The 243,832-nt window shown below is 39.3% G+C and overlaps 4 protein-coding genes, 1 long non-coding RNA gene and 1 other non-coding gene across 8 annotated transcripts; 2 read left to right on the top strand and 4 right to left on the bottom strand.

Annotated features, from left to right (window-relative positions):
- Positions 1-52,360: 52,360 nt before the first annotated feature.
- Positions 52,361-74,379, bottom strand: LOC127450802 (protein kinase C and casein kinase substrate in neurons protein 2-like). Its single transcript, XM_051715166.1, has 10 exons — positions 74,085-74,379; positions 69,430-69,492; positions 67,121-67,277; positions 61,035-61,270; positions 60,547-60,702; positions 60,093-60,268; positions 59,859-59,979; positions 57,544-57,617; positions 57,255-57,334; positions 52,361-54,588 (listed from the first exon to the last, which is right to left on the bottom strand). The coding sequence occupies exons 2-10, from the start codon at positions 69,487-69,489 to the stop codon at positions 54,479-54,481; spliced, it is 1,170 nt and encodes a 389-aa protein (XP_051571126.1). The 5' UTR covers positions 69,490-69,492; positions 74,085-74,379; the 3' UTR covers positions 52,361-54,478.
- A 2,578-nt stretch (positions 74,380-76,957) lies between these two features.
- On the top strand, positions 76,958-77,798 carry LOC127450665 (uncharacterized). Its single transcript, XR_007899017.1, has 3 exons — positions 76,958-77,062; positions 77,372-77,410; positions 77,611-77,798. It is a non-coding gene; the product is annotated as an uncharacterized LOC127450665 (long non-coding RNA).
- Positions 77,453-77,543, top strand: LOC127451039 (small nucleolar RNA SNORD88). Its single transcript, XR_007899049.1, has one exon. It is a non-coding gene; the product is annotated as a small nucleolar RNA SNORD88 (small nucleolar RNA).
- Positions 77,799-79,445: 1,647 nt separating the features above from the next.
- On the bottom strand, positions 79,446-197,028 carry LOC127450761 (SH3 and multiple ankyrin repeat domains protein 1-like). Its single transcript, XM_051715100.1, has 27 exons — positions 196,738-197,028; positions 155,410-155,973; positions 136,291-136,494; positions 134,464-134,535; positions 133,939-134,047; positions 131,534-131,688; positions 131,243-131,410; positions 130,187-130,303; positions 129,515-129,592; positions 128,671-128,737; positions 128,321-128,490; positions 127,802-127,926; positions 121,258-121,406; positions 120,333-120,446; positions 119,883-119,958; positions 94,423-94,505; positions 94,104-94,228; positions 93,762-93,897; positions 92,666-92,746; positions 90,461-90,469; positions 89,833-89,859; positions 89,675-89,731; positions 89,073-89,185; positions 88,715-88,832; positions 84,242-87,746; positions 82,831-83,733; positions 79,446-82,550 (listed from the first exon to the last, which is right to left on the bottom strand). Exons 2-27 carry the CDS (start codon positions 155,920-155,922, stop codon positions 82,442-82,444), a joined length of 7,383 nt encoding a protein of 2,460 aa, XP_051571060.1. The 5' UTR covers positions 155,923-155,973; positions 196,738-197,028; the 3' UTR covers positions 79,446-82,441.
- Positions 197,029-210,563: 13,535 nt separating this feature from the next.
- On the bottom strand, positions 210,564-222,292 carry LOC127450737 (uncharacterized). Of its 3 annotated transcripts, XM_051715062.1 has the most exons (11): positions 222,037-222,292; positions 220,757-220,963; positions 220,108-220,240; positions 219,939-220,004; positions 219,367-219,532; positions 218,210-218,319; positions 217,891-218,054; positions 217,674-217,693; positions 216,857-216,993; positions 216,462-216,622; positions 210,564-216,251 (listed from the first exon to the last, which is right to left on the bottom strand). In XM_051715062.1, the coding sequence occupies exons 3-11, from the start codon at positions 220,218-220,220 to the stop codon at positions 210,649-210,651; spliced, it is 6,540 nt and encodes a 2,179-aa protein (XP_051571022.1). In that variant the 5' UTR covers positions 220,221-220,240; positions 220,757-220,963; positions 222,037-222,292; the 3' UTR covers positions 210,564-210,648. The 3 variants fall into 3 exon arrangements, with proteins under 3 accessions (XP_051571022.1, XP_051571021.1, XP_051571023.1); XM_051715061.1 differs by lacking the exon at positions 220,757-220,963; XM_051715063.1 differs by lacking the exons at positions 219,939-220,004; positions 220,757-220,963.
- Positions 222,293-226,070: 3,778 nt separating this feature from the next.
- LOC127450747 (serine/threonine-protein phosphatase alpha-2 isoform-like) lies at positions 226,071-243,150 on the bottom strand. Its single transcript, XM_051715074.1, has 7 exons — positions 242,671-243,150; positions 235,961-236,092; positions 230,613-230,843; positions 230,132-230,236; positions 227,640-227,863; positions 227,239-227,373; positions 226,071-226,959 (listed from the first exon to the last, which is right to left on the bottom strand). The coding sequence occupies exons 1-7, from the start codon at positions 242,723-242,725 to the stop codon at positions 226,846-226,848; spliced, it is 996 nt and encodes a 331-aa protein (XP_051571034.1). The 5' UTR covers positions 242,726-243,150; the 3' UTR covers positions 226,071-226,845.
- Between the last annotated feature and the right edge of the window lie 682 nt (positions 243,151-243,832).

Genomic DNA, 243,832 nt, shown 5'->3' with positions numbered 1-243,832 from the left:
AATAATTGATAGAGATATCTTCTATATCGAAATAAGTTAACAACCTCTGCGTTTTTACCACAGGAGAAAGTAACGGTCAACTAGCATGTTACTACACCTACCTGTTGCAAAATTGTCCTTCTATTGCCGTATATTCTTAGCGGATAATATAATGTTTAAAGTATTACATTTGTAAAAAAAAAAAAAAAAAAAAATTGTCAAAAAACATGTGGCTGTATAGTGCAGATACTTCACAGTGTCCAGTTTAATGCTGCCTTCATATGCTATCGGAATTATCCTACTTCCCACTTCTGAAGTGGTAATTACGGATATGTCGTGTTCACGTGCTTTGTTGTCAGGAAGAATGGGAAACATGGATGACGCCAGGTTCATTCATACATATTTCTTGAGGAACTTTTATTTTGACACCATAATACATATCACTCAGTTAGCTTGCTGACGATAATGGAATTTTGGTCAAATACAAGCTATTTTCACAGTGTAAAAATGTACAACATACATAGAATGGTTGCTGATATACATAAATGAATTTGACCAAATTGGCAAGCACTAACAATTAGCTGTATTTATAAAAATGAACAAAAGCTGTCATTCACTACAGAAACTGTACTCTCCTCCACCATGTTGAAAGTTTAGAACTCCTCCATCTCGGAAACTCAGGTATCAAAATTATCTCTTGAGTTTCCCAGTCGCAATTATGACTTGAGGGGTCATTAATGTGCAACTTCCGTGTGGGAAACTCGTATTTACGATAATTTCGATAGCATGTGAAGGCAGCGTAATTCTTTTGAACAAATTAGACAAAATGTGAGAGGTCCAACCCATCTCCATAATCATATGCTAGATCTCATTTTGTCATATGGAATTGATGTTAACAATACAGAAATTCTGCCGCAGAGCAATAATATTTCAGATCATTACCTCATCACTTGTATGCTGCACTTAGCAAGGTTTACTCAATCTTCACAATGTTATCGTTCAGGTAGAACTATTCTTTCAACTACTAAAGATAGCTTCACTAATAATCTTCCAGATTTCTCTCAAATAATCAGTTCGCCAAAAAGTTCAGAAGAACTTGATGTTGTCACAGAAAATACAAATACAGTCTTCTCTAGCACTCTAGTGTCACCCCCCTTTGTTTAAAGAAAGTTAAAGAGAAAAACCCTGCACCATGGTACAATGATCACACTCATGCTCTCAAGAGAGCAGCTCTGAAAATGGAGAGTAAGTAGAAGAGAATAAAATTAGAGGTATTTCGTGGTGCATGGAAGGATAGTCTCTCTAACACCAAACAGGCTCTAGAAACTGCCAGGTCTGCATATTTGAGCAAACTCATAGAAAATAATCACAACAATCCTAGGTGTTTATTCAGTAAAGGGCTAAATTGGTCAGGAAGAGCTAACAAAAATTATCAAAACATCAAAAGCAACAACATGTAGGTTAGACCCAATACCACCTAAACTCCTAAAATAGGTGTTTTGTGTAATCTCAGAACATCTTCTTAATATTATTAACTCCTTACAATCCTTATGACATGTCCCAAGAAACTTTAAACAGGCAGTTATCAAACCGCTTATCAAGAAACCACAGCTTGATCCAGGAGAACTGGCTAATTATAGACCAATTTAAAATCTCCCATTTATGTTATAAATACTAGAAAAGGTAGTGTCCTCCCAACTATGTTCATTTTTACAGATAAATGGTATATTTGAAGAATTTCAGTCATGATTTAGGCCCATCATATTACAGAGACTGCACTTATTAGAGTTACAAATGACTTGCTCCATCATCTGATTGTGGCTGCATTTCTCTTCTAGTGCTCTTAGATCTTAGTACTGCTTTCGACACCATAGATCATAAAATTTTCTGGATAGTCTTGAAAATTATGTTGGCATTTGTGGACAGGTATTAGCTTGGTTTAGGTCCTATCTCTCTGACCGCTAACACTTTGTCTGTGTAAATGAAGAACTGTCAGATCAAATTAAAGTTAAGTATGGAGTGCCACAGGGATCAGTTTTAGGGCCTCTTCTCCTTATATATGCTTCCCCTGGGAGACATGATCAGAAACGACGGAATTAGTTTTCACTGTTATGCCGAAAATACTCAACTTTATATTTCTTCGAAACCCGACAAAATTTCACAATTATAAATGATATCAAATATTGGATGGCTAGAAATTTCCTTCTACGCAACTCAAATAAAACAGAGGTACTAATTATTGGAACAAAAACCTAAAAAACTTTAACTTCTACAGCAAAAAATGTAGGTGTTATATGTGATAGCGATCTAACCTTTGAGAAACACATTTCCAATATTTGCAGAACTGCATTCTTCCACCTTCCAAAAAATGCTAAGTTACGACACATGCTATCTGTTTCTGATGCTCAAAAACTAATTCATGCATTCATGACCTCAAGACCAGATTATTGTAATGCATTACTAGGTGGATGTCCTGCAGGTTTCATAAATAAACTTCAGTTGGTTCAAAATGCAGCAGCTGGAGTCACGTGACGCCATGCGAGGATCGGACATGTGAATGGTGAGCTCTGAGCACATTGCGAGTTTTAAAACTTAATGACATAAACCGGTGAGATTCGTTACACTCTGTTCCATAACTGTTCTAGGAGGACAATATGTCACAGAATTCAAAATCCTTGGGCTCTGGAGACATTAAAAATATTTACGTGCTCAAGCTGATGTCCCCGAGCAGGCCGCGAGCCTGGGAGTCGATTTAATCAGGGAAGTGCGGGAAATGCGGCGAGAGATGCTGAACATGTCGGCAATGCTGACTTGGAGGATCTTGCTGTGATACATCGATCGATCACTGCCATAGAGGTGAAGTTCACTGATGTGGTTACAAGAGTGGGGGATGTCATTGGAGAGGAAATTATCTGCTAATAATATAAAAAATTTTCATCAGTCCATAAGATTTATTCTAGAATAGATTTTTTTTTATATCTAAGTCCCTCATTTCATCTGTTGTTGATTGCTCAATTGGAAATATTTTAGTCTCAGATCATGCCCTGGTGTGTTTAGAGATGTTGCCACATATGGAAAAAAAGAAATCTTATAGTTGGTGCTTTATTGTATCCCTTTTGCAAAATCCTGAATTCCAACAATTGATAAAGGCTGAAATCAATGTCTATTGTCTACAATGTCTACCAACTGGTCCTCAGTATTCTCTGTGGGCGTGGCTTGAGAGGCACTTAAAGTGGTTCTTAGGGGCTGGATAATACAGTATGCCTCATTCACCAAAAAATCCAAAGCACAAGAACTCGTGGATTTGGAAGGGAATATTAAAAGTGCAGAGGCAGAGCTGAAACGGTGAATGTCACCTAATGGCCTCAGGGAATTGACCTGATTGAAATACAGATATAATACTATTTTGGAGTGGAGTTTTGGCTATTCATGGCAAGACAGTCATACTTTGAGTCGGGGGACAAGGCAGGGAAACAACTGGCTAGATATATAAAACAGAGAGAGTCCTTTTCTACCATTCCCTCAGTGAAATCTGGTACAAACAAATGGATTAATTTCAGATTATTTTACTCTGGGAAGGGGCACCCGGCAGGGTTGCCCTCTTTCCCCATTATTGTTCTGTCTTGCCCTGGAATCATTAGCAGCCACGATAAGAAGGGAGAATGATTTTCCAGGGGTGGCGGCGGGAGGTATGGTGCATAAGCTTTTGCATTACGCAGATGATATTTTATTATTTGTCTCAACCCTACTAGATCTATGCCTTGCCTCCACAGAATTATTCTCAGTAGTTCTCAGGATACACATTTAATTGGTCTAAATCTGAAACTTTGGCTATGACAGCGTACTGCCTGGTAACGGCTTTTCAGCCAGGCACCTTCCAGTGGCCCAAACAGGGCATTAGGTATTTGGGTATTTTATTCCCAGCAAATTTGTGTGATGTGAAATTTGAGTTAATTTTGACCCTTTAATAAAAAGGTTTTCGAGCGATGTGGGCAGGTGGGCTTCATTATATTTATCTATGATTGGGAATGTTAATGTTATTAAAATTAATTGTAATTCCAAAATTCAACTACCTGATACAATCTCTCCCTATAGATGTCCCCCTCTCTTATTTCAAGCAATATGTTAGCATAGCGAAGTCCTTCATTTGGAATGGTAAAGGTCCCAGATTACATTTCAGTAAGTTGCATAGGCCAATTAAAAAAAAAAAAAGGTGGGCTTGGCCTACCCAAGATTTTGTTTTATTATTATGCATTCGGTCCCCGACATTTGGGTCCTAGCCAGTATTATGAATTGGGTCCTAGCCAGTGTTATGATCGGCAGACAGGTCATCCTTAGGGGATGGAAGTTGGCTGGAGTGCCCTCATTTAAGGAGTGGTGCACAGAGATGGGCAGGGTGGTGGCATTTGAAGAGGTGTCATATAGAAGGCTAGGCAACAGGGAGTTGTTGAATAAAAAGTGGGGCAGCTATTTGGCATTTTTGGAGGGTTCTCGGGGAGGGGCAGTGGAGAGTGGAGAGGGTGTGTATGTTTATTATTATTATTATTTATATATATATATATATATATAGAGAGAGAGAGAGAGAGAGAGAGAGAGAGAGTTCTTTTTTTTTTTTTGTGTACTCGGGCTTTGGCCACATGGATGTTTGGTGGGGGTCAGGGAGGGGTTGGAGATTGGGAGGGGGAAGGGAAATAATGGAGTTTAAGGGGGATAATGGTTGATTATGTACATGAATGTTTTGCTTTGTTATGTGTCATGTTTGAGGAGCAACCAATAAAAATGTTAATCTGAAAAAAATGCAGCAGCTAAGAGTGCTAACTAAAACCAAGAAATATGATCATATCAGGCCCATTTTATCTGTGTTACATTGGCTACCTATTAAGTTTCGTATTAATTTTAAAATTCTGTTATTTACTTACAAAGCTTTGAATGGTCTAGCTCTAAAGTACTTAAGTGACCTTCTAATAATACCGAGAATATCAAAATCCACAAAAGGAGGGAGATCATTTTCCTATTTGGCTCCTAAACTGTGGAATAGTCTTCCTAGCAGTGTTTGGGACTCAGATACACTCTCTCAGTTTAAGTCTAGACTAAAGACTTATCTGTTCAGCCAGGTATACACCTAATTTATCCTTCAATTCATAGTTATGCCTCTTTAGTTAGGTCTGCCAGAACTGGAAACACTTCTCTTATTCTTTAAACCTGCTTTAAATTGAATGGCATCTACGCTAATTTTATTCTATTTCTTTCCCTGTCTAAACATCGGGATATATATCCCAAGGTTACCAGAGCCTGCCAGATCCATCTCCGGTCCTGCCTGATGTCCGACTCCCACTGCTAAGTGTAGCTGAGTGATGATTACCAACTTCAGCCTGTTCCAGCCAGAGTTCACTTAAGTCTACTTAGTCAGACTTCACAGAGGATGAATTGATGCAAACTCAAAGACATGGGATTCTTCATGAGCCACTGTCTGAAGCATGGGCTCAGGATGGAGTTCACAAAAATTACCTGCCATAAGCTTCCAGCTGGGCTGTAATGCTCCTCACTGAATGTTACCTGTATCAACTTGGTCAAAGAAGGGACAACACTCTCTTAAAAAAACATAACTACATAGGAAATGAATCAACCATCAACAAAAGCCTTCGTCGGAAAAAAATAAAGGGACAATGAATCTACATGTATTTCCTCAGTTAATTCAGGATGACTTCAAAGACTTTATCACTAAAACTTATAGTTCATACAAAATCATTTTGTTTAACCATTGACACAACACTTACTTAGTTTACTAATTTAAACCACTAATGGTTCTAAACATACAGTAAATAACTAATATTGGCATTATATTCATTCATTTCTGTTATATCTTCCTGTACAGCTGCTTTGAAACTACATCTGTTGCAAGAAGTGCTATACAAATAAATCTGACATGGCTTGACTTGAATTGACTTGACTGATCGTGTAGATGACATGAAGCAATGTTCAAGGTTTTACGTTGATATCATTAACTACTTTTAGTTGTTATGACAGCCAGCAACAGCACAAGTTGAGCCTGAAATTCATTTTTACTCCAAAAAATCCTTGTATTGTTCTCTGTCTGGATCACTTGATTTGGAACTTTTTCTACATTGTGTCTCAAGAACAGAAACATAAAAACAGGCAATTTAAGTCATCATGCCACTGCCCAGTGGTTGCTCAGAAAAACAATTTTCTCGTAGTAAACTCCCCACAGTTCATTCCAAAAGGATTGTTTAGTATAAAACAAGTTGAAGATTAGCGGACAGGTGGTCAGTTCATTAAGTGATGAGCCGTTTCCTCATACAAGCAGTTTATTCAGTTTATGCACACTGAAGCATCTCCTCTATAGACATCCATAAAAAAAAAAAAGCCTCATCTCCTCGCCAATGTACCCCCCATTGAATGTCTATGGGACTGCCGTGTTATGCATTGCTATGCTCGCCTTGTAGGCTTCCCCTGGTAGAAGGGCTCTGGTTGAAAATCTTTTTAACTTAACGCTGTGTCTTTAAAAAACCACAGCGTTACTGCGCAAAACTCTGAAAAAACAGCGAGACCCAGCGCAATGGTCAAAGACATCTGTCTAATGCATGTTTACAGGAAAACAATAGAAAAACTGTGTGGATGTATGCAAAATGCGTTTGGTGTGAACGGCTCCTAACCTGAGCAAATGAGCAAATACATCGCTCTGTGTATACTAAAATTGATGTCCTCGGGGTGTGTTACTAGACAGTTTAAATAATCATTACTATAGGTGCTAAAATTAATCTATAAATAAAATACTCATTTTAATGCAGCAGGAAATATGTGCATCTGTCAACACAATGAATTTAAAGGTACATTCAGTACACTTCTAATCAGAGATGATTCAAGTGATTCAAGTTAATGGGAAAGCCATTTGCTTCACTGTGAACCCTAATGTTGTCATTACTGGAAAAATTAAGTTGTCTTAATTAAACATTACTTGAAATGTCAAGTTTTATGCTCATTACTCAAAAATCTATGTTCATTGAACTTATTTATCTTAAAAATCTATAGAATTTTAAGTGTTAATAATCGTTAATAAATGATTGAGTACAAAATGGAGGATGTGGGGAATACCCATAATACCTTGCGCATGAATTATTTAATTATGTTTTCTTGGTCAAAGAGAATTTATGGGAACATTTAAATAGTTGTTATTTATAATAGTTGTCACTTTCTAGAGCTTTTAGCTCTTTTGTAGTTTTACTTATGATGTTTTGCTGCAAATAATTGTTTCATGTGATGACACCATTAGGGTAATCTGTCTGCTTCTTGGTCGAGATGAACCCTGTTAACCCTATTTCAGATCTTGTGTTTGTGCAACTGAAGTACAGTTTTATTTGCATTACAATGGAGAATTTAGTTAATTTAATAGTTTACATAGAATTGGTTATAATCTTTTAGTTGTGTTGTTTTATTATCTAAATTTAGTAAATTCAACTAAAATTAAGTAGAAACAACAATATTTAAATACCAATTCTGAGTTAAGTCTACTTGCTTCTAGTTACCTTAAATAGTTAAGTTCATTCTTTATGAACACCAAGTTAAGTGAACTTAATTACACAAGTTTTGGAGATGCCATTACTCAATTCAGCTGAGGGAACAAATGTACTCAATCAATGGATTAAAGTCCACTTTTTAGGGTTTTCAGTGTTGCGCTTAAACTTGCTGGACATATTCCATCATCAATGAGGCAATAGGATTTGATAGTGCACATGAAGAGCTGCACTGAAAATGCCCACAATATGCAGCACAGAATGTACATTTTGACACTGCATAGAGCTGCAAATAGTCTCTTTTCGAACTGCAGATGTTTATTTATTATCAATAATGTTGTTCAAATAAAATAGCTATAATAGTGTCTTACTCTTCAGCTGTAATTATTAATGTGTTAGAATCAAGCATACTTGCACGTGTGGTCTCTCGATGATCTATGCATGGTACTGTACAGTATTGATGAGGAGTCTGTAAAAATAAAGGGCATGTAGAGCCACAGCCTGAGGCATTGAGCACGATGATTGGGGTATAGATGAGTGTAAACAGCTGCCTCTGCTAACTGTCAGAGCAGTGCACAGGGAGAGAATGTGGGAGATAACAGGAGAGGACGGGGCAGAAAGACAGAGAGCACAGCAGAACGAGGGAGGGAGATGGTAGACTTACAGACAGACTAAGAGAAAGAGAGAGAGACAGGTTAGGGAGAGAAGAGGAGATCTGAGACAAAAAGGCTTCAGAGAGAGGAAACTGAAAGACTGGCCTCGGGCGGCAGCCGCTGTCCTTAGTAAGCTCATGTCACTGAGGGAACATGTACTTGCACGGTTCCTGTTTCTTACTAAGAAATTACATTTACACACACATACATGCACACACACATGCGCGCACACACACACACACACCCACACAAACTTGTTTTTATGTCATTTTGGAGACTCTCCATAGACTTCCATGCATTTTATGGATTTTATACAGATCTAACGATAATTTCTATCACCTAACCCTAATACTACCCCTAAACCCAACCCTCACAGGAACCTTTTTGCATTTTTACATTTTCAAAAAAACATTGTTTAGAATGTTTAATAAGCCATTTCCCTCATGGGGACCGCTGGCTGGGCCCCACAAGGTAGGTGATCTCAGGTTTGACTATACTTGTAGTATAAACATGTATATATACACACACACACACACACACACACAAATTACATATTTCTGGACACTTATTTATGGCAGCAGAAATGCTACAATTCAGCTTAATATGAAAGTACTAATATCTTGAACACTTAAGAGTGGAAAGGTTTTCAGTAATTCAGAGATGCATAAATAGGTAAGGATAATGTACAGTCATTATGCAGAATATTATTACATGGCTACTTACTAAATAAATGGACATGAAATATTGCTTTAAATTGAAATTATTTTTACATGAGAAGAAAGAAACCATAGAGTAGTAGGAAATTGGTTGCTAGGGACAATGGTCAATTATACAGTTTAGCGATCATTATAAAGAGTCGCAATCAACCAATCAAAATAAAGTTATCCAGAGAGCAGCGTAATAACAAAGACTGTTTTACCCAAGATGAAGCACTTGTGTTAAAATGGATATGAGAAATTGGAACGCCCAATATGGCGGGTGTAGAAAATGAAGTCCCACCTTATAAGTAAACAAGCCAGTCATCTTTTAGATACAGAGTCTGTTAAAGGTGCTGTAAGTGATTTAAAAACGTACCTGTCAGATTTCACTGAAATGGATGCCATGAAATATCACACCTGTCTCAGTAACAGTCCTAGGCTCTGTAAACATCTGAAAAAAATTAAAGCAAGCAATCAGAAGATATGAAGCACTTTTTGCATGTTAATCATTCTGTGTTCACATGGCAGTCCATATATAGGCAAAAGGAAAATGAGAGTGTAAGTTTGAAAGTTGGCTGTTTGTCGCGTGACGTGAGAACTCTATTTTGCTATGGTTGCCTTTGACAAATAGCTTCATAGTACCTGCACAAGGTCAGTGTAACTGTTTGGATTTGCTGACATGAAATTGCATATTTATTTTTAAATTGAGATGCTCTCTTGCTCCATTTCAAATTATAATGGTCTCTACATGTATCTGTGTGCTTGCGTGTCCTTGGAATGAGTGGGCGTGTCTCGCAAGGGCATAGATTTGGCTTGAACATGGGGGGGGGGGGGGTGTAGTGTGAAGCATTTCCCATTTTTCCAATAAAATATAATATAAATATTGGGTATAATAAAAATGGTCTAATACCTCCCCCACCCCCATCCCCCCAGGAATCTACGCCCCTGGTGTCTTGTGTAACGAGTTGTTCTGGTACTGCTTACAGGTGCATCTCAATAAATTAGAATGTCGTGGAAAAGTTCATTTATTTCAGTAATTCAACTCAAATTGTGAAACTTGTGTATTAAATAAATTCATTGCACACAGACTGAAGTAGTTTAAGCCTTTGGTTCTTTTAATTGTGATGATTTTGGCTCACATTTAACAAAAACCCACCAATTCACTATCTCAAAAAATTAGAATATGGTGACATGCCAATCAGCTAATCAACTCAAAACACCTGCAAAAGTTTCCTGAGCCTTCAAAATGGTCTCTCAGTTTGGTTCACTAGGCTACACAATCATGGGGAAGACTGCTGACCTGACAGTTGTCCAGAAGACAATCACTGACACCCTTCACAAGGAGGGTAAGCCACAAACATTCATTGCCAAAGAAGCTGGCTGTTCACAGAGTGCTGTATCCAAGCATGTTAACAGAAAGTTGAGTGGAAGGAAAATAGTGTGGAAGAAAAAGATGCACAACCAACCGAGAGAACCGCAGCCTTATGAGGATTGTCAAGCAAAATCGATTCAAGAATTTGTGTGAACTTCACAAGGAATGGACTGAGGCTGGGGTCAAGGCATCAAGAGCCACCACACACAGATGTGTCAAGGAATTTGGCTACAGTTGTCGTATTCCTCTTGTTAAGCCACTTCTGAACCACAGACAACGTCAGAGGCGTCTTACCTGGGCTAAAGAGAAGAACTGGACTGTTGCCCAGTGGTCCAAAGTCCTCTTTTCAGATGAGAGCAGGTTTTGTATTTCATTTGGAAACCAAGGTCCTAGAGTCTGGAGGAAGGGTGGAGAAGCTCATAGCCCAAGTTGCTTGAAGTCCAGTGTTAAGTTTCCACAGTCTGTGATGATTTGGGGTGCAATGTCATCTGCTGGTGTTGGTCCATTGTGTTTTTTGAAAACCAAAGTCACTGCACTCGTTTACCAAGAAATTTTGGAGCACTTCATGCTTCCTTCTGCTGACCAGCTTTTTAAAGATGCTGATTTCATTTTCCAGCAGGATTTGGCACTTGCCCACACTGCCAAAAGCACCAAAAGTTGGTTAAATGACCATGGTGTTGGTGTGCTTGACTGGCCAGCAAACTCACCAGACCTGAACCCCATAGAGAATCTATGGGGTATTGTCAAGAGGAAAATGAGAAACAAGAGACCAAAAAATGCAGATGAGCAGAAGGCCACTGTCAAAGAAACCTGGGCTTCCATACCACCTCAGCAGTGCCACAAACTGATCACCTCCATGCCACGCCGAATTGAGGCAGTAATTAAAGCAAAAGGAGCCCCTACCAAGTATTGAGTACATATACAGTAAATGAACATACTTTCCAGAAGGCCAACAATTCACTAAAAATGTTTTTTTTATTGGTCTTATGATGTATTCTAATTTTTTGAGATAGTGAATTGGTGGGTTTTTGTTAAATGTGAGCCAAAATCATCACAATTAAAAGAACCAAATACTTAAACTACTTCAGTCTGTGTGCACTGAATTTATTTAATACACGAGTTTCACAATTTGAGTTGAATTACTGAAATAAATGAACTTTTCCACGACATTCTAATTTATTGAGATGCACCTGTATATATATATATATATATATATATACACAGGCAGCCAAAAGTTTGGAATAATGCACAGATTTTGCTCTTCTCGAAAGAAATTTGTACTTTTATTCATCAAAATGGCATTCGACTGATCATCATGTATAGTCAGGTAATTAATAACGTGAAAAATTAGAGGTCACGTGACAGCACGTAACAGCGAGCTCTGCGCACTTTGCTAGTTTTAATACTTTTTATGACATAAAAAGTGAGATTCAATACACTCTGTGCCATAACCATTCTAGGAGGACAATATGTCAAAGAATTCAAATCCTTGGGCTCTGGAGACATTAAAAGACACTTACGTGCTCATGCTAACGCCCTCGAGCAGGCCACGGGCCTGGGAGTCCATTTGGTCGGAGAGGTGCGGGAAATGTGGCGAGAGATTCTGAACATGTCGGCAATGCTGACGAAGGTCGTTGCTGACTTGGAGGATCTTGCTGTGATACATCGATCGATCACTGCCATGGAGGCGAAGTTCACTGATGTGGTTACAAGAGTGGGGGATGTCGAGAAACAGATTGATTACCTGGAATCATCGGAGAGGGAATTATCTGCTAATCTGCTAGCAACCAAGGTGGATTTGGAGCATGTCTGGGAGAAGTTGGAAGATATGGAAAACCATAGCCGGCAAAATAACGTCCGTATTTTTGAAGTCCCGGAGGAAGTAGAGGGACAGGATACGGTGACATTTTTGGATGGGCTCTTTCTGAATCTGCTCGACATACTAGGAAATCGAGCAAGTTTTTGTTCGGTGATCCATGGAGGGAGACAGGCCCCAATCAATTCTGGCCAAATTTCTGAGATCATCCAATAAAGGACTCGTGTTACGCGAGGCAAGGTGTAAAGGAAGGCTTTCTTGGAAGAACCACAGCATTTTCTTGTTCCCAGACTTTATGAACTCGACAAGAGAGAAACGTGATCGATTCAAGGAATGCAAGAAACTTTTACATCAATGGAAGTTCGCTTTTGCACTGATATTCCCAGCCAAATTGAGAATAGATGCTAAGGATGGCCGTAAAACATTCACATGCCCACAGCAAGCGATGTTCACATAAAGTGAGTAAGTCATCTTGTGTTTATTCTGCCTATTGGCTGGAGTTTGTTTTGTGGAGTACTTCTTGCAAAGTCATTGGAGTGAGTAAGTAATTTGCTTGCACTCATGTTGCAGCCGAGTGGACCGGCTCACTGAACATTTGCTTGACTGTTTGAAGAAACTGAGTGCTTTGTTTGTGCTGGTTCCACCTATCGGCTGGAGTTTATTTTGTAGAGTAACACACCTTCAGGGCAGTTTTATGGATGAATCTACATGCTTTTGTGTTTATTCCGCCTGTTGGCTGGAGTTTGTTTTATTGATTATCTTTTGCTGTGTAATTCTGTCTCACAAAATTTGTATAGAAACACCAGACTTGAGCAATCCGACGTCAAGGTTGTCGCGGGAGCTCTTGTAGGCATGCATGGACTGTTTGAGTTTGGAGGGATGGACGCCAGTTGGTGCTGTTGTGCACAGGGTTAATGCGCACATTTTTCCTTTTTCTGTTTGTTTGGTTCTGGGGGATGGTCGTGTTTTGAGGGTTGCACTAATGTTGGAATGTGGTCTTTATAATCTTGTTTTTGACACACGATCCATTTGTTCTTATATGTCAAAATGTCAAATGTTAATATGAGTGTATTGTCTCTCTCCACGTGGAATGTAAATGGGTTGGGGCACCCCATAAAAAGAAGAAAGTTTATATCTCTTCTTAAGCGTAAGAAATACGATATAGTGTTTCTTCAAGGAATTCCTCAGGGAATTGACCTGATTGAAATACAGATATAATACTATTTTGTCATGAAAGGTGGAGTTTTGGCCTTCCAGGACAAGACAGTCATACTTAGAGTCGGGGGACAAGGCGGGGAAACTCTGGCTAGATATATAAAACAGAGTCTTTTTCTACCATTCCCTGGTGAAATACTTACCTCGGCATTGGTATTAATAATGTTTTTAAAGAATTCTATCTTGATCTCTATAGTTCCACATCTTCGTCTACTGATGAGGATATTAGAAACATTGTGGAACCATTAGAAGCCACGATAAGAAAGGAGGATGATTTTCCAGGGGTGGTGGCGGGAGGTATGGCGCATAAACTTTTGCTTTATGCAGATGATATTTTATTATTTGTCTCCGACCCTACAAGATCTATGCCTTGCCTCCACTGAATTATTAATTCCTTTTCTAATTTCTAAGGATACAGAGTGAATTGGTTTAATACAAAGCTTTGGCTCTGACAGCGTACTGCCCGGTATCGGCTTTTCAGCCAGGCGCCTTCCAGTGGCTCAAACAGGGCATTAAGGATTTGGGTATTTTATTCCCAGCAAATTTGTGTGATTTAGGTAGAGTTAATCGAGCGATGTGGGTAAATGGGCTTCATCACATTTATCTATGAATGGGAAGGTTAATGTTATTAAAAGAATTGTATTCCAAAATTCAACAACCTGCTACAATCTCTCCCTACAGATGTCCCCCTCTCTTATTTCAAGCAATTTGATAGCATAGCGATGTTCTTCATTTGGAATGGTAAGCGTCCCAGATTACATTCCAGTAAATTACATAGGTCGATTGACAAAGGTGGGCTAGGCATACCCAAGATTTTGTTTTATTATGATGCATTCGGGCTCAGACATTTGGCTCATTGGTTGCTTCCACCTGAGAGAGCCCCTCCCTGGTTTTGTATTGAACAGGAAGTTTTTGCCCCTATTTCGCTATTGCAAAGCCTTTTTATCAAACTAACCGGAGAAGTTAAGTTACACCCCGTTATCTCGCATTTGCACTTGGTATGGACAAAAGTGTCCAGAGTGTTTAATTCGGACATTTATTTAAATGTTGCTTCAAGCATATGGCAGAATTTGCAGATCCTTGGCATTCTAGCTGTCAGTTTGTCCAGATACTCAGGTGACATTTCACCCCATGCTTCTTGTAGCACTTGCCATAGATGTTGACCTCCACAAGTCTGGTTCATCCTTGGGAGCAATTTCCAAACACCTGATTGTACCACATTCATCTGTACAAACAATAGTACGTAAGTATAAAAACCATGGGACCACGCAGCCATCATACCACTCAGGGAGGAGATACATTCTGTCTCCTAGAGATGAACGTAGTTTGGTGCGAAAAGTGCAAATCAATCCCAGAACAACAGCAAAGGACCTTGTGAAGATGCTGGAGGAAACAGGTAGACAAGTATCTATATCCACAGTAAAACAAGACCTATATCGACATAACCTGAAAGGCTGCTCAGCAAGGAAGAAGCCACTGCTCCAAAACCACCATAAAAAAGCCAGACCACAGTTTGCAAGTGCACATGGGGACAAAGATCTTAATTTTTTGAGAAATGTCCTCTGGTCTAATGAAAGAAACATTTAACTGTTTGGCCATATTGACCATCGTTATGTTTGGAGAAAAAGGGTGAGGCTTGCAAGCCGAAGAACACCATCCCAACCATGAATAATAGGGTGGCAGCATCATGCTGTGGGATGCTTTGCTGCAGGAGGGACTGGTGCACTTCACCAAATAGATGGCATCTTGAGGAAGAAAAGTATGTGGATATATTGGAGCCACATCTCAAGACATCAGCCAGGAAGTTAAAGCTCAGTCGCAAATGGGTGTTCGAAATGGACAATGACCCCAATCATACCTCCAAAGTTGTGGCAAAATGGCTTAAGGACAACAAAGTCAAGGTATTGGAGTGGCCATCACAAAGCCCTTATTTCAGTCCGACAGACAGTTTGTGGGCAGAACTGAAAAAGTGTGTGCCAGCAAGGAGACCTACAAACCTGACTCAGTTGCAGCAGTTCTGTCTGGAAGAATGGGCCAAAATGGCTACCCAAAATGTTTGACCCAAGTTAAACCAATTAAAAGCAATGCTACCAAATACTAACAAAGTGTATGTAAACTTCTGACCCACTGGGAATGTGATGAAAGAAATAAAAGCTGAAATAAATCATTCTCTCTACTATTATTCTGACATTTCACATTCTTAAAATAGTGATCCTAACTGACCTAAGACAGGGAATTTTTTCTACAATTAAATGTCAGGAACTGTGAAAAACTGAGTTTAAATGTATTTGGCTAAGGTGTATGTAAACTTCTGACTTCAACTGTATAAATATATATCATTTTAACATTATGCTAAGAAATATCACTGTTCATTGTTAGTTACTGATTCCTAATGCATTAACGAACGTTAACAAATTTTTGTAAAGAGTTACCAAGATGTCTATCAACTAATCATAGCCCTTGCCCTACCTCTAAAATCAGAGGGCAATGATTGGTTGATGGGAATATTGTTCCAGGAAAGTATGTTGATCCAGGAACATGTGCTGTGTAAATAATGTTAAGGGTGAAGAGCCACCTCAAGAGCCATTTCAACCCCTGACTTTCTGTTGGTAAAATCATCTGTCCTGAGAGATTCAAAAACTGTTGATAACATCGCAGGTCACAGCGCCTATGTCTCACCTCTCTTATCTGCAACAGTTTGTCTGCCCTCTTCCACTAGATTGCTCCTTTTTGATTTCGCCATTTTATTTTGTTACCATGACAACCGTTTCTAAGTGAGTTGCCCACATCCCCCGTTCCCTATCCTCTTTCATTTTTTACTTTCCTCGCAGTGACTTTCATCTTTCCGTCTTCTCGACTCATACCCCTGCTCGTTCTTGCCCCATCACTGTGACACTGTGTTTTCCACACATCTGGGTTACCCCCAATTCTTCAATTTCACACCAATTAACAGTCACAGTCTGCTATAAAATATTTATGCCTCATTCCAAACATCTCCAACATGTATCTCGTTTCGAACGCTGAGTCCTCCGGAGGTCGCATTTGTTGACCGCATACTGTACGTCATCAAGGCTGTCTCGTTTCAGAAAAGCGAGCAGGACACTCCAAATGTAGCCTTTGAATGCGACATTCTTTCACGGGAATTCGGAGGATGCATGAGGTGTATCCTTCGTGGGCACTCACAACCCACAATTCATTGCTTCAACGGATCATTTCCCCAAAAAAATTATGCCAATTTGCCCAAAAATATGAAGTTGAAGTACCTAAGCAGACGGGTGCACAGTATATAATATGTATAATTATAGCAATATATAATTTTAAAAAAAGTGTTACACATGTATAAAGTACACATGTAAAATCTATTTTCTTAAACTCTCCTAGAATTTACCTCATACAATCCCTTCCAAAGGGACTTTGTTCCCTTCTCACTCAAAGCGCTCGCACTTGGTAAAGAGTGGCGTGCTGTTATAACAACCATGATAAGTTTTGTTTCCGTTTGTCCTACGAAGGCCGTCTCGTTTAAACAAGGCTGGTTTAAAGAAGGACGCTCAGTATACTACTGCCTTCCAAGGATTCATCCTAGCTAGCACGCAACCTTTGAAACGAGACACAGCAACAGAGTTTCAAATGAGTGTTGAGGTGCTTCTGGCTTTTGGCTTCCTGATATAGTGCCTGTCTAAAACTGTAGCTGAATGGACTTTAATATAGGTTAATTTGGAGGATGACAAAGATCAATGACCACAAGGTTTAAAAAATGTTTGTACCAGATTAAAGATAAAATACATCACATAAATTAACTTTAAAATTATGATTTTTTTTTTTTTTTGATCAAAGGCAAAGCAAACAAATATGGCAGGGAAGGCAGACAGCCACACAAAATTTGCTTCATACAGTATGTTGCTGAGACATTGTGCCTGTCTGTGTGAATTCACAAGGTTCTGAGAAATCGTGCATATGTGTCTGGTTACATCTTATTGTGTTAACTCTTCAGGACAAAAATCTGGCCCTCAGACATTTTTGGCACAATTGTGTCCCTTTCCTTTTAAGCAAAAGAGAAAAATGATGAATATTCAATCCTATGGCATACTTTGTGTTTGGCTGTTTGCATGGGAGTGATAGAGTGCTTGGAAAAAAAGAGAGAGTGCACTTCACCGAAACAGTCATCTCCTCTTCAAAGCAAATACTGTTGTTCACACATTTCTCACACCCCGGGGACACTCTGTGGCAAAGTCATAGGGAGGCGTCTGTCTTCACATGGGCTGATGTTTTTCACAACTGTGAATCACAGAGCTCAATATATCACACTGCTTTGGCTAAACTGCTCTGCTGTTCAGATGTCCATTTTAAAGCTTGATGCATTGCTGGGTGTATAGAGTTGGCCAGCAGGCCGGTAAAGCACTCTGCACGGAGAGGAGAATTAGAATCTAGAGTTCTCTGTGTGGGGTATGGAAGTACATGGGGGATAGATTTAAAGGTGACACGGGTTACAAAAACATGCAAACACTGCCAAATGCAAAGAGATGCAGGGAGGCAGAAGAGTGAAGAGAAAGAGAGAGTGAAGGAAAAACTAGATGGAAAAACTGCTGCAGAGAGACCATGATGGGGGGGGGGGAAGGGGGCGGTTGGCCTGTTTGTCTTAGCTGGTCTAACTAAACTCACATGCTCGCAACTAAGATTTTTGAGGAGGATTTCTATCTTTTCATTTCTAATTTCATTTATTAAGCAGTCCACCAGGATGGGAGTGGGGAGCAATAACCTTTGCGCCAAATGTGGAAGTTAGCCAGCACATCTGGCCTAGACCTGACATGGCTAAATGTGGGCCAAACATTCACCATATATGTTTTGCCAAAGCTTCAGAATTGGATGGGATTTTCTCTTGGGTCACAACTGGAATTGAGGTATATGGCTCAGATGACAACACATAGCTGAGAGCCATGTATGGCAAGCCATGAAAAATGTTAACTTGTGGTTAACATTTGGTTTATACTTGGAAAAACACATGTAAGTAGGGAGTCCACACCTCAACCTGTTCAACAATGCCATTGGTTGATCTTGTTGTTTTAGCATTTTCTTTCAGTTCCTATTGGTGGAGGAGTGAAACTGTCACTGCAGCAGCAACTTAAATACTGGACTGTGGCCATGTGTCCTGCTCTTTTCTCTCCGCAACTGCCGTATCCTTACAAACCCTTTTTTATTTTATTTTTTTTTATTTTCTCCCTTTTTCTCCCGAATTTGGAATGCCCAATTCCCAATGTGCTCTAAGTCCTCGTGGTGGCATAGAAGATAAATCTCAGTTGTCTCCGCATCTGAGACCATCAATCTGCGCATCTTATCACATGGCTTGTTGAGCGTGTTACCGCAGAGACCTAGTGCATGTGGAAGCTTCACGCTATTTTATGCGGCATCCACGCACAAATCACAATGTGCCCCACTGAGAGTGAGAACCACATTATAGTGACCACGAGGAGGTTAACCCAACATGACTCTACCCACCCTAGCAACCAGGTCAATTGGTTGCTTTGGAAGCCTGGCTGGAATCACTCAGCACGCCCTGGATTTGAACTTGCAACTCCAGATGTGGTAGTAATCATCTTTACTTGCTGAGCTACCCAGACCCCCTCCTTACAAACCCTTAAGTAGCTTCAAGTAAGTGAAATTTTGGCATTTTAAAATCCTATTACTGATATATTCAGAAAATTAAAAAAAGAAAATGATCTTATTTTTTTTTTAAGCTTAGTTCCTAGGATCAAAGGTGTTAGGTGTAGATGATGTGTGTAGTGTTTTTATGTTATTATAAATATTTGAAATAGTCATGTTGAAAAATAATTTTGACTTGAATCAAACCAGTTCATTTAGATGTTACCAAATAAAACCAAGTAACTTTAAAGCCATTTTTCTTGGTTGCAGTGTTGCCATAGTTATTGTGTTGAGCCTTTGTATGGCAGATCTGGTCTAGCAGCATGACCAGCTGACAAATGCCAAAAACCCTTTAAACCCTCTACCAGCAAACAGACCAGTCTGGGAGACCAGCTAAAACCGACAAACCACCTTAGGATGGTTTATTCAATTCTTTTCAGCAGGGGAGAAGAGAGGGAAGAGAAGGGAAAATACTGGAAAGAGCCTTTCTGTTAAACATAGTAGTTGTAAGGGGAAATAAATCGAAACGAGATACAATCTGGGGAAGAGAGGGAATATGGGTAGGGGGTTGCGTGGGACCCTGAGGAAAAAAAAATGAAGCAAATGAGAAAAGGCTTTGTTTATTTGTTGTGTCAGGGATGTTTGGTTTCACAAGCTAATGAGAAGCAATTAGACAGCTGCCAATTAAGCATGACCATTAGACTGTGACTGAGAGTATGGGGGTAAAGACAGAAATACTGATGAGGGAAGGAGGAGAGTGACAGGAGAAATGTTTGGGCTTCAGGGGGAACGAGTGGAAAAAAAGTGCTCGTAATTATTACAAACAGAAAACTCTAGAAAACAAACAAAGATCAGTGCCGATGTGTTTATCTCGATAAACAAGAGCTGCGTTCAAATACCTGTATTTTCAGACTATGTTAATAATACATTCTCTGACTTGCTACATTCGCCATGTTGATATTGTCCTTATGCTCTTTGACCTATGAAGTGCTAACAACAAAGTGCCAACAAACAAAATAATTTTTTGGGTGTTGTTAAACAAGTACAATTTAACCACAAAGAACAACTTTCTTGGTACATATAGCACTTCCACCTGAAAAGAGCCATCCGACTCACAGTTCTGACACTGAGACTTTTTTTTTTTTTACTTTCAAATCTGATGACCCCTTAGCTCCAGTGGCCTTTTGGGATAGCAAAGCGACCAATGATTACTCATTTCAAAATCTCAGCGGATGTAGTAATGCCCTACAGCCAAATGTAGTTACAATGCCAACAACGCAGTAACTACATAACACTGAAACAAACAAACAAAAATTGCTTTTTGATTGTCCAGCCAATTAAAAAGGATTTCCTTTTTTATGAATCTCATGGTGCATTCAAGTCATGTCGGAATGGTATTTACAAACTGAGCACACGTGAACATCATCACAATGTCGTAATTACCAGTGGGAAACTCAGGATTTTCTTTGAGCCCTGACTTTCCGAAAGGGGGGCGTGTCAATTAAAGTATCATGGCGGAAGCAAATTGGTATTAAACTAGGGTGACCAGATTCCTGCTTGTGGAAAACAGGACAGCCCCCTCCCAGCAAAAATGAAATTGAGGTATCCTTACATAGGCGCAGATCAATGAGAAGTAGATGGTGCATCTGTAACTGTTGTCACCATGTACTTTTCGCTGGCAGCAATTTTTCTCAGTGTGCGCTTGTCTTTCAAGAGTTTATAGTTAAATGCAGAGCAGTCCAATCCAAAATTAAGACGTACGAAAAGCATTGCCTTCATGTCTGTTATACTGAGTCGAGATTTATCTGGTGTCCATGCTGTGTTCATTAATGAGAACACACACTCCACAGATGCAGATGTCCCAGACAGGCATAAAATAAATTCCATGATCTTGGCTAAGACTCCGAAGTTGATGGTCTTGCTCTCCAGCAGAAATACGGGACAAAACACGATTTTTTCAGAATAAGTTTGGACACTAGAAAAAGTGCTTAAATACAGGACTGTCCTGGGAAAAATGGGACGTCTGGCCACCCTGTATTGAACATAATTTAGTTTTACTTGTGGCTTTTACAACAAAACTACTTTTCCCATGGCTGCACAAGAATGATAAAAAAGATAGATAAAGCATCAATTACGCACCTAATGTGCAGCTTTGCTCTTCGTTTTGTTGCACTGGTGCTAAAAATGCATCCTGTCTTTGTCAGTAAGTCAAAAAAGAGAAATTTGGTGCCCATTGTACATAGGGGCCATGGTTTGTTCCTGGCAGGCAGCAGATCCCTTAACCCCGCCCCCACCCTAATTCTAACCATATGTAGCCTGTAAGGCAGAGTAGCCTGCCAGGAGCGACATATGGCACCTTTCTCCCATCGCGAATTGACATCCATTTTTTCTGACTAAAATCACTTGAACGCACATTGCATCATAATAACGACATCTAATCTTGTTAGTACGAACCTGAATGCTGCATGAGCATAGTTGAGCCACACCCATCTGTGACAGGACACATCATAATCTAAGATTTTAGTTATAACTCGATTAAAAAAAATGGCATTTTCCCTTTGCAGGACAATTGTTCACCTACTGTTTCACAAATACTGTGTATTCGAACATCATACTCATTTGATGTACTGCTTTTTGCATACTATATGGTAGGGAATTACACATATTTGGACACGGGGAAGGAGACCTCAGGGCCTCTAAATACAAACACTTTGAGTGATGTTGGTCAGCCAATGTGAAACCAATGTACATTATATCTCCCTTAACATGTTTGAGTTGTGGAAACCAAACCCATCACAGGGGCAAATAAGCTACATGTTCACTCAGCCATTCTGCACAGCGCTGGGGAGCTCCACTCTTCAGGTGGAACAGTCACACTATGGAGCAACAGAAATCAGGAGAAAAGTGTGTGTGTGTGTGTGTGTGTGTGTGTGTGTGTGTGTGTGTGTGTGTGGATGTGTAGTCCAGCAGGGGGTGCTTCTCTCAGTTCTTGCACAGCCTCCATGAGGGTTCCACTCTGCCATCTGGCTCTCAGTAGAAAGAAGTGATGCTGAAGTAATGATTAACCTCTACAGCGCTACAGCTCTCCAATAATGGAGGCTGTTTCACTCTGTTTCTCTTCTTTTTCTCACATGGCCCTTCCACCTCTCATTGGTCTACCTGAGACTAGACCCACAGAGAGATGTGCACTGATATCCACGCCTGTGCAACTGTAAATATTCATTCGCAAACATAAACACACACAAATCTTCTCAGAGAGTCTTGTAACATTGTGTGGGTGTATTGTAACTTCAACGTTTAACCAGTTAGAAATTAGCTGCAATATTATTATTGTAATGCCCACCACCCTCCTGAAATGACAGTTTAAGCTATATAAAATACAAAAGATATATGGGATAATGAACAATTTTGAGGAATGAAACTAAAATCTCACGAATGGTTTATAATTTTATATGCGATCATGTTAATGGATATTAAATGACAAAACTGGTATCATCTGAATCAGAAGGTTCTCTTGCTTAATTTTACATATAACATCCATCCATCATGGCAGACCAGATGGAGAGGGTTGTAACACCACTTTTAGAACATTTTACTTCTTGACCCAAAAACTTTGCATGATATGGGCCAGTGTATAGGCCTACATTTTTAGGTTGTAACAACAACACTCTTGACATTTGACACACTAATGTACACAGCTTAGTAGCAGGTTACTAAACTACTTTCATTTGCAGCAGATAAATATGGTACTAATATATAAAAATTTGAGGCATTGTGCAAAAATGACAATAAACACTTACAATCTAAGCCTTCAGATTGTCAAAGGAGGTTGGACACACACACACACGTTGGTGCTGCTATCCATATGAGAACTCTCCATAGACATAATGATTTTTATACTGTATGAACAATAGCTTTTATCCCTTAACCGTACCCCTAAACCTAATCCTCACAAAAACTTTCAGCATTTTTACATTTAAAAACGCTTATTATGTTTTTTTAAGCGATTTGAATTATGGGGACACTAGAAATGTCCTCATAAACCACATTTATAGCAGAATACCCTTGTAATGACCAGTTTGTTACCTAAAAAAATGTCCTTGTAAAACCACCCCAACCCACCCAAACACACACACACACACACACACACACACACACCCTTATTTAAATAGGCTAATTAAGAAGCTAGAATAACCATTTTTCTGATTGGTCATAATTTTGTCTTGAGCAACTGACCCAGTGGAAGCATGTACACACACACACACACACTGTTAGTGCTGTTGGTATGGAGGAAGGAGGATGACTCAAAGCTGCACTACTTTCTGTCAGAGGTTTTATATGATGTGACACAATAAGCTCCTTAACACATGGAGGAAATTGACTCCATCTTTGCAAGTATGGGGAAAAGAAAAGGAGTATAGTGTCCTAGAGACCCAACTGGTCCTGCCAGTCCACTGGCTTGTAGATGTCACAGTCTTGTTGTGGCTGTGTTAGCCTTATGGTTTCAATACCAGGTATAGGCCATCCAGGAGCTTCAGACTTTGAGATATCAGACCATCATCACTATGCCCTTGAGTATGGCACGTAAAAGCATAGTTCACCCAAAACTTAAAATTTTCCATTATCTATCATTCGAACCCTGTATGCTTCCGTGGAACACAAAAGAAGACATATTCAAGCTGATGATAATCTGACGTGATGCGAGATGCACGATAGGAGATCGTCTGCGCTCCACATCTGCTATCGGGTCCTTGAATAACATATAATGTGCGTGGAAGGGCAGCCAGCTGAGTTTCTGATGCCCCCCTAGTAAGATGGTGCCCTACGCAGACTGCGTAATATGCATATAGAGAGCGGCAGTACTGATCAAATATATTGCAATACAGGCATTGGACTATAAACAAACAATAAATAAATAAAAAACAATATTCCATTAAAATTATATTTAAAGCTGATGTAACTTTTTCTGTGTTAAAATACTATCCAGTCCCAGCTTAATATGCAGAGACAACTATAAGTTAGCCATTTATAGTTACATTTTCTTGAAAACTGTAAGCACTGTCTTTCACGACCCGCCCCAACAACGTTACTCAACCAATGGCGTGAGTTAGGGGCTATCTCAGAATACAGCATATTCAGAAAGCTGTTTTAAAGGGATAGTTTACCCAAAAATTCTCATCATTTACTCACCCTCATGCCAACCCAGATGTGTATGACTTTCTTTCTTTTGCAGAACACAAACAAAGATATTTAGAAGAATATTTCAGCTCTGTTAGCCCATACAATGCAAGTGAATGGGTGCCAAAATTTTGACACTCCAAAAAGCACATAAAGGCACCATAAAAGTAATCCATTCGACTCCAGTGTTTTAATGCATATCTTCAGAAGTGATATGATAGGTGTGGGTGAGAAACAGATAGGAGGATGGAACTAAGGCATGTCTGAAACCAATGTGATAGATTTTTGAAGGCAGTATAGATGTATCCATCGCTGCCTATGAAATCCCACAATCCTGATCATGCGGATCCACGACAGATGAGCTGAAGAAAAAAAATGGCAGCCGAAGAGGCCATTGATAGCCAATTTGTGTAAAAATTTATGTTTTTATTAACTTTTTCCAACTTTTGATTCCATTTCTAGTGAGAAAGTAGTATTTAGTTATTAAATATACACTTGGTTATCACCAAAACTCTCTTGATTTTGTTATAGATTATTAGACCATTGTGGTTACCTTTAGTGGACACCAGGGGCTGGTTGCACCAGCTATACGTCAGTTACAACTTAGCATAGTTGTGGCATAAATGGGCACTAAGTCACAATTTACACACTACTAAATATGTGAGCATTGCACCATTAAACTTAGGTAGAATGTAACCCTACCTATAAACTAAATATTTACGGAAGCCTCCGACCAGGAGTAACGGATGGAATAAAAAGCAGACTCATTTAATGACATCAATGAGCTCATGTTTTGGCTGACAGGCTTCAGTCCTTTCAACACACTATATTGCCAAGAGTATTCGCTCACCCATCCAAATAATTGAATTCAGGTGTTCCAATCACTTCCATGGCCACAGGTGTATAAAATGAAGCACCTAGGCATGCAGACTGCTTCTACAAACATTTGTGAAATAATGGGCCGCTCTCAGGAGCTCAGTGAATTCCAGCGTGGTACTGTGATAGGATGCCACCTGTGCAACAAGTCCAGTCGTGAAATTTCCTCGCGACTAAATATTCCACAGTCAACTGTCAGTGGCATTATAACAAAGTGGAAGTGATTGGGAATGACAGCAACTCAGCCACGAAGTGGTAGGCCACGTAAAATGACAGAGTAGGGTCAGCGGATGCTGAGGCGCATAGTGCGCAGAGGTCACCAACTTTCTGCAGAGTCAATCGCTACAGACCTCCAAAGTTCATGTGGCCTTCAGATTAGCTCAAGAACAGTGCGTAGAGAGCTTCATGGAATGGGTTTCCATGGCTGAGCAGCTGCATCCAAGCCATACATCACCAAGTGCAATGCAAAGCGTCGGATGCAGTGGTGTAAAGCACGCCGCCACTGGACTCTAGAGCAGTGGAGACGTGTTCTCTGGAGTGACGAATCACGCTTCTCCATCTGGCAATCTGATGGACGAGTCTGGGTTTGGCGGTTGCCAGGAGAACGGTACTTGTCTGACTGCATTGTGCCAACTGTGAAGTTTGGTGGAGGGGGGATTATGGTGTGGGGTTATTTTTCAGGAGCTGGGCTTGGCCCCTTAGTTCCAGTGAAAGGAACTCTGAATGCTTCAGCATACCAAGAGATTTTGGACAATTCCATGCTCCCAACTTTGTGGGAACAGTTTGGGGATGGCCCCTTCCTGTTCCAACATGACTGCGCACCAGTGCACAAAGCAAGGTCCATAAAGACATGGATGAGTGAGTTTGGTGTGGAAGAACTTGACTGGCCTGCACAGAGTCCTGACCTCAACCCGATAGAGCACCTTTGGGATGAATTAGAGCGAAGACTGCGAGCCAGGCCTTCTCGTCCAACATCAGTGTCTGACCTCACAAATGCGCTTCTGGAAGAATGGTCAAAAATTCCCATAAACACACTCCTAAACCTTGTGGAAAGCCTTCCCAGAAGAGTTGAAGCTGTTATAGCTGCAAAGGGTGGGCCGACGTCATATTAAATCCTATGGATTAAGAATGGGATGTCACTTAAGTTCATATGTGTCTAAAGGCAGATGAGCGAATACTTTTGGCAATATAGTGTATATGCAGGGGTGGACTTAGCACTAGGCAAAGGTAGGCATCCGCCTAGGGCCCCCAGAAGCCAAGGACCCCCTAAAAATACAAATAAAATGCTTTGTTATTATCATTAATGCTAAATAACATGTGCTGAAATTTTAAATATCACTGTTACAACACAGATATGATTGATATCGCTGTTATTTTCAGCACTATCAATGCAAGAAATCCCTTTCCCCCTCAGATCAGGCTGTAGTGGAATATTCCAGTTTTTATGTGTCTAAACAAGTTCATAAACAGGTGAAAGTTTTGTGTGATTTCACCATATACTCTGTTGCAAGTTACTAGTTAAGCTACATTGTTGCTAGTTCAGTTTGGTTTGAATTTGTGGAGAGAAAAAAACTAATGGAATCGAGACTTCCTAAGGTAACACTGTCTTTCCAAACAGATCAGATTGCTGCACAACCTGCACTGCCACCTGCCACTGCTTCCACGAGCACAACACTCACTATAGTCACCAATACACAATGTTGATGATGATTATGATCTGGGCGTTGACACTCGTAAATAAAAAATAAATTAAAAAAATCTCTGACTGTTGACGTGTTTCCGCCCTATTTAGCAGCGTAAATCTAGCAAACTTTTTATGTTTTCAAATTTAAACTTTGATCAAAGCCTTCTTGAAACATGCAAAGTCAACTTTTAGTCTAATAATTTGTATATAGTTCATTCAAGGTCAAGTTGATGGAGAAAAACAGCATTAAGAAAGAGGGGAAGTGAGAAAGAAAAAAGGTATTGTAGTGGTATATACTGTATTGTAGTTCATAGTAGCCAGACTGTGTTTTTATAATGTGTTGTCAGATATTATTAACAACTCTGGAATATCTGGAAATTAAGCCAATCAACAGAGAGCAAAATAGTGAAGTGTTTCTCGGATGCCATGTGTGTTGTTTACACAAGCGTTGCAGGAAAATTACATTGCTGTGGAGAAAACTGCTTACTGACTGAGTCACATGTATACGGGAGTAATGTACAGCGCCTATACAGTGCATGTAAATGGGAATGCTGTTTTCTTGCAATAACCCGCTTTCTTGCAATAAGCCGCTTTCTGGTGTCCGTATAACCATAGGCAGTGATATCTTTCAGGGTATAGGAATATTTCCTCTATACCATTCCATAAAAATAAAATTATAATAATAATATTAACCGCACCTTTAAGAGAAAATCGACCTAAATGTGTGTCATTGAAGAGAGCCCCATTCCTGTACTTTGCCTCGGGTCCCCAAATCACTAAATTCACCCCTGCATATATGATGATGTTGGCAAATACACTTGTTTACATTTACGGGAAAAAACATTATGTAAAAAACATACTTCTTCAGCATGATTAAACCGATCTAACGGTGCACTTTCCTGTGTACGGTGTCAAGCTTCAACATATATGATATATCTAGATATTAAAGAACAATATATATAAGATATTAAAATGAATAAATGTCTATTTTTCCAGGCTGTTGTATTAGCAATTTTTTATTTATTGCCCCTTACAATTATTGCACCATTCATTGAAGATACAGTTATTGAATATTGTTATTTACATAGGCTAAATATACCATTAATGGAATCTTGTTTTATTACATATCGTATTTCAATGGGGATATAATTTATTACAGCTGACAGTTACGTGAGCAAACAAGATTGAACATCAACTGTAACAAGATGAAACTGAAATTCACAGATTTTTAACACTTCTGTGTACAAATTTGAAGGCTGCTTATTGGATCAATTCAAGTAAATGTCATATTATGTGACTACGCATTCCTTTACAGAGAGCTTACGACCTGCTAGTTAAGTCTTGCCTTAAGAACAGGTGATGCAACCAAATTAAGCACTGACAAACTAACTAGTCGTTACTTAGCCCTTAGTGTGAACTTTACATCTTAACTTAAGTGAGAGCTTACGCACAGCTGGTACAACACCCAGATGGCGTTAATCAGTTGCTGGTATCCTAGCAATGATGTGATGTTATGGTGCCTCTGTAGCCTGGAGGTACCTTCGTATGCAAATGCTGTCTGTTGAGTCAATGAGGAAACCTTTGGTTTCGGACGCAGCCTTTAAGTGGAGACTGACTGAGCAGAGAGGAAAATTTATAATAAAAAAAGACTTTCAGGCATTGATTTGTTTCTCACCCACACCTATCATATCCCTTCTGAAGAAGTGGATTTTGCCACTGGAGTCGTATAGATTACTTTTATGCTGATTTGTGTGATTTTTGAGCTTCCAAATTTTGGCACCCATTCACTTGCATTGTATGGACCAAAAGACCTGAGAAATTCTTCTAAAAATCTTTATTTGAGATCAGCAAATTTCACTTCAGGATGTTTGTTCCTAACAGTTGTTTATTTTTGGGTCAAAATATTCTGTTCAATTAAAAAATGTTTTAATACTGCTTAATTTTTTGCCTGGTAATGCTAAATTAGCCATATGGAAATCAAGAAAAAACAAAATGGCAGGGCAAGGCACAGTTAATGTACTACCTATATTTTTGAGGTTGTTGGCTTTTATGTTTAAAAACAGAGTTTTCATATTATAAAATAGTGATGTGGTTACCAAAATTCAAGGACATTTGGGGTATCAATGAAGTATTATGTACTATTTATGAAAATTATTATTTAATATTGACTTTTTAATTATTTTCAAGGAAAAGAGAGTGAGGTAAATTGTGTAAGATGGTAAATGTTTAACTATGTTGTTATAATAAAGGTGGACTTTATTCTCTCTCTCTCTCTCTCTCTCTCTCTCTCAAATTTAAAGTACTTTATTAGCATGATTGTGCTTACATACAATATTGCCAAAACATTAATACACAAAACAGATGATGATAATGATAATGCATTTGGTCTGTTTGATGTGCTGTCCTAATTTGAAAGTGATCTATATCAACTGTAAACCTTTCTACTCACCACAGGAGTTTTCCTCATTTATTCTGGTGAGTATTTACAATCCTCCACAAGCGTGTGTGAGCACAGCTCTGAATCAGCTGGCTGATCAGGTCACAGACACGGAACAGCAATACCCAGACTCACTTATTATTATTCTTGGTGATTTTAACAGAGCCAGTCTCACCTGTGAACTGCCAAAATACAGACAGCACATTACATGCTCCACCAGAGACAGAAATATACTGGATCACTGCTACACAACATTAAAGGATGCATATCGCTCGGCCCCTAGATCAGCTTTGGGACTCTCTGATCACTGTCTGGTTCATCTTCTTCTGCCCTACAGGTAGAAACTTAAATCAGCTAAACCTGTTGTAAAGACTGTAAAAAGATGGACCAGTGAAGCAGAGCTGGAACTACAGGAGATTAGGAGAGTGTCTAAAAGAAGCTACTCTGAGAAGCTGAAAAACAAGTTTTCAGCTAATGACCCTGCATCAGTGTGGAGAGGCCTGAAAGACATGACTAACTACAAGACACCATCCCCCAACACTGTAGGGAATCAACAACTGACTGATGACCTGAATGTGTTTTACTGTAGATTTGAAAAGCCCAGTCTCACACCCCACACCCGCTCTGACCTTTATTTCACACAAACACCAACACCTGCTGCAAACACCCTCCGCCCCCCTCCTGCTACTCAACATGCACTTAAGAACTGTGAAGAGGATATGTGCCGGGTCTTCCGGAAACAAAAGAAAAGGAAAGCACAGGGCCCAGACTATGTTTCACCCACTTGTCTAAAATCCTGTGCCAACCAGCTGGCCCCCATCTTCACACAGATCTTCAACACATCACTGGAGCACTATGAAGTTCCCAGCTGTTTCAAATGCTCCACCATCATCCCTGTCCCAAAGAATCCCAAGATTGCAGGACTTAATGTATACAGACCCATCGCTCTGACATCTGTGGTCATGAATCATTTGAGAGACTGGTGTTGGCTCCACTGAAGGACAGCATTGGACCCTTTCTGGATCCCCTTCAATTTGCTTATCGAGCAAACAGGTCTGTGGATGATTCAGTCAACATGGGATTGCATCATATCCTGCAACATCTGGACAGACCAGGGACATATGCAAAGATCCTTTTTGTGGACTTCAGTTTGGCTTTCAACACCATCATCCCAACTATACTCTGGACTAAATTAACCCAACTTTCTGTTCCAACCTCTATCTGTCAGTGGATCACCAGCTTTCTGACGGACAGGCAGCAGCTAGTGAGACTAGGGAAATTTACTTCCAGCACCTGTATGATCAGCACTGGTGCCCCCCAGGGATGTGTGCTTTCCCCAATACTCTTCTCCCTGTACACAAATGACTGCACTGCCAAGGACCCCTCTGTCAAACTCCTGAAGTTTGCAGATGACACTACTGTCATCGGCCTCATCCAAGATGACGACGTGCCTGCATACAGAAGAGAGGATGAACAGCTGGCTGTCTGGTGCAGTCAAAACAACTTGGAGCTGAACATGCTCAGAACAGTGGAGATGATTGTGGACTTCAGGAGGAACACCCCAACATTGACACTGCTCACCATTCTGAACAGCACTGTGGCAGCAGAGGAGTCATTCATGTTCCTGGGCTCTACCATCTCACAGGACCTGAAGTGAGAGACGCACATTGACTCCATTGTGAAAAAGGCCCAGCATAGGTTGTACTTCCTTTGCTAGTTGAGGGAGTTCAACCTGCCACAGGCACTGCTAACCCAGTTCTATTCAGCAGTCATTAAGTCTGTCCTCTGCACTTCAGTAACTGTCTGGTTTGGTTCAGCTATGAAATCAGACATCAGAAGACTACAAAGGACAGTTCGAACTGCTGAGTGGATTATTGGTTGCCCCCTGCCATCCCTTCAAGAACTGTACACTTCCAGAATGAGGAAAAAGGCTGTAAAAATCACTCTTGACCCCACCCCAGCCTTTACCTTTTTGAACTGTTGCCTTCTGGCCGGCGCTACAGAGCACTGAGCACCAGGACTGTCAGGCACAAGAACAGTTTTTTCCCTCAGGCTATCCATCTCATAAACAGTTAAAACTGCCCCAGTGAGCAATAATTATGTACAATACACAGCTTAGTCTATTTATATTTTTGTAACATATCCTACCTCTTCTGCCACTACATTCCCTTGCACTGTCTGTATATTACAGATTTGTATTTGTGCATATGTATATATATATATATATATATATTTTTTTTTTGTCTTATTGTGTATTTCTATATATATATATATATATATTCTATTCGCTTTTTTTTTTTTTTTTTTTTTACTATTATCTCTGTCTTGTTGCATTGTTTGTGCACTGGAAGCTTCTGTCACCAAGACAAATTCCTTGTATGTGTAAGCATACTTGGCAGTAAAGCTCATTCTGTTTCTGAACTGGAAAACTGTGGCTTGAGTTTTGAGAGTTTGTCAAAGTATTTCTCTCTCACCTCTGTAAATTTCTCACAGTGAAGGAGAAAGTGTGTCTCTGTCTTGACCTCACCAGTGTCACAGTGAGCACAGACTGATTCTTCCTTTGGAACCCATGTTTGTCTGTGTCTTCCTTTTTCTATAGCCAGACTGTGATAACTGAGCCTGTATTTTGTGAGGATCCATCTCTGTTTTGTATCTCTTACAGTGTAGAGATATTCTGCCAGATTATACTTTCTGTTTAACATTCTAATTTGCTTTGGTTTTTACTTTCATTTTCCCAGTGGTCCAAATATGAATTTTTGCTTTCTTTTATGATTTGGTTTATTCTGATTTGGTTTTATTCAGCAGTGCTGGTCTGAAACTGGTGTTTGTAAGTTGTTAGTGGGTTTGTGAGTTTCAGAGCAAGCTGACAAAGCGGACTGGTTTTAGGCTACAACTCTTGGGTTTTAAGGGCTTCATGTTGCAGTGTGTTAGGGGAACTTGAATTTAGGTGTGTTCAGAATTTAAGGAATTGTTTTTCAATATGTATAATTAGGGAGTATCTTCCTAGTTTGGCCAGGCATGCATTAGTAGTAGTGCATAATTGTAGTTTTTTTTCAAATTGACTGTCAGTGCCCAGTTCTGACAGTAGTTCTCCAGCAGGTCCAGGGGCCGGATTCATGAAAATGTTCTTAAGAAAAAATTAAGTTCTTAGGATAAATTATAAGAAGTTTGTAAGAACGTTCCTAAGTGCAATTCTTGAAAAATTCTTGAGAAGTTCTCAAATATTTTCTTAAGAACATCTTAATTTTTATCCTTTGACATTGTCTGATCAGCCTGCTCATGGGCTTGCCTATCTAATAGCCTACAACAAATTCAGTACTTCAACACTGGTAAATCGTAACGATAAATGTATCTATTAACCTTTTTTTTTTTAAAGTAGCAAGCACCTTGCGATAATTTTTTTGAATGTAAAGTGTGTGAGATGTGTTAGTTTAATGCAGCCTGATCTCACAGTGAAATTGGAAAGAGTAGACCGAAATCGGTATACGCTGACCGAAATTTCAAAACACAGCCCCCAGTGGCTAAAGCGGTAAGTGTTATAGGGCATATGGGTACGTGTGAGCTCCATTTATGTGCAGGAGAGGTCACCAAAAACTAGTAATGAAGCAAGTTGTATTTAGCTTTACAGGACATTATACGACGAAGAGAAAAGCATATCTCCCAACCCAAACCCAAACCTTACCTTAACCATTAGTGGAGTAAAAAAGTAATGTTAGAGGGAAAAATGAAACCTCCAAATCATGCTCGTCATTGATTATTCAAACATGGTTACTGCCTGGCTTTGAACCTTAGTCTCCCACACAGTTGATGCAACGCACTGCCAATCACGCCAGGTGGAAAGGTAAATACAGTGAAACTACTGCAAACATGTCTGATAAGAATGCTGCGTGTCAGAGCGTAGGCATACAGTCACCGATTCTAGGGTACCGAAACTATTGGAAACATCATGCCGACTTCATGTGTGATTATATTGATAATGTTGCTTAATGACACTACCCGTCATAGGAGACTTTTTACTTTACTTGAATTTAATTGGTCATCACATTAAGAAGTTTCAAAACAACATTTGTTTGAATTGGTGATAACATTTACATGGTTTGAAAACTTAAAATAAAAATATAATTAAACACAAAACAGTCAAAAACGTTTTTTAGCCTAAAATCACATTTCTACGTAAATAGCCCATTGCGTCTTCAGACTCAACAAGAAAAACCCAGTAAATTCATTAAACATCTTACCTTTTATAATTTAAGACAACTGTCCTAAGGTTATCCTAACTTTAAGATGTTATTTACGACAATTTTTAAGGCCTTTCTATTTGTTATTTTTTTCAAGAATTTGAATGCTTCTTACGTTTTTTCTTAAGAACAATCTTAAGAAAAAAGATAAGAACTTTCTTAAGAAGTTTTTCGGGAATTCAAATATTCTTAACTTTTTTCTTAAATTAGAAATTAAGAAGAAAATGGTAGTTAAGAAGTTTCATGAATTCAGCCCCAGGTGCTGCTGTAGCCCTTGTGCAGTAGCTGACAGCAGCACCAGATCATCTGTATAGAGAAGAAATTTAACTTCAGCATTATTTAGAGTAAGACCGGGTGTTGCAGATTGTTCCAGTAGCACTGCAAACTCATTAATGTAAAAGTTAAACAGAGTTGGACTCAAAGTGCAGCCCAGTCTCACTCCACACCCTTGAGTGAAGAATTATGTTCTTTTTTTTTCTATGCACCTGTTGTCCATATACATAGATTTGATTGTGTCATACATTTTACCCCCAATGCCGGATTGTAGAATTTTATAATATAGACTATCAAGCCAAATGGAATCAAATGCTTTTTTTAAATCAACAAAACTTGCATACATTTTGCCATTGCTTTTTTGATGAACGTGCTGGTTGACTATTGTGTGTAGCATGTGAATGTGGTCGGTGGTGCGGTGGTTTGGTAGGAATCTAATCTGACTCTTACTCAAGACATTGTGCTTGGTAAGGAAGGCCTGTATCGAGGCATTCAGGATACCACAGGGAGTCTTCCCCAGATTACAGTTCACCCAAATGCCTCAGTAGTTATTGGTGTCGAATTTGTCTCCACTCTTATATAATGGGTGTATTAAGCCCATACTCCAGGTATCAGGAAAGTAGCCAGTTTGCAGAACCAGATTGAACAGTTATAACAAGGCCTCCTGCATTACTGCAGGGCTGTGCTTCAGCATTTCTATTCTAATGTTGTCTAAACCACATGCCTTTCTGGGTTTTACTTTCTTAAGTTCATCTGTCAATTCTTCTCTGCTAATCTGACAGTTTTAAGGGTATTGGTTCTTTTTTATTGTAGATTCCAATTGACTCATCTTATTTTGCATGATTTTCTGGTCAGGTGTGAGATTTTGTGAGAAACTTCTTTGAATATGTTTTTAAAATAGCCTTTCCATAATTCTCAGTTTTGTATGGCTGTGTCCTGGCTGTGTTGTTTATTTAGACTGTTCCATTTTCCCAGAACTTATCATCATTAATTGAGTCTTCAGTTTCATTAAGAGTGTGGTTTAGATGTTGTTGCTTTTTGTGGCTTATTGTATTTTAATAATCCCTGAGTGCTTCACAATAATTTTGTCTGGTTTCAGCTTTGTGTGGCTCTCTGTGTTTTTGGTTGGAGAGCAGTCAGAGTAGTTTCCTTTTAATTTTACATTCTTTTTTTTTCTTTTTTTTATCCCCTTTTCTCCCAATTTGGAATGCCCATTTCCCACTACTTAGTAGGTCCTCATGGTGGCGCGGTTACTCACCTCAATCCGGATGGGGGAGGACAAGTCTCAGTTGCCTCTGCTTCTGAGACCGTCAGTCTGCGCATCTTATCATGTGGCTCGTTGTACATGACAGCGCGGAGACTCCCTGCATGTGGAGGCTCATGCTACTCTCCGCGATCCCCGCACAACTTACCACGTGCCCCAGTGAGAGCGAGAACCACTAATCACGGCCACGTGGAGGTTACCCCATGTGACTCTACCCTCCCTAGCAACCGGGCCAATTTGGTTGCTTAGGAGACCTGGCTGGAGTCACTCAGCACACCCTGGATTCGAACTCTCAACTCCAGGGGTGGTAGTCAGCGTCAATACTCGCTGAGCTACCCAGGTAATTTTACATTCTGTATCAAACCAAATTTCATTCCCAGTTTTCAGCTTAGTTTTCTTGTTTGTATGGAGTAGGTTTGCTTTGATTGAGCACCTTTAATACGGTATTTGGATTTTTAGGAACACATTAATTTGACAGTGGCCTGATAAGGAATGCACGTATGTAGGCAGAGGTGGGTAGTAATGCACTACATTTGTTCCATTACATTTAATGAGTAACTGTTTGAAAAAAAAAAGTGGGTTTAAAAAAAGTTTAAAAGTGGGTACTTTTTACTCTCACTCAAGTAAATTTCTAATTAAATTTGTTTTACATTTACTACAATGGATGGCGTTTCTGTCATTACATTACTGGGTTTAATTTTAGTTAATGTGTAATTTACTGAGAGATTATTGAATGGGACTTTTAGGAGAACGGAAGTTCACACAGCTGTGCACGCTGACACAGACTGTCATTCAAGTCATCAATGCTGCAGCATCAATCTCTTCAAAGTGAAACACTTTCTTCACTCCGCACAGTGAAAAAAAGAATAGTTTCGTCATGCAATGCCTTCATTTAACACCAAGACAAGCTGATATTTCAAGATTAAAATCTCAGCTTCAATTTAAGGCAGCACGTCGAGGTAAGTTTTGGCTCTAATGTTAACACGGGCTTTTCTATGTAATGTGATGGTCATTTTCAGCATAGACATATAAAATACATATTTATATGTCTATGATTTTCAGAGTGATAATGTAACTGGGCCCTTATGACATTAGTTTTTAAGTGTACATTTTTAAATCAGTGCAACAATATATCAGTGCGCTTTGTCCCCCGTCCCGCATGTCATGAGCAGTATTTATGCCTTTACTGGAAACTATTGCAGCTACTTCGGGCGGATTAACTGTATAAATCCATGTAAACATCCAAGTTAAGTGTAAATGCCTTTTGCTCTGCCATTAGCATGATTGACAACTGGAGCGTGAACAGACAGCATTTCTGCGCGTACACAGAGAGGGGTGCGAGACACGTGTGTGAGAGATGTGCAGGCGCGAGGCGATCATATGGCGAAGAGAGTGGCTGTGTCCGAAATCGTTCACTCATTCACTATTTCCTATACAGTGCACTATATCTCAGCAGTGAGTGAACAAAATGAGTGAGTGAATTCAGACGCTGACGTATACACCGAGTGTCGGAGCTCTGGGGCTGTCGCAGAAACAACATCACATATGAACTTTTAAAATACTTTGGCCTTACTTGTTATTCTTATAAAATAATATATTACTACAATAAATCTGTTTGTCATTTTTAATATATACTGTATGCTAATATAAAGAGTAAACACATTTTATCAAATAAAGAGTACATTTTTAAATGTATCTGTATGTTTTGCCTCTCTATATGTTATGTTATTTTAATCAAGAAATTATTTGTCAAAAAGTAATTTAATACATTCAGCATGAAATATAACATTGCAGGAGTGAAGGAAGCAGTAAACTCCCAGCTCGTATGTCTTCCCCGCAGTGGATTGTGGGCAATTAACTGTCGTCGAGTGTACATTAAATGTACATTCGAAATTAGAGTGCATTGTGGGTAAGAATGAGTGAACAAAAGTAGGGAACGAGTGGCTCACTCAGAATTCAGACACTCCTACAAAATGGCGGACACTCGAAATAGTGCACTATATAGTGAATAGGGGGCAGTTTCAGACAGAGCGAGTGTTCCACAACTGGGGTTGGTGTCCTACGCTCTAGGCTGCGTACTCTGCATTTAGACAGCGGTGGTACTGCTGTACAAAACTAATGATCTAAATTCTTTCAACACTGGAAACTGTAACTACACTGAAATAAGAATCCACACAGGACTTTAAAAGCCATGAAATAGCGAAAGTAGGCATTAATAAAGCATGATCTTGCTTTGGTTTATATTTCAGCATTATATATAATGTCCTTGTGGGACATTTTCATGTTTCCACTGTAATAATTACTAGAAATGTTTCCAAACCTCTCTTCTTATTGACAAATTCATCCAGATCTGACAAGAGCCCTTAAAGGGATAGTTCACCCAGACATTTTAATTCTCATTATTTACTCATCCTCATGCCACTCCAGATGTGTCTGACTTTCTTTCATCTGCTGAACTCAAATGAGGATTTTTTGAAGAATTTCTCAGCTCTATAGGTCCATACAATGCAAGTGAATGGGTGGGTCAACATTTTAAAGCTAAAAAAAAATCACATAAGTCAGCATAAAAGCAATCCATAAGACTCCAGGGGTTAATTCAGGATCTTCAGAAGTGATGTGATAGGTGTGGATGAGAAACAGAAAAACAGATCACCTTCACATTCTTCTTCTTGTGTTTTTGGTAATTCACATTCTTCTCTGCATTTCGCTCCCTGCTGGGCAGGGAGAAGAATGTCTAGCAAAAAATGACAGATATTTATCTGTTTCTCACCCACACCTATCATATCACTTCTGAAGATATGGATTTAACTTCTGGAGTCTTGTGGATTACTTTTATGCTGCTTTATGTGCTTTTTGGAGCATAACAATTTTGGCCTACAGAGCTAAAATATTCTTTTAAAAATCTTAATTTGTGTTTTGCAGAAGAAAGGAAGTCATACTATCTGGGGTGGTAGTGAGAAATTTTCATTTTTGGGTGAACTATCCCTTTAAAGTGATAGCTCAGCCATAATTTCATATTCTGTCATCATTTCCCTACCCTCATGTTGTTCCAAACCTGTGTGACCCTTTATATTATGTGGAACACAAAATATGTTAGACAGAATGTTAGAGACTGAAAGTTTCGGTCACCATTCACTTTCAAAATATAGAGAAAAAAAAAATTCACTGAAAGTAAATAGTGACTCAGGCAAACATTCTGTCTAATATCTCCTTATTGTGTTGCATGGAAGAAAGAAAGTCATATGGGTTTGGAACAACATGATGGTGAATGATGACAGAATTTCCATTAATAATAATAATTCTGTAATACATGTTAAATGTGTATTATATAATGGAATATAGGGGAGTTAACATCCATTATGTCATTTGTGAAAGTAACGAGTTACTCACTACTTGAGTATTCTTTTAATTGGATACTTTCTTACTCTTACTCAAATAATTATTTATGTTAGTACTTTTACTTCTACTTGAGTAATTATTTTTTTTTAAAGTAATTGTACTTTTAATTGAGTACAGTTTTTGGCTACTCTACCCACCTCTGTATGTAGGAGGGGTCCATTTCTGTAATGGCATAGTCGAGTACACTAGCCCCAAGAGCTGAGCTGTATGTGAATCGACCTAAAGTGTCTCCTCGGATCCTACCATTAAGCATATACAGACCCAGGCCTCGACAGAGACACACTAACTCCTTACCGGCTTTGTTGACTGTACTGTCCGGATTGTTCTGTGTTGTAGTGGTGGGGGTTAGATGTGTGTTGGCTTTCAGTATGTGGTTATTCCCATGGGTATCTATAATGTGAGATTCTGAACCTGTCCTTGCATGTAGGCCCCCACAAAACATCACATTCCCCATGGCCTGTAATTGGCTGGTTTCTGTCTGAAGCTGATCAAAACGATTGTCCTTGTAGTTTGGAGACTCTGATAGAGGTATCTGGGCTGCACAGATGTAAAGGTCCTTATCACAGTCTATGATGCCTTTTTTTAGTTTAAGCCAAACATGTGTTGAGTCTTTTTTCATGATTGATAGATTGTTTTTTAAAGTCTCTTTGTACCAAATGATGACCCCACCAGAGTCTCTTCCATGTTTCCCGTTACAGTTTTTAAGTGATGGCAATAAGATTTCCCTGTATCCTAAAGGGCAGTGACTGTCCACATCTGATCTGCACCATGTTTCTTGCAGAATAATTATGTCCTGGTTATAAGTGTTTTTCAGAAAATCTGTTTTTAAAGTCTTGGCCCCTAAGATTGTGGAGTAGAGACCTTGAATATTCCATGACAAGCCCGGTTTTAAGGGGGTGTTTGAGGGTGCTAAGCACCCTCAAACGGACATTAAAGCACCCTCAATTAAATAACGTTGGTGCATTATTGCATCTTCACTTTAACTACTAGAGCACCCCCAAAATATTCAGAAGCACCCTCAGAGATTTTGATCTGCAACCGGGCCTGTTCCATGAGCTTATAGTGAAAGAAGTAATTGTGAAACAAAGTGAGGTGTTTTGGTGGTCCTGTTGGCTTAAATTCTACAGATGAGATGTAGAAGATGTCTCACCTCTGTGATGTCTGAGGAGTCAATGTGTATTTGGTCCTTCACTACGTCAGCAAAAGTGAGCTAATGTGAATGCGGGAAGGGCTGTGCTGTTCTGTCAGGTGCCACCTGCTGTTGTGTGTGAGGGTCAATCTCTCTCTCTCTCTCTCTCTCTCTCTCTCTTTCTCTCTCTCTTTCTTGTACACACACAGGACAGTGAGGGGGAGCATATGAATGACAGACTGCTGAACTGCTCATTTGCTATGTGCCTCTCTGGAAGAGCGTGAGTCATTCTCCCCCCACACACATCCATGGAAATTATGGAATTTAGATCATCAACATACATCCACGCATGTTTGTTTGCATATAGCATTGGTAGACCTGATGGTATAGTACTGTTTAAATACATAAACATTTTGCTGCAGCAAAAGTTTGGCTTTACACAATCACACCCATCCTATTCGAAATATAAAGACTTGTATTTCAGCAGATCTTTCAGTGCTTCTGAAGTGTTTACTGTAGTGAGTGTAACTGCATTAGAAGTCAGCCTTAGTGCACAGTTGTAAAAGGCCATCATTATGGCTAATTGCTTTATGAATCAACAGCGCCCTCTGCTGGCTGAGACCATTTTCATCTTTTTAACACCATATAAAAATGTAGGCCTTGCCATCAATGTCTGTTTATATAGCAGTTACCCACATGAAATTATAAATACAGTGCATAAGGATTGTACAAACATCAAGCATGGTGTGGCCAGACGTCCCATTTTTTCCCGGGACAGTCCCGTATTTACACACTTTCACTAGCGTCCTGACTTATTCTGAAAAAATCGTGTTTTGTCCTGTATTTCCCCTCTCCTAAAATTTCTCTGTCGCCTATGTGGCTTTCTCAGTCAAGTGAGTATTCTAATTAAAGGTAGCCAAGGATACGGCTTGTAAAACCAATAAAATCACACTGTGTTATTTGAAGTACATGATTGGATTAAACTATCCAATCACAATCCCCTATCAATAGACGTCCAGTTAGTGAACTGACTGAAGAGTCAGTTTGAAAGAGCATAGAGATGAAATTGTGGCTGTAAAAATGTCAAGGAAGCGTGCATGTACATTTAATGTGGATCTTAGGGGAGTCACATGACGCCATGTGAGGATCAGATGTGTGAACGTTGACCTCTGCGCACTTTGCTAGTTTTAATACCTTTTAATGACATAAACTGGTGAGATTCGTTACACTCTGTTCCATAACTGTTCTAGGAGGACAATATGTCAAAGAATTCAAAATCCTCGGGCTCAGGAGACATTAAAAGACACTTATGTGTAGGGCTGGGACGATTCATCGACGTAATCGACATCATCGATTACAGAAATACGTCGATTTGCATAACATGCGTCGGTGCGTTGCAATGGAGTAATTAAAATGGCAGCTTCCGGTTTAAGGATGGATTCCCCCGAAGAACAAGCTGCAGCTACGGTTATCTAAAGCGTGGGAGTATTTTAGCCAGAGACCCAACAATGTGGTGCTGTGTAAGCAAATTGGAAATGGCTTATCACAGCAGTACAACCGCCATGAAAGAACACTTGAAGTTAAAATATCCCAGAGCGTTTTGTCAAGACGGCAGCAGCACCGTTACTTTTTGTCCCCACTCAAGCATGACATATTAGTATTACAACACGTGTTTCTGTTAGCAGTAGTCACTTTAAACTGATTTTCTAAATGTTTCCTCAATTAAAAGTAATTTCTGCACCGCTGCTATCGTAGGGTGACCATACGTCCTCTTTTTCCCGGACATGTCCGGCCGGGATTTCTAAATTTGCGAAAATGTCCGGGATTCAGCTTTAGCTGCATTATGATGTGCATCTAGTCTAATACTTTATTGTGTATGCACGCATATTTGCATTGCTTTAACTCCTTTTGTAAGTCCTGCCTTCTCGCACACCAATTGGTTAATTATAAGAGGCTTGCAGCAACTACTGGCCAAACTCCTGCCTGTCAATCTCTCCACGAACGAGTGAAGCGCTGTTGTGTTCGGCATCAAACAGTTGCTTGACAGCAGCAGCAAATGACAGCTGAGTGGAAACAATGCCCAAACGAAAGTGCAAATTTACAGAAGATTTGCAAAAATATTCCCATGCTTTCGTCCAGGTCGAGATCCGTGGGAAGCAGAATGTATGACATGTAAAGCTGGCACTTATGTGTCAGTTGCTAATAAAGGCGCAAGTGATTTAGAAGCACACATTAGCTCTGCGAAGCATAAAGGGTCAGCAAAAGGTGAAAGTTCATCAGGTAAATTAACGGACTACTTTTTGCGACCAGGTAAAATTATCACATTGCTTCATTTTCCATGGCCATTCAAAATAATAGTAAGTTAATGAAGGTACACTCATGTCATTAAATATTTTATTTTAGTACATGGACATTCAAAAGAATGTTGGAAATTTTTATTTATATATATATATATACATATATATATATATATATATATATATATATATGTTATGCTAATAGAGTGTCTTTTTCACTGTTTTAAAGTTTGCATTCATAGTAACACTGTTTTTTGTTGCAGAATAATGCCCTGCAGTGCACACTTTGTTTATTGTACATTTGTTTGTATTTAAGAGAAGATGATTTAAAAAAATATTGAAATATTAATGAGACAAGTTTTTTATATTTATTTTGGGTTAATGAATTGTTATATTAATCAAGTAATAATTATAAAAAATCTTTAGAATAATCGGCAAATTAGTCGTTAGATTAATCGACTAATCGGAAAAATAATCGTTAGATTAATCGATAAAAAAATAATCATTAGGTGCAGCCCTACTTACGTGCTCATGCTGACACCCCTGAGAAGGCCGCGGACTGGGGAGTCGATTTGGTCAGAGAGTTGCGGGAATTGTGGCGAGAGATGCAGGGCATGTCGGCAATGCTGACGAAGGTCGTTGCTGACTTGGAGGATCTTGCTGTAATACGTTGATCGATCACTGCCATGGAGGCGAAATTTACTGATGTGCTCACAAGAGTGTTGGATGTCGAGACAAAAATCGATTATCTGGAGTCATCGGAGAGGGAATTATCTGCTAATCCGCTAGCGACTAAGGTGGATTTGGAGTGTGTCTGGGAGAAGTTGGAGGACATGAAAACTATAGCCGGCAGAATAACATCCTTATCGTGGGAATCCCTGAGGGCGCAGATGTGGAATTCCAATGACAGGCCATAAGCTGGAAATTGAGCGAGCTCACAGGGTTCTGGCTTGGTGATCCGCTGAGGGAGACAGGCCCCGATCAATTCTGGCCAAATTTCTGAGATCATCCGATAAAGATATTGGGTTAAGCGAGGCGAGGAGCAAAGGAAGGCTTTCTTGGAAGAACCACAGCATTTTCTTGTTCCTAGACTTTGCGAACTCGAAAAGAGAGAAACGTGATTGATTCAAGGAATGCAAGAAACTTTTACATCAACAGAAGGTCGCTTTTGCACTGATATTCCTAGCCAAATTGAGAATAGATGCTAAGGATGGCCATAAAACCTTCACATGCCCACAGCAAGCGATGTCCTTCATAAAGTCAATGGAGTGAGTAAGTCATATTGTGGTACTCACGTTGCAGCCGAATGGACCGGCTCACTGAACATTTGCTTGTCTGTTTGAAGGTTCTGCACGCTCTTTTTGTGCTGGTTCCGCCTAGTGGCTGGAGTTTATTTTATGGAGTATTTCTTGCAAAGTCATTGGATTGATTAAGTCATTTGCTTGCACTCATGTTGCAGCCGAATGGACCGGCTCACTGAGCATTCGTTTGACTGTCTGAAGAATCTAAGCACTCTTTTTGTGCTTGTTACACCTAGCAGCTAAAGTTTATTTTGTAGAATAACACACCTTCAGGACAGTTTTATGGATGAATCTACACGCTCTTTGTGTTTATTCTGCTGATTGGCTGGAGTTTGTTTTATAGATTATATTTTGCTGTGTAATTCTATCTCACAAAATCTGTATAGAAACACCGGATCTGAGCAATCTGACGGCAAGGTTGTCGCAGGGGCTCTCGTAGGCGTACATGGACTGTTTGAGTTTGGAGGGATGGATTCAAGTTGGCGCTGTTGTGTGCCGGGTTAATGCGCACGTTTTTTTTTTGTTTTTGTTTTTTTGTTCTAAGGGATGTTCGGGGTTTGATTGTTACACTAATGTTGGAATGTGGTCTTTATAATCTTGTCTTTGACACACGATCTATGTTTTCTTATATGTCAAAATGTAAAATGTTAATATGAGTGGATTGTCTCTCTCCATGTCAAATGTGAAAAAGAAGGAAGGTTATTTCTCTTCTTAAGCATAAGAAATATGATATAGTGTTTCTTCAGGAAACACACCTTTCTCCACAGGAAGCTGAACATTTTGGAAAGATATGGGGTGGGCATTTTTTTTTACAATTCAAATATCTCAAACAGAGTAAAGATCAATTAGAGTCATTATAGTTTTAGCTGAAATTCATGGACAAAGTCTAATTTTGGCTAATATTTATGCATCTAACATTGACAGGCTGTGTAAAAATCTTGCTCTTACAGATATTTGGAGACATTTGAACCCATCTGGTAGGGACTATAAATTTTTTTCTGCAGTCCATAAGATTTACTCTAGAATAGATTTATATATATATATATATATATAGATAGATAGATAGATAGATAGATAGATAGATAGATAGTCCCTCATTTCATCTGTTGTTGATTGCTCAATTGGAAACATTTTAGTCTCAGATCACGCCCTGGTGTGTTTAGAGGTGTTGCCACATATGGAGAAAAATAAATCATATAGTTGGTGCTTTAATGTATCCCTTTTGCAAAATCCTGAATTCCAACAAATGCTAAAGGCTGAAATCAATGTCTATATGGAGACCAACTGGTCCTCAGTATCCTCTGTGGGCGTGGCTTGGGAAGCACTTAAGGCAGTTCTTAGGGGCTGGATCATGCAGTATGCCTCATTCACCAAAAAATCCAAAGCACAAGAATTCGTGGAATTGGAAGGGAATATTAAAAGTCGAGGCAGAGCTGAAGCGCCGAATGTCACCTAATGGCCTCAGAGAACTGACCCGATTGAAATACAGATATAATACTATTTTGTCGCGGAATGTGGAGTTTTGGCTATTCAGGGCAAGACAGTCATACTTTGAGTCGGGGGACAAAGCAGGGAAGCTTCTGGCTTGATAAATAAGTCTCTTTCTACCAATCTGCTGGTGGTGAAATATTTACCTCGGCCATTGATATTAATAATGCTTTTAAAGAATTCTATCTTGATCTCTATAGTTCCACGTCTTTGTCTACTGATGTAGATGTTAGAAACTTTGTGCAACCATTAGAACTTCCTAAACTGACGATTCTGAGATAAACTTGGAGGAGCTTAACAAGGTAATTAAGGCCTTGCCTACAGGCAAGGCTCCGGGGCCAGATGGCTTTGCCGCTGAATTTTTTAGATCTTATGCTACAGAACTGGCTCCACTTTTGCTAGAAGTTTATACAGAATCATTAAAGTGGAAATGGAAAGCTTCCACCAACCATGACACAAGCCCGGATCAGTCTGATTCTTAAAAAGGACAAAGACCAAAGCGAGTGTAAGAGTTACCATCCAATTTCCCTGATCCAGTTAGACGTTAAAATATTGTAAAACATTTTGGCTAACCGATTAAGTAAAGTTATGACATCTCTTATACATATAGATCAGGTGGGGTTTATTCGGGTAACTCTTCTGATAACATTAGGCGTCTCATCAATATCATGTGGTCAGTGGCGAATGATCAGAGTCTGGTCGCTGCCATCTCACTTGATGCCGAAAAGGCATTTGATATGGTAGAAAAGGATAATCTTTTTAAGATTTTGGAATTGTACGGGTTCGGGAATACTTCTATTGGTTGGATGAAGTTAATTTATAGACACCCGATAGCGGCGGTACAAACAAATGGATTAATTTCAGATTATTTTACTCTGGATAGGAGCACCCGGCTGTTGCCCTCTTTCCCCATTATTGTCCTGTCTTGCCCTGGAACCATTAACAGCTGCGATAAGAAAGAAGGATGATTTTCCAGGAGTGGTGGTGGGAGGTGTGGCGCATAAGCTTTTGCTTTACGCAGATGATATTTTATTATTTGTCTCCGACCCTACTAGATCTGTGCCTTACCTCCACAGAATTATTCTCAGAAGTTCTCAGGATACAGAGTTAATTGGTCTAAATCCGAAGCTGGGCGCCTTCCAGACATTAGGTATTTGGGTATTTTATTCCCAGCAAATTTGTGTGATTTAGTTAAAGTTAATTTTGACACTTTAATAAAAAGGTTTTCGAGGGATGTGGGCAGGTGGGCTTCATTACATTTATCTATGATTGGGAAGGTTAATGTTATTAAAATGAATTGTATTCCAAAATTCAACTACCTGCTACAATCTCTCCCTATAGATGTCCCCCTCTCTTATTTCAAGCAATTTGATAGCATAGTGAAGTCCTTCATTTGGAATGGTAAGCGTCCCAGATTACACTACAATAAGTTACATAGGCCGATTTACAAAGGTGGGCTAGGCCTACCCAAGATTTTGTTTTATTATTATGCATTCGGTCTCAGACATTTGGCCCATTGGTTGCTTCCACCTGAGAGAGCCCCTCTCTGGTTTTGTATTGAACAGGAAGTTCTTGCCCCTATTTTGACATTGCAAAACCTTTCTATCAAACTAACCGGAGAAGTTAAGTTACACCCCATTATCTCACATTTGCACTTGGTATTTGTGTTTAATGTGTTTAATTCTGACATTTATTTAAATGTTGCCTCAAGCATATGGCTGAACCCAAAATTATGTATTAATAAGTCTCCTTTCTGCTGGACAGAGTGTATTGTGAGGGAGGTTAATACGCTTGGTTACTTATATGAGAGTGGAGTGTTGAGATCCTTTGAAAATATGGTTCAACATTTTGTGATTCCCAGGTCTCAATTTTTTAGGTATTTACAGTTGCGCCACCTGCCCTGTACTGTTTTTGGTAGTAGCATACACCCCCCTAAAGCGGCAGACATTCTGGGAGTGATGATTACTGCCTTTGGAAAAGGTCATGAGGCATCAGTGTATTACTCCCTGCTAATTCAGAGTCTGGGGAATGGAGCTTCAACTTCTCTCAAGAGATTATGGGAGAAAGATTTAAACTTGGTATTGGAGGAGGGACTGTGGGCTGGGATTCTAAAAAATGTCAAGTCTACATCTAGAGATGCAAGGGTGTGCCTTACGCAATTTAAGATTTTACATCGATTCTATTGGACCCCCTCTTGATTGTATAGGCTTGGTCTTAAAGACACACCCACCTACTGGCGATGCCAATCAGAAGATGAGGACACAACCCATGTTTTTTGGTGGTGTGTTAAGATCCAAGAATTTTGGTTGAGGGTTCAGAGTTTTATGTGTGACATATTGGGCACTCAAATTTCATTTTGCCCCAGACTCTGTATTTTAGGCGATGGGGCGGTCATTAACATAGGGGATAAATACATAAAGAATTGGGTCATGGCCAGTGTTATGATCAGCAGACAAATTATTCTTAAGGGATGGAAGTTGGCTGGAGTGCCCTCGTTTCAAGAGTGGCATACACAGATGGACAGAGTAGCGGCATTCGAAGGAATGTCATATAGAAGGCTAGGTAATACAGAGTTATTTAATAAAATACAACAGGACATATAATTTGTTAGAATTTGATTCTGTGTGTGTATGTTTCTTCAATCCAGTTTTTTTTTTTTTTTTTATCAATAAAATGTTAATATAAAAAAAACTAAATGTTTTGTTTTTATACTTATCAAAAAACAAAAACAAAAATGAGGATCTTCAAAAAGAGTTTAAATGTCTAAAAAAAGGAGTTACAGACAGAGCCTAATAAAGTGAGGTGTGAGATTTGTGGAGCTCGCATTTCCATTGCCCATGGAGGCCGCACTGACATCGTGCTGCATGTTCATACAAAAAAGCATGTGGATGCTGCTAAAAGTAAGTGGACCACACAAAGTGTTAGTAATTTTTTTGTGAAACAAAGTTCTGAATCTGACAAGGTGCACGCAAGTGAAGGACTTTTTGTTTATCATTCTGTTGTGCATGGCCATATCTTTGCAGATTCATGACCTTGCAGGCCAGGCTGGAGGAATCATTAATACCCTCTGACAGCTGGTGACATGCGAGCAGATTATTTCTATAGAGAAACTTTTATTCAGCATCTGTGGATTACCTCCAAAATTGGAGCCGCTCATTGGAGAACACAGAACAACTTGAGTGGGCCCTACTCAGAGACATCCCAGTGTGGAAAGACATTCAGAGCAGCCTCGAACACTTCTCCAGAATCCCCACTCTCAGTTTGATTGACGAAACCACGCTCTTTGATGAGTGAGCTTGCACGAAAAACATTGTCACTCGTCGCATCACTGAGTGGAACATGAACAAGACGGCCGTGTCTGAGAGATGTACAGATGTTTTTCATGAGCTGGAGAGTAAGACCATCAACTTCTGAGTCTTAGCCAAGGTCGTGGAGTTTGTTTTATGCCTGCCTGTTACATCTGCATGTGGAGCATGTGTTCTCATTAATGAACGCAGCATGGACACCAGATAAATCTCGAGTCAGTGTAACAGTCATGAAGGCAATGCTTTTCGTACTTAATTTTGGATTGGACTGCTCTGCATTTTACAATAAACTCTTGAAAGACAAGCGCACATTGAGAAAAACTGCTGTCAGCAAAAAGTACAAGGTGACAACAGTTACAGATGCGGACGCCCCCTCAATTCTCATTGATCTGCGTCTAGGTAAGGATACGTCAATTTAATTTTGCTGGGAGGGCAAGGGCGTAGCAGCCATGGAGGACGTGGGGGAAATGTCCCCCGCACTTTTTCAAGCTAAACCCACATCGAGTCCAAATGGTGGATTTGTATACAGTATTCTTTGCTGTTTGTTACTTTGAGCTGATTGAGCAACCATCCAGCCAATCACAGGTGAGTTTCATAAGCGAAACAACCCTTACGTAATAGGCCATAAGTCAGACAGTCTAATCATCGTGGCTCTGTTAATTTCTACAAAGTTGCTTTCAACAATGCTCATTTATCCATGTTTTTTTTTTTATCGGAATTGATGTTGATCTAAATGAATAATCTAGAGATGAGGAACACACAGATGAGAGTTATTTATCAGCATATCATTCTTGATTGGCAGCAGACAAAAAAAAAAAGGACAATCCTTCTTTTAAGCACACATTGAAAGTGGAGTTTATATCAGCACATGAGTCTTCATTAAGATATGCTTTTTGCATTATGTTTGTGATGTAATTGTTTGATTGGTTGTTTTTGCCAAGATCTGTGTTAAATATGTAAAGCTATTTTTAATATCAGCTCCTGTTTTTTACCTCTATGTTGATGTGCAGTTGACAAACTGTAGGAAAAAATATAGATCTGCTGTGTTCTTAGAACACTTAGGCATTTTACTGAAGTGAACTGATATGTAGACATGCTTTTTTATACATGAAAAATTATGGACGTTATTGAAACTCATAATTATTATAAGACTATTACTGTTGTCTTTTGATAAAAGTCATGCTCAGCAGCTCACAAAATGTAGGGAAATTATAGATTTTCTTTGTTCTTATAATGCTTAAAACTACTAAAGTCTCTTTGTAGATCTGTAGACATACTAATTTTAAAGGATTAAAAATTTCTTTTGATCGTTGATTCAGTGACTAACTAATTTCACACAAGACACTCATTTGTCAGCACATTCTGGTATTACCAGAATTGGTCACTGAACAAATAATTAAATGGATCTGAACAAACTTTGGTGAACGTAGTCAAAACACTCAAGCCACCTGGATAAATTTTAAAAATAAATAGTGCACACGCACAATTGTCATTATTGTAATTGATTAAATTATATATTCAGGACCAGCTTGTGCTCTGTCTTTTATTTTCATGTGTGAAACAGAAGCAAGTCTTTTTGCAATTAATTTGCAATACTTTAATCTTTAAAATACTACAGATATTAAAAGTATATAATATGTATATATTTATATAATACTTATACTTGTATATTAATATATACTATAATATATTAAGGCTGCACTGTAAGTGTTGGGTCTGTGTGAGCACAGCAGGAATCTGGTCACCCTAGAATAAATTCTTCTTTCCTTTCTATCAGACAGTAATGTTCAATAGAACACATTGTTCACAGCATTTATACATATTTAAATTAATTCTGCCTGTGTACCAACAATCATCCATGCAATTATCTAATCAGCCAATCGTGTGGCAGCAGTGCAGTGCATAACAAATTGCAGATATGGGTCAGGAGCTTCAGTTAATGTTCACATCAACCATCAGAATGTGGAAAAAAATGTGGTCTCAGTGATTTCAACCATGACATGATTGTTGGTGCCAGACGGGCTGGTTTGAATATTTCTGTAACTGCTGATCTCCTGGGATTTTCACACACAACAGTCTCTAGAATTTACTCAGAATGGTGCCAAAAACAAAAAAACATCCAGTGAGCAGCAGTTCTGTGGATGGAAATGCCTTGTTGATGAGAGAGGTCAACAGAGAATGGCCAGACTGGTTCAAACTGACAAAGTCTACGGTAACTCAGATAACCGCTCTTTACAATTGTGGTGAGAAGAATATCATCTCAGAATGCTATTCTGAGATGTGAGTTGGCACAGTTTTGGCGGCACGAGGGGGACCTACACTATGTTAGGCAGGTGATTTTAATGTTGTGGCTGATCTGTGTATATATTACACACACACACACACACACACACACACACACACAACAGTTAGTTCCATTCCTCAAATCTGATTGGACGAGAGATGTTCCATGAGGACTGATGTCTCAGAACATCAGCACTCGGACGCTTCACTGTTTATATCACTCCGCTTGTGTTCGTGCTGCTCTGAACTAAATAGTTAGAGCAGTGCAGATGTGTAAAATTTAGCCAGATTTTAGCCATAAGGTGGCGACAAAAGACAATTTTTGTGTGTAAATGAGCCAGCTGAGGTAACATGCATTTAGTCATCTGTAGCGCTGTCAGTCAGTCCATCAGTCAGTCTTCATTTTCACACATGATTTCTCGGATTACTCCTACACTACTAAAGCTGGGAAATAGCTTTAAACTAACAACTTCAGCATTAAGGATTATCACAGCTGAGAGACACAACAGACTGATTAATTACACAAACTCAAGGCGCTTATCTCTTACTGGAGTTTCCACATTAGTGAGGATATACTGCTCAAAATGGCGGAGGATATTGCGGTTTCAGTAGTGAATGACTCTGGCACTGGCTACCGCAAAATAGGGAGGAATACCCCCTAGGCTAGTTTTCCACAGAGAAAACAGGATGCATTTAATCAAAATTACATTATCTTCAGAAACTGACTTAAATATTAGAGCAACTCTGCTTGGGAGTGGCAACAGACAGACACAGGTAATCACACATACAACACACACACATCCTTGTTTCTCCAATAACTTTTAAGAAACAGCCCAAGCCATGATACTAGTTCTATAGTGACGTTTTTGAGAGGCTTGGACACATCATTTGGTTTGAATATATACACTACCGGTCAAAAGTTTTGAAACACTTGACTGAAATGTTTCTCATTATCTTATAACTCTTTTGATCTGAAGGCGTATGCATAAATGTTTGAAATTAGTTTTGTAGACAAAAATATAAATATGCCACCATATTAATTTATTTCATTATAAAACAGGAGTGAGTGCATTATTGCAATCTTGTATCTTGTCATCTCACCCTCATCTTGTTCTGTAGGGATGTATGCTCATGAAAGTCTTACATAATCATGTTTGTGCCGCTAAAGAGTAAGAGCAGTGCAGATGTGTAAAAAGCTATATGCATCTCTTTACATATATTTTTGTGATATCGCAGATTTTAGCCAGCAGATGGCGACAAAAGACACATTTCAAGGATGTAATCAAATATTCAAGATTTGGAGGAAACAACTGCAAATGTTTAAGAATCAATAATTGAAAACCTCAAATTGATCAACCTCTAATCTGAACATTGTGGCAGCGGGCAGACGATGGTGGTTAGCCTGGTGGTTAGTGATTCTTTGTAAAGTCATTTCAGGTGGTATTGGCAATAGGATGGGTTTTCTGAGCAGAACATTTTAGTTTTCATTTAGTGGGCACCCCTTATCACAGGGGTTGGAACAACATTGTTGGTTGTCCCCCCAAATGAGAACACTGTTCTCAAATATGTTTGGTTATAGTTACTCTGACACTGATACATTTGCGTGAGGTTGTTGGATTGCTTTGTGCTTAAATCGGCAGTGCATGCATGCAATGAGAGCAAGTAAGCATGCAGCTTTTCACTGCATTCTGAACTGAACACTTATATCAGAATTTTTGTTTGGTAAACACTGTGGCTGTGAGAGTTTATAAAACTGAATCAAACCACATTTTGGTTGCGTCACTGACCTACATATTGCTCATGCCAGCTCTTCTTAGCATGAGCATTGTTTAATTTTTTCCCTGTGAGGAATTTTATTAAGAGAGCCAGCACTCTTCAGCACATTTATGGGCTGTGTTTGTTCTTGCAAAGGTGAAAGGGTAATGTTGCTCAAACCTGTGGGAAAGAAACTGACCCTTTGAAAATTTCACAGTGGGCACATTTCTGATTCATACTCAGTGATGCAGGATAAGTGTATATGTGAGTGTGAATATGTGTGACAACCACTCAGGGCAACTCACTGAATGATCCGACACTATTAAGACATGAGCTGCAGGGTCCACTGGAGCTGAAATCAGGAGAAATGTGTGCAGGATGACTCATATGTATGAACACACACACACACACAAATATTCATTTACAGTCCCATATATTTGCAGTTGCACTTGTGGAACATGGCCCCAGGACACGCATGGTGTGAAATATGAATCATAATAATGTTTATGTAATAAATGTTTTTCCACTATTAAAAAGAGCAAGACTCAACATAATCTTTATCCCTTTTAATACTGCTTGCAATAGATTAATTATGGTGCATAAGATACTTCCAGGATCCAAGTGTAATTTACTCTTACTATGGTACAAACAAATAATACCCTAATTTGCATACACACAGTTTCTTTGGTTAGTATGACATCTTATACACAACAGAAATACACAAGAAGAGACCTCGGTGGGGTCTGATAACCTTAAAGTGGTGATGATTAATATTGCCTTAGTGTAACTACAACTACAGTTAAATGTGAGACAGATGACACTTAATGACAGATCCAAAGCAGATTACACATAGCATATGATCATATTAACACACATTTGGCATGAAATGTGTAGCTGTAGATGACAACAGTAACCATCTGGCCCTCAGGCATCAGTATAATGTAACACTCATACTGTAACTTATCAATAGAAATATGTCATTGATATAATGTAAATAAACACTAAAATCTTTGGCATGAGACATTGTCCTTAAAATACTCAAAGTGAAATATTTGGCACTGTGTAGGTTCATGCATCAAGGCCATTCTCTTTATATTCTCTTTAAATATTAGATGATTTCCGTACCTATTCATATCATAAACGAATGAAAATCTCTACATGTTTTGATTGTCTTCGTTAAAAGGATAGCTCACCCAAAAATGAAAATTATGTCATTGCTTACTTTCAAAACTGTGTGACTCATTCTTATGTGGAACACAAAAGGAGTTAGGCTGAATTTACAGTTTCAATGTAAGGAAAAAAAAAGATGTTATAAAAAAAATGGTGACTGAGATTAACGTATTGCCATCTCTAGTTGATAGCAAAAGAGCAAGTCACTCAATCTTCAATGCAGAGTGTTTATTTCATAGGCAACAAAACATTTTTAAAAAAGCCAACACGCATAGGCAGACTAGCTGCCTTCCTCAGGGCATGAGTATATACATACCCCAGTTCCTTATTATTGGCAGCAGCCAATGAGCTTCAGTCATAGATCAATCATTCAAATTAGTACAATTAGTCGCAAAACAGTGAGTATATCAACATCCACATAATACAATGATCAATCAACAACAATATACATTTACAAAAACTCCAAAAAACCACACTATTTACATACTTAGCAAATGTCATACACTCAAAAAAAAACTCACATAATTACCCCAGATAAGAAGAGCATGCACAATATGAAGAGAGATTGAGTCCACTGAATTTTCAAAAAACCTTGTTAAGTCCTAAATAACTCATAAAAACGAAGTTAAATCCAATTCACCATTTATACCCGGATACACTGTGGCACGTAATGAGTGAATCCAAAAAGACTCCTGTCTCTTTATAGTGTACCGCCATAGGATACATTTTGTTCGTTGATCTAATAGCGTGCTTATGTTCAGCAAATCGATCCTTTAGGCGTCGCTGCTGCCAATTGAGTATCACTTAAATATGGCACTGGTGTATGTATTTTCTCATGCCCTGATGAAGGCAGCTAGTCTGCCGATACGCGTTGGCTTTTCAATGTTTTGTTGCCTATGAATTAAACACTCTGCATTGGAGATTGAGTGCTTTGCTCGTTTGCTATCAATTGGCATTTGATGTTTTGACAGTAACCATTTGACATGTGGCAATGATCACCTCTCCTCATGATTCTTTTTGGATACATTTTTAAGCCTTATTAGCAGTCTTCATTTTCTATTCCTATTTTTGCCTAATATCTCCTTTTGGGTTCCATGGAAGAAAGAAAGTCACACTCATTTGGAAACACATGAGGGTGAGTAAATGATGAAAGAATTTTCCTTTTTGGGTGAGCTATCCCTTTAAAGTCACAGTATGGCACAATAAAATATTATATTAATTTGTTCTCAAGTAAGATTGTAGTGAAAGCACTTTTGGAAGCATTTTCTTTACCAACTTCAATCATCAAAGTCAACTTTAAACCTGTACAGTATCTCTGTCATCCCGTTCAGAGAAAACAAAGCAAACTTCAATAAAAATGGCTGAAACAGGCATTAACTTGGCACCTGCACAGCACAGAGCATTTAAGGACCCCAGAGCTGGATTCATTTACAGGTAGGTGCTCAGATGAATATCCCCTTAATGAGCATTATCATCAGGACTGCAAGAAATATATGGTTTTACACAACCTCCACGTAGTTAGCTGGGTAAAGACCCTCTTTCCCTCCATCCATCATGCCTCTGCACCAACCCTGATCATCCTCATCCTCGACCTTCAAAAACACTTCACCTGAACACACACATAAATGATTATACCACTATAATCATCACACTATATATTTGTGCTCAAAAGTTTGCATACCCTGGCAGAAATTGTGAAATTTTGGCGTTGATTGTGAAAATATGACTGATCATGCAAAGAAACTGTCTTTTATTTAAGGATAGTGATCATATGAAGCCATTTATTATCACATTGTTGTTTGGCTCCTTTTTAAAATCACCCAAATGGCCCTGATCAAAAGTTTACATACCCTTGAATGTTTGGCCTTGTTACAGACACACAAGGTGACACACACAGGTTTAAATGGCAATTAAAGGTTAATTTCCCACACCTGTGGCTTTTTAAATTGCAATTAGTGCCTGTGTATAAATAGTCAATGAGTTTGTTAGCTCTCACATGGATGCACTGAGCAGGCTAGATACTGAGCCATGGGGAGCAGAAAGGAACTGTCAAAAGACCTGCGTAACAAGGTAATGGAACTTTATAAAGATGGAAAGGGATATAAAAAGATATCCAAAGCCTTGAAAATGCCAGTCAGTACTGTTCAATCACTTATTAAGAAGTGGAAAATTCGGGGATCTCTTGATACCAAGCCAAGGTCAGGTAGACCAAGAAAGATTTCAACCACAACTGCCAGAAGAATTGTTCAGGATACAAAGAAAAACCCACAGGTAACCTCGGGAGAAATACAGGCTGCTCTGGAAAAAGACAGTGTGGTTGTTTCAAGGAGCACAATACGACGATACTTGAACAAAAATGACCTGCATGGTCGAGTTGCCAGAAAAAAGCCTTTACTGCGCCAATGCCACAAAAAAGCCCGGTTACAATATGCCCAACAACACCTTGACACGCCTCACAGCTTCTGGCACACTGTAATTTGGAGTGACGAGACCAAAATAGAGCTTTATGGTCACAACCATAAGCGCTATGCCTATAGTGAAAAGAATACAATCCCCACTGTGAAGCATGGTGGTGGCTCACTGATGTTTTTGGGGTGTGTGAGCTCTAAAGGCACAGGAATCTTGTGAAAATTGATGGCAAGATGAATGCAGCATGTTATCAGAAAATACTGGCAGACAATTTGCATTCTTCTGCACGAAAGCTGCGCATGGGACACACTTGGACTTTCCAGCACGACAATGACCCTAAGCACAAGGCCAAGTTGACCCTCCAGTGGTTACAGCAGAAAAAGGTGAAGGTTCTGGAGTGGCCATCACAGTCTCCTGACCTTAATATCATCGAGCCACTCTGGGGAGATCTCAAACATGTGGTTCAAGCAAGACGCCCAAAGACTTTGCATGATCTGGAGGCATTTTGCCAAGACGAATGGGCAGCTATACCACATGCAAGAATTTGGGGCCTCATAGACAACTATTACAAAAGTCTGCACGCTGTCATTGATGCTAAAGGGGCAATACACAGTATTAAGAACTAAGGGTATGCAGACTTTTGAACAGGGGTCATTTCATTTTTTTCTCTGTTGCCATGTTTTGTTTTATGATTGTGCCATTCTGTTATAACCTACAGTTGAATATTAATCCCATAAGAAATAAAATGTGTTTTGCCTGCTCACTCATGTTTTCTTTAAAAATGGTACATATATTTCCAATTCTCCAAGGGTATGCAAACTTTTGAGCACAACTGTACATATGTAACTGTACATATACAAACACACTGTAGACACACCCATACTGATACAACTCTTCATATGCCCATACACTAATGCACTAATTTCTACATATCTCTTTTTCATTATTTGTAGGCTGTCTATTTTCTAGTGATGTTAACGTGATGTCATGATTAGCAATAAATAAATAAATAAAAATTGTACATCTGAATTTTCAAGATACCTACTCAATTTGAATTGAGGCTTATAGTACTTAACGGCAGGTCCAGGACAATCTTGAGAACAGCTGTTTGTTAAATGGTATGGTTTTGTTTCTAATACTATTTAACTCAGGGTAACACTTTATAATAAGGTTACATTTGTTAACATTAGTAGTAAATTAGGCATCACGAACTAACAATCAACAACATATTTATTGACTGTATTTATTAATGTTTGTTAATGTTAGTTAGTAAAGATACAATTGTTCATTGTCAGTTTATGTTAGTTCATAATGCATATCCTAATGTTAACATACACTATACAAATTGTGATTTAAAAAAAATGTGTTGGTATATGTTTAACATTAACCAAGATTAATACATGATGTGAAAAGTAGTGTTCATTGTTAGTTCATGTTAACTAATTTTGTTAACTAACGTTAACAAATGGAACCTTATTTTAAAATGTTACCAAACGTTTTTTAAACTTTATTATTAAATGTCTTGTGGTGTGAAGCCCACATTTTCTTGATTCTAATAGTTGTTTCCATTGATGTTTTGAATTTATGAAAATAATACAAATTACCATAAAGGGACTTTAAAAAACCAAAGGTAATTGTTAGCTTTAAAGCTATCAAATGGCTTAATCTGTCCTGCGGTGTTACAAAGTGTCCTGTCTATTTGTTGCTATTCTATTCTATTCTTCTGACTATATTTCTTCTGACAATCAGGCAGCATGGGAGTCATTATAAAGTCAGGCACATTTAATGGCGACACCTACATTATACAGACGTATACAGTAATACTATGAATGCACAGCCACACAAATATGGACAAAAACAGCTTACCTGCTTTAAAGGACAGTTCATCTGTCTCCTGTCCAACATAGTCATAGAGAGCTCTGACTCTCACCCCTCCAATCATTACACTGAAACAAAGTTTTTGATAGACTTTAACGAAGATTGACAAAATCAATAATACAATACACTGCATCAAATGATAACAAGGCCTGAAGTTTGTACAAGCCCAGTCTGGCTTGTGCTGAATAATACTCAGGCAGCCCTGTGCTGTGAGACCCCAAGAGCACTCTAGTATATCACTCCAGTAACAAGCACAAATGAAGAAATATCAACTGACCTTCTCTCCATCACTGCTGCTTTCTGCTCAACCTCGTTCTTTCCCTTTTTATGTTTCTTGTCTGGAGTCCACTCCTAAAATAGAGAAAGAACAGAGACAGAGTGAGTGAAGGAGTAAATATGTTTTTTTTTTGTTTTTGTTTTTTTTTGCAGAACAGAACGCAGTCTATTTGAGGATGCACTTCTGTGATATACATAAATATATTAAATGACAACACAACAACAAGCTTCACGCTAATACCCTTATTTACACAGCATGAAGTAAAGCCAGATAAAAATGCATTATTCTCAAAACAATACCCACACATCACTAAGAGAAAATGTCACTCTCGAACTGAACCAAGAGTTATTAGTGGTGCTTTCTAAGGCAACATCCCTATTACCATTGCTCAAACCTAGAGTTAGGGTTTTGAAAAATATAATGTATCATACTGAGACATGAGGGTGAGTTCTTTTGACTAGGGCAACCACCTTGCATTCCCCCAGAATACCCTAGCAACAGTGGCGTTTTCTCCAAGGAGGCAAAGGAGGCAGTGCCTCCCCAAAAATATGGGTGTAAATAATAATCGATTGTACATAAATAAAACAAATAAAATATTACAAAATGTGAACTCAGCTAATGTGTATAGCAGTCATATTTCTAAAGTCACTCTGTCAAATAGTGACACAAGCGGATAAATCCCCGCCTCTCATGCTCTTGTCCTTGCAGCGTGTCTCCGCAGATCACTGTGAATTAGAGGAACTGATGTAAGTGGAGAAAAAATTTGCACAGTAAACAACTAACCGACATGGAGAATGCCACTTTTGGTCATATCCAAATCATAATGAACTTGAAATTACTTGAAAACATGTAATGGTGTGTCAGTGAGCCGCTTTTTAGTGAACACTCGCTTTTACAGGTACGGATCTGTGCCATCGTGAAACCTGCGGTGATTACCAAGGAGTAGATGACTAATGATGCAAACATAAGGTGACTATAAAAAATAAAAAAATAGGCGAACAGATAAAATATAGATTATATATGCTTGTTGCTGTATTACTGTAGGCCTAGGTATTGTTTTTGAAGGAATGTAAAAATAATAATAATAATTATTTTAAAATGCATAAACTTTTTAGTTTTAGTATTTTGAAATATATGTTGTTGCAGTCATGTTTAAGTATGTGACTATTTTATATAAGCCTACTTTTTATATCATATGTTGTGACATATCAGATTTCAGATTTGTATGGGTTTAATCTGAAAGCTATGTAAACGTCAGATGGAACCGAAACATGAATTTACATTAGACTAATAAACAAACAAACAAACAAACCCTGAGATGGCGCTCTACCACATGCCACTGCCTAGCAAACCACCTAGAAAGGCAACCACATGGCAATCCTCTGACAACCACCACAACACCATAGCATCATGGTGAGTTTTGCACTAGCAAGCAGTACTCATATATTGTTCAGAAAAGGGGTGATTCTAATGAAATCTATCAATAAAATGTCCTTGTCCTATTTTAATCCAAAATAAAAAGAAATATACAGATACAGAAGGGCCATTTAAAATTTTTACAGAGATATTATTTTCATGACCGTCATGCACATCTGTCCCCCAATTCTCATTAGAGCAATGTAACAAAAATTATATCATTATTAAAATTGCAAAGTATTTATACATCACTTGAGTACTCCCTTGGTACTGCCTTTAATTTCCACTGATTTTTAATTTAAAAAAGAATTGTATAACAACATCTTTTTTAATGTTAAACAGCAAAATTGAAAAAAGAAAAGGACTGTTACGGTAATGAGAATCTAAGCGATTCTCACAAAACCTCATGGAAATTTTCTTGTCCTATTTTACTCCAAAATCTAAAGAAAGAAATAAGAAATATATTTTGCATATATATCAAATGAAGCCTATTGAGGCTAATAAGATTTTTTACAAAGTGACATTATTTGCATGACAGTTACGCACATTTAACCCCCCAATTCTCATTACCGCATTGTGACAAAAATTATACTATTTAAATAGCAAAGTATGTATACATCATAGTAGTACTCCCTTGGTACTGCCTTTCATATTTGCTGATTTTATTTCAAGACATAATTGTATAACAGCAAATATAATGTACCGTAACAGCAAAAATAATAGCTCAATGCAAAAAAACCCTAATGGTCCTAAATGTAGGCTTCATTTTCTTTATGCAAAATATTCTTTCATATTTGTTTCTTTGATATTTTCTTGACAGGTTTCAAGAGAAAAACCTGAATGTAAAAAGTTTGTCAGTGTATATGTGTTTGCTATGTACACTGTATAAATGTATATACTTGGAACTGAGGCCAGTCAGTGGGCATGCCTGGCCCATGTGTGTTCTTCCACCAGCGCAAATCTTCCTGCTCACTGATGGACATCAGAGTGTTGTGGAGCTCATTATACACCGCTTTCACACTAACAGAGAGAGAGAGAGAGAGAGAGAGAATGAACAATACTTAGAGTTATATGTGAAGTTTACTAAATTGCTATTTTTTACCAATGTGACCCTTCTTACACTTAAATTATACCTATCATTATTGGTGACATCCAAGTGTCTGTGGATGGACAGGAAAGCCTGTTTGAGGAAGCTTATCCTCTTCCTTTCCTCCTCTTGTGATTGGTCAAAGATAGACTCCATTTCCTCCATGTAGCGAGGAGCATAATGTGTAACTTCCTCCAGAACCTTCTCATAGCGGGCTCGCACCTGAACACAGGAATGTAGTCAATCGGTACAATCATCAGGTTTGTTTTCTTTGCACCCATTCTCCAGATTCTCTCTTTTTCTCTGTCTGTAGAGTGCTATGGGGTGATTAATGCTTGATCTTTAAGTGAGACATATTTTGTGCATATTTTGGATTTCACTTCAGCATTATGCAGCCTGCAAATATAAATGAAGGTCTTTTCTGCCTCCTTTTCCTGGCTTTGTCAATGATGGATCAATTGAAAGTCTCCATCTTTTTCTCTATCTCTTCTGACACTTACTTTCTCAGTCTCCTGATGAGCCAGCTCAGTCTCCTCTTGGATCTTCCTCTGTTTCTCGATGGCAATGTCAGGGTTTCCTTGGGTGTGGGCCTCCCGCTCACGAGCCATGTGTTCCTTACGGCAAGCTTTGTGAAATGTTGCCCTTGCCTTCTCTAGCTGTTGCAAGAACACACATCCAGCTGTCAGATTCAGTATTGCATATGGTATACTTGTAAAACGCATACAGTTATTTTAATTATTGCAAACAAATTATTTGCTAACATAGAGCAACACTTTCTGAATGTGTGCTCTTACAGTAGATGCGAAACACTGCTAATATTGTTGACACAGATCTTTTGACAATTAATCAGAAAATTAATGGAACGTGTGCCAGCCAATCAGAATCAAGAATTCAACAATGGTGTGGTGTATTGCTGCTTTATCCAGCATCTGATTGTTTGATAGACTTTAGTTCTGTTAGCGAAATAATAACCCTAAAACTGCATTACCTTCTTCAGTCTCTTGGCCCAGGGCTTCTGAGCACGTGAGAAACCTGTTTCAAAGTCTTGAGACTCTTTGAAACCTCCAAATATCTTCTTATGGAAAGTCTCCTTTTGCCATGTACGGATGCGGTCTCCGTCCTCCGACACCAGAGCACGGCAGATGGAGGAGTGCAGTGAGGAGAGGCGGTTAGCAGAGGAGAGGAAACACTGCCACGCTCGCAACAGAGAGCCATATAGAGGACCTGCACACAGATTATGAGGGAAAGATACATGGGCGAGTAAAGAAACTCATGAAATGAATGAATGGACCTGTTAAATCCGTATATCATTCATTCATTTCATATTCAATTAGGAATTCAAAATCGGAAAAACAAAAAATGACTTATTTCATTATTCGTTTACAAAACCAATATTATAAATAATAATGACTTGTTTTTCGTAATTTTGATTTAATGCTCGAGTTAAAAATAGGAAATTGGAAAAATAGCCACGGGAAACTGTGCCTCCACATGCTGTGAGTCTCCGCTGTGTCATGCACAGCAAGCCACGTGATAAGATGCGCGGATTGATGGTCTCAGAAGCGGAGGCGACTGAGACTTGTCCTCCGCCACCCGGATTGAGGTGAGTAACTGCGCCACCACGAGGACCTAATAAGTAGTTGGAATTGGGCATTCCAAAATTGAGAAGAAGAGGGGATACAATTCTAATAATAATAATAAAAATTAAAAAAAAAAAAAACATTTCACAGGTTTTAGTAGATCGCCATAGTGATGGCTGTGCATATGAATGTACAGTATTCACTTATATTATGGAGAGAGAAAAGAATCACTAAAATTAACAAGAAAAGATTATTTTCACATTCCAAACGTTGTAGTAACTTCCCAGTGGGCAGACTGACTTACTACAGGTGAGATTTTTTCAGTAGGTCCAATAATATGAGTAGTATTCGATTATTTTAAAAATGAATTAACTCAAATTCACCAAAATGTTATTTTCACATTCCAAAGGTTGTAGTAAGGACTGACATACTACAGGTGAGATTTTTACAGATAGTCAGTCTATCCACTGGGAAGCTACTATAACATTTGAAATGTGAAAATAACATTTTCAGGAATTTTTATTGTTTATCCTAAAATAACCTAATACTGTACTCATATTATTAGATTTACTGTAATAATCTCACCTATCGTAAATCAGTCTATCTACTTGGAACTTACTACAACCTTTGGAATGTGAATATAAAATTTGGGTGAATTATTATTTATATATTTTAAATAATCTAATACTGTATTCTTATTACTGGATTTACAGTAAAACTCAGTCTATTAACTGGCAACCTACTACAACATTTGGAATGTAAAAGTGTGCTTTTAATGTTTTATGTTTAACTTGCACGTCAACGAAATGTGTGATTGTACACCGCCTGAGTTTCAAAGTGAGTGGAATTTTCAGACGGTCCCTTAAGTACGCTAAGCAATGAAAGTGCATCAGAATATTTTCAGTCATAATTCTGCAGCTGCCACACCAACTGACAGTTCTGAGTGCAGTGCTTTATGTCTGTATAATACAGTTATATACCATTTATATTTATATACCATAACATCAAGCCAAGTGTACGAAATCTTTGCAAATTTGCCGCTGGCAGAGAGCGCGGGTACGAGAAACCGAATATCTAAAAAATATCTAATCTGAAACTAACTTTACCCCGCAGTGGGAGCTTAGGTGTGAGGGACTTGCTAATCATGGAAATTATGCTAAAGGAAGTTCATGAATACTCATCTCTCAAAAGTTTGTCCAGTGAATTTAAAGTCAGCATTTACACATCGCCTTCACATTTGTCCGATAATAAAAGGCACACAAAACTGCCGTGTATACGACCCAGTAGGTAAAGGCCACCCATATTCCCATTCAAAAACATGGATGTCAGAATGATCTGAGCTTGAAATTAGTACTCTTCGCTGCCATGTAAATACCCATTGTCTTATATTAAATATTAAATATAATAATATATTCCAATTTATTTGTTATTATTATTATTATTATTTATCATTTGTTATTTACTGTTGTAGCTGTTATAATTCACTGGCATGAAAGCGCATCTGTCTTGGATGCACCCTACGTTAAATCTGTATATTCCCTGAACCGCATCTTTCTTTGTTCATCGCACTGCAATATGTAAAAAATAAAATAAACCGATTCTTTAAATACTCTCTGATGATTTCTCATTTAAAAAACGCACGAAATACTGATGTCAATTTAAAACGCTTATTTAAAGCAATCAAACTATAGCTACCTTAGACTAATTATTAGTACAAAAGGTGTCCCGACTGTAAGTCAACCATGACACGGTACATGACTTGTAAAATCGGGACTGTCCCCGGTTTTTAAAGTGACGTCTGGTCACCCTAACTGCGAATGCCAGCTGATTCTCCAGTGCAGTGTGGACCACCAGTGACCAACTGATCAGCTGCACTACATGGTACCACTTATAAATGAATGAAACAAGTTGTGTGGCACGAAGAAGGATAACTGTGAGAAGACATATGGCATAAAGATTGAGAGATTAATCTTAATAAACATCTTAATAATATGTATGTGTGAGTGTGTGTGTGTGTGTGTGTGTGTGTGTGTGTGTGTGTGTGTGTGTGGGGTGGGGGGGTAGGGGGGGGGCAGGTTTAAGTGGTTTACCAGGACTTTTGTTTAGGTTACAAACTGGTAATTACAAGGATATTATGCTATAAATGTGGTTTATGAGGACATTTCTACTGTCCCCATAAATCAAATCGCTTAAAAAAAATACTAAACAATGTTTTATTGAAAATGTAAAAATGCAGAAAGTTTTTTGTGAGGGTTAGGTTTAGGGGTAGGGTTAGGGAATAAGAATCTATAGTTCGTACAGTATAAAAATAATTATGTCTATGGAGAGTCCTCATAATGATAGCTGCACCAACGTGTGTGTGTGTGTATGTGTCACTCTGTCCTAATATTGAATCGCGTGAAGCCGAAACCCTGTCTGCGTGGAGTGGTGGTGGTGTAGTGGGCTAAAGCACAGAACTGGTAGCAGAAGGTTGCCAGTTTGATCCCCACAGCCACCACCATTGAGCAAGGCACTTAACTCCAGGTTGCTGCAGGGGGATTGTCCCTGTAATAAGTGCACTGTCAGTTGCTTTGGATAAAACCATCTGCCAAATGCATAAATGTAAAATGTCTGCATTCAGTGGACATTTTGCAGTTGTGTGTAGTCACTGTGTCTGACTACTTGAAAACAGAGATAGCTCAGCTGCAATAAACGTGGTTAGTTTTGGAGAATAAGTGGTAAAGAATTTAATATTAACTGAGACGAATTCACCTGAACAATTAAACAGCACAGAACTTTTATTCTGTCTCACAGCATTGAGAAAGACAATGGTGCAGGTTGACCAATCAGAAGAAAGGGGCGTTTCAGGCCCACCCATATGTGCGAATCAAATATTCAAGCCATATATTAGCGAAATCAAATAATCAAAAATGCACAGTGTCCAATGGCTATTTTTCCAATTACCATTAAATCGAAATTACGAAAAACAGTCATTATTTATTTTTTAATATTGTTTTTGTAAACAAATAATGAAAAGTCATTTTTTGCTTTTCCGATTTTGAATTCCTAATTGAACACGAAATGAACGAATGATACACGGATTCTGTTAGGGCCACTAAAAGTAACTTCAGAAGATTAAACTCTTCTCATATAAAACTGAGGTCACAGCTCTGTAACTATAAGACTGTCTGTCCTATTATTCACAAAAGACTTCCATGGCATGATATGGAGTATGTTGAGAATGGCATACTACCATACTACAATGCTATTTTTTCAGATTTCAGTATGTATACTCTCCATATCATGCACATTTTCTGTATGAAACAGGAAATTTTGGATGATTAAATACATTTGCTAAAATGTGTAATACACAACCACAGTACACTGTGTGGGATACCGTAGCTCAGGATTTTTCATTTCCAGTATGTAAATACTACCTTTGATTATTACTATCAGTTGTGATTGTAAGTATCAATCAACTATTATTATTACCGTGATTATAAATAAACTGTGATTATAAATATCAACTGTGATTGTTACTGTCAACTGCGATTGTTACTATCAACTGCAATTATAAATAAAAACTGATTATTACTGTCAACTGCGATTGTTACTGTCAGTTGTACTTATAAACATCAATTGAGATTATTACGGTCAACTGTGATTCTAAATATGAACTGTGATTATTACTGTTAACTGTGATTTCAAATATCAACTGTGACTGTTACTGTCAACTGCAATACTATATGACAACTGATTTTTACTGTCAACTGTGATTATTACCATCAACTGTGAATATAAATATCAACTGTGATTTGTCCTGTCAACTGTGATTATAAATATCAACTACGATTATTACTGTCAACTAGGATTATTACTGTCAACTGTAATTATATATATCAACTGTGATTGTTACTGTCAACTTCGATTACAAATATCATCTCCGATTATTACTGAAAACTGTGATTTTAAATAACTGTGATAATTACTACTGTGATTGTTACCATCAACTGCGATTATAAATATCAACTGCAATTATTATTTTCAACTGGGATTATAAATATCAATTGTCATTTTTACTTTAAACTGTGATTATTACTGTCAGCTGTGATTATAATTATCAACTGCAATTATAAATATCAACTTTGATTATTATTTTTGACTGTGAATATGAATATCAACTGTGATTATTACTGTCAACTGTGATTATAAAAAGCAACTGCGATTATTAGTTTTAACTGCGATTATTAGTTTTAACTGCGATGATAAATATCAACTGCAAATATTATTGTCAAGTGCTATTCTACACTGTAAAAAATCCTGTTGTTTTTACAACAACAACAACAACAACAAAACAAGCAGCTGTGGTTGCCAGAATAATTATGTAAAAAATACAGCAAAAATGTAAACAACTTTACAGAACAACCTATACATTTTACAGTTTAAAACTGTTGTAAAAGATTATGTTAAATTGATAGTTAAAAATGTCATAAATTTATTAACCCTCTGAAACTGTAAAAATCTGCTTTTTACTATATAATGTATTGTTAATCACTATAAACATTACAGAAGAGCACATGATGACATGAAGTTCACTAATAGTGGCTCTTCCAGGAGCAATGACCAATAAACATGCAGAGACAGTGTTCAGTGTCACTCACACAAACACTAAACATCATCAGGGTAACAGATGTGAAATTTAAATAATGCAGTAAACATTACCTAAACTACATTAAATATAACACAGAACACCCCAATGTACATAACTGATATTAAAAATAAGAAGAAACATAACTATTCCCATAAAATATAATAAAATATGATGGATCATACAGGGAATGGTGGGAACACCCGATTATTGTTTTTTTTACTGTAATTTTAACAATAATTTACAGTAAAAAGTGCATGTACTCTCTTGTTAAACATAATGTAAATTTTTAACATTAATTATACAGGAAAATCATACTTTTTACATCTAAAAAATGCAATTTTTACAACATTTTATTGTAAAAACTACTGTATTGTCTCAAAATATATTTAAAAATGTTGCTGTATATTTTACAGTTAATACTCATTAATCAATTAACGTTTTTTTCTCTAGCATTTTGACAGTCTTTTACCATTAAAATTACAGACATTTTTTACAGTGTAAATATTAACTGTGATTATTACTGCAATCTTCTTCTTGACTCATTATATAAGACTTAAGTATTGTTTAAGTCCTTATTACACAAAAATGTAAAAAATAAATAAATAAAACAAAAAATCATAGTTGTTAAATAAAACATGCAAAATAGTGAGGTCATGACATGTGACAACATATAGTTATCATTGTTGCTACTTGCTACGTTGCTGTAATATGGTGATATTTATTTTTACATACTGTTCATTGTTTCGCTTACTATTTTTCAAATATTGCATGCAGTATATAGTATATACTGCTCAGTATGCAGTAATCAATATGCAAATATTCCATTCTGAACAGCCATGTTCAAGGACAAACTGCAATACTCACTGGCATCCACTAAAGGTTTCCACTTGTTACTCCACTCGCTAAGTTGCTGAGCATACTGCCTCTCAACCCTGGCCCTCTCCTGGAAACATGCCACTATGTCATTACATGCCTGGAAGGCATCCTCGGTCCGCTTCACTGTCTGGTGGTAGTTCCCTGGCTGAGACAGAGAAAAGAAAAATTAGAGACAAAACGAAAGACATTTATCTAGCACCTAGCACTAAAGGTAGTAATATAAAGTGTTTATGATGTCAAGAGTGGGGTATTTACTGCATGACACAGGGAAAATTTCTCCCTCTTTTATGAGAGATTGGCCTCATTTCTTTTCCAGAAGGTCACTGGGTTTGTTTGCTATGGATTAGCTGAGTTATCAGTATAGCATGAGCTTTGTATCTAATATAAACGCCCGAAGACAACATGTGGTGTGGAAAAACAGAGCATAATTCAAACATTATTCCATAAAAACATCTGTGACTAGATGAGTACCATTGAGTCGATAGAATTCAGGCCATGGTAAGCGGGGCATTACACAGACAGAGCAGTGAAAAGGGTTGATTAACTGAACTAAAAGGATAAATGAGAGAGAATGAGGAAAGAGGGTAAACAGATTGCTATTTCCATAGTAGGCATCTTGTTTGCTGATGTGGAGCGTGTTCCTCGATTTTGCTGGCAACCATTAGCAGCTCCCCCACAATTCGATTTTTCTCTCGTCTTGACTTTCTTTCTCTTTAGCTGTGGTTTGGACCATGTTTTTTTTCTCCAGTCTAAGAAAAAGTAAAACCAGCTGAGGAATCTCTGCTCTGGCCAAGAGCGGTGCAGAGCAACACCTGCCAACCAATCAGAGAAGCAGGAAGACCTAACAAATACCAAAATCCCTGTCAAACAGAATATAACACCACAGTACATTCAGCTGGCCTCAAAGTGGCAGAATATTTAAATAAAATAACAGACTAGCCTATTTAAAATCAAACCCCATTCAGTTTGTTACAGGGTGACAGAGTCTGTATTTCATCACTGAGTGTGACAGTCTTCTGCCAGTATGGTGGTTAACCAATCACAGCGCCTGGGATGTACACAAAACCCTTCAATACTCAGTTCTGGTCAGCGGCCAGCCAATTACAAGGGAGGACATGTAAAAAAAAAACCCAGCAGGCCTGTCAGACAGTGACATTGAGCAAAAGCAATGTGGTTGCTGTAAACATTATTGGTTAAAGGGCACAGGCATTTGACCAAAACTGTACCATTGGCCCACCTCCAGTGGGGATGGCAACTCAGCAAAAACAGGCTAAGGCTAAGAGGAGAGCTGAGGAGAATCTTAAACAGCTGCAAACACCTCTCAAAGCAGTAGTGAGCACTCTATAGATGTCATAGATAAGTAACAGCCAATCACCATGGAAGACTCTCCATAAATACTAATCAGATAAAAACTCCTCTAAAATGCAAATACAATTAGAAGCATAATCTTTAAACCTCTCCTTTGTGTGTGTGTGTGTGTGTGTGGTTTGCTTTTTTATATTCAAAGCTAGTTTGGAGTAATAACTTTTGCAGGAATAGCCCTAGTTTCCATATGTGGGGTATATATATACATCAACATTATGCAACAAATGCTGTCAATTGAGCTTAACTTGTATTGAACCTGGAATATTCTTTTAATTTAAATTAATACTTCTTTAATGAGTTGATGCATTTTTCCATTGTAATCCCTCTAAAATGCATTTATGCATATATATATATATATATATATATATATATATATATATATATATATATATATATGCATTTTAGGGGAAAGACAGAAAGATCAGAGAACATTACTATGTGAAAATACAATAGAGAATCAGTAATAGTAATTTAGTAATAATTATTATATAACATAATTTTTTTGCAAAGGAGAAAGAAAGTAGGACAAAATTAAAACAGTCTAATACAGTATTAAATAGCAAACTGCAGCACAATTCCCACTAATATTGGAAAACAAAAATGGGAATCAATGAAGGAACTAAAAGACAAAAGCTGAGCTCAATAAATGGGCAGAGGTGCAATGGATGAGATTAAAAAGGTTAAAGAACTCTCCATAAAACATTGTTCAGTGGTCCTCACTTAATAACCTAACAAATCTTCTCATCTGTTGCTACTCAATTGTAAAACTTTTAAAGTACTAACTTTTAGGAGTTCAAACCAAGTCAAGTTTCATCATCGCCCCATATGCATTAATGGTAATATTTAAAAAACAAAATAGAAGCGGAGGATATTTCCAAGAGGTCCATCATCCTGTCTGACACATTGCTGTCCTTTCTCCCCCTTTCACTTACCATCCAGAAACTCTTGTTATTGGCATCCTCAGGGCCTGTCTCTGCCGGCAGTGTCGACATGATCTAGAACAGAGCAAGAGAGACTGAAACATTTTAGGGTTGGGATGCAAATTAGCAATGCTCTACAGGGGTCACCCATTCTGCTAAAGTCTTTTCCATTTGTCCAGACATGTCAATAGGACACACAACTGGAATTTATTCCTAGTTTGTCCTAACAGGCAGACAAAAAGTGTATAAAATAGTCAGATATGTGTAACAGAACTGAATCTCGTTAAGTGTAGAATAATAACAAGTTGGGAGAGTGTTGTGTTTTACAAGCTTTCTTCTATTTTAATTACAGTTTATGAAGTGCTACAGAAAGTACATTGGCTGTAACAAACAAGTTAAATGGTCTTGTAGTCTAGTTCAGGAAGAAAGGAAGGACATACAAGGTTGTTTACAGAGGATCAAAGTGTTTTTTTGGATGAAAATTAAGTTGACATGTTAAAGGTTCACCCAAAAATGAAAGTCATTTTATCATTTATGTATCCCTATGTAGTTCCAAACCCATTTGGCTTTCTTCCTTCCGCAGAACAATCAAGGATAAAAGAAGAATATCCTGGCCTGTCTTTTCCATATAATAAAAGTGAATGAGAAATGGGGCTTTAAAGCTCCAAAATAAAAATAAAAAATAAAAAAGTGGTCTGTACAACTCATGCACTATATTTCAAGTATTCTTCATTCAATAGATTGTGTGAGGAACAGATTTTAATTTACCCCTCCTGAGCGTTACCTGCAACCATTGAAACAGTGAGTTGAACTGAGCCTAATTTGTAAACGATTCATTCAGACCAGTTTTGTGAGCTGGACCAATTGATTTATTGAAAAGATACCACTCTTTACCACAAGAATGATTCATTCACGAATCAGACATCCTTTCTTCTCTTATTAACTCATGAATGTGCCAAGGAGAGCTAGTGCTGAGGTCAAGATTTTTTAATCTTTTTTAATAACAACTTAATTTACAGTCTGTTCCTCACACAAAGCTATTGTATGGCTTAAGAAGACTTGGAATATAACACACAAGTCATACTGACTTTTTTTTATCATACTCTTATAGTGCTTTTGCATCCTTTTTGAAGCTTAAAACTTCCAGTCCCCATGCACTGTAATTGCATGAAAAATGCGACCAGTACATTCTTCAGAATTTCTCCTGTGAGCCACAGAAGAAAGTCATACTGGGTTGGAACAACATGAAGGTGAGTAAATGATAATAAAATTTTCATTTTTGTATGAACTAATCCTTTAAAGTGTAAAAATCTGAAACTACTCAAAACTGTTTCCAATGAGTGTTGAAGTGGCTTTTGAAGAGTACATGAGAGCTGGAGTGATTGGGTTTTACTAGTCAGACAGACAGTGCACAACATTCTCCTCTGGAATCTGCCTTGATCCAAAGCTTTGAAACTTGAACCATCCCAAAATAAACAGGGGTGAAAGTTCACCAACACCAACACATTCTCAAATACACACACAAACACACACCCTCACAGCTAATGTTCAGGCCTTCTCTTATGAGAGAACACATGCTTATGAGCTCATTGACACATGTGCTTGCAAACACCAGCACATGTGGAAGGCCAACATGTCCACACAGGAACATGTTTAAGCTGCCCCAAATGTACACACACACACACACACTTACACACATGCCATAAACACATACGCCATTGACAATTCAACATGCCTGTGGCCATTTGTCTCTGTAAATGCAATAAACCACATTGTATCACAAGACATAGTCACAGAGAGCAAGACAGCAAAAGGAAATGCAGGGACAAGATGAAAACTCTTGTTTTCCTGTCTTCATCTCTCTCTAAAACTCCCTCTCATGGGTTTGTGTCCCTCAGTGCATTATCCCATTTGGTCTCTTCCTGTCCTCCTTTCCCACTCCAGGGGTCATGGGTATTATAAATCACCCTATATTTGAACTTTGACCTCACTTCCTGTTCCCCCTCTGTTCCTCAACCTCCAGGCAGTCTTGTGCTATGTTAAAGAATATGAGCATTCTTACTTACCCAACATTTTACACTTAATTGTCTGTTTGCATTGATTCTTGAACAGCTGTTAGAAAGGTTTATTTTGTATGACCAATCTCTATTGGGTTAGGGTTAGGGTTAGCTAACCCTTTTTGGCTTATGTACCCCCACACAGACCTATCAGTAACATTAATGCCAAACCAGAAATTGGTTAATTTTACATTCATAATATACTGGATATCATTTAGCATTATAATTAATCAAGTTGTAGAAATGTATGTCTGTCAAGTGTATACTATTCCTCTACAAATGACATCCACACAAATTACACATATTTTGTGTTTTGTTTTCTTGCCTTAAAGGTGCATTTAGCAGTTTTATCCACAAACATTTTACTTCTAAAAAAAATTTAAAGTAATTTTTAAACATATGTATAAAATCACGAGTATTCAAATGAGATGAAGACTCCAGTCATATCAATAAGCTTATAAAAGCTGTTTTATTTTACATGGAGAGGTCCCCCTTATGGGAACTGCCATGTTCGGATCACATGACCAGCTGAATATTTCTGGCTTAATCTCAGTAACCACCCTGTTATTGGACACTTTCAGACATTAATTAAATTAATAATGGCTGACTGTGAATAGTGAATTTCTACAATGGCATCAGTAAGTGAAAACTATTGCATTTGAATGATGCTTCATCCATGCCCCTAAGTGTCAGTGAAAGCAGAGACTATTTAGCAGAGACAGGCCACTTCTATTAAAATTAATGGGGAGAATGACTGCCAGTCAACTAGAGAACGCTGATGCGCATTAGCTCGACAAGCTGGGAAAATTATTATTATTATTATTATTATTATTTTTATTTTTTTTAGCATAATCTGAGGTAAAGAAGCACAATTTATGATACCATTGTTGTCCGATTTTACTGCTAATTTGAAATATGTTCTTTGATCATAATCTCAACCAAACGCTTTGGAGATTTTGGTCTTTCCCCATTCATGTATATAGGAGCTGCACTTGAATGCCACTTGTTTACATAGAAAAATAGCTGCAGGAGAGTGTTCCAAAGATGGCCACCAGCGGATTGACTTGCTAAAAAGACTTTGGTGTCCAAGTTCAAGATGACATACATAACAAATACTGAGTGAACCAAGTATTGTTTCTGGTTCAAACAGCAATTGTGGCATAAAGTTGATTTGCACACACGCACACACACACACACAAAAATAAAAATAAAATAAAATAAAAATAAAATCACATTTGCAGTAAGGCACTTACAATGGAAGTGAATGGGGCCAGTCCATAAATGCGAAAATGCACAACACTTCAAAAGTACAGCCATAAGATTACACTTGCTAAAATTATTTTAATTGATATAACTGCTTTCTAACTTTATCTGTGTAAAGTTATACTCAACACTGCAACTTCATTGTCATGAAAATGAAATCCTGTAATCCCATATTGGTATTGGATATAACTTTAAAAGGTTATTAACACACTAAAATCATGTTAACATAATGTTTAAGTCTTGGGGTTATAATTTTAGCATTTAAAAACTAGCCCCATTCCCTTTCAGTGTTAGTGCCTTACTGTAATTGCTTTTTTAATAAACAAGGGGTGAGTAAAAATGATTTTATTATTATTATTTATTTTTTTCTTCTTTTTTTATTTTATTTTATTTATTTTTTTGGTAAGCAGCATTATGTGACAAATGCTGCTGATTGAGCTAAACTTGTATTGAACCTGAAACGTTCCTTTAAAATGGAACTAAATATATACATGCATTTAATAATAAAAAATAAAAAAATCATGTCATTAATTATTTTATTATATTGACAGGCCTAATATTTTTCATTTATAATTTCTGCTTTAGGCTTATAAAAACAATATTGAAATATTTCTAAGTACCCCCAGAAACATGCAGAAGTACATGTATTCCTGGTTGGAAATCACTATGCTAGATCAGTCCCAGTGAGTTACACTCAATTCTGATTCCATTATATTTAGAATTTAATAAATGGGTGATCCTAATAAACATCTCATGGGCTGAATTAAATCATCACTCATTTGGGACCAAAGAATTGTTCCCTTGTGTCATTAAATGGTGTTACAATGACAAGTAAATTAAACTATTGGGGTATTTAAAAACTTTCATGAAAAACTTATTCTAGAGAAGAATACTAAAGAATCACATTTTAGAAAAGAAAATGAACATTCATTAAAGTAAGGTAAAGCTGAGCCAAAGTTATTATAAAATGGAGATCCAATACTTTTGGAAAGATTTGAAAGGCTCTTTAATTTTGGAGCAGAGGGAATGACCCACTTCTCTGAAAATATCGTCATGACGTTGCTGTGAATCTGCCTCATCTCTCTCCACCCCCCCCCCCCCCCCTTTAAAAGCCCCTAAGACCCCTATACCCCTCACCCACCCTGGCTCCCTCTATCTCTCCTCCCCCTGTCCCCGTTTTGAGTGTCACACATAACTCAACACACACCCACACACTGAAGAAATATATAGCAACATATGAATGCCTAAGACAAAAATAGTCTATGTATCCTACAGAAGTCATCAATGCAATCCACTGCAATATGATCTATTTTACCAGAAACAGAGAAATGGAGATAATAAACTCACCTCTTACTTTTCCACAGAAAGTTTCTTTTTACTTTATGCTTTCCTCTTTAAAAGTAACAGATCACCCTCTTTCTGCTTGCTCTTCCACTTTTAAGACCAACATATGGTGTTGCCGTGTTCTTCTGGACACACTCTTTCTCCTCTTCTTTGTCTTTGACACACTGTCAGTGTTTAATGAGGTGGCTTCCTGTCAATTTCTTTCTCTCTCCTCTCCTCCCTCTCTCCTGATCCCCCTCTTTCCAAAGCAGCTGCAGACGACCAGACTTTTCGCTCTGCAGATGACCAGACTTTTCGCTCTGCGGATCATACTACATGACCACACCACTCCTCCCTTCCTCTCTCTCTCTCTCTCTCTCTCTCTCTCTCTCTATCTCTCTCTCTCTCTTTCTGCTCCTTACAGTAAAGTAGTAATGAAGTGAGAAGAGTCCAGACAATTAGTGTGTATGTGTTTCATTCAAGAATAACCCTAGAAAAGGTGGAACATACAGTACCTGTTGCACAGAACACATAAATACATGGCCTACCGAGTTTTTCTTTCCTCTTCCTCTTAAAATGCTGAATTCCACAATTCTAATACATGCCATCCCAACCCTACAGTACCCCAGGGGTGCACAACACAACAAAATTAGCAAAGCAAATAAAAGCTGAAAACACAATGAAAAAACAAAAGCACAACAAAGTTCATCTTCAACACAACAGAAATAAGCCACAACACAACAGAAAATCCACAACACAATGGATATACTGTAAAGCATAACTAAATTAAGCCACAACACTACAGAAAGACACAGCACAACAGAAATAAACCATAACAAAATGAAGTCACAGCACAACACACACAAAAGGCACAACACAACATAAAAAGCCACAGCACAACAGAAGTAAACCAAAACACAACAAAATTAAGGGTGCTTTCACACTAGCACTTTTGGTGCACACCCAGGTTCAAATGACGTCAAAGTTCAGTTCGTTTGGATGATGTGAACGCTGTTTTCCGAACTCAAGTCCGAGTCCGCTTCAAAAGGTGGTCTGGGGTATGGTTCATGTGAACTCCAGTATGGTTCGCTGCTGATATGATTATAAACACAGTCGAACCAAACTGTGGAAGTGAACTACTATTGACATATAATCCATGTCTTTGCAGACTCCTGATTGCAATTATTATGGTATAATGCATCACTCATACCTGCTTGTGTCCAAACAACACAAGTGTCGTTCTGTGCATGTAAAATTTTGGTGGTAAATCCAAAGAGATAAATACTTCAATAACACAGTGAAGCTGATGTCTTCTTGAGTTGTTACCTAGTTACAGTGATATTACAGCTGCCGCTTATCCTGATGATGCAATCGGACAGCGGTTCAGACCCAAATAACATGATGTGAAAAGAGACCAGTGGGGGCAGGGGGAGCGGGTTGAAAACAAACTTGGGTTCGGTCCAAGCAATTGAACCAAGTGAGAAAGCACCCTAAGCCACAACACAACAAAATTGAGCCACAGAAAATGAAGTGTTTAAAAATATTTATTTTATGTAAATTTTGTTGTGTTGTGGCTTATTTCCGTTGTGTTGTGGCCTGATTTCATTATGCTGTAGTTTATTTTCATTGTGTTTTCAACTTTTGTTTACTTAGCTGATTCTGTTGTGTTGTGCATCCCTGCGCCACCGTACAACCCCATTTGGACAATGATTAAGAATTTATTTCCCTTTGTCTCAGGGGGTCTGCTACACAACAGCTGCCCAGAACATTCATTGGTTGGTGGGGAGGGAAAAAGAGCGGGAAACACAGAGGAAGGGAGGGGAATGATGACAGTGAGAGACCCTCAGATGGTGCTGAACAAAGGTCCATGATTCAGTATTTAAAATATGGCAGTTGTTATGTACAGCCTATCCCAAATATCTATGCATGCATTATGGCTCAAATACATTTTAATCTCAAGAATTTTAGTAGCATTTGGAGAAGTAATATAACGTACCCACTGTTTTAATTACCATTTTCTGCTATTCTTCCAGCTACTGTGCTCATAGATATCAGCTTGAACAAATATTTATTCATGCTTTATTCATGACATTCATGCTAACGCCATCTTTGATTTTTAATGGAAGTGACAATGAGGCTGTGAGGGATAAACTTACAGTCTCTTCAGTGGCACAAACGGTATAAAGCTGTTTAAAGCTCCTTGATCACATAAGATTTTTCCACAGCTCATGTTGTCTGGAGTTTTGTATACTGAATGTTCTTGGACAGATATTGTATCAATGTTTTGTCTTTAAACTGCTGTACAGCCCATTGAAGAGACTGTAAGTCTATCCCTCACAGCCTTGCTGTCATTCCCATAAAAAATAAAAGATGGCGCTAGCGTGAATAAGGTCTTGCCAAAGCGTTAACAGCTGAGCTGCATACAAATACAACTTAAGAGTGTTCTCAAAAGTCTACATTTTCGGTGGAGGAAAATGCCGCTCTACTGTGGATAAGACCTGTAAACTTTGCAAAATTAATGCTTTATCAAACAAAAGGTATTAGTGAGGACGTGGCCTAATCTCCCCTTAATATAGCCTACACATTCATTTGGCCTAGGGGAGAAGGGGTCCCAATTATAAAATTTTAGTTGCAGCCATGTGACTGTGCCCATGATAACAGACAAATATTTAGTCAAAGAGGTTTGACAGTTTTCACCATAATTTAGTGTAAACAAAATATAATACAAAAAAGTAATTTTTTAAAAACCAAGGAAGACATTTAAAAGGTAATACAAAAAGACCCTCTACAAAGAGCAAAAATACTTTCAAACTGCATGTATAAATATAACTCAATATTAGATTTCAATCTATGAAATGAATTTTGTGAAATGTGCTTGAATTTCGTAAAGGCGATATTAACGGACGCCTAAAGGTCCTACTTTTCTTGTGATATATAAGCTGCTACACTGCAAGTGGCAAATTCTTAGTTCGTGTTGGTGGGAGTTCAGTTGGTGTGCGGCGGTAAGTATGTTTGAAGTTGTTGTAAGTGCATGCAAGTTTTGATTAATAAGATTAGGGGGAGATATTTGGGAACTTGCATTTCTAGCTAAATCGTTATGTTGGTTTGTCAATGCAGTCTTTCCGCGTTACCACGTGGGGTCTTGATTGTTTATGGATGTGTTTTGCTTAGTTATGGGATATAAAATGTAAACTCTTTGTCTGTCGTATGGCTTTAAAGACACATTTGCACGATGTGTAAGATTAAGCTTCACTAATGATTGCGTTCTAACGTTGAATACAGAAATGAGGTTATCCGTTTCTCTTTTGCAGAGGGTCAAGTGTCCCAGGACTCCGTGCTACTCTCTTGAGGTGAGAAATGACCGAAAACTTGAACTGAAAGTGCTGTCTCTAACACTTCTATGATGTTTTAGCACTGGGCTCTGAGCACCTGTGTAGACTAATGTGCAGTTCTGCTCCTGACATGGCAGACTCTGAGGAGTGTTAATTTTGATATTTGATTTCGAAAGTTGAGTTTAATGTGTTATTAAAGCCTGCCTTTTCATTTCCAGATTGGAATATGGTTAGATCTGAACATGTCCGGTCGGTGGTCGAGCTGCTTCCTTTCTGCAAATGCTGCCTTAATTACAAAGAGTTAAACGCCACAAGCGGTTCCCTCTAAATATCTTGTGTAAAGATACTTTTAGTATAACACCACTCAAGTTTAAACAAAGTTATTTGTGTATTTTGTATAGGTGTGGTTGGGGGGGGGGGGGGGTAAATGTGTGAACCTTTTTTTTTTTTAAATAAAACAATTTAACAACTTCTAGTGACTCTTATTTATAAGGCTTCTATTTGCATGTTCCAAAAATGCTGATGAGAGAAGAGGCTTAAAGGTGCTATAAGATTGACAACATGCGTTTGAAATAGTGATGGGTCGTTCATGAACGATTCGTTCATTGTGTTTGCCGCGCACGTGCATTGCGTAGCCTCGTTTAAGTGAAAACCTCATAGGTGCTGTACAGGAAACTGATATGATTAGTTCACCTCGAGTCTTCTGGTCAGAGTTCGTTCTTGTCACGTGACCGCAGTATACGCTATGCAGTGACAAAAGAACGAACGACTGGGACAAGAAGATTCCAGAGATGAACCAATCATTCTGTTTCTCAGTTTGTCCTTGGATGCATTATCAGTTTTCCTTATTGGGACTATAATCAAAGTTTGGGTAAGTAGATGCGTTGGGGGGTATTTAGCTATTGAAAATGTAACTATTTAATTCTGCTCTAATGAAATGACTTGAATAAAGATTTGTTCAATTTGCTTAATGAGAGAATAAAATGATCCGATCTTCCCATTACTAGTTTGAAATGGGTACTGCAGTCCAAAATTTAAATATTGGAGAGTTGTCTGCCCTGCCCCAGGCTCGAAGCTCATGCGGGTTGCCAGGATGTTGACAAGCAAATTAGTTAACTCGGCATCGGTTTTAAAGGATTTCTGGGCTTGAAGCTGTCTGCATCTTCCAAAGGCATCTCCAGTATTTATCCTTGTTTTACTACGCCTCTGGTCATGGTGGTTTTTAGATGAATAGCGAGGCTTTTTAGGTCGGGTGGAATCTGGTATCTCTGATCCAGTTCGTTTGCTGGTTTCCATGACTGCAGCACGCAGTGTTGTTTGCCTGCAAACTTGTACAAATCTGGCAACCCGGCGGTGTCGAAATACTATTGGTGAGTGGGCAGTGGGCGGGATCACACAGGCCAAAACAAACAGAAATTCCGGCCCGGAATGGAAACTTCAAAGTAGAATATACTGGCTGTAGCATTGTTATGGGAGAAGCCACTATTTCAGCTTAGCCTGTTTCCTAATTCTCTGACACATTATGGTCATTTTATGATTTAGTATAGTAAAAATATAACATATAGTACCTTTAAGCAACTTCAATTGCAATTTAATTGAATTGTACTGAATTTGTGTCAAGAAAAACTGGTAGAAAATGATTCAAAAGTCAGTGGGTTTTAGTTTTTCTCTCCCTAGTCAAGTCTTTGAATAGCACTTCACAATTTTCAAAGCAGCTTTACAGAGATTAGCACCTTAATAAATGCTGTCATTTACTGATTTGTGTTGTACAAGATACTGGGCAGAATAACTACCTCTGTAAGCATTCACTTTCAATGCAATTAAGACTGTCATTCAATATCTACTTCTGTGAGAAGTTATATGGGTCATATATGCATGTCGTGTCACATTAATACCGCCAGTCAGAAAGCCATTAGTAACTTGTCAAGGCTAAACGGTTTGGTAGATGAGGAAACAAGTCTCCACAGCAGGAGAACTCATCCTTCTGGTATGTATATTACATTTCTGTAAGCCAGGCATTACAAATCGCAAACAAACCACAAGCCACTCAAAGTAATTCCTGTGTCTTTTATTATAATTCTAATAACTTTTATTCAATTCTTAAAACATTAGTATTTTGTGTATATGAATATGTATATCGTATACATATATACTCTGTAAATAACCTTTTATCTGTTCATAGTTAATTTTCAAAGAGATGCTTTCTGCACACCCTGGATCTCTGCAGCATCAATTGCTCGTGTTTCATCTGTGACCTCTTCCCAGGTCACATAGGACTCTTTAATGGCTCTGTGATCTTCAATGTGCATGTGACTGCAGGATGAAAATGGATAACCCTGCAGTGTGTCAAAGCGTGTCATGTGGAGGTTTGAATACTGTTCTTTTAAGGATTTGAAGCTCAAATGAGCATTACGCCTTAAGAAATCTGAGCTTGATGTTTAAAGAATTTCCCTCTCAATCCAGAAAAGGCTGCTGATGTCACATGCTAGCTTTCTTGCATTGTGTGTTCCAATTAACCAATCTTTCAATTCGGAAACTGATTGAAACTGTGGGTGAATAGTACAGTGAGTGACTTATACCACCTAGTGGGCAACTCGTGACAGTGAGAAATATCATACACCTGGATACTATAGACTTGCAGCTATTGAAACTTGTCTTGAATTAGACTGAGGAAAAGTGAGAAAACGGGAAGCAGGATGTGTAGAAAGCATGATAAACATTAAACCCATGTTAAACATTGTTTGGAAGACAGAGATTCTTTAAAACTTTGAATACTTTTTTCCATCTCAAACCATAAGAACTATAATTTATTTCATTGTCCTTACTGTTATCATCAATTTCACTATACTTACCAGCCTTAAATATCAAAAATACAATTAGTTATGCAATCTTTCTGTTCATAATAAGTGATTAAGCGATCACTGTGATGCATAATGAATGTCTTTATGAGAGGATGAACTAATGCAAGATGGATTGAAGATGGAGGGAGTGAGGATCTTTACTGATGGTCCTGAAAGATACATTACAAAGATAAGAAGGGAACATAAACGTGAAGTCATTGTAAAGGTGACAGCAGATTAAAGAAAGAGGAGGAATAACTCATAAAAGGAACTGCAATGTGATGAGGAGCCCTTTTAATTGATTGAGCAACTATTTGTGATGGAGGTCACTAGATTTAATTTTAGGTTTGTGCAAGGGAGTATGAACATAAAGGGTGTATACTTCACAGACAATAAACTCTTTGATATTGATAGTCCTTGCTTACAAAGTGGTGACAATATTTTGTGTAATTATGTAGAGAGGGAAGAGAAGGGTGAGGGACATTGTTAGATATGAAATCTTTTCACTAATTTAAATCCTAGAGGTACCAACAATAAGCACATTGCAGGAGGTCACAAACTAAAAATTGTCAAGCATAAACTTCCAGCGTTAGCTCTCAGAAACAAACACTGCAGCTCAGTCAGTGCGATAACAGCAAGGACGATGAGAACAGTGACTGCAATAAATAACATTATCTCTTGTTAAATCAACAATTCCAGACTCATTTATAGTTTAAAAATTGTTATAGGAACAATCGTATTAAAAAAAAAAAAAAAAAAACAGATATTAGCATGTGTCCCTCGCCGATGTCAGAGTGCATGTTTGTCTTGCCTTGCCTCCATAGAGTGTTTTTGGAAGGAGAGAGGGAGAGTGACTTGGAAAAAGAGAAATACAGGCAGTTTGGTTTTCCCTCTCCCTCTTCTCCTTGTCTCTTAAAATGGAGCCTCTGTATCTTTGAAAGTTTCATTGAAGTTGCAGTCATTTTGAGAGTCTGTGGTAAAAACTGATACATTTTCAGTATATATATATATATATATATATATATATATATATATATATATATATATAATTATTTATTTTTTTTACAATGTTGTATCTTAATTAAAAGATTTTTTTGCGTATGTTTTAACACCATCATCTTGAGTCTAAACATAGATATTTCACTGTGTCCCATTATAATTTATATAAATAAAAGTTATGTGTATCAATGTTTGTTTTTTTCGTGTGTATGTGTTTGTATGTTGGATGTTGGAATCATAGGATGTCCTGTGTACATGTGCAAGTGTGTTTGTAGTGCTTGAGTTTCTATTCTGTTGGTCTGGGCACTTATTTTTGCTACGGGTTTTTAATACAGTGACCAGTCTGTATAGATATAGATATATAATTCCATTATAAGACATGAGAAGGTAAATACGTTCTAATGAAATACAAGATAAGCATTAACCTCAATCTGTCTTCGGCAAAATAGAATCCCTTCATTGGTGAGGTAAAAACACATAAATCACGGTCATGCCTCTAGTGATAACCTTTCAATTTACACACGCACACACACACACACACACACACACACACACAGGGAACCCACACATAAACACACGCTTACCAAATAAGTGCCTGCCATTAAATTGACTTCTATTTTAAGGGCTTCCACAGTCATGCCAGACAGGGGGTTTGTCAGTACTTGCCCTCTCTTTGTCGGTCTCCATTAAACCTGCTCTTAAAAATTAGACCAATATGTCAGTAAAACAGACTTGGTTCAAAAACTGAGAAAAAGAGAAAGACAGCAAAGGAGGTTTCAATATCTCTCTTTCTCCCTATATCTTTCTAAAGAACCACAGAAAAAAAACATTTATGCTAATGATCAATTTGATTCTTTCCCTCAAAATTATTTGGCTCAGTTGTGTAGTATATCACCTTCTCCATTGTGGAGTTGGTTTTGAATGATTGATTAATTTGATCATTTCCATTTTGATTATCTTGTGAGTGCCTGCAATCTCAAACTAAGTGTGTTTTGTTTATCTGTTGATATGTACCATGTATGTGGGTGTTTATGGTTTAGTTGACTGAATCACATATGTGAGTGCAGGCGTATTCACAGTTTGTCAGCCTTTCAACTTTCTCTCCCATATCTCTCTTCTTCATCTGTAAGCCGGTAGGTTGATATCAAAGTCCCCTCTTACGTTTTTTTTTCCCCATTCAGTGAATAATCTCTGATGGCAGCAGTTGTTGTCACCTCACATTTCCTTTCCTCTCAGCTGTGTTGGCCTCATTTCTCCTTCTGTCCATCCGTTCATGTCGAGGGGAGAGGGCGGAAACAGGGAAAGTGCTAGAAGTCAGCCTGATGATGGGGTGGAAGGTGGAAAGTCTTAAAAACATGTATTTTTTTCTCACTCTCCCACATCCCCCTCCTTCTCTCCTCTGTCCATCTCTTTCCCCATGTCATCTTTGAGCACATGCAGTGGCCCACTCCAGCTGTATCCAGAGGTTATTAATCCCAAAATTATCAATGTTTTCGCTCATCTATACTAGCTCTCTTTCCTCATGCACTATCCCTTTGTCACCCTAATCCCTTTCCTCTCTCCATCGCTGTCCTGCCTTTCATCTTTCTCTCCTCTCACCTGTCCATCACTCTCCTGAGTGCCCTCTCTATGTTCATGCGATGGCCAACCCTGGTCACTCCTAGGTCCAGGTAGTCCTCCTTGGTAAGAGAGGGCAGGTGTGTGCCATCAATCTCGTTGTCTAGAAAACGCTCCCTATGCTCACCCAGGTTCAGATAGCCCAGCCAATCAGCCACATCGTACTTGGTCCAGTACGGAAGTGGTTTGGAGGCAAAGGGTTTTGTAGGTGAAGGGGGTGGAAGGTGGGGATAACTCAGGCAAGTGGGTGGAGGAATAGGGTGGAGAGGTGGGGATGAAGTCCCTGACAGGAAATGGGTGGGGGACAGGGATCGAGAGACCACAAGAGAGGAATTTGGAGGTGGTGGGGCACCTGAGGGGGCAAAGAGAGGGGGGGAGGGGGAGAAGTAGGGGTCCCCGAGGGGGTTGGCAGGTGAGGGTGGAGTAATAGAACCTCGGAGGTCATACAGGCTGCTATAGAGGGGGGTGGTGGGGAGAATGGGAAGGGATGAGGGTCGGGGAGGGCCAATCTTTGGGCGGTCAGAGGGAGAAATTAGTGGGCTGGGTGCTCGCCTGCGCTGGCCATGATGGGACTCAGCCTTACGGGACTCTCGGCTGGGGATAAACTGGAACTCCAGGGCTTTGGTGCGGTACACAGGCCGGTGTTTGGGTGAAGTTGGGTACGGTGAATACAATGAGGGAGAAATGGGTGAGTGGGAGCGGGGAGGAGGCTGCGATGAGGTAGCAGGGGGCTGAGGTGAAGGAGATCGAGCCCAATTTGCATAGAGCGGCTGGGAGGAAGTTGTGGGTGAGGGAGACAAGGCAGGCTGAGAAAGCTGAACAGGAGATGGGGAGGTAGAGCGGACAGAGGGAGGACTCAGTGCACCTGTGGAGTCCTCTGAGAACCTGAATAGAAAGAAGACGAAAACAAATTAAGGCAAGAGAATAAGAGAGAGAAATACAGAGAGTGAAAGAAAAAGAAAGAGAGAGAGAGCAAGGAGGTATAGTGCAGCAGTTACCTGTGTCTGATATGGGACAGACAGACGTACATGGACAGTGCGATAAAAAGCAGAAATCACAAAAAGAGAGGAACAGTTTAAACACACACAGTTGCACAGCACACACAAAGAGTTAATTGGTGTTTGAGATACTGCTAATAATAAATTGTCCTTTACAAAACAAAGTTTAATTCAAGCAAACTTTCTTTTTAGATTTTAAAAATCTCAAGAAACCTTTAACCATATGGCTCAAAATCTCAATAATAAAACTATCTTGATTATGACTCAAGACATCCCAAATCACACAATGCTCATGCAGCTGAGAGATCCTCATGCCACATGCCTCTTTTCAAGGCCACCATGCAGACATTAACACACATCCATGCCACACACGTACACTGATAACAAACACATACCTGTGTCGGCTCAGTGACCTCTGAGCTCCCCAGTTATCTGTTCCTTTGCTCCTCTGCTGTAATTTGGTGCTTAATTCATTGATGATGCTTGCCTTCATACTGGTCATGGGAGGATGCAGCTTACGTGCCTCAACGTATGCGCCTCCAGCCTGGCCCCCTCCATCCCCCACAGACTGTGCCACTCCGGCCGATCCATCACCCCACAGAGGTTTTATCTCTGGAGTGTGGGGTCGGTCAAAGTACATTACAGAGGAGCGAGCAATCCTTGTCCCTTCCCTCATCCCATAGCCATCACGGGCATTCACATCCTCCTCTCCCTCTTCTGTCTCCTCCTCCTCCTCTTCCTCCTCTCTACGTCGATGATATGCAGGGGGGGCAGTGCTGGTTTGCCGTCGAAGATCTCCAGCCCGGCTGCCTTCTCTGAACCTCTGTGTTTTCGGGTAGGTGGATGCAGTGTTGGTGGCTTTGGCATTGTGCATTTCAAATGTCTGTCCATCAAGGTAGCTCATGTAAGATTCTAAAAAGTCTGTTCCACTGATTCTGTTGGCATCTGTTGACCCACCTCTCTCTCCAACTCCACCTAAGCAACCCATCCCTGCTCTTTCCAGCCTCTCTCTGATCCCAGTCCCACTGAGTGCTAAAATACTGTCTAAGTGATGGTCGCTGCTGCTTCGGCTGTCCAGCTCCTCAATCCCAGAATCCACCACTGTCTCCTGGGACTCACAAATCTTGACTGAAGCTGCACTGGGTGGTGGGTGATGCTCTGCGCTGGGCCGCCTGCTACCCCCTGTAGCTACTGTGGAGACAGTTGCCATGCGTGTGTGCGGGGTGACAGCGGCAGCAGTAGTTGTGGTAGTAGCGATAGTTGCAGTAGCAGTTGTGGAACTGCTCGCACTCACAGTTGAGGTACCTCTAAGAGAGACTGAAGTTGCAGGGGTGGATGTTGCTGTTGGGGGCCCCCGGTATGCAGGTGGAGCTGGGATAGAGAGGGGAGGGGGTGTGGGAGAAGAGTGTTGTGAATGAGATAGGCCAAATGGTCTGTGGTAAGAGGTGGGTGGAGGCGGAGGTGATACAGAGGGAGGTGGAGGTGGTGCAGAGGGCTGCAAGGTGGAGGGGGAAGATGGAGAGGGAGACAGGGCTGATTGGGTCAGGTTGGCAACTTCACTGTCATAGGAAGTAAGACTGGAAGTTGTGGAATCCCCTGCCTGGGGTGAAGGCAGTGGTGTGTGATGGGGGAACCCTGCCATAAAGGTGTCTTTAGGAGGAGGAGGAGGTGGTGGGGGAGGTGGTGGGGGAGGAGGGGGTTGAAGCTGATGGCGGGCTGTCACATTACGAGACATCATCCCAGAGTAACCCAAACCACGATCAAAACTATTGGCAAACTCCAATGGTGGAGGGAGAGGATCAACAAACACAAACTCATCATCTGCATCCACCGAGGGAGCTGGGGGAGGGAGAACCATAAGTCCTGGGCCACTTCCACCTTCACCTCCAGCTGAAGGATGTGTTGGGGCCACAGTTGGAGAAGGGGATGGAGGTGTTAATGAAAGAATGTATGCCCCAGCCTCACTCTCCATCCTCAAGAATGAGGGACGTCGAGGCTGCTGGGTCATTGCTGCTGTGGACTGCTGCTGCATCTGGGTCTGAGCTTTTTCCATCTCTCTTTCCCTCTCCCTTTCTCTCTCTCTTTCTCGTGATCTCTCTCTGTGACGCTCCCTTTCACGCTCCTTGTAGGTGGGCTGGTAATGCTGAGATTGGTAGTGGTGTGTGTGAACGGTTTTATCTTCAGAGAAACGAACCCTTAGGCCTTCTCTAGGAGCTGAGGTACCAGCAGCCTCCCTATCTGTGCGCTCTCCTACCCCTGCCTCCTCACCCCAGCTACTCCCTGCTCCACGCAGGATCCTGGGGGATGGAGGCCGAGTGGATGTAGTGGTGGCAGCTAGTGAAGAGGAGGTAACAAGGTACGAGGAGGAGCTGGAAGACTGGGCAGCAGAGGAGGTTGTAGAGGAAGATGAGGCCACTGAGTAGGAGAGGTGTGAGGTGGGTTGAGCAGTGGATGAGGGGAAGGCCCCAATGCTGGATAGCTGACGGCTAAAGTTGTGTTCTGTGGTCCTTTCCCTGCGAATACGTCCATCATCCTTCAAGGCACGTTCCCGTGCAGCTAACGCTAAACCGAGTGGAGATGAAGGGTCCAGAACTTTCCCTGTTAGTGGGTGAATAAATGTTGTGGTAGAAGCTTGCTGTTGCTGCTGTCGGCCTCCTGCCCCATAAAAGTCAGCAGGTACAGACTTGGGTTGATAGTCCCCAGGAGAAACAGGTGAGGAGTACTCAGGCAGGCCAAAGGCAGGAGGCATACTGCGTGTGTGGTGGATAAAGGTATCACCTGAGAACATGCCCTCATCTATAGATTTGGATGGTCGGAGGCGAGGTGAAGGCTGAGAGCTCAGCTGCTGTTGGGAGGTCTGGGTCCGTCCTCCCCCTCCTCCTCCATCTCCTCCCATCTCTTCCTCAGTAGAAAGAAAAAAAGAGGCACTCTTCCTTCGTGCTTCATGGAATCGTTCTCGATCCCTGCGAGCTGCCCCCACTATGGCAGCACCAAACTGGCTGGTGAAGTCCAAACTCTCTTGAGTATGAAGTGATGGTAGTGATGGAGGTGGGGGAGCAGGCATAGAGGGAGGGGCTGGCGGTGGAACAGTGGGTGCAGGTGGGGGAGCAATAGGTTGGGGTTTAGAACTGTCACTCTCTCCTGGGGGAGGTGGTTCAGCCTCCACACTGCTGCCCTGGCTACTGCGACCACTGCTACTGGTGGATGGGGCTTTCACAATGATGGTGGGGATAGGAATAGAGCTTTTCTCCACTGACCCCTTTCCTTCTAGTGTAGCCTGGCCCTGACGCAGATCTTCCACCTTTGACTGTTTGACCAAGGGCCCCTTCCCTCTCCGTGCACCACCTTTCGGGATACCCCCTGCTCCTCCCTCCATTGAACTGCGGTCCATTCTAGAAGGTTGGCTCTGAGCAGTCTGCTGCTGCTGGGGAATCACAGTAGCAACACTAGTGGGTGGGACTGCATTGCTGTAGCCCCTTCTTAATGCTGCAGCTTTAGCCCCTGCTGCTCCTCCAGCCCCTGCAAGGTCCCCTGTGTACCCAATCACCTTCCTGGAGGCAGTCCTGCTTGGTACAGAGGGGTGGGCTTGGGCATGGGAGTAAGATAATGCATGGTCCCCTGTTCCAGACCCAGATGGGTGTCCAGGGGACCTGTCCCTGATGTGTACTGACTGTGAATAGAGCTGATAATGTGCAGAAGAGGAAGTGGATTGGGACACAGAAACAGAAGGTTGCTGGGATGTCTTGCCCCTAAAGCCAAGAGGGGGAGCTGAGGAGAAAGGGGGTTCAGGGGGGGCTGTAGTTGGGGGAGGAGGAATATCATCTGGTCCAGGTACTGAAAGACTGCGAGCAAACTTCATGGCTGGAGGATGAAGGAACTGCTTCTCATCCTCAGGACACCCTGCAGAAAAAGATAAAAGGAGAGAGAGGGGGAGAAATGTAAACACATTTTCATTGAAAGAAAAAAGCAGAAATGGAGAACATATAGAAAGGGAAAAGTGTAGGTGTTACAAAATGATGAAGAAAAAAAAATATATGCATGAAAGCAAGAGAATATACAAGCAGCTGAAATTGAGAGGGAAAGAAAAAGACAACTCTATTTCCTAAAATGAGCAGAGGCAAACAAAACAAAGGACGCAAATGAGCCGAGTATGTCTGTTTGTTAGTTTGTCTGTCTGTCAGCTTGTCTGTTTACTATCATGATTAGTCAATCTCCCAGTATAAACAAGTATATGTCGTTCCCCTTACATTGTTGCAAAGTTGTTATTTGTCAGTACAAACCAGATATAGTTGCAGTGTGTTAACTTACGTTACAGAAGTACAAATGCAGTACACACAGGACATCTGCCTGATGACAAAGAAGTGACACAAATATACAATACGGATACCAGACTAAACACATGTCATGCAAAATGAAAAAAAAAATGCTCTTTATTTTCTAAGTGTCCAAAGGCCCCATTTTTGTAACCCAAAATAGTGGAGATTTTAATATTGAACATTTACTGGCATTACCAGCTTTGAAGATTCATGGCATGGGTTGGAAAGTGATGTCTTATAATACTTAAAGATAGTGTGCTAATAATCTCAGGGGTTATAAATGGGCCGTAAAAGTTGATACGCCAACCAAAAATGATGGTATGCACCAGATTAAAGTAAATCCAGTTGGTTTCTCCTATAACCCAGTTAAAGCACTGACAAGATTCTTACGGACTGTTACAACAAACTGAAAAGCACAGTCACTACTCTAGAGCATTAAAGCACACCCACAGCTGCATTCTTTGAAATGCTCTAAATGCATGTACCATAGATGTACAGCAGTATGGTTGAACAGACAGACAGGTGAGCAGACAGACAAACGGACAGCCTCACCGATGGACTTCTGCCGCAGCATACCATGCTGGGAGGTGTGGCCAGACACAAACTGACCACGGTCGTAGCCTAGCCCAGCCCCAGATGTCATTCCCATTCCTGATTGGTCAAAACTTGGCTACCAGAACACATAGAGAAAGAGAGAAATATCTGAGAGCTTACACAGTAGATGATTTTCTTTGAACATTATGTACCAATTTTATAGCGAATGCAATTTTTCTAAAGAATTCCTGCAAACCATAGCTCAGTAAGTTTTATGTATTAGCTATGCATCTGTCCTTGATCACCATAATCGTTATCATGTAATATTTGTAACCAACGCAGTCATTATATACAATGGTCTCACACACAAACACACCTCATTATAAAAGCCTCTGCCCCGTTCTCTTTTTATACCCGGAACCCGGGGCCCTGGAGCCTCATTGGTACTGATGGTCTGCTGTGCTGCTGCTAAAATCTCATCCAGTTTATCTGACAAAGAAAGTGAAAGAGAAACTGAGTATTGTATTTCTTCAAAAACCATGTATTCTTAGCTTGAGTTACTGTGATTTACCTCTCAAAGGCATAGTTCACTCAAAAATAAAAATTCTTGCTGTTCCAAACCCATATAACTCTCTTTCTTCTACTGAAAAAAAAAAAAAAAAGATATTAGGTAGAATGTCAGCCTCAGTCACCATTCATGTTCATTGTACAGATTCTATAGAACAAATATACAGTGAAAGTGAATAGTGGGTGAGGCTGTCAGTCCTTGAGATTCTGTCAATTATCTCCTTTTGTATTCCACAGAAAGTCATACGGGGTTGGAACAACATGAATGTGAGTAATTGATGACTGAAACTTCATTTTTGGGTGAACTATCTCTTTAATTCTTAGCTTTAGTTACTTTGATTCAACACATATTTCTTAAATTTTTAGATACAGTATGATAGTGCCTCTGTATGAAAACATTGACCCTCTTACTCAAAGCCATCTGATAAACTGTCCTCTTCTTCTCTGTAGCTTGTGAAGATTCTAACTCTGTAACAGATGGACAGGATTCATCCCATAAAGAGATATTTGCAGACCTGTGAGGTCAAGTGTCTCATACAGGATAGACAGAGTGGAACGAAGAGCTTTACCTGATTTTTTTTTCCATGGGGCAGAGGCTGTGATCAAGCAAACAGAGAGTCAATATAAGGCTAAACACCAGCAGCCAGCTGTAATACTATATGAGCAGTTAATGCTGCAATCGCCAACTTAGGGTGCCAACACAATAGAGAAAGCTCTGAGTGTTTAACAGATAGGAATGCAGAAGACTAGTTTTGAGGGCATGGAAAGAGCTGTGTCAGTTTGAAATAGGTCGGGAATACAGCAAATCGAATTTCTGAAACACAAATGGACGTGTCTCTCTTACATACTCCTTAGTCAACGGATGCCTATGTCAGAGTGTATTTGAGCAAAAGTTGAAATGTTCAACATTTTTGGTCACACCAAGAAGTGTCACTTTTGCAAAAAATTTGAACTGCATTCTTATGTGCTTGTGATGCACCATCCTTCCTGAAATCAACAGATTTGCAGCGTTCTCTGACGCAGCGCAAACTTTAGTGTGTAGGCACACTAACTAGTTGCTAGAGGTTAAACACTGATAAGTTTTTTTAAAAACACTTCCGGGATGTACACACATACAAACAAATTGCACTCCCAATCATGTTCACACACAACTTTAGAAAATTACTTAGATTAAAGAGTTAAAGAGTTGCATCTTACCTCTGTCCACTGTGTATGGAATGCGGGAACAGACAGAAAGATTAGGAAGGTTAAAAGATAGGTAAGTTAAGGTTTCAATCAATAAAAAACAACCTGTGTGACACAACTGTGCAGGAGGGGTTCATAAGAGCCACAAGTGAATGAGTGTGAAGGGTGTGTGTGTGTGTGTGTGTGTGTGTGTGTGTGTGTGTGTGTGTGTGTGTGTGTGTGTGTAAGTGTTTCTGTGTGCATATAAAGCTAAGGGATTCTGGGGGAACTACAGGAGGAATCAAGCTTCTTGCCGGTTAAGATTCATCATCTGCCTTTTGCTATGATAGAGTAATTTCTGTTTTTCTTTATTCATTTAAGTGCTGCTTATAAAGTCCAAGTGCAGCAAGACATTCATGCAAGAGTGATTTCTGCTGTCTTTAGAGCATGGCAGCCTGTGAGGTGGGAGACTGCGCCAGGTGGAGAGGTGATTGCGTCTGAATAAGGCGAGAGTACTTCACTCACATTAAAACGCTGCATTTCAATTGGCATATGGTACAGTAGGAGCTGGCATAATAACACGAACATATTGAGGAGATATTGCAGTAATATATCAAAAGTTCTCTGATCAAGTTCAGACAGGATTATTTCAGTGGATTAACCCTAAACAGAAGTACATACATTAATCTTAAACCCTACATTAGTCTCCAGACTTTTGACTATTGGCATAAAGTTTAGTTAACTGTGGCTTTTTCTTGCCAAGAACCCAAAACACGCAAAACGGCCAACCACACTTTGTTTTTCGTATATTTAACATTTAGGGGCAGGTAAATCTAAAATGGATCATTCCACATTAATAGACTTGTGTGCAACAAAGAGGTAGCTCACTAAATTATGGCACAGCAGTCTCTGTGAATAGTTCTACAGACAACATTCAAAAAATTAGTGGAAAATGTGTTAAGACTTTGTGGTCAGGATTTCTGTCCATCCAAAAGTAATTAGTACCCATTATCTCATGATTCAACACTGTTTACTTGTTACTAAGTGCATCAAACAAAACTCTGAATACCTTTTTAAAGATTCAATACCATAAATAACAAACACTGGCAACTCAAGCCTCTAGTTCTTCCTTAGAAGTGCCCATTGTAGCAGCCCGATCCTTTGAAAACACAAATTTGTTTCTTGCTGGACTGGTCATAAAAGCCTGCAAATCTGATCAGGTTCTTCAACCAGTATTCACTACTATTGGATTGTATAACCCTAACACTTAACCTAACTACTGGATTGTAGGAATTGGGCTACAAGTGATAAAAGCATTGAGGTTTAGAGAAAAACACTAATCCACAGTAGACATAGTGCCACAAGAGACTGTAAGCTTTGAGAAAGTTGCCTGGGCTGAGGAGAAGGAAAAGGAGTGAAACATGCTATGTATAAATCTCACTGGACTACAGTAATGGGGTAGGGATGTTTAGGTTTAAAGGATTGAAGGATAAGGTGTTTACGTCCATTTAAATGATACAGACCACATTAAGCAGTGTTGTTCTTGGTGGTGGGCTTTTGAAATGTTCTAGTCTGATTGCCCCGATGTTGTATAACACTGATTGCTAAACTAAATAATTTTAAGTGAAGGTGACACCATGAGCCAGCACATACTGTGCCTTTCTAGCAATGCCCACCACCTCCAGCGTTACTACAGCGACACGCACAACGCTCAGGAATCTGTTTCTCTGATAGCTAGAGGTGTGTGATCATCGAGACGTGGTTTACATTCAGGTTTAGGGTTAAAGCTAAGAAGGCTTGCAGGTGGAGGGTTGAGGGATAAGGTAGAGGGCAGGGATTGGGTTTTTTTTGGGGGGGGTTACCTGTAGTGGGGGTGCTGGTAGTGACAGTGTGGAACTTCTGAAAGAACAGTGAAATGCATTGAGACTCATTCACATTCTTAATGATGTCTCTCTCTTTCTATATGTCTGTCTCTCTCTCCTCCTTCCTCCTGCCATCCAGTTCAAACACTGCTCTCAATATTAGGCATTGTGATTTTCTACTTCATTTTAGTGTATCACTGTGAGTTTGCTTTCCAATACACTCACTTTCTTCCATCCCTCCCCCTTCAGACCGTCCAAACTAGTCCTTTGTCTCTTTTCTTTCTCATCTCTCCACTGCCCTCTCTCTCTAAACCTTCTGGTACTGTCCGCTAGTGTTTTTTTATATCATTTTATCTTTCTTTTCCTCATGTCTCACCCATCTCTTCCAGTTCTGATGTCATGGATTTGGAGCGTAGAGCAATAGCCGGTGTGCTCAGTCTCTTACTCTGCTGTGGGACTGTGGAGAGAGAGAGAGTGGCCACTGTGGTAACCATCATCATCTTCATCATTATTATAATTATGGTGGCATAACCCTGCTAAACAAAAACAGCTTAAACCTGATTTGCTGATCTTCGCTGCTCACCCAGCCTGGTTATGGCTGGTCTGGTTCGCTGGTTAGAGGGGTTTTGGGCACCAAAATCAGCTGGTTGACCAGCTAAACCAGCTGATCACTTCCTTGACCACTATGGGAGATCCAATGAAAATTCTTAACTGACCCAAGAGGAATCCAATTCCCTAAACTAATACTGGTATCCTAGTTACCCAGTAACTTACAACTCAGAATCCACTGAGAGGCTGACGGCATCCCATCTGCAGTCGATACACACTCAGTCCACAGTCCCAATGTATCCTGTACCTTGTATCCTGTACCAATACTTAATGACTTCAACCTAAACTAATGCTGCAGCAATAAATCAGTCAGACTCCATTTTATCTTTGTAGTTTATTTGCATACAGCCGGGGGTTCCATCAGACGCAGCTGTGGAACACATCCAAAGAAAAGTTAAACATAAGCTTAGATAGGTTGTTTTGTAATCACACCCATCTACTTGTTTACTTCATTCTGATCTAAGCCTATTACTAAAGTAAAAAGTCTGTGTTTAAGCAGATACCAAAAGTGGACTGTTCCTGTCTTTGTTAGTTAAATGTCAATGTAAAAAACAGCAACAAATCCAGCCATAGCTGCTCCCAGTTCCCCATATTCTTAGACATACATAATCTCCCAGACATTCTTGCTTCACAAAGTTAGACACATTACTTTTATAAAAATTTCCCGTTCTCTCATAATGTTCTCTCATGCTTAGCCCACAAAATTCTCTCACAGAGACCAGCTTGACCAGCTGAAGATCAGCTTGGACAGGCTGGAATACCAGCTGGACCAACTTAAACCAGCTAAGACTAGCAAACCAGCTTTGGATAGCTAAAGCAGTTTTTTTCCAGCAGGGAATGCCTAATGTTAATGTTAATCTTACTTTTCTTTCTGATCCCTTCCTCCATATCAGGATTCCGGGTAACCATGACAACCTTGACCATGAGGCTGTTACCGCCTTGCCTGATCATATTGACCACCTGCCTGTGCCCCACCTTTACCACATTCTGCCCATTCACCTGGAAAAAAGGAGAGAGATATGCAGAAAAGAACAAAGAGTGAAAAAAGAAAGACCAATATACAATAAGAGAAGATACAGTAGATAGGGAGATTAAGAGAAAGAAAGAGAGAGAACCTGATTAATGAGGACAATTCTAGAGAGACTTGAAGTATTGGTTGTCAGACAGTGATGCAAAGGGAAGAACAGACTAAAAGTTGCAGATACCTCAATAAGGAAGTCTCCCATCCGTAGACCAGCTCTCCAAGCCACTCCACCTTCGTCAACAGACTCAAGGTACTGCAGTGCTGGAAAGGCTGGGGTGGGAGTGAACTCTTCTATAGGGGTCTGAGCTACAATAACAGGACAATTATACAATCTGTACAAACTGTGGTTTTGCTGAGAGCATATGCATATCCAGAATGTTCTATTGAGGTTCACAACACATTGAAAATGCAATATTACAACACCATTAAAAAGTGATGACAGCGGATTAGTGCAACATATTCAAATGTTCAAATTCCAATTTAGAAATGTGCCCTCTTACCCTTGGCTCCTCTCAGCACAAAGCCAAAGCCCTCATTGTCTTTTTTCTGCAGGAGGACTGTCTTCTCCTTGATTATATAGTCACTGAGAGAGAGTTTGAAAGAAAGAAAGAAAGAAAGAAACCAGTGAAACGATTAGGGATAGTGAAACACATTAATGGAAGACAAAGCTAGCATACCATCAGAGGGCAACAGGGGGCAGAGATAGAGCGAATATGGTGGTTGTAGAGGAAGATAGAGAAAAAAAAGAGGAGAGGGAGAGAAACATCAGAGAACTAAATATCCCCACTGCATCAGGATAAGATTTAAATCCTGAACAAACTATTGTAAGTGAGGGAGGTGGTGAGGGGGAGGGTCACAGGCCAAAGGAGTACAGTGTATGAATGAATACATTACAGGATGACCTGTACCATCTGTCTGACTCCTTAAAGGTGAAGTGTGAAATTTCTTTAATGTAAAATACTGTCTTCTATCCCCTTTTAAATTGTAAAACCATTCGTAGGTTGATTTTCCCCAAAAGTGTAAATGCTGTGGCATTGTAACTTTTTTCAGCATTGCTCTGTTTATTTAAACGGTTCAACATAGTAACTTAGGCTCAACCAGTGGTGTGAGTTGAGGGCAGGACTACCTGTTTGACCAAACAATGGCTGGGTCTGAGTTTGTGTACTTTCAGAGCATGCATTTCATTTGATGAAGAATGTACTTTTCGACTGTAAAAAAGTATGTATTTTAGGTACAGTATGTAGGTAAGAAGTATGAATACAATTTATACATACTTTGTACGGGAATGTGGGCTATGTACCGTGAACCGAATATACGACATAGTAACAGCAACAGCGAATATAATCTACTCTGCATGGTTTTCTAAAACAAGTTAAATTTAAGCACAAGGAACAATTTTTTTTTGGTATGTATAGCACTTACAGTTTAAAAGTGCCAGCAAGCTCGCGGTTCCCAATTTAAAATTCAGCGTTTTGAATCTGATGTCTCCGGCGCTTCCATGGGATTATGGCATAGAAACGTTTCCAGTGGATGCACACCTCAGAATCTTGCTGGAAGTAGTAGGTCATCTGGGTATTTCTCGCCTACTGTTTTATGAATACTGAGGATTCAGACACCCTAATCCATTGACATGCTTTTGGCACACTATATAGTAGGGAAGTATGCATATTCGGATGTAGGTATTATTTCTGGAACGTTGCTCGGTGCCGTTAAAGGGATCATTCATGGCAAAAGGAAAATTTTGTACTCTTTTATTCACCCTCATGTTTTTCAAAACCCGTATGACTTTCTTTCGAGGAACACAAGAGATGTTAGGTAGAATTTCAGCCTCAGTCACCATTCATTTTCACTGCATCTTTTTTCCATTCAATGAAAGTGAATGGTTAAAGGATTATTCCGGGTTCAATACAAGTTAAGCTTAATGAAGTTAAGCTTAATAAAGTTAAACATAATGAATAAAAATGCATCATCTGACTGAAGTCTTGAAGTCTGTCCCAAATGCATGCTTTTATAACTCATATTCAGTGGTTTATCCCCATAGTACTTTTTAAGCGCAAAACGTGCTTCCCATTTCTACCCATTTTCCTCACACTGAACACATAATAAATCCAGCTTGACTGGATTGTGCGGAGCGATAAACAGCGCAGTACAGACCATAAAACTTGAATTAAACCGAGAATTTTCTAATTTGAAGCACTTTGGAGAATGTCAAACATCTCATAAGGCCAGATAGGCCCGACATTCTAAACAGCGCTGTAGAGGAAAAGACAAGAAAACATAAAGTTTGCCATTACTGTAGCCTGTAGCTAAATGATTAGCAATCCAAGGTCAAACCTGTGGAAATTCTTCTAAATGAAAAAATTAAATCAAGGGCTTTAAAGCCTGGACCTCTTTGAATTATGGGCCAAGCTATCAGTTGTTCACCTGTAAAATACATTCTCTTCCAATGCTCTCGTATGGGGAAAAATCTGGTTTTGTTTTCCGTCAGATAATCCAAGAGATGACTTGAATCAATATTTGAAATATAAAAAATCCTTGCTGGTTAAGCTAGTTAAAGGTGCACTGAATTGTAATTTTGAAATGTATGTATAAAAACATGAGCAGTCACATGAGATTTGGACTCCAGTCACAACAGTAACAGTTAATAAAAGCTGTTATTCTACATAAAAGGGTATCCTCATGGGGGCTGGCAAGAATACTACACACTTAATCTCAGTAACCACCCTGTTATTGGACACTTTCATTCTGGAATATATTAATCAAGGGGACTGTGAAAATTGAATTTCTGCATTGGCATCTATAACTGAAAACTACTGATTTTGAATGATGCTTCAGCCACGCCACTAGGTGTCACTGTAGGTCCAAGATGACGCAAACAAAAAAGGTATTTGCTGCTGATGAACAATGTTGGTCTTTTCAACAGGGTGTAGAGCATACAATCATTTTTCTCCTCTCATCAAAGAGAAAGTAGTTTGTTTGTTTCTGATCACTTAAGTGGTTATTGTGAGGGATCTGCTTGATTTAGATGTATCTTAATGTGTAAGTGCTATAAAAGCACTAACAAGAGAACTCAACAAAAAAGAATGGCAGGGGGCCAGTTTTAGAGAGACTTAGGCATAGTTGGCCCTGTCAGATCAGTGCTGGGTTCATGATGTTAAGGCCCTGTCCCAAATGGCGCACTTCATATAGACTTGTAATGTCATGGCCTTCATTTGTGCATTCCTGCGAAGTCCACGAGACAGTAGGGTGTCCCATTTGACATTTTAGCGCTCAGAAGGGTGCTCACGAACGCCCCCTTTGCACCCTCAATGCACCCTTCGGCTGAGCCCGCATCAGTGCGAGCTCCACAGTGGACTAATACCCAACAGTCCCTGCTGCTGACCTTTTGACCAATCACAGCGGACTTGAGTTTCCAAGCTGGAGAAAAAAACATGGCGGATGATGCAATGCCAATCGCGGATTAAATATTGATTTTAATAATAATTTTTTACCGAAGGTCAGTGACAGATCACTTGCTTTTCTTGTGTATATAGTTTCACAATTTAGTCTGATGTGTACAACTGGTTCAAAAATTCAGTTTTCCGATGTGGAATTACTTCTATTCAGTTCTTATTGTATAGTTTTTCTTGGGGAAGTTTAACATTCATAAAAGTAAGTAATCTAACACTAAACATTTGTTATTGTTGTTTCAAAGAGGATTTGAGAATTATTTTGAGTCTCAAAAATATCAAGACAGGAGAGAAAACATCCCTGCACATAGCTGTAGCTCGTACGATTCATTATATTTATTTATAGCTATGTTTGGGTCTAACAGTGATATTTATGCTACCTTCTTGTGCTAGCGGAATTATCTTACTTCCCTCTTCTGAAGTGATAATTACGAGTACGTCGTGTTCATGTGCTTTGTTGTCGGAAATAACAGGAAACATGTTTTAATCCAAGTTTATTTTCATTTCATCCATCGGCCAGTCTTAACAGAAGTTGGTGAGAAAAGGCACGTGCACAGTGCACTTTGTGCTAGCTCGTCTGTACTTCTGCACATTCAGTTGTGAGGCTGTTCATGCACCATGTAGTTTGTGTTCAGCTGCTCTACATGTGCACTGTGATGAGGAGGAGGGATTGGCCAGGCCGTGATGGAGCACGCCGGCACTGAATCAGCTGATCAGCGGGAGAGCGAGATAAGGGGCAGCCGGAGACGCCAGTTCGGGAGAGAGAGAGACGCACGCGGCTGCGTTGCATGTGTGTCTGTTTATGTTTGTTTAAGTTAATTTATGCATTAAAAGTTTACATTGATTGTTCAGCCAGTTCCCACCTCCTCCTTGCCCGTTCTTTACCTGTTACAGTGGTGCCGAAACCTGGGAGGGAGGAGGGATGCGCTGTCGTGGAGTCCTTGCCGCTGCCATCCTCCAGGGAGCAGCCGTGGCCGTCTGCCTGGGGATGGAGGGGTCGCTGCTGGCCGCCGAGAGCCAGGGCCATTTGCCGAGAAGGGGAGGAGAGGTTCTGTCTGCCAGGGGCCAGAGGACTCGCTGCTGTACGCCGGGGAGGAGCGAGCTGGTGTCTGCCAGAGGGCGGAGGAGAGGTTGAGGGAGAGGGCAATAGCGTGTCCGGTAGCCGGCGAGCAAGTTCTTCTCTCGCTCCTCTCTCTCTCTGTGAGTCTCCGCTCACCCTTTCCCTCTCCCCACGCCTCCCCTCGTCTCTCCTCCAGGTTCACAGGAGGGAGGGTGGAACAGCCGGAAGGGCAGCGTCTCCCCTCCAGAGATGGTGGGGAGTTAGACAGACCGGTGGCGCCCCGGCCTGAAACGGGCGGGGGAGGAGTGTAACGAGGAGGAGGGCATGGCTGGGCCATGATGGAGCACGACCAGCGCTGAATCAGCTGATCAGCAGGAAAGCAAGATAAGGGGCAGCCGGAGACACCGGTTCGGGAGAGAGAGAGATACACGCAGCCGCATTGCATGTGTGTCTGTTTATGTTTGTTTAAGTTAATTTATGCATTAAAAGTTTAAGTTGATTGTTCAGCCGGTTCCCACGTCATCCTTGCACATTCTTTACCTATTACATGCTCAAATTGTGGTAATGAATTAGGCCCTGTCCCAAATGGCACCTTAAGCCCTTGCGGTCCTCCTCAGAGTCCAGACTTTGGTGACGTAAGTAAGTGCAGTCTGATGGGGTGCTAGTCATCAAGTCCACGAGGGTGCATGAGTTATAAAAGCTTTTTTTAATACTATTTAATTAATTGGGTGGTAAATGGGTGAAAACCACCACGATTACAGTACTCATAATGTACCATAGTGACTTCACCAGCTCCTAACGTAACCTGCACGTGGTGCCACCTGTTAAGCTGAGCAACTATGTTGAATGATCAGGTCTTAACCCCGGTGTAGAAGACGGGTCAGCAAACAAATTAAGGAGGGGTAGCCTACTGAGTAGGTTGGGTGTGGAGCCAATCACCCTACCCTGTAAAACCATCAGTGATTCAAGAAACATTGGAACAACGAGAAACTAGATCAAACCCACCAACGATGACCCTTGGCTATCATAAACGGACATGAGTAGGAACATGGAATGTACAGACTTTGTTAGAGACTTCTCGACTCACTCAAGTTTGCAATGAGATGGAACGGTACGCAATTAAGTGCTTGGGTCTGAGCAAGGTGAGATGGAGGAACAGTGGCTCAATGACCGCAAGCACCGGGCATTTCTTCATGTACTTGGGTAACTTAAACGCATCTGAAAATAAAGTTGGAATCATCGTGGCTCCTGACATGAAAAACTCACTCTCGGAATGGAATCCAGTATCCAACCAGATAATCACTGCGAGGTTCCACTCTAAACTGAGGAACATTACAATCGTCCAGTGTTATGCACCAACTAACGCAGCTGAAGATGAGGTCAAGGACACCTTCTACGATCAACTAGAGGTCACACATGTTACCTGCAAAAAATCAGATAGCAAAATCATCCTTGGAGGCTTCAACACCATGGTCGGTTGTGACAATACCAACCTGACCCATGTGATGGGTAAGTGTGGCCTCCCTGGTGAGATCACAGACAATGGCAACAGATTGATCGATCTTTGCTCAAGCCAACAGCTGTACATTGGTACTACAAAATTCCCCTACAAGGACATCCATAAGTATACATGTCTCCGGATGGTAGAACAAGAAACCAAATTGATCACGTCCTAATAAGCAGAAATTTCCAAGACTCACTGATGGATGTAAGAACAAATCGCACGCAGATATCTACAGTGACCACAAATTACTGGTTTGAGTAAAGTTGGCTGCCATCCGGAAATGACCTTTGGCTGCCTGTTGGTTCAATGTGAGCAGGCTCAAAGAAACAAATGTAGCAGCTGAATTTTGCTCAAGGATGGACGAGCTACTTAAATGTCAGTGATTAGCAAACAACTGGGAACACACTGGGACATCATGCAGTACAGCGGCTGAACAAACTCTTGGCTTTGTGATGCAAGAAAAGAAGCCATGGATCCAGGATATCACATGGCAAAAAATTCAAGAACGCATAAGGTTGAAATGGCAGTTTGACCAGCTGAACTCCGAACAACAGCTACAATCTGAGCAGTACAACAGCACTGAGAGACAGATTAAGCGAATGGCCTGCCTTGATAAAAGCAAATTTATCAGTAACATTGCAGCGAATGCGGAGTATGCCTCAAGAAATGGGGATATGCGCAGTGTGTGCCAAGCTATTCGCCAACTTAGCAGCAGGAGTTTGAAGGTATGCCTGCTGTTGAAGAGCTCTGATGGTCACACACAACTAAAGAACAACAACTTGAGCACTGGAAAGAGCATTTCTCATCTATGCCTTCCAAGGCAAATTATTTGAGTCCTCTCCAACTTCAAACTAGACGCAATGCTCACCGAACAATCCGCACAGACCCTCTTGATCTGTGTGAAATGGAGTCTGCAATTTAGAAATTGAAGTGAACAAGGCCCCCGGCACTAACAACATCTCAGCCAAGCTGATTAAATGCAGACCCCACCATCTGAGGCTTACAGGCTTACACTAGGCCCTGCTAGTGAAGTTTGGACCATGAAGCAGGTACCGGAGCATTGGAAGATGGGTGTGATTGTGACAATCCCTAAGAAGGGAGAATTGATCGAATGTAAGAATTGGAGGGGCATAACATTGTTGAATACTATAGGGAAGCTGCTCGCCATTATTGTACACTACAGACTTATGCCTGCTCTCGACAAATTGCTGTGTCCTGAACAAGCTGGTTTTTGCAGAGAAAGATCTTGCTCTGACAAAGTCAGTAGCTTATGGATCATTGCTGAGCAATCAATTGAACAGGAATGCCATTTGGAGTGCACTGGAGAACCTAGGAGTTCCGGAAGACATCATTGCTATTATCCGCGAATTGTGTAAAGTCAGGTACTCGAGCAGAGAAAGTGAACTGTTTGAGATCCATAAAGGTGTAAGACAGGGGTGTGTGTTGTCACCCTTGCTATTCCTTATTGTGCTCGACAAAGTTATGAGCGCACTAATGCCGAGGCCCCTGATGGCATACAATGGCTATCGACATCTCGCTTCATGACCTCGGATATGCGGACGACAAATGTTTGATGGCTTATTCTTTCAAGTCCATCAAAGCTAAACTGGAACACCTTCAATTCAATGCAGCCAAAGTTGGACTGAAGCTTAACGTCAAGAAGACCAAACAGTTCCAGATAGGCACAAATGACACCCAGGCATTGCTCATAGATGGGGTAGTCATCAAAGACATTGAGGAATTCTGTTATCTCAGCTGCAAAGTGACCAAAAACAGTGGAACTGATGTTGACATTGGCAATCGTATATCAACAGAGCTCGCCAAGCCTATTTCGCGCTGATTAAGGTGTGGAAGTCATCTACCATATCCAAGAACTTGAAGCTTCATATCTTTGGTGCTTGTGTAGAGAGCGTGCTCCTGTATGGTTGTGAAACTTGGGGTATCACACAGCAGAACATCAAACGTTTGCAAGTGTTTGACAATAAATGCCTTCATCGTACAGTTGAAGTCAGAATTTTACATACACCATAGCCAAACACATTTAAACTCAGTTTTTCACAATTCCTGACATTTAATTGTAGAAAACATTCCCTGTCTTAGGTCAGTTAGGATCACTACATTATTTTAAGAATGTGAAATGTCAGCATAATAGTAGAGAGAATGATTTATTTCAGCTTTCATTTCTTTCATCACATTCCCAGTGGGTCAGAAGGTTACATACACTTTGTTAGTATTTGGTAGCATTGCCTTTAAATTGTTTAACTTGGGTCAAACATTTTGGGTAGCCTTCCACAAGCTTCTCACAATAAGTTGCTGGAATTTTGTCCCATTCCTCCAGACAGAACTGGTGTAACTGATTCAAGTTTGTAAGCATCCTTGCTCGCATATGCTTTTTCAGTTCTGCCCACAAATTTTCGGAAGCTACCACCCGCATGCTTCACATTGGGATGGTGCTCTTTGGCTTGCAAGCCTCACCCTTTTTCCTCCAAACTTAACGATGGTCACTACATTTTTATTTCATTAAACCAGAGGGCATTTCCCCAAAAAGTAAGATCTTTGTCCCCATGTGCACTTGCAAACTGTAGTCTGGCTTTTTTTTTTTTTTTTTGCAGTTTTGGAGCAGTGGCTTCTTCCTTGCTGAGCAGCCTTTCAGGTTATGTTGATATAGGACTCGTTTTACTGTGGATATAGATACTTGTCTAGTTTCCTCCAGCATCTTCACAAGGTCCTTTGCTGTTGTTCTGGGATTGATTTGCACTTTTAACACCAAACTACTTTCCTCTCCAGGAGAGGAGAAACCTAGGTGGCGATGGATTGGTCATGCCCTCAGTCGGCCTCTACAAGACATCAGTAGGACTAAGCTTGATCGGAACCCCCAAGGCAGTCGTAGACCTGGGCGACCAAGCAAAACATGGCGCAGAACGGTAACAAAAGAAGCCAAAGGCAATGGCAAAACATGGCGGCAAGTCAACACACTGGCGAACAACCATGAGGCATGTTGACATTGGACAGATGCTCTATGCTCCTCATAGGAGCCACGGCAAGCAAGTGATTTAATTAATTATTTAAAAAAACTACCCTCGGATTGGTAGATCCCTGCACGCTCTGCTTTTTTTTTTTTTTTTTTGGTCACTATGAGGACTTTTATTTTGCCTGGTCGTTCCCCATTAGTTTTTATTTATTATTATTATTATTATTATTATTATTATTACAGAACAATACACATACAAACCAGAGGCATCCACAAAACAACAAGGGTTTCAAAGACAATAAATAAATAAATAATAAATTAAATGAAAATTACAAAAAATAATAAGGACAGCAATTTAAAAACTTATTTTTCAGTTAAATTCAGTTCTTTAGCAAATGAAATAGTACATTTATATTTTTAATTATAAATACATTTAAGACATTCCATAAACAAAAAGAAATCAGATATAAAACCTCAAAGCATGGTTTAGATCAGGGGTACTCAATAGGCAGACTCCGGTCTGGATCCGGACTGAAGGACAATTCAATCCGGACCGAGATCTAAATCTTTGGGCTACTTATCTGACACCTGGCTAAGTGATTGTGTAGACATATGCGCGTGGAACGAGAATAAAGCGCACTCAGCACTAGAGAGAAATATTTTTCTCGAGAGCGGGAATAAAGCGCATCCAGCGCTACACATTTATTCCCGTGCTGAATGTGCTTTATTCCCGCTCCGCACACGTTGTCTCTCTCCCTGCTATAGAGGCAGCGTATAAAGCCTGAACTGTACTTAGTTGAAGCTGCAGTTATTTTAACAACAGTAGCAGAGACACCGCTACAGATACTGCCATCTTTCACATACTGCAGAAAATAGAAATTAAGCAAAGTGAAATTATCTTCATCTGTCTGATATGTGATTCAGATTCAGGTTCAGATTCAGAAGCCAGGTTTGTGTCAAGACAAATTAAAATGCCACCTTTAGACTATAACGTTTTATCCATCTAAATTTAGCTAATTAATCAGCATGTTAGCCTTTCATAATAAAAAAACAGATGTTTGTTCTAATTTTGTGAAAATTAATAAGAGATGTCATCATGGCATGTGTGGCAAGGAAAGCTTATTTATAGTTAAATTAAGCAAACAGTATTTTTATGCTTCACTGTTGTTATGTAAATTGTTTGTTTGTTTGTAGATTCTCACTTTAATAAAATATAAAAATGGTCCATTCAGACTTCTACATTTTTATTAATTTTCTCTCAGGAGACACCCTTGAACCCCCATACAGTATTTTGTATCTGTCAAAAGGCCTCCTATGTCCCATACATGTACACTGATCAGCCACAACATTAAAACCACCTGCCTAATATCGTGTAGGTCCCCCTCGTGCCGCCAAAACAGCTATGACTCATCGAGGCATGGACTCCACAAGACCTCTGATGGTGTCCTGTGGTATCTGGCACCAAGACGTTAGCAGCAGATCTTTTAAGTCCTGTAAGTTGCGAGGTGGGGCCTCCATGGATCAGACTTGTTGGTCCAGCACATCCCATAGATGCTCAATCGGATTGAGATCTGGGGAATTTGGAGGCCGAGTCAACACCTTGAACTCTTTGTCATGTTCCTCAAACCATTCCTGAACAATTTGTTTTATTTTACAAGTTTTCATATCTGTGCTGTGAGTGTAAATTTCAACTTACGTGTACACATATTTATTGTACAAGTTCTAAAATCCAAATATGCAAGCTCTCGATTTTTGCTACTGATTTACTTTCATGGAAAGCGCTGTATATTTTGCGGTGTAGATTGAAAAGAATAGGCTCATAAGAATCTTTTTGTATGTCACTGTATGTTTCGTGCTGCTGATTCAATAGCTGCGTTGCATTGCTGCTGAGTGGTAGCAGGAAACAGTGTCAGAGTATTTTACCATGGTGTTGCATCCACATCTGCAGAACAATGCACGTTCGAGTACTGTTAACGGACCCTTAAGTCATTTTTTTGAAAATCATTTGGTTCCATGTATTTTTTACTAAATACCCTCGGTTCCTGACACTAGTTTGTGGAGGGGCTGTGGAGGTGTGATAAGCATTTGCCTTGCACTGCTAGTTAGCCTTTGTGAGTGTGTGTGTGTATGTGCAGTGCCAGTCAGGTGAGAAATTGTTTGTACCATACTGTACCCACATGCTGATAGTCACACTGTACACTAGCTCAGCCCTCAACCCACTCCATCTGTTCATATGGCTCTCTCTCTCTCTCTTTCTCCTCTCTCTATCTCTCCCGTTCTGTATATCTCTCTCTTTGAATGCTTTAGAACTTCATTCTCCATCTAAACCAGTAACTGAACGTCAAATTTAAAAGCTTTCTTTGAACCTCTTAAGGAACACAACCCCGAGGCCGGGGTCACTCATATCTCCCTCTTAACTCTCTCTCTGACTCCTCTGTGTTTCACCTCCTACCCCGCTTTCTATCTCAGTCCTCTCTTCTCTCTAACAGTCCATCCACACTCCTCCTCACATATCTTCCACTGCGCCTGCACAGAGGGATGCCAATGGTGGCCATTCTCCATATCACCCACTCATCTCTGCCCAGATAGAAAGCAAGCCAGGAATGAATTGATGTGCGGCAGAAAGCGATGGTCTTGCTTTAAGTTGGCACTCCCTTCTTAAAGTTACAGACATTTCACATCACGCTAACCCTCTCTGCCATACATCTCTCTGTCCTTCTCTCCCTCTCTTTAATTTTAGCACTCTCTCTCCGTATGTGAGCACTAGGTCTGTCCTATGAGGTGATGCAGACACAGTTTTTACAGAACCCACATCAGTACATACGTTAAGCCTACGCAGCAAGCTTCTACACTGATACCAAAGACAATACACAATAACGGAGAGGTTACACCATCTTCAGAGTGACAAACCAACGCCCAGTCCAACAGTAACAGACCTGAAATGGGATCTTAAACCATCCTAAGCAGGCCTCTTGCAGGTCTTTGCTCGTTTGAGCCGATTTAGCTGGTCTTCCAACCTTGCGAAGCTGGTTTACAGCTGGTTTAGCTGGTTGAGCAGCAAATCTACCAGTCTGGGCAGCTGACAAGTGCTCCAAAACCCTCTTAAAACAGCAAAACCGAGCTTGCACCCACAGTAACACACCACACAATGAAGAATGAGCTATTAGAGGATGTGTCGAACTTAACCAAGAGTTTCACACCAAAAAATCATAACATACAGTGATAGAGCTCCCAGCACAAAAATAATATCCCATATATGATAAAAATAAGTGCACAGCAAGTCAAGCCTTGTGCCGCAAAGCAAACTGTCAGACAGTGCAACACAATACACTGTACAAAATTAGCCCAACATCAAACTGCACACACTCCACAATGAAACATGCAAAACTGCAGAAGGGATCCGAGAAACATGAAAGGTCCCCTTGTGAACAGCCCTTCTTCATTCATTCAATGTACATATCATGCACATGCAAATCACACATGCAAGCACATACTAGTGCAGCCCAAAAGCAACAATCCCTTTCACTGTAGCTAACTCCTCTACTTTCCTCTAAATCAGCAGCTAATAGAGCCCAGCACATTCTTTCTCCGTCCCACACACACACACACACAGAGAAACACACACTGCTTTAGCATTCTGTCCATCAGAGCAGCGGTGTATCAGTAGAGATTTGGCTGGAGGCAGACATTGTATTCTGCAACCATTAACAGAGACACAGCAGCTGTGATTCAAACACACGCACACACATGCAGTAGTGGAGACGCTCTACACTGGCTAATGCACCCGGGCTGCGTGAGCAGCGCACTCTCTTCCACACATAAGACACGCACACGTCCAAACGTGCACATACACACACACGCATTGCAACACATCCCTGCCCGTCGATCCACTCCATCACTCTGGCTTTCCACAGCCATGTCCGTACACACATGCAGTGCTCTCTCTGCCCACCTCCCCCCTTCCTCCTCCCTTCATCTTTGAGAAAAACATGAAAACAGCCAGTACCTGTAAATGAACCAGACGCTGCGATTCATAGGGCCTAGCGACGGCCAGGACGACGAGAGAGAGAGGGAGAGAGAGAGATCCTCCTCTCCGCATCCTCCCATCGCCATTTCCCCCCCCCTCCTCCTCCTCCTCCTCCTCCACCTCCTCCTACTGCTGCTCCTCTACCAGCCAGAGAACAGCGAGCGAGAGCCGCGCGAGGGGAGGAGAGGAGGAGAGAGAGATGGGGAGAGTGAGAGCGAGGGCCTAGCTCTCCCAACCCTTTCATACTTAAGATGGAGAGAGAGAGAGTGAGGGCAAGAGAGAGAGATGGTTCACTGTGACTGCGACAGAGGAGGAGGGAGAGTGAGTGAGGCAATGTGAAATAGAGGGAGGGAGGGTGAGATTGAGGGACAGTGAGAGAGAATGTGTGGTTGGAAGACATGGATTAGCATGAAAAAGAGGAGAGAAATGATGTAATTTTTTTGTCTTGGGGTGACCGAGTTTGTTTGCTGATTAGCTAATGCATGCATTGAATGTAAAGAGCACTACATACAAACACACACACACACATGTATTAACACACACCTGCTGCAGTACGGGAAATCATAACATTTGGAGGATGCAATTTAAATGCCAAGCACCGATTCCACTAGGGTAAGTTCATACACTCATCTATCTAACTGTCTCTCTCCTTCAGTCATCTCTCTCTTGCACACATCAGCTTTTCTTCTGAGTGAGTTTACAAGAGCAAGGGCTTCTCCAGTCACTGTTTACCCATTCATTAAATTGGCAGCATGTTTGAGAGGTAGAGAGAGAAAGAGAGAACAGTGTAAGCCCTTACCAGCTTCTGAATGAACTTTTGTGTTTCATTGTCAGATTTGTGGAATTTTCAATACCGTTGCCTCTGGTCACACCTGATTCACAATCTTCAGATTTGTTTTACACTCTTTGACACATAATGCAGCAGTTTGGGGCAATTCAACATCTGAATTGTCTGTCATTTCGCCTCTGCTGAGCGTAGAGTTTATCGTTTAGGCTTTTAAACAGAGTATTAGATTGTTTTGAAGGGAATGCAACATCCATTACACTAAATCTAGTGATGCAAGTATTTTTGTTATATTTGTATGGACTTTAGTATATACTTTTGTTTGAAAATGCTTTACGTAACTGTATATTTTGCACATATTTTCATGGATAGGTGACTCTACTAGTCTGAAATATCATCTGTAATTCATGCTTGGATTTATACTTGGAATTGTCTTGTCTCTTTCTTTGGAACAAATTCTTAATACCTTTGCAAACACTATGCAATCATGCTGAGTTATACATAAAACACGTATTCTTATATTGCATTACAGAGTTTAAGGAGATTAAAGGGATAGCACCTGGTGGTAATAGGGGTGGAGACATTTTTATTCAGAGCATTTGATTGGACAGATTTTTTTTTTTACTGCCATACAGTCATCAAAAGTTTTGGTCTGTGTTCATTTTGTCAACTTTTAGGAGTACACAAGCATAAAGATGGCTTCAAAGCTAACAGACATAGACTAAAACCACACAACTCCAACTTTAAAACCCATTTATATCAGTGCTTCTGTTTCTGCAATAAAAATCCTGATATTATGCCTGTTATGTTCCATAATTTATTGTAAAATAACAGTAGTTACAGTAAAACTGAGGCAGGAATGTAAGGGATTTTTTTTTTTTTTGTCTTAATAAAATTATTAAGATAACAACTAATACACAAAGTTAATGCAAAAAACACCAAAAAATTTGAGCAAAGTGTTTGTATGACTGATTTGTAATTAATAATTTACATAATTATAATAATATACACTGGTGGCCAAAAGTTTGGAATAATGTACAGATTTTGTTGTTTTGGAAGGCAATTGGTACTTTAATTCACCGAAGTGGCATTCAGCTGATCACAAAGTATAGTCAGGACATTACTGATGTAAAAAACAGCACCATCACTATTTGAAAAAAGTCTTTTTGATCAAATCTAGACAGGCCCCATTTCCAGCAGCCATCACTCCAACACCTTATCCTTGAATAATCATGCTAAATTGCTAATTTGGTAGTAGAAAATCACTTGCCATTATATCAAACACAGCTGAAAACTATTTGGTTCGTTAAATGAAGCTTAACATTGTCCTTGTGTTTGTTTTTGAGTTGCCACAGTATGCAATAGACTGGCATGTCTTAAGGTCAATATTAGGTCAAAAATGGCAAAAAAGAAACAGCTTTCTCTAGAAACTCATCAGTCAATCATTGTTTTGAGGAATGAAGGCTATACAATGCTTGAAATTGACAAAAAACTGAAGATTTCATACAAAGGTGTACACTACAGTCTTCAAAGACGAAGGACAACTGGCTCTAACAAGGACAGAAAGAGATGCTGAAGGCCAGATGTACAACTAAACAAGAGGATAAGTACATCATGTGAACATGTCCTCAGCTGACAGCTTCATTGAATTCTACCCGCTCAACACCAGTTTCATGTACAACAGTAAAGAGAAGACTTGGATGCAGGCCTTATGGGAAGAACTGCAAAAAAAAGCCACTTTTGAAACAGAAAATCAAAAATAAAAGGTTAGAGTGGCAAAGAAACACAGACATTGGACAACAGATAATTGGAAAAGAGTGTTATGGCTCTTAACCCCATTGAGCATTTGTGGGATCAGCTAGACTGTAAGGTGTGTGAGAAGTCCCCGACAAGACAGCCACATCTATAGCAAATGCTACAGGAAGTGTGGGGTGAAATGTCACCTGAGTATCTGGACAAACTGACAGCTAGAATGCCAAGGATCTGCAAAGCTGTCATTGCTGCACATGGAGGATTTTTGATGAGAACTCTTTAAAGTAGTTTAAGAAGTTCTGAACATTTTTTTCAAATTGTAATAGTAAATTTTCACGATATTAATGTCCTGACTATACATTGTGATCAGTTGAATGCCACTTTGGTGAATAAAAGTACCAATTTCTTTCCATAAGAGCAAAATCTGTACATTATTACAAACTTTTGGCCACCAGTGTATAATTAACTGTTAAAAACGCATTGACTTCTTAATGATGTCTATGTTTGTAATGGTGAGAAAATCTCATCATGTTAATCAGACTAATAAGTAGGCCAGGTGTCGGCGACATTAGGCATGCATGCCAATGGAGGGGTAATCATTGGCACAACTTAAAGGAATGTTCCGGGTTCAATACAAGTTAAGCTCAATCGATTGTGGCATAATGCTGATTACCACAAAAAAAAAAAAAAAAAAATTGGACTCGTCTCTCCTTTCTTTAAAAAAAGCAAAAATCAAAGTTACTGTGAGGCACTTACAATAGAAGTGAATGGGGACAATGAAAGTGAATATGGCCAATTTTTGAAGAACACAGAAATGTGAAGCTTATAATTTTATAAAAGCACTTGCATTAATTGTTCTGTGAAAACTTGTGTATTATTAGAGCTGTAAAGTAGTTTAAATTGTCATTTTAACAGTCGTTTTAGGGTTTTAGGGTTTATTGACATTACATTGTCATGGTAACAAAGTTGTAAAATTGGCTATAACTTTACACAGAAAAAGTTAGTAAGTGATTTTGTCACACTAAAATCATGATTACACGCATATTGTTTATGTCTTATGGCTATACTTTTGAAACCTATTATTTTAATATTCAAAAATTGGCTCCCATTCACTTCCATTGTAAGTGCCTCTCTGTAACCTCAATTTTTGCCCTTTTTAAAGAAGGAATGAGTCTAAATTAATTTTTGTGGTAATCAACATTATGCCACAAATGCTGTTGATTGAGCTTAACTTGTATTGAAATCGGAATATTCCTTTAAAGGTGAGAAGAGCAAAAGAGATAGTATTAATCTCACAGGCCACTAAATAGCACCAAATCGTGGTTGATATGGCTCAGTGATTTACAAGATAAATAAAAAATGGCACTTCATGTCAAAAAGATTACTGACCCCTGAAGTAGACAAATTGTCTACATTCCCACAGTCAGTGTTTGGGACTGACAACCGTATTTACTAACAATTACCATGAATAACACTGCGCTGTAGCCATTGTGACAGTGAGTACATTTTGAAGATGGTAACTTCCAAAACACCAGAAAGTTTTAGCACTATTGGCACAAACTTGTTTAATAAACTAATAAAATGTTTCTTTATGTTTAATAATAAAAGTAGAGCAGAGCATTTGGGTCCTGCCCAGATCACAAAACTAGTGGGAGCAGCTCCGGTGGAAGACAATAGTCGCTTTCACACATACAGCCTTTTCCAGAAAATTACCTGCAAATTTTCAAATTAGAGGTAATGTATGAACACACCCTGTTCGAAAATACTGGTAGATTTTGCACTGTCTATTTCCCTGAATGAGAAGTTGTAACAATTTATTTCAATTTCGGTTGAAAAGTGCCCTCACGCTCCCTCTTTCTCTTTCGCAATCATCTCACCCACACACACTGACACTGACCCACATACATGCGGGAACACACACACACACACACACACACACACACACACACACACACACACACACACACACACACTTTTGTTTCACTATATAAGTGAGGACATCTCATAGACTTCCATTGATTTCATAGCAGGCTAATGATATTTTCTATTCCCTAACCCTACCACTAAACCTAACCCTCACAGAAACCTGTGCACATCAGCTAAACATGATTTGGCTGATTTATGAGCCTTTTTTCACTATATTAGTGAGGACATTTTAAAAAATTTGGCAATCACAAATATAGTGAAACTTGTACACACACACACACACACACACACACACACACACACATGTTGGTGCAGCTATCATTACGAGGACTCTCCATAGACATAATGCTTTTTATACTGTACGAACTATAGATTCTATCCACTAACCCTAAAAATAACCCTCACAAAAAAACTTTCTGCATTTTTACATTTTCAATAAAACATAGTTTAGTATGTTTTATAAACAATTTGAATTATGGGGACACTAGAAATGTCCTCATAAACCACATTTATGGCATAATACCCTTGCAATTACCAGTTTGTAACCTACAAAAAAATGTCCTCGTAAACCACTTAAACCTGCCCACACACACACACACACACACACACACACAGACCTAAACGCACCTCGTGACTTGATCAATACAGTTTCTATATTATCTGAAATATCTGTGGAAAGCACCCTCGTGCTCCCCCTCCCCCTCTCTTTTACTCTCACACACACGTGGACACATATATATGTGTATTACACAAACAGAGCCGTCATGTCAGCACACACCTGCATCTCAGTGGCCTTGAAAACAACAGAAAAGCTATATAAAAAATGCCGACACTCACTGCTGCTGAGAAGTGCTTAAACTTCCAACTTGCCGATTTTGAAGCAATGTTAGTTCTGACGAGAGCTGCAACAATTAAAGGTAATCCCACAAAGGATCTCTCCCAATTTGTGAATTTCTCTCTTTCGATCACTCAACAGAAACTCACACACAAACTCACACACACACATGCACAAACGCACTACCTTATTACTCCAGTAAGTGCTCCAGTAAAGCAGCACAAGCCTCTGTTGCTAGTTCTTAAGTGACGTTTTCGAACAAGCAATGAAGGCTCGGACTGTGTTAAAACAAGACGTCGAATCCGTGGTGAAAGAAAGTAGTTCCACTCACAAGAGCGTTTTTGGGAAGAAAACCAGAAAATGTCTTGAGATAAAACCCTGAACGATGTCTTAAGGTGTGGTAACCATGGTATAAGCAGACAAATTGACTGTAACGGCCACTCCGCTGTGCATCGTGGCCGCATTACCACCTCGGGTGTGCATTATTTTTCAATAATTTAATGGGCTGGAGTCAATTAATCCTTACTTATTCCATTCGGATATAAAAAAATATTTGATATTTTAGAGCAGACTGTAGAGAAAATCTTGTGGTGCATGATGCTCCACAGCTCAAATATGAAGTCATATGCTAAGCAGCCAATGGAAATCAACCATGTGATCACAACACTCACTGGATCACAAAGAAATGGAGATGGCAGCAAAGGTCTACGTCTTCCCATCCAAGATTGATCCCAAATGCGCTCGGCCAGTTTACTTTGAGACTGGGAAAAGAGAAGCAGCAACATCGAAGTTAGTGCTCCCGTACGTCCATGTTTGTTTACATCTGTGATGTGTCTCATAGAATGGGGGTGTGTGTTTTCATTTGAGATTGTGATCGGTACGACTTGGCAGCCGGAGTATTAACAGTCGATGTTCATTTGGTGCTGATGTGTGAATGGTCACAAAACGGAAAAAAGACAGAAACCGTGGCATGTGTCAATAGCAGATATGGTACATTTACCAGTAAAGACAATCCAACGATTTTACTGCAATTTACCAGGTAACACATGTGAAATGGGCTAATGTCTGGATCTGAAACCTCTAGATGACACACAGCTTATTTCTCCATCTCTGTGAGTCCCCAGAACACAAGACAAGTGTTTATGCAGAATAGCTATGGCATTGTACAGCATGACAAACAACTACTAAGTTGTCCAGTGTGGTTAACTTCATGCAGCACAGGTAAACCAGTTCTGAAAATTTACAGAAGTCAGTTCTGTCATAGAATGCAGTTAGCACTCTTGTTTGAGAATGTAACTATTTGGGACTCTAAAACAACACTGACAACTGTATTCTGCTGCTTTGTGAACATAGCCAATGTGAGTGCTCACAAACAGGCAGAATCTTCTTACTAACTTAAGGTATGTGATGGCATTGCTCTTGTGGTGTATTTTTTGTCCTGTGTACCTGTTGATCTCTTCCTGTTTGTGTACCATGGCAGATGTATACACTTCCACACCCATCTGCTTCCTCTTCTGCCTTCTGTCCATCTGACCTACGTTCCTTCTTCTTCCTCTGCCTGTCCTCCCACATCTTTCACACTCAGTCCTCACTTTTGTCCTTGTCTACACTTCTTATCTTTATCTCACCCCTTCACCCCCCCCCTTTTTCCTGTAATGACCCTATGTGAACCCTAAAATAAAGACAAAAATATCTTTCACACAAATTCTGTCTTTTTCTACCACACACAAGCACACAGTGCGTATTGGACAACACATGCACAAGAAGGTAGTGAAAGAGACCCCTCCCCCTCACCCAGCCACCTCCCCCTTCCTTCAACAATGTCTGTAAACAAAGCGGAACCTATGAATGAAGGAGGAGAGGGAGCAAGGGAACCGAAAAAGAGGGAGACGCAGCAGCACATCTCTGAGGGAGGAGAGAGAATAGATCAAGGATGTGCCAGAGAAACCCAGGAAGACAAAAGAAGAGGAATGGAGAGAGGAAGAGAGTGTTAAAGAGGAGAGAAAGCAAGAACTCACATCATCTCAGTCAAGCCTCTTTCGACGGGTGTCGATGTTGCTCCTCTGCCCGAGTCCTCTTTCCCTCCCCCTCCGTCTCCCTCTACCTCCTTTGCTCTATCTCTCTTCTTCTCATTCTATGGCACTGCTGTTTCCAGAATTCACTGCTTTATTCTTCCTCTTTCAGTAACTCTCACACTCTTTCTATTCTCCAGCATGGTAGACTACACCATACCGCTGTTCTTTCAGAGCATGTGTGAGATGGAGAGAGAGAGAGAGAGAGGAAGGGAGAGAGGTTGAGAGAGAAAAGCAGCAGGAGAGAGGGGGCAAGGAAGTGTGGATAGTGGCAGAAGGCATATGTGTGCCTGTGCAGTACGTACAGTATTTGTATGTGTGTGCACTCTCGAATTTGTATCAATGCCAGAAAACTTGCTTGCCTAGTATGTTTTCTGTGTAAGACTGCACCACCTGGTGTGTTCATGCTTTGACACAGCATATGTATGATTCCTTTAGTGAACTTTTGCCTGCAATGAATGAGAGTATGTCCTTGACCCTATTTTACAGACCACTGCTCTATAAAGAGATCACGTGCGTGTGGAAGGGATTGAGAGACTGCCGCAGGGTGCGAAGGGACAGAGAAACTGGAATTGTGGGTAAGATTATGACACAAGGGAGCGTACATGGACAGAAAGAACAGAGGAAAGAGGAGGAAGATGCAGAGAGAGAAGGTTTCCATTTAAAATGACTCACCAAGGGAAGGACAGCGATGTACATGAAAAGGCAATGCCAAAGGGGACGTTGTAATGTACGGGGATCAGAAAAAATGGGGCTGAGATGAGAAAAGAAGAACTGAGGGGTTATTTAAGAGGAAGAGAGACATGCAGTTCTGTTCTCAAAGCAAAGGATTTTATGACTGTCTCAAGGAACTTTAAAGAATAAATGCATGGAGCTGCGGCCTTTCGGTTACAATTGCATGAAACACATTGACCTGTGGTGCTTAAATGGGCCAAATTAGTTTAAATGCGCCTCGCAAAACATTTCCTCTTCGATCCTATTCTGCGTCTCCCCATTAATTCCTGTTCTCTACTTGGTTTCTCTATACTGCTCTACTGTCCTCTAAAGTAAAGCTGGTGTGTTTAATTTTTGTGTAACACTGTGATTCTGTTGTGCTTTTTAAAACAGCCCTATTTGATTGAGCGGCCCATCCAGCCAGGCACAGCAACACTGGCTAGACCAATGGTGTGAGTTTGGGGCGGGACAATCTGTTTGTACAACCAATGAAATACAGGGGGAGTTTTCTGGTATGTGCTTTAAACAGTGATTATTTTTGCAATTTCTTTTAGTGATGTTAATGCCGTAGAAATTACACACTTCAGCTATATAGTGGGAAAAGGCCAAAAAACAACAACAACAAAACAGCATCCTAAAATTTTAAACCACAGTTAATTATGAAAGTCTGCACATCAACGCTACCATTCAGCACTTCTCATCCGGTGTGTGACCGGTGTTAGAGCGTCATTTTAGGGTCTATATAGGTCTGATAAGGACATTTTCTGGTTCCTTCCTGTGTATCCTGAACTCCAAACTTCAGACTACTCATATTACCCCATCTCATCATTTAACTTTTTTGTTTGTCCACCCAACCATTCATCCACTCATCCATACATTCCTTCATTTATTCCTCTCTTTATCTCTCTCTCTCTCTTGCTCTTCCTCTTTAGTTCCTTCATCATCTGACCTCCAGATGGAGTCACTACAGGGGTGGGAGGGTGATGGAGAGAAAATTAAAGAGTGCAGGGGCAAGTAAAATGGGAAGAATTAAAAGAGAGAGGGAGCACAAGGGAAAGCGAGAGCAGGATGAGGGGGTTATAAAGCCAAAAATAGAGAAGTGAAAAAAGAGAAACTGAAAACATAGTACAGAGCGTCAGTGTGTTTGTGTGTGTGTGTGTGTGTGCATGTGTGTTTGTGCACGTGTTTGTGTGTGTGTGTGTGTGTGTGTGTGTGTGTATGAATGAAAATGAGTGTGACCAGTGAGATTCTGTGTATAAATAATAAATGTGATTTATAATGTGTGCATTTGTATGTAAATTATGTGCTAAGCTTGTATTGTAGGCTGCTGAGATAAGGTGAGTGTGATCTCCATCCGTAACTGGGACAGAATGACATCACCTGACTCAGCTTTTACATGTTTACTGTGAGGTGCTAATGAAAAGAATTCAGCAGTGTTAATTTACCAGCGCACGACTCACAGACAGTTAGACAGAGACAAAGAGAGGGAGAGAGAGAGAGAGAGAGGGAGAGAGAGAGAGAGAGAGAGAGAGAGAGAGAGAGAGAGAGAGAGAGAGAGAGGGAGAGAGAGAGGCAGAGAGAGAGACGAGAAGAGTCTCAGAGTTTCTTAGAAATCAAAATATGGCCACCAAAAAACTGAGTAAATGAAAGTTTGGGAGAAGCATGTTCATCTAATCCTGTCAACAACAATGAAAGGATATGTAAATAGCTGCTTACCTCACTCTTGTGAAACATTCTTCTGGCATCCCTCCACCACACTCTATTTCTATTCACTTCTATTATGTAATGAATATTATATATTCTTGATTAATAAAGTAGTTCAAGGAGAATGTAGAGCTTGAGTCAGGTCTCGTAAATGAAGCCAAATATGTTTAATTTAGCTCAGTCAACGATTTTTTTGAGCATGATACATGTAGATCTTTTGTGACAACATGCACCAAAAGTGGGGCATATTATAGGCTTTTCAGCTGAATTTCAAAATTAAAATAATGAGGCACAAAACAATTCTTTAAACAACAAAAATGGACAAAAATATAAAAAAAATTGCTTTGGCCTACAAAATATAATATATGAATAAAGTGCATACATTAATGACATTGAAAACACATGGGACAACATGCCCCAATACAATTTTGACAACATGTCAAGACCTGACTTTCATGAAGAATACCTTTATCCTGAAAACACAGTTAAGCCAGTCTAAAAAAAACTGTCTACCTTCATGTACACCAATGAGATTTCATTGTGTTTGCTTGTTTATCGCAAAAAAAAAAAAAAAATGATAGTGAAAATGTGTGAGGGTTTTTAACTAGGTGTTTGAAGCCAACATACAAAACCTTTGCTAGAGAAAACACACATTTGCGCAGTTGGACTTCTGACTACAAATCTCACTGTTACTGAGATGCTGACTTTGTGTCAACTTCCCTGTGACAACTAGCCCCGATCTCCCCTATACGTATAAGGGAAAATCTATATTTTATGTAATGTAACTAGTCACCATTTGTGACAAATTTTTAAAAATACAAATATTCTATTCTATTCTTTTCCAAAATGTTGTTTAAAACAGTTTTAGATTAAATATAGCACGTCACACTGCAGGACACTGCTAATAATGTATAAAATTTTACTATCATCCTGTATATAATGTATATCATTGAAGTCACATTCTCAAAATTCTGGAATAAATGTAGACAGACTCACATCTCACAATTTCCAACAGAAACTTCACATGCACAACCAAACATTCAAATGCATGAATCACACACTTGCATCTCCATAAACATTTCCATCAGTCTATTACTCACTCACACTCACAGCATTGAAAAAAGAAGCGCTGAGACTTCCTTAGCCTTAGGTTAGGCGAACCAAGAGAAAACAATCCTGTGAGTCAATGAATATCAGTCCAACCCATGAGAACTGTGAGTGAACACGAGAAGATTTTGGATTGCTGAACAACTGAATGTAAGAATCTCTGAGGCTTCCGGCAGACATGTGAAAAGAATCCATAGAACATCTGCTCTGTCCAGCACTAAAAGCCTCCATCATCACTCATCAGAAAATAAACCAAGACAAAAGCCCTATTCAGACGGGACTAGTTTTCTCAGAGGAGGTTAGAAAAAAATGTTTCATGGATGAACTTTGTGATTTTAAACACCATCCCATTCAAACACATTTGTGTTTTTCCTCACACAACATCTTTAAAAGTCATTGCCTATTAGATTAAATTACCTACTGTTTTTGTCTAACTCTGGTATCCTTTGAAAAATCTAATCCCTTCCAGATAAACATGTTTGTGATTGTGGTATATTATTTTTTCAAAATATTTTCTTCATTTTTTTACCTCTAAAATTACCTTTAAATGCAGTCACTGAAGCTAAATTTGTTTTTGCGCTGACTTGTGCACATTCATTATAAATTTAGACCTTTTTGTCAACTTTCTGGGTAAAACAGTTGGTAGTTCACATACTGCCTCGTGGCATCCCATCCAATGTAAAAGGTGAATTCAATTAGTACAGAGTCTAGAGAGTCTAATCATGGTCTGCTCAGAACAGCCACTGTAGTAGCAGAGTCAAGTATGATCCTCACCACAAAATAATAATTATATTAAACAATTAACAGGAGGCATTAGGATAAGCTTTCAAATATTTTTGCTGCAGGACTAACATTAACTAACAAATAACAAACTTGATCATCAGCCATCTGTTAGTTATTTTTATTGACTTGCGCGTTCCTGTGTGGCCGTGCCGGTAAAAAGATTTTTTGCGTTTTTTTATCACAGGTTAGGGTTAAAATTTTGTGAATCTGAACTGTCTGTGAGCCCATGGCTTTAATTATCATTGTTTCTCAATTTCTCCATGTGTCTGAAGATGCTGGCCATGTAAGAAGATACCAGAAAAAAGTAGTGCTTCACAACTTCAGATAACGCTGGCTGTTGCGTATGGACGGATGCATGTTTTCCCTCAAGCATTAAATGCAATTAAGTGTCTTTTTACCCATGTAAAATAGAAAGAAACCAGCATGTTTTCTTTTAATAAGGGAAATTAGCACACAAGTATGTAATTTTGTGATTTGAACTGAGTGAAAGGGAGAAGTTATGTTTTTAAGTGTTGTTCTGACACTGCAGCCTCTCGTTTCGGAACATATTTTTGGAAGAGGCATAAAAAAAAATACACAATGTGAACGGATCAATGTGATATGATTACAGGCTCACAAATGTCACCAGTTGTGTTATATTTAGGTAGGTATTCCAGGTATTCCACTTAATTCCTTTTAGTAATCCCAGATAGGATACAGCATATGTTCATGTTTAATATTTCTTGATAATTTATCAGCACAGCTATACATTTTCTGATGGGTTATCTAAGTGTGACATCAGTGTGTAAATGTAGTGAGTTTGCACGCATCTCTGGGATATCTCCAGACATCCCTTATCCCATGCGAATGGAAAGAAAACATTACAGACATTCACAGAAATTATTCATCTACAGTCAGACATAAGTCTTGTATATTTTAATGGGCTTCGTGGTACACACATACAGAGGCATGACCTTCCATAATTCCCACATCCTGATGATAACCAGTCCTATTGTAGGAATTACTACAGAGATCCCAAACCAGTTCAATTCAGTACATTAAATAACAGAAATCCGCTATTAATAATTGTAACTCAAACTTCGTTTAGAAAACTAATCAAACTAAATTTGATGGTTGAAAAGCAGGATGGTAGGTCACTAGTATATGTTGTGCTTTGGATACTGGAAAAAAGCCAATGTGCAATTGTGTGTGTGTGTGTGTGTGTGTGTATGTGTGTAAGAGTAGCTAAACATATCAGCAATGCTTGTACATAAATCGTAGAAGTGGTCTTACCTGGGCGCGTCAAAGCTGTCGTAGGATCCAACGGTGTAATGCCGGAACAGTCGTTTGGCTCTCTCGCTGCGGCTCTCTGAAACACCCACACAATCGCATCCACATCATCATTGTGTGTGTGAGAGTATGTAGCTCCAGCATGACAAGCAAATACACATCTGACTTGAAGTTTCCCGCTATGACAGAGTGCGGTGGCCCAAACAGCAGTGAGTTTAACCAGCGTGAAATGACACAATCAGTCTCCCTCACACTCCAGTACTGCTGTAAACTATTAATAGTCCTCATAGCTGTTCTCCCTCACTGCATCTGACATCACAACATCACAGAGGAGCTGTGTCAGTCCGACTGTCCTACAACTACAGTTGGGACTTATCAAAACGACAGCTCAGAGTATAGAGCGGACTTCTTCGACATTGATAGCTGTAATGTGTGTGTGTGTTTGAGTCTCACCTGAACGACTGTCCAGGCTGCGGAGTGCCACCTCCTCCACACAATCAGAGGGGAACCAGCCAGTGCGCCCTCGAACCGTCCCCTCCCAATAGCCCCCTTCTCCCACACTCAGTACTGAGACAAACAACACAGGGGGAGAGAGAAGTGTGTGTGCGTGAGCAGTAAACAACAGTTACAAACAGTTTACTTGCACAAATACACACAAACACACACAACAACACAAAAACTCCCACACAGAGACAATGAAGCACAAACTGCATACAAGTCACTGTCCCTTAATTGTTTACTGATGTATGGCAGCACATTCAAGCTATAGGGTTCCCACACAGTTTAACCAATTTCCATTACTTTCATTTTGATTCAGACTGATTCACTAATGAATCATTCAGTCTGATTTAAGAACTGTTTTGATCAATTCATGGAAAAAAAATTAATCAAAAGAACAATACGCTCACAAATAAACATCACTATTTTTACTCTATACAAGCTCTACACAAGAGCAATATCTAGCTAATGACTATTAAAATGTATATTCACTATATACTGTACATTTCCAAGACTTTTCCATGATTTTTAAGATTTAGAAACTCCCTGATATTTCCAGGTTTTCCATGACTGTGGGAACCCTGAAGCAGTGACAGATCTAAATATCCACTCTTTCAAGTCATACACACACACACACACACACACACACACTCACATGCAGGGTGATACTGCTTGCAAACAGACATATACTGACATACCAACACATATCACCAGAATACATACACAGACAACGTTTATCCACACCTGTGAAAAACATACAGAAATAAATGCACATTTAATGGCTCTATGCCAGCCTGAATGACAGCTGACAGACATACAGTACACACACATCACGCAGAATGCTGTTCTTCTACACACCAAACAATAGAAACACACATACCTTTGACTTTGTCTCCCTTGTTAAAACTGATCTCACGGTCTCCCTGGGCCGAGTGCGAGCGAGTGGCCACAAACACGCGCCCGGGTACGGCACTGTAGAGACGCCGACGCTGCCCGCTCACTGTGCCCTGACTACTGATGGAGCCCGCCCTGTACAAAGACACATGTCAGAAAACAGGGTTAACATTCATTTATGCACATCTGTTACCAGCTTGGTTCATTCATTAGGTGTACATCAACACAGGATTTTAATATTAATAACTATGTAACACAATTTTTGTTATAGTAAGTGTTATTTCCTTATTGCTTATGCCTGAAAAGTATACAAAATGGCTATTATTCCCCATAAATGTTGCTTTTGTGACCAGGACAGTGATATTTTGAAATGTACCTATTTCCAATGAGAAAATGGGCAATTTTGTGTCTTTTTGTTCACATAAAGTCAGAAAAAAACAACATATGAATCCAAAATCCTTCTTTATCTGTGATCCGACGAAGATACCAGCTTTGACCTGGCCTCAGACAGCTTAGGGAAGAAGTCTTGAAGGTACTTGAAGGCTGCCGACTCCTTATCTAGAGCTCTGACAAATTGTTTCATAAGGCCCAATTTGATGTGCAGTGGTGGTGGCATCAGCATCTTCCGGGGGTCCACCAGTGGCTCCCACTTGACGTTGTTCCTCCCCACAGAGAACTCGGTCCGCTGTGGCCAGTCCCGCCTGTGGTAGTGCACCTTGGTGTCCCTGCTGTCCCAAAGGAAAGATAGAGGGAAACTTGGTAAAACCACCTTGGAGACCCATCAGGAATGCTTCCATTTTGAAGTCTTCAATGACCTCCCAGCCATACTCATCATATTTCAAGGCATCCAGCTAGGTCTTGATGCTGTTGTAATCCTCTCTGAGGTGCACCGAGTGAGCCAGTGGAAGAGACGGGTACTTGTTACCATTATGGACCAGCACGGCTTTGAATATTACTTTAGTATAAATACATGTTAATTTGGATTCATATGTTGATTTTATGTGAACGAAAAGACACAAGTTCACCCGTTTTCTCATTGGAAATAGGTACATTTCAAAATATCACTGTCCTGGTCACAAAAGCAACGGGGAATAATAGCCATTTTCTATACTTTTGAGGCATAAGCAATTGGGAAATAACACTTACTACCCAGAAAGAAAAAAAAATTGTTACACAGTGAATGATAATTCAATTGTCATATAATTATTCAGTTATTCCTTATATTACAAACAGCACAGGTCATTGTTTTACTCGAAGCATCACATAAAAGATAAACCAGCCTCTGTCTATAAGTGAAACTGCTCCAGTCACAATAACGTATAGACACACTGGGCCTCATTCATGAAATATGAGCAGAACGCATTTCTGTGTAAACCATTCTTGAGTGAATTTATGTGTTAAATTCATTCTGACAATTTAGGTAGGAATAGTTTTACGAATGACATTCACATAAATTCTTTCTGCTTGTGTTCCATAAATGAGGTTGTAATAAGGTTCGTTGGTGGAGGAGGGAAAGGAGGAAGCGGGAGGCGACAATGTCACACTTGACATTGCAGGTTGCACGGACACATACACACACATGCAGGCTCAGCTCTCTCTCCCTCTCTGGGGTTTTGGGAAGCCTTTTATCTCCCAGCCTCTCACTGTGAACATAGAAATCACAATTAGCAGCAATTCATCTCAGGTGAAAACCCTTACCGCTTTCTCTCTCCCCAGATGAACGCTCAGCCACGCCCTCGCCTCCACATACCCCCACCGCCCGACTCAGGTCGGGGGAACAGCCCGGCCTGCCCACTCCCCCCCCCCCCTTTTCTAGAGAGGAAGTCCACAACAGCCATCTGCGCCCCCGGCCTGTGGACCACCTCGAACTTAAACGGCTGGAGTGCCAGATACCAACGGGTGATCCGGGTGTTGGCCTCCTTCATGCGGTGGAGCCACTGGAGTGGGGCATGGTCCGAACAGAGAGTGAATGCCCGTCCCAGCAAATAGTAGCGGAGAGTGAGGACCGCCCACTTGATGGCCAAGCACACCTTCTCTATGGTGTTGTAATTCGTCTCTCTCATAGAGAGCTTCCGACTAATATACAGCACCGGGCGCTCCTCCCCCTCCACCACCTGGGACAGTACAGCACCTAGCCCCCTGTCCGATGCGTCCGTCTGCAAAACAAAAGGGAGAGAGAAGTTAGGGGAATGCAGAAGCGGCCCGCCACAAAGTGCAGCTTTTACCTGCGTGAAAGCTTGTTGGCACAGCTCCGTCCACTGGACCGGGTCTGGAGCACCCTTTTTGGTGAGATCAGTCAGCGGGCTGGTGACGTCTGAATAATTAGGTACAAACCTTCGATAATAGCCAGCCAGCCCCAGGAACTGTCTCACCTCCTTTTTGGTCTTGGGTCTTGGGCATGTCGCAATCGCTGCGTTTTATAAATTTGAGCCGCACTTACCCATGACCCAAGTGGAAACCCAGATACCGTACCTCCACCCGTCCAATTGCGCACTTCTTCGGGTTTGCCGGAAGCCCCGCTCGCCGCAGCGACCTCAGAACTGCCCTCAGATGTTGCATGTGCCGCTGCAAAACACCACTAAAGATAATGATATCATCCAAGTAGGCAGCAGCTTACGCAGCGTATGGTCTGAGGATCCTATCCATTAGATGCTGAAACGTCTCCGGGGCCCCAAACAAACCGAACGGAAGGGTCACATATTGGTTTATCCCAAACAGTGTGGAGGCCGTTTTTTCACAGGATATTGGTGTCAAGGGGATCTGCCAATATCCCATTTTCAAATCTAGTGTTGAATAAAAGCGAGCCACGCTCAACCAATCGAGCAGTTCAGAGGTTTGAGCCACTTATCCCAGTTCCGAGCATTTTCTGAATCGATTTAATACCCAATAATTCGTACAGCTTGCATAGTGTGCGTGACATAAAAGCCGTGCCCTGATCAGTGAGGATTTCTTTCAGAATACCCACTCAGGAGATAATTTTGAAGAGTGCCTCCACAACACTACGTGCTGAGATGTTGCGCAGCGTCACTGCTTCCGGATATCACGTCGCGTAATCCACTAGGGCTAACACAAAGTGATGTCCGCATGCTCTCCTTTCTAATGGCCCAACGAGGTCCATGCCAATTTGCTCAAAAGGAACCTCAATCAACAGAAGAGGGCACAACGGCACTTTTGGAATGGCCGGCGGATTCACCAGCTGACATTCCCAGCATGCTGCACACCACCGGCGAACACCCCCGTAAATGCCCAGCCAATAAAAACGGGCCATGAGACGGCTTAGTGTTTTAACCTGCCATCGGATTATGATGAGCCACCTGGAATAACATTCCCTGATGGCTCTTTGGTACCGACAACTGGGTTGTATTTTCTTGCATACAAGTGTCCTGTGTCACTCTATATAACCGATCTTTTATAATTGAAAAGTATGGATATGAGACTGCGATGCCCGGTTGGAGCCATTGACAATCAATCACAATCACTTGGTCAAAGGCGTGTTGCAGGGTTTTGTCTCGCAGCTGCTCTAGCAGGAAATCCCCTGCTGGGAATTCCCTAAGGGCAGGGGAGGATGACACCTCCTTTTCCCCAGCGTCAGTCTGACGTGGATAAATATTATGCTTTTGTCCCCTGAATATTATGGTGACGGTCACTACAGGATCATCATGAATATCCCCGTGCACACACCTCACCTATACCCTATTACTTGAATCCAATGCCCCGTTTTGAACCAAGCATTGATCAGTGGAGGTTTGATTACAACCAGAATCCACCAAGGCTTGGTATGTACCCTCCTCAATACTCAAGGGTATTTGGTACATCCCTGCTCAATCGGAGGTGGTCTGTGGGGTGTCGTGGACCCGGATCAAGGCCCCCACCTCCATTACCGGGCACTGCTCCTTCACCTGGGATGAAAAGTGGAGAGAGACAGGGTTAGGTGGAGCAGTAGACCCCCAAACCTCAGAGGCCGGTCTTGGGGGAATGTTTCCCCATTTCCGGGGAAACAAACAGGACGGAAGAAAGGAGGGGTTGTAGAGAGACCTGCGGAGGTGACATTAGTGGAAGGAAAGGCAGGGGGCGCACCTATGCCTGGATATGCTGCCAGATGGTCCTCCGCGAGCTGGACCATTTCATCCAGTGATGCCGGCGGGTGGCACTGGACCCACTTGGCTGTCCCCTTTGGCAACCAGGAGACTAACTGCTCCCCAGCACCACCAAGTTGATGACATCATCGGCGTCACTGCCCTCCTTGGCCAGCACCCACTGGCGGCAGGCATCGCGAAGCTACTGTGCGAAGGCAAATGGGTGGCCGACCTCACTCATTGTTAAGGAGTGGAAACGCTGGCAATGTTCTTCCTGGCAACAGCCGACCCGTTGTAGGATGGTCTTCTTCAGCACTGTGTAATCCAGAAGGTTGGCGACCGGAAGCTGTTGCGCCACAATCTGGGCTTCCCCAGTCAGCAGTGGTAGCAGATGCACTGCCCACTGGCACTGTGGCCTCTTCAGCACTTCAGCGGTATGCTCGAAGAGCTCCAGATATGCTTCTGGTCATCTTGGGGGCCCATCTTGGTAAGCAACACATGGGAGTGCACTGCTGCCGGAGTCACAGCGGCCGCCCCCTCCTGGGAAATCAAGCTCCGCAGTACCCGCCAATCTTCTTCCCGGGTCCGAAGGAGAACCTGCTGCTGCTCATTTCAGAGTTCAATGAGGGCCTGGTGTTGGCCTTGGTGGATGCTGGCAAGGAACCGGAAGACTTCTTCCAGTGACGATGAATCCATGACAGCGTATCTTCTTCCTCTGAATCCTGGGTTTCGGCACCAGTGTAATAAGGTTCTTTCATGGAGGAGGGAAAGGAGAAAATGGGAGGCGATGGATATTATTCTGTTTTATAATAGAAAATGTCACACTTGACACTGCGAGTTGCACGGACACATACACACACATGCAGGCTCGTCTCTCTCTCTCCCTCTCTGGGGTTTTGGGCAGCCTTTTATCTCCCTGCCTCTCACTGTGAACATAGAAATCACAATTAGCAGCAATTTATCTCAGGTGAAAACCCTTACCGCTTCCTCTCTCCCCAGACGAATGCTCTGCCACGCCCTCACCTCCTCAGAGGTCTATTTTCTTCTTCATATTTTCGTTTTTATGGATTAATGCAAGGAATATTCCACATAAGTATGGAAGATGGATCCCTCGCAATTGGTAGATATAAAGTCATGAGACGGCTTAGTGTTTTCCCCTGTCCCAAGTGACCTGACATCGGATTATGATGAGCCGCCTGGAATAACATTCCCTGACGGCTCTTTGGTATAAAGTCATACTTGCATGACATAAACTCGCAACTGCATGATAAAATCTTGGTATTGCGATTTTATTTCTTGTAATTTCAACTTTATAACTCGCAATTGCGTGATAAAAACTCACAATTGCGACTTTATTTCTCTCAATTTCGACGTTATAACTCGCAATTGCAAGATATAAAGTCGCAACTGCGAGATATAAAGTCGCAATTGTGAGTTTTATCACACAATTGCGAGTTTATATCACGTAATTGCGACTTTATTTTTGCATTTGCAGTGGCATTTCTCGGCATTGTGTAAATATATCATTAGCACAATGAAGTTAAAGAGTATATAACCATACTATATGGGCATAACACATTTAACTTTAACACATTAACAGTCAACATTTGTTGTAACTACAGAATAAAGCCAGCAAACGCTCGGATGTGCTTTCATTGCCGTATGTCGTATGTAGATGGTCCCTTACATACAACAGGATATGAAAGCGCATCTGAGCACTTGCTGGCTTTATTCTGTAGTTACAACAAACATTGACTGTTAAGTTAAACGTGCTATGCCCGTATAGTATATACTCTTAACTTAATTGTGCTAATGATACAGTATATTTGTAAGATTGTCGCAGCGAGAGAACACGACACAATGATGAGAAATGCCACTGCAAATGCAAAAATAAAGTGATATAAACTCGCAATTGTGTGATAAAAACTCACAATTGTGACTATATATTTCGCAATTGTGAATTATAAAGTCGAAATTGAGAGAAATAAAGTCGCAATTCCAAGTTTATTTCACGCAATTGTGACTTTATATCTCGCAATTCCGTGTTTAGAAATAGTAAGAGAGAGAGAGAGAGAAAGAGAGAGAGAGAGAGAGAGAATGCAAAGAAAGACAGAGCGAGAGACAAAAGTCAGAATTATCTCTTATTTTATTTTATTTTTTTACGTGGTAGGATCCGTGTTCCATATTTGTGTACTTTAGGCATCCTGGAAAACCTCTGATGGTAACTTTTGCACTGAGATAAAAGTTAAGTCGCAAAAGATGTTTTCTTTGGTAGATAGTTCACTCACTTATATCACTTGTACATTTGTACAATTTAATTTAAATTACGTATTATGTTTCAGTTCCAAATAAAGGTACCAACCAACTGGCAGTTTGCTTCCTGAGTGTTCATTGTGGAACCTGGCTATAACCTTATAATTTCTATTATTTTTTCTTTCTATCTCTCTCGCTCACCCTTGTCTTCCACGTGTTTGCCGGCTCCGATCATCTTTGTCTCCAGTTCTGCCACGGGATGGGGAACGGGTTCGGGCTCCACGGGGACTGCTGGAACTACGCAGGGTGCCGCCATGCTTCAGACCCTGACAGATAATGAGATAACAGTGCAATTGTATCAGAGGTCAACTGTAAAATGCGAATTTTATTCGATCACAAACAAGCTTGAGTGATGACACTTTTTCAGCACATGCTCAATAGAGTTCTCTCTATCTGCCCGACAAAAGAAGTGTGATCAAATAACTAAAATTAAGAAATGTGCAAAAAACCAAGACATTTTTGTGAAAGTGCCCAATATTTTTCTTCTGCAGTCTAAATGTATGATGCCTTTGAATCTACATTTGTATCTATTTAATTTCTAGGTTGTTGGTTAAAAGTATCATGAATGGCAGATGCTACTATAACACTGTTGCTAGTAGCTACCAAAAAAATTGTAATATTGGCTGTGAGTTCACACACATTAGCACATTCAAAGATTACCTGTACAGAGACAATGTTTGATCCAGCAGCATTGGGAAAGGCAATCCAATCAGGCACATTCATGCTATTGTCACTGTTGGCCCTCAGGAAGGGGTGAGGATGGGGCAATCCAAGAGTACGTGCACTTTCTCTTCTCTGGGGGGCATACTTCGGAGACTCCAAAAAGGGGACTGACATCAAATCAAGACAGAAATAGTAAGAAAGAAAGAGAATGCAAAGAAAGACACAGAAAGAGACAAAATTATTATGCTCCAAATGTCCCACAGTTTGAAAAGCAAGTATCTCACACAGAACAAAAATATTGCCACAACCTAAATAAATCTCTGCTGCTCATCAGGAGTGTTCCTTACCTATGTCTGATTCTCGATGGTTCTTAATAATTTCTCCCAGCTCAAAATGGCCAGACATCACAGCCACCTAGAAAATTGTGCACAATAGTTTAAAATTTACATCTCTAAAGTGATGCAGAGTGACGCATAGCTTGGGAATAAGACAAAATCAAACACACACACACAAATACCATTCCATTCATATTATACACAAACATATACATGCTCACACTGTCACAGCTGGCTGTGTGGAAATGGCGGAGGTTAAATAAAACTCTTTCAGCTCACTGCAGCCTCACTCATAATGGGACACTTCTAGGACTCATAATGCATACCAAAACACTTCTCTTCAATAACACACTACCAACTACAGAAACAGCCTGAAACGAAACACCATACTTAAAAGTGAAGTATATAATCTCTGCACCACTAGCGCCACTAACTGGAATTGCAAAAATAATGACCGTTTTCTAACTGGTTTCTCGAACACTACCCCCCGCTTCCATTGGTCGAAAAACAAATAGTCCTGGCCCAAGCTTATGCCATTGGTGGAGCCAGTGGTGCTGTGTGAGGTTGGTTGGGATGTTCTGATAGCGCCAAGTAGCCACGGTGTTTACACTTTTCAGGGAAATCAACCTACGAATGGCTTACTTGAAATTGTCTCTGCATAATAAACTGGGATAGGAGAAAGAATTTTAACATCCAAAAAAGAACACAGTTCATCTTTAAGTGAACTACCTATAGAAGGCTGGCAAAGCATTTGTGGGAGCTTGGTTATCTTTCATTACTTCGTTTAACCTGTTAATCATATCCAGAATGCGAACAAACACAAATAACAGTCTGGAGGCAAGAATGTCATAATTACCTGGAAGGGGGTCTGCCCACTGTTATTCTTTGTGTCCTTATTAGCTCCTCGGTACAGCAGAATGCGTGCACAGCTCTCCTAAATGACGGAATTAGACAATAACGGCCTCAAAACATCTGATGCTGGCAATAAAATGTAACAAGTATCATTCATAAAAACTTTAGCACCTCAGTGAATCCACCACACGTACAGAACACTGTCCCATGTCCTTTTTAAAGCATTAGGGGCACAAATCCTTTGGTTTTAGTTGTGAGATCACAACTAGAGTATTAGATATACTAAGTAAACAAATATCTAACATAAAATTAATATAGCATTAAAAGTAGCTAGTTTTAAACACAACAAATGTCTGTAAATGTATTTGTATTGTTGACATAATTTGTCAAGCTCAACCATTTAACCCTGTCCAAGTCACTGAACAAAACAAAATATCAAACAAACATTTTTATTTCATTTATGGGAAATACATGTCCATCAAATTAATAAAACTTTTATAAACCAACATTTGAACCTAAACAAGTTAGCCCCGAATGAGTGATAGGTCAATTTATGCTAAATGTGCAGCCTAGATACTGTACTTGTAATCCTGTTATCCATTCTGGTGTAGAAAGAGGTTAGAAGAATTTCATTTGTTATTGCATGTGTTTTGTATCTGAACCGCCAGCTATATACCTTGTTATATAAAGCACATATGTGCAGGGCAGTGTTTCCTGAGGCATTCTGCGATGAAGAGTCCGCACCATAAAAAAGCAGGTGCTCTAAGTGTTGTGAGTTGCCATTTTGACAGGCCTGGAAATAGAAGAAGAGAAAATGGAGAAGGAACAGAGGAAGAGAGAATAAAGAGATGTGGAAGGGTAGAGGCAGAAATAGTTGTTTGATAGGAGGGGAAAGAGGGAGAGGAGAATAGATTTTATACATTGTCAGAACAGACACCATAGCTAATTAACACCAGAGAACATGTGAGTGAGAGGGAGGGTACGAAAAAAATCTAAATAGATATGGAAGTGCACACATACAGAGAAAAAGCGACAGAGGAAGAGAAGGATAGATGGTGATAGAAAGACACAATAAAGTTATAGATTAATTAGAAGAGAGGTATTGATACATACTGAAAACTAACACACAGACCAACTGCAATGAAGATTTAGGGAGGACAGGTGTTTCCCCATCAGCCCTGAGACTGTGGGGGGATTGTAAGAATGACGTTTCATGAAATGAGAGACAGAGGGTTAAGCAGAGATAGAGAAAGTGTGACTGAATGAGTGATTTACAGTGAGACAGAGATACAGTATGTTTAAATAAACACACAAATATTAAGGCAGTTGATGCATAACATGTCCACTGACATTTTTTAATCAACATCAAGATTGTAGGTTACAATTTATAAGAATGTATAAAAGAAAGTGTATATTTCAGGTGCTGTGATTTTAGGTAAGTTCATTTTAAATGGTCCTAGGGTTAGAAAAATGAATTTTTAAAAGTACAAGTATTTCATGTTGTTTCTCTCACTAATATGAGGTCATAAAAGCTGCATGCACAATAATTATAAAAGTAGTAGCAAATTGTGGTTTTCAATCATTTTAGATGGAGTATAGCATGCCATGTCACAGGGCATCTCAACTTTTCAAAAGTATTTTATGCCTACCATTAATCTCCGGATTTTGCATGTGTTTGCTGTATATGACATGCAAATTCACCCACACCCTTTCTCTCCTCATCTCTTTGTACCTGATGGGTCTCATCCCAGCCATTCTCATCACGGAGCCCCAGCGTGGCTCTGTGGTACAGGAGGGTTTCACAGCAGGAGGTGTCACCCCCTATCAGCACAGTGTGGTAAAGTGGTGTCAGCCCACGGCTGTCCTTATAATCAGGAGACGCCCCTAAAGACAAAAGCGTCTATAAAGGAGAAAAAGAGAAGCTCTGATTCAAATGAGCACAATTTCATTTCCATTATAGGTTTTGGAATTTGTTACCATAATGGTCACAGAAGCAGAGGTTTTGTGTATGTTTGCATGTTACCAGTAGGGCTGTGTGTCCGTGTGCTCTGACGGCCTTGTGGAGAGGGGTCAAGCCATCCTTTGCCCTGAAGTCAATGTGAGCTCCCCCCATCACCAGAACCCTGATGTTCTCCCCACCGCCCGGCTCCGTCTGTACTGCCAGAGTGAGTGGGGTCTCTGCCACATATACACACACAAAGATTAATTAATGTGTCTAACAGACATACTTTATTCATTATACTACATATAGAGCATTAAATAAATAATAAAACAATTTTGAACATGTTTGGAACATTTCATCAAATATTATGAATATTTCTTACTACTGAATGAAGTAAACACAGGTAAACTGCATGGTAGTATGCAGGGTTTAACACACACCAAATACCAAAAATATCTGAAATAAAAATATTTGGTGATTAAATAAAAGGAATTACTCAAAAGATGTGCCGCATGTCTCACTTAATCAGAAATTGCGACATTACACTTTTTTTTACAAAATTGTTTTAACAACTAAAGAAAAGATCTGACACGACACATCTCGTAACGACATTTACCTGAGTGCTTACTATCACTACTTTTTTCTTTTTTTGGCCTAAGAACTCAATGTGGCAATATATAATCACTGAGCACTTTATTAGAAATACTATGGTCCTAATAAAGTGCCTGACGTGGTCTTCTACTGTTGTAGCCCATCCGCCTCAAGTTTGGACATGTTGTGCATTTTGAGATGCTATTCTGCTGACTACAATTGTACAGAGTGGTTATCTCAGTTTCCGTAGCCTTTCTGTCAGCTCAAACCAGTCTGGCGGCTCTGGCCATTCTCCGTTGATCTCTCTCATCAACAACGGGTTTCCGTCCGCAGAACTGTCGCTCACTTGATGTATTTTGTTGTTGTGCGGGAAAATCCCAGGAGATCAGCAGTTACAGAAATACTAAAACCAGCCCGTCTAGCACCAACAATCATGCCACAGTCGAAATCACTGAGATCACATTTTGTCCCTATTCTGATGGTTGATGTAAACATTAACTGAAGCTCCTGACCCGTATCTACATGATTTTATGCATTACACTGCTGCCACATGATTGGCTGATTAGATAATCGCATGAATAATTAGGTGTACAGGTCTTCCCAATAAAGTGCTGAGTGAGTGTATATGTGGAATATTTCTCACATTAAGCCACCAAAATGAGAATATGAGAAACAAAATGACGAGGACATCTTCACGTTTTTGTGACAGGTGCAGGTTCACCGTTTCTCAATTCAGCTTCCAGACCTGATCAGACTTTGTCCTTATTCAATGCTGCGCCATCTTTGATTTTTGACGGGAATGGTTGAAGGCTGTAAGGGTTAGACTTACAGTATATTCAATGGGCTTTACTGCAGTTTAACGTGTTTTTGAATTGTTCCATGGACAAAACATTGAAAAATATCTTTCCAAGAACATTCAATAGATAAAAAACTACAGACATCATGAGTTGTGGAAAATCAGATGTGACCTAGGAGCTTTATACAGCTTTGTTCCATTCGTGCCATTGAAGAGATGGTAAATCTATCCCTCATAGCCTCGTTTTAATTCCCATTAAATATCAAAGATGGCGCTACTGTGAATAAGTCTATTAGCAGGGTGTAGCAAAAAAAGTTATTTTGGACCTTGGTGGTTTTCAGTTTAGTTTCTTTGCGCTGCCCCCTAGCGGTTTCAAATGGAGCGATATTTCTCACTTCTCCGTTAGCAGGGTCTGCTGCTTTGAGAAGTGACTGTCAGCCTGGCAAGCACAACATCAGCTCTGTGACTACACAGACGACACAAACTGTGAACAACACTCAAAGTCGTCTCGCACGGCACATTCCACTCTAACAAACGCTAATAGTACTCCCCATTGTCATCTGGACAATAAAATGAGTTCTGACGGCATGTCTGGCCACATCTACAGCTTACATTAAATCTGAATGATAAAACTTAATATGCCATAAAAGATGCTGCCCAATTATGAATATGCAAATAGTTACAAATATATTAAAATTATTCAGTGGGTTTCCTCTGTTGACACCCATTGAACTGAACCACTGAGCTAATTATTTCATCTCACTACACAGGAAAGCTAAGAGCTCTTTGAGTTTTTTTTTTTTTGTTTGTTTGTTTGTTTGTTTGTTTAGGATGCAGCAAGCGAATCTAAATTTGACCTTACACATTTGTTGCATAATTTAAACCCTGGATGACTTTTGTTAGAAACTGCATTTTAGAAGATGCAAATGTCCATTCCTGTAAACATTCATTGAATATTCATACAGCCTTATCTCCATATGCATGTGGGATGTGTGTGTGGGTTCGTTTATGCTCTGCTGGCAGTTAATGATTATTCAGCTTACTAATGGGAAGTTGATTATCTCTCAGGAAGGGAACAATACAGTGCCTGACACCTCACCTCCTGTATCAGGGTCATGGTAGTTGGGGTCAAGCCCTTTATCCAGAAGTTTGGCTACCTTTTCTATGGCGCCAGCCTGGATGTAGTCCATGAACTTCTTTAGACTGGCCTGTAGGGGGAGACAAACACAAAACACGCCTCAGTTCTCGAGAATGATATAACTGCAGGCAGAGCTCCAAAAAACGGCGGGAGCTCCAACCCACCAGCAAATATACACCAGATCTACAGAGTCCCTAACCTAACCCTTTCCATAACCCTAACCGTTTATGGAAGTGTCACCCCCTTTTCTGAGCTGGCCAAACCGCCTTCTGGAGTAACCTAACTCCACTCTCTTTTGGAGATTCCGCCCCCATTTGGAGATCTCTGGGCTGCAGCAATACCTATTTGTAGTTCTTAACCAATGCCCTGAGGATAAGTGACTGCAGCATAGGCTTTCTATTCCATAAACATACACACCTTTGAATGATCACATTATATTTCTGTTTTCATCGGAAGAATGAAACGGTTTCTGTGTTGATTTCTTACCTTTGTGTGCAGTTTGGCCAGCTGTTTCTCATCAAGATTTGTCTGTTTGTAGACCCTGGTTTTGTAGCGGAACTGTGTAAAAAGAAAGCATTCAAAATCAGTGGAAGAAAGGGAAATAAGAGATGTCAAAGACTCATTTGAACTTAAAGAAACACTCTGGGTTATAAGCATCATATCAGATGGTCTAATGTCAGCATCTGTGGCATGCTATTGATTACCATAAACAGTAATGTTGACTCGTCCCTCAGTTCATTGAAACAAACAAAAACGTGTTAACAGTAATGCACTTACAATTGAAGTTTATGGGGCAACAGGAGAGATTAAAGAAGGATGTTTTTTCTTAATTAATTATTTTGTAAAAACATTAATTATTTGATCTGTAAAGTTGTCCAATATCTTCCTTTTGAGGTCTACTTTTCTAAGTGGATGAACCTCTGGTTATGACATTTACGGATAGTTACTTCAAGTCCCTTGGTGGTATCGTGTAGATATCATGTGAAAGTTACCGGATTGACTGGATTTACATAGTCATGATTTGTGTTAAAACATATGATATAAATTTAAACAGACAAGGTTGGTAAGTTATTCTATCACTCTAATCTAATGCTATGCTAATATTGTTTAATTGTGGCTATAATTTCAAAATGGTGAGTGGAATTGCCATTTTTAATGTTTATTTTAGTTCTGTAAAAAAAAAAAAATTTCAAACTATGGGATGAATCAAAATTATTTTGTGTTAAATCAACAGTATATCACAGATGCTGTCAGCTGAGATTGAGTTATATGTAGCAAGGAAGGAGCAATATGTAACATTGACATCAAGCATTTAACATGGGTACTGCAGTCCAAATTCAAAATATTGGAGAGAGTTGTCTCCTCCGCCCCCTCCTCCCCAGACTCGAAGCTAACGCGTGTTGCCAGGTTGAGGACACACAACAGGAACGAGCAAACTGACAATGGCAAGCGACGAGACTTACACTGTAAGCTGATCAGCTAATGTATATGTTTGCAATTATTTTATTGTATTTATAAACCAGCTCATGTGGACTTTTTATAACTCTGTCAATGTTAGCTAGATGTATTGCTGGCTTCCATGGCTGCAGCGTGCTGTGTTTGCCCACTAACTTGTTTCAATTCTGGCCTCCCGGGGTGTCTAAATACTATTGGGAAATTGGCAGTGGGCGGGATCACACGGGCCAAAACACAAACAGAAATTCCGGCCGGAACGGACATTTCAAAGTAGAATATACTGGCTGTAGCATTGTTTTAGGAGAAGCCAGTATTTCAACTTAGCATGCTTCCTAAATCTCTGATAACATATTATGATAATTTTATGCTTTAGTACAGTAAATATATTACATATTGCATCTTTAACCCTGAAAGTTCCTTCAATCTCTTTTCCGAAAGTCCTTCACATGTCATAACTGTCCACGAAAATCCAGGCAATTTCTTCCAAGCAATATCAACTTCAGAGGGAAAATGATCTTCTTGTGAATAAATTAATTACTTAAAGCTGACTGTTGCAGGCCAAGCATTGTTCACCTTATAATATTAATTGCCCTGTGCTTTACAAATTGCATCTCCCCTAAATAAACCATTTTAATTATTTTCTCTGTAAGACAAATCTACAATAAAGCATATGAGGGTTATTAGGATTCATGGTTTCCAGAGAAGCTGCTTAAAGAATTTCTTATTACCTAGGCAACCAGCAATTTGAAGCAGCAGTTTCCTAGCACCAACATTCACATTAAATTATAGACCAAGTGTAAAAAAAGAACCAAAACAAACCAAAAATTCTTAAAATAAAGAGAATAACATGAAGGGTACCTCCAGGTAGGGTACACCTTTCTCAAAGGATTGCGGGTACTCGCGAAGCGGCCTTTCTTCCTCCAAGAACTTGGCATCGTGCCCATCAGTAGCAGGTTGGAAAAGGCCATAGTTCAAAACATCCCTCAGAGATTCAGTTAGACTACACAACACCTGTTGCTTTGCCTTCCACACTGTTGCATCTGGGTTGAACCTCAGACACTTCTACTGAGAGAGAGAGAGAAAGAGAGAGAGAGAGAGAGAGATAGAGACTGCTGTAAAATAAAACCATATTAAATGATTCAGACACAGATGTATTTAGTTAGTTAGTTAGTTAGTTCGTTAGTTAGTTAGTATTGATCCCTATTGACCCTGAAGAACAAACACTGAGGTTAAGCACCAATGCTTTCCAATGTTCACTAGAGGGAGACATTATGATTTACTGAAGAGAGTGTGGTTGCAGTCTTATGAAATTGAGTGAAACAGCATGTTGAATTAGTGGACCCCAGGACAGTAACTGCCCATCCGCTTCATTAACATCTCATTTGGGTCACCCTTGATTTGCTAAATGGAAATGCTAACTGATTACTTAGCCTGCATAATAACTGTGATCTATATCCTACTCTGGTACAGTAAAAGATGGTGAAATGTATGTACTGATCTGACTCGGCACACCCCACTCTACTTTTTGGGTAGCAGTATGATATAGTTTCAGCTTCAGCTGGCATGCCCCCTGACCAGTCTCTGGCCACCTGATGCATTTTGCACACACAAACCGCAGGCATTGGGTGAAATCACCAGTTCAGATCTGATTGGCTTTCTTCTCAAAACTTCCAGGAGTAAGGACACAGAGTTTAGTTTATTTTTATTTTTTTTTTGTATCAGTCCATCTTGAAACAAAGTCATGTTTACAAGGTAACAAGTTGATACATTGAGCGCTATTGAGGAACAACTAGTCTCACTAAAACAGTAAAAGGTCAAGGCTCTATTGCAGCTTAAACTTTCCAAGAACCACTCACATAGATAGAAAGAGCTTCTAACTGTCATCTAAAGTGACCACTCACACTTGGTTTTATCATTACATGCCATTTAGGGGTGGGGTTATCTGGGGTATATTATACCATAATAAAGGCGCTGGAAAATAATTTATTTAAATAAGGTCTCTGCAAGTGACTGCACAAAAAACACATGGGAAAATAGCGAAAAATGTGAACAGAGTCTAAGTCAGGCACAGAAAACCTCAGTACAGACTATTTCACGTACATTACTAAGAAAACAAAGAAGAATATAAAGATATGCTTGTGGATATTCTCTTTGATTGCTACTACATGCCTCAAATAAAACACTGAGTACCGTTAAATAAATATATGTTACTAACTTGGCAAATACTGGCAAATCCAGTGATTATTTCATTTTCAAAACTGTAAGTTGTATCAACTCGGAACCTTGAGAAGATGACTCTGATTCCAGGCATACTCTTAAAAAATAGTTCTGTGTGCTTTTATTTACGAAAGGTCCACCAAACCAGCCTATCAGATTAGGACTGACTTACTTGAGAAAGTGGCTGCTTCTCAATCGGAAGGCTGCAGCCTAGTTAGGCTATGTCTTTCCTAGACCAGTCCTTCTGAGACTGTAGGCTAAGCTCCTCCTCAGCACTCAGTGAACGGACTAATCACTGGATTTGCCAAAAGTTTCTAGATTAGTGTTATATTTGTAACTGTAGTTAGTTCCTTTACATGTCATTTAGACAGTCTCTTCATGTACTGTATAAGTGTGGGCGATCCTTGACCAAATAAGCTGCAATAAGGACCAGACCTTACACCCTTTAGTCAAATGTCTGGCTGCACGAGAGCTACGATATTGCCTAAAAAAGCCTCCTTGCAGCCTACAAGCTTGAGCACTGACCCCAGTTGTAGAGGAGTGTTAGTTTAGAGCTGCTCTGACAAAATCTTGGGACATCAGCGCTGTTCCAGGAACAGTGAAAATTGGACAGCCTTGCACAGAGTGCTGGAATGAAACCATTTGGCATGACTGATCCGTGGTTGTAAATGCAAATACGTATATTTTTATGATTTAAGTCTGAAATGGTTGATCTTTCTTTCTCTTGTCCTTTTACCACTGTCCACTAGCACATATGTGTGTGTGTGTGTGTGTGTGTGTGTGGGCGGGTTTGGATGGTTTACAAGGACTTTTTTTAGGTTACAAACTAGTAATTACAAGGGTATTATGCTATAAATGTGGTTTATGAGGACATTTCTAGTGTCCCCATAATTCAAATCACTTAAAAAACATACTAAACAATGTTTTATTGAAAATGTAAAAATGCAGAAAGTTTTTTGTGAGGGTTAGGTTTAGGGTTAGGGTTAGGGAATAGAATCTATAGTTCATACAGTATAAAAATCATTATTTCTATGGAGAGTCCTCATAATGATAGCTGCACCAACATGTGTGTGTGTGTGTGTGTGTGTGTGTGTGTGTGTGTGTGTGTGTGTGTGTGTGTGTGTGTGTGTGCATGCAGTGGCACAGAGAAGTGTGAAATTTCTTCCTCCATCTGTTATTCAGTCTCTCACTTTGCGCACAGCCAATCCCCATCACCATGGCAACCAGTTCATTAGTGGAGTAAGCTGCAGGTTGCCATAGAAACATCTCAGCAGTCCATTGGTGCACTATGGTAGGGTGTACGTGTTTCTGTGTGATCTTATGGTGAGTGTAGGGAGTGGACGGGGTTCAGAGCAAAGGCGCAGGAACGAATTTTTGGCAAGGGGGTGTTGCAGTTTTGGCAGATGATTTACATATCATGCACGCGCAACGAGGGCATCTGAGAACCACGTTTTTCCCTTTCACTGTATGCCCATTGTACAAAGGGGCCTCAGTATGTTCCTGTGAGGCAGCAGATGCCCTAACCCCACCCCTGAGTACCCTGCAAGTAACAACCAGAGGCACCTTTCTCCCATCGCGATCACACACTCACACACACACACACAAACACACACACATACACACACACACACTCAAAACGCAATGGAACGTTTTCACCAGCAATTAAGTCATTCAATAAGCCAGCCAATGCATTAGTTACATTCTACCATGTTCAAAACTGTTATAGTGTCAGTGTGAATGAGAAATAACCATAAAACACAATATAATTGTTCAGACAAAACAGCTATTAAAATGAACTCATATGCTAAAATATTAAGCCATTAAGAAATGCCCTACCTGTTACTTGAAGACCTCAGATGTGGTCTTGCGCTCTGGGGTGTTGCTAATAAATGACTTCATGAGATTTTCAATATCCAAGCGATTTATTGTAAACACAAACAAACACCAGAAGTTTACATTTTTGCTCAGCTTAGGTTTTAGTGCCGACGAACACAAAACACAAAAGCTCTAACCTGTACTGTTTTTTTGTTTTTTTTTGGCGTAAATTATTATAATTTTAAAGGATGAGCTTACACATGAGTAAAGCACAATATTCTTCTAAATAAAAAATAATAACATTGAGAACTGATTCATTTGTTTTTTATTCATAAACTGCAATATTACACTATTATTAAACAACAGTAATGATACAATAACACAATTTGCAGACCTGATCAGTTCGGCAGAGCCCTGCCCACAAGCATGACAAATCTCTCCTAAACGGGACGGCATTTATATTAACATAAATCATATACTGAAAGCGAAAACTGCATAAATACAATGAAATATATGAAATTTCTTTGATAATGTTTTCCAGTCTTGATCACTAGGGGGTGCTTCAGCACCCTCAGCACCCCACTTCCCACGCCTTTGGTTCAGAGGTGAAGTTGATGAGTTCACTGACAATTTAGAGTCTTGTCCATATCATGTCCTGTCACTCACATTTCATTACATTGAGGTGAAACATTTTGCGTACACACCCGTATGAACATCCATGCTATGGTAGTACTAGTAATGCTTAAACAACATTAGTACTACATAAAAAAACACACACACACACACACACACACACACACACACACACTCACACACACCATGCAAATGATTTTAAAAAAAAAAGGTGCATAACACAGATATATACGTGAGTTAATTTGCACCTATGTGATTACAATAATTTCATCTGAATGATGATAAATTTGGAAAATTATTAATTATAATGATATCTAATTGTAGTAATTTAGCTGTTAATCTAAGAGCTATTATTTTCAGGTTGAATCCGAGGCTTCTGCAGAATACTGTCCTTTTATTTTCTGTTGAAATTAAAAGGACAGTCGTGGTCTCTGGTGTTTTAAAAAAAATTGTGGAACAATTTAAAGAAAAACGGATGATGGTTCTAAACAGATAGTTAATTGAACCAAATTTACAGAAAATTGCTTGTATTTTCTAAAGTCCAAGAGTATCATTTATTTAAAAAAAAAACCCTACTCAAGTGCTAGATCCCCCTGCTGAAATGACCAACGTGATGGTTTATCCTGGTTTGATCATTCTTTTCACTCAGTTCTTTAGCTACTACTCGTTTTTAGTCGATCACTTTGTTTCTTGAAATTTCCCTCTCACATCCAGCCTCATTCAGCTTGGTGCCCAGAGGTAGAACATTCAGTTCAAGTTAAATGATCAGGGAAGCCTCTTTGGTTCAATAGTTAAAACTGTTTTACAGCGGAGAGTTTTTATGAGACTGGCCTTCATAGTCAAATATTACTTTTTAAAAGGATACTTGAAACTAATCTTTGTGGGTCTGGCATGTTACCAAGCCATTTTAACATAATCTCACAAGGTGTCCCCTGTAAGTGGTCAGAGAGAAATAATTATTGATTCAAGGAGCTGAGATCTCAGCAGACTACATCTAACCTGCTTAAGAGAAAATAAGTGTTGTTAAGTGCTGTTGGTTGCAAGTAGGCATTCATTTTGACTTTAGTATCCAAATGTATCAGGCAGCAATCACTGTCTGCACCCACCGTGCAGACATTGACATTCGCCACATCACTTTGCAGTTAATTTGCATAAAGTTGAACTCTGCTGTCGTCAGAAATCTCCAGCTTTTATTGAAAATTAATGACTGCAGGTCCCTTTATTGCTGCAAATTGCTCTCAGTGTGAATGCTTCTGGATGTGCTGTTCATGTGAGTGAGCTAATCATTTAGAGACAGCCCAGAATATGCAATATACAGTATGTAAAATAAATGTACCTATTGTTAATGATGAAGAAAAAAAATTGACATAATAATCTAAAACAATCATACATACAAAAGTGTTAAATGGTTTAATCTTTAAGTTGTATTTCCCCCAGTCATGTATGAATGGCACATTCTATTCCCTTTAACCCTCCATGCCTCTCTATGTCTCCCAATCTGCTCCCTCAGGCCCATTTCTGCAGAGCAAGAGCAGGGGGATTAGGAGCCTTTAATGAGATCTATAGGGAAATAACTTTCACTACGTCCTCCTCCTCTATCCTTCTCCTTTATTGCCATATTCATGACCGCTCCCTTCTAGTGTTCAATCTGCTCCAACAAAGTCCTTTTTTAAAGGTATAGTTCACCCCCCAAAAAATCTTTTTTATTTACACACCCTCATGTAACTTCTTTCCTGTATGACATTTTGCCCTTCTTGGAACACAAAAAGGAAATGTTGGGTCAAATGATAGCCTTAGTCACCATTCACAAATTGCATCTTTTTTCCATACAATGAAAGTGAATGGTGACTGAGGCTAAAATGCTGCACATCTGCCTTTGTGTTCCACAGAAAAAAAAAAGTAAGTCATATAGGCTTGGAATAACAGGAAGGTGAGTAAATATTGACAGAACTGTCATTTTCTAACTATCTCTTTAAGGCAAGTCAGTTCACAAATCAGATTGGCAATACCCAATTGAATGGGAAAGACCACAGTCTCCAAAATGGTCTGTCAATGTTTATTTTCAATAGCATATTTCAAATCAGCAATAAAATCTGACAACAGTATCATAATACTTAATTATTTAGCTCAAATCATGCTAAGAAAATAACTAATTTTCAGGCCAGTTAAGGTGATGTGCATGTATGTTCTAGGGCGGAAAAAAAGAGACAACTGGCTCTTTTAATTGAATGGCGGGACTTCTATTCATCTAGCCATCAAATTGAGTGTTGCAATGGCTCAATTAAAAGGCAATTGGCTTGTTTACTTGAAAGGTGAAGCTCTGGCGGGACTTCCATTCCCATAAATACCATATTAAGCATGACAATTTCCCCTATATATTTTTATTCATTTTTATGCCTGTGCTTAAAAAAAGGCAGCTAAGCCCAGCCTAATGTGGTTGACTGGTCTTAGCAGGTTTAAACTGGTCTCCTGTCCCAGCCTGGCGAAGCTGGTGCTCAGCTTGTTTAGTGGGTCGGCAAACTGGTCTCAGTCTGACCAGCTAAAAAGTTCCCAAAACCCCTCTAAAACCTGTTTCTTTTTCAACAGGGTGGTCCATCTACTCCCTATGTTTCTGACACCACATACTTCTCTTTGCTCTAATTTTTGTCTAGTGATCTGTTCCCACCCTGATTTGCCACTCATTCCTACGCTATTCTACCCCATCCTCCCTTCCTCTCTCCATTCCTCTCACTTTCTCTAACTCTGTCTCTACTTCTCTACTAATCACTGGTGCATAAGCCTGCAGAAAGGATGTGGCTAATGAGTACAAGATGTAGGGATGTAAGATCACTCTGCTACTGCCCTGTTGCCCCTCAGGGTCTAATAGCACCTCACACTACCACCACAGCTGTTTCAGTAAAATTGGCATATGCATGTGCCATTGCGTCATAGAGGCAAGTATAACAGTTTAAGTCTTTAGCGTATTTCAGGGTGAGTGGGTGTTCCCACGGCCCTGGAAGCACTTCTCCCTATATTCACTGGGTTTGTGTTTGTGCACCTCCTTTCTCTCCCCGAACTCATTAAAGCACAATTAACGAGCAATTACAGTTTATTGAAGGTGAATTAGCTGATATGTAGAGCAGGCCTAATGTGCTGGGATTATACAGAAATATTACTCCGAATAAGAGAAACAAAGAGAGGGAAATAGAGAGAGAGAGAATCATAAAAGAACATGGTTTGAGGCAAGACAGAAATCGTAAAGACAGGAGAGAATGAGATGAAAGAGAATTTGAAAAGGACAGAAGAATGTCATTGTGGGTTATATATACAGTATATATATATTTGCCACAGAAGCCAGCCAGGTGTAAAAAGACACCTGGCTGGCTTCTTTAATGCATATAGAGGTTCAAAGACAAATTATTCACTTTGTCAAAAGAAACAACTTACCTTAATAGCTGGTTTAAATAGCTTGCATTAACAGTTGATTTTAACAGTATAACATAATGGGTATGATATTTTGTTTTTGGGTATGATATTTTGATTCATCTGTGTAATGCAGCATATGAGTGATATATTGCTTTCGCACAGGCAAAAGTGTTGCAGATGGGCTACACAATCATGAGGAATGTATTTGGCAGAGTGTGTAGATTCAGTTCAGATCACCTCCAGGTGTTCCATTTCCACACTGTTTCAGCTATCTACCAATCTTACACTAATTACAATTTGCTAGCAGCTTGTTAGACTAAATAGGCAGCTTTTGATAACTGGAACAAAGAAATAACAACTTACTGTCACTGTCTTCCTCTAACTCTAAAACATACACAAACGTCCCCGTCAAAGACACGCACACGCCCGCACGCACGCACGCACGCACACACACACATATGCCGATTTCCAAACACCGTTTTTGTGCCCTTGAAGGGCACTGCGGGAAAGGGAACACCACACAAAGGGGTGTTTCAAACAAAAGTGTGCAACCCAAGCCCTCCACGAAGGGCCCTTCCACAAGGCCGTTAGCGAAGGGTACATGCGATGGTCACTTCGAGGAAGTAATTTTACCGTTTATGATCACGTGACCCTGTGTGGCGTGTCCGCTGGATATATTTTAAAGCAAAGTTGTCTATCAGAACCATGGGCGGCTCCAGGGCTGGGCTACCGGGGCTTAATCCACGAATGTTTTCCGTAAAGCCCCGAATGTTTTCATCATCTTTTTGTAGTGACGTCAGAAGTACCAGTGCTTAGGCAAGTTGATATGAAAACATATTACATTTTATTATTTTAACATTATATTTTAAAATTAGGGTAATATATAAATTAATGATTCCTGTCTTTCTATGGTATTGATAACAGCAAATACAGACTCACTTCAGTACCCAAGCGCTGTCTTGTCGGCAGCTGTTTTCCAGCTCTCATGTAGCCTTTGTGTGCGCATGCAAGAAAAGAGTTTGCGATACGCGATTGCGGCTGTTTCTTGGAAACTGTGTTGCGTTGGTCCATGCAGATGCAGTAAGTATAAAATATTTATATATATATATAACCCTGAAAACAAGGAGTAATACCACAAATATACAGATACTCGAGTAATTTGCTAACTTTAAAGTCACAAGCAGGTTGTTAGCATTTTTAGCAAAACTCTTTATTGAGACACGATGCAATAAACCTAGCCAACTTTAGCAGATCTAGCTATTATTTTTCACCTCTAGTACCTATTTAGCCTGTTTACAACCTGCTTTCATGTAAATTAACAAGTACCTGACAAATCAATGTAAACTGTTTACAGAGTCCACAGTGTGTGTCAAACTACGGAAAGCCGAAAGGGAAGTTTTTTATATCGCGTTTTAAAGTTATAGGTGTTAAAAGCATGCAATTTCTGATCTTCGAGCTTGTCTAAGACTGAGACAAAAGTTAGTGAGATTTTTTAATTTACTATATAAATGACACCTCATAGATGTATTCAAATTTGTATTATAAAGTGTATTATATTCCAATAATTCATCAAAGTATGGCCTCATATCCACAGAGGTCTGGGCTGAGGCCCGAATGTCCACTGAATCTAGCACCGCCCCTGATCAGAACATATTATATGTTCAAATAATCTGGCAAGTACTATAGCTCTTTTATAACAGATACTTCTCCTCCTCCACTGTTTACATTCATTCTCATACATAAGATAGTAGACAGCCATAAGCAGAAAGATACTCCAAAATCAGGGTCCATTTTTCTTGCAGGCTAGTCTAAACCCTGTGGTTTATTATTATTTATTTATTATTAAAACCTCTCGTGCACCAAATAACTTTAGGCGGGAAATGTTCATGTTTATTCATGTATTTTATATACATTTATGTACAGATATATTCCTATTATTATTATTATTAAAACAGCAACAGTAAGCAATTTTAAATAATACACAAAAAGCAATGTTTGCTTTTATTTGCAACAAATTAACAGCAATAAATCAGAATAAGAAGCTCTATTTTGGTTTCGTCACTCCAATTACAGTGTGCCAGAAGCTGTGAGGCATGTCAAGGTGTTGTCGGGCATATTGTAACTGGGCTTTTTTGTGGCATTGGCGCAGTAAAGGTTTCTTTCTGGAAACTCAACCATGCAGCTCATTTTTGTTCAAGTATCGTCGTATTGTGCTCCTTGAAACAACCACACCGACTTTTTCCAGAGCAGCCTGTATTTCTCCTGAGGTTACCTGTGGGTTTTTCTTTGTATCCCGAACAATTCTTCTGGCAGTTGTGGCTGAAATCTTTCTTGGTCTACCTGACCTTGGCTTGGTATCAAGACATCCCTGAATTTTCCACTTCTTAATAAGTGATTGAACAGTACTGATTGGCATTTTCAAGGCTTTGGATATCTTTTTATATCCTTTTCCATCTTTATAAAGTTCCATTACCTTGTTACGCAGGTCTTTTGACAGTTCTTCTCTGCTCCCCATGGCTCAGTATCTAGCCTGCTCAGTGCATCCACGTGAGAGCTAACAAACTCACTGACTATTTATACACAGACACTAATTGCAATTTAAAAAGCCACGGGTGTTAAACCTGTGTGTCACCTTGTGTGTCTGTAGCAAGGCCAAACATTCAAGGGTATGTAAACTTTTGATCAGGGCCATTTGGGTGATTTCTGTTATCATTATGATTTAAAAAGGAGCCAAACAACTATGTGATAATAAATGGCTTCATATGATCACTATCCTTAAATAAAAGACAGTTTTGTTTTTGCATGATCAGTCATATTTTTAAAATCAATGCCAACATTTCACAATTTCTGCCAGGGTATGCAAACTTTTGAGCACAACTGTGTGTGTATATATATATATATTCACACATACACATACATACATACATACATACACACACAGACACACACACTCATACATACACACATACACATACGTAGTGCAAATCTAAATACAAATCTGTTATATACAGTGCAAGAGAATGTAATGGCAGAAGAGGTTGGATGTGTTGGATAAATATAAAAAGACTAGACTGTGAATTGCACATAATTATTGCTCAATGGTGCAGATGTAACTGTTCATGAGATGGATAGCCTGAGGGAAAAAACTGTTCCTGTGCCTGACAATTCTGGTGCTCAGAGCTCTGAAGCGTCAGCCAGAAGGCAACAGTTCAAAAAGGTAGTGGGCAGGGTGAGTGGGGTCCAGATTGATTTTTCCAGCCTTTTTTGTTTACTTGAAAGGTGGAGCTCTGGCGGGACTTCCATTCCCATAAACACCATATTAAGCATGGCAATTTCCCCTATATATTCAACTATTGTATAGTTCTTGAAGGGAGGGCAGGGGGCAACCAATAATCCTCTCAGCAGTCCGAACTGTCCTTTGTAGTCTTCTGATATCTGATTTCGTAGCTGAACCAAACCAGACAATTACTGAAGTGCAGAGGACAGACTCAATGACTGCTGAGTAGAACTGTATCAGCAGCGCCTGTGGCAGGTTGAACTTCCTCAACTGGCGAAGGAAGTACAACCTCTGCTGGGCCTTTTTCACAATGTGGGTCTCCCACTTCAGGTCCTGTGAGATGGTAGTGCCCAGGAACCTGAATGACTCCACTGCTGCCACAGTGCTGTTTAGAATGGTGAGGGGGACAGTGTTGGGGTGTTCCTCCTAAAGTCCACAATCATCTCCACCGTTTTGAGTGTGTTCAGCTCAAGGTTGTTTTGACTGAACCAGACAGCCAGCTGTTTAACCTCCCTTCTGTATGCAGACTCATCGTCATCTCGGATGAGGCCGATGAGTGTGGTGTCATCTGAAAACTTCAGGAGCTTGACAGAGGGGTCCTTGGCGATGCAATCATTGGTGTAGTGGGAGAAGAGTAGTGGGGAGAGCACACATCCCTGGGGGGCACCAGTTCTGATTGTACAGGTGCTGGAAGTCAATTTCCCCAGTCTCACTAACTGCTGCCTATCTGTCAGAAAGCTGGTGATCCACTGACAGATAGATGTGAGAACAGAGCTGGTGTAGTTTAGTCTGAAGTATAGCTGGGATGATGGTGTTGAAAGCCGAACTGAAGTCCACAAAAAAGGATCCTTGCATATGTTCCTGGCCTGTCCAGATGTTGCACGATATGATGCAATCCCATGTTGACTGCATCATCCACAGACCTGTTTGCTCAATAAGCAAATTGAAGGGGATCTAGAAACGGTCCAGTGATGTCCTTCAGGTGGGCCAACACCAGTCTCTCAAACAATTTCATGACCACAGATGTCAGGGTGACAGGTCTGTAGTCATTAAGTCCTGTGATTTTTGGTTTCTTTGGGACAGGAATGATGATTGAGTGTTTGAAGCAGCATGGGTCTTCACTCTGCTCCAGTGATCTATTGAAAATCAGTGTGAAGATGGGGGCCAGCTGGTTAACACAGGATCTAAGACACGTGGGTGAAAACCATAAGAGGTTCCTGTTGTTAGAACAGCTGCGCTGCATCTCCATGGTAACGTTTCAGGCGAAGATAAAGTGAAAGTAATGTATGTCTTTCATTACTCCCTTCATCAAGGGTGTTCCAAACGGACATACATGAGACGCAAGTGTCCTGCTCCCTCCAGAGTTCCCACTTCAAGGGCTCAGCCTTTCAGAGGGAGTAGGGCATAGGGATGCTCACTTCCATTTGGACTTCGCCCATAAATGCACACAACTGTACACCTACACTACCAGTCGAAACTTTAGATATACTTGACCTAATTGTAAAGGGTTCAATGAAATGAGGAAGCAGGAGATGGCGATTCCAACTCAGGGATGTCACTTTTTATTGATACAAAATAAAACATGTTCGCTCAGAGCGTAACAGTGAAGCTTCAATTTAATGGCAGCGGCCAACACACAAACAACTTCTCAGCTGGGCTCTCTCTCTCCACACTCTGAGGACGGGCCCCTATTATTTCCAGGTCATTCTATAATTGCAGGACATTTAATGTCTGTGGGATATATCTTTACTACATTTTCATCAATATATTGTAACAGTTCTTACTTTCTTTGTATATCATCATATTTCATAAAATCTCACATTCTACATGCATCTCTTTTGTTCAAAAAGAAGGTGGATATCACAAAGCACCTTGGTTTTCATCTGTCCGCTTTTGTAGAGTTGGCCATTCTGCTTTGCAAATAAACATTCAAATTACCTCAAACATAAATTATTTTCATCTTCTTCCCTTTAGCTAGATTTCATAATCAAGAAACTTGGGCATATAATGCAAAAATAATATGTGTTTATTGAGATATACCTCATTTTATGTGTGTCCGAGAAATTATTGTCAACTAAGTTACCCTTTGTAAAATTCCCCCTCAAAAAATAATGGTTTGTCGCAATTTCACATGATTTGCACAGTGAAGTCATTTACTCAAGAAACAAATAGAAGTGAGGACTTGAGGGTATGTGCTCTCTCTTTTATCAAAATATTTGTTAAAAATCCAAGCCTGTGTCAAGAGTGGATTAACTTGATTGTCAGCACTGTTGCTCAAGTATTGTCCGTTCAAATTTGTATAAGATTTTTTGTTTTTTAAACTTATGTAATATTTATGTAAATGTATTTACAAAGATACCATGTGCTCTGTAGTAGTAGGCCTCCATGTACCATGTTGAGTATGGGCCCAAAAAAAAAAAAAAGAAGTAAATTATGTTACCCAGTAAAGGTACAATTATAGAAACAAATTAAAGGTACAATTAAAGAGATGCCGCAATTAAAGAGATGCCTCTTCCAACGAGTCTGGAAAGAGCGTAAGCGGTAAGGGTTCTCACCTGAGATGAATTGCTGGCAATTGCTTGTTTCTTTGTTTGCAGCGAGAGATGGTGGAAGGGTCATTCTATAATTGTGGGACATTTCATGTCCGTAAGATATATCTTTGCAACATTTTCATCAATATAGTGTAACAATGCTTATTTTCTTCATATATAATTATATTTCATAAAAATCTCATTAACAAGGCATTTCTGACAGACTGGTTTGAGTATTTCTGTAACTGCTGATCTCCTGGGATCTTCACACACAACAGCCTCTAGAATTTACTCTGAATGGTGCCAAAAACAAAAAACATCCAGTGAGCGGCAGTTCTGTAGACAGAAATGCCTTGTTGATGGTTCGAACTGTCAAATTCTACGGTAACTCAGATAACCACTCTGTACAATTGTGGTGAGAAGAATATCATCCCAGAATGCTATTCTGAGATGCGGGTTGGCGCTGTTTTGGCAGCACGAGAGGGACCTACACAATATTAGGCAGGTGGTTTTAATGTTGTGGCTAATCAGTGTATCTATACGTATATATATATATATATATTATATATATATATATATATATATATATATATATATATATATATATATATATATATATATATATTTAAGCAATATCAAAATAAGCAAGAGTGCAATATGGCCCTACATCAGCACTGTGCCGTAGGTAATCACAGCAGTGCTGATTTAGGGCCATATATCACGATTGCGAGTGTGATATTGCTTATATACAACAGTTCAATGAACAAGTACATTTTAAAAAGTTAGGAAAAACTGAGTACGGTCATAAAAAAACGTGCATGGAACTACTTCTCCACCATTTTAAACATTATGTCCTTTCCAATGTGGAAGGTCCGGTAAGAGTTAAGTGCCTGGCAAGCAGGTTTTGAGATTTCAGTGTTCCCCCATTCAAGAGGTAATCAGTCTGTTGTGTCTCTTAGCTGTGATGAGACGTAATGCTGAAGTTGTTCGTTTAAAGCCATTTAAAGCTATTTTCTAGCTTTAGTAGTGTAGTAGTAATACAAGCGATCACGTAGTGCTAAACACTGACTGACGTAGATTCACTTCATATCACCTAACTGGGTTATATTACACACAAACATTATCTTTTGCCACCACCTGCTGGCTAACATATGTAATGTCAAAAAATTACATGTAAAGAGACACATAAACAGTAGCTCTTAACATATCTGCACTGCTCTTACAGTTTAGTTTAGAATGGCACGAACACAAGCGGAGTGATACACGCAGTGATGCATCTCGTCCAATCAGATTCGAGGACTGGAACTAACTGTTGTATATATATATATATATATATATATATATATATATATATATATATATATATATATATATATAGTGCCTTGCAAAAGTATTCAGACCCCTGACGAATTCTCTCATATTACCATATTACAAATGGTACGCTGAAATTTCATTCTGATTGATCTTTTATTTTAAAACACTGAAACTCAAAATCAATTATTGTAAGGTGACATTGTTTTTTGTTGGGAAATATTTTTATGTAAAATAAAAAACTGAAATATCTTGCTTGCATAAGTATTCAACCCCCACACATTAATATTTGGTCGAGCACCTTTTCCTGCAATAACTGCTTTAAGTCTTTTGGGATACATATATACCAGCTTTGCACACAGTGACGAAGTGATTTTGGCACATTTTTCTCAGTAGATTTGCTCCAGGTTGTTCAGGTTGGTTGGGTGACGTTTGTGGACTGCAATTTTCAAATAATGCCACAGATTCTCAATAGGATTGAGATCAGGACTTTGACTGGGCCACTGTAGGACATTTATCTTTTTGTTCTTGAGCCACTCCAATTTTGCTTTGGCCTTGTGCTTGGGATCATTGTCATGCTGAAAGGTGAATTTCCTCCCAAGCTTCAGTTTTTTAGCAGACTGAAGCAGGTTCTCTTGCAGTACTTCCCTATATTTTGCTCCATCCATTCTTCCTTCAATTCTAACAAGATGCCCAGTCCCTGCTGATGAGAAGCATCCCCACAGCATGATGCTGCCACCACCATACTTCACTGTAGGGATGATGTGTCTTGAGGCATAGGAAGTGTTAGGTTTGCGCCACACATAGTGCTTTGAGTTTTGGCCAAAAAGTCTTGGTCTTGGTCTCATCTTGTGCACCATTACTCCACTCCCAGCTACTGAACTCTGTAGCTCCTTCAAAGTGATTGTTGGCCTCTCTGTGGCTTCTCTCACAAGTCTCCTTTTTGTTAGAGCGCTGAGTTTTCAGGTACGGCCTTTTCTTGGCAGTGCCTGGGTGGTGTGGTGCAGCTTCCACTTCATGATTATTGATCCAACTGTGCTCACTGGGATATCCAAACATTTGGATATTATTTTGTACCCTTTCCCTAATCTCTGCATTTTTATTACTTTATCTCTACCTTCTGTGGAATGCTCTTTGGTCTTCATTTTCCTTCAGATTCACAGCCTGACCAATGACCCTTCAACAATGGGTTTTTTATCCAGAAAATGTGATTGCAACTTTAATGATTCACAGGTGGATGCCAATGGTAAATTAAATGGGTCCTCGTTAGGGCCATTTCTTTCATCGGTGTAACCTGGCAGCTTCCACAGTACAGGGGTTGAATACTTATGCAAGCAAGATATTTCAGATTTATATATATATATATATATATATATATATATATATATATATATATATATATATATATTTCCCAACATAAAACCAATGTCACCTAACAATAATGGATTTTGAGTTCCAGTGTTTTAAAATAAAATATCAAACAGAATGAAATTTAATTGCACCAATTTTAATTCAGTAATATGAGATAATTGGTCAGGGGTCTGAATACTTTTGCAAGGCACTGTATATACAGTACTGTGCAAAAGATTTAGGCACTTGGGAAAAAGGTTGCATAGTGAGGATGTCTTAAAAAATAATGGCATAAATAGTTTTCATTTATCAATTAACATCATACATAGTCCAGTAAACATAAAAAAAAGCTAAATCAATATTTGGTGTGACCACCTTTGCCTTCAAAACAGCACCAATTCTCCTAGGTACACCTGGATACAGTTTTTCAATTGCTTTTGTCTCTTCTTGTAATCCCAGACTGACTCAATATTCAGTGTGGGGCTCTATAGGGACCATGCCATCTGTTGCAGGGCTCCCTGTTCTTCTATTCTATTCTATTTGCAAAAGTAATGTTTGAGAGTCTAAAATGTATATTTCCTATTGACACACTAAAGCTGAAAATATAAATACCATCTTAAGACAAATGTTTTTGTGAAGCATTTTATGTGCCTAAGACTTTTGCACAGTACTGCATATATATATATAGAGAGAGAGAGAGAGAGAGAGAGAGAGAGAGAGAGAGAGCACCTTATTTTAATTATATTTTTATTGTTATTTGTTACTGCTTTATTATTATTATTTTTCTCATCATTATCTGTTTTGTGTATTAATGCTTTGGCAATATTGTATGTAAACACAATCATGCCAATAAAGTACTTTAAAATTAGAGAGAGAGAGAGAGAGAGAGAAAGAGAGAGAATGCTTAAAAACTCATGTAGCCCTGGACTCACACTAGAGGACAGAGGAATGAAATGTCTTTAAATGACCCGCTGCTGCTCTCACCTACTGAAGAGGGATTACATGAAAGCCTCTCAATTCTAGAAAATTACTGCTGTAATTGGGCATTACCAATAAACATGGACAAGTCAAAAGTGATATTTTTTGTCTTGAAGACCATTTTTATTTTGAAAAATTATGTTCTTACACTTGAGGGAACAATTATTAACCATGTTACCAGTTACAATTATTTAGGTCAGACTATCTCGGCTTCTGGACAATTTGACTTGGCAATAAAAGACCTAACAGACAAGGCTCGTAGGGCATATTATAGTATAATAAAATCACTATTTAAATTTAACCTCCCTATTAAACTGTGGCTGAACAGTTTGACAATGTCATCAAGCCAATACTTATGCATGTCAGCGAAATCCGGGGCCTCAAATATAAACTGAATTATGAATCCTGGGACAAAAGTTCAATTTAAATTTTCCTCCTTGAATTTTGTAAAAATATCCTAGGAGTTCATAGAAGTGCTTCTAACCTGGGCTGTAGGCAGAACTGGGCAGATTCCCTCTTTTGACTGACATTCAAAAGAGACCCAGTAAGTTCTGGTTCCACCTTCCCCAGAATAATATCACTGTGCTTTTATATACAGAGCAGCACACCCAGAGAGCAACCCTTTAAAGCATTTAGTGGACAAACACCAGCTAAATTCATCAATTCAGTTCAGGCAAGTAAAACTTATACAAACACAAAACACAACCCAAGAAGAATACCTCCATTATTGGCATAGCAAACTCAAAGAAACAAACAAATTGAACTACTTTCAAAAAATTAAGACCATTTTTTACTAAAATTAAAACCTACCATCACAGGAAGCTCCTTACAAAGTATCGTGTGAGTGAGCACAGTCTGGCGGTAGAGACGGGTCGGCACAACCCCTTAACTCAAGGAGTCATAGAGGATGAAGCACACTTCCTCACTGAGTGCAGTACACTTTACACTCATAGAACAGATACTGCCTGAATTCAGCAGAATGTGTAATGTAGAGAAACTCTCATATGTTCTTGGAGAGAAGGCTGAAAGTATAGATTTATCAGCAGAGTATGTGTTGTACTGTCATGATCTGAGGGAGAGAGGGTGACCCCTCACTAAATACTAAAAGTGTCAGTTTAATTTGCAGTTACTCATTGTTCTCTGTAGTTACTTCTCTTTACACTTTGTGCACTTACCTGTATGTTGTTTTAAGTATGTAATACATTTTATTTATTTATTTATTTGTATTATTACTATAAACAAAATGTTTTAGCAACATTGAAAATTGTATGCAGTCATGCCAATAAAGTTCATTTGAGAGAGAGAGAGAGAGAGAGAGACTAAGCCTTGTCTGTTTAGTTGGTTGTGGGTGCACGACAGGACTGTTGGACTGGAACTACTCTAACCGTAAACTTTTAATGCAGCAAAGACAATTGCCCTGCAAAGCCAAAATGCATGAACTACACATTTTGTCAAAATTAAGATATTAAATCTACTGTATGACCTGTCCTCTGACAGATGATTTGGCTCAACTATGCTCTGATTCAGAGAAAACAGAGACACTGTTTTATAATACAAATTTGGCTGGACGATCAAAAAACTTTTTCTCCGTTCAGTGTTGGCACAGTTACTGCATTTTGGCTTGGATAATGACTCAGTTGAAGGCTCTGATTTGCTGTTTTCCTTAGTAGAACACATGCTCCAGACTGTTTCAGATGTTCTCTCTGGCACTGAATACTTGAGAACAGCTTTTCCCTGTCTGTTTTCTTTTGAATGAATTCCTTCCCCATATCAGAGACTATTTATTTATGAGAGATGGGCCACTTCTATTAAAATGAATTGGAGAAATTGGAAACTCTAGCAGCCAACGGTCAACGGATGTAGAAAGGAAGTCCCGCCTTACAGGTAAAAGAGCCAATCAATCTTTAGATACAGACATTGTCTGTCAATCAACTCGGGAACGCACATGTTTTAGCTTTTTAGCGTAAAATGAGGTAAAGCACAATTTATGATACCAGTGTTGTCAGATTTTACTGCTGATTTGAAATATGTAATTTAAACGTAAGCTTGGCAAGCAGGTTTTGAGATTTCAGTGTTCCCTCATTCAAGTAGATAGGAGCTGCACTGTCATAACTGGAAATAGCCTCCTGTGAGCGTTCCAAAGGTGGCCGACAGTGGACTGACTTGCTAGAAAGACTTTGGCCATATTCAGATTCATACACTTTGAAATAGAATTCATATCCCATAAATGAGCATTATGTGAGTTGTGGGTTTTCATGCTTTGCTCATGATGATTGCTTGTATCACCCCCATTATTAGGCCATTGATTTCTCGAACAGTGTTTGGCCGTGCTGTGACTGCCTGGTTAATATGTATGCAGTGGGCTCAATCAGGCATAGTTAGTAAAAGACGGATGCTGCATAGTGTATGAGTGAGTAATTGGGGTACAGGTGTGGGTTTGTGTGAGTGTGTGTAACTAACCGTCTGTTTGATATCTGGAATGCCAATGCGAAACACCATCATAGCTATGTGTGTGTCGTCAGGTGTGTTGCTAGAGCTCCGCTCTCTTAGCTTCCGCTGCTGCTGCTGCTGATGCTGATGCTGTTGCTGCTGCTGATTAGTTGATGGTTGGTGGGTAGGTCCAGGGTTGGACGAATAAGGGTTAGCCGTGTGGCCTGGGTTGCCGGGTCGTATCTGTCTGTCTCCTGGGAGTCGTCCAGCCATTATGCCTTTTTGCCTGTGCCCCTCTTCCCTGCCTCCTCTCAAGCGCTCGGGTCCTCGCCTGATGTCCTCTTCATCATCCACCTCCTCTTCATCTTCTAACTCCAGCTCTCCATTCTCCTCCTCTCCTTCCTCGTCTATGCCATCATCATCCATCTCCTCTTCCTCTCCCTCCTCCTCTTCCTCTTCTGCCCCTGGATATAGATGTTGATTGTTTCCCAGCATCCTTTGCTGCTCCTCGTCACTGGAGAGGGGGCTGAGCGGCATTGTCATGGTGACAGGGAGAGTGGCACCAACGGCAACAGCATCATCCCCAGAGAGACACTGTGAAGAGAGATGAGGCGTACAGGCATGAGAAAGAGAACAGAAGTAGGAGTTTGAGAGAATAAAAGGAGACAGATTAGTTTCACTAAAACATCCAACATCAGTCAACCCAGTGGCGGAGCTAGGGGGTGGCCATGGCCGTGACCCCTCTCGCAATTGCCGTTTTGGTCATTTTTTGTCTTGGGCAAAATTTAGTGTTTTAGAGGTTGAACCGTCTCTGTACAACCACAACACACAGTAGACTTAACATGTGCACACATGTGTTCTGTGGCTCATATGCTGTACCCACCACTTTTGATTTGGATTATGTCGTTTGACTCAATGTGTGTCTTGTTAGTGTCAATTAGCTGCCATGTCCCAAAGGGATGCCCCCTTCTAATTAACGGGTTTGGCTGTTTCAGGTACACCTACAGTATTATTTAGAAGTGTTTCAAATCAATCATACAGCCAAGCAATCTCCTTAGACAAGCATTTTCTGTAGAATAGGGGTATGTTCCTGCGCACAAAGCAAGGTCCATACAGAAATGGTTTAAAGAGTCATGAAAGAGTGGAAGCTGTTAGAGAGAATTAACTACTTAATGCCAACTGTTTTTAAATCAAATGATCGATAACACACTTGGGTGTCCACATACTTTTGGCCAAATAGTGTAAGCTTTTATTCTGTGCAATATATACCTTTTTGGTATTTTGGTACTTATTGATAGGAATAGTGAAAAAGGAAATGATGGGAAAAGACACTACACTTGAACTTGCGTTGTTTAGCACTTAAAAACAACACGAAGATTTCATGTGAAGATGCTACTTTGAACAAGCTTTTCTCCTGTGCTCATGAGCACTCAAGGACGTCAAGATTTGCACTGACATATGGGTTGTTTCTCATCAAAGACTAATTGTATGCCTTCAGAAGATTTTGAATATGATGCAGTTGTAATTACTATTTTATGATATTATTTTTTGGTCCTTAAAGCTTTAAAGTGAAACACTTTCAACTACCATTGTATTGAAAACATGGACCGAGATATTTGGTAAAACATCCCCTTTAGTCTTCTGCATGAGAAAGAAAGTCATACAGGCTGGAATGACATCAGTGTAAATTATGACAGAATTTTCATTTTCGGTGATCTATGAACAGAGTTTTCATTAGGTGTACTGCCCTTCTAAAAAGACCAGCATAAATTTCCAAGCTGTTCCATGCTGGTTTATGCTGGTTTGGTGCTGGTCGTGCTGGTGAACCAACATACCATTGATGCTGGTTGACCAAGGAAGTCTGTCTTTTAAACCAGTCTGGTGGGGAAAACAGCATACCAGCATCCCATGCATCCAAAACACAATATGCTGGTTTGTATTATTGTCCTTCAGTGAGATAGGAAGCAATTGAACCACTGAACAAGATATAATTTCATGACTGCCACAAGGGTTATTGACTCAGCATTGGAGGGCAGCTGGTGTTAATGTCCCAGCAGAAATGTAATACAAAAGCCATTCCTGGGGGCACTGCAACATTTGTCTTTTGTCCTTTGTCTACCATGTCCTTATCCCCAGAAAAAAAAAAAAAAAAAAACTATTCAAAACAGTAGGAAAATAGCCCTAAAACAGCTTAGCTGCATGAGGAGTTTAGTCATCCAATTATAAAAAAACAATAAAACACTGTGTAAAAAATATAGAGAGCAACACTATCAAAGATGACAAAGTGCCAAATACAATTACACCCAATTTGCATCTTCAACGAAGCACAGAGATCATAATAACTGTGAGCTTGTGGATTTGTTTTGAAGTGCCCCACAGAGAGTCACTGAAACAGTCAAGCTTCCAGTCAGAGTATTTTAATACTGTCTTAAGAACTCTCCGTCAAGTTCAATGCAACATCCGGAACCTCTAATTGTTGACCATCATTCATTAAAGGTTCAGTAGTTCAGTAACCTTTATTTAACCAGGATAAAAAAGTTATTTTAAAAGTGAATGGTGGATGCATGTATATTGACTGTCTTTTGAAATGTTTTTTGGACTTAATATTAATTTGAGCTGCCTGCATTATAATAGTAATAAAATAAAAAAATAATAATAATAATAAATAAATAAAAATTGTAAATGCTCTTTTAAATCATATTAGTTTGAGTGTAGCAAGTCACACCACAGGACATGTCAGCTACCCATATGCATGTTTCTTTATGTGAGAGACAGGGATACATAAAACAGAGAAGTGTGACAGAAAGACAAGAGACATGTTGGACTCACAATGACAGGCCTGACCCAATCTGAAAATGAGTGACAGAGAAAGCTAGAGCCTGTCATATTCCTTCTGAGGGAGAGAAAGAGAAAAAGAGGATAAATAGAGATAAGTAAAGGAGAAGATTGCTAGAGGGATAAAATGGGTGGAGAAAGTGACAGAAAATATGTGATGGGAACATTAAGGGGTTGTAAACGCAATAATATGACTGTCAAATAAAATAAATGGCAATGAGAGAGAGAGAAGTGTAGTGGGAAGAGAGGGCAATATGAATGAAATGCAATAAATGAGGCATAAAACCCTTTTATTTACAACTAAAAGATCAAACTAATGCCCCTTTGGCAAGCTCTCTAAAACTTTGTCTTTGTGCAGTCTTCCTCCAACAAAACTGACCTCCTAGCACCAAGAATGAGAACCATAAATGGTTTAGGCTCGTGTGTGTAGTAATCTGGGGTATAATGACCAAGTTGTCAAGGTTTGGATGGTTAGAATGGCCCAGTTAGTTCCTGCTAATAGAGGCTGTAACTACACCATCATCGTGAGACATAAGGTGTCTAATTAAGCCATTATTCACTGATAATCTTTTCCTCTGCTCTCAAACATAATTTAAAAAAATGTTACGATCATTATGTGACATGCAAAACCAGTGGTAATGTCAAAACCTGGAATGACACATCAAAATTTCGCCATTTTATTTAATTGGACACAAGCATGAATTGTATTTGAAAGCAATGGCCAAAGGAAAGATTATTAAATTTCTATCGTAAAAAAATTATACAAATCTATCGTATTGTTACAGAAGACTTGGAATACAGCACACAAGTCATGTCGGACTGCTTTTATGACACTTTTATGTTTATTGTTTTTTTTTTTTTTTTTTTTTGGAGCTTGGCATTTCAAATCACTATCCACTTCCGTTGTTTGGAAAAGAGCTGCTGGGCTGAGTAAATGATAAAAAAATGTTCATTTTTGGGTGAACTATTCCTTTAAAGATCACATAAGGACGGAGCTGGAAAGGATGTGATAGCATACAATGAACAGAGCATATCTCAATTAATCATCAGCAGAGGTGAAGAGATAAATCAAGACAAAGGAAGTGATTGATTCCCTCTGTGAGGCCAGAAGGAAACAGAGAGATGGGAAGAGCAAGATAACAGTATCTCTTGTTCTCTTTTGTCCTTCTCCCTTGGCACCTTCTCTCACTTGCTCTGTCCTGGCAATCAACCTCATACCCATATTTCTACATGAGTTAAATGAGCTCCAATGTTTCTGAGCCTGTGGAGTGATTACTCAGTATCACGGTTTCTGAAGTTTGATGGTATACCTCAGGTTATCATCATACCATGGAACATTGTTTTTCTATTTTTATCCTTTTAAAATAACAATCTTTAATTTAAAAAAGTCTCACATTTTGTTATGTCTGAGTTTATGCTATATTCTCATTTATTTTGAGCAGAAAACAAACATTCACGGCAGACACATTGCAGAGGACGAACACTTTACTCTAAAATCGCTTTTACTGTTAGCTAAACATTCTAAGGACAGAGAACTGTGCTGGTGGAAAGCCTGTAGTGATGTGGCAACTCACGATTGGTTATTTGCCCAGTCAGTCCACTCTAATTCTGATTTTGCAGCACCACAATGGCAAAAGAAACTATAACCGTGTGAACATGCACAAATCGGTACCGAACGGCACGGTTCCACAATGAACTGTTGGGCCAGATGAAAAGTGTGTATTAAGACAATAGTCACTTTCACACTTACAGCCTTTTCGGAAATTAACGTCATTTTTCTGTTTTGTGGTAAATTGTGAACAGGACCCATTGGGAAATAACGGCCTTGTGGAAAAGCCATAAAAGGGTTGAGTTGACTCAACCTTTTCGAGTGGCACACCCTCCCTGCAGTGCCATTCAAGGGCACAAAAATGCAGTTTGGAATTCACCTATTGTGAAACTAAAGCGCTGCTCTTCATCCGCTAATTTGTCAACAGCTTACAGAAACAATAAGTGATTCCATTACTTATGGTAAAATAACTAGCCTCCTTCAGGAATGAGGTATACAAAGGACCAAAAGACAGGTGATCAACATGGTCACTCAGGTGATTTTGCAGTTCCAGCAAATCACATCACAGAGTTTAACGACAGTTTGGTGCTGACGTGTGAATGGTAGCAAACAAATAAGATGAAAAGCAGTTGCATGTGTGAAAGTGTGATGTGGTACACATACCAGAAAAGGCAATCCAGCAATTGTACTGCAGTTTAACAGGGTTAATGTGCAAAAGTGTCCATTAAGACATGAGTGTTTAAAAAGTATGTAGTATTTAAAAATATGTAGAAATTTCTATGTGTGTCTGTCTGTATGGTGGGGCGGGGGCATGTCCCCCCACAGTGGCATTGTTAACCACCACGTAAATGCTTGGTGGGGCCCTGGAGCTTTGGAGGTCCCTCTGCTGGCCGCAAGCGATTGTAAAAATCAATGTGGTTTGCACATCTTTTTTTATATAACAAATAACCCACACATCAGGACTTGCAGTAAATCATGTCCAAATCCAGAGCCTCAAATCCAAATTTGCTTGGGGCCCAAGAAATGATAAACCCGCCACTGTCCCACCAATTATGGACTGCAACGCTCCTGGACACAGCTGTAAGTCATTAACTTTATCTATATGCACCAATCGCAGAAATTATTTTAGGCTACAAAGTTACTTAAATGGATGGGTCAGTATGTGAGCCTAAGTAATCATTTTCTTTCATTGCATGGAAAAATTATGCAAAAGTCAATTATGACTGAGGCTTACATTCTGTCTTTTGTGTTCCACGGAAGAGATAAGGCCCAAACATACTCTACGTAATTACGTGAATGCAGACGCATCTTGCTACGTAAAATCAATTTCATGCGTCGTTGCGTTGTGAAATGTGTCAGAGCGCAATTTATAACCTAACATGTAGTTTCATTAACAAGGTTCGGGAGGAGCATGTTCATTTAGTCCGACCAATCACACAGCCGGTGCCAGAGTATGTAAACAGGTGCTTACCTCTACATGGTACTGAGAGTTTTCAGCATCCCTCCTCCTCCCCATCTCCTCCTATCTGTTCCATCAATACTAATCCAGTCCGGGGGGGTATTCAAGCTCGGACCAAGTCTCGAGCCTCGAGCCCTTCACCCAGGACAGCGAGCTACACATGTTTACACTATCCTAAATACAGGATTACATTTACTTGCGAACTATTGAAACAAGTACGCACTTTATTCTCAGCATTGCCGCAAGGGGCGCTACAGCGGATTTTCTTTTTTCAATCAACAACTGTCATGGCGGAGCAGCAATTTGAGAGGAGTCTTGCCAAACAAGTTAGATTATACAAACATATTTTCAGAACAGCATTCTGGCCCTGTTATATAATAAAAAATACATTAAAGAGCAGGAAACAGCTGTACTTCCACATAGACCTCTGGGGAAGCTACAAATCAAACTTCCCCCTCTAAGTAAAAAAATCTCCACCAAGGGGATAACTGGGATCTCAGATCCCCTTTTTCAAACCATATTTTCAAAAATGGCTGCACAGAAAATATCAGAAATATTCCAGGGCAGAGCAAATAATTCACTCTACCACAGAGCCCTATCCTTTTCTGTCATCTTTTTATCAAATAAAAGCACACTCCTCAACTGTCAACATGTTGACTCCACCACATCCGGTTTCGTGGCGCCTAAAAACTCTTTCACCCCCTTGTGGTCCAAGGTTTGTAACCGCCAGAGCAATGCACGAGCGCACGTAATGTATGTACAACAGGACCACACAATGGTCATGCATTGGTGAAGCGCTTGCGTCTGCGTTTGCGTACTTGCGTGAAGTATGTTTGGGCCCATAAAGTTAGATGGAACAACATGAGGGTGATTAGCCTATATTATGACAGAATTTTCATTCTATCCCCTTAAATAATTCGCTAACTGGTCAGGAGGACATCCAGTGAGAAATTTCAGAGCTGGAAAATCAGAGTACTTCTAAACCATTCCTCATCCCCAAAATGGCTTTTTTCTCCTATCGCTCTCTCCTTGTGTCACCTGTTCACTCTCAGGTGTTCTGCCCTCTCTCTTACACTCCATCTCTCTTCCTCTCTCTCTTTCACCCTCACTTAAATGTAGGACAAAACATCTATATAGATAGATATTTTCAGTATCTCGGCCCCCAGGACATTATACTGGGAAACTTCCAAGGAACAGACCGCCCCACTTTTACACCATGAAACTGGAGCGACCAATTTCTCTCTGATACATACACATGCATACAAGCATATAAATACACACACACTTACTTACATACATACCTACCCAAAGGCTAATGCTATGTGTGTGTGTGTGTGTGTGTGTGTGTGTGTGTGAGAGAGAGAGAGAGAGAGAGAGAGAGAGAGAGAGAGAGACCACTCAGTTAGGCCAGGAAATGACATGTGTGCACCATTGTTCACTTCTATCTCTCATGACCTACTGGATGATCTCATGTGCCACAGAATATGTCAATCAACCAACTAAGACACAAGCTTGGCCCCTAAGAGAGTTGAAGTCTTCAGAAAGTTATTCTGCAATCTCCTTTGCATAATGGAAGCAAGTTATTCTAATTCCCTTTCCCTCAGCCACCCCTTCACTAGAGCTCATAAAACAATAACCGCCACATCATATTTTGCGATGTGTGTAATAACAGTGACCCACTTCAAAATCACTTTTGCCAGCCATTTTTGTCTGAACACTTCCCATTTTGAAGTGTTGGGAGTTTCCAATTATGTAATTGAACCAAGGTACTTAACATGCAAAGGGCATGTCAAAAGACAATTAAACAGCACACACACACACACACACACACACACACAGTCACATTTGTATGGAGATCATAATCTTGTTTTCAGTTAAACTATTTAAACACTGTTTGGATATTTTAAATGTAACTATAGATACAATTTTAAGGAATCAAACTGTTCCATATATATATATATATATATATATACAGGTGCATCTCAATAAATTAGAATGTCATGGAAAAGTTAATTTATTTCAGTAATTCAACTCAAATTGTGAAACTCATGTATTAAATAAATTCAGTGCACACAGACTGAAGTAGTTTAAGTCTTTGGTTCTTTTAATTGTGATGATTTTGGCTCACATTTAACAAAAACCCACCAATTCACTATCTCAAAAAATTAGAATACATCATAAGACCAATAAAAAAAAACATTTTTATTGAATTGTTGGCCTTCTGGAAAGTATGTTCATTTACTGTATATGTACTCAATACTTGGTAGAGGCTCCTTTTGCTTTAATTACTGCCTCAATTCGGCGTGGCATCGAGGTGATCAGTTTGTGGCACTGCTGAGGTGGTATGGAAGCCCAGGTTTCTTTGACAGTGGCCTTCAGCTCATCTGCATTTTTTGGTCTCTTGTTTCTCATTTTCCTTTTGACAATACCCCATAGATTCTCTATGGGGTTCAGGTCTGGTGAGTTTGCTGGCCAGACAAGCACACCAACACCATGGTCATTTAACCAACTTTTGGTGCTTTTGGCAGTGTGGGCAGGTGCCAAATCCTGCTGGGAAATGAAATCAGCATCTTTAAAAAGCTGGTCAGCAGAAGGAAGCATGAAGTGCTCCAAAATTTCTTGGTAAATGGGTGCAGTGACTTTGGTTTTCAAAAAACACAATGGACCAACACCAGCAGATGACATTGCACCCCAAATCATCACAGACTGTGGAAACTTAACACTGGACTTCAAGCAACTTGGGCTATGAGCTTCTCCACCCTTCCTCCAGACTCTAGGACCTTGGTTTACAAATGAAATACAAAACTTGCTCTCATCTGAAAAGAGGACTTTGGACCACTGGGCAACAGTCCAGTTCTTCTTCTCCTCAGCCCAGGTAAGACGCCTCTGACGTTGTCTGTGGTTCAGGAGTGGCTTAACAAGAGGAATACGACAACTGTAGCCAAATTCCTTGACACGTCTGTGTGTCAGTCCATTCCTTGTGAAGTTCAGCCAAATTCTTGAATCGATTTTGCTTGACAATCATAAGGCTGCGGTTCTCTCGGTTGGTTGTGCATCTTTTTCTTCCACACTTTTTCCTTCCACTCAACTTTCTGTTAACATGATTGGATACAGCACTCTGTGAACAGCCAGCTTCTTTGGCAATGAATGTTTGTGGCTTACCCTCCTTGTGAAGGGTGTCAATGATTGTCTTCTGGACAACTGTCAGATCAGCAGTCTTCCCCATGATTGTGTAGCCTAGTGAACCAAACTGAGAGACCATTTTGAAGGCTCAGGAAACCTTTGCAGGTGTTTTGAGTTGATTAGCTGATTGGCATGTCACCATATTCTAATTTTTTGAGATAGTGAATTGGTGGGTTTTTGTTAAATGTGAGCCAAAATCATCACAATTAAAAGAACCAAAGACTTAAACTACTTCAGTCTGTGTGCACTGAATTTATTTAATACATGAGTTTCACAATTTGAGTTGTATTACTGAAATAAATGAACTTTTCCACGACATTCTAATTTATTGAGATGCACCTGTATATATACATTAGACTGAAAAATATACTAAGAATAAATATTTATAGGTTATTTTCTGACCCAATTTCTTACCAGAAATAGTTTTTATTGTTTTAAACTTATCCTAGCAAAATGCAGTGAAGTTCATGCTTAAAACAAGAAAAAAAAATTGCCAATGGGGTAGCAAAAATAAATGTAATTCAAGATAAGTCTTATTATCTTACACAATTCTGTGTCTTGAGTATATGTATCTTTTTTCAGGATGTTTAGAATTTTTTACTGGAAAGACAAAAATACTGATTAAGAAAAATATTATTTTGCAGTGTAGAAACATTCCCACAGCAAAGGATGCCAAAAAGCTAAAATCTCTACTGTGTGCAACTCTGTAGCATTCTGGCCCTGTTATATAATAAAAAATACATTAAAGAGCAGGAAACAGCTGTACTTCCACATAGACCTCTGGGGAAGCTACAAATCAAACTTCCCCCTCTAAGTAAAAAAATCTCCACCAAGGGGATAACTGGGATCTCAGATCCCCTTTTTCAAACCATATTTTCAAAAATGGCTGCACAGAAAATATCAGAAATATTCCAGGGCAGAGCAAATAATTCACTCTACCACAGAGCCCTATCCTTAAGACATTTCTTACAGAATCTTTCACTTAAATGTCATTATAAACTCTTAAGAGAGGATGTTTAGAGTCACAATCTGGCTCACAATTTTGAAAAGGTTCAGACCCTTAAATATATATTCATGTTAGCGGTCTCAAGCAGATGGATGTTGCTTGAAAGGAGGAGATTTCAAAGGCAACGGCTCTCTTGAAACACCTGAGCATCATACTGTAGCTGTTATACAGCTGAGTGATTTCCTATTCTATACACACACTGATGCCTCTGAGGTCAGCATCAATCATCAGTGACCTGTATATCTATAAGGAGGGCATGCGTGAGATTATTACACAGATCAACTGCCCACATACAGAGCAAGGACGACTAAACGTATTTATGAGTGTTCATGATGAGGAAAGGTCACTATGCTTTGTCAACAACAGAAATGGCTGCAAGTGGCTTTCCTTTGCCTACCTGTGACAGTGATGTCTCATCATGACCCATACATCAACTAACCATTGGGCTCGTGACACTGTGTCGTATTTCCTCTGGGTACAAACTCTATGGGACACACTGATAATGTCATAACAAGGGAACCGCTCTCCTCCTGGCTGCCTCCGAAGGGCTGAACAATGCTTCGCTAGCCTGCATTTTCTGGTTAGCCAGATAAGCACAAACATCTCAATGGGAAAGGAGCTCTGCCGAAAACATTCCTGAATGGAAGCGCATAAAGAGGTTACACACATCAGAGTGGAACCCTGCAGGGGTAGAGAATGTGTGGGCTCTACGTTTTTCATGCTTAAAATGATTGGAGACACCATGCAGGATGACACAAATACAGGACGGCTCAATCCACTACATACAAAACAGATTAATGGCATGCTGCTTTAAACCCTTGTGTTTTATAATATTGCAGAAATTATATGACATTGTGGTACAAGTACACTCAAGACAAAGATGACTTAGAACTCCCCACCAAATTTTTGTGAGTGATGACATCATAGGCTTCCCAGCTTGGGCTTCCCAATCCAACAACCAATAGAGCACCTCACGCATATGTAATTAGTTAGATGGCAGTCTAGGAAGAGTAATAACTGAACTGAAAGTTGCTGTTTGCCTTGAGGAAAAGTACAGAGGTAAAATAACTGCATGAATTATTTTTTGTTGAATATCATAGTAATCAGGTTACACAACGCCCTCTCTCTCATTTACCAACCAACTTTCTTTAACTGTCTTTCATGGCTGCATGTCTGAAAAAAAAAATCCTGAAATGTACTTTGACAAAATAGGACGCTTTTGATCTCTGCAGTCCACAAAGGCTACACTGACTCAACTGTGGTAAAAGTGCAGGTTTTCCAAGCTAACGCACTGAGGTTTGTGTTAAAACTGAGCTAATGGACTCAGTTTGTACAATACAACAGGGGGGAGCTTAAAGGCTAATTTATACTTACTGGGCGAACAGGCTTTGCTTGGTTCGCCTACAAAAATGATGACAAAGAGCAGTGACGTTTTTGTTCTGCCCAGGTGTTTATTTGGTGAGATTTCTCCTATTCGCGCACATCTCTGAAATTTTTGACCCAAGAGAACTCGGCTGGTTGAATAGCATTGATGATTGGTTAAAACTATCCACCTTTTCCCTGTACGCGGAAGTGTTCCACAGTTCGACTGTTTTCAGTTTCCGGTCTCCAGTGTTTTCACTCGCATCTGCGTATATATTCTTAGTGGGTAATGTAATGTTTAAGGTATTACATTTATAAAAATTGTAAAAAAAAAAAAATGCAGATACTTCACAAAGTTGAGATTACCTTTTTTTTTATAGACAGTACCTCACTTGAGTGTGTAGATGACATGAAGCGATGGTCAGAGATGAGTTACATTGATATCATTAATTATTCTGAGCTGTTATGACAGCCAACAATGGCACAAGTTGAGCCTGAAATGTATTTTTACACCAAGTAACACTTAAATGGTTGTTGTTCTTCTCTGGATCGCTCGTTTTGGCAGTTTTTACTTGGTGTCTCGAGACCAGAAATACAAAACAGGCAACTAGAATCATCATGGTGCCACCCAGTGGTTGCTCAGGAAAACTGTGGATTCGTGGGTGTGGTTTGGACATGATGTTTTTTTATTTACAATTGCATGTGCTAGCTGAGGAGTTGTTACCTAGGTTACTGTAGTTAAAATGGATAACTCTGAAGCCTGTCTCTAAAAGATTGTGCAGACGTATACTTTTTACATGATTTGCAACACAAACACTACAAAGACAGCGTGGCCACAACAAATGAGTAGAGAGAGATTGGATTTTTTTAAAGTGGAAGTTTAATAAAGCAAAAAAGCAACACAGCACAAAAAGCGGCAGTCCACGGAGAGAAAAACCTGCATTACTGGCTTTGGCATTATTGTGACATCACCCTTAATGAACTCATTTTAAAACGATGCCACGCATAGTATAAACGCCAGCTTCGTTCTCTTAGGGTGATTTAGTTCATCCAGGAGAAAAAAGTTTGACTTCTTCCATAGTATATATCAGGCTTAACAAATCCTTTGTAAACTATTATCAGTGGCGCCTGCAGCTGAATGGCCGTACGCACTGTGCATACCATGAGTGCTCCAACTGACCTGAGAAACATTTTCTCTCATAATATTTCATCAATCATGTGTGTCCCGTATTTCTGTTGGCTGTTTAAAAGAACAAGTGATGCCCAGTTTGTGAATGAATAATTATTTTGAGTTGGTTCTTTTCAGTGAATTGGCCAAACGGGCTTGCAAAAACAGTCTGAATCAATTCATGATTCAGTACATTGTTCTGAGCGCTCTTTCTCTGAATGATCTGGAGCAGTTTCTCACACAGTAAAACATTATCGAGATATTTACGAACACAGGGAACAAACAGCACTGGATAAAGTGGAAATTTACCTATAATCCTATAGTCTTTTTGAGAGGTAACTTTGAGAAACTTCAACTAGTGCTGTCATGTGAACATGTCATGCTTTTTTCAAAATCAGCAGAATTGAATGCTCTGGTGTTGTTTTTGAAAAAAAATAAATAAATAAAAAATCTCTCAGGGGTTAAATTGGGCCGGTACGGTCAGCGTTCCAGCACCTTCGATTCCAAAAAGGAAAAAAAAATGCTTGTTTGTTAATCCATCCCATTTATTGTATTCTCCGATGCGGTTTTTGTTTGATCCCTGTAAAAAACCTAATGGATTTAATTAATTCCATAATTTGTTAGCAATTGTTTTATTCATATTTTGATATAAATAGTCAGATACTGCCTACATTATATCTAGTACAATAGCGGGACTTTTATTTTGAAGCGTGAGTTAATTTCATTCGTGAAATGGAGAAAAAAAAGCACCACCACGATGATTAGGTCTGTTCAAAGATTATAAGGTTTAAGAGCTGTATAAGCACCCCCGAAAAGGCATAAGGTTTGTACATTTAAAACAACTGTTAATTAAAATGAGCATCTTTGTGACATGTTGTTGCACTTTTTGCAAGTAATGTCATGTGGTATACAAAGTTAAGATTATGAAACAGAGAGATAATTCATAATTGCTCTAAAATGGATCATATTTGTATTGTTTCATGCATCAAACATAAAAATGTATGTTTTTTGGTAAAGTAAAAAGTATGGTGTATGTTAATAGCAAAGAAACGATTCAGCCTTACTATTTGATAGTTTTAATGTGTACATTTGTGTGTTTTTTCTATGTTATTTAGCTCTTACGGTGATTTGCTGGAGTTATACGGTGAATTGTTGGAGATTAAGGTGATTTTACAAAAGTAAAAGGAGTTTTCAAGGATCCTGTAAACTCAAATAAATCCTCTTAAAATCATCAGTCAAATCTTGGCCATCATTCAGACGGGGTCTGCTACAATCCCCTTGAGACATGCCGTCTCTATTTAGCGAATCTACTTGTTCAAAAATATTTCAAGCTCATTATGCTTCGCTCTAGTCAGTTGCGGAAACTGGTAGAGGCGGCATATTCGAGAGCGGCACAAGATCACACGCCCCCATATAGACGCGCGTTCCGCTTCTGGGTTACCGCGCCGTCGTCCAATCTGTGACTCAGAAATCGCGTAATATGGAATCAACTCACCCGTTTCTTAGATCCACTGATATGCAGTAGTGATTAGTTACTGAAGTGCTTAGTTTTGTTAAAAAGCTGAATTTTTTAAGTATTTTGTATTTTCTTTAAAATGTATAAGTAAAACACTTTGAATTGCCATTGTGTATATAATGTGCTATATAAATAAACTTGCCTTGCCTTGTGAATTTCATTGTTTGTTTGTTTTTATGTACAGAAATTTCAAATCAGATGATTGCAACACTCCAAAAAAGTTGGGACAGTCGAGTGTTTACCACTGTGAAACATCACCATTTCTTCTAATAACACTTATTAAGCATTTAGGCACTGAAGACACAAGTTTGTTAAGTTTAAAAAGTGGAATTTTCCCCCGTTCATCCATTATGTAGGTCTTCAGCTGCACAACTGTACAGGGTCTTCATTGCCGTATGGTGTGCTTCATAATGCACCACACATTCTCAATTGGAGATGGACTGCAGGCAGGCCAATCTAGCACCCGCACTCTCTGCTTATTTGGCCAGTATGTGGTTTGAAGATGTCCTGCTGAAAATGCCGGAACGTCCCTGGAAAAGACGGTGCTGGATAGCAGTATACGCTGCTCCAAAATTTTACATATCTGTCTGCATTAATGGTGGCCTCACAGATGTGCGAATTACCCATGCCACTGACACACCCCTGGCCCATACAGACACTGGCTTTTGGACCTGACGCTGATAACAGCTTGGATGGTCCTTTTCCTTTTTGGCCTGGAGAACACGACGGCTTTGTTTTTCAAAAACTTTTTGAAATGTGGACTCATTGGACCAAAAAACACAGTTCCACTGTTCTACTTTCCATCTAAGATGAGACCGAGCCCAGAGAAGTCGGCAGTGCTTCTGGACAGTGTTGATGTAGGGCTTCTGCTTTGCATAGTAAAGTCTTAACTTGCATCTGTGGATGCAGCGGTGAATGGTGTTGACTAACAAAGGTTTACTAAAGTAATCCCAAGCCCATGTTCATGATATCCATTACAGATGAATGATGTTTGTTAAGACAGTGATGTCTGAGGGATCAGAGATTACATGCATTCAGAAGTGGTTTTCGTCTTGCCCTTTACGCACTGAGATTTGACCAGATTCCTTGAATCTTTTAAATATATTGTGCACTGTAGAGGGTGAAATGCCCAAAATCCTTCCAATTTGTCTTTAGGGAACATTGTTCTCAAAGTGATGGATTATTTGCTGACAAATTGTTGGCAAATTGACAAGTCTCAAGTGATCCTTGCTCTTGAAGTACTAGGCTGTTTTTGGAGGCTTATATACTATGACACAATTGCCTCACCTGTTTAACATCTCCTGTTTCACATCGCCTTGTTATTTCAACTCGTCAAATTGTTATTAGTCTTAAATGGCCCGTCTCAACTTTTTTGGAGCGTGTTGCAATCATCTGATTCGAAATTACTGTACATAAGAATAAAAAAAAACTATGAAATTCACAAGGTAAAACATAATATAATGTTTAGTTGTAGTGCTTTAAATATAGCAAAGAGTGAATATAATTTACAAATCACTACTTTTTGTTTTTATTAGCATTTTTCATACTGTCCCAACTTTTTTGGAATTGGGGTTGTAGTGGTGTAGGCTGCATTATATAAGCTACTGTATATAATGGTGTAATGATATATATTTTTTGTGCAATAGGAATTTATATTGAGGAACTAAATCTCTGATTTGTTGTTTGAAAGTAAAAAAGAAACTGAATGTTTGTCTTAGGCTGAGACTGGTTTGAAAGGCAAATGCAATAGAAAGATCTAATCCAACATGCATATGCATTATAACTGGAGTGGCACGATTCAGAGTAAACAGATCCAGATTTTACTGCATGCAAACCAACACCAATAGTATGTAATATCAGTTTAAGTGCTGGATTAGTGTGTCAAATAATGCTGGCTTCACTGTGCTTGAGACACTGCTGGACTGTGATATGTCATGACTGTGGCCTGAGGGATTTCTCCAGCTGATCTTGTTTGACAGAGTGGGAGAGTAAAAATCATTCTTGCTGAGGTTTCCTGACAGGCCACGCTGCTGTTTTGCCTTGGCTCACTCAGGTGCAAAATAAAGCTGACTTAGCCTTTTGTGATGGACATATTTTGTGATGATACAGCCTTCAAAGGGATTTGAACGGGCAAACACAGGATTAAAATATCTTTGTGTGTCTGTTTCAGAGAGGTGGTTGAGAGGCAGGGCGAGAGGATGCTAGATCAGCTGAGCCTGCAAGCATCCTCTTGCTCTCTGACAAGTACATGTTGTCTATTCCATGGTGAAAGTGCATTTCACACTTGCACTCCAGATGTCAAAACTCAATTACACAAACACAGGCCGAAGCCAGCAGAGATGTTGTAAGGGAAATAATGACTATACAGAGGCATCATGCAACAATTTTTTGAAGGGGCACTAGTGGCAGTCCTGGCTTACTTGGTGTCCTAGGTGAGATAAGACATGACCAAAGAAAATAACTTGGTTTTTAGTGGTTCATAATATATGCATAATATTGGATGGTCTAGTGGAGTTTTTGATTAGTGATCAAGAGGACCTGAGTTCAATGCCCAACTGATTAAATAACTTTAAATCAAGCAAAATTTTAACTGAATTTGACAACAAGCGCCATGCATTTTCGTTGTATGGAAAATAGCATCTTTGACATTTTGATGATAAACACAGAAATGTTCTGCCTTAGTATTTTATACAAACACTTTTTACCTGCAATAATCGTGCAACTTAATTTAAAAAAATACATAGAATTGTTTACATTTCCATTCAAAATCTACATAGCTCATTTATCTAAAACGTTACGTGCCTCCTCACTTTGAATGGGCATAACATTTCATCCTGTTCCATATATTGTTATTGTTTTAACCCTTCATTGCATTCTATTTTACTATTTTACATTCCACCAAATGTTACACTGCAATTACTATTATTGTGTTTACAAAAGGGGTCTTCAACAGGGGGTCTGCAGTGGTACAGGGGGTCCTCCGATTATTGTCTGATCTCAAACAAATTTTTGTAAAAAAAAAAAAAAAAAAAAAAGGGAACATTTGTTAAACAAAAATACAATATTTAAGTTAACTTCATCCAAAGCAAAATGTAATTGTTCCTCAATAAAACATTTAAGTAAATGAAAATGTAAATGTAATGCACAAATATATACATGTACACTTTTATATACAGTAAATTAATAATGATCATTTTAATGCCATTGCAATGCAAGCATCTGTATTTCAATACATTAAAATGGTACTATACGCATGTTAAATACTTTATAATGACCGGGCTTAAAATGCAACACTCAGTTTAATACAATATGTACCAATGGGTCTGTCTGTCGATGCACCAAGGGGTCCATGGCTCTAAAAAGCTTAAAGACCACTGTAATACACAGGGGTGTAAAATACTTATATATAGAGTACCTGAGTAATTGTACTTCATTGCTATACTCTAGTATTATTTGGGGGAATTTGTGCTTTACTTATGTATAGTTGAAACTGAATAATTTTACTTTTACTCAATATAGAAAAAAATCATAAATGGTCATGCTTTTTACTCCATATACAATTTTATTCAAGGTACATTTCAAAGTACACTGGTTTCAAAGTACATTGGTAATCATGATGTAAATCTATCTACAAATATATTTTTGTCTGTCTTACTAAACTAACAAGTCAAAACACATTCTTGTGTTATTATAATAATTTAAAATGAACTTTAACTTAAGTGCAAACGTGGTCAGTGATCAGACAATAAAACTAAAATATCCAACAACTATACATTCAGCTCATGATGAATTTAACATTTAACCATTTTTAGGTAAATGGGTTTCAGAGGTTTTAGTTTAACAATAAGTTAGTCACTTTGATAAGAATTAAGAATAAAAAAAAAAGCTTTTCTAGATACCTTGACTTTTGAGTGAATTTTTGAGAGTAAAATCCCTTTGAGTTCTCTAACTCTGACCTTACTCTTCATTCCTGCAAAAACTATACTGTCAATGGTTCCTTCAGTAACCCCTAAGAGAATGGTTTAAGCACTTGAAATATACAGTATATTGAAGTTCTTTAAGTACATAAATAGGATATTTGAGACTCATTTAAAGGTTTCAAAGAGGTTCTCCAATGGGGTCCGCTGGTGTGGCAGCTGAGGAACCCCAAATCATGTCTTGAGAATCTTAATTTTTACAGGGATACTTTAACTTAAGTATAATTTCACAGTACTTTTTATACCTCTGGTTCTGGTCTGCATTTTGTAGTTTGTCTTTGTCTTTTTTTAAATGCCATCTAAGCATATAAACATAACATACTGAGGGAAAAGCTTAATCTTGGGTAAATCATACCAAATCAAATCAAATCACTTTATTTGTTACCAGTGTGACATTTGGAGGATTTTTTTTAAACCATGTCAATAATGTAACATGGCATTGAAGTGTGCGATATCAGAGCAGTCTTCATGAGAAAATGAAGTGTTGTGTTAAAGGATTGTGCAGAATTATGTGGGCAGCTCTCTAGCCACCCTCACCATCATCAATAATAAATAATACTCATGGCTGCTCTTAGATTGGCATTACATACATAAAACATAAATGACACGTTCAAAGTATAATCTGACAATGTTTTGGCACACTCGTTTAGATACAGTACATGCCGTATTATATTGTTTATACAGGATGCCACAACACATATGAAACTTATGCATGGTATACCCGTACCAAAACATAAAATATATAAACCTTAGGGGGTTTCATACTGGGCACGTTTGCTGCGGTCCGAATCCGAGAGTGACTGTTTCCGGTGCCAGCGTTGGTCTGGTTTTAGACTATTCTGCTAAACCCCAGTGCTTTTCCATCATCAACTTGCTTCATCACGAACGTCCACATGGTGGAGAATGCGGATCGCTATATTTGTGTGGGTATTTATTAATTTGGTGTCATTATGTACAGCAGAGTGTCCGACGCTTTCACCTTTGTGGGTTGCATGCCATAATTCAGCAGATTCAGCCACTCGTGTGCTTTTGTGCAACCGATGATGTCATCATGGTTAAATTGGCTAACACGTATGCGCAAGTTATTTTCCTTCTTGAACAAGTGCGGACCCGAGGACAGGTTGCTTTCTCACTCATGCAAACTGTGTCACAGTTCCATTGCAACCAAGCTTAGACCACCTCCTACAGGTGGTTTCGGTAGCCCGGTCTGCAAAATAGCTTGTATATTATAAATATTAAAATTTTTCATGCAAACCATGCATGTTTGGCACTTAACTGCCAGTGTGAAAGCCCCCTTTGCTTACTGTATTCAGAGAGTCGGTTGAGCCTGAGAACACATGCCAATCCGTGGTTCGACATGACAAGTTGTAAACTGTCCTTCACTATCATTAAACATAAACGGCATTTGCTTTTGATGTTTGGAAAATGTGGCTTTGCTCTGTGGTTTGGTTTGTCATTGTAATTTTATGGTTTTTGTCTGACTCTTAACGGCAGAAAAATTTTGTCTTGTCGCGCTTGTCTTGTTGCACTTTACGGCTGAAATAGTTTGTCTAACGTGCTTGTCTTTGTACGTCAGGCATTTGGTTTGTCAATATCTAATTAGTTTCACACAGGTTCTAAACTGTGGGCGTGGTTCGTTATTTAGCATGATGTACGTGAATCCATATTTTAAGTACTTTTTGTCATACTAACCTTGATTTGCCTAGTCTTCTCTTTCTCATATAAGATGCTCATCTGTTGCCACCCACTGGCAAAAATATGCATCTGGAGAGATGGCGACACAACAAATCTCTTTGGTGAGTCTCTGGGATAAATCAAAAACCCCACCACCATAAAATACCATAATCACCTCAAATGAAAACCACTAATTCTAAGGGATAATTTTTCTAAAAATTACAATTCTTTATTTTTACTAAAATGTTGTTCCAAACGTATATTATTTTCTTTCTTCCATGCATGGACCACAACATGCGATTTTATAGGTAGAATGACAGCAACAATCACAATTCACTTTCATTGTAAAGATGAAAGATGCAGTAAAAGTGAATGGTGACGGAGGTTGTAAGTCCCTAACATTCTGACAAATATCACTCCAAGAAAGAACTATTCCAAATATCAAATCATATCAAAGCCTTCATTTCACAAATTCTGTATGGATCCACTTCATTCACTTCCATCATTCACTTATGATGCCAGTGTAAATAAAGTGATAATTATAAAGATCTCAAGTTCCTTTTCTTAACTATATGTTTTAACATGCCTTCATTAAAACACACACTAAGAACTGCCACTAAATGTTTTTGCCTTTGATAGTTAATGACTGAAGCCTAAATTTTCTCATTGATTTTAGTTGAGAGTGTCAGATAAGTGATGCTGGGAAACAGAGAGACGAACTTCAAGCCAAAGATTAAATCTGGCTTAATACATTTAAACTAGAATCCTGCAGTCTTACGGCTGTCATGCAAAGCTGCAAATTATGTTTGAGTTAACATGGTGCTGTGTTCACCAAGGACAATGCTAAATGATGTGTAGGACTGAAATGATAAAGCATGACTTTACTGACAGCGAGCTGTACTAAGTAATTTGATATATCTAAAGAGATCCAGAAATCAGTAAGAACGGTTGGAATGATCATTTTTAATTCAAAGAGTAATTATAGTGCAAGTAGGCTAGAAACCACAGGTAAAGAAAAACAACATTACTGAATTTCCTGACTTGTCTTGTGCACATATGGCTATATAGAGTATGACATGAGTAAATAATATTTTTGATTTGTGTGTGTATCACTTCCCACTAAACTCCTCTAAATGAGAAAACAATGCAATGGGATGCTTGTCCTTGACTCTAATTGGGAAGATTAGACATTGACTGTGATCAATTAGGGTTCTGCAATCAATGGTCCATAGCTGATCAGAAAATAAAGCAATAATCTGGCAATAATACATTTGAGGAATGTAAATTAAATCAATCTTGTCTAGTGTGAAGGCTTTCTGCTTTCAAATGTTAATTCGATCATTATGGCCATCATTGTCTGGTCCTCTTCCATAATTACCGTAGCTCTGGAGAATCTGCACCCTGTACGACATAAGAGTGGCCACCTGGAGTGTCTGAAGAGCCAACAACACTGACCTTATGTTGACAGGACGCCAGAAGCAAGTCTTAGACTTGGTAATGAGGAGAAGATATATTCAGCCATTGTATGTACAGATTTGGCTGTACTTGTGAGGGCCACATTTTTAAAAATGTCATTAGTAATATAGTAGCCATAATAAAAATTGAATGTTGAGGACATTTTCAGTAGTCCTCACTTGTTAAAAAGTCTCATAAATTAGCACAATAATGTTTTTCTTCAAATCTACTAAAGAGGTTGTTCACTAAAAAATAGAAATTCTGTCATCATTCACTCACCCTCATGTTGTTTCAAATACGTATGATGGAAAAGTTTGCCAACTTTTCGTCACACAAATACAGGACACTTGAGCATTCCGAGTGCTTCAATATACCACTAAAACAGAGAACAATAACATTTAGCCAAAATACATAACATCCCGGCTAATAGGGGACAGTTCGTATCTTAGATGAACACAAAAGGAGATGTTGTGCAGAATGACAGCCTTAGTCACCATCCACTTTCATTTTATGGGGGAATAAAAATGCAATGAAAGTGAATGGTGACTGAAACTAACATACTGCCTGCCTCCCACTTCTTCTTTGGTACCACAGAGGAAAAAGTAAAATTAACAAATTTTCTCAAAATATTAGGAGAATTGGTAAATGAGCTGTGATAAGAGAACATTAATTCACCCAAAAATTCATACAGGTTTGGAACAACATGAGGGTGAGTAAATGATGACAGAATAATTTTTGGGTGAACTACACCTTTGACAGGTTTGTGAGAGGATTAGGGTAAAGAGAGTATCATTACCTCTGTATAAAAAGTAAAAACGAATGCGTATTATAAGATGTCCTCACTAATTTAGTGAAACAAGTGTGTGAATGTGTGTTCCATTCCTTTCTATGAGAAAACCTTCACTGTTTGCACAAAGGTTCAGATAAGAGAAAGGAAAAACGCCTCATTTGAAAGTGTATTTGCAGCAAAGTGGAGAGCTGCATTTGTGTGTGTGTGTGTGTGTGTGTGTGTGGGCGGGTTTGGATGGTCTACAAGGACATTTTTTTAGGTTACAAACTGGTAATTACAAGGGTATTATACTATAAATGTGGTTTATGAGGACATTTCTAGTGTCCCCATAATTCAAATCACTTAAAAAAACATACTAAACAATGTTTTTTTTATTTTTTTTTTTTATTTATGTAAAAATGCAGAAAGTTTTTTGTAAGGGTTAGGGTTAGGGTTAGGGTGTAGAATCAATAGTTCGTACAGTATAAAAATCATTATGTCTATGGAGAGTCCATAAGGATAGCCGCACCAACGTGTGTGTGTGTGTGTGTGTGTGTGTGTGTGTGTGTGTGAGTATGGAGGAGTGAAAAGAAGAGCCATTGAATTATCTATCTAAGTGCATGTTTGTCTGAGTGCATCAATGTCTGCCAGTGAATCTATGCATGTCTCTAGGACCTTGCCACCTGCTATTTCTGCAGCTGTTAGTCACGACAATTGCCATCCACTCATACAATGTTCTCGCAGGCGGGCTGAGTGGAAAGGGAGGTTCTGTCATACAGTTGTGCTCAAAAGTTTGCATACCCTGGCAGAAACTGTGAAATTTTGGCACTGATTTTGAAAATATGACTGATCATGTAAAATAACTGTCTTTTATTTAAGGATAATGATCATATGAAGCCATTTATTATCACATAGTTGTTTGGCTCCTTTTTAAATCATAACAGAAATCACCCAAATGGCCCTGATCAAAAGTTTACATACCCTTGAATGTTTGGCCTTGTTACAAACACACAAGGTGACACACACAGGTTTAACACCTGTGGCTTTTTAAATTGCAATTAGTGTCTGTGTATAAATAGTCAATGAGTTTGTTAGCTCTCACGTGGATGCACGGAGCAGGCTAGATACTGAGCCATGGGGAGCAGAAAAGAACTGTCAAAAGACCTGCGTAACAAGGTAATGGAACTTTATAAAGATGGAAAAGGATATAAAAAGATATCCAAAGCCTTGAAAATGGCAGTCAGTACTGTTCAATCACTTATTAATAAATGGAAAATTCTGAGATCTCTTGATACCAAGCCAAGGTCAGGTAGATCAAGAAAGACCCACAGGTAACCTCAGGAGAAATACAGGATGCTCTAGAAAAAGATGGTGTGGTTGTTTCAAGGAGCACAATACGACGATACTTGAACAAAAATGAGCTGCATGGTCAAGTTGCCAGAAAGAAGCCTTTATTGCGACAATGCCACAAAAAAGCCCAGTTACAATATGGCCGACAACACCTTGACATGCCTCACAGCTTCTGGCACACTGTAATTTGGAGTGACGAGACCAAAATAAAGCTTTATGGTCACAACCATAAGCGCTATGTTTGGAGAGGTGTCAACAAGGCCTATAGTGAAAACAATACCATCCCCACTGTGAAGCATGGTGGTGGCTCACTGATGTTTTGGGGGTGTGTGAGCTCTAAAGGCACGGGAATCTTGTGAAAATTGATGGCAAGATGAATGCAGCATGTTATCAGAAAATACTGGCAGACGATTTGCATTCTTCTGCATGAAAGCTGCGCATGGGACGCACTTGGACTTTCCAGCACGACAATGACCCTAAGCACAAGGCCAAGTTGACCCTCCAGTGGTTATAGCAGAAAAAGGTGAAGGTTCTGGAGTGGCCATCACAGTCTGCTGACCTTAATATCATCGAGCCACTCTGGGGAGATTTCAAACATGCGGTTCATGCAAGACGCCCAAAGACTTTGCATGATCTGGAGGCATTTTGCCAAGACGAATGGGCAGCTATACCACCTGCAAGAATTTGGGGCCTCATAGACAACTATTACAAAAGGCTGCACGCTGTCATTGATGCTAAAGGGGGCAATACACAGTATTAAGAACTAAGGGTATGCAGACTTTTGAACAGGGGTCATTTAATTTTTTTCTTTGTTGCCATGTTTTGTTTTATGATTGTGCCATTGTTATAACCTACAGTTGAATATGAATCCCATAAGAAATAAAAGAAATGTGTTTTGCCTGCTCACTCATGTTTTCTTTAAAAATGGTACAAATATTACCAATTCTTCAAGGGTATGCAAACGTTTGATCACAACTGTATATTATTCTCGATTCACATCGCAGCCACCCTCCACTGTTACTATAAATACAACTAGCAGCCCCTTTGTTATTAATGCACACAGCCAATGCAGCCAATCACACCAGTCTTTCCAAAACTCATCATTGCAGGCTTAATGGCACAACCGCCAGATGCCTGCCTTATTGATCCACCCACAGCTCTCTGAATTAGGCCTGTGGCTTCACACAGGTTTAAGAAGGGGATCAAATAGGGATCCTGGGCAGGCCGGTGTGAGTGGGAAAAGTGGATTTCGCTCATTCACCGTAATCTCTTATAAATGGAGTGAATGGATGACCAAGCACATGGTGAGGGTAATATGAATGCTCTGACACACCTGAGGACACCACATCTTGCCAATGACCCAATCAGTGAAAGTAATATAGTAATATCCATTTTTTGGGGGTTCTAAAGAGCAGCAAATTAAGTTTTACATGTTACCTTTTTTCCAAGTTTTTCTTACTTTTACTTAATTGTGACATTTTAAAGCTGCACTACAGAAGATTTTTTTTTTTTATCAAATTAACAAAAGTCCAATACTGTGTCGTGTCTTTACTGTGTCGTGTTGTGGCTGGGGAAGCTATGGCTGTTCGGTCAGTTGCAGTTCAGGACAGCGACGGCAGACCAGCAGTCTTCGGATGGATGTTTAACTGTTAACTTTAATCGAACATTACTCTGGGGATATTGTGTTTACCGATTGAAAAGTGTTTAATAGGTTTCATTTTCCGGTGAAGTTAATGTAACTTGTTTACTAATATTCATGACTTCTAAGTATAAAATTGCAGTTTCGAGGTTCCTTAAGTGTGTCTGTCCCTAACTGTGTGTGTGCCACTGTTTTCGTATTTTCTTTAACCCCAGTTACAGAAATGCACAAGTTTTTGTATTACTTTCTATTGCCCTTTTAGCAGATAGTGTATTTAAACAGAGTGGACAATTTAAAATTGCATATAAAAGCAACTATAGGTGCAAGGTACTACCGATGAATGTATACTCATCTCAAGTTATTAATAATATAGCGATTTCATAGCACAGTAATGAACATATTAATTTATTTAGCATATAACAATCTCTCTATTTTAACTTCACTTTCAAAGAAACATTTAAGGAAACTGTTTATTATTGTAATTGTTTTATTGCATATTTCTGCATATTATTGCTTAAAAATGCTAAAAAAGTATGTTTCATCCTGATCATTATTGACTCCTCTTTTTGGTTTTTTACTAAAATTAGTTATTTTTTTTCTCTGTGTGTGTTGTGCATTAGCCTACTAAAGTACTTACATTATCCATTGAGGCTGTAGATTGCAATATATAAATAATTAAAGGTCTTCTATTTAACTCCTATCTGCCATATTATGAGTTTTACGTCTTGAAATGATATGTGTGGTACAATAAAAACGTTAATGTATAATGGATAAAACAACTGAATAATTATTTTAAAATATGTACAAAAAAAATAAAAAAAAAACATTTATCTTCCTCAAAGCATGTAATATTTCGGTTAAAAATGTTTTAACAAATAACATAATATCAACATGAAAATAGTATGTTTTGACTCCAACTTTGCAGGTGAATATCTCCCAATAGCCCTTTTCACACATGCAACCTGGTAAATTTCAGTAAAATTGTTGAATTACATTTTACTGGTAAATGTAGCCTACCATATTTACTATTCACACATGCAATGGTTTCCATCTTTTTCTGTTTTGCGACCATTCACACATTAGCACCAAAATGCCATTAAACTCTGAGATGTAGTTCGTTATTCTATCAGTTGACAAATTCCTCCATCTGCTCGGATGAAGAGAAGTGCTTTTAGGCTTGATAACACTTCACCACTTCTAAAATACAGAATCTAAAAATACTAGATAGCACACACACTGACTATATAAATGGCTAACAAAAACTGGGCATCACATATTAAATGATTGAGGGTCACTCCGGCTGTCAAGTCGATCCGATCACAAACTCTTGTGAAAACACACCCCCATTCAAAGAGACACATGCCAGAGGTAAACAAACATGTTTGTTCGTGAGCGTTGCCATTGATGTTGCTGCTTCTTTTTTCCTAATCTCAAAATAAATGGGTTGAGTGCATTTGGGTGCGGTTTTGGGTGGAAAGACTTCAATGGGAGTTGAATGGCAATTGTTTGCCATTTCCATTTCTTTGTGGTCCACCAGTGTTGTGGCCGTGCGTGGTCAATTTTCATTGGTTGCATTGCAATGATTTACCAGATGATTTCACATTTGAGTCATGGAGCATCATACACTAAGCAATTTCCTCTATAGTTGGCTCTAAACTATGAAATATTTTAATATCCTCAGACTAAATGGAATATTTTCACTATCTGTCCAATTTAATGACATTTTTGACTCCAAAGGAACTAAATTATCTCTGTCTTACGTCACACATAGCAACAAAACTTTTCAGATAATATTACAACTTCTCATTCAGGGAAATAGCTAGTGCTAAATTTATAGGTATCGTGTCATGTTCACACATTACCTCTAAATAGAAAACTGTAGGTATTTTCTAGAAAATGTTGTATGTGTGAAGGCGACTAATGATGATGACAGGCAAAACCCAGGTAACCTTAAACTGTGAGATTCAGCCGCACAGAGCACACCAAAACACAACTGATGTAAAATGTTCCACATCAAGTTACATGCAATTTTAGGTTTCAACCTCAGATGTCAAGAGAAAGCACAAAGTTCTGTAGTGCAGTTTTACGAAAGCTGTTAATGATATATAGGCAGTCTCTTATGCTCATTAACACAAAGTGTGGGAGATATTTGTGTGGTTTACATAATAAATGTGACGGTACCAACAGGTTGGTAGGTAGGCCATTGCCACTTACTCTTTAAAAGATGAGTAAAATATTACTTAGACTACTGCAATTGCACAGATGGGGCCTTGCTATTTAGTTTTAATTTATGCTGCAACATATTGCTCATCTCTTCAGGCTAACAGCCATAGGCTTGGGTATGCACCTGTTTCAGTGAAAAAAGAAATGTTCTTAATCTGTTGTTGCAATTTTCTCTTTTTCACAAATTTATCAACTCCAAATTCCAGTTTGCCAGGCACAGGGTAACAGTACAGGTGCATCTCAATAAATTAGAATATCGTGGAAAAGTTCATTTATTTCAGTAATTCAACTCAAATTGTGAAACTCGTGTATTAAATAAATTCAATGCACACAGACTGAAGTAGTTTAAGTCTCTAGTTCTTTTAATTGTGATGATTTTGGCTCACATTTAACAAAAACCCACCAATTCACTATCTCAAAAAATTAGAATACATCATAAGACCAATAAAAAAAACATTTTTAGTGAATTGTTGGCCTTCTGGAAAGTATGTTCATTTACTGTATATGTACTCAATACTTGGTAGGGGCTCCTTTTGCTTTAATTACTGCCTCAATTCGGCGTGGCATGGAGGTGATCAGTTTGTGGCACTGCTGAGGTGGTATGGAAGCCCAGGTTTCTTTGACAGTGGCCTTCAGCTCATCTGCATTTTTTGGTCTCTTGTTTCTCATTTTCCTCTTGACAATACCCCATAGATTCTCTATGGGGTTCAGGTCTGGTGAGTTTGCTGGCCAGTCAAGCACACCAACACCATGGTCATTTAACCAACTTTTGGTGCTTTTGGCAGTGTGGGCAGGTGCCAAATCCTGCTGGAAAATGAAATCAGCATCTTTAAAAAGCTGGTCAGCAGAAGGAAGCATGAAGTGCTCCAAGATTTCTTGGTAAACGGGTGCAGTGACTTTGGTTTTCAAAAAACACAATGGACCAACACCAGCAGATGACATTGCACCCCAAATCATCACAGACTGTGGAAACTTAACACTGGACTTCAAGCAACTTGGGCTATGAGCTTCTCCACCCTTCCTCCAGACTCTAGGACCTTGGTTTCCAAATGAAATACAAAACTTGCTCTCATCTGAAAAGAGGACTTTGGACCACTGGGCAACAGTCCAGTTCTTCTTCTCCTTAGCCCAGGTAAGACACCTCTGACGTTGTCTGTGGTTCAGGAGTGGCTTAACAAGAGGAATACGACAACTGTAGCCAAATTCCTTGACATGTCTGTGTCTTGATGCCTTGACCCCAGCCTCAGTCCATTCCTTGTGAAGTTCACCCAAATTCTTGAATCGATTTTGCTTGACAATCATAAGGCTGCAGTTCTCTCGGTTGGTTGTGCATCTTTTCCACACTTTTTCCTTCCACTCAACTTGCTGTTAACATGCTTGGATACAGCACTCTGTGAACAGCCAGCTTCTTTGGCAATGAATGTTTGTGGCTTACCCTCCTTGTGAAGGGTGTCAATGATTGTCTTCTGGACAACTGTCAGATCAGCAGTCTTCCCCATGATTGTGTAGCCTAGCGAACCAAACTGAGAGACCATTTTGAAGGCTCAGGAAACCTTTGAAGGTGTTTTGAGTTGATTAGCTGATTGGCATGTCACCATATTCTAATTTTTTGAGATAGTGAATTGGTGGGTTTTTGTTAAATGTGAGCCAAAATCATCACAATTAAAAGAACCAAAGACTTAAACTACTTCAGTCTGTGTGCATTGAATTTATTTAATACACGAGTTTCACAATTTGAGTTGAATTACTGAAATAAATGAACTTTTCCACGACATTCTAATTTATTGAGATGCACCTGTATGTTATCCATCGTATTGTTTGGTTAAAACACACATCAAGTTCTTCCAAACACTAGATGCTTAATCAAAACTAGGTTAATTAAGCAAACCAATTAAGGCAACATTATGGTAAAACCAATGGGCCCGACATAAAGTTATACTGAACCTATAAAAAAAAATTATTGTATAGTTAAGTGCCACAAAAAGGTGATAGAATTTTCTTTTTTAGGTCAACTACCCTTTTAAAAGCACAATTGAGCATTAGCCTAGATAAACATTTATGACTGGCATGTAGGATGTCTCCAAAAGCCTACTGATCTAAATATTCACTTGAATTGACACAGTCAACGCAGCTCAGCTGAAGGTTGATTGATGGTCTCTCTGCGCTTGGCACTGATAAACAGAGCCACAGTTGTCAGCATAAGAAAGGGTACATTAGCAACTTAAGCGAAGCCACCGTGATAAACATCTAACGCTGTGAGCTGAAGCATGTGGTTGTTAGACCTACCGTAGATGAGCAGAGACTGAAGGATAACAGTGAAGGACACCAATGCATCATTGGTGTCCAACAAGTCATTCATCAACTAATGCAATGGATAGCATACAGCATTTATCTGTTCAGCAGAACTCTAAAACACGCTCCTAATAAACGAACTGTATGGTGTCATTTGCCTTAATGACATTCAGTTCCTAATATCTGCAGGAGTGTGAGCAATAGTCATTTTGCTAACTGATATTCTCATCAAAATCAGCAACATATTCACAATGTTGTACTGCTGAAGAAGATCAGTGCTGCAGGATTTACCATTGATGGATTAATACAGTTTTGAGTGCAACTATTCTGCAAACAATGGGATTCTATGCAGAAGTATTCATGAGTAATGGACTGTCTCCTGTCTTCATTAAGCAAGTCTCAATAACACAATCCATCTGAATGAAAATAAGTGTTTCTTAACCACAAACACACACAGCTCATTCCCCATATCAGTTTTGATCGGGTTATCCTGAAAGAAGCCACAAACGGAAACGATTTAAAGATGTTTGTCCAATGGCCTGACATGGAATTTTGTGAACTGTCAAGATTACAAGCAATTACATGGGACTGGGTGTAGAACTGAATTCAGATCACACTGAATTATATTATGCACACAATGGTATTTTGACAATTTGCATTCTTCAGTAGCTTTGGAGACTGCTGACATCAATTATATAAAAAATAAGTGTGTGCTTACATGCAAAATCTTACACCAATTAAGCTCATTATGCTTAATGAGCCCACAATGTTAACATTTTACACGGTTTTCCTTTATCGGGGTATGGTTATAAACGGTTTAAGCAGAAACCGATCAACACATATATTTTGCCCATTACCCCGATTTCACTCTGCAACACCATTAGAGCTGTTTACATGTGTGCATTAAGTTATGACATCAAAATCAAAGAATAATCAGATGATTTCAAGTCTCATGTAAACTTGTTCTTCTTGCATCGTTGAGATGATTTTTGGAAGTTATCAGCGTATTTGTGTGCATGTGAATATGCTCAGTATCGATTACACTTCTATACAGCATTGGATAGAGCATCAGTATACTCTTCAGAGTCTTCATACATAACCTGAACGTCAACACTTAATAAATGTGCACAAGCAGCAAAACCTGCCATGGATAAGTCAATATGGGAGTAATGCACTGCCACAGCAGTAAAACTGCTTTGCTGGGCCGACCATCTCACCAACCCTGCTTCTGTGTCTAAAAATAGCTGTACTTTGATGATGCACTGGTTACTGCTGGGAAAAATTCATGCCCCACTCCCCCTCTTTTGCTGCATCCCTCTTTCCCTCTCAATGGTGCAATTAGCACTAATACACCAGGAGCTGGTCCAGAGAAGTGAAGGAGACTCCAGCCAATTGCTCAGTTCAGTTGGCATGAATGAGCTTATCCCGCCATGCAGCAGTCGAGTTGCAAAGCAAGGGGTGAGTGGGAAGGAAGGGGAATGGCAGCATGTAGCTGCATTACTGCAACCATATTTCACTTGCATTTTGCAGTGAAGCAATGGAGGACGATAGAGATGGAGTTATTGAAAGAGAAAGAGGAACAAAAATGATGCTGTCATCCAGGATTCACCAAATCTATTCTGCTCTCATGCACATACACAAACATTCATATTCACAACCACTGAAAACCCCAATGTCCTATACTCACACTGATGTAGACACCATCACGCTCTCTGTGCCTGAGTTTCCACTATTATCAGGAGTTGCAAAAATAGCAAATGCGATCAGAAGTATATCTAACGATTTTTTTCATGTGAAATACACTACACAGCATGTTATATGGTGTGTGGAGGAGAGGGACACAAAATAATGGCGAACTACTTACACATTGTTGTATTTGTGGTATACAGAAGCTACAGGCTACAGGTTAAGTTGCACACTACAAACACGTCTTATGTGAAAGCCCAATCAAGCGCATGCTGCTTCCGCTCTGCCTATGCACCGCATCTGCACTGCTTACGCACTGCTATGCATCTAGTGTAAAACTGCCGTTACCCAGACATCACATAATCTGACACACCACCATGCCAACCTCATCACCCCTTAAGCCAAAGAGACACAGCAACAGACCCAGGGCAGAAGATAGAGAGACAGATGGAGAAAGTAAAAGAGGAGAGAGAGAAAGGATGGTAAGGGAGTAAGAAAGGACAGAGCTGAAGTAGGCCAGAGCACAAGGGAGACCGTCTGTCCCAGATCAGTCTCTACCTCGAGCAGAATGAGAAAGGGAGGGGAAAAAATGTGAGTGGAAGTGCGTAAATGAGTGGGCTAAATTCCTAAATCTTGAACTATCTTCCCAAGAGCCTACACAGCAAATATTAGACAGAGAGAGATTTCACTGTCTTCTACTCTTGGGCAAACACACCAAGAGGGAGAAAATGACAAGGGGGTAAGAAAAACTTACAGACTGTAGAGGTGACAGAGAAGAATCCTACTGAAAATACCAACTTAGATCAGTATGAATTTCCATGCTGGTGAAGCTGGCCAACCAGCATGGTATTTCTGGTAAAGCTGGTTGGCCAAGGAATTATTGTTGGTTAAACTTGTTAAGAAGCTTAGCGTGGAGACCAGCACACTAGCATCCCATGTTGGAGATCAGCAGTGCTGGTCCACGCTTTTTTTGGGGACTTTCTGAATGTCCGATACAGAAATGAAATAGTAAAAATAACTAGATAGGTCAATTTTCTTAAGAAAGTGTGTGTGGTGCTTGCCTTGGCAAAACTCTCTCCACAATGTCGTCAAGCTACTTCCCAAGTCAAAAAAGCCCATGCCTCTACGATGTTCTGGTGCCAAGATATAGCTAGGGCCCCCAGAGGCCCTCAAGGTCCACATGGGGCCCACAAAGAGCCCCAGTACTCCTCCTAAAATCAAATAAGCCAACCCCTAAGCCTCTACAGTCTTCTGGTTCTGAGATATAGCAGGGGCCCTAAAGGGCCTCAAGGTGTGTCCTAAGGGCCTCAGCACAACTGACTAAGTCAAACAAACCCACCCCCACGTCACTACAATCTTCTGGTGCTGAGATATGGCTAGGGCCTTAAGGGGCACCCAGGGGCCCTCAAAGGCCTCATAGGGCCTACTAAGACCCTCAGAACAACTCCCTTAGTCAAAAGGTACCCCATGCCTCCATGATGTTCTGGTGCTGAGATATGGTGTTCTAGGTGGTGGCTAGGGCATTGCTAGGTAGTTGCTAAGGTGTTGTGCTAAACTTGTGAAAAGAGGTCACCCCCATGTCTCTACGATTTTCTGTTCTGGAGAATTGAGCCCTCTGCTCCTTTTTCAATGTTAATTCTATGTCTATATAAAATTTTACTGTTATGTTTGCATGACAAATTTAAGTACTAGATTATTTACAATGTATTTGACAGCAACTTGTATAGTTTGCAGATAGGCAGGACCTACACTGGGGATCTGCACCCTTAACTCAACTTACGTTGGTGACCAGCAATGCTGGTCTTTTCTGCAGGAGGAAGAGAAGGACTGGTCAGGAATAATGACAAGACAGGATGGAACAGGGAGCAAACATAAGCTGACAGTAGTTGAGTAACATGAACAGGAATAAAAGACTGAACACCATATGTAGCCTCCACACTGGCCTAATTTAAACAGATCCATTGGTATCGATCCATCCAGGTAGCGCCCACTGCTTGGATTTAGCTTATGCAGGCAAACATGTCATTAGACCTCCCTTATAAAATGCTCAGGATGGAAAAGTTTGTTAACACACATTAAAAAACATCTGTATCTACCCATTTATTTGGAAAGTATGAGAGGAACAAGTGGGACTGCATTCATCATAATTGACTGACATTACAGCACAGTTCAATAAGTGTTTTGTTCCAATTCAAACCTGGTTCCCACATCAAAACTAATACAGAAAAACAAAGGGAAGCAAGAGATACGGATGTTGAATAGTTTATTGTGTCTGACACCTACAGTATGACTGGAAAGTCTCATCTTAAAACAGTGCTATTGTTAGTTCAGTGCACTGATGTTGACTGTTGTTATTATTTATTGACTTTTTCATGCCACATGCCATGACAGCTTGTGGTCTTGTGGCTTTTGTTTGCGTTTGTTTGAGAACTCCCAAGACCAGGGTGTCCTAGTCATAAGGTTTTGTTTTAGACTGGTGTTCTCAAATATTCAGTTTGCACCCTCAATGCACTTTTTGCTAAATCTGCAGTAGAATGGACACAGCAGGCTAGCTTTTATGTAACAGTATATGTACTGTGGCAGTACATCACCAAAGAGTAGACTTGGAGGAGGACCACAAAGGGTTGAAGGCATCATTCGGGACAGGGCCAGATAGTGAAAATTTCATTAGGAAATTACAAAAAGCACCTGCACCCTTATAGGATTCCATGACTCTGACTTGTCAGAAGCATGTGCGCCACTGCTACTCTACTGCGCTGAAACAGTTACTCTTTCATTTGTAATTTTTTTATTTTTATTATTATTATTATTTAAGGGGGTTTGTGACCTATGTCATATCTTTGAAAGCCCTATTCTTTTTTTGTCAATGAAAATGGAGGCCACACTGAAAACAATATTGTTAACCTAAAAATTTGCTTCATGTGGCAACATCTAGTTTAAGTCAAAAAATAAAATTTACTGTAGCATCACTCTTTTTCTTTAAAAGGTCAATTTCAGTTGGACTAAAACAATAATTAATCTTCTAAAATGCCATGTCAATGCTTAAGTATGTCTGGTCATACTAGTCTAATTTTTGCTAAGTTGGACTAACAGACATAGATAATGCAACTGTAGCTCGGCTTTGTTCAGCTTGTATACACGTAATCAGTTTGCAGTTGGCATCGGCGTTTTGCTCATGCTCAGAAAGACAGAGGTGATGGGCGACTTGTATTACCGGCACTTCCTCAGCTGACGTCCTTCCTTAGGACGTGGCTCAACTGAAAAAATAAATAAAACCGGCTGTAGCTCGATTATAACTGTGCATGTACACATACTCACTAAATCAACCTGACTACATTGGGTTACACCAAGAGAACTAATTTTAAGGGTTAGATCAGGTAGAAATAGCTCCTTAAGGTAACAACTGCAGATTACCACATTTTACAGTGTAGCTTAGAATGATATCCTTTGTCAGCTCACTGATCTCCAGTTCTGTCTGATGGTCTCCACTCCTTTATATTAGACGTTTATTTGTATGTGAGTTTGTGATTATTTATCTAAGCTTGTTGAAATGATTTGAGTAAGCATATTTTCTCATCATCCACAGTTCAGTTCCAAGTGTGAGGGTGTGTTGCTAGAGATTTTTCAGCAAAGTATAATGAGAGGTAAGCGAGTGAACTATAAAAAAGAACTGCTGTCCTCTTGCATATTAGCATCATACATGAGAGAAAGTGATGAAAAAATGTGATGTAATATACGCATTATTCTACAATATGGAGTTCAACATTTAAGTGCAGGTGGAGCATTTATCTAATCTTTTCAATCACAATGCAAGCACATATTATCTGTAACAGTTATCTGCTGGCATCCCTCCATCATCCCATTTACACCTCTGTTTCTATTAACTTCAACTGTATTTTGTATTTACATTAAATTCTTAATTAATTAAGTAGTCCAGTGGAATTTTTAGAGCTGGAGTCAAATCTCCTGTGGTGTGTTTAAACTTTATTGACTGGGGTGGCCCATGTGGGGCACAGACTCGTTCAAGGGTGGCATTAAGTGTAACTCAACGTCCCTGATAATAATAATAATAATGAAGAAGAAGAAGAAGAAGAAGAAGAAGAAGATTATTTGACCATAATTTGGGCATTATATGATGAACAGTCTAGGGTGAGTTATTAGCTGCTGAAATTTGATTGGCTGCTGATGGCCATTTTTGTTGATTTTTCAACTGAATATTTTAAGGATATGTTAGTTATTGATCCAAAGAAGATGCATATTTAATTTGAACACTGTCGATCAAACTGATGCGAAACTAAATTTTACAAAAATTTGCGTGCATGATTAAAATGTCCTGTTGACTATACCGGGTTTTATCACATTTGGACTTTGCGTTGAGAAGATATTAGTCAATTAATCAAATTGCTCATAACTGAACAAATGTATTCGCTTATATCTTCAAAACGATTTGACATACAAAAATTCTGCGAGTATCTTTGTATCATGAGGGTCTGTAGATGATGTATACCAAATTTTGTGTGAATCGGACAAATGGCCTACTGATCACGAAATTGTGTGGAATCTTAAATATTTCTTATATAATGTCTCAAATTTGTCAAAATCACGCAGAGGGGTAATCATAGCATGCTAGCAACACCAAGAGAGTAGAAGGCTATTTTATTTATATGAAGTTTTTCACACCTGCATTCCAATATACATCTTGATGTAATCCTTTCTCATGATCATGCAGCGTGTTTTCATCAGCTGAATGAGAGGCTAAACACTATTAAAGTGTGACAAGACTCGCGCTGCACGTGCCAGCCATTCGTGCATCACAAGCCGATCAACTATTTAGCCCTTTTCGGTGAAATGCTTCTGCAAAATCCTAAAACTTTATTTCCAGATTTAATTTATAGTTTGAATAGACTCAGATTTTTGAACTCCACGATGTGGGTTTATGTTTCCTCTTTTAATCGTTTAATGTAATTTTGAGTGTAAACTATGGTTTAAGGAGGCTGTACCTGTATGCTGGGTTGGAAATCTCAAGGATTAATAGTGGTGTTTTCCTTATTACATCACATGTTGTTCTGAAAGCAAAAAAAAAAAAAAAAAACATTAAACACGGAATGTAGGCTGTCATCCGCAGAGCCTGACCGAAGCAAAGCGGGCACGTTTACTCGCGTGATTAACTGAAAGTGAAGCGCTGCCGTCTCATGATGCACGAATTGCTGGCACGCGCTGCACGAGTCTGTTGGGTATACTGCAGTCTCGTCACATTTTAACTTTTTGTTTAGCCTCCCATTCAGTTCATGAAAACACGCTGTGTGATCATAAGGAAGGACTACATCAAGAGGTAGATTGGAATGCAGGTGCGGAATTTATATAAATAAAATAGTCTAATTATTCTCTCTCGCCGTTGCTGGCGTGCCATAGGTTGCCAAGCCCTGTTCTAGCCCTTATAGTTCCAGAGTTATGGGCAAAAATGTAAATAGCTAATATATATATATAAACTTTCTTAATTTGATATTAAAACCTGTTTTCCTGATCTCCCAAAAAAAAAAAAAAAAAAATACATTTTTTAAATACTACGCTAGATGAATTAAGACTGAATGCATTACATTATGAAAGGAAATAAATATACGCCAAATGAAGAAGCAAAGTTCTACAAATTCAAAAACTGATAGGCCTGTTAATTTAATGAAGACAAATTAAGTTGAATTCATTAATTTAACTCATAAACATGATTATAATAAAGAACCTGCCAAAGTTTTGTGGCATCTTATCTTTTAAAGATATTTACAAATTCTTGTTTGAGGCAGATAGTTATAAGTAAATGAGATACCCCTGCATGTTTGACAAACTACTTATGATGAACACCGATGTTATACACACCCCAAAACATCACGTAAGTGTAACTAACTCTGGGCACTATGAATATACGGTGATGCCGTATGGATTAGCCAACTCATCCTCAGTGTTCCAATCTTTTATTAACAAAGTACTGCAAGATATGAATACTGACGTTGTTTTTGTCTACATTGATGATATTCTCATCTACCCCACTACAGAATCTGAACATGTCAGCCATGTCCTTCATGTACTCCAACAACTGATCCAGTACCACCTCTATGTCAAAGCAGAAAAGTGTGCATTTCATGTCTTTACCATCTCCTTCCTTGGTTATGTACTGGGGCCCCAAAGAGCAGAGATGGACCATTCCTAGGCAGAGGCGATGTTGAACTGGCCTCATCCCAAGACAGTAAAGGAGTTTTTGCCCCCAAATTTGTTTATTTGATTTATTTTTTTATCCCCTTTTCTCCCAATTTGGAATGCCCAATTCCCACTACTTAGTAGGTCCTCGTGGTGGCGCGGTTACTCACCTCAATCCGGGTGGCGGAGGATAAGCCTCAGTTGTGCATGACACTGCAGAGACTCTGCATGTGGAGGCTCATGCTACTCTCCGCGATCCTCGCACAACTTACCACACGCCCCATTGAGAGCAAGAACCACTAATCGTGACCATGAAGAGGTTACCCTATGTGACTCTTGCCTCCCTAGCAATCGGGCCAATTTGGTTGCTTAGGAGACCTGGCTGGATTCACTCAGCACACCCTGGATTCGAACTCGCGACTCCAGGGGTGGTAGTCAGCGTCAGTACTCGCTGAGCTACCCAGGCCCCCCTTTTGCCAATTTTTACCATTAATTCATCTGTAACTTCAGTTCTGTTGCAGCCCCTCTAACATCCATGCTGAAAGGCCAGCCAAAGAAGTTGCAATGGACTGAATGTGCTACCACAGCATTCGAGCAATTAAAAGCAATTTCACCTCTGCTCCCATCCTTAAACATCCAAAACCTACTAAGCCATTTGTGGTGGAAGTGGATGCCTCAGACAGTGGAATAGGAGCTGTCCTCTCTCAGCGTCAAAGTAACCCTTCCAAACTCTTCCCGTGTTCAATAAAGTGGGAGATTTCTGAGGTCTTACTACAGTCAGACTCAACGTCAGTGGAATAGGTTCCTCCACTGGACAGAATATGCCCAAAATTCCTGGTCCATTCATCCACAAGATTGACTCCTTTTGAATGTGTTCTTGGCTATTGACCTCCTTTTATTTCCTTGTTCTGGCAAGCCATCTGATATTCTAGCGGTGGATGATTGGTTGCATCAGAGTGAGCGCACCTGGGATGCTGCGCATGTGAGGATCCAGAGAGCCATCCGTCTTCAGATATTAAACGTAAATCGCAGATGACGTCAAGCACCTACTAACCATGCTAGACAGCTGGACTGGCTTTCCACCCAGAACCTATGCATGAGGGTTCCTAGCCGCAAGTTGAGCCCCAGATAGAAAAGAGTACTGGCCTGTTTACTTCAAGTAATGAAGATGGGACGAGTAATTAAAGTGCTTGTTTTCATGTTGTACTGTGTACGCAGAAAATGGAACTGTTGTTTATAGTGAAATGGTCCCTCGCCTGATTTCGTCAAGCCCGCTTTACAGGTGCGCTTCAGTTTCGTGGCAAGTGTGTTCAAGCCAAGGAGCTCTGTTTAAGATATATTTTAATTTCAGATGACTGTATGTAATGTGTCCACCAAGTCCACTTGAATAACTGTCATTTCTTAGTTAAACCAACAAGGTTCTACCTGGTATTATAAATGGCCTGCCTCCGAGTTGGGAAATGACCAATCATAGTTTTTGAATTTAGAACCCCAGGCCACCCATCTCAGCATGCCCCTGCGAGTGTCCTTGTGGAAGGGCCCTCCATGAAAGGATTAATTTGCTCACTTTCATTTGGAACAACACTATGAGTACCGTTCTCTTCTCGCAGTGTCCTTCAGGGGTACAAAAATGCTATTTGGAATTCACATCATTGCGTTCCTCTTCTTAGAGTAAAGACATGGCAGTTTTCTGAAATTGATTTGCACACATCCATGTGTATGCATGAGATGGAGAGGGCAATGCAGATCAGGGGAGAGGCTGGGTTTTACCAGAGCATTGAGTGGATGGGTGATAGTGCCATTCTAGTTTCCCAATTTGTCAATGTCCCGTTCATTGCGTCTAATTTTAGTTCTCTTTGTGTGCCTTTGTCTGATTATCCACTCTGTCATTCTATCTCATATCCCCCTGCAGATAACACACACTGGAAAGACTCAATGTGTTAAAAGGGAAGAAAGAGAATATGGAAAAAAGTGTGTGACAGTTATGTGACAGTGTGACTGAGGAAGAGATACTTTTTTAAAGCAATGTTGGCAACACTGTTTTGCCTCCAGGATCTGTGCCAGAAAAGTATATTTTAGCGTCTTTGTGGATTCTTTTTTGTTATGCCGCTGTTTGTGAACGAGAAAAGGGAAAAAAAGCAACACCACGAAAAAGTAACTAAAGGTATGCATGTTTATGAAAAGCACTTGAAAAGTATCTGATGCTGTTAGTTAGCTCCTACTTTAAGAGTTGCAGTTGCTTTTTATATGTCTGTTATTAATGATTAAAGGTATGGTTCACCCAAATACGAAAATTCATAATTTACTCACCCTCATGCTTTCCCAAACTCATATTACTTTTTTTCTTCTGTGGAACACAAATATATTTTGAATTGGTGTTTCTCAAGTCAATGGGGTTACCCTTTTTTTTTATATAAAGGCAGCATAAAAGTAATCCATTCGACAAGGTGTTTAATCCATGTTTTCTGAAGGAATACAATCGATTTGCAAGAGAAACAGATCAAAATGTAAGTCTTTACCATAATTCTGATTGCAATACAGTGCAGGCTTCAAGACGGTGATGCTTTGATGCAGCACACGGTTGTCAGGTACTCAATCCCAGTATCAGTGTACATCAATAAGACATTCCATTTTCATTTTCCATTGTTTACTATTAACCTTTTGGCAACCAAAAGTTTCCACCCAAAAAAACTCTGTGACTATCATTTTATTACGTCTGCATTTTTAAAATAGTCAAACGGCATGAAAACTCGAACCTGGCAACATTGTGTCTGATTTGTGTACATCTCCCATGAACACGTCAAGGAGACTGCGGATATCAAGATTTATAGTGATTAAGGACTTAAATGTTTTATCTGTTTTTCACTCAAAGCTATTGTATCGCTTCAGAAAACAGGATTAAACCACTCGAATCAAAAACACCTCATACATTATTCAAAATATCTTTGTTTGTATTCCACAAAAGAAAGTCTTACGAGTTTGATGCAGCATAATCCTGTATAACTATCTTTTACTTAATGAGATACCATGAAATGTTAGCCTTAGTCACCATTGATTCTCATTGCATCTATTTTAAGACAATGAAAGTGAATAGTAACTAAGGCTAACAGTTTGGCTAACATCTCTCTTTGAGTTCCACAGAAGAAAGAAAATCATATGGGTTTGGAATAACTGGAGGGTGATTACATGATGACATAATTTTTATGTCATCTTTACTTTCCCTTTAACTATTAATTTGGAATTATTGCAGAATTGCATTTGTCAGTCAAACCATAACTTCATAGCAAAGTCAGTCATTGTGTGTGTTTGTGAGAAAGAAAGATAGACACAAAAGAGTGAACAGAGAAACTGATGTGGCATTTGAGAGCAGCAATCATATGAGAGAGCTGCCATGATTGCAGATCAGTCAGTTGGCGTTGCTGGGTGAGTAAGTCTGTGTGCATGCCAATGTATGTGGGTGGGTGTGTTTCAGGGAGTGACAGTATACTGTATATCGTGTTCCTCTCAATGCTCAGTCGCTTTAATACACTGAGGAATAGAAACATTCCACGTTACACTCAGCACAAGAAAGTCATTTGTGTTATTCACTTGCTTTTTCTCGCACACATGCAGATAAACTTAATACCTGCAGATGCTGTATTTACCTCCTACTGCACCTCCTGTTTAAATCTAACTTCAGCATCTGTCTCCTTTAATGGAGACTCAAATTCCTCTATATCAGACACACTGCTGCAGCCAAAATACAGATAATGAGAAACACAAAGACAGTCTGATTTCCTTGCATAAATCAGTAGTATACAGAGCATGCATGGGTTGGCTCTGCTTTCCAATAGCTGAACTGATTCCAGATATGAATGGATAAACTTTACATTTCAAAGCACCGGTCAGGTTATGGGATCTACTCTTAAAATCCCTCCATCTCCATCAGATTAATTTATTTCTCAACGTCCTCACATTTTTACCAGCCTCCCAAAGCATTTCATGCATTCACAAGCTCAAGCATTAGGAGAAATAAGCCCTACTTACTGTCTTGCTGTGGTTGTCTCTATTTGCAGATCCTTCCTTTGTAAACGGAGAGAGTGACAGTAGTTATAAAGAAAGGAAAAATCCAGCAGCTGGTAAAACAAATAAATGTAAAAAAAAAAACAAAAAAAAACAACTACAACAAAAAAGAGAAGAGGAGAGAAAGGGAGAAAAAATAAGAAAAAAAAAGAAAAGGATGAAACTAAATCACTGCAGAAACAATTAGGCCTTCTGAAATTACATTTTAGAGTGTGTCCTGTAAGCCGGTGAGCGCTGGGAGCCAATGCATATCCTCAGCGGGCAGACACCGTTCCAGTGGCCGTGCAATAGGCCATGCAGTAGTACTGACAATCGGTCTAACCATCTCTCTCTCTCCTTCCATCCCTCCCTCCTTTTCTCCCTAACATGTTCAAACAGCCCCAATCTCTCTTTCTCTTGCAGCTGGTTGGTTGGCTTCATTCCTCTCTCATCCTCTTGTTTCCCTCCCTCCATACCTGTCTTCCTCTCTCTCAATCGCTTTTGCCCCTCCCCCGTCCTCCTCCTCCCTTCCCGGTTTCTGCTTCGCTGTCTTTTCTCTATCAGAACCCAGATACAAGGCAGACCCCCTCCTTCGCTCTCTCTCCATCTCTCTCTCCCTCTCTTTCTTTGATGTTGTGTGGAGTTCTAGACTCTTGATTGAGAGAGACTTCTTGACAGACTAAGACGGTTGCAAAGTGAAAATGAAAAATACATCAGGCTACACTGTGTTCTACACTCAGACACAGGTCTTGCACAAAGCAATAACATGAACTCAGCCAAATTCATTGCAGAGGACAAAAGAAAGGACTACACAGCATGGGGGGAAACATTGGAGTAAAACACAGTAATAGCAGCTGTTTGATTGAGCACACCCGTACCTTGATACAGTCCACAGAAGAAATAAATGACCATTTATTTACGAGTTACCAGCATTAGTAATCTGTTAAATTGTACCTTAATGTAAACACCTGTGAACCCTTAATTAACAAGTTTCTATCATATGTAACATATGAAAATGAACATTAATGTAAAGTGGACAATTAAGAAACATTGAAGAAAAGAGTTTCCAACTCCTGCACTCCATTTGTTAATGAGTGACTGCATCAAGATTACTTAATTTATCATACTTATTATACCATTTATAAATAAACATACATCATGTAATGGTCTTTATTATAGCAAATAAACAATACAATTAACATTCAGCATAGAAAAATAGACATGCTTACACTATCATTAGAAAAAATTAAAACACATTAATCTATATAAACTAAGTCTACATTATTACATTAGGCTAGCCTATATCTACTTTACATACTGGATTAATATAAGAAAACTAATAGTCTAGAGCACATTTCAGTCAGATCATAGTTTATCGAAAACATAATTAACAAACACAAATTGGCAACTTCTACAGGATAAATTGAGAGTAAATAATGAAATAAATAAATAAACATCCCATGTTGTTCCATTAATTACCTGCACTACACACCTGTGTCCCACCTGCTGGCCACTCACAGCTTTGAAAAGTCACGCGACCCACCATTAACCAATCGTGTTTCCCGTACGATATATTTTTGCAAGCAAGGTTGGTAGTACCCAGCAGTTCAATTTAAACAATTTAAACATACAGTGTATATAATGAACATTTTTTTAATACTACTTACATAAAATTGATCTTGTTATTTTTTTATAATTTCAATAATGGATTATGATATTTTATTTTGTGTAAGATGTGCATGGTTAAAAACGTGGAGCTGATTGGTTAGAAGTGCTTTACATTTTCAAAGTAGTGATTGGCTGGGAGGCAGGACACTAGGTTATCCAGGAGATCGGAGCAGAGGTTCTTGGAACGGAGTGAGAAAGCGAAAAAAAGATACATTTCTTTAAAAGACAGGCAGTGTCCACAAACTAGATTAACTTTAATACTTTACAAAGAGTTTATTTTAATATGGCAGTGTTCACATTGTGACAGTAAGAGGTTATGAATGTACTGGAGCACTTTTGCTAGTTATGCTATACTGTATATGCCAGAAGTGTTTGGTATGTGTTGGTAAACTAGTTTAAAGGAAGAGTTCACCAAATTAAAATTCTCTAATCATTTACTCACCCTCATGCCACTCCTGATGTGTATGACTGTCTTCAGCAGAACACAAACTAAGATTTTTGGAAGAATATCTCAGCTCTGTAGGTCCTCACAATGCAAGTGAATGGGTGCCAACATTTTGAAGCTCCAAAAAGCACATACAGCCATGCTAAAATTAATCCATTCGACTCCAGTGGATTAATTAATGTCTTCTGAAGTGAAACACTAGGTGTGTGTAAGAAATAGATCAATATTTAAAAAATTTTTTTACTAAAAATGTTAGCTTCCGGCCAGCAGTGGTATGCACCTTCACGAGGGTGGAGTTCAAGCTGCCTCTCGCATGATGTGAGCACGCTGGCATGTCGATATCGTCGGATCCCTGGGCTGGTCTGAAATCGGCAGGGGAAACATTTTCTCTGCACACCAATATTTTGAGTGACTCAATGGGTATATTGAGTCAGCGAGCAGCCATAGCTTCAGTTGCTCAGGATCGTTGATAGGGAATCTGTGAAAAGTTAGTCTTTCCTCTTGCGTTGATACTCGCAGCTTAATTTTTTAGTAGGTTGAGGCATCCAGGATAAGCACACGCAAGTACCATTTTGAAAAAAAAAAAAACAGATGCAAATACAAATCTATAGCAAAACCAATTCAAAACCTCCTCCTCTGTTGTACACATCACTGCGCTTCTGTATTTTTCGTATTTCACGTGTCAGTTCTCGCGTGAACTTGCCAACGCGCTTATGTCACGCGAGAGGCAGCTTGAACTCCACCCTAATGAACGTGCATACCACAGCTGACCAGAAGCATACATTTTTAGTAAAAAAAGATTTAAATATTGATCTATTACACACACCTAGCATTCACTTCAAAAGACATTAATTAATCCACTGGATTACTTTTATTCTGCCTTTATGTGATTTTTGGAGCTTCAAAATGTTGGCACCCATTCACTTGCATTGTATGGACCTACAGAGTTGAAATATTCTTCTAAAAATCTTTGTGTGCTACAGAAGAACGGAAGTCATACACATCTTGGATGGCATGAAGGTGAGTAAATTATGAGAATTATCCCTTTTCCCCTAAAATAAGTGTAAAATTTCAGATTATCAAATGCTTAAGATCAACTGTACTGTTATTTGCTTTACATAAAGTTGACTATGGGTTAATTGCCACCCACCAGGCTTTACTAAATAAGTTCATTCTCTCAGTTAAAGGAATATTCCGGGTTCAATAAATTAAGCTCAATCGACAGCATTTGTGGCATTATATTGATTACCACAAAAATTCATTTAGACTCTTCTGCGCTATGTCTCCGCGGTAACGCGCTCAACAAGCCACGTGATAAGATGCGTGGATTGACGGTCTCAGACGCGGAGGCAACTGAGATTCGTCCTCCGCCACCCAGAGTCACTATACCACCATGAGGACTTAGAGCGCATTGGGAATTGGGCATTCCAAATTGGGGTGAAAAGGGGAGAAAAAAAAAGCAAAAATTGAGGTTACAGTGTCACTTAAAATACAAGTGAATGGGGCCAATTTTGTTAAAATCGTAATTTTTACAGTTGTTTTAGGGTTTGTTGACATTTTCATCGAAAACATCGAACAACTGGCTATAACTTTACACAGAGTAAAGTTAAGAGTATAGTAAGTGATTTTATCACACTAAATTCATTCAGTAATGGTCATCAGACTATATAACATGATATACGTTCATTTGCATATTTTATGATGTCATACTAACTCATTAACAAATTCCCTGCAGGAGTTGGAAAATCTTTAATAAATGTTTATTTTATTTGTCCATTTTGCGTTAATGTACACAGGTTTCTAATGTTGGTAGCTGATTAATAAATGGTTCACATTGGGGGCCTGGGTAGCTCAGCAAGTAAAGACGCTGACTACCACACCTGGAGTTGCGAGTTCAAATCCAGGGCATGCTGAGTGACACCAGCCAGCTCTCCTAAGCAACCAAATTGGCCCAGTTGCTAGGGAGGGTAGAGTCACATGGGGTAACTTCCTCGTGGTCGCTATAATGTGGTTTGCTCTCGGTGGGGCGTGTGGTGAGTTGTGCATGGATGCCGCTGAGAATAGCGTGAAGCCTTCACACGTGCTATGTCTCCGTGGTAATGCGCTCAGTAAGCCATGTGATAAGATGCGCAGATTGACGGTCTCAGATGCGGAGGCAACTGAGATTCATCCTCTGTCACCCAGACTGAGGTGAGTCACTATGCCACCACGAGGACCTAATGCACATTGGGAATTGGGCATTCCAAATTGGGGAGAAAAAGAAATGGTTCACAGTTGTCCACTTTACATTAAGGTACACTTTCATCGCTTATAAATGTTGGTAAGTCATTAATTAATGCTTCACAGTTGTCCACTTTACATTAAAGGTGCAGTATGTAAGATTCAGAAATCCTAGTTATTAATGACACCTGTGGCCGTTAAGTGAACTGCAGTCAGCTACCTGTTGCTCGCGCTCACGCTCGTGCACACACTCCATAGGGACACGAGCACTGGCCAAAACAATGACGTAACGTACAAAGAGACAATGTGATTCATCGGCATCATGCTGACAGATGAGGTAACATAATTAAAATAACACAGTTATGATTGTTTTACTACAAACTTTGAGACTGTATATTATATTTGACTCTCCAGTGCTGGAACAGGGCTAAAACAAAGTGTGGATATAGGTCTGAATATGCGAGACTATTGTTTGAAGTAATCACTTTTGATACATTGACTGCATTTATACAATAGCCTATGTCGGCGTTAACTAGCTAGCCAGATTTATCAATAGCTGTTAGCTAAATTTGGTGGATGATGACAGTAGAGGTTTATAAAATAGATTGTAGATTATAAATATGTTGACACAATTCAGTATCACAATTCCATCACAACTGACATTTTGATATATTGATGCGCTATTGTTTTATAATAATAGAATGTATATATTTTCTGTATAACCAAGTTACATTTCACTAATGAATGGAGCTTTTTGCATTATCTTGAACATTGTCTAGCATTAATTTCATGTGTTATTGTAGTTCACCTTGCTGAATAATTACAGATTAACATTGTTTATGACAGTTATTGTGCAGGCAAGATCAAGTTAGCTGTCTGAGGCAAGGCTCTCGGGAGCGCGCATAAACGTCACATCCTTTGGATTTTCCCGGCAAAAGTGACCCGCTCCCTTCGCGTGAAAATCAGCCTACAGGTTTTAATAGGCAACCTAGGAAGTCCGGGAAGGGTTAATTTTTTAAGCTGCGTTACAAGCCGTTCACACATTGGCAAAAAAAGGCAAATATTACATGAACATTTTTACATATTGCACCTTGAAGGTACAATTTCTTCGCTTATAAATGTTGGTAAATCATCAATAAATGGTTCATAGTTGTCCACTTTACATTAAGGTACAATTTCATAGCTAATTATTGTTGGTAAGTCATTAATAAATGGTTCACAGTTGTCCACTTTTCATTAAGGTACACTTTCATAGCTTATAAATGTTGGTAAGTCAATAATAAATGGTTCACAGGTGTCTATATTAAGGCACACTTTTATATCTTATTACTGTTGGTAATTCATTAATACAGTAAATGGTTCACGGTAACTCAATAAACAGGCCATGATTGTCCAGTTTGCATTATAATACTTATTTTAAGGTTGCTAAATAAGTGTAAATTCACCTTACATTAAGACTTGTATTACAAGGTATAGATTTTGTTACTTAATTCCTTAATGACCAATAAAATTAAGGGAAATAAAGAATATAGATATACTTTTAATAAGTGAGAGAAATCAAAGTCACATGTATACATTATTGCTGTGGATGAGCATGAAGACCTAAGAGGTGTTTGGCTTGAGACATTCCAACTTTGATATGTAGGTTACCACTCTGAGTAGCGGCATTTTTTTGTCACCAACTCGACAAGCAAAGTGACACGAGTCAAGACATTAATGAATACAAACAAACCACTTATTATTATCTCTATAATTATACATTTTTGCTGCATCATGACATAAACCATGAATTATGACATTTCATGATTTTGATTAAAACCTTTACTATAAGCATTTATAACATGAGTTTAAATTGGCTCTCTATTTGGAAAGTATCGCATGAAAGTCAACCTTTTAATTCATGTTTTTATAACTGAATATCAATTATTTATAATGCATCTGTAGATGAGTTATTAGTCATTAATGAACCCCTTTATAAACTCTTTACAAAGGGAACCTTAATGTAAAATGTTACCATATTGTCTCTGCACACTATTTCGGGTAACTCTGTCCTCAGAAGACATGCAAAAATAAAACAAATGACAGCTGAGTGAAACAGCTTAGCAATTAGATTACTTGACAATGCTGCCTTTGCCAACACATACTTAATGTGTCATGGGGCAAGTAATTCAATATACAATTTCTGCTAAATTGATGTTGAATTATTGAGAACTGTGAAGGTCCAGTTAAGAAAACAATCCATCATTCACTTTTGTATGAATTTAAATAGCATCAGACACTAATTCTGAGTGGCCCTTTGCACTGACGTGCACAGAACGGGGGCAGCAGGGGCGCAAGCCTTTTTCATTCACAAATCTAAAGGTGCCCTTTTGGTTGTCCAGAAAAGGGAGACATTTTAATAATTAAATTAAAATAGTTAAATAAACAAAATTAAAATCTCATCATAATCTCACAATAACAGTAATAATGTGTTATTATGAGATTTCTTTGTAAATCATGGGTGTATTAAAGGAAATTAAGCAGAGGTGCCTTTATGAGTGCTACAGTAGATTGGTGGCGGATTCCAATCACAAGTGATCCTCCCTATGCCCTATACTCACTCCGAACGGCAGAGCCCTTGAAGTGGGTACTTTGAAGGAAACATGGTATTACTGAATGAATGTACCCTTCGCTAACGGTCTTCTGGAAAGGTCCTTCGAGAAAAGATTAATTTTCTCCCTTTCATTTTGAACAAGCTTTCGTGTGGCATCCCCTGCCGCAGCAGTGCCCTTCAAAGAAGCAAAAATGCAGTTTTGAATTCGCCCCGGAACATCGAAGTGCCGTTACCTCAGATGAGTAGCAGGTCAGATAAAAAGTCCACTCCATGTTGTGTTGTAAGTTCATCAAACGAATAATACTCGATTGCAACCGCATTTCCGACATTGTGTACCACTAGGGTAGACAGATTTATTAATTATAATTTGAGATGTCACGTTGCTTTCAGTGATATAAATTAAATTCGTCTTTTATAAAATATTGACATAAACTGAAGGAGCTGTCTAGTTCAGCCAATGCCAGTCTGGTTTTGTTGAAACTAATAAGCCATTAGACTAATCACTTTCAGAAACATACCATTAGGCTACCACAGTAACGCAGCTCTCTATACGCATATTACGCAGTCTGTGTAGGGCACCAACTCCCTAGGTGGGCACCAGAAACTTCACCGGCTGCCCTTACTTGCATGTTATATGTTATTGAAGGACCCTGTAGCATTCAAGGAACACAGTCGATTGACTCGCGCTCACACTTTCTCTTCACGCCTTCGCACCGTGCACCACATTACCAGGGTAATTCCATGGTACTGAATGACTGATCATGTTCATATTTCATGATACTGTCATGGAACTCCAAGGTACTTTAAAATATACCATGGTTTTACTATGACACATGTCATAAACATGGGGTTATCACAGACCATGTCTGAAAATAAATAAACAAGTGTATTACCATGGTGCTTTTTGTGAGAAATATAACAGAATAGGCTATTATTTGTGATAAAGGAAAAATGGAAAAAATGATGTACAGTATATATATATATATATATATATATATATATATATATATATATATATATACACACACACACACAAGAAAATGGTTAAATACTCCAAAAGCAAAGAAATTAGTTTTTATAATTTATAAGTTTTACTTCTCATGAAAATAAAAATCAGTGCCCTTTTTTATCCTTCCACCCCTGTCCCTGCTAAGGTCTGTGCACGTCACTGGCCGTTTATATACTTGGCCTGTTCTAAACATATGAGTGTGCAAGTGCCTACTGAACACCTGCTTTTTTCTTCTTCTTCTTCTTCTTCTTTTTATTATAATACATTTCCAACCTCTACAGACATGACAAGCTTTCAGGCTGACCAGGTCCTGGTAAAAAGCATCATATGCACAGGGCCTTTCAAGCCCACTCGCAGATCTATTCACATGCTGGGAGGCCACTGGTCCTCCATTAAATATTAGATAACATTAAATGTTCATAAGAGATAGAAACAACAAATAATATTCTAGGGAAGGTACTGCAAATGGGCACTGTATTGTAGAGCTATTTAAGAAAACCATACCTATAGACAAACCTTGCAGTGAATCAAACTTTAAGGGAAGAAGTTGGTAGTTCTTTGTCAAGGGCCATCAAGCTTTCTCACAGAGAATACTTAAATATGATCTGGCACATTAAAAGGTAGTAGAATCATAAAGAAGTACTATTCACAGAGAATTCCACACTGCTAAAAACCTTCCATCCATTTGGAACCTGATCTCATGAAAATTATGTGACTGTGGCGATATTTTTGCTAAATGAATTTACGTGGTTCTTTACACATATCACGGTAGCGCTGAGGTGAAATATCCACTGTGTGGCGCAAAAAGCAATTTAAAACCTCTCAAACAGATGCTGTTTTAAAGGGTGTAAGGTTAATGCTCTATAGAGTTTTAATTTAGCGAAATATACCTCCCTACCCTATGCAAAACAGATTAGCATTCTAAGGTTAATGCTCTGTCGAGTTTTGAATAAAAAATACCTACCTCCCTACCCTAAACCTTTAACCTAAACCTAACCGGTGGTGTCATAAAAGTAAATGAGATGGAAAACACAATTGCTGAAACAACAACATAATTTTGAGTTGTTTCTAGGACACTTCTGGCTCATGTGTCAACTCACGTATGCCGGTCCTTTAAATAGCAAATGAAACAATCAATGTTGAATTTAATTGCATTTGAACAAGCTTGTAAATGTAGTTGGTTACTAGCAAGTGTTTATTAACTGATAATCTGTAGTTTTCCTAGTGATTTGTGTGAAGATGAATAAAAGTAGGTGCCTCTAGTGTTTATTTCACCATAAACTGCCACAATACATATGAGCCAGGTAAAAATAATTTTGAAAAAATGTAGGTATAGTAACATGATTCTATAAGACAAGGTTTGCCTTTTGTTTTAGAAATATATATATATATATATATATATATATATATATATATATATATATTTCTTAGCAAAATAATAAATGATGATACAGTTTACAGTATATAGTATTTGGGATGGAAATGCGATAGGAACATGACCCAGACCAGAATCAAACCTGGGTCTCCTACAAGCACCAGAGCATTGATCTCAAGGCCACTGCTCCAAAAAGTAATATCCTCATACCTCACCCCTCATTTATTGGCTCACCAATACAATTTTACAGATCGCATCTGGCTGTTTCAGCAAGCCACCAATATAACAGAATCTCTTCTGCCAAAGTGTGTAAGAGAGAGACAGAGAGAGATACATAGTTTCCATGGGAGATTAATAGGAAAGTGTTAGATTGCCATTGTAAATTCTAAATGTTTAGTAACATTATGGTATACACAGGAAGGTGGGAGGAAGGTTGGTTGGGTGCAGGAAAGGATTACTGAATAATTGAAAAAGAAAGCACAGATGACTCAAGCGGGCTAGTGCCTGTTTCACACACAAGCACCATAAAATGGAGGATGCTACTGTACATCTCTTTTGTGGCACAAAGCTGTCTGTAAGATTTGGCAGAGACTTCAAAAGGAGCAAACCCATGCTTCACTGGGTCACAAGATTTAGCAGATGAGTCAAGATGATTGACAGTACAGTCAATAGAATGAACTTTGGTGCTTATAGCATTAATGTGAAACGACACAAAATTATTGAGGTCCTCCGGGCATTAGCATCAACACAACTGGAGTGAGTTTTCTGAATTATTGTGTCTGTCATGGACGTCACTAAGATCACTGAAGACTGACAAAGGTTTTTGGATCCTACTCTTTTCTGCAGTGCCTCAAAGGTTCATCCTTTTACCACCTCACTCTCTATCCACTGCCTTGCTGCCTGTGTCCTCATTATGAAAAAAGCTGTTCCACTTAGCTTCAGAGTTAACCCTCCGCTCACCATTGAGAAAAGAGAAAATGGGTCATGTATCGGGAAAGGGGAAGAATACGGAACAAGAAAGATAGGTAGTGGACAAAGGGTTGAAAGATTGAGGGAAAAGGAAGAGAGAAGATATAGTGACTAGTATAAAAGTGTGGAAAAATGACAGAGGGGCAAGGGAAAGTATAGCACATAGAGAAAGAATAATAAAGAACAACAGACTATTTCTAAAAAAGGCAAAAGGTATGTGGCAATGGCACACATCAAAAATGTGAAGACAGCTTAATATTTTGGAGAAAGATGTCTAAAAGAGAGAGAGAGAGAGAAAAAAAATAGAAAAATTGGAGATCCAAGGAGCTGTAAGCCACAGTTTATGATAAGCATCTTTGAAAAAACAAAATATTGAGAGGATGAAGAGAACTAAGGAAACAAAAAGGCTTAGTGATGGGTTAAATTTACTGTATATGAGCTGCAGTGATGCAGACCAGAGAACGAGAAAAAACGCATTGTAATGCACTACAAATAAGCAAGCATACAGATATGCTTGTGCGTTTGTACTGTTTGTGAGCAGAGGATATGCAAATTATTCTTGTTCCCTTCTATGATCTCTGTCAAGTGATTCATCTCATTAATAATGTCTTTCCAGTAATTAGGCCAAGTCAGATACTGCAGAAAAAATAACTTCAAGACTCATAACCTTGAAGAAATGCTTACCCACTGTAAGTGCTCTTTGAGAAAAAAAGGGAACACTCATAGACCACTATTCAATCATAGCAATACAGCTCTCCTCTCATAACTATTCAAGGCCAAGTCAAAATATTATTTAGCACTTTAAATTTTAAGATTTATTACTAAAAAAAAAAAAAAAAAACAGTAATTCTATGAACTATTACCTTGTTTTCAGAGAACTGGCAACAATGAAACATTTTCAACAAAATACCATGGTAACTTCAGTATGTTAAAAACATAATGAACAGCTCCTTTTAAAACCATTTAATTTTACTTGCATTATTCTCATTTTTACCATTTTACAATGGAACAATCACATTTTAAAATTTAATCTCTTACAAATTTCCTAAGTAACTAACAATATGGCCAGACAAGAATTACCATAACAAAATCTGATATTTCAGTTCTAGCCTTTAAAAACAGAGTAAAATACATTATGTCCAGTACAATAAAAAAAATTAAGTTATATTGAAGCACCATGTTAAGAACATATTGAAATAAATATAAGTAATACACTGGCTTTTATAGACTGAGGCAAGGCTGAACACAACTACAACAAACATGTTCATACCCCAAAGCTTTCTCATGTTTGCAACTTTCTCATATCCACAAAATTGAGGAGAAACCAACAAACGCCTTGAATCTCTGACATGGACTGGGAAAAAGGTAAGATAGGATACAACATAACAATGGCGAGTGATGTCTGGCTTTGGGTCATAGAGACCTATAGAGCTACAGTACATGTAACAATATTCTATCAAGTGTTAAACAGGGAGTCTGATCAATGAACAGCTTCAAAGGGCACTAAACATTTCTCTACAGAGATATACAAGTGGCAACTAAAAAATATACATTTGTGTCCCATTGTAACACCTATGGTACTACACCAATGAAACTGAAACAGACACCCAGGGTTTGAGTTAAAAATGCATCACACACTAAAATACAATTGTGCTCTAACAATATGCTTGCAAAGTGTGTGATCTGTGTTACTGATAGGATGTTATTCAAATAAATAACCATCACAATAGATGGTTAGGATTGTATGTGACTTTTACAAGAGCATGTGTGTATTTAATGTAGCAGCTGCTACAATTCTCTTACGTGACATACAGGAATCCCCTTAGTCAAATGCAGGACACCTGAGAGCTGCGCAAAAGTAAGAGTTTTTCATATACTGCACAAATGTTTGTGCACCATTGAATGTGTATTCATTCAATTTGACAAGATCTAAAAGAAGAAAAAAAAAAAAAAAACAGGGAAAAACACATGAATCCTGCCTTGGTCCTTCATGTGCAACCCAATGAAACATGCAAGTTGCCATACGTGCTAATACATTTCACATATGTTGATGGGTCACATCTTTTAAAAACAACTACATAGATATCTTTGAAATGAAAGGGGAAAAAAAGATAGGAAAATTCCACATCATGGAGAACCGCATCCCCATCATGTGGCAAGTCTTATGTACTACAGGTAAAACAGAGGATCTTTTTTCTTCTTCGATACTTGTTCACCCAAAAATGAACATTTTGTCATCATTCACTCACCCCTCACGTAGTTCCAAAGCCGTATGACTTAATTTCTTCCGTGGAACACAAAAGATGTTAGGCAGAATGTTAACCTCAGTCACTACTAACTTTCATTGTACAGAAAAAAGATGAACGTGGTGGTGAAAGTGAATAGTGACTGAGGTTCTAACACTGCCTAACATCTCCTTTTCTATTCCACAGAGGAAACAGCAGTAGTTGATGACATCCTCAGAGGGTGAGTAAATGTTTGTGAATTACCCCTTTAAAGAACCGACTGGCATGGAAATATCTTTTATATTAACATACTAAGCAGACTACAGTATACAAATATTTAGGTAAGTGTGCTGATAAAATTGACTAAATATTTCAAGAAAAATTTTTTTTGTCTTTTTTTGATACTATGAACAGGACATTGTACATAAATCTGTACAAAATTAATGAAAACAAAGAACACCTTATCTGAATGTAAATAAATATTCTCTCTCAAATACAAAGATCAGCCACAACATTAAAACCACCTGCTTAATATTGTGTAGGTCCCCCTCGTGCCACCAAAACAGCGCCACCCCACATCTCAGAATAGCATTCTGAGATGCTATTCTTCTCACCACAGTTGTACAGAGCGGTTATCTGAGTTACCATAGACTTTGTCAGTTCTAACCAGTCTGGCCATTCTCTGTTGACCTTTCTCATCAACAAGGCATTTCCGTCCACAGAACTGCCGCTCACTGGATGTTTTTTGTTTTTGGCACCATTCGGAGTAAATTCTAGAGACTGTTTTGTGTGAAAATCCCAGGAGATCAGAAGTTACAAAAATACTCAAACCAGCCCGTCTGGCACCAACAATCATCCACGCAATAATATAATCAACCATTCGCGTGGCAGCAGTGCAGTGTATAAAATCACCCAGATAGGTGTTATGAGCTTCAGTTAATCTTCACATCAGCCATCAGAATGGGGAAAAATGTGATCTCAATGATTTGGACCGTGGCATGATTGTTGGTGCCAGATGGGCTGGTTTGAGTATTTTTGTAACTGCTGATCTCCTGGGATTTTCATACACAACAGTCTCTGTAATTTACTCCGAATGGTGCAAAAAACAAAATACATTTAGTGAGCGGCAGTTCTGTGGACGGAAATGCCTTGTTGATGAGAAAGGTCAAAAGAGAATGGCTAGACTGGTTCAAACTGACAAAGTCTACGGTAATTCAGATAACCGCTCAGTACAATTGTGATGAGAAGAATATAATCTCAGAATGCTATTCTGAGATGCGGGTTGGCGCTGTTTTGGTGGCACGAGGGGGACCTACACAATATTAGGCAGGTGGTTTTAATGTTGTGGCTGATCGGTGAATATGTCAGCATTGCAATGACAAACAATCGTTATTAATCAGTATATTGTAGGTCCAGATCCACTGTACCATCAGTCACCACAAGCCTCAGTCTCTTAGGCTTGCGATCCGTTATGGGGGTGCTTTGCGAGTGGGAGGTGGAAAAGTGTAGAGAATTGTATGGGTGATTTCCAGGCTGCCCCTGCTGCTGTGGGTCTTTACCAGTTTGGCCTCCATGGACTTTAGACCCAGCAAACCTACCCACAGAGGGAGAAGGTGAGACATTTGAGGGACCACATGCCTCTACAACCAGCCTTCCTTGGGTTCCAGAAGGCTCCATGAGACAATGGTAGGTGTAATTTGTAGGCCCTGAACCAGTGTAATTCAAGCATTTACCATCATCACTGTACCCCAATGTAACAGAATGATCTCCTGTAAAGTTTACAACATAAGACTGGTGAGGAGGCTGACTGTGTGTAAAGGTGGCTGACTGAGATTTAGTCCCTGGGACCTCATGGGTTGACGATTCCTTGTATCCTAGTTGAGGACTGCTGTGCTGTGACAAAGCAGGTGAAAGGGAGGAGCTGAAGTTGAAGTCAGAAGAATCACAGTGAGAAACATTCTGACATATCAGATTTTTAGGAACAGAAGTAGATACTCCAGAAAGTTGAGCATTTTGAGTGGGAGCCACAACAGCATGGGGCTTCACAGATTTTGAGATTTTGCTCTGTGGTGTACTGTAACACTGAGGATTTTGAGTAGAGGAAAATACAAATTTGGAGGGCAAGGATGGATCTTTGTCAATCTGTGAGATTTTGGGCTTTATACCTGGAATGTTCTTGAAAGCATTCACTGTGGTTTTGCTAGAGCTGAGGAAATAGACCGGGTGAATGCGATCACTTTGCTGGCAAGGATTAACAGGTTTTGATGAGGTGTTCTTGGAGCTTCTCTGTAGATTTTCAAACAATCTTGAAAATCCAGCATTAGGACATTTAGCTGGAGAATATTTTCCACTGTGAGAACTGGATGGCCCTGGACCAGTGAAGGTGCTTTCCAGGCTGTTGCTAGATTTTTGGCTGCTGGCAGCCGCAGAAACTCTACATGAATTCTGACCTGCCTCAGTTTTCATGACATTCTTTGGGTTCTGGAAAAATGGAAGCTTCTTGTCATAGCTGCGGAAAAGTGCATTACCAGGGCTGAACGTCCCTTGGAAGTCAGCAAGTGAGGTGGACTTATTTCCTACGTGAAGAGAATGGAAGGGTGTAACCAAGTTACTCCGAGATCCAGCATCGGGCAGGCTTTGTGTTGACTGGCTCGGAAAGACAGGTTGGGTTTTATTATTTGAGCTTAAGTTAAGAGGTCCATGAGTTTTGTCTTTATCCTGGATTTTACTTAAGCATGACTCAGCTGAAACAGTCTTTGTGCTAACAATGGAATCAAGGACATTGAACTTTTTATCCTGAGGATGTAAATGTGCAGTTGAGTGTACTGACTGTTTAGCATTTGTAGATTCATTATTAAACATTATCAAGTCTTTCCGGTGAAATTGTGTTGCTGAATCTTCCTGGACCTGGAGAACTGTGGGACTTTTTGACAAATCACTTTCAGACAAGTACAAATCTTTTTCACTGCCTTGAAGAGGAGCAGAACTCATGGCTGCATTACATATTTTATCTTTGAAGAGCAGGTGAGGACCACTGCTCGATGAGAATGTGTCAGATTGTGTAAAGACAAGATCCGGGAAGCTCAGATCTTCATCATTACTAAAGTTACTCACTGGGCTCGGGGATCCTAGGTAAGGTGTCTCTGGATTCCATGCATCTGTGGGACTTTGAGTGAAGGGGCTGGTGAAGGACCCCGTATTATGTGGTTCACCAGAACAGTAGTCCATCAAAGAGCTTGCCAAGCTGTTTTGAGCTGCCATTTGATCGTAGCTTTCAAGATTTAAACATGGAAAGTCAAGGACATCCTCTGAATAATTACTAAAGCTGCACTCAGTGGTGAAGGGAGAGATGGGAGGAGACTGAATCTGAGTAGTAGTTACACTGGTGTTAGTGGGCTCACATTTTTCAGATACCTGTGGCTGACTCAGAGCCTGCAGTTTTGACAGACTTTTATTAATCTGAAGTAAATTGTGACTCAAGGAAGCATCATTTGTTCCTTTACTCTCAGTTCTACTAACTCCAGTCTTAAGACTATCATTCCTGTCAATATTCTCTGAAACTGTTTGCTCTCTTACATCCTCTTTTTCTTGAATACTGCCACCGACATAAACTCCTGTCATCCCCTCATAGCAAGGGGAATATAGTGACAAAGGTGAAAGGGATAATGGTTGAGGTGCAGCCTCAAAACTCAGTGGATCTTTATAGGCATCTGTACCCTTATTACAACTCGGCACTGCCATCCGTTCCTGGCAAGGGGATACATTTTCTTCTTTAATTTTGCTGTGAGGCATTTGTTCCAGTATTGCCATCTTAGAAGGGACAGATGTTAATTTATTTGGCTCTATGCGTGCAGAATCTTTCGTTTGCATTTTCCCATCTTGTTTCTGAGCTTCCTTCCACTGCACCTCCCATTTGCCTTCAGCCTTCCTGCACAATCGAATTGGAGGTAATGGTTTAATGTCATCAATGTCTACCTCAACTTTTAGACCAGGTTGGCTTTGCTGTATTTTCTCTTCTGTAACATCATGGCTGTCTTGAACAATTTCTTTTGGTATGTTAACTTTTCGTTGTCTCTTTCTTGGCTTGGGTGCATATTCCATTCTGCAATGCTCTAGCACATCTTGGACTGCTTTGGTGGCTTTCTCCAAACCTAAGCCATTATCTGCCTCGCCATGACCCTGAATCCTCTCCATTTCTGCATTTAAAATAGAGACAGAATCCAAAATGGCCCTAAAAGGGTCAACTGCAACCAAGCGTTGCTGTGGGCTTGATTTGTCCACAACAGTTTCTGGTTCATTTGTATTCTCTCTTTCCCACTGTTTTCCCCTTTTCCTCTTAAGGCGGATTCTGATGTTTAACTTCTGCTCTTCCTCCGTCTCATCAGAAACATTTGAGGTAGACTCATTTGTAATGTAAGCTGCTGTATTATCCATTACCTCACAGCCCTCTGACCCTCCTGTTGTCTGTCCTACTGTTTGTCCTACTTTTTCCTCACTTTCTGCTTGATTCCCCTCCATCTCGCTCGTCTTGCACCCCACTTTTTCATCAATTCTGGATGCTAATTTCTTAGATTCAGTGATTTTTCTCTCAGCTACATTCGCATTACTTGTACTATCCCCATATGCTCTAGTTTTGCTTTGTACTGTTCCAGGCTGAGCACTCGGACGACCCCTGCAGCGTTTCGATGAAGTTTTCATCAATCTGGATGAATCACTCTTTTTTGATCCAACACCAACATTGTCTCTGGGAGCTGCGCTTGATTCTGATATTGGACATTTCTGCTCTTTTGTCTCCACACTGCTGTTGTCGTTTGGCTTGTGTGACAGATTGTTCAGCTTGGGTTCTGTGTCATTATTGACATCTGTGCATTGTGTTGCTGCAGGAACACTGTTGTCCTGATCTGGGTCTGTATCAAGCGATTCTCGAAATGCACGTTTCTTTAGGGGAATATTGCTCTGGGGACTGTTATCCAGAGACACCCTGCTCATGGAGAGAGGCTCTGAGGAAAGCAAACATTTTTCTGTCTGTCTCACTTGGACCGTCCTGATATTTGGTTGATCAGCTGGAATGACACCATGTATAGGGTGCTCATTTTTCTTATTGAATGCATTATGTTTGTCCATGTCCTTCATCTCTTTTTTGGCAGAAGACGTCTGCTTATTAACAGCTACTTTACTCTTGTAACTGGATGGACACTTCAAAAGTGCAGGGTGGCATACATTAGCATCCTTATTTTGCTGGCTAAACTGGCCACTTGAACTCTTTCTAATATCTGAAAGCAGTACCCTTGCCTCTTTGATGACAACTGTCTTGCTCTCAAAATGCACTGATAATTCTTTCCTATTCAGATCTTTTGCTTCAACACTTACCTTACCACTGCTCTCTTTCTTACCTTGCACTTCAGGTATGCTCTCAACACTTGGTTGTTTTTTATCCTTGGATGCACTTTTTTGCTTTATTAAATCTTTCTCAAGTATATGTCTTGTAGCATCTTCTGAATTTTTTGAAACAGTCACCTCAACAGATGCAACCGTTACAATGTCATTATCTCTATCTTGATTACCTTCAATTTCATGCTCACTGTGGCTACCGTACCTGCATACATCTACAAGTTTTTTCACAACCGGTTGCGTTTTAATTGTGTTTTTGCCTATCTCTGAAGCACATGGTAATAAATCACATGTTACTTTCAAGTACTTATCTGCACTCTCCATATTTACTGGTGTGAAATACATCTCCTTCACACCCTTCTTACCTTGTCTATTGGAATCTTTGCTCCCATTTAACTCTGTGCTCTGCAGCACTGATGCTGCTGCTGGTGGTGGTGTGATACCCTTGTCTCCTCCACTGTCTGCCTGCCCCTGACCTGTACTTTCAGCCTTGGCTTCACCTGGGATAGCTACCCTGACCAGACTGACTCTGAGGTAATGATTTGAGCCTGAGAGGAGAGAGACAGGATTATGATAATATGGTGAAGGCGAGGACGGAGTAATGCTTACAGTGCTAGAAGTGACAGACTGCCTGTGGTTTTGCCTGTTATCCCCTGAGGTATCTAAAGCTACACAAGAACTAACATCACCTTCCCTAGTAGCACTGGAACCGCTGATGTGTCTCCTGCCACCAGCCACCACCCTGAGGCGATCCCTAAAGAATCTCTGCTGCGCCTCTCTGATCACTGTGCTCTCTGCTTGTGATGATTTGTCACCGATAGTTCCAGTCTCTCCGATGTGTTTATGTTTATCAGTACTTGGTTTACCAGGGGTTAAAACAGAACTGGACATGTTCTTGGACTCAACCTCACTTCCTCTTTGCCGTCTCCCTTCTTTTGTCTGCAAAACAGAACATTCCTTTCCACCTGTAGAGAGTTTAGAGTTTCGCTTGATCAGTCTGGTCCGTTTTTTATTGAATAAGGAGAGTTTAGATCGATTGCTTGCTCTGAGACTGCTTAGACGACTACGAAGAATATTCCTGTTCCTTGAGGAAATGGCCATCTGGTGAACAATTCTGACAGATGACGCATCAACATTACGTCCCTTGGCTTTCATGCCGTCTCTTTCCGGGACTCTGGAAACGCATCCAAGAGTAAATGGTTTGAACCTAATGACAGAGTCTCTATTTAACGTGTCTCCATCCTTATCCTTTCTCTCCTCTGGTCCGTTTCCGTTCACATTACTGGGTGATGGAGGGACAGATTCGTTGTTCCTTTTGATATTCTTAGGTTGTGGTCGCTCCTTCTCAATTAGGTATAGCAGGGTCCTTTCTTTGCTTGTGGGGTTCCTACAGCTTAGCAAGAAATTTACACTGTGCTGATAGAGGCAAACGCTTAGCTCCTTAAGACCATGGTGAGACAAAGATGATAAAAGGTTTTGCCTCTTCTTCTCCACCTGTTTGCGAAGCTCCTCCCTCCTCTGCCCACCAGTCTTTCTCATCTTTCTGCTCAAAACAAGGGCGTTCCTCTTTGTCCGCTGGGAAAACATATTCCTCATTGGCAAGACTGACAGAAAATAAGAATAATAGACAGTCAGAGTTAAGGGGCTAGGAATGGTTATTTCAGATCCAATTTATAGAGTTTTTCATATAAAACTGAATGGAACAGAGCACTGGGATCCTTATTCGGCTGTGTGCAAGTATAATTTTACTCCAGGACATAAGCAGGACAAGAATATAACTATGTAAGCAAAAATGAATAATATAATACACATACCTGAATGTGATACTGTGAGAAATGTCTTTGGAGTGCCATTTCCCCATTTTCTGTTAAGCCTCAGATCAGTCTCTCTGAACTCGTATTTCTGTCCCGAAGGATCACTGGAGCAAACCAAGTCTGGCAACTTGTCTCTCTTCTCAAAAGATCCCTCTCCTCTCCTATATAGATGGGCATCATAAGACTTAAATCATAAGGGATTTCATTGTGATAAAAGTATTTAAAAGGTTTTAAATAACGCAACTTGACATTAAAAAACAGTTCAATACAATAAGACTAATTAAAAGAGTCTACACAGTAGAGTCTATTTAGACAGTTATGTGTTATAGGTTCAACATGACTATTATCCCCAAAGCAGATTGCTCTTGAAGCAATAGCAGCGTATTTTCTCTCACCTCTCACAGGTGCAACATTCACACATTTCATTATTCTCCCCAAAAAAGCTGTCCCCATAGTAACAGGTAATCTCTTCCCCCGGTGAGATGGGTCGCACCACTTTAACACAAGCTCCGTTCTTATCTCCAGGGACGAACTACAAAGAGCATAAGGGGAAATGGAAACAAAAAGAGTAGGAACAAATTATGGACATCATTTATGGACATTTGAGTTTAGTTTTTAATGTGAGAAGAAAGACACCACAGAAAGATTAGAGACTTAAAACTAGTACAGCTATGTAGGAAATTGCTTGCCTGGGACATCTATCAAATGTACAGTTTAGCGCTCATTATACTGGAATATTTGACTTCAGAATATGATGATTGACCAGAGACAAATATTCCACAGAGCTATGTAATAACCATATATAGTCAAAATATTGATGAAGTTAAAAAAATATTTTAAAAAAATTTGCAAATAATAAAAAAAACAAATGTATTAAAACATTGCAATGATCTGAACTGTTGCTCCAATAAATTACATTACACACTCTCTTACACTACTGCTTCATCAATAAGTTCAAATGCAAGGCAAGAGAATTGTTCTGGATATAAATACATGTTAAAAAAGAAAACCTAAACAAAAAAAAAAAGAAAAACTTATAGAAGCGAGAGAGTATATTATTTATGCCAATTGTGTATAAAGGTAAAATTAGTGTATATTTTGATATTTGAATTATGCTTCATGACACCTCAGTACATATGTTTTTTGTTTTTTTAAAGCTTTAAGAATCTGTGACACACAAGTAATAATTATTTTATCAATTTAGGACCTTACCTTACAATTGGGTCTGCAGTCTGAACTCAAATGGAAAAACAAATGGAAAATGCACAATTAGATCCTCTACATTTCCAAAGACAGTATTTTCAAAATATGTCTAAAATCTAATAGATATCAAATACATTTTAATCTCTTCATTTAGTTCTTTTTATGGCAGTCATAAGTGAATGGACTGAATGTGTCTATGTTCTTCTGTGTAACATGATGCTCTCACCATGATTAATAAAGGCAGCAGGCCCAAGCCAAAGCTGAGCACATCTCTTGCGTGTTGAGTACATGACACTGAAGTCATTGACTCCTGCCCGCAGCACTGCACTGTCTTCAGGGCTCAGCTCAGCGATGCAGCCCTGCAGAACCTCCAACCGCTCTCCCACAAACCTGAAGAATTTAACACCCAGACTCATATTTTAAATGTCACTGATGCAGCTTCAACTACATCATAGCCCTGAATTAATTGGAAATGTGGCCATCAGAAATATAACAGTTATAAAGTAAAAAATTTTTATAATCATTTAAAGAATGACGATTCTAACCAGTGTCGGGTGGATGTGATTTTGGCTCCATTTGTCTCTGAGGAATAGCGGTTACACGGCTCTATGTTCACTCCACTGTCCAACAGAAATGCTGTCATATAGCGGTACATCTATAAAAAAAAATATTTAAAAAAATTTTAAAAAGAGAGAGATGAAGAGGTTACAAAACGTTTCTTTGAGATGAAATAGTTTTTACATTGAAAGTGTGCAAAAAACCATAAAGGTTCAGAAGTGTCCAAAAGAAATAAATAATTTGCCATACTTTGATGCTCCACTCATCAAATGAATTAATAAATATGACAACACAAAATGGGTGTAATTTTAAAGCTTCGAAGCAGGACTTTACAATGCATAAAGGCAATATAACCAGCTCTTGTAAGGTGCTTTTTAATTTGCTGACAAACTAGAAATGTTCCGTTTTCATAACTTATGAAATATGATTAATTACTGTACACCATACTGTCAAACATACTGAATGGTGAAAACATCATAGAGATCTGAAAGGTCTCGAGTAAAATAAAAAAAATATCGTTTCACTCACAGAACAAATATGTACTGAGTAAAAGCCCAGAGAAAAAAAGCACAGAGTGCAAAGTTGTACTCTCTTTTTAGCTTGTACCTTCATGAAACAAACACAGAATATAAAAACAGCATATTCTGTATAAAACGAGCCCAAAACGTTATGATGTATAGTTAGATTTTATAATCTTGGAGAAAATGTGACGCTACATCAAATATCTTTATCATACTGGGGGACTGTCAATAGTTACAAAACAGACCAATCACAGCTGTTGTGGTCTGCGTTACATTTTTGGAGAAGTGCACGGCAGGCTACGCTGTAGCTACGCTTTGTTTGTTGTCATAGTGTTTGGTTAGCTTGTTTTGTTTCAGTGTACTTATGTTTTGTAACACACCTTCAGCTTTAGCAATGTGCTGTATAAAGTAAATTATTAATAGAATTTCAAGACATGGCTGGTCATGTGATCTCAACATGGCAGACCCCGTGCGGGGCGACCCACTCCAGGTAGAATAAAACAGCTGTTTAAATGCCACAGATATGACTGAAGTCTTTATCTCATTCTTTATTGATTGCAGGTTTACAAACAGGGAAGGTGCACTTCAATTCTCAAAGTATCTTTTAAAAGAAGATAACTCACATGCTGCTTCAACAACTCCTGTCGGTGTGAACCCAGCCCAGTGAAATAGTCACTGACCCATTCCCCATCCAGCAGAGCATCAAAAGTAGCCTGGAAGTCATGTGTACGTTTGAACCGCAGTAGTGTTTCTCTGAGGTAGCCCCATCGCCGGATCTCTGGGGGTGCACTTCATGTAAGAGGAAAGAACACAATGAAAAAAATTAAAAACATGTAATATATGTTCCTCAAACAGATGAACATGAATTGAGGGTTTATTAGCATTACCATCTACATTTATGTAAATAAAGCTTTTATTTTTCTTCAAAAACTAGTATCAAAAATATACTTTTACATTAAGAGGCAATATCTGCCCCCTGGATTTGATTTTCAGGGGCATTTTTCTTTTCTTTTTTACCTTTTTGTGGGCATTTTTTTCTAACCATATAAAACAAACTGTGTTTCATCCATTTATGATTTAATTCTTAACCTAAGAATCAAATCAACATGAACTCATATTTTATGCCACAATATGTATAACTGGGAATATAATATAATATTACTTTTTTTACTTACTTACACTTTCACTTACTTACACTTTTTGCCCCCACAATTTCAATTTCAGTGGCATTTGTACCCCAAGCCCCCCTTCATTTCTGACCCTGTCAAATGCCATGCCTAAAATTCATCAATCATGCATTTCAAACATAATTCAAAAAGCACTTTTGCAGTAGTGTCAGGAGAATGCTTCTTCAGATTATGTACCTTATGTTCATCTTGTGGGTGCTGAACCCCAGTAAGGGATCCAGCACCAGACTCGTGGCCAGATCATCTGTCTCACACAGCTCTCTCACACTCATTCTATAGGATCCCTCCATGGTCGCCCACCATCAACATGCTGGAATGGAATAACACCCGTGGGTTACATATTCAAACAGCTGCAAGTCATGCAAGCACAAAGTGTAGGACAACAGGGGTAGTTGTTTCCTTTATAACTCAGACTTCTTTTAAAACAACCAATCTCCTCTCTCTGTCGTTTAATCAATCCTAGAGACCAATTTTATGTTGCCTTTGTCATTTTACCTTTTTACAGCACATTGGTCAACAGTTGCTGATTTTAATTGTGTTTTATAAATAAACTTGACATGGACTCTTACAAATCTACTCATTTTCTATTGGCATAAGAAACAAGTATATGTGCCACAACTAAAAGTAATACCATAAACATATTTACATTGACAAAGAATAGGTCATAATGTCGAATGTAATACAAGAAGTCAAAGGGTGCGTTCCATTCAGAGCTGATCATTCCTAAGCGCTACTCCCTTTGAAGACTTTACCATCTACTATGAGCACTTTGCAGTGCTGAAAAGAATGGGGTTAAAAAAAATAATAACGGTAATTTGGAACTCACTTTTAGAGTCATTTTTATTAGAAATTCTGTTTGGAATGACACTGCAGCATGGCCATAGTGACTGCAATCCTTTAGAAGTGCCCTCCGAAGGCATCATTTAGGCCGTCTGGAACGCAGGTTCAATCGAGAAGTGTTTCAATCGCTCTCGCAACGACTGTAACAGTAGTTGGGATCCATTTTAAGAATCGGGAAAATACCCCACTGCATCTTAAATAAGAGCACACCAAAAAGTAATAATATTATGTCTGCACAAATACTTATATTACTGAATGTTATTTATTTAGCTGTCAGAAATCATACGTGTCTAAAGCAAAAGTCTAAGAAGGACCTACATTATAATTATATAAAACTAGATAATGTGTTCTTCACATATTTTAAAGTTTATACAACTTTATGTCATAATTAATATTACAACTGCCCCCACCCTCTCAGACGAGATGAAATAGTGCATGGTTATTAAATCATCTGCCAGTCAGGATGACTTTTAACCAATAACCTAGCGATAAAATAGACACTGGTTTAAAGGCATTATAACTTTAGACAGCAGAAGGGGGACAAAAAAACTAATTTTATTTCCGTTTTACAGGCAGGCAGAACTCAAATAAGCATGTGCTGAATAACCGTCATCACTGTAACATTAGTGTTACAATTGACCAGTTAGAAGAGACGGACAGGCTACTTGTAACGCAATACAAAGCAGCTTTTTTCTGAATCTGGAAACATTTCAGCGCTTGAGTTGTAACAGTGTTTGAGTAGTGAGTGAGTGAGTGTGGACAATATACCAGCTGCAGGCAAGCTCAGAAAAAAAACAGCGCTTTTCGCCAGTACAGTGAATGGAAAAAAGTCAATGGAGTCAAAGGGTTAATAAAATTGATTACAGCAAGTCATTTCACATGGTCTCACAGTGAATCCCACGTCTGTTATCAAACAGATTTGACCTCGGCGTTTATTTTTTTTAGTAATTAAACAAAGATTCTCCACAAAAACAAAACAAACAAAAAAAAACGACTAGAGGTCAGAGGAGAGAATTTGCCCGTTCATAACTGTCTAAATAACCCGCCTCAGCTAAAGTGACAGTCAGAGGAGTCGATGAGGCGGACTTCACCCTGAACCTCCCAGAACCAACACGGTCCAGTTAGCTCGCTAGAAACATAACCTAAACCAGCACGGTCCAAACTGAATCTTTATGTCTGAAAAGATCAACCTGAATCGGGGGTTTTTCTGCAAAAAAAGCGACATTACATCGATTTTAATGTTCGATTTGAACGCATTTTTGTTACCTGACGGGCTTTCCTTCAAAATTTCCGATCGATTTGTCCTTTAGTGAAATTGGTTACAAAGCTAGCAGGCTAGCTCTTCCTGTTGGCTACAAGTCCTGCTGCCATCTGCACCTGCTGTCCGCATAATCCATCATTTTAACGTTTCTGGTGCGGATATATGATCAGTGAAGCAGCGGGAAAGCAACTGGGGTGAGGTAATTCGGATTAGATACAAGCATTAATTTTTTCCAGTCCTGCGTTGTTTTCGAAGCTGAAAGTCTCGTACTGTAAAAGTGAATTCAACCAATCCTTGACGGCCACGGTCGTACTCCCATTGGTTCGTGTAAAAAGTGACACGCTCCTCAGTGATAATTCCCTCATCCCATTGGCTGGTTTAGTTGCACGGCGTTAAGTCTGGCCTGTGGGAGTGCAGATGTGGAAAATACCACACGGTTGGACCAATCAGTGGACTACAAAGAAACATAATTTCCCTCCTCTTCTCTGTAACCGTGTCCTGCTGACCTCCTGGAGTTATGCAATAAAATACCAGTCTATTTGTTGGGAAAAATGCATGTTTGATGGGGGGGATTAAGGTTTTTTCTGAACATGCACAGTAGCTGTTTAAATATGCATTACCCTCGTTATGTCTTTGCACTAGTTAAAATGTATTATTTAAGTGTTGGCCATTGTATCAAAGCCATAAAAAAGCTTGTATGCATAGCATGGTCTCTAACATGCTCTTTGAGTTCCTATTAACATTTAAAATAAGGTTGAAAATCACTTCAACATACCAAAATGCTTATAATTTAAGTTCATAAGACTTTGTGTGTGTGTGTGTGTGTGTGTGTGTGTGTGTGTGTGTGTGTGTGTGTGTGTGTGTGTGTGTAGAACATCCCTTGTAGGTGAAATTATACTGTGTAGCTATATATTCTAGTTTGTTTGTTTGTTTTTCGCAGCACAAATGGTAGGGTTTCAATATATAAAATCTTGAGATTGTCTGAAAGGACTATGTTTATCTACTTTAAAATTAGTCTTCTTTTAGACTGTTTATGCTTATTAAAGGGATAGTTTCTCCTAATGCCATCCCAGATGTGTATGCCTTTCTTTCTTCTGCTGAACACAAAGATTTTGAAAAGAATATTTCAGCTCTGTAGGTCCATACAATGCATGTGAATGGGTACCAAAATGTTGTTCTCCAAAAAGCACATAAAGGCAGCATAAAAGTAATCCACACGACTCCGGTGGTTTAATCTAGAAACAGATCAATATTTAAGTCATTTTTTACTATGAATTCTCCTCCCTGACCAGTAGATGGCGATATGCACAAAGAATCTGAATTGCCAAAAACACAAGAAGAATTTAAAAGTGAAAGTGGAGATTTATAGTAAAAAATGACTTAAAAGTGCACACAGTAATTTTTCCCCATTAAAAACGTTTTACTTCTAAAGAAATAAATTGTACTTTTGAAACAAATAAAATCAATACCGTTCACATGAGATGAGGATTCTAGTCATATCAGTAAGCTTATGAAAGCTGTTTTATTCTACATGGGGCAGGGGCGCCCTCATGGGGGCTGCCATTTTAGAGTCACGTGACCAGCTGAATACTACTCGCTTAATCTCAGTATCCATCTTGTTATTGGGCACTTTCACTCTTGGATTAAATTAATCATGGCTGATTGTGAATAGTGATTTTCTACAATGGCAGCTCTAACTGAAAACTATTGATTTTTAATGATGCTGCATCCACACCACTAGATGTCATTGTAAGTCCAAGATGACACAAGCAAAAAGTTACTGAGTACACCTTTAAATATTGTTCCGTTTCTCACCCACACATATCATATTGCTTCTGAAGAGATGGATTAAAAAAATTTAGTCATATGGATTAGTCTTATGTTGTGCTTTTGGAGCTTCACAATTTTGGTACCCATTCGCTTGCATTTTCAGGACCTACAGCAATGAGATCTAAAAATCTTTGTTTGAGATCAGAAAGAAAGACATACACATCTGGGATGGCATGAGGGTGAGTAAATGATGAGAGACTTCATTTTTAGATGGACTATTCCTGTAAGAGATCACCCACTTTCATAAAGAATATCTCTTTATGTAATTTTATGTTGTCTTGGACTTACACTGACACCTAGGGAAGAGGATGCAGCATCGTTCAAACACAATAGTTTTCCATTACCGACGACAATGTAGACATTTACTAATCATAGTCAGCCTTTAATCCATGAGTGAAAGTATCCAATAGCAGGGCGTTTGCTAAGAATAAGTCATATTCAGCTGGTCATGTGATCCCAACATGGCAGCACCCATGAGGGGACCCTCTCCATGTAGAATAAAACAGCTTTTATAAGGTTACTGGTATGACTGAAGTCTTCATCTTATATGAGAGGTCATGATTTTATACATGTTTCAAAATTGCTATTTATTGATTTATAGAATGAGGAAAACAATTACGGAGCGCACCTTTAAATCGTATTCCATAGATTATGAGGACATGTTATATAAAGTGTATAATGCATATCAAAACAGCCAGTACAAATACACAGTTTTATTTTATTATTATTTTTGTTTTTTTTTGTTTTGTTTTTTTTTTTTGTTGTTGTTGTTGTTTTCTTTTTCTTTCTGATAGCTGAGAAACAAGATTTGTGGTTGGAAATTAAATTGCATTGGAAGAAAAAAAACTAAAAACATTTGTTTTTCTCAAAAAAACTAATTGCCTTATTTGTCATTATGGTACAGCTGAAATGTTTTTAAACTACAACATTGCACTGAGGAAAAGCATCCCTGATTGCTTTAAGAAAAGAGAAAAAATATATAACAATCCTAAAAATCCTGCTCTATCAAGTAAACCAAAAGGGGGAAAAAAGTACAATTATTTATAAAACAACAAGAACTCTACTATTAATAAAGTAATAATCTCAGGGTTGCTGTAAAGCAAATATGTTATGCCCAAATTTACCAGCCTTTCCTGGGATCAGAAATAACAGACAGGCCATTAACCAAAAGGAAACAGACAAACTTTTTGCTTTCTTTCCACACATTCAGTAAATAAAAAAATAAAAAAATAAAAACACACACGCACACACGACCACTCTTGGTATAAGAGAGATATTATGCCTCCTACCGGTGTGATTGACCACTTTGGATTGCATGATCATCAGATGCCAGGCAATGAAACAATGGCATACTATTGTATTTTGTATATCACAAATACTGGATTATGCAGCAAGACAATGATCCGAATCATACTGCTGTGATGCAAAATTAATTTAAATGTGTAAGAGTATGGTTACTGTACTAGTTATTACCCCAGTGACGTGCACAGTGTTTCTTTGAGACAGCAGAGGGCACTAATGTATTGCTTTGCAATATCCTTATCCCTGCTAGAGGACAAATTGAAAAACCACTGAATCGGTGATATGCATTTACAATGTGTCGGAGCCAGTAGCGTGCATTTGTGAGGCCAACAGAAGACTTCTTAAATCCTAATTACTATAGCAACTCCTCAGATTTACCAACTACCTGCTAACTTAAACACAGTGATTGAAATGGAGGGAGACACATGAAAAGGATATAAGGAAATAGCTCTCCAAAGGTCTAGAGGGAAGAGAAGAGAGCTGGCAAAGCAAGATCCAGCAGAGTTCAATGACCACTGCTTTAAACCCAGATAATGCTCACTTGGAAGAGGGCAAAAAAAGGACAGAGGGACCAACAGGAAAGATAAGAGAGTGATTACAAGCACCATGGAGAAATGCATAATTGAAAGGCAAAAGGGGAAGAAACTGCCTTAATGTTGGCTTCAGAGAGAATTAGACAGAAAGACCAAAGTGACGGACAGATAGTGAGAATACAAACATAAAATGATCAGATGTACAATCTCAGTCCCACGCAAATCTGTATGCTCTGGTCAACCCTGATAGACTAAATTCAGTCCTCTTTAAACATGCAAAACAAATAAAACAGGATAAATCGATAACAGCAAACTTTCATCCGAGGAAACGAGTTGTAACTTCGGATAATGAGACACAGTAAAATAGTACAAGATGTTTAAATAAAGTTCTTTTTATTGATAACTGTCTTTCAAAAAAGACATTAAAAAAAACACACATAATAAGCAAAGAATTTCAAAGCTTTTGTTGTGATCCATCTACAAAAAGTAAAAAGTTCCAACATGATTGTTTTTAAATCACTGGATCTCTAAATGGAAAATATGCATCTGTGACGAGTCTCTCTCTACCTCACATTTTCTCTGCACATCCATCCCTGCGTATGTGTACACATGTAAATACATGTTTTACATTTCATTCAGACTGGCTCTCTAACCAGTGGAGAATGTGCAGATATGTGTTTAGCATTAAAATGATGTAGGGGCAAGGACATAGACAGTGAGGGCTTCACCCAAGCCTCTCAAAAACTAAATGCTCTCAACCCCCTCTGACCCTCTGTCTGTCTCACTCTTTCCCAGAGCCTGACTGGGCATTCACATGCAGGCTTCTTTGAAGGTTCCATCACAATAGACAGGTGGGGAGACAGTGCAGTGAGCGGTGGAGGGATGGGTGGAAAGACAAACACAAAGAGTGTAACAAACATAACAGATTCTCACACATGCAGTCTCATATATAAACACACACCTTTGAAAAGTTACATGACTGGAAAAAAAAAAAAAAAAAAAAAAAAAGACAATAGAAGGACTTCAACCCTGGGTACTGTTTTGCTTTAGAGCCGTTTGGAGACGGAAAGGAAGAAGGGAGGTAGAGAAAGATTGTGGGTAAGAATGGATTTTCGGAATATGGGAAGTAAGGGGGTTATCCAGCAGGTGTTATTTTTTGGCTTTTCCGCCCTTGGCTGAATTTCGTGGCGGGGTTACTGGACGACCTGAACCCATTCCACCACCTCCTCCGTAATACAGCTTCTTATCGGCTGGCTTAAGGATCTGAAAGAAGAGAGAGGAAGAGTAAGCAACAGTGCACGACAGCAAATGTTCGCCTTTAGGACTTCCAAATATAGACACATCCGCCCACATAGTGAGCTCTTCAGTACATCACGAGCAAGACAATCACTGCATATGCATAGTATACACCTTCAGGAGATGATCTAATGCAAATCTACTGATGAAATGGACGCATTGGTCCAAGCATACTTGATGCATCTGGAGAGGAGCTAGAAAGCCTAATAATCGGGTAAAGGAAAATGGTAGCTCTTGTTTTCTTACCTGAAAAGAACACATGAGCGTCTCATCTACACTCATCATGGCCCCCGCGTTATCAAACTCGCCACAGTAGTTTGGAGCGGAGAACAGAGTGACTAACTGTCTCTTAGCAAAAAACTCATAACCGTCCTCCACCACCTGCAAAAAGAAGAGAATAATAAACAATTATTGTTTGATTTTCAATTCATATCATTTTAAAATGTGGTAAAAATACAAAAAGTTAAGAAACCAAAGTTCAGCTAAAAGTTTCATTCAGACCCCTGGCTTAGAGTGTGTCACATATATAGTTGGGGACTACAGTCTTCTGCAGAGTCTATTATTAAATGTGCCAATGTTTTGTGGAATATCAAAGCATCATGAAAGAATACATCAGACATTCCCCTTGCCACTGAGCATATACTAACCTGATGTGCCCTGCATATTAGGTCCATGTCGTATTTGTGAAGGAATTTGGCCACCACGTCCGCACCGAAGGTGAAGGATACACCGCGGTCATTCTCTCCCCAGCCCAGCACGTCTTTGTCTGGGTCAGCCCAAAGCAGGTCACACAGCAGCCCCTGGTCAGGCACATCTGTGGGCCGCATGACGCGCCGTACCTGCTCCATTGACTGCAGGTCTGGAGAGAGGCCTAAAGCAGAAACACATGTTTTACATTGCAGTTTTAGGGCACTATTGGCTCCCCAGTTTGCTGAACAAAATCTAATCAGCATATTTAGAAACAGACAGGGATGTACCCCCACTTTTAGAAACTTCTAAATTCGTCACACACTTTTTGGGCAAAAATCATAATAAAAGAGCTTTATTTTGCATGGCTGCAGTGTAAAGAAAAACTAGATTAAAAAGTTTGTGGACAAACTTTAGGTTGGCTTGAAAAAGCCTGTCTGAAAGTTTTAGATAGATAGAACAGACAGACAGATAGATAAACAGACAGACAGGCGGTTGCTAAGGAGTCAGGGGTGGTTGCTAGGTCATTGCTAGGTTGTTCTGAGTAGTTGGTAGGGTGTTACTAGGTGGTTGCTAGACGGTTACTAGGGTTTTCTGGGTGGTCGCTAGGGTGTTGCTAGGCAGTTGCTAGGGTGTTCTTGGTGGTCTCTAGGGCGCTGCTAGGGTGTTCGCTAGGGAGTTGCTAGGTGGTTGCTATGGTGTTCTGGGTGGTTGCTAGGGAGTTGCTAAGTGGTTGTTAGGGTGTTCTGTGTAGTCACGAGGGCATTGCTAAGTGGTTGCTAGGGTGTTCTGGGTTGTCGCTAGGAACTTTCTAGGTCATTGCTAGGGTGTTCTAATAAATTCCTCCAAGAGCACAGCGACGACTCATCCAGGAAGTCACAAAAAAGCCAAGGACAACATCCAAGGAACTGCAGGCCTCTCTTGCATCTATAAAGGTCACTGTTCATGACCCCACTATCAGAAAGACACTGGCCAAAAATGGCATCCATGGAAGAGTGGCGAGGCGAAAACCACTACTAACCCAGAAGAAAATTAAGGCTCATCTGAATTTTGCCAGAACACACCTTGATTATCATCAAACCTTTTGGGAGAATGTTCTGTGGACTGATGAGTCAAAAGTGGAACTGTTTGGAAGACAGGTGTCCCGTTACATCTGGCATATCAAACACAGAATTCCACAAAAAGAACATCATACCTACGGGTCAAGCATGGTGGTGGTAGTGTGATGGTGTCGGGGATGCTTTGCTGCTTCAGGGCCAGGGCGACTTGCAATAATTGAGGGAAACATGAATTCTGCTCTCTACCAGAAAATCCTGAAGGAGAATGTCCGGTCATCAGTCCGTGAGTTGAAGCTCAAGCACAACTGGATTATGCAGCAAGACAATGATCCGAATCATAGGAGTAAGTCCACCTCTGAATGGCTCAAAAGAATCAAAATTAATGTTTTGGAGTGGCCTAGTCAAAGTCCTGACTTGAGCCCAATTGAGATGCTGTGGAAGGACCTTAAACGTGCAGTTCATGCTCGAAAAACCCTCCAATGTGGCTAAACTAAAGCAGTTCTGCAAAGAAGAGTGGACCAAAATTCCACCACAGCATTGTGAAAGACTGATCTCCAGTTATCTGAAGCGTTTGGTTGCAGTTGTTGCTGCTAAAGGTGGCACAACCAGCTATTAAGTTTAAAGGGGCAGTTAGTTTTTCACATGGGTGATATAGGTGTTGGATAACTTTTTTGCTTCAATAAAACAAATATATATTTGAAAGCTGTATTTTGCATTTACTCCGGTTGCCTTTGTTTTATGTTATATCTTGTTTGAAGATCTAAAACAATTTAGTATGAAAAATACCCAAAAACAGAAGAAATCAGGAAGGAGGCAAATACTTTTTCACAGCACTGTATATACGTAGCATCGATCAATAATTCTAGTGAACCCCTTTAGCTTAAGTGCCTTAAAGTAAAAAAATGTATAACATAATAATCTTAGCATATTTACATAGGCACTCCATCTGTGCCTTTCTGTTTACATTGGAACCTACTTCTATAAACACTGCATTTCCTTCTCCAACCACACGAATCCCTCGCTGCTTATTTTGAAGACATGATGAATTTGTGACCATCCCCAAAATACACAATCAAGTACGGTTCACTTCCAGACCAGATTACTTCCACATCATCCGTAAACCATATTTCAGTTCAAATGAAGTGAACCCTAAACCCCCGTTTTTATAAGGACTCTACTTCAGTCCCCTAGTGTGCCCTTGAGTTTGGAAAACAGCTTTCGTGCAATCAAATGAAACAAACTTTATGGTCTCCTAGAGATATGGTTATAAAACAGATACATTTTACTCAGACACATTTAAATTCTCCAGGGAAATTGCAAAGTCAACACTGGAGTTATGACAGAACATTAAAATTACCATGGGGGCAGAAGACCTTGGTCTGCTCTGTACTCACCTCCATGGCAACAGAAGATCTTCTCGTCTACAATGGCAGCCACAGGTAAACAGTTGAAACAGTCTGTGAAGGTCTTCCACAGCTTAATATTATACCGTCGTTTACCTGAAAAGATTGATAAAATCTTTAGGTGTCCAAAAAATTTAAAATAAAATGGCAGAATGTACTGACAAGTTTGGCCAAAAAGGCTTAAATAAGCCAAGATCTCTTGATAAACATTATTTCTCCCATCAGTTTGACATTACATCACACCAAGGGCTACACATTTCACCTTAGGTGGAAATTTTGTTTTTAACACCACTTAAATCCAGATTAAAAACAAATAAAAGACGTTTAAGATCCATTTTTAACAAACTGATTCTGGAGTGACTTTGTACAACTTCATGGGTTTGTGCACATTAGAAACTGTGTATGTGTGTGTATTGGAGGGTGTCGTAAGTGTTAAATGTAGGTCAAGAACAGTGATTATACTGATGCTTACACTCATCATAGAAGCCATATATACGGTTGATAGAGGCGCACTCATGGTTGCCACGCAGCAAGAAAAAGTTTTCAGGATATTTGACTTTGTAGGCCAACAGGAGGCAGATGGTCTCTAGAGACTGTTTCCCTCGGTCCACATAGTCCCCCAGGAACAAGTAGTTGCTCTCAGGAGGAAAGCCCCCATATTCAAAGAGACGAAGAAGGTCATAGTACTGACCATGAACATCACCTGCATGGAGAAATCAGTCATTCAGTAACTTTAAAATCTGAAGCACCTTTGAGTATTAATGTTTACCATACAGCACTTAGGAAGTAGGGATGCACAATATATTGGCGGCCATATCGGTATCGGACAATAAATGTGAATTTTAGATATCGGTCCAATAAGAAAACTTGGCCAATATATTAAAGCCAATAAATGATGGCTTTTTAAGGAACATGCTACTCACCATGTGGGTTTTGACTGGTGCCTTCTGGCTTTGCTTTAGAGGATCATCATGGATCTGAGTAAACACTCCATTATACAGTATTTATGTATGTCACATACATTCTTTTTTCTTTTTGTATGTTAAAGCATATTGTTGTGTTCACAGTGAGTTTGAGATTTGTTTGTATTCCTTAGTTTTGTCTTTTCAGAGGTTTGAATTCAGTGCAATGCACTGTATTTATAAAAGTAGCTCACTCATCAAATTAATTTTAAATTGCAGAGTCATCATGCTTTTTTTTTAATTATTATTAAATAAAAAGAAGTTGGCCATTGGAATGTAAAATTTCTTAACTGGTTCAAAGCTGGCTACATTTGGTAAATGAATTAAAAGTTTTAGCTGTTTCTTGCAGGTTCCTGTTTTCTTCCAGGTTTTCTGCTATTGAAGTTGTTTTAAAATAAAAATAATCCACTTTACATTAGGTGTGTAACGGTATGACATTTTCACGGTATGATAACCATCACATAAATGACCACGGTTTTACGGTATTGAGGTGCACTGATGATATTATTAGCAGTTTAATATTTGGTTATGAAATATGTCTGATAAACACACAAAGACATTTGAATTATAACCAATTCTTGAACTTTATTTTGGATTTCTTCAATGTTAATCCTTTAACTTTTGATCTTGAACATCAGGACACTCTCTTAATCTGACAAGGTAAAAGAAAGAAAAAAAAAATCTCAAACAGGTAAAACAATAATAATAATAAAAATTGCAACATGTACAGTAGTCAGATGATAATAATGAAAAAATATATAATAACAAAATATTTTGTTATTGTTATTTTATGATTTATGAAATTGAACTCTAATAATTTGTAATGATTATTGCCCAGGTTAACACTTTAGATATGCATTTGTATGCATTCAGTAAATTATTGCATTTGTGATTGTTCAATTCTAAACAATACCTACTTAAAATATATTATTTATTTGCAGTTTATTTATTGCCATTTTGTCCAATACTGTCTATTTTCTGCCACAGTTTCCTGCATGCATACTGTCCTGCACACCAAAAGCCATGCACTTTGTAAACCCTATTTAGTACTTTGTTTTACAAGTAAAACATATTATTAGTAGTATCAAACACATTGGTGGCCCACTGTTGTGCTGCACTTAGGCAAATTAACAAACAGTTGGCACATCGTAATGTTGAACGAGTGCTTAAATACGTTTGCTACATTTGTGAATGTGACAAAGCACAAACATAACTTTAGCCTACCTAGTCATTACATACCATGTAAAACTACACTTAACCTGGTGTTTTTATTAAACAGGGGCTATAATTTTTTATCCTGTATACAGGGTCGGATCTAGACATTTTTTCATGGGGTGGCAAGTAGGTGGCATGCAGACTATGAGGGGTGGCATCACCAAAGCAAGCACCCATGCGTAGTTCTTATGGGTTGAGTTACCAAGCTTAATTGCAACAAGTACTAGTTCATTAACTGGAGTCACTATCAAAATATAAATATCCATGAATTTGCGATACAACTGCACTTTCTACAGGAACTACATAGTAACCATCTTGTTACTGATTTGCCAACATAAAAAAAAAAAAAAGAAATAATCACATAATACAAAAATAATGAACAATTTCTATCTCCAGAGCACCAAGACATTGTCTATAAAACACATCAACAAATTCTAAATGTTTCTTAGCTTGACGTACTGTAAAACTGGCAATCTGGACTAAACGTCACCACCAAAAAAAGTTTTTTTTATTTATTTTTTTTGTTTGTTTTTTAAGTGTACTCATGAATGGAGAGTGCATGCACATCCCATGTTATTCTGCTAATAAAGCCCTGTAGGCCTATCACCTTTGTGTCAGCTGGAATAAGCCATTTGAAAGTGAACATTAACACAAAGTTAGTACTAAATAAAAATAAACTGTATGAAAATATACTGTAAGTGACAGTGCTGCGAAACTCATGAATATGTATTATTTTATGCACAGTAAAAGATTCTTTTAAATTAGTCATTTTTAATGACCGATTCAAACACTCAAATGAATATTTCATGTAATATAGTACTTTCATCTCTACAACTGACACTATCAGTCTTTGGGATTTTGTTAGTCAGTAGACGAACACCTAGATAAGCACTTTAAGAACATGAGTAATTGGTCTAGTGAAGACTTTTTGCCTCTAGTTTTTAGAGGTTCCGGTCTCTAATTGGCCCAAATATAACTTTTTATTGTAATAAACAAAGATTTTATCTGTACATCAGTGGATGGGTGTTACACTTTAAAAATAAAATGCAATAAAATATGCAGGGAGTCGAGAGTAGCGGAATCACAGACACATTTATTGACAGTTCTGTATTTGAAAAAACAGCTAACTCAGAAGTTCATAAAAAAAAAAAATCTGCGCTGGAGCATCGGTGACCGAGATGGCACAGCTCACGAACACCCGTCTCCCATCACACAATCCAACCATTGAATACTCAGTTTATATAGGAAGGAAACACACTGCGCGCCGGTGCGCCCCATTAACAATCAGATCACCTGGTTACCCCACACCTGAGAGCGATTATGAGAGAAGGAGAAAAAGACAACACACATGCTCTACACACAAAAACAATTCAGCCGAGAAGGCTATCACAATGAAGGACATACTGTATTGTGCTTTTCTTTCCACTGGAAAAAGAGCACGAGCTACAGAAAAAACTGCTGACACTAAACAACACTGATAACAGCCGCAACAAACACTCATCATAGCATTCAAAATAACACATTCCAGTACTGAATGGCCAATCAAAACACACACAGATCAGATGAAATAGAAACTCCTACTCAAGAACTGGAGATGTTTCATCTGGATTATACACATACATGACGAATGTTATTTCAGAAAGTGCTGAGGACATGTCTCAACCTATAACTGACAGCAATAAATTGAATAATCATTCAGTGAAAACTTGAAAACAACTGGGAAACTCATCTCTTACCTCTTTTTTTTATCCATGTATTTCTCCATATTGTCGTTGTGGTTGAGAAAATAATCTCAAAAAACCTCAGCTCACGAGAGCCCAAACACTGTACATGCGCTGTAGTAGCAAGTACATGATTGGCTGCTGCTGCAACCGATCACGCCATTGGCCGCTGCTTTAACAAATCACACGATTGGCTGCTGCTGTAATCAATCACACGATCAGTCTGTGTGGTCATTTGTGCGTTCGGCGAGAGCTGAGGCAGTTCGACATGAATGAACCCCTACACAATGTCAACATCTTACATTAATATATTATATATTTGTACACTTATACTGGGGTAGATCCAGCCTTGCCTGTACACTGTATTTCCACTTATATCATCTCCACAAATTCCTTGGAATGGTGCTCACGGAGAAGGTGCTTAAGGTTTGACGTGTTTCCCGCCTGAGCCGATCCTTTTTGCGACAAACTTTACCAACTGGGTAACCATCAACATTGATGGTGCCTCGTGGGTCTTTAACATACCCAAAGTAATACCACACAGCGGACTTCAACCGCGTTGGGTGGCGGAAATAAAGATTCAGGCTCGGACATGTCTGTATGATGCGCTCGTGCTGCACTTGTCGCGAGCGTAGCACGTCACCTTTAAAATAGACCTTTTGCCGTTTACCACAGCAGTGAATGGGAGTAAATAGGAGATCACAGCAAATATTATTTTAACTTACTCATTTGCTCCAAGACCAAAAGAAAAATACACTATTACATTTGAATGTCTTTCCAGAAGAGGAAAAAAATAGAGAGCGGTGGATTAAGACATTCAGATGGGAGAAGATGCCAAATTTACTGTCACTCTCTCAGCAGCTGTAATAGAAAGCTCCTCGCAACAGTGGTAATTTGTTTTTAAAACTAATTCCAGGGCAATATAACTAGCTAGATTTAAGCTGCTAAGGCGGAAACACGTCGCGGTCTGTGAAAAAGGTCTATGGAGTGACAGTCGAATGTAACATGAGGAAGACGCAATTTAAAGATTTATTTTATCTCGCCAAGTTTATATGATGCTGTAAATGTCGCAGATTGTGTCTTAAACCGATTTGGATTTTATAAAACTTCTGAAAAAATCCGTCTTTATATTCATGCAATACCGTCAATGAGAAGATTTCAACGGTATGATAACCGTCCGTTTTAAAACCGAGCTATATTGTGAAACCATTACATACCTACTTTACATGATTGATTTTATTAGAAGTGCTCCGGATGTGGCTTTATAACATGAGCCTTTTGTTTTTTGTAATCAGACATATAAAATGTATATTTATATCCAGATATAGATTCATTGGCAAATATATCGGTTATCGGACCAAATACACTGAATCATAGTATCGGCCAAAATTTCCATATAGGTGCATCCCTAAAGAAAAGTGAAGAGCAGATGAGAAATTTGAACAAATCTTAAAACCAGACATGATATGCAGAATGACAGGTTCTTATGTTGTATCATTTTACAAAGTAGGACAGTTTTAAGTACTGAATTCAAATTATGTTGTGGTGTTTAAGGAATCATTCATAAAAATAAAAACATTTGTCATGTTTTACTCACCCTCATGTTGTTCCAAACCCATTTGACTTCTGTGGAACACAAAAGGAGAAGCTAGGAAGAATGAGCCTCATTCATTCAATGAAATTGAATGGTGGCACCTGTCATTCTGCCCAACAACTACTTTTGTGTTCCACAGAAGAATAAAAGTCATTCAGGTTAGCAACAACATAATGCTCAGTAAATCATAAGAATTATAATTTTGGGGTGAACTACCCCTTTAACATCTAAAACACTCAGAAGACAGACAATCAGTTTATTAGAATCTTTGGAGACAAAATTGCGATTTAAAAACGGTTTATATCCTTCCAGGGTTAAACATACTTACCGCAAATCTTGAGCGGTGCTTCCAGCTCCAGCAAGATCGGCTGGCTGAGGAAAATTTCCCGAGACTTGAGACAGAGACCCCGGATTTCGTTCTCTGTCAGCTGTACGTTCTTGCCTGGCCTGGAGCCTTTCACTGAAACAAAGGGGGGGAACAAAATGAGTGCGCACCAGTACACAAGCTAAAATGAACAAGCAAATGTGACAGCTTAGAACCAGTTCTTGGTCTCCGTGTTATCTGCGTGGCCCTTTAAGAACGAGGGGGGAGAACCAGAGGATGAAAAACTTGTCTCAAGGGGCTCTCTGAAATTATGGGATGGTCAGACTAGTGACACAAAGATGTTGGTGCACTCAATTACAAAACTGTGTGTCTCTGCTGAAATGTGCACCCCAACCGCGCTAGACCTGGAGGAGGCATGTATATAATTTAGCAGGTTTGTTAAACACACTCCTTAGTGTTAGTCAAACACGCACACACTGTCCGTACAAACACACACAGCTTTTAAGAACCACAAAACTGGGTTAAGATCTTGCAATGCCCAGAGGGATTGCTGCCTATTGTCTAAAATCATGCGCAATTGAGCTTCAACTAGAATAAAATATTCATGACAAACAAACAAACAAGGCAGCTATTAACATGGGTCAACAGATCCTATGCTCATCCCTGCAGTTCCTTTGGAAAAGAAACATGAAACATAAAAATTGGAGCCACAAAGACACTTTCTGCTGCTCGGTCAAGGCTTATAGGATCTAAACACAGTGTCATCTCACACAACACAGACCTACGGTACCATTCAAACATGCCTTTTTAGACTGGCTGCATAACACACTGATCGGAGTGTTCATCTGGAAGCAACACCATGAAAGATCATATGATTTATCTGGAAAGGTGAAATATTACTGTCTCTTTGGACAGAGCAGCACTGAAGCTAGGGGAAGTTTAGTCTTCACAGACATCTGTAAGGTCAATATGGCCAGTGTCCCATTCCAAACAGCTCATGCAAAGATACACCACTTCTGATGTCTGCAGTCTCATTCAACATTCATGTGCTGGCTTTTAAATATACATTTCACAAGGCGGGCTTCAAGTGAAAAAATATACCGAGCACATCCCAGTGACTCATATAATCGGGCAGTTATGCAAATATTTGGGAGACGGCTTATTTGTGCAGTCACAAAAATCGATCAAACCAGCCCACTTCTCTAAATAAATCTTTAAAACATGCGGTTTTACATAGATCAAACCTCCAAGGACACAAAAAGCATTGAATGAAAAAGTTATAACAGCCCATTTCATGCAAACTGACAATTCTACCACCAAAATGATTTCACGGTGCATGATGAAAGGGTGGAAGGGAGAGCATGCTTGCATCCACCTTTCTCTAGCAATTTATACCAGCAGTAAAGATGCTCAATTTAACCTGAAGATCTACTGAGGTGAACAGCTGCCAGACTGTGGGTTCACTGTAGTGGTCGACCGATATATCACCGAGGCCGATAAATTGGCCGATATTCTGACTTTTTTTTAAATTATCGCATCGGCCAATACATTTTCCCGTGTGGCCGATTTCTTGAGGGCACCGAGAATCGCCTGCTCGCATGTGAAGCGACTGAGACATGTAAACAACCAGCCACAGTTCGTTTTCTTGTTACGTGCCATCGTGTTACTACAACACAGTCTCATTTAAACGGTCCACATTTCAGAGCCGTGGCAGACGCGTGAGCTCATAATGTTAATGTGCTCGCCTGTTTCATTCTCCCTCTCTCTCCTCAACAGTTCCCTGTAACTTTAAACTGTCTTGTCTAATGATAAAAAGGCAAATATCAATAAAATTAATATCATATACCGTCTGAAAATATGCACAGAACTTGTTTAAACAGACGTAATAACGCAACTTCACACAACTTCAGCAGATCTAGTGTTCTATGGAGCATTCATTTATTTACCTCTAAAGCACGTATTCTAACAGTCTCTCCTCAGCAGTTCCCTCTAACTTTTAACTTTCTTTTCTAATGATAAAAGGTAAAGATCAATAAAACTTGTTTATATACCATCTACAAATATGCAGATATCTCGTTTAAACAGATGTAATTCACGAACCTCACAAAAACCCAGCTTTTTCTTCCCATCGAACGCTCATCTAATATCTTCCTCTGAAGCACGTATTCCATCAGCCAGAATCAAAAACTTCAGGATCAGGATCAAAAGCTCCTCTGATTCACAAATCATGATGGTCAGTCTGTGACAATTCATGCAGGTGATCCAGGCCATTTAAACTGTCAGGAGATCACTGCCAGCACTGGATCCACACAAACACGCGAGTGCAACTTCAAGGCTGCGTCCGAAACCAGGAAAATGCTGCCTCCAGAGCCTGTATATGGAGGTAGGATGAAAATAAGGTGCTTTTCAAACTGTTCGGAGACCAGTTTCCTTAAGAGTTCCACTCATTCAAAACAGCTGTCAGTTAAGCCATTAACTGATTTGGCAGCAAGGCAGCAAGTCAGCTGCCTACGTTTTCAGATGCAGCCCAAGGTAAAAGTGCATGTACTATAAGTAAATGTATTATTCACTATGCACTATATGTACAATTGGTTTGATTCGATATTTTTTTGAGTAAATGCGATTGCTAATGTGGACATGCCATCCATGGTTGCTGGACTACTGTGTGTACTGTTATTTCCTTCTTCCTAATATATTAACAATTTCTTCATGTGCCAAAATTTTAAATTATAAAAATTTGATGATTAAACAGAAACCTGAAGAAACTGCTATCTATCTATCTATCTATATATATATATAAAAAAATTAAAAAAATTTAGTTTTGCATGAAACTGAATATATATAGAGCTAAATAAGAGTTTATTTTTTTTAGCAATTTTATGTTTGTTATTTACTATATTAAATTGTGTGATCTATCGGCATTGTATAGGCCACCCTACTCTCTGGATATCGGCATCAGGCATTAAAAAAAAACCACTAATTGCTACTGTGATGTTGGTAAGTGTATTTTTGCACCAAAGTTTCCTGGGAAAGTTTTTGATCTTGCGCTGCAGTGAAAAGATAAACTGACTTCGACTTCCAAATTGTGGAACAACCATGTAACCATTGATACTAACATTAAATATCTCTCAGTTCCATTTAAAAAAAGGAATAAGCAAACAATAAATTAAGACAATGCACTGCATGTGTGCAAAAGGTGCAGCAAAACAGCAGGTTGGGGTCACTAAAATGAAGGCCTTCAAGGTCTCCAGCAGCTGATGAGTGATCCGAGGGCCTTGACAGTGACCAGAAGCCCGATGGCTCAGCCGGTGAAAAGAAGGTATAAATAGCAACCTGCCACTCCTCACTTTAAACCCAGATTATGGCCGGCTAATGCCCTGACAGCACTTGCCCTAAAGTTAGTCAGCTTAGACCTAACACAAGGGTGGGATTGGACCTAGTTGATAAACAACCAAATAAACCACTCGAACTATGACCAGTAGGAGTACAAAGTTAGTTATGCTAAATCCCATAAATAACAATGAAGAGAAGGTAAAACAGAGAAGACTCCAAACATCTACAAGGATGTGGGTGTAGGCCTACTTAACTGATGTATACAACCAAATAAACCACTCAAACTATAACCAGTCGATGTACCAAGTTATTTGTAGTAAATTAGGATTGCTAAATTCTTTAAATATGAATAAAGAGAAGGGAATGAGAACAGTTCAACCAATCACATTAAACACAATTCACAGAAACAAAGGAGTACAAATGTCCATAACATCCAGCTGTCTCCTGCAATGGGAAATGACAGGAAACCCCATGTCAACAGCCCCATGCTTAATTGGTTTGGCAAGCAGTCATCACACAGACATTCATGTCCCTCAATCACTTCAGGTACTCAAGGAGGTGATACCCTTTACACTTAATCTAATGAAGGCAATCAGATAGAGGTAAAACCTGGGGTGAAGAAACCAACTATTTAACTGACACCTCCCCTCAGAATGACAAGTGTCCGCAGACGCTGGCCAAAAACAACACTGAACCAAAAGCATCAGTCAATGTACAATGGCTTCCTTCATGTCACCTGTAAAAAAAGTACAACTGATTTTCCATTGGTTGACCAGGAGACTTCAGGCACAACTGTGATGGAGTACAGAATTGAAAGGATCTAGATTTATAATCTGGAATTTCTCAACATTCCACTGAGCAACTGTTTGGATCTGGATAATATAGTACCACCTGTCAGAAGAGGTGAAGATTAAATTATTTAACTTACTTGATGCAATTAATTCCAAACTATAGGCACAGTAGCAAAGTAAAAAATAACAAAAAAAAAAAAACAACTTTGGGAATACAGGACACTCAGTCACTTTTCTAAAGTCCTGTCCAGATTCTAGTAAGATTCACTGTGCTTCATTTGTCTTGAGATGAATCTGTCTGCATACAAACAGTGACTGACCATGAAAGCAAGGTCAGAGCAATGCACTTTTTACACATCAATGCCAGCAACCACACAGGTCAAAATATAACAGCAAAGAAAAAAACAAATATCTATTTATTGTTTTGTATGCATTTGAAAGATAAGGACTAGAATTGTTCTTTATCACATAAAAAAAAAAAAAAAACTAATACTGTCAGGTTCAATCTGAAGAATGACCACCAAAATCCTGGAAGATCCATATGAAAAAAAAAGCCTCTATAGAATCAGGACTTTGGATGAGGCATCAAGCTCAGAGGGAGAAAAGGACAGCAGGATTACATAAGGAGACATATAATACTACTATTTTCGGGCTTGTTTATTTGTTTAATGTGCTTTCAGGTTTACACCACAGTGCTGCCAACAGGGCCCAAAGCAAAAAGGTTAAAGTGGCCTGTATATGGCGAAATAAACTTTGTGTGCTTCAATTTACGTGACAAGACAGAATTTCCTTTTTCTTATATATCATAAATATTCTTCCGAGATAAAAAAAAAAAAAAGAAAAGAAAAACACAGAAAAGGAAAGAAACCCATTTTCAAGTAGTCTAAATAAAATTGTAATTCTGTTCAGTTGTAGCCTAGTTCTTCTTGCAAATACAGACCAAATAACCCAAGAGCATCAGTAACAACGACACCTCACTACCCATGACCTCACTCACTGCTTCCTTCGCAACGGAAACGGCTGGAAAGATGGTACACAGTTTACAAAAGGCCTAAGGCACTATTACAGTTACACACATGCTTGATGTGATTCAAATATTTGATAAACTGCTCATCTGTGCTGTGATTCACAATGTTTACCCACAGTAAGTATCAGTAAATACCAAGTACAAAAGGCACTTTTCTAGCTACAGTAGCATGAGTTTAGCAAAGGGATGTTGCGCAGAATTCAGAGTCCAATTTTACATAGCAGGCAACATCTTCAGTAGTTATGAAAGCCCAACCAGTCCAATATAGACCCTATTTTTTATTAAGAAGAACTTGCTATGATTTTTCTACTCAGTAGTATACAAATCAAACTATAAAACAAAACAAGGACTCTTGAGCAACAGCAGATGAAACAACAAAAACGATGAAAAGGCTGACTGGTGCTCATTCTAGACAGCATAATCAAACTCTGTGGCAAATATGATAGATAATATACTTGCAACTTGGTCTATTAAGCCTATACCTTTAAACCAAACATGTCTACCGTGCAATTGAAACGAACTTAAGGAATATTTATTCATCATTTACTCACCCTCATGCCACCCCAGATGTGTCTGACTTTCTTTCTGTGAGAGATATGGCTATATGCACGAAGAATGTGAATCGCAAAAACAAAAGATGAATGTGGAAGTGAAAGTGGAGATTTATACCAAAATGACTTAAATGTTGACCTCTTTCTCACCCACATCTATTATATAGCTTCTGAAGACACTGATTTAACAACTGAAGGCTTATGGATTACTTTTAAGCTGCCTTTATGTGCTTGTTGGAGCTTCGAAGTTCAGGTCACCCTTCACTTGCATTGGATGGACCAACAGCGCTGAAATATTCTTCTAAAAATCTGTGTTCAACAGAAGGTAGACATACACATCTGGGATGGCATGAGGGTGAGCAAATGATGAGAGAATTTAGACTTTTGGGTGAACTACTCCTTTAAGTCCATAAACAAGCAAACCAAACTACCATCATTTAGCATATGGCAATAAGTGTAACTGGAAATACCTAAACATTTACATCAGCTGCTATTCAAATTCTCCCTGCAACTATATTTTCAACGACTAATGCCAGCGTGGAAATATATTATGAAGATTACTTGGTACTGCACTTCTTCTAACTAACCACGTCTTCATAGTTACAGTAATCCTATGCAATCTAAAGCTTCCGTGGCTGAAAGTTATCACAACACCATACGTGAAGCGGACACATACAGTATGTATGCACATATATATACACCGATCACTCCAAACCGCACTGACCAACCTAGCAGTCACTGAATGAACATATTCTCCACTCAAACCGGCAAATAATGATTTAAATGATAAGACAGAAGAATAAAGAGACAGCAAGTACCCCTTGCCTGCTAGATTTATTCTGTATCATGATAGTCATATATCATTCGGGCTGTTCTCAGGGACACAAAATATGTTTACAATTACTGTACTGCAGAATACATGCAATGCACACATAGCTACAGAAATATATTCTTTCTTATCTCATTGGCGAATATTAGTTAATATGTAAAGATATGTGACGACGTTCTCACCTTCAAGGAGACGCTGTATTATGGAGTCAATGTTTAATTTGTCCGGCTCCGCCATTTTAGTGGATTTTTTCGCGTTTATTCAAACAGTTTTTAATATTGCCGGAGAATTTTCGAAAATAAGGCCCCAATCCAAATAGGCTACGTGAATAAAATATATTTTTATGGAAATGCGATTCGACTGGCTATATTTCCTTTGTCGTTTGGTTAATCGCTAGCTACTAACGCCGTAAGCCTGATGGCGCGAGCGCTTGCCTACCCGTATTAAAAACCAACCAGGAAACGGTTAGTGTGATAGAAAAAGACCCCAAAATACCCCTTTAAGTGTTCTTTAGATTCAGTTTATGTCTTAGGACCATCTAAAAATATTCGGAATGCCCCCCTGTTCTCCGTATCCTCACCGTCCCTCTTCTCTCATCATCTACGGAACTTTAAAAGGACCGTGTTGTGGAAGAGCAAAATTAACGGAGGTTGGTAGGGCCCGCCTCCGTATGGAAATCCTGGGAGATGATTGGATTACATCTCACATTTGAACTGAGGATGCGGCCATTCATTGGCTAATATTCGCACACATCCGTTTCAAATGCCCCGCCCCCAAGTTGTAAAGTAATGACGTCAATCAGTTGAAAAATTAAGAGCGTTGAGAGAGGATGTTGGAGTACTATGAAATTGCTGGCGTTTATAATGTACTTTAGGTTTATGGGAGTATATCATTATGACATATAATGGCTCAGGGAGTCGCTCACACTGACAGGAATATTAAAAGTTTATGGGGTCAGGAATTGGCTGGTTAGCTATTAGCACCTGCTGGTAGATGCTGGAACTACACCACCCCATGGAAAAAGCATATTTCACCATAGACAGCCATTCAAAAGTAGCCGTGATTTATGACGAAATAATTTTTTTTCCAAGAACCATTTCAGTTCACATTATTTCATTACATTATAGCACATCGTCATCCGGTGACAGATTGTTTTTGAAGGGCTCTTAAAAGCGTGAAATTGATTTATATTTTCCCCTATGTATTCCCATTGATGAGTGATCAGTCACGTGACACCCGACCCGATGTGAGAAACAGATCAATATTTAAGTCCTTTTTTAGATACATTTCCACTTTCACTTTCACTTTCACTTCCAGATTCTTCTTCTTTCTACTGGGCAGGGA

Source organism: Myxocyprinus asiaticus, chromosome 13 (assembly GCF_019703515.2).
Source record: "Myxocyprinus asiaticus isolate MX2 ecotype Aquarium Trade chromosome 13, UBuf_Myxa_2, whole genome shotgun sequence".
Taxonomy (NCBI): Eukaryota; Metazoa; Chordata; class Actinopteri; order Cypriniformes; family Catostomidae; genus Myxocyprinus; species Myxocyprinus asiaticus.
Note: the sequence above shows the minus strand (reverse complement) of the source record. Positions and strands in the feature narration are given on the sequence as shown.

Coding starts and splice junctions, on each gene's coding strand:
- LOC127450802 (XM_051715166.1), bottom strand. CDS start 69,489: ATGTCGACACTGCCGGCAGAGACAGGCCCTGAGGATGCCAATAACAAG. Junction 59,980..60,092: donor GATGTCACCAATAATGATAG/GTATAATTTAAG, acceptor TCTCTCTGTTAG/TGTGAAAGCGGTGTATAATG. Junction 54,589..57,254: donor TGAACTGTCCTTTAAAGCAG/GTAAGCTGTTTT, acceptor GTGTGTGTTCAG/GTGAAGTGTTTTTGAAGGTC.
- LOC127450761 (XM_051715100.1), bottom strand. CDS start 155,922: ATGACAATGCCGCTCAGCCCCCTCTCCAGTGACGAGGAGCAGCAAAGG. Junction 131,411..131,533: donor ACGGACACACAGCCCTACTG/GTAACATGCAAA, acceptor TCTCCTTTATAG/ACGCTTTTGTCTTTAGGGGC. Junction 94,229..94,422: donor TGTGCTGAGAGGAGCCAAGG/GTAAGAGGGCAC, acceptor CTGTTATTGTAG/CTCAGACCCCTATAGAAGAG.
- LOC127450737 (XM_051715062.1), bottom strand. CDS start 220,220: ATGGAGGGATCCTATAGAATGAGTGTGAGAGAGCTGTGTGAGACAGAT. Junction 220,005..220,107: donor ACCCACAAGATGAACATAAG/GTACATAATCTG, acceptor GGCATTTGACAG/GGTCAGAAATGAAGGGGGGC. Junction 216,994..217,673: donor ACTGCAGACCCAATTGTAAG/GTAAGGTCCTAA, acceptor TGCTCTTTGTAG/TTCGTCCCTGGAGATAAGAA.
- LOC127450747 (XM_051715074.1), bottom strand. CDS start 242,725: ATGGCGGAGCCGGACAAATTAAACATTGACTCCATAATACAGCGTCTC. Junction 236,093..242,670: donor AATACAGCGTCTCCTTGAAG/GTGAGAACGTCG, acceptor CCTTTGTTTCAG/TGAAAGGCTCCAGGCCAGGC. Junction 226,960..227,238: donor CGCTCATGTGTTCTTTTCAG/GTAAGAAAACAA, acceptor CTCTTCTTTCAG/ATCCTTAAGCCAGCCGATAA.